This window comes from Pseudoliparis swirei, chromosome 18 (genome assembly GCF_029220125.1).
Source record: "Pseudoliparis swirei isolate HS2019 ecotype Mariana Trench chromosome 18, NWPU_hadal_v1, whole genome shotgun sequence".
In the NCBI taxonomy this organism is placed as follows: Eukaryota; Metazoa; Chordata; class Actinopteri; order Perciformes; family Liparidae; genus Pseudoliparis; species Pseudoliparis swirei.
In genome coordinates, this window is record NC_079405.1 from 16531454 (window position 1) to 16790393 (window position 258940).

The 258940-nt window shown below is 41.1% G+C and overlaps 18 protein-coding genes, 3 long non-coding RNA genes and 1 pseudogene across 38 annotated transcripts; 12 read left to right on the forward strand and 10 right to left on the reverse strand.

The window, feature by feature from the left end:
• Positions 1-3166: 3166 nt before the first annotated feature.
• On the reverse strand, positions 3167-11621 carry LOC130208543 (ADP-ribosylation factor 3-like). 2 transcript variants are annotated; one of them, XM_056437729.1, is made up of 5 exons: positions 11514-11621; positions 9793-10043; positions 9585-9695; positions 9373-9497; positions 3167-5451 (listed from the first exon to the last, which is right to left on the reverse strand). In XM_056437729.1, the coding sequence occupies exons 2-5, from the start codon at positions 9938-9940 to the stop codon at positions 5290-5292; spliced, it is 546 nt and encodes a 181-aa protein (XP_056293704.1). In that variant the 5' UTR covers positions 9941-10043; positions 11514-11621; the 3' UTR covers positions 3167-5289. The 2 variants fall into 2 exon arrangements, with proteins under 2 accessions (XP_056293704.1, XP_056293705.1); XM_056437730.1 differs by lacking the exon at positions 11514-11621 and adding an exon at positions 11366-11470.
• Positions 11622-12244: 623 nt separating this feature from the next.
• Positions 12245-17697, forward strand: fkbp11 (FKBP prolyl isomerase 11). Its single transcript, XM_056438461.1, has 6 exons — positions 12245-12594; positions 12707-12769; positions 16310-16397; positions 16535-16568; positions 16728-16798; positions 17447-17697. The coding sequence occupies exons 1-6, from the start codon at positions 12496-12498 to the stop codon at positions 17653-17655; spliced, it is 564 nt and encodes a 187-aa protein (XP_056294436.1). The 5' UTR covers positions 12245-12495; the 3' UTR covers positions 17656-17697.
• A 1956-nt stretch (positions 17698-19653) lies between these two features.
• Positions 19654-21259, forward strand: LOC130208598 (40S ribosomal protein S26). 2 transcript variants are annotated; one of them, XM_056437826.1, is made up of 4 exons: positions 19654-19707; positions 20565-20742; positions 20851-20981; positions 21163-21259. In XM_056437826.1, the coding sequence occupies exons 1-4, from the start codon at positions 19705-19707 to the stop codon at positions 21196-21198; spliced, it is 348 nt and encodes a 115-aa protein (XP_056293801.1). In that variant the 5' UTR covers positions 19654-19704; the 3' UTR covers positions 21199-21259. The 2 variants fall into 2 exon arrangements, with proteins under 2 accessions (XP_056293801.1, XP_056293800.1); XM_056437825.1 differs by lacking the exon at positions 19654-19707 and having other exon boundaries at positions 20436-20742.
• Positions 21260-21479: 220 nt separating this feature from the next.
• On the reverse strand, positions 21480-29170 carry LOC130208597 (zinc finger protein Eos-like). 3 transcript variants are annotated; one of them, XM_056437822.1, is made up of 8 exons: positions 29011-29170; positions 27733-27790; positions 27526-27630; positions 26924-27178; positions 26609-26776; positions 26363-26512; positions 25927-26058; positions 21480-25348 (listed from the first exon to the last, which is right to left on the reverse strand). In XM_056437822.1, exons 2-8 carry the CDS (start codon positions 27770-27772, stop codon positions 24471-24473), a joined length of 1728 nt encoding a protein of 575 aa, XP_056293797.1. In that variant the 5' UTR covers positions 27773-27790; positions 29011-29170; the 3' UTR covers positions 21480-24470. The 3 variants fall into 3 exon arrangements, with proteins under 3 accessions (XP_056293797.1, XP_056293798.1, XP_056293799.1); XM_056437823.1 differs by lacking the exon at positions 29011-29170 and adding an exon at positions 28349-28731; XM_056437824.1 differs by lacking the exon at positions 25927-26058.
• Positions 29171-30191: 1021 nt separating this feature from the next.
• Positions 30192-35098, forward strand: rhebl1 (Ras homolog, mTORC1 binding like 1). Its single transcript, XM_056437214.1, has 8 exons — positions 30192-30602; positions 31661-31732; positions 31842-31909; positions 32324-32406; positions 32809-32865; positions 32981-33028; positions 33265-33346; positions 33445-35098. Exons 1-8 carry the CDS (start codon positions 30551-30553, stop codon positions 33535-33537), a joined length of 555 nt encoding a protein of 184 aa, XP_056293189.1. The 5' UTR covers positions 30192-30550; the 3' UTR covers positions 33538-35098.
• Positions 35099-42297: 7199 nt separating this feature from the next.
• On the forward strand, positions 42298-48671 carry prkag1 (protein kinase, AMP-activated, gamma 1 non-catalytic subunit). Of its 2 annotated transcripts, XM_056438252.1 has the most exons (13): positions 42298-42400; positions 43333-43384; positions 43463-43563; positions 43645-43726; positions 43817-43875; positions 44091-44136; positions 44225-44279; positions 44603-44729; positions 44883-45048; positions 45154-45191; positions 46530-46676; positions 46990-47089; positions 47236-48671. In XM_056438252.1, the coding sequence occupies exons 1-13, from the start codon at positions 42392-42394 to the stop codon at positions 47244-47246; spliced, it is 993 nt and encodes a 330-aa protein (XP_056294227.1). In that variant the 5' UTR covers positions 42298-42391; the 3' UTR covers positions 47247-48671. The 2 variants fall into 2 exon arrangements, with proteins under 2 accessions (XP_056294227.1, XP_056294228.1); XM_056438253.1 differs by lacking the exons at positions 42298-42400; positions 43333-43384 and having other exon boundaries at positions 43540-43563; positions 43645-43680.
• A 203-nt stretch (positions 48672-48874) lies between these two features.
• LOC130208868 (activin receptor type-1B-like) lies at positions 48875-58543 on the reverse strand. The gene is made up of 9 exons (XM_056438251.1): positions 58337-58543; positions 55183-55428; positions 53983-54246; positions 53626-53856; positions 53363-53530; positions 52522-52678; positions 52272-52396; positions 52026-52156; positions 48875-51189 (listed from the first exon to the last, which is right to left on the reverse strand). The coding sequence occupies exons 1-9, from the start codon at positions 58404-58406 to the stop codon at positions 51064-51066; spliced, it is 1518 nt and encodes a 505-aa protein (XP_056294226.1). The 5' UTR covers positions 58407-58543; the 3' UTR covers positions 48875-51063.
• A 6271-nt stretch (positions 58544-64814) lies between these two features.
• ankrd33ab (ankyrin repeat domain 33Ab) lies at positions 64815-72625 on the reverse strand. Its single transcript, XM_056438254.1, is given in 4 exon segments — positions 64815-65692; positions 71151-71291; positions 71555-71684; positions 72352-72625. Coding segments are annotated over 4 exon segments (1410 nt in total). The 5' UTR covers positions 72613-72625.
• Positions 71636-107290, forward strand: arhgef25b (Rho guanine nucleotide exchange factor (GEF) 25b). 8 transcript variants are annotated; one of them, XM_056438239.1, is made up of 20 exons: positions 71636-71703; positions 72494-72630; positions 77320-77432; positions 78169-78258; positions 82510-82633; positions 92501-92820; positions 92918-93007; positions 95592-95719; positions 96348-96414; positions 97030-97133; positions 97347-97416; positions 98845-98934; positions 99031-99123; positions 99380-99430; positions 102935-103012; positions 103085-103276; positions 103365-103545; positions 103636-103841; positions 103943-104056; positions 106373-107290. In XM_056438239.1, the coding sequence occupies exons 5-20, from the start codon at positions 82540-82542 to the stop codon at positions 106460-106462; spliced, it is 1968 nt and encodes a 655-aa protein (XP_056294214.1). In that variant the 5' UTR covers positions 71636-71703; positions 72494-72630; positions 77320-77432; positions 78169-78258; positions 82510-82539; the 3' UTR covers positions 106463-107290. The 8 variants fall into 8 exon arrangements, with proteins under 8 accessions (XP_056294214.1, XP_056294212.1, XP_056294218.1 ...); XM_056438237.1 differs by having other exon boundaries at positions 77320-78258; XM_056438235.1 differs by lacking the exons at positions 71636-71703; positions 72494-72630; positions 77320-77432; positions 78169-78258 and adding an exon at positions 82220-82387 and having other exon boundaries at positions 82522-82633.
• Positions 107291-108354: 1064 nt separating this feature from the next.
• b4galnt1b (beta-1,4-N-acetyl-galactosaminyl transferase 1b) lies at positions 108355-126799 on the reverse strand. Of its 6 annotated transcripts, none has more exons than XM_056438245.1 (13): positions 126421-126799; positions 122233-122301; positions 122028-122124; positions 120917-121139; positions 120644-120820; positions 118861-118967; positions 118412-118449; positions 118142-118322; positions 112627-112719; positions 112335-112522; positions 112109-112249; positions 111745-111982; positions 108355-110284 (listed from the first exon to the last, which is right to left on the reverse strand). In XM_056438245.1, exons 4-13 carry the CDS (start codon positions 121129-121131, stop codon positions 110067-110069), a joined length of 1596 nt encoding a protein of 531 aa, XP_056294220.1. In that variant the 5' UTR covers positions 121132-121139; positions 122028-122124; positions 122233-122301; positions 126421-126799; the 3' UTR covers positions 108355-110066. The 6 variants fall into 6 exon arrangements, with proteins under 6 accessions (XP_056294220.1, XP_056294225.1, XP_056294221.1 ...); XM_056438250.1 differs by having other exon boundaries at positions 111745-111990; positions 112084-112249; XM_056438246.1 differs by having other exon boundaries at positions 122023-122124.
• On the forward strand, positions 112653-114991 carry LOC130208871 (uncharacterized). Its single transcript, XR_008834495.1, has 3 exons — positions 112653-113409; positions 113547-113726; positions 114534-114991. It is a non-coding gene; the product is annotated as an uncharacterized LOC130208871 (long non-coding RNA).
• Positions 126800-127407: 608 nt separating the features above from the next.
• os9 (OS9 endoplasmic reticulum lectin) lies at positions 127408-137816 on the forward strand. The gene is made up of 15 exons (XM_056437944.1): positions 127408-127575; positions 127978-128160; positions 129882-129945; positions 130026-130102; positions 130818-130916; positions 132103-132304; positions 132841-132996; positions 133103-133218; positions 133588-133648; positions 133919-134001; positions 134121-134324; positions 134432-134633; positions 135002-135169; positions 135574-135683; positions 137419-137816. The coding sequence occupies exons 1-15, from the start codon at positions 127408-127410 to the stop codon at positions 137554-137556; spliced, it is 2031 nt and encodes a 676-aa protein (XP_056293919.1). The 3' UTR covers positions 137557-137816.
• A 5294-nt stretch (positions 137817-143110) lies between these two features.
• Positions 143111-151853, forward strand: c1galt1lb (core 1 synthase, glycoprotein-N-acetylgalactosamine 3-beta-galactosyltransferase 1, like b). The gene is made up of 4 exons (XM_056438063.1): positions 143111-144266; positions 144380-144631; positions 147490-148154; positions 148842-151853. The coding sequence occupies exons 2-4, from the start codon at positions 144424-144426 to the stop codon at positions 149151-149153; spliced, it is 1185 nt and encodes a 394-aa protein (XP_056294038.1). The 5' UTR covers positions 143111-144266; positions 144380-144423; the 3' UTR covers positions 149154-151853.
• Positions 151854-156579: 4726 nt separating this feature from the next.
• Positions 156580-159639, forward strand: apof (apolipoprotein F). The gene is made up of 2 exons (XM_056437598.1): positions 156580-157085; positions 157560-159639. The coding sequence occupies exon 2, from the start codon at positions 157576-157578 to the stop codon at positions 158884-158886; it is 1311 nt and encodes a 436-aa protein (XP_056293573.1). The 5' UTR covers positions 156580-157085; positions 157560-157575; the 3' UTR covers positions 158887-159639.
• A 21258-nt stretch (positions 159640-180897) lies between these two features.
• On the forward strand, positions 180898-185010 carry LOC130209092 (signal transducer and activator of transcription 1-alpha/beta-like). The gene is made up of 11 exons (XM_056438656.1): positions 180898-181119; positions 181433-181564; positions 181693-181837; positions 181935-182030; positions 182523-182615; positions 182711-182789; positions 182940-183019; positions 183114-183265; positions 183761-183919; positions 184015-184104; positions 184941-185010. The coding sequence occupies exons 2-11, from the start codon at positions 181434-181436 to the stop codon at positions 185002-185004; spliced, it is 1089 nt and encodes a 362-aa protein (XP_056294631.1). The 5' UTR covers positions 180898-181119; position 181433; the 3' UTR covers positions 185005-185010.
• Positions 185011-190058: 5048 nt separating this feature from the next.
• On the reverse strand, positions 190059-192171 carry LOC130209090 (G-protein coupled receptor 84-like). Its single transcript, XM_056438654.1, is given in 2 exon segments — positions 190059-190914; positions 190916-192171. Coding segments are annotated over 2 exon segments (1227 nt in total). The 5' UTR covers positions 191902-192171; the 3' UTR covers positions 190059-190673.
• A 2038-nt stretch (positions 192172-194209) lies between these two features.
• Positions 194210-196260, forward strand: LOC130209095 (uncharacterized). Its single transcript, XR_008834536.1, has 3 exons — positions 194210-194248; positions 194375-194434; positions 195668-196260. It is a non-coding gene; the product is annotated as an uncharacterized LOC130209095 (long non-coding RNA).
• LOC130209094 (uncharacterized) lies at positions 194398-196558 on the reverse strand. Its single transcript, XR_008834535.1, has 3 exons — positions 196328-196558; positions 195696-195736; positions 194398-194483 (listed from the first exon to the last, which is right to left on the reverse strand). It is a non-coding gene; the product is annotated as an uncharacterized LOC130209094 (long non-coding RNA).
• A 1049-nt stretch (positions 196559-197607) lies between these two features.
• stat2 (signal transducer and activator of transcription 2) lies at positions 197608-205874 on the forward strand. The gene is made up of 14 exons (XM_056436772.1): positions 197608-197758; positions 199860-199929; positions 200062-200082; positions 200188-200281; positions 200526-200573; positions 200693-200776; positions 200943-201041; positions 201142-201277; positions 201919-201971; positions 203198-203283; positions 203371-203507; positions 203613-203801; positions 204012-204057; positions 205193-205874. Exons 1-14 carry the CDS (start codon positions 197608-197610, stop codon positions 205236-205238), a joined length of 1260 nt encoding a protein of 419 aa, XP_056292747.1. The 3' UTR covers positions 205239-205874.
• An 885-nt stretch (positions 205875-206759) lies between these two features.
• On the reverse strand, positions 206760-208818 carry LOC130209091 (G-protein coupled receptor 84-like). The gene has a single exon (XM_056438655.1). It carries the CDS (start codon positions 208585-208587, stop codon positions 207358-207360), a length of 1230 nt encoding a protein of 409 aa, XP_056294630.1. The 5' UTR covers positions 208588-208818; the 3' UTR covers positions 206760-207357.
• A 3295-nt stretch (positions 208819-212113) lies between these two features.
• LOC130209089 (zinc finger protein 385A-like) lies at positions 212114-245982 on the reverse strand. The gene is made up of 8 exons (XM_056438652.1): positions 245853-245982; positions 234506-234654; positions 229530-229640; positions 215837-216011; positions 215079-215396; positions 214372-214559; positions 214181-214267; positions 212114-214044 (listed from the first exon to the last, which is right to left on the reverse strand). The coding sequence occupies exons 1-8, from the start codon at positions 245860-245862 to the stop codon at positions 213817-213819; spliced, it is 1266 nt and encodes a 421-aa protein (XP_056294627.1). The 5' UTR covers positions 245863-245982; the 3' UTR covers positions 212114-213816.
• Positions 245983-256408: 10426 nt separating this feature from the next.
• Positions 256409-258204, reverse strand: LOC130209093 (neurogenic differentiation factor 4-like; annotated as a pseudogene).
• Positions 258205-258940: the final 736 nt, after the last annotated feature.

The window sequence follows — 258940 nt, forward strand, 5'->3', positions numbered from 1 at the left end:
CTCTGTCATTCGTTCACATGGCTTTTCCTACCATAGCTATGCTGATGACACCCAACTGATCCTCTCGTTTACCCAATCTGAAACACAGGTAGCAGCACAAATCTCTGCCCGTCTGACTGACATCTCTCAGTGGTTGTCTGCACATCACCTGAAAATCAACCCTGAAAAAACAAAGCTACTTTTCCTTCCAGGGAAAGGCTCTCCCACCCACAACCTGACTACCCTCGACCTGACTACCACTTCCAACAGCTCTGTGTTAGCCACAACCCCGACTGCCAGGAACCTCGTGGTGACACTCGACAGTCAACTCTCCTTGACTGCCAACATTACACAACATCAGGAGAATACGTCCTCTTCTTTCTCATAAGGCGGCATAGGTTCGGTCCAGGGACTTGTCATCTCACGCCTAGACTACTGTAACTCCTTCCTGGCAGGTCTACCTGCTAAGCAAGGCCATCCAACCTCTGCAGATCATCCAGAAAGCAGCAGCTCGACTGGTCTTTAGCCTTCCGAAATTCACCCACACTACTCCGCTCCTCCTTTTCTAACTACCTTGAATAAAAACAGTTTAGCACTTCAGTGGCACTTGAATGGCACTTACTTATGGTATTACTCATGGTATTACTTATGATATTTGTGTAGTTTGGCTTTCTTGTAGAAATGTTAGTTTCTTGATTCTTGTTGTTCTGAGGTTGAATGAACTTATTGAAAGTCGCTTTGGATAAAAGTGTCTGCTAAATGACATGTAATGTAATGTAATCACATTTCTGTATTAAATTACTGTGAAAATGCAAATAAAGAGGCAGAACAGCTGAGTCCCTTCTTCTTTACCCCTCATAACCAACTTACACAAATGTATCAATTTTCACCGCACTGAAGAACAAATTGCACCTCTTCTAACACTGTGCTCTAAAGAAGTCAACAAATCCTGCCCCAAAAGATCGGCTCTCCTTCTGCTCCCCTGTACAAGTCACCTTGTCACACGTGATTCTCAGGAACATTGTCTTAACGACCGGGCTTTGACCCCTCCACTCCTTTTTGCCAGGGCCCTGGTAATATACGATAGTTTTATTGTGTTATCACTCTATTGCTGCATGATCTTACTGATGTACTTTGGACTAATTTGTGCCTGTGTTAACAACGTCAGCTAATTGCTGAAGCTGTTAACATGGGTAAAAATCAAGTCAAGTTGTCTTCTTGGAGCCAGCCATCTTATCTCTTGTCACCATGTCCGTTTGTCTGTCAAGCTTGATGCAAACATCGTATGCCTGAAAGTGAGCAAGCCAGCTGAGCTGCTATGTAGAAACTTGCTCTGCCTGCACCTCCAGTCTCTCTGTCTAACACCCCCCCCCCCTCCCCTCCACACATACACACACACACACACACACACACACACACACACACAAGCAAGAGAAACTTCTCCATCTAAACAGGTTTAATTCCATTGAGTTGTACATCTGACAAAAAGATGTCTCCAGTTCACCAGAAAGAGTCATCTACGTATTTTCCAATCAGTTGTTTAAAATGTAAAAAGAGCATTCAAAACAGATGGTTAATATTTGACCACGACCAGGAAGTCATTCTCAAAAGTAATTCCTTGCGGAAACAGCCTGCTGAAATTCAGGGGAACACAAAAAGATTTTAACTTCACAAGGCAAGGCAAGTTTATTTGTATAGCACATTTCTACAACAAGGCAATTAAAAGTGCTTCACATAAAACTATTAAAACCATAAAAACATAATGCGAAAGAAAACAAGATGTAAAAACAATCAAGAACATTCATTAAAACATTACAAAACAGTCAAAAAGCAAGAAATAGAATAAAAGTTGCAGTGCTGGAAATCAAATGCAGTAGTGAGATGCAGAAATGTAGTGATATCCTTGAATCTGGTTCAATTGATTGCAACCGAAAACCGGAAAGTCTTCAATCTTCGTTTAAATGAGCTGAGGCTCTCAGCACAAGTGGTTGAGGCATGGATAACACACGTATGAACTCTCTGCTCTTTTGTTCTCAATAAAGAATGAAGCAAAGGACACACATGCAAGCGCACACACAAGTGTGCACACACACTTCAGCATGTTCAGGTATGTCCCTTGTAACCTGTGAGTCTTGTTGGGATTGGCTTTACTTCCTCATAACCCCCTCAGCTCCTCATAACCTCCTCAGACCCTCATAACCCCCTCAGACCCTCATAACCCCCTCAGACCCTCATAACCCCTCAGCCCTCATAACCCCTCAGACTCCTCATAACCCCTCAGCTCCTCATATCTCCCTCAGCTCCTCATAACCCCCTCAGCTCCTCATAACCCCCTCAGACCCTCATAACTCCCTCAGCTCCTCATAACTCCCTCAGCTCCTCATAACCCCCTCAGCTCCTCATAACCCCCTCAGACCCTCATAACCCCCTCAGACCCTCATAACCCCCTCAGACCCTCATAACCCCCTCAGCTCCTCATAACCCCCTCAGACCCTCATAACCCCCTCAGCTCCTCATAACCCCCTCAGACCCTCATAACTCCCTCAGACCCTCATAACCCCCTCAGCTCCTCATAACCCCCTCAGACCCTCATAACCCCCTCATCAGCTCCTCATAACCCCCTCAGACCCTCATAACTCCCTCAGACCCTCATAACTCCCAGACCCTCATAACCCCCTCAGACCCTCATAACCCCCTCAGACCCTCATAACCCCCTCAGCTCCTCATAACCCCCTCAGACCCTCATAACTCCCTCAGACCCTCATAACTCCCAGACCCTCATAACCCCCTCAGACCCCCATAACCCCTCAGACCCTCATAACCCCTCAGACCCTCATAACCCCCTCAGACCCTCATAACTCCCTCAGACCCTCATAACTCCCTCAGCTCCTCATAACCCCCTCAGTTCCTCATAACCCCCTCAGCTCCTCATAACCCCCTCAGCTCCTCATAACCCCCTCAGCTCCTCATGCTATTGATGAAACTGTGTTGTTTCTTCTCGAGTTGGTAAAGCGGGTCAAACAGCTCCTTTGACCCACAAGGGAAACTGTTGCTAAATGCTGCTCTCTTCTGGTGGCAGCTTGTCACAACACCATTGTTCTTCACCATTTCAGTCACTTTTAAATATGGATTTAAGATGTTAATATGAAATCCATCAGTAACACTGACTCACAATTAATGAGATAGGTCATAGAGAAAATGGGTTTATTTGTAATACAGCAGTATTTAGTTTGTTGTCTCACATATACAGATGTCTCATGCATCCAGCATTGAAACATGGTCTTTACCGTTTTAAAATCTACTTGTGTAACTATAACGATACAGAGTGAATCAAGTGTGTTTTGTTCGCACTGATTATCATTGATTCACAGATAAAGTCTACATCAATGTTTCTTTACAACCCCAAAAACCAAAGAAATCTACCACAAAATATGAATCACTTAAACAAACAAAAGAGAAGACGACACTTGCCGAATCATTTTAAACTGTGGTGCGAAAACAACAGAGAACCGAACAAGCTGAGAAGAAATCAATTAAATGTCAACACTAAATATAAGGCCACAAAACCCAAATGATCAAACTCATGATTACCATACATGCTGAATATAAACAGTGCACTCATAACTTGGTGAAGTGGATTTAGAATATGTTGTACTGTCGCTGGTATATTAGTAAAAGTACCCATGTATGGCACACAAGTAGTTTTATAAAGAGAAGTTTGTGGATTCTGCTGGTATCCGTGGTGACGCAGGAACTCGTCTGCTGTTCAGAATGTGCTGATGAGTCAATTGGTCTGATTACCCTGCTTTCATTCACATAATTATCATAGCAATACAGGTATATGCTTGTCAAATAAATATTACAGTCATTTATAGATTCATCAACAATATTTACATTCAGGAACATAAAGTTGTCCTCCCCCGCCCCCGATATGCAAGTCTGGGACAAAAAACACACAAAGCGAGAGCAACCTGATGCAGCTGGAGTACTCACATGGAGGCAGACAAGAAACAGATGTGCAGGTCATGATTGTTTTGTTTTGTATCCTGCTTTCACGTTCAAAAGACCATAAAGCCGAGTATACTGAACCAAGCACATGTTGACAACTAAATGCAGAAATTGGTGGTTTGGTTAGTTTCTGCATCCGACTGTAAACAGCAGCAGAACACGATGAGGGCAGTTAGAGAGAATCCTCAAGCAGCAGCATCAACATGCATGCAGCTCCGAGGGCGGAAAGGTCTGCACCAATGCCAGAAAGGTCAACCAGGATTCATGCAGCTCAGGCGGTTGAGAATGTGTTGTGCGTTTTACAATATTTAACCCTTGTGTTGCCTTAGGGTCATTTTGACCCGAATCAATATGACACCCTCCCCCCGCCTTAGGATTAATTTGACCCCATTCAATGTTTAATGTCGGTGTTCTTTCGGTAGTCAACAAACAAACATAAAGTGCCTCACACTTAAACTTGGAAAACAATATTAATTCTAATAATTTTCTGGAGGTTTTAATTGCTGGCGTCAAATTGAACCCAAAGGGTAAAATATGTTAGTAAATATAAAGGTAACAGGAGGGTGAAACATTGAATGGGGTCAAAATGACCCAAAGGCGGGGGGAGGGTGTAATATTGATTCTGGTCAAAATGACCCTAAGGCAACACAAGGGTTAAAAAGGGAGACTTCAATGCTTGGGGTTGCCACGCAGGGAGTAAAACCCCGCCACAGATATATAAAGATTTTCAAAATGAGGCAGTCCCATTGTCTATTTCACGATTATGACTGACTGGGTCGCTTGCACAAACACATACAGTTTGTGGGCACGCTCACACACTTTGTCTGCATATCAAAATGCTTCAGCATTGCTCACACATTAAAATTGGCCAGCTGTGATTGTTCCCACACATTGGTCTGTTAGGAAAAATACACAAAAAAACAGGAAGTTCAACTGACAAAGAATACTTCTTTGTTTGGAGGACTGACAGTTGAAAGACAGACAACAACAAAAAGTCCCATTTGACTTGATGCTGACTCAGTGGAGTCACACACAACATGGTACAACACCAGAGACCAGCATACAGTACATTGCACCTAAGGACAAGAGGTGGACTGTGTGTGTGTGTGTGTGTGTGTGTGGTGTGAATGGTTATCTATGAAGTATATGAGAACTGGCTTTCAACAAGGGAACCGCAACAGACTGAAAATGAAAGCCTAAAATGTTCACCTATTGATCAGAATCATTGTACCTAACTCTCGCCCACTTTCCCAAAGCAAGTTTAAAGTTGGACGGGTTTGGCAGCTTGTTCCACCTTTCTTCTCACTTCTTGTTCTTGAGTTGATTGGCCAGCCAATCGAGACCCTCGTAGAGGCCGTCGCCGCTGGTGGCGCAGGTGGCCTGGATGTACCAGTTACGGTGACGCAGGGAGTGTAAGCCCAACTTGTCGGTGATCTCAGCAGCATTCATGGCGTTCGGTAAGTCCTGTGAAAGAGGAGAGTTGTGAAAGAGAGTGATGAGAGTTCACTGATGTAAGTGGGAAAAACCAGCGATCAGCGAGGTGTCTTTGTTTATTGTTTGTGTTAAAATATGCAATATAATATATTATACTTTTTTTAAGGAAATCTGCCAAATACATTTGCTGCTTTTATTTGTTATATGATAGTAAATTAAGCATTTTAATATTTGTTATTGTTCTTTGGACAAAAAAAACAGTTTTGTATCCTTTTGAACTCTGTGAAATTGTTGAGGGCATTTTCCACTATTTTCTATCATTTTATAGACCAACACTTAATCAATGAATCCAAAAGTAATCTGCAGATTAATTGAAAATGAAATGCTCATCTGCAGACTTAGTAATGTGCCTGCAGTGATGGAATGGAACATGGAAAGTTAAACTTTTTTGGGAACTACATTTATTTGCTTTTTGATGATAACATGTCTCCCACTCTCATGTCTGTACGGTGCAGATGAAGCTACAGCACGCTGAGCTGGCCGGGCTCTTTCCAAAGGTACAATCGTCCAACCAGCACCACTAAAGCGCACTAATTAACATATTGTATCATATTTGTTCAATATGTAGAAACACTTCCAGAGGATTGTAAGCCAGAGCATCTTTTTCATCACTCAAGAATAGTATTTTTATTTTTTATTTTATTATTTTATTAGTGTTCAGAATCTCACATACACATATTTAAATTTGTCAGATTCTTTGTATAAAGAGAAGTAAAAAAACAAAAAAATAAACACATATGGAAAGAAAGAAACAAAAACAATACCATAGTAACAAAACTATAAATAAATAAAGCAGGGAGAAATCATTTTCTATAGAGTAAAGAAATACAGTCAGGCCATTTATCTGTGATATAGTTGCACCACTTTTGCCAGTGCTAAAGAAATGTTTCCGTTCTTTGGTTAACATGAGCTGTCATCTGCTCCATTCTGTAGATCTCTGTGACAATGTCTCTCCATGATGTAATTGTAGGACCCTCTGGTAATAACCATTTTCTGGTAATAGACTTTTTACTGGCCACCAGCATTGCATTTATCAAGAGTCTGTCCCCTTTCGGCCAGCTTTGAGGTATATTTCCAAGGTACAGAATCTTAAAGTCCAAAGGGATGTCCTCGTGAAAGATGTCCTGTAAAGCATTGTGTACCGCCTTCCAAAAGTTTTTAATGATGGGACAGTCCCAGAAGATGTGGTAATGGTTTGCGCTTTGGTGTCCACACTTTCTCCAGCAAACAGGAATGTTATCGCTATAATGAGATGTCTGAGATGGTGTAATGAAGTATCTTATACAATTTTTCCAGTTAAACTCTCGCCAGCTCATTGAACTGGTACATTTCCATTGATACCCCCATATTAATGTCCATTCTTCCTCAGAAATATCTATCCCAGATTCCTTTTCCCATTTTGCTTTGATGTATGCTGTTGAATGAGTTTTAAGCTCTAGAAAGCATTTATATATGGCTGATATTGCCCCTTTATTGCAATTTGACTTGTATGCTCTTTTAAACAGTTCTATGAGACTGGAGTTTACCTCTGTTACCTTTTTAACATTTTCATTGACAAAATGCCGCAACTGTAGGTATCTAAAGAAGTCCTGTTTCTCTAAAAGATCATTTTCTTTAATCATTTCAAAACTAAACAGTTTGTTTCCCTTCATAATATTGCATAAAGCTGTTATTCCATTATCTCTCCATTTTTTGAATCTGGTGTCCATTTTATTTGGTGTGAAGTCTGAGTCATATCCACACCATTTAAGGCACAGTAGATCTCCTTCAAGTTTGTATTCTCTAATGATATTCTTCCACACTTTAAGGGTCAATTTGACCCATGGATTATCAGAACTGTTTATGTAGTGTTGCAGTTTAGAGTCAGCTATGATTGCTTGTATTGGAATGGGAAATATTTTGTCTTCAATGTCTTTCCACTGTGCATCATATGAAGGATTGCACCAGCATATTATAGCTCTTGTCTGGGCGGCATAGTAGTATTCCTTGAGGGATGGCAGACCCCATCCTCCCTTCTCCTTTACTAACTGCAGTGTTTTAAGGCGAACCCTTGGTCTCTTGCCTTGCCACACGTATCTCAACAACATGTTGTCCCATTCATTAAGCTGGACCTGAGAAACTTCTATTGGTAGGGTTTGAAATAGATATAACAATCTGGGTAATATGTTCATTTTAATAGATTGTATTCTTGAGCTGAAACTAAAGAAAGGTACGAGGTTCCATCTTGTGATATCTTCTTTGATTTTTTTGTTTATAGGTGAGTAGTTATATTCTGATAGTTTTGACAGATATTTTGGAATAGTTATGCCGAGGTACTTAAGGGATTTTGCTTGCCATGACCATGGGTATTTGCTTTCCATTTCTGATGTTGGATTATAGTTATACGGTAGCACTTGAGTTTTACCCACATTAACCTTATATCCTGATAATTGCCCATATGTCTCAAGTGCCAGCATCAGCTGGGGCAAAGAGTGCGTTGGCTGGCTAAGATAAACTAGTACATCATCTGCGTAGCAAGCTAGCTTATGCTCTCTTTCTGCCAGTTGAATGCCTCTTATTTCTCTATTTTGTCTTAAATATTGGGCTAGTGGTTCAAGGAAAAGTGCAAATAATATTGGTGACCATGCACAGCCCTGTCTTGTACCCCTTTCCAGGGTAAACCTATTTGATAAATAACCATTGACCTTGACCCTTGCAGTAGGAGTATTGTATAATGATTGTACGGTTTTAATAATCCTGGCATGGAAACCAAATCTATGAAGAGTTGTTACGTCCCGTAACTGAGACGGCCCTCTTTCAGGAAGAGGGTGGAGCTATCTCTCTCAGTTCTGGTACGCCTGGAGTACCACCACCTGAGAGGGATCACCTAATCAGCGGGCGAGGCTTATATACACCCTGACTAAGTGTCTCTCTCTCTCCACCTCTGAGCTGTGACCGTTCCGTGGTATGGTGCCGAAGTGTTGGCCACCATTTGTATTTTCGGGTCCAGCTTGTAGGGGTTCTCTGCCATTTTTGTTGTGTCAGTTTTCTCCTGTTTTGTGGTCAGACAGGGAGCTTAGTATTGTTTTTCCTTTCTTCGATGGTAGGTCAGTGGGATCTTTTGTTTGTTGTGTTGGCCTTGGAGACCCTGACGCCTATGTTTCCTTTTGCTTTGCTTCTGTGTTATTCTGCCCTTCGTTAAACCTTAACTGTCTGAAATAAATCTTCCTTATTTTGTTCAAGTATTTAACTTTATTATTTGCCTCCTTTGTTTCCCCCTTAGCTGTATCCCTTTTTTGTATGTTGCGGCCTGTGCATCCCTAGTTAACCGAGAGGCCGTAACAAGAGTTCTGTAAAGAAAATCCCAATTGACGGAGTCAAAAGCCTTCTCAGCATCTATACTAATTACCATTGCTTCCAATTTGTTTTTTGCCTTATGATTAATAATATGTCACGTCCTTCGTATATTGTCTTGTGTTTGACGTTGGTGTATGAAACCTGTCTGATCGTTGTGGATCAATTTAGTCATAAACTTTTCAAGTCTTCTGGCCATAATAGAAGTGAACATCTTATAATCTATATTTAAAACAGATATTGGTCTGTAAGACGCACACTCCGTTTTATCCTTGCCTTCCTTTGGAATGGCAGAAATAATGGCCTCCTTCCAACTAGGAGGTGTTTGAGCCTTTTCCAGGACCCAGTTTAGTGTAGGAAGTATGATAGGAATCAAGTCATTTTTAAACTCCTTGTACCACTCAGCTGTAAAAAGAATAGTATTTCTAAAGTTACTATTGTCTTTAAGTTTAGATCACAAATAAAAGTGGGTGCTCCACTACAACCCTGTTGTGTATTAATGCATATATACTGTGTATAATATGTGTTTATACATGCAGAACAGTTGTGGTTTCTTGCCTGTTTGTTGGCAAAAATAAGAAGGACCGCATCTCTCAGTTCGTCCTCAGCCAGCATCCTCATCAGCTCCTCTCGGGCTTCGTTCACTCGCTCTCTGTCATTACTGTCCACCACAAAGATTAGACCTGAAACAGCAGGTGAAAAAAAATACATTATTTTCTAGAGAAGAATGGGAAATTTGCCTCAGTTACCCTTTGATTAGCATTTCTCACCCTGTGTGTTCTGAAAGTAGTGTCTCCAGAGGGGGCGAATCTTGTCCTGCCCACCCACGTCCCACACAGTGAAGCTGATGTTTTTGTACTCCACCGTCTCCACATTAAACCCTACAAAATAAGAGCAGGGTCACACTAAATATCAAACAAACATGGTGGTTCACTCAGTAGTGTGCAGGGCCATATGTTATTTTGACTGTGCAACTACCAATGGTTGGGATGGTTGTGACTATTTCCCCCAGTTTGAGCTTGTAGAGGATTGTTGTTTTTCCAGCAGCATCGAGCCCCACCATCAAGATCCTCATCTCCTTCTTGCCTATGAGGCTCTTCATTAAATTCGCCAACATGTTCCCCATGATTCAGATGAAGTTCTTCAACAGTAGTGTGGCTACAATTGTGATTACAGATGCCTTTCTGCAACGATAGACTTGTCCAGCGGAGATTGATTATGAAGGAGGGCTGAAAGGGAACAGATTTAAAATTTAGTGATACATTTATGTGTATCGCTATATTGCAAGATAAAACAAATCCAATGAAGGATGCTGTTCTAAAACCCAAACATATTGGAATAAAGAGAGGATCATTATAAGCTAACCTGTCTGCATACACCTTGGTTGAATTAAAACCGAGGAAATGGTCCAGCTCACCTTTCCCTTTTCTGAAAAGAATGCACGATGCCAGAAAGTCCCACTTCTACATGCATTATATATCCAAGACAGGTGCAAGCTATGCTCATTGCCCACAGTCATTATCACAGAGAGGGCGAAGGAGATGCACGTCAGTGCCATGACTCCAGGCTGCAGGACAATCTGTTCAGCCGCTTCTAGCTGATTTTTTTCGGCTGCTTCAAATGTTATCCTGCAACAAAGCCAACCCCTCGGAGCACATGCAAAATGTCCTACATTACGAGAGCTGGCTTGAACCCATTTATTCTCAACTCCAACCCCAAAGCCACCTGGACTAAAACCGTAACATATTTTCACGAGTTTGCAGTCTAGTTGTATATTCTGAATATTTAGAGGTAAAAAAATATTTTGCAGGTATAGTTGTCAACAGAACATAAAAGGTCCACTCAGTTGATATTTGAACAAACTGAAGATAGAGGATAAAATACATAAACGGTCGTCAATGCTCGTCATGAGGTGTGAGCTAGCTGTTCATGGTGCTGAAGATGATCGCCACACATGTCACTGCCTGAAGCTCAGATGGGTGTAGGGCACCAAGTCCTGAGGGGGCACCACAAAATAGGCAACTAAAAATCCTCATAGTTATAATAATTATAATGCCGATATTATTTCAGTCTACACATATTAGCCCCCCCCCCCGTCAACAACGCTCGCCGTGGGTCTTTCCTATCTCGCATCATGAAGAAGTTATGCTTGGGGCACCAACATGGCTAGCGGCAGCACTGTGTGTACAGGTTTAAATATGAGCTGGTAAAGTGGTGGTTTGTGTGGGAGCAGGGCCATAATATGCCGGCCGCCTGATCACCTTAACTCAAGTCACGTTAACCTGTAGCCATGGTTGCTACGGTAACATTACCGTAACGGCTATACCACCGTTAGTATTAGCCGTTAACGTTCCATCGGCCTCGCACATATCTCCACGCTTTAGCCAAAAATGGCCTCTCCATTCCAGCTAACGTTACCATGCGAAATAGTTTCTGGGAGATTCAGTATGTTGTAAACTACTTTATGGGTCTCATTGAGCTTTAACGAGACGCCACAGTAGCTATCGTATCCTCCGTTCCGATCCACCCCATGCATCCATCCGCTCATCACCTCAGCGGGCATCCTGCTGGCAGAGAGCTTCAGCCCGGTGGCTAAACAACCGGCACAAGTCGGCCATCAAACACACCATTGTGTAATCGCCCGCTGGGACCAGCGTGTATAGTCTCAGGTTGGTGCAGGTGCCATTATCGTCACTTACCTTAGCCGAGTTGTCCTCTAATGAACTACTGACTGGATTTTCCCTTGCGGGGACAACTCAGCAGCAAACGCGATCTCGCGAGATTTGAAGCAAAAGTCGTTTTGATATGACTGACAACTAGGCTTGTGGGCTTTTTACCTATTCTAAATTATGTGGCACATTTCTATCTGTTTAAGAACATTTTCACCTCAATCCTGCTTTGCCTTCGCCATGCTATTGCGGCTTTCAAATCGGCTCATTTGGGAAAAGGTGATGTAATGCACTGCCATGCACCAATCAGTTTAGCCACGTTTAAAAGTTGTGGGGCTGTTTGCTTTTTCTGCCATGACCAATGGCATTCAAAGATGATAAAAGCACACCCAAAAACAGATAACTTTTTCAGTGATACATTTTTGACAAGTGTGTTGTAATAGTGTGTTTTCCCCCGAACTTTTATGTATCCCTAAATGTTGAGAGTGAGACATTATTCAAAAAAATATTCCCATCACTTATTTAGCATCACCAACATTAGCACAATGCTAACGCTGCCTGCTAACTATCACCTCCCTCACTGGGTCCAGAGGGCGAGTGGGGGACCAGCAGCAACGTGGCGTCTGTCCTGCAGGGATTCCCCGGGGATGTGTGCTCCTGACAGTCTGAGGAGCACCGCCGACTAGACGCTGCACAACAACACCACCCCCCCCCTCTCCCTCTCTCTCTCTCTCTCTCGCTCTCGCTCTCTCTCTCTCTCTCTCTTTCACGGCTTCCGCTCCTCACCCCCCGCAGCCTGATGGGAAGCTGGCGGAATGTTTTGAGGCGGGCTCTTCAGGGAGACTCAGGTGTTGGGGACAACGTCGACGGGTCGCCAGTCCTTATCGCTAGAGCGTAATAACACATTAGCATTCATAGACGCTGAGCCATTTTGGACACAGGGGCTAGCGCGTTTGTAGAAGAAGCCGGACACGGAAGTTGTTGGACGGCAGCTTTTTTCCAGAAGTTTAGGATGAAAATCTACGTTTTCCTGCTGCTGCTCGCAGCTTTCACCTGTGGACTCGCACAGGGAGAAGACAGTGAACCCGAGGAGCTGCAGGTGGAGACTCTGGTGAGTGGGATGTGTGTTACACAGTCATAGGCCTACTGCAGTAACATAGCAGATCTTAACACAATGACCAGATCGATGCAGCAGCGTTAACAGTTAACTCTTCTGACCTAAGGTGAAACCCGAAACTTGCTCTGTACTTTCCACGACGGGAGACACGCTGCAAATCCACTACACGGTAAGTCGGAGACTCATTCTTTGAAACCAATCCAACAATCTAGTCCGCAGCATGCTGGCTACATTGTGTCCTAATATGTAGGAAACCGGCCATTTGCTGACTAAAGCAGTTGTTGTCTATGTGGCACCGTCTGCATGACCCATGTGGACTCGTACCGATATGTTTGTGCATTTCGGAACAACACGCAGATCAGATCAGGCAGAAGCTGTTCTAACATTATTTCTGATTAAACATATTATGGGTTGTTATTTATTGCCCCCCAGGTTGTTTTATTAGGCTTTATCTCGTTGGCTTCATCTCGCGTCTGTGATGGGTCGATGCAACACGTCAGCAATAAACCCAAACCGCGTACTCGATCCATGCAACGCAGAGTCGCCCACTAGAGGATCGTGCTTTTCACTCCACATGCGTGTTGATCATTAGGAAGTTTAAAAAGCTCACAGATGTATATTAGTTGAAGCTGCATGGCACAGCAACACAATGTTTAATTTAAATGATATAACAGCTGTTAGCCAATGTGTTGTTCAACTACAGGATTTCAAATGGGATATTTACAGAAAACTAAATCAAGAAAAATGATGCTTTGTTTCTCAATTAGAATTGTTATACATGAGAGGAAAGCACTGGGCTGATACGCAGCATACAGTATGAACAAATGAACACAAATAGTGCCAGTATGCCATAGGTGTCGATCCCTGTTTAACATTGAAAATAACTCGATATAAAATATGCATAGGCTATTAGAATAAATGTTTACACATTGTACTTTAAATAATACATTAAAAGGTACAATTAAAATATCACATTTATAACACAACAGAATCAAATTACAAACAATCTCAAATTGAATATATCCTAGAATCATGTGAGTAGGGAAAAGGTGAACTGATAAAAGCATGTGACTTTTAAGATAGTGTGTTGTATGCGACAGATGTGTAATTCGTCAAGATCCAGGACAATTCTCATGAGGGTTGTGGGGCGCTGGAGCCGATCCCAGCTGACATTGGGCGAAGGCAGGGTTCACCCTGGACAGGTCGCCAGTCCATCCTATATACAAATTACAATTTAAAATACAGAAATAGTTGTTCATTTTCCTATAGTCCATAATTTTTCTTTCTTATCCTTTTTTTTTTTTTTACAATTTGGAAAATAGGCTTATTTTATATGAAAGCACATGTACCAACATGTCTAACTGTTCCTTGGATAGTTTCAAGTTTCAAGTTTCAAGTTTTTATTGTCACATCCCCTTTTATACAAGTATAATCGGTTTGTGAAATTCTTATGTGCAAAACACCCGACAGCAGTAGCAGACTAAAAAAAGAATAAGAATGAGAATAAACTATACAATATCCACACAAAAAAAGAAGAAAGTATTAACAATATATGTATATAAAACAATGTAATAGAATATACATCATGACAATATATATATATAAAACAATGTAATAAAATATACACTTTTTTGAGACAATATATATATATATGTATATACATACAATATATATATACAATATATATATATATAAAACAATGTAATAAAATATACACCATGGCCATAGATATTCACAGAATATGTTCTGGTGTATGGTGTTAATGAGGGTCTCAGTCCTTGTTCAGCAGCCTGATGGCCTGACTGAAGAAGCTGTCCCTCAGTCTGTTTGTGCGGCACTTGATACTGCGGTATCGCCTGCCTGACGGTAGAAGGGTGAACAGTTTGTGGCGTGGGTGGTTATTGTCTTTCATCATCCGTTTGGCCCTGGCCACGCACCGCTTGGTGTATATGTCCAGGATGGAGGGAAGCTCACCTCCAACGATGTACTGTGCCGACCGCACCACCCTCTGTAGTGCCCTACGCTCCAGGGCGGTGCAGTTCCCGTACCAGACGGTGATGCAACCTGTCAGAACACTCTCGATGGTACTGGTGTAGAATGTTCTGAGGATGCGGGCGGCCATGTTGAATTTCCTCAGTCGCCTAAGGAAATACAGGCGTTGTTGGGCCCTTTTCACCACGTGAGTGGTGTGCGTGGTCCATGTGAGGTCCTCGGAGATGTGCACGCCGAGGAACTTGAAGCTGCTGACGCTCTCTACTGCAACTCCGTCTATGGAGATGGGGGTGTGCTCTCCTCTCCGCTTCCTGTAGTCCACGATCAGCTCCTTGGTCTTCTTGACGTTGAGGACGAGGCTGTTCTCCTGGCACCACTGTACCAGTGATCCAACCTCCTCCCTATAGGCTGTCTCGTCGTCGTCGGTGATCAGCCCCAACACTGTTGTGTCGTCAGCAAACTTGATGATGACGTTGGAGCTGTGCATGGCCGTGCAGTCGTGGGTGTACAGGAGAGGGCTCAACACGCATCCCTGAGGGGCTCCCGTGTTGAGGGTCAGCGGCTCTGAGGTGGTACTGCCCATCCTCACCACCTGGCGGCGGCCCGACAGGAAGTCCAGTATCCAGCTGCACATGGTAGAGTGCAGGCCTAGACCTCTGAGCTTGGTGTCGAGCTTGGCGGGAACAATAGTGTTGAACGCTGAGCTGTAGTCCACAACCAGCATTCGCACACAACAGTTCCTCCTCCAGGTGGGAAAGGGCGGTGAAGTGCCATGGCAATGCGTCGTCGGTGGATCTGTTCTGACGAGATGCAAACTGCCCTGGGTTCAGCGTGGCAGGCAACATGGAACAAATGAAGTCCTTGACCAACCTCTCAAGCATTTACTGACAATCGAGGTGAGGGCTACGGGTCTCCAGTCATTCAGGCAGGTTACCTTGGGGTGTTTGGGGACAGGCACAATGGTGGACATCTTGAAGCTCTCAGGAACAACAGCCTGGGACAGGGAGAGGTTGAAGATGTCTGCGAAGACTCCTGCCAACTGGTCTGCACATGCTCTGAGGGCGCGCCCGGGATGTGGTCGGGACCTGCCGCCTTCCGGATGTCCACCCGCTTGAAGGCTCTGCGCACGACAGCCTCTGAGATGATCAGCAGGCTGGTCTCCTCGGGCGGCGCTGCCTTGGCGGGCTGCCGCTCACGCCGAACCGAGCAAAGAATGTATTTAGCTCGCCTGGGAGGGAGGTAGAGGAGTTCTCTTCACCGCTGGTTCTCCTCTGAAGTCCGTGATTGTCTGTAGCCCTTCCACACACCTCTCACGTCATGGCTCTTCAGCTTTTCCTCCACCTTGTCCCTGAACTCCCGCTGGCAGAGCCGATGGTCTTACGGAGGTCGAGCGGCTCTTTGTATTCCGCCATATTCCCGAGTCAAAGGCGGTGTTACGCGTGCGGAGTGCAGCGCGAACATCGCCATTTATCCACGGTTTCTGGTTGGGATAAATCCGAACCGACTTGGTAGGAACAACGTCATCTATGCATTTCTTGATGAACCCGGTGACTGAGGACGCGTACTCACTGACGTTGTTGTCCGACGCGACCCTGAACATGAACTATGAGTGTATTATGTATTAATAAAAAGTGGTAGGTCAAGCTATACAATCTCTCTCAGTATCTTCCATTCATGTCACCATCTCATGCTTCACTTTGTATGTTTCACTGATCAGGGTAAACTGATCGATGGAAAGGTGATCGACTCATCGCTATCCCTGGATCCTCTTGTGGTCGAGCTGGGGAAGAGGACGGTTATTCCCGGTAAATTAACAGTAAATCCTTATGTGTTGCTCAATCAGAAACACTTTAAATTCCTTACAAGTGCAGCCAGGCTGTGTGTCGGATGAGGAATGTCCTTGCTTTGCTCATTGACTTTCTCCGTGTGACTTTCTTATCAGGTCTGGAACAAAGCTTGGTTGGCGTGTGTGTAGGGTAAGTGAAAAGTAAAAGTCCACTGGGAAGAAAGAGCATATCAATATATTGTCTTTTCAATAGCGGCATACTGTCATAAACCAATTAAACAACTATTATTTTGGAGTGTAATCTGAGAAATACTTCCTCTTTGTCCTTTTTTGTATTTCTATCATTCAGGCAAAAAATCAAAGCTACTATCCCACCACACCTTGCATATGGAAAAAAAGGTTACCCTCCTACGATTCCAGGTACTGAACTAAATCTTACACATAAATCTAATTGGTGTTGAATGCAGTGAACTCTGTTTCCACATTGCAGTATCTATTTGTCCCATTTCTGTACATACCGAAGATCAGTGTTTGCACTTTACTGTGTAACTCCACACAACTATGATCACAGACTTCAGCACAATATCACCAAACACTTCTTTAAGCATACGGCTGCTGTCTAAAGCATTCTTCTTGTCAAAAAAAGAAATGAAAAGACCAAAACAAACAATGTGATAGTCTGTATAGAGTTTAGATTAGTCTGTAATTTTATAAAACAGCATGAAACAACATTTTAGCAAATACTTGCTTGAGTAAAGAGTGCATTGGTTGGGGACTATTTTCAGCTGCGTATTGATATACACACTAGTGAGTATACAAGGCAGGATGCTGCATGTGTCAATGGTTCAAATAAACTACAGTGCCCCTGTTTTTCATAATCAAGGAATGATTGTTTTTGTTGACAACTAGGCAACTCTAAGTTCGTTTTCCTTTGTTGATATCTCTTTTTTTGTATTTTTTTTCCTCATTTACTTTATGGACATGATGTACACTAGATGGGTGAACAATTAATGGAGAATCCCGATCAACAGCTGATGTGACAAATCATTTACCATGAACTTGTTCTAGGTGATGCTACCCTTGAGTTTGAGGTGGAGGTGGTTTCTCTGACACAGCAGACGTCATGGCAGAAAATGGTCAACGACGTGTGCCCCCTCGTGTGTTTGGCTCTGGTGCCCACTCTGCTCGGCTTGGTGGGACTTTACCTCTACAAAAAAGCCAACGCTGAGAAGCCAAGCAAAAAGAAGGCAAAAGACAAGAAGAGCAAGAAGAAATAAGAACACGGCACATAATTATTTAAATAAAATTGTAAAATTATATTTGCGGTTTTTCATGTTTATTTAATATAAATGCAGGCGTTTACAATATGTGTATTAACGTTTGCAATTTGAATCAATGTGTTTAGAAAATACAGTTATGGTTTAAGTTCACATTGTGTAAATCCTGGATCAATTATAGTGGGCTGAAACTTCTCAGTACAGAATCAGAACCTTTTATTGCCACGTATGTTTTCACATACAAGGAATTTTTTCATGGCGGGTAGTGCAACATTGGACAATAACATTAAACAATCAACATAGTGCAAGATTTCCCCTCATTCAACCATTCACACCGCAGGCAAGGATGGCATTTCCACATGCAGACCGGAGGAACTGGGGATGAAAAACATTTATTTATTGGGAATGTATTAAATAGCAGGCTATGCACAGTCCTGTTTCTTTATAACCAGGTAAATGGCAGAGCATTGTTGAGTAAAAGCTTTAAAAAGAAACCTAATTACCAGAAAAGGTGACATTCAACTCTATTTTATTGGAGAACTTGGGGGCGCACACTTTAAAATGAACTGAATAAATAAGCTGAATAGTAACTGACTGAAAAATAACGTCTACTTATTTGCAGCTTTACCTTTTGTGTGTTGGTCTCTCCAGCACTGTCGCTGGAACAAGGCGACTCAAAAGCAATTTAATGATGTCTCGTGGCTTTATTGCAACTCCACAGAGTCTTTTGCACCTGATGCAACAGGTGATAAAGCTTGACCCACGTCTGGATTCACTGCATATATTGAAGGTTCAGCCAAAGGAAAGAGGGAGGTATCAGAGACTCTTAACATGGCATGCAAAAAAAGCTGTTTGTCTATAAACATCAAGAGTGCTCATTAACTTTTCTGTCCATTTTGTAGAGATGTTTGAAGTTACATCCTCCAAATAAAATGTCTGATGTAGTGCCATCGAGTATTTGTAGTTTGTAGTTAAAGATACAGGAAACAACACACACATTATTCTCTCAGAGAAACAACACAGCGCCATCCCACCGTTTGACCTGGAGCTGAACTGTAACTCTTTTTGTTAATACAAGAGCTGTCAAATCCAAAATATATTTAAAGGACTATAGGTGAACATATTTGCTACAGGTCACACAGGTATTGAAAAGACACCATTGAATTTTAGCTTTTTTTCTTCCTTCTAGGTTGCCTTTGATTCCCTTAGTATGACAATACATCTTAAAACGTGATTAGTTAGGTTATCCAAAGCAGTGAAGATTATGTATTTAAATTTGTCCTCAAAGTTATTGTTGTGTGGATGTAGTTCAGACTTCTGTGCAAACTACAATTCCACAAAGTGAAAATCACTTAAGTTATCTAGAAAGAAAAATACATGTGTAGACCACCCAGCATGTTTTGGAAAATGGCAAACTGTAATGTAAATGTTACACAATTTACAATAATTCAACTGCATGTAAATATCTGGTCAGCCATTCCTACTATTTATTGTAAGTAAACCGTGAATGGTAAAATAAGTGATTTGTCACTTCACCTAAATGTGAAAAATACGTGGCCAATAGAATACAGTTGGTTTATTACATTACATTTTAGTCACACATTGTGTACTACTGACTTTCACCCATTCTTTTAAAAGGTATCAATTTGCCAGACGATATTTATTATATTTGAACACACTTTTATCAATAAATTTGAGTCGACATAGAGAGCTGAGGAACAAAGTCGGGCTTGTTTTATTATATAACGCTGCTTTACTGCAAAACCTCTCGGATCACAATGGTTGCAATAATATAGAACTCGCTGGTATGAAACCTCGACCTCCTCGATATCCTTCCGCCGATATAATGGTCTTAGTTTAATTTCCTTGAGGAGGAACATATATGTAATTTGTTTTCGTTGGAATAGATAATTATTACACATAATGTTGTATAAAATAAAATAAATTGATCTTGTGTTTTTTATACAAAAAAATGTAGAGGGCGGAGCGGATGGCACTACTTCTCGCAGTGCCACCTCTTCCGGTCCTCTTTCCAGCTTCCCGTGCAACATGGTAAGTGTGTTTCAGCGGCTGCCGTGTGGCGAAAACCGAATTAACTGTCGTTTTGTGTTAATAATCACACATACTTCGCTCCCGTGATGATTTTTGTATCGCGTAGCTAAACCACAATGTGGATGATAAAGCGTTGACGTCGCTCAAGTATATTACAAATGAAGTCAGGGCCTAATGCTAGCTGTTAGCATGCTAACCGTTTTTGTGCATGTGTTCCTGAGAACCAGCGACGTCAATGTTCATGTTAATTGACGGAGAAAAGCACCGGATCCATTTGGTTTGAATATATATGTTGGTTTCGCACGCTGATGTGCACTAATCCATCAGTGGAATACATTGGAAAGCTCTAAATTATGTAGAATTGTGTTTAACGTGTTTCGATGGGAGCCGACTTGAGTCCTCGCAGCCATCACGTGATGCGATGAGCCACATTAAAGTTGCTGTGACAGTCACCCCAACAAACTGACTTGCTATTTTTTTTAAAATTGAACTACGGAAGTAAAAAATACTTATATTTTGATATCCTTCACCTGTTTATTCCAAACACCTGTAGAAAGAAACGTGTAATTAAAATACGTTGTACAATTTAAGTGACGTAGGGTTGGGGTTGTACAAAATAAATTTTACGGGCTACATTCTTAAGATATCCACATGGTACTGCACTCTGGAAACTTTTTAATCAAATAACCCATTTGTCTAAATAACTTTCTTTTAAATGGAGATCAGTTATCGGGACTGGACTGATGCTCACATCTGTGTACACTTGTGTACTAAAAACATTGAAGTTCAGTATCAAGACCAAGTTGTCTGGCTGTAATTTATCTCTTTCTAACTTAACTATAACATTTGTTTTACAGACTAAGAAAAGGAGGAATAACGGTCGTGCCAAGAAGGGCCGAGGCCATGTGCAGCCCATCCGCTGCACCAATTGTGCCCGCTGTGTCCCCAAGGACAAGGCTATCAAGAAGTTTGTCATCAGGAACATCGTGGAGGCGGCGGCCGTAAGAGACATCTCCGAAGCTAGTGTCTTTGACTGTAAGTGTATTTGCATTGTTTTTCAGTCGAGCATCATACACTGTCTGTATTTTGACCCTGGTGGCGTATCCTAATTTTAACCGTTCTCATTTTCTTTTCACTCTGCAGCTTATGTTCTGCCCAAACTCTATGTGAAGCTGCACTACTGTGTCAGCTGTGCCATCCATAGTAAGGTGGTGAGGAACCGCTCTTGTGAGGCCAGGAAAGACCGTACTCCACCTCCCAGATTCAGGCCTGCCGTGAGTACCTTCTGCATTTTACTCTGTAGTATTACGTTTTTTGTTGGAACTGGCAGACCGGAATTCAATGTAACAGTTTTATTTTCACCCTTGCGATTGAGTGACATTTTCCATTGTGAAAGTTCTTTATTGGATATCAATTTAAATGGTTTTTTCCCCTTTTTGAAAATGTATTTTACAGGCTGGTGCACCAAGAGCTCCTCCTAAGCCCATGTAAAGCAGAATTTGAAGATGCTGTATACCTGAAGAATAAATTCAAGTCTTTGCAAAAACTTGAATGTGTACTGCTTATTATTCTCGACAAACTATTAGTTGTGTAGTTTTGGGAAAGACAGGCCTGTCACATTTTATTTGGAATATACTTTTTTTACCCTACACAACTTACAGTAGTTAAAGATCGAATTATGCAAATGCATACTTTCATAAAAATTTAAGCTCTCAAGATAATGGATTGAAGGGGACAAATGGTGCAACAAGAAATACATTCAAATCCAAAAGTAGAGCATTTCTGAACTGTTTATTTGGTTGTCCCTGTACCTAAAAGGGGTGTTGGTACCTCATGCGTCAGACTTAGAAGCACATCCCTGTTGGGTGTTGCACATATGAATAAGAAATCTACAAAATAAATAAATTCTAAAAAGGAGGCTGGTTAACTTTTTTTGGTCAATAAAATCTACAGAACTTTTTACATATTCCATCTAGTTCTTTGGCTCCTGCCAGATGACATCATCATAATAATTTGGTTCTTTTGACAGTCCATGATGTTGTTTCTGGCCAAGGTCATTGATTTGTGGCATTATTTATACTCTGTGCTGCCATATTTACCGTAAAGTACTTTCACAACATTAACAATTGGCAAGGTACACTTAAAATGAGTGTTTTAACAATCGTGACGTCTACTACAAAGAAGTCTCACCAACGGGAGAATCACACCTGGGTCTGTGCAACTACAAGCTTTTGCCCAGATCACACTTTACAGTGAAGTAATGCCAAACGGATAGGATTTGATTTTGTAAACAAATTATTGGTGTTTAATCGTTTAAAGTCAATGTTTTATAGATTAAGTTGCAGGATTCTACATTACAATCTTCTGTCCTGACATTTAACAGTATAAGACAAGGTCATTTTATTAAATAAAGAAACATTGGAAGAGAAAAATGGAATTAACTATTGTACTATAGTGATAAAGTAACCAGTGTCTAAGTGACTTTATTTTTAAAATCTAACTCTTTAAAGCAAATGCAGCTCCACATGTCTACTATTTAATTTGAAAGGGAACCCACAACTGATATTTTCAAATTGTCTTCTACAAAACTAAGTGGGGATAGCTTCTGGAAAAGACTTAACATTTACAAAGTTTTACTGATGCCAATGAAAAGAGACATGTCCTTTTCTCCTCTTAATGCATACTATGTACAAATATTGTAACTGCTTTTGTTTTATTTTGCCACTAATAGGAAAAAAGTGCTCAACAGTAGAAATTAGTGGTTCTTTGGTTCAGCCCTGGGGGAACATTATTTGGTACTATCCCAAACCTCTGATGAAAAACATTTTAAAAAGTACATTTTATTCTTCTAAGTATATACAATGACAGAACTTCTGCACATTTAAACCAATACTTAAAAATGTGCGATTTCATACAGGTCGGAGATTGAGGGAACAATAAATATAGATTTAAGGCCGGCTCAGTGGCTCTGTTAAGCCTGCGAAAGACTTGTTAAAACAAGATTTCTTGATTCTGCAAATTGCCAGTTAAGTTTAACTCAAGGAAACTCTTGTCTCAAATATTAATGTGCTCAAGTCAGTTGAGTTGGACCCCTCTAGCCTTTAGGACATCAGTGGACCTATGCGTTTGTCCCAAACTTATTTACTTTAGTGGTTATTTACAATGGAGATCATCTACTGATGTCTTGTTCATCAACACACATTAAGTATTGATTTGTGCCCAATTCTGTATTCCAGACATTCCAAACTTGCGTGCTTAACAGTACAACTTAATGTACTTGAAGTAAAATAAACAGTTTCTACAACAACCATATCTATTTTTTTTAAACATGTAAACAAAGAGAGAATCGAGGGCTGACGAGTTTCTTATAACCGACACATTCCTCTCGACATTTCATTTCTGCACCATACTACCACAACTGGATGTATTAAATATCACAACCAAGAAAACCCAATTGGAAATAAACACCCGTTTCACTCTGGACTGAAATGTATTCAGGTTTGTACTTGGATTTAACCGCTACTCCCCACTGAGTCGACTCCTCACTTAGCAGCATGCGCCAAATGCCATGCACATGTATCTTTGATAAATCAGCAGAAATAGTTCTTTGCCAACACATTAATGAAAACCAACCCAACTTTAGGAATAGGAGAATAGAAATATTGTGCAAAGCGAGACGCACGAGGAAGTCAACTATTTTGTCATGATCTCTAACAATGATCTGATTCAAGACAGTTGATAGGTCATGTCCTTCAGTCTGGTCAACAAAGTGTGATCATGGTGAAGAAAGGCACAATACAATGAGATAACACCAACAGAATTTAAGAAGAAATAGATTAGTGTTGGTTTGCAGTTTGATGTAGTTACGAAATGGAAAATATCAATTGACTTGTAAAGACCCATAACTCCTCAGTCATCTTTGAAATTGTGGCAGTGATACTCTTATTCCTTTCCGTTTAATAAAAACATTCCTTAAGTTTTTCTCACATTTTGAGAGATATGTTCAGGTCATTAATGTATTTCATAAAATAGTTTAATATAATCATAGTATTCTGGCAGGGATCAGTGCAACAAAAGCAGTCATAGTAAAGAAAAACACAGCATTCACACAAAGGCCTTCATTTTTCACTTATTAAATTTGCTTCCATAAAACAAAGGGTCTGTCACATGCTCCCTTTTCCCTCACACACTCACACACTACTACCCCTTTTAAAAACAAAAGTGCATTTCTAACTCACCAACAACCCCTCAAACGCATCTGTTCGACTTGGACCTGGTTTTTGAGTTTGGTCTGCACTTCACTTCTCAATTAAAAAACCAATATATTACAGAATCCAACTACATTGGAAACACACTTTGGGAATGATTTAATTAAATCAGTGATTTTGAAACAAGTAATTAAAATGTCATTGTAGGTGAGCCTATACACTTCACATTATCTTTTATGTGTTATCTGTTAAAGGACACAAGTCACATTTGTATCCTGTCATTTGTGCATCAGGTTTGTATCCTGAATTTTAGAGGCACATCTGCGGATTGAAGAAGTGCATTGGTTCTTCATCTACTTTATAAATACATTGAATTAAAAGTCTTAAATGTTGAATCTTAAATTGATTCTTGGTTCAAAGTGCTAAGTTTAAAATGTTCATATTATTTTTATGTCATCAGTGTCTTCTTTAGCTCGCGTGCAGACCAAACCCAGCCGGCTCCTGGTCTCAGTGTATCAATAGCTCCAAGTTAAGCAGGTTGGCCAGCCTTCCTCCTCAGTCAAGGATGTGCTCCCCACGGACAATGTGTGAAGAAAATTCATAGCGGTCCTGGCTGCGGTGGCCACAGATGTTACACTCAAAAGGCTGGCGAAAACCGTGGCAGCCCATGTGGATGGTATACATGACATGGTCCAGGAAAAACACACGACAGTGCTCACAACGGAAAGAGCGCACAGCTCGCCCGTCTCCATCGACGACCCGAAACGACTCCCGAGGGGTGAAAGAGGCCGCTGTAGGTGAGCTTGGAGTTGGCGCAACACCAGCGGGCCTTAGGGCAGAGTGGCTTCCATCTTCTCTTTTCACCTCCATATCTTTGGCGTGGCTAGGAGTGTGTCGGTTCCGACTCCTGTAGTGTGCGACAGGAGGAGGTGCTGGATAACGGTTGTTGGAGTGATGAAGATGGTGGCCGTTGTTACACTGCAGGGTCGGAGTCAGAGCTGTACTGTTGCAAGGCTCATCTGGCATGCTCTCTGTATCTGTCGAGTCCTGGCAACCGTTGCTAGGTGAAGGTGCGTGACTTTGGCTTGCAGGCAGATCTTCATGACCCTCTGCTGCCTCCCTCCCCCCAACACCCACGGCTCCCAGCCCAGCGCCAGTCCCTGAGCAATCCATCTTTGGGCCTCGAGCGGTAGACATGTGAATGGAGCTGTGGATTGGCCTAAGTTCTGATAAAGATGAAGGGCGAGTGGTAAGAAGATGGAGAGGCCTCATTGCGTCTCCACCTCCATTTCCTGCCAAACCTGCGTATTCTCCTCCCAGAGCAGCAAAGAGCGGGGTTTCAAGTTCACCTGTGGGCATCTCCCCGTCTTTATCCAAACCAGCGCTGAGCTCATAAGGTGCATCTGCAAGATGGAGATGTATGTTCTTCTGTCCTGCAAGAAAGAAACACCGTCTCATGATACTATACTCTGGACATCTGGAAAGAAAGAAAAAGATACATGGGCAGCCAAATTGCCCAGATAAATGAACAGCCTGCAAAGTTATTTGGATTCATTCGAATTTGATGGGTTATAATGAATGAGTTTGAATTCAAATTTTTTATTTTTTATATTTCCTTCCAAAATGAAATTATTATATTTATATAACTGGAACACCTAGTTTCTCCTGATAAGATACAGGACTGGCTTCAATACACTGACAATGCATTTGAATGAAAGTGCTTTTGTGTATAATAAGGTTAATGACAATAACTGCTGTTTTCAGTGTTAGACCACAGCTCTCCTGCACCCGCCATGTGTAACTGCAATCAATAAACCTCAAAACAAAGCATGAAAGTTCCCTTTCCCAATCACCTTTACAATCACACAGCTTGAAGAAATACAACTGTGAAAGCCTGGGGTCAAATCTCGCACAAAAAGATCAGTAGTTCTATCGTATGTGGTGTCCAATTTAACCATTTGAATCTGCTTTCAGTTTCCTCAACTTGTCCACACTGAGACCAATTGCTCACCTACAAATTGTTGTGGTGTGGATCTCTTGCGTTTGGTGATACTGTTGGCGAGCCGATCAATAAATGCCATCTTGTCTGAGGAGGGTTGCAGTAGAGAGTCTGGTATAAACTCTAGCTCTCTCATCTCCTCTCCTGCACAGAGTACAAACAAATTGTAATGTTATTTGTTTTCTTTTTCTTATTACCTAGACAGCATTTATTCCAAATGTTTAAGTTGTATGCTCGTTTTCTACGTTTGGCCTGGAGAGAAACTAAGTGAGGCTGTGTGTGCATTACCTCATTAAAGAGGTAGATTTCATGTCTACACTCGATGCCACTACAACCCTTTGGAGACTGGTATTTACAACACCATTGCATCTTTTTTTGCTTTTTTGTCTTATCTGAGACAAGGTTGTTCTTCTGACATGTCATCTCTCTGACTGTAATGAAACTGTACCTGGATTCTGGACACAGGAGGGCTGATGTGACTCCAGACTCTGTAAATAGCTGTGGCAGCGCTCACGGTGCTCCTCCAGGGTGCTCTGCTGCTTGTAACTACGGCCACAATAACTGCACTTATATGGCTTCCCTGCAGTTGGAGAGGAAACTGGGGACAGGTGGGAGGATGGCTTTACTATTGCCACATTAATGTACACTATCATAAGCAGAAAAATAAATCAAATCAGGCTTGAATTTGTCCTACCTGCATGAGTGCGAAGGTGGCCAGTAAGCGCATCTCGTCTTCGACAGGCATAGCTGCAAAAGGGACATTTAAATGGCTTCTCCCCCGAGTGCAGCTTGATGTGGCGGAGCAGGTTACCCTTTTGAGTGAAGGAGGCGCCACACTGATTACACTGGAATGGTCGCTCACCTGAGGATAGAGCAAACCTGTCAACCCAACATGTTGGTTTAAATCTATAGTTTCTGGTGCATTGGGCCTAGTATGTTCTTCATTCATTGAAGGGGTACAACTCTGCAGTCAAAAATGTGTTCAGTTCTTGCGTCAACTGATTGTCACCTGTATGGCTGCGTTTGTGCACCATGAGAACATTTGGCCCAATGCAGATCATTCCACAGATGTCACACTTAAGCTTTCCATTTGGCAGTCTGGTGGCTCCAGCTTGAATGTTTTCAGCATTGGTGAGCTCCCTGTAGCCTCCGACAGCCTCAGATCCCTGCTCTGGACCTCCATCCTCTACCCGCTCCCCTCTTTCATCTTCAGTATTACGACCTGGGTCTTCATCACTGTACAGCTCCACTTTAATGGAGTTGGCTACAGACACATAAGAGCAAAAATAATGATGGCCCTAAATGTAATTTGTTGTCAACCAACAGGTTGCCACACTTAAGAGAAAGAGGCACCAGAGTGTGCACAGTCTTACTTTTCATTTATAAACTGTATGAATGCCTTAATGGACATTATTAGATGTATTAAGTGACATCTAAATAACAAATAATGAAAAACCACAACATTTAACACATAACAGTAAGATGATATGTTAATATATGTCCCATTATATATTGGGAGCTAAAACAGAAATTACTTTAAGGAATAATTAAGCATTTGGGATTCAAACACATTGTCTGTTTGGTGGGAGTCACACTTATTTTTTCACTGACCACTGAGGGAGCGAATAGGGGAATTCTCCTTGCTGTTTGGGGTGCTCACTGTTGGACCTCCCAGGGCCCCAGAAAACTCTCTTTCCATTGAAGAGTCTCTACTAGCTGCAATCAAAAAGGAAACAAAAGCAAGATGTAATTTGAACAAAATGCTAACTAATTAAGGAAAGTATATCTATGATAGTAAATAGAAAAATCAATTCCTACCTGATATGCAAGACCGGTCATTGCCGTCATCAACATCCATACTAGTTCAAGCTGAATACTGAAATGAAAGATATGCAAGATGTTAAGAATAAACTTAATTATCTCTTATATGCATTCACTCAGGCACCAATTCACTCAAAAACAACAAAAGACATCACACCAATCCCCATTATCCATCCATTCTCATCCCCTTAATCCAGGGTCCCCATTATTACAACAGAGAAACATACAATAGTTAGAGGTAGAGGTCCAATTGAAGAACACATTATAAAATGAAAACCCCTGTTGCATGTCAAGTTAAATTGGTATAGCTAAAGGCATATTTCAGAGGGGTTCAGGATAAGAATATAACAAATGTTATATCAAACACCTTTAATGACTAAAAAAAAGAAGGAAAAAAACCACTCAAACGTGAATGCCAGCTAACTACCATACATTCTGAACTGCAACCATATTAACTGTAACACCTGCTCTTGACACTATCAATACATGTGTGGAAGATAGTGTTAACTAACGTTAGTTAATTAAACATATTCAGGCGTTAACAACAAGCTTAGGAAGCACCAGCTCGAACCTGAGCGGCCACGGATCAGCTGCTTTACCCGGTTATATTTACCGTAAGGTTGACCAATGAAAACATTGACAAAGTAACTTGATGTTAAACCAACCTAACCTAACATGAGGCTCATCTGAGACAAATCAGATCAGATATTCTAAAAGAGAAACCTTATTGACGTTTACATAACGGTGGCGTTGAGGTAACCTAAGTTCACAGGTCGGCCTCGATGGCTAACGTTAGCTTTCCGTATGTGATGGAAAGTACCGTTAGCCAAGTTAGCTAAACTCAACACTGCAACGTTACGCCAGTCTGCCATCCCCGACAGCAAGTGTGAACTAAAAAGCATGGCGCAAAGTAACAGCTCAGTAACATGGGCAATGGCACAAGGTAAATTACGCTGACTTGTGACATCAATTGACTGACTGACGCTACATTGGACATTCGAGTCTCTGCGACGTCTTGTATATCGCTAGCACAACAAACCAACAACGTTAGCCTGAACTGTCGAAGTTAGCTAGCCGCCACTCAGTGTTTCCTAAACGGTTGCTATGGCACCCACCCCCTCCCTGGTGCTATGGCTAGCCGGCTAGCCAGCGAGCGGTTAGCTGGCTCTTCCTGAAGCACCGGCGCTGACGTTGACAACACAACACAGCAGAGGCAATCAACTGTGAACAAGTCATTTTGAAGTTATCCGGTTGTCCCAGTTACTGTTGTATTACCTGTCCCTGTCAGGGCCGTTTCAGAAATGGTATTCTGTATTTTCATCTGCCTGTTTATGACGGCAGCATCTCCCGGCAGCGTTTACCTCTTGCTCCAAACAATTTCCGGTGAACCACCAGCAGTGAGCCGTATTAACGCTACATGGTCCACTAATCTGCATCAAATATAACATTGGTTTACTTTGATTCAGCACGTAACTTTACACACACATACAGATAGACAATACAATAAATAATGACGTAGCTGTTTTTAATTACAACAGTGCAGCTGTGCTTAAAGCTGCAGTAGAAAACATTTGTTTCTGACAAGTTTTGATAAAATGAACCCATGAATTATCGTATGTGTTAGTGTTGGAAAATCTGTCATTGTGATCCGATTTGTCTTCAAAAAAGCCCGTCGTGCAATAACTTTGCTTGAACATTTGCTAAATATTAGATAAGTCTGTAAATGTCTAATCAAAGAATATGTCCACACGTCTATTGCTTTTTAATCAATGTAGTCTACCCATGTACTTTAGTTAAACCAAGTACTCTTTATTTCATAAACAAAATCTAGGTGAATGTATGTCATTGATACATGTTTTTATTTTGTCTTTTTTAATTACATGAGCAAAGGAAACTCATTTTCTAGAGCGAACACAATATACTAAACAATGGTATTTTCATGCTAAATTGAGTGAGCAAATAAGCATGCACCTCTTGCAATTTCCTTTTTATCACCAAAATAGATTTTTCTTTTAATACATGTTGGAAAATAGAATGACAAAAACAATAAAGGCATATATGTGTACATCAGACAGTATACAGATAACATTACCCTTTTTAACTTCTTACGCACTAACCCTAACAGCATCCTGTCAGATGGTCTTAATGTGATTAAAATGCTTCAGATGAAGCTGTGACTGAATATCTGACAAGGTTATTTTTGATCACATTACATTTACAAACGTCCCTTCCATATAGTTGTATCATTAATCCATAGAAACCCAGACGTGTTGATATGAAGAACAACATTCCCTTGAGATTGTGTCCTGAAGGTCACTCTGGAAAAATCTAAAAGTTGTGGGTGACAGAAACAAGATGTGCACACAAAGAGTGACCTCTGCTGTGCAGCTTGTCCATAATGCACGCCCATATCAGCTATGACGTGTTCCCTGGTTTTACGACGGTGTGCTTACACAATGACAGTTTCCGTCAGTTTGACTTGCAAATCGTAACCGCGCTGAGCGAGCGGTTTATTTTCCTTTCCAATTGCAGCTGGAACGTCAATTTCATAATTTTGAACCATCGATCGATATCGTTTACCATACCAAATACAGAAATATATATTTTTGGGAGATAAGTACAAGTTGTACTTGTTGTAACTACTTAAACTCTGAACTTCCAGCTCGAGGCCCAGCAGCGAGCTCGAGCGGCAACTCGGAAAAGTTTGTTGTTGTCACGTGATGTGAGACGAATGTGGCGATAAAAGTTTGCTTAGATAGTAAAAGTAGGCGGCGTACCTAAACATTAACACTTTTTGAATACAACATTCACCAACATGCCTCAACCGAAATATCGAAAGATTGCTGTGATAGGTTACAGATCTGTAGGTGAGTAAACACACGAGCTCGTGCACAGCTAATGTTGGTGAGCTAGCTCACGGGCTAACGTCCTGGCTTTGTTTTCCTCTTCGGTCTCTCCGACTCACACCAGTAACTCTGTATCACCGTGTTCATGTTCCTTTCTGCCACGTATGGTTGATGAGCAGCTGATTTCTACATTATACTTAACGTTACATCAACTATCGTGTAGCTTTAGCCATCTGTTACTGCCGTTAAGTTAGTAACGTAACGTGTTGTGTGAAAACACATTTAGCAGTGACGTGCTGCTTTAGAGCTCATCGGCGTGGGTCGAAACTTGTAGTCCAGCACGTTTTAACAAAAGCTTGTGTCTATTTTCGATCTCCCACCAACATGTCGATGTTCTAAAATGTTCTGACGTTGAATTTGTTACGCCAAATTGTATCAGCGATCACATACATAATGTATTACATGTGCCTGGATTGCCAATCCGGTTTTATTCTACTTATCACACAATTTATTCTGAGTTTAACCATAACCTTACAACCGTACCCCTGGAGCATTTCAAGGACACACATTTTGATCACTTTGAGGAAGTATGTGGCCCCATAGATGCTCAGGTGATCACAGATGTTTATGTTGGCAGAACGTGTCGTGTGTGAAGGGTACTGTGAATGTGTCGATCCTTTGGTCTGTACCGTCTAGTTCATCCTCGAGCATCAGAGTTTCAAACTCACAGATTTCAGTACACCATAATCACAGCTATCATGTGTTGTGTGACCCTATCCACATACTACAGCACTGCTAGGATGTGCATTGGTAAGATCGAAACCTTTACCATAGCAGTAGAGATGAAATCCCTGAGCATCTCACATAATTTAATCTGTCACCCACTTTGATGCTTACAATGTAACTGATCGTGGAAAGTGTTTTGTCTTGTTTGTGTTTTCATTTAAAGGCTTAAAGTCATTCATAACTATGTTCACAGCATGTTTGTGAATCTGTGTTATGTAGAGGATTGCTATTTAAAAAAAAGTATTATTGAATGGTCGTGAAACAACTATGTTATATTTCTTTTCCCTGCACAGGAAAGTCATCTCTTACAATACAGTTTGTGGAAGGACAGTTTGTTGACTCCTATGACCCCACCATTGAAAACAGTAAGTTTGATTAGATTGTTTATAAGATACTGCAGCAAAAAAAAGTTAACACTGGTTTTCGCTCAATGTAAAAAAATGTTTTGTAAAACTAGTTCATCGCTCTCCCCAGCCTTTAACAAAATGGTCAACGTGAATGGCCAGGACTTCAATCTTCAACTGGTTGATACCGCTGGACAAGTAAGTTGTTCATTTACTATTGCCGTACCTAATACAACCACCAAACTCTTGGTTTTAAATCAACACGTCTTATTTGAGCTGATCTGATAAATCCTAATATTTAACCTTGGTTTGTTTAGTTGGCGTTAAGCAAAATGCCATAGAGACACTTGTGTCCAATTTAGCATTAGTAAGACCGTTATTTGTGGCAAGTCAGCGTTATCTACCATGCCTCACTGCCCATATTACTTAGCTGTGACTGTGCTAACTTCGGCTGGAATAATGGAGTGTGCTCATGATGTGAGTGACAAGTCATCTATTTTAATTAAAATTGATTATTCTAGAGGCGATAGACTTGCATATCTGACTCCATTTAATTATGTTTTGTGTTTAGTATTAGTCATACCCAATAAGATGTGTCCCCTCTGTCTGTAGGATGAGTACTCAATCTTTCAACAATCCCACTCAATGGACATCCATGGTTATGTCCTTGTCTATTCAGTGACTTCCAATAAGAGGTAATAGCTGTGTTTTGACATCTGTATGAATAATGAGGCATATGCTGTTAAAAAGTCTTCGAACACTATACTAGACAACCTTACGTGGCTTACAATTGCTGCTATTGTGATCTAACCTAGTCTGACCATTTTTAATACAACAATTCTAAACTACAAAATCTGTACAAGCGTGCTGTTGTGTACATATACCAGCAGTGTAATTTATAATGCCATAAAAACAGGTTTTAAATTTTTCCATTTGTTGTAGTTTTGGTGTTGTACTTTATTGTGTGCCTGTTGTCTATTGTTCAAACAAAAATATTTCAAAGTAAGGGGTTCTTTAGACTATCATTGTATTTCAATAGTTGGTAACATAAATGTTAGAATTACATAATGACTACTCTTCTCACTGTCTTTGTTCAGTTTTGAAGTTGTGCAGATTCTACATGACAAGCTGCTAGACATGGTTGGAAAGATTCAGTAAGTTTAGTTGGATCTGTCAAATACAATGCTTCCTATATTCTCTCATCTTTTTTTGTGTTTTTTTTGCAAATGATTTTGTTTTATACAACCATTTTTTTGTTAATTTTTTTAGGGTCCCAACTATTCTTGTTGGGAACAAAAAAGATCTCCACATGGAAAGGTAATCGAGACTATTGACATTTAAGAATATAAACCACATTATGTTGCTGTCCAATTAAAAAAATAACACCATTAATACAAAATTAAAGACATTTTAAATGCCAAGTGTGTAAATGATAAGTCTGATATTTTGTGTTTTTCTTCGTTTCCAAACCAACAATGTATATTGCCTGTGTAGCTAAAAGTAATACAAAAGGTGTTTTCTGAAACTGAAGTTTTGTTTACATTTTTTTCCAGGGTTATCAAGCCAGAGGAGGGAAAGAAACTTGCTGATTCCTGGGGTGCTGCATTCATGGAGTCCTCAGCCAAGGAGAATGAGGTATTGATGGATATCTCTTTGAATACAAACTCATCCATTCAGTCTCCAAATTAATTCTCACGGATTCACACTCTGATGACGATGTTCTTGAAACGCAGACTGCTGTGGAGCTTTTCAAGCGGATCATTTTGGAGATGGAGAAAGCTGATGGAAACGCACCCCCAGAAGAGAAGAAGTGTGCCTTGATGTAAACGTGTGTCCAGGACATCAGAAAGCTCATTTGCTGAAGACAGGAGCCACAACGTCACCAGCTTGCCAATCGTGATCTCATCGACACCGCAGTGGAACTTTTCTGCTCAAATGTGATATCTTATTGATTTGCATAGCAAGTCAACTGCCCAGCCAGTTGATAAACTATCCCACTAATTGTAACCAAAGGCCAGAAGTTTATAAGAGCAAGTTTAATCTTTGTTCTAGACAAAGAAGCACAGTTGGTGAACACTATCTTCAAATATTGAAACGTTATCTACAACTTGGCAAAATCTTGACTTTTCAACCAACTGCTCTGAAAACAAAATATTAAAGCCAAACATATTGGTCCCGATTTTTTTTGTTTGTGTGAACATATTATGGTAATAACTAGTAAATTGTATGTTAGAGACATCATTGGCTTGACTCTCATACCTCTTTGAGTAGTTGAGTTAATGTACATGTCGTGCTGGTTAATCTTATTAAGGACTGGTATTATTTCAACAGTGAGGGAGAGTCAAAGTTCACATTGATTTAAATGTGGTGTTAAATTGTCTATCTCAAATGGTGGATTTTCTTGATTACCCTGGAATGAGATTTCACAGAAGACATTTCACTTGGGTCACAGTTCTTCTCACTAATTTTTTATTAACTTCTCTTCGGGTACCTTTCACCAATGAACTTTTGAATTGCGCCTTCACGATGGCGGAATCTATTTGTAAATCTAACAACTCACATTTTAAGCTCTTCTGCTACGCAGATTAGACTAATCCTCGGTTTCTACACTTAAGTTTCTCCTTATTGACTGTAATAAAGATGTCATCTTTTGGACAACCCTCAGAGAAATTTAGTATAGATTGAAATAGATCTTTGATATTTACCAGTTATGGCCTTTTTATACAATAAAAATAGAATCTTAAAAAAAGGTTTGCTACTATTGGTTACATTTTGAGTGGTGCAGGTTTGCTCTTTGTTCAATATCCTGAGTATATTCTTAAAAGTGCGTTATAAATATGAACATTGAGTTGCAACTTTTTTAAAATGCATTTAACATGCCCACGATCATTTAAGTGGCTGGATACAGTTAGATTAGTAATCTTTGATGTGATGGTTTATGCAGCCTTGATGGAGACAAGCCAGGATGGCGGTCCAGTTAACGCACATTGTAGATGTCCATGATTAGTTTGAGATCCTTCATGACTTTGATTCTGTAGCCGTACAAAGACGTGACACAATGTGGATTTCCCCTCAGAATCCTCATGTTGTACCTGTAGTGGGTAATTGTAACTTTTTATTGCTTTGCTGAGTGAGTAGTTTGTTGATTGATGATGGTTGGAACAAGCTGGTGATGCTGTGTCTGGTGCCTTAAAGTTCCTCAAACTACCGCATCTTCACGACTCGAGGTGCTCTTACAGGTTGTTTTTTCCTTCTTCTCCTTCTGTTCTCTTGATACCATGGTGCAGGTGGTGTGCACCTGAACACCAATATGCCCTTGTGGGTTGATGTTAATTCAGAAATCTTGCTGTAAACAGTTTTGTATATAAATAAATCTGTTACTCATTTGATCGGCTGATTCTGGCTGTTATTCAGATAGCTGAAATTAACAAAAAACAAGTTCACCCACAGAATGTTTTTGCATATAGCTTGATGTACTATAACTTCCCATGGCTTCCACACATTGTTAAAGTATAGAGGCATAGACAGCATCATAATAAGGGGGTTGTGTAAATTGTGGCGGAAACCAGATAAGAAATAATTTAATAATTGCTTACAGACATTTACTGATTTCAAATTGAGCATGTAGGAGCAAGAGTTTACATGCCACAAATTCTAAATAATTTAAGGAATATAATTACAGATGAATGATCAATACAGCTAACTTGATTTAATATTCTGTAGTTGTTCCTTTATTAATTTACAATCAGTTAGTCAGAGACTTTTAAACTCTCCGGAAAAGTACATTCTCAAGTATGTGCGTGTTGTAATATATCTGGAGATGCTAGACACACCGCTTTTAAGAAATAAAAAAATGCTAATAATAATACAATTAAAATAAAGAAAGAGTAAATTTCCACAATGGGTGAGAGCAGCTGCATGACAATGGGATGTGGATACTAGATACTTGGTACACATACGGGGATACGGGGTGGGGAACTCAGAGGGGTAATACATTTCTGAATTAAACATCAGATTATTTTCGAAATCTTTTTTTATTTTATAACTAACTAATGAACACTATCCTGACATGATCCTGTCACAGTAGGTGGCAGTAAACATTTAAAGTAGGAATGCAATCCGCCAAAACGCAGAGAAGATAGATGTTCGCTGCGTAGGCCTACGACTTTAACGACTGACCTCTGACTTCAAATGACATGTATTCACTGTTGAGCTCTATGTCATCCTGATGGCTTTTGACTGAGTTGAAGAAAACAAACCAAACACAGTTTTAATCTGTAATGATTGAGTTTCTGCAGTGTATGACTGCGGTCAAATCAGCAGATACATGTTTGTGCATCTATATTTACAATAATAATTTAGACTTTTATAGCGCAAACTAGAGAAGCTGTATGGGTCATATCGGGGGCAAGGGGTTAGTAGGTGAAAGCGAGTTGGAAGAGGTGTGTTTTGAGGGCTTGCTTAAATAATGGTAGGGTGGGTACATTTATGGTAAACACATTCAAACCAGATCGGGAGCGATCGAATGTTAGTGAAAATATCCACGTTACATAACATTTGGTTTTCAAAATAAGATATCGCCAAATCGTATACTTGAATGGAAATTAGATTAAATATATCATATTCACATTAGGTATAACACATATGACCTATTTGTAGTGAAGAACAGGGAAAATACAACTAGATTAAATCAATGATATTCACATTAAGTAAAAAACATGTGACCGGCTTCTAGTGAATTAAAAGAAAAATACAACTCAACTTAGCATAAGGTGTCCTTATTTCTTGATTTGAGGGTTAATGGAAATATAATAAATTGAATATCTGAATGACTGACTGTATGTGTTCAGAACATTTCTGACCACATCCAAACATCTTAACTGTATCAATTCAGAGATTTTACGAAGTAAAAAAAAAGGTACTATAACAACAGATAACCTAATAATTCCAGACAATGACAGGCATATGTTTTGAGGAAGTCTCTGACTAATTTTGAAAATGAAAAATGTTTACCGTTCCAATTAAGAGATATTTCAAAGGAAAAGTCTTGAAATTTTACAATTCAAAAGCTAATTTTGGAATATTTGAAATGATATAAAAATATTTCTCTCAATAATTCCACCCAATGACTAATGCATATATGTTGAAGACATCTCTGTCGACTCATATACATAAAATTAAACTATTTGACTGAACCAAGTAAGAGATTCTTCAAAGTAAAAGTCCTATATTCGTTAACCGGTGTCATGGCGCTATTAGAGTGGACCCAAAAGCACGACTCAGACAGGAGTCACAAAGATTACCGTCTTTGGTTGGAAACAGGCTGGGTCAAAACCGGGAGATCAGTCAAAGAAGCAAACAAGTCCAAACAGGGGCAGGGCAGAGAATCAGAGGTCAGGGCAGGCAGGCAGGGTCAGAACAGGCAGGTCAGGAATATACTCTAATAACGCTGGAGAACTTGGCACGAAAACACAAGACAATCTGGCAGAGGCATGTGAAAGTGAGGGAGCTAAATAGTGAGGGACTAATGAGGGGATGGGCTGCAGGTGAGAAGGGCGTGAGGACCAGGTGAAGGGAATGAGGGACTAACGAGGGAGTGATCAGAGGCAGGTGAGGGGAGTTGGATTGACGAGATGGTGTGACAGGATGAAAACAACTATTACAAAAAGGAAGGAGTGGAGCTAAACTGTTACAACCGGTCATTTCTAAATATTCGAGGAGCTGTAAACATACTTATATCAATGATTCCAGGCAATGACTGCAACACATGTCAGGACGTCTCTGACTCCACCCATAATAACAATCAAACAATTTTACGGTACCAATTAGGAGACTTTTCAAATAAAAGTGCTACGTTTGTACTTAAAAAAGCTCATTTCTGAATATTAAAAGTTCGATAAAATACTTTTCTCAATAATTCCAGGCAATGACTGATACGTATGTTTGCCCTACAAGCGAGCAGCACTCACTAATTGGGGGGTTACTTGTGGTCAATAGTCTTAAAAAGTAGGATGGGAGCCAGAGCCTTCAGTTATTAAGCTCCTCTTTTATGGAACCAGCTTCCACCTCCACTGAGCTCCTATCTCTACCTCTCTCTCTCCTTATGGATGAATTTACATATATCCACATTATTAACTTCCTCCACGGATTCTTTGTGACTTTACATCTCAGAGGGTCCATTGGACCTGGCTGGGTCTGAAGCTGGTGCTGGGTCCTGGGTCCTGACCCCTTGCCCCTGCTTCCTACATCCAGCCTCTGACCTGGACCTGGCCTCCTTTTCTGTGCCTCCTGCCTCAAAGGCCTGACCTCATTGGTCGGTTTTCCTTCTTGATGCCTCCTGCCTCTGTGGCCCTGCCTCCTGCAATGGCCCTGCTGATGCCCCCCCCCCCCCTCTTTTCTCCTTCTGTTTCATGCCTACTACTAATTATTCATACATTCTGTCATATTCATTGAATGTGATGTAACTCTGTAATAGTTCCTCCTATAAACATGACATCTATGTCTTCTATACATCCTGGAGAGAGATCCTCCTCTGTTGCTCTCCTGAAGGTGTCTTCTTTTTTTCCCAGTGAAAGGTTTTTTTCTGTTTTTTTCCTGTTTTTTTCCTGATGTGAGGTCCTGGGACAGGGATGTCGTATGTGTACAGATTGTAAAGCCCTTTGAGGCAAATTGGTTATTTGTGATTTTGGGCTATACAAAATAAACTGAATTGAATATGTGTTCAATACATCTCTGACTCCAATCATTGAGGAAATCAGAAATGTTTACTGTACCATTTAAGAATGTTTTCAAAGTAAAAGTCTTTGAAATGTGCATGTCCATGTCGGGCTATCAGCGCTCCTTCATTCAAGATGCCAGCACAGCGAGGGTAAGTAGGCAAAGACGTCAGCAAGAACCTCCACATTCCCTAAAGTAACGGCCTTGAACTGTGGTGTGACCGGTCCGTTTCTTTTCTTCTCGTCTGGCCTTTTGTTGCAGGGCATAGATGTTGCGTCATTGTCTACGTAATTGGTACAGTAACATTATTTAATGTTCTGTATATGTGTAGACAGACAGCATTAGTCATTGGTTGGAATTATGAGAACTACTTTAACATCATCTCAAATATTCAGAAATGTGCTTTTTGATCCTGAAAATGTAGGACATTTTCTTTTTGAAAAACTCTAAATTAGTACAGTAACATTGTCTGATTTCCAAAATGATTACAATCACAGATATCTTGTCTGAACACATATGCATCAGACATTGTCTGAAATTATTAAGAAAAGTATGTTTACAGCAGCTCAAATATTGAAATTACTGGAATCCTGTACAAATGTAGGACTTTAACTTTGAAGAATCTCTTACTTGGTTCAGTAAAAGTGTCTGATTTCCATTATGGCTCGAGTCAGAGATGTGAACATGTGCATCAGCCATCTTTTGGAATTATTGAGAAAAGTATGTTTACAACGCCTCAAATATTAAGAAATTAACTTTTTGAACATACAAAAGTATAGGACTCACGTGTGAATTAGTCATTGCTTGAAATTATGCAGAGAATTGTTTTTATACCACCAATATTTCAAAGATTTATCTATTTGAAAGTTCAGTTTTTACTTTGTGAAATATCTGAATTGGAAAAGTTAAGATATTTAATTTTTGTTTGGATGTGGTCAGAAATGTCAGTTAGTCAGTCAGATATAATTCAAATCATTATTTTTCTATTAACCCCTTAAATCAATGAATAAATACACTTCACACTCCATTTAGTTGTATTTCTCTTTAACTCACTAGTTTAAAGGTCACATGTGTTATACTTAATGTGAATGTTAATCTAATTTCCATACATTCAAGTATAAGATTGGAAAACATCTTATTTAGAAAACTGAATGTTGCGTTATGAGGATCTTTCTGCTAACTTTGCTAAATCCCTGCTCACTCCTGATCTGGGTCGTTTGAAGATGTTTGCCATGAATGTCAGTGTCTGCTGATTTGACCACGGAGATCCGAGTGTCTGCTGAGTTGACCGCAGTGTAATATTACATTTACGGAAGTAAAAGTTGTGATGACTTCCCCCTTCGGTCTGGTTTCAGAGTATGGAACAGAAACGCCAATCAACGGAGAAAAGAGCAGTTTCCATTTCTGTTATCTGTTTGTTCTTTACCATATGTATCTGTAATTGCCTTATGTTTATTGTTTATATTATATTTGTATTGTTTTATTCACTGCATATGTTTATTGTTATGCATCATTTCAGTTCATAAACGATACTATTTTTCTTAAAAGTTAGAATGTTGTTTTCTAGCTCGGTTCCTGTTGGTTAAATAGAGTCCGCTAACAGCAGACTGTGTGTGAATGTGGACTTGTCAATGTTTTGGATGAAAGATGTTGAACTGCCGAAATGCCAGAAACTATTAACCAATTACAACCATTTGGCGCAGATAAATTGCCAAAGAACATGAATGAAATATTTGTTTTAATGCATAGGAGAGCAATATAAAACAAAAATGGGATGAAAGAGGAAACATATAAGTGGAGGAGGAGGAGGAGATTGTCACACATTAGGGACTGTAACCAAATTTTTTTTTATTATTGTGCTCAAGCGGAAGGTCAGTCAGGAAGAAGCTCTTTACACTGCTGTTAATTCATAATCTTAGTCTCTAATTCTCCCAGCGATTATTCCATCAGCTGATTGGTTAATTTAAAGTGCACGCCCCCCAATCAGATTCTGCCCAGTTTCTGTAAACACATTGTTGTGGTCAAACTGCTTCTGTCAGTTGTCATTTCAGCTCAAACAGATGTGAATGGAGAAATTGTTCCTCAGCCTATTAACATTTAGTTGTTGGTAAATGAAACCATGTCGTATTCCGACGTCGATCGGTTGGGAGGAGTAAGGTCTCAACATCGAGGTTCTGCCGAGGCAAGAGCAGTAGCCTTCACCTAACGCGGCTGCCACGAGCAGGACGCCTTCGGGTCAGCTTAAAGATTACACTATAAGCTATGGAAGCCCATTTCCACAACTGTGAGAAAAAAATTAGGATCCTGTAAATCATAAATATGAGATTCTATCTCATAATTATGACTTATCATCTCATTAATATAACTTACTATGTCATAATTAAGATTTAGCATCTCATAATTATGAATTACGATCTGATAATTTAGACTGACTTTCTCAATTTTGATTTAGTATCCAACTGAGGGCTGGGCGTAAAAAGCAGAGATGGGATATGGTGAAGAAACAGTGACCCTGCAGCGTACCCATTGCGTACCATAACTACTAAGTCAGTGGTTAGAGCGTTTTCCCAGTTCATTTCAGTGTTTGTCATTCTGAAAGTCAGTCCGATCAGGGTTCTCACTTTTCTTCCCATATGTTTGCACAGGTGCTGAAGCAGCTTTGTGTGCGGCACCACCAGGCCTCAGCACATCATGCACAGAGTCAGGGTGCATTGGAGCGCTTCCATCAAACATGAAAGTCCCTCCTATGCGCTTACTGCATGGAGCTGGGTAGAGACTGGGTTGGCCCTGGTTGATGCTGGCAGTGAGGTAACACAAGAGAGCACTGGGTTTGAGCACTCTGTAAGAGGTCCCTTAGCTGCCTTGTCCAGTTGCTGGAAAGACGCAGAACCTCCTAAAGACTTGATTGAGTATGTCAACAGTTTTAGACATAGGCTTTACACAGCTGGCGAGCTAGCTCGACAGAATCTGGGTCTAGCTCAAGTGAAAAGGAAACGCTTGTATGACCGTGTGGAAAGAGAAAGGAAGTATATTTCAGAATAAATTAGGATGCTCAATAATTCTTCCTTCAGTATGGAGCATGTAGAAGGCCCTCAACCGTCTTCAGGTGCTACAATGCAGCACACCGACTATTGGTGCTCTGCCACCAATTTGACCCGAAATTGTCTACGATGTCATGTGCATATAAAGTGACCATTGCTGCAGATATTTACTACTCTTACAAAGTCAACAGAAAGCACCAAATAAATGAATACAAATTATATAAATACCAGTGAATCTATGTTCAGGACTACATTCTGCGACATGCAAATTATTTGTGTCATTTGCTTGTTAAAAATTAAGGGTAGAGCACCACTGTCATGTATTAAAGGGATATTTAAACAGAAAACAATGTTCAACAAAACAAAAGAGCAAGCTGCTGAAAAATGTGGACATCACGTTAAAGCTGTGATGCTACGTTCACACAAGCGTTCCGGCGAGTAAACTCACGCAAGCATTACGAGAAAATTCACAACGCTTTTGGTGTGAATGCAGCATCATAGTTACCTTTTGCATATCGGTTGCATTGGTTAGACCGACGAGGGATGAAGAGACTTATCAGGGAATATAATAATGATATAATGAAGGGGGGAAAAGTCTCTTAATTATGACTTAACATGGGGATATTTGTTATTATCACAGTTCATTTATTTTCTTTTCTGTCAGAAATGGACTCCCATAGTATCCTGAATAACTGGTTAGGAACATGTAGGAGTTAATTGACACCAGAAGGGGGCAGTAGAGCAACGCTTAGGATGCAAGCTGCCGGTAAAACCCAACGAAGAAGAAGAAGAACAACTTATTATCCATTCCAGTTCCTCTTTGCGAGGAGCAGCAGCAGCTGAAGATTGTGTGGTTTGACAAGAGCTCACCTGCCAACTGTCAAGGGACCCGGCTACAGGAGGCCAACACGGCGAATGAACGATGGAGTGTGTAAGTTATCTAGTTAGCTAACTTAAGCGGGTACGGATCGTAAGAAACTCTCTCCACTTTAAGGCAACAAGCAGGACTTCCCGAAGTATGCTAAGGATAGCAGCTAACTAGCTAGCTAATTATGGGCTAGTTATAAAGCTCGCTTCTTAGTATCAAGCAGTGCAACTATGGTTTCATTCCCGGTATCGGTGTGCACTCATTCGACGAGACAGTATGTCGTATACCGTCAACGCCTGACCGGTGACGTCAAACAGACGCTAGCTAGCGTCATGCTAATACATCGCTAAACTTATTATGATTCGTTTAAACACAACTTCAACAACTTCGACTACCTCTGCCGGTTTGCCAACCAAGCTAATTAAATGATCGTTACATTATAGTTGGTAGTAGTCACAATACTCTCTTATAATAGTTCGCGTTACATCTACATACATAGTTGACGATGCTCACGCAAGTAAACAATTGTGCTAAGTTACTTATTCCTTGTTGACTGCAGGACACGTGCGTGGCGTTAACTAGCTAGTTGGCTGCATTACACAATTAAAGTCATGATTCGCAAGGCGTGATGTGTGTGTCCTGTAATGCGGTGGTCAGTTGTTAGTGGGACCTTAAAAAACACACTTTAAACAACTGGATGCATCACGTGAACTCTGCGTTACACATCGACACGAGCCGCTTGGTTCTCTTTCACTAAACCAGACACTATCTTCACCTTGAGCGTTATGACAACGTTGCACATTATTGTAACTGTCAAGGGTTGTACCTAAGCGCTGATCAGACAGTTTTTAACAATTTGTCTATTGCCTTGCTAGAATCAATACTATGGATAATGTTATTATGGTATGAGGTGGTTTTGAATAGGAGTTTCTTCTTCTTCACATTCTGTAAAATTCTGACAATCTGAATTTTAATGACCTTTATTAAATTTCAAGATTCCAGTGCCTATTGATGATCTTGACAGCAAAAAAGACCCAGTCATAGAGGGTAAGAAATTATATATAAATCTTCGATATAGTGATGTTTAAAAACTGAACAATTCAATAAACCATCTTATTTCTTCAGACCCAGAGCACAATGTGTACACCAGGTTTATGAAGTCCCACCGGTGTTATGACCTCGTACCTACCAGCTCCAAACTGGTTGTGTTCGACACATCACTGCAGGTAAAAACAAACGCTTTAAAACTAACCAAACCAAAGAATCATTAGCTAGATGAGACTGAAAGGTTGTAAATCATTTTACAGGTCAAGAAGGCATTTTTTGCTCTAGTCTCCAATGGGGTAAGAGCAGCGCCTCTGTGGGACAGCAAACAGCAGTGTTTTGTTGGTACGGGCATTTTTCATTTGTCACACTGTCACACACTGTAAGGCAAAATATATAAAGGACTGACTTCATTCTCCTCGTGCATTTCCGCAGGTATGCTGACCATCACAGACTTTATTAATATTCTACATCGCTACTACAAATCTCCATTGGTAAGATGGTGGTCACCAAATGGTTATAGTCCTTGAATTGTAAGATTATGTGGAAGCTTTAAATCTCAGTTGAACTACAGTATTTTTTATTTTGTGATAGTCAGGATTTGAACTTAAGATGTTGCTGACTGCCCTTGCATCTTTTCTAATTGTATCAAAAGCTTTTCTAGTTCTTCTTAAATATGTCAATGCCTTTCCCCTCTGTGATATTTCAGGTTCAGATATACGAATTGGAAGAACACAAAATTGAAACATGGAGAGGTGAACATTTTATGATGTAATATATTTCTGTTCATTGACTTGTAATCTGGAAGGTCTTGACTACATCCTCTGTCTTTGTTTATATTAGAGTTGTACCTTCAAGACTCCTTTAAGCTCTTGGTTAGCATATCTCCCAATGCTAGGTGAGTTTGAACATTTCATTTCATTAAAACTTGTTTTGACTAGTAATTTTCTTGCTGGTGTCAAACTTCAGAACCAAACCTTTTGTTGTCTAAATATAGTTGCTAGACGATTTGAACTTTTGTTTCTACCCATAATATTTATCGTACAAATGCTTCACTTGACTTGCATTTCTTGCCAAGATGCCAACCGTCTACAAGCTAACATTAGTAACTATGTTCCAGCTATTTTTCCTTTCACTTTTTTTTATTCAGCTATCTTCCATCATAACATGCGGTGTCTAAAATAACATTAACTTGGTCCTTTCTAAAACTCTCTGTCACAGTTTGTACGATGCAGTATCTTCTCTGCTGAAGAATAAGATCCACAGACTGCCTGTAATCGACCCCCTGACCGGGAACACGCTCTATATCCTCACACACAAGAGGATTCTCAAGTTCCTGAAGCTTTTTGTAAGTCCCATTGCTACTTCTATATTCGATAATCGGCACATGTCTAGTACAGCGTAAAGACAACTAGCTAGAAATTGTAAAACTATTCTTACAAAGACTTCTATTCCCCTACAGTTTTAATAAAGTGTTTGCCCCATCTATTGTTGTTGTCAGATATCAGAGATGCCAAAACCCTCGTTCTTGAAACAAACCATCGAGGACTTGAGCATCGGAACTTTCCAGAACATCGCAGTGGTCCGCACCGATACACCGCTGTACACGGCGCTGGGTATGTTTGTTGAGCAGCGCGTGTCGGCGCTCCCCGTTGTTGATGACAAAGGTATGTGGGCTGCTTGAAATGACATCCGTGTGTATTTTTCATGACTGATCAGAGACGTTTTTAATTTAGTTTGTTTTGTGTACTCGTATGCTGCCTCTCTTGCAGGTCGAGTGGTGGATATATACTCAAAATTTGATGTCATAGTAAGTTATCTGTCTTTCATCTTTTTATGGTAATATTAGCACATAGCAAAAGGTGCTTGCTATAGTTTCCCAGAGCCCAGGACAATGCATTCAAATTGCTTGTTTTTATTTAACCAACAGTCCAAAAGCCACAAATATACAGTTCACAATCGGATGTGACGAAGAAATGTCATAATCCTGCTTGAGAAGTTTTAACCAGCAAATATGTTTGACTTGAATCTGATTGATCGATTATCAAAATACTGAGTATTCTATACTCATTTTCTTTTTTTCTATACATACAAAAATTGTTGCAGAGTAGTAAAAGTGCGTTCATACCAAAAGCGATGCAATTTTTCGCGTCGCCCAAAACGCGTGAGTTTACTCGCTCGACCATTTGCCGTGTTCACGCCATAAGCGTCCAGACGCTCCGCGAGGGGCGGGGCTTATCCGTGTCTCGTCTCCGTAAAGACCGTTATCATCTCCTTCATCCACCATGAATAACTAACCACTAGTTCTGCTTTATATTTGTTGTGGACATCCCACACACTAACGCCCTCGTATTTGGGTTCATGACATCACCCGTAGGCTCATAGAAAATGTCGCGTCTATCGCAGCCACACGCGTCTGTACGTTGACTTTTCATGGGATTCGGTCCCGTGAAAAAATCGCATCGCTTTTGTTGTGAACGCACCTTTAGCCAATATTCAATTTATTTTGACCAGGTGAACCTGATTCAGCCCTAACTATAAGCTCTGTCAAAGAGGAAAGTCTTAAGTCTACTCTCAAACGAGGTGACTGTGTCTGCCTCCCGGACTGAAGGTGGAAGCTGGTTCCATAAAAGAGGAGCTTGATAACTGAAGGCTCTGGCTCCCATTCTACTTTGTACGACTCTAGGAACAAGTAGTCCCGCATGTAGTGAGCGCAGCTCTCTAGTGGGGCAATATGGTACTACAAGCTCCTTAAGATATGATGGAGCATCACCACTCAAGGCTTATATGACAAGTTATGCAATACGGATTCCAGCAAGGTAATTGTGGGTAGTGTTATAACTCGAAAAGTAAAATGCATGCTTTATGTCAAATAAGATGAACAGTATTTTTTTCACTGGATGAGCCACAAACAGATTTCATGTGATTGTTTTATCTACATATCTTTTATTTTTCTTAATTTATCTACTGGTCCACATCAATATCAATATTGGGATATCAAATTGCATCTATTGGGGTTAAGGACTTATTCGCATCACTCAGCTTTACTTGAGAGACTAATTTATACCTCGATTTTAACTTTCTGACTAATTGTTATGCCATTTAGGTTAAAGAAACATTTCTAACCATACGGTCCATGTTCATACAGAACCTGGCAGCAGAGAAGACGTACAACAACCTGGATCTGACGGTGACCAAAGCGCTGCAGCACCGCTCGCAGTACTTTGAAGGAGTGCTGACCTGCCACAGGCACGAGACTCTGGAGGCCATCATCAACAGGCTGGTGGACGCCGAGGTGAGGGCGGGATGTCATGATGTCGCACCAAGAGGCCCATTCTCCTGGTTTTGTCCATAACTGTCCAGTTGTGAAATAAACTAGAGCTGGATAAACAATGTTTAAAATGTTTCTCCACCTTTTTATTCTTTGCTTTTTATATCAAAGTCCTTAAAAGACTAACATTTCTCCAATTTTACATTCAGAATAAACTCCTAGACTTCCAGACACTGTCTCTTTGTGTTTGTCCCTGACTGTATGTGGTCTTCTTGCCATAGAGAAAACAACATTTTACAGAGGTAAAAGTAACTTGAATGGTCCTTGTTTCCTTCAGGTGCACAGGCTGGTGGTGGTGGACGAGCAGGAAGTGGTGAAGGGAATAGTCTCCCTTTCAGATATTCTACAAGCACTCGTGTTGACTGATGGAGAAGAGGGTAAGAACAATCGTGGAATGGTTGTACGTTTTTGGCGCATACTCATTTTTATTATAAATACAGGAAGTATTAATATCAATGTAATCAGTCACACATATCTCAAAAAGTTAATGTTAAACGAAGTGATGTTATTGTTCTGTCCGCAGGCACAGCTTGAGGAAGGAAGGCTACACAGTTTAAAGGGGAGGGCAGAGCAAAGGGAGAAGGAACAGGCATGTAAGAGGGTCACCTCGACTACATTGACGTATCCTCCCCCATCTCCTGTCATCAGACTTCCTAGATTCACACCAAGACGTTTCCCTCCCTGCACAAATGTGAAGCTTTAGCAACGCAGCAATATAACATTGTAGTAGCACAGAAGCTCTGGTTAAGTGAGCCGAGTTTCAAGCTACCAAGAAGCTTCTGAAGAGGAGCTGCAGCCTCTCGGGATGACCAGGCATCATTCCCACTTCTGTGCTTGACTTGCATACAGTAGAGCACGACCATTGATTATGGCTTGATCACAATTGTTTGCCAATGGTGTAAATTGTAATCAGTTAAAGGAACACTAATTTACGTATATTGCCTTTTGTTGGCAGTATTTCATTTTGATAACGAGACTGAAATCTAGATACACACAAAGCCTATAAGTAATGTTATACACTGCGTAACTTTCTGATCGGTAATTAGTGCGACTTGTTCTGACATTTGCTTGAGACTCAATCTTTGTACATATAAATAGTATGACGTGTTCTGGCTTAACTTGTTATCCAGCTAGTTTGATTATATTAATGGAGGGGGATTGGTTTCTTCATTTCTTGGCTACCAACTTGCAAAGAAGATATGGATGGTCATTTGATTATAGAAGTGCCTGATCATGGTCTCGCTACATTTCTAATAAGACAGTATTTTTTGCAGATTTCAGCATCGGGACCTATTGCTTTAAAAAGAAAAGCTGAATCAAAATTAACCCACAAAAAAAAAGGATTTTGTGTACCTTTTTTTTTTTTTTTTTTAACGATCAAATCAACTTACTAGTTCGCAGTGTGCAAAGCCTTCAAGGGCTTTAATCTGACAGCAAAGTCTCAAGCCTGTCAGCCCTATAGGCTCCTGTGAAGTGCAGCATCAATCTGACCTAATTGTGCTGTATCCTTTCTAAATGCACAAGCTCTGGATATTTATATGGGTTTTATGTTTTTCCATTTTGTCTGTTAAGTGTAACATGTTAAATGTATCGTACATTAACTTTTTTTTTCTGGTTTTGTTGCTCTTTAGTTTTGGCATCGATGGGTCTTTCTTATGGCTTCAATGGTGCAAAGTCTCATCCTATTCAATACCCAATTTAACAATTTGTGGCATTGCTTGTTTTCCAAGTTCTACCTTTTTGGTATGTTGTCGGTTACAGTAAGTGATGAACATCAAGTGCATTTATCCAAGTTCTTTTCATCGTGTTTAGGGGACTCAAATCACTTAATACCAGCATTTCCTCATGATTTTCTGAAATGAGATGGGCCATGGACACAGTATATTTAATATGGAAGGTGTACATCTGTTTAAATGGAGTTTTTGAAAGGATGAGCAATAAAGTTTGAGTTTCTTTTGATTAGCATTGTTGTTCTTACATCACAACCTTTTGTTTAACGATGTAACTGGTTAGTTTTGATGGTAAAGTGATTTACACTACTTAACTTTAACATTTAGACTAACATTAACAGATTTGTGGGCCATTTGAGGTGAAAAAAAACAATCTTAACACTGACAAGTCAGGGTTGGCCACAATGAAAACTGAAATTAATAGACACCACATGAAAACAATTGCATTTATTACTCTTAGAAGGTACATGATTGACTTCCTGATTTTTTTTTTACATGGATGCAGTCGTCTGCCATGAATAGACAGACCTGGGAGTTGTCAACCTTAGAACAATGCATCCTTGCTTTGACTCACCTCAATTGGGGTACATTAGAACGGCATTAAAATCTTAAATACACTAAGCATGTTATACATTGTAAGGCAAATACAATTTAACAAACATTCCTCTAGTATGAATAGGATCACCACTCAACCACCTATCAAACTGAGCGTCCCAGTCTTTGTTCTGAGAAACCACCTGTGAGACTTGAACGATACAATCTAGTATTGGTTAAACATGGGCGAGACAACGTTGAGACATTTCAGTAGTATTTATTTTCCCAAAGAAAGTCAGATTCTCTTTACAGTTTCCAGTCAGATGGAATGTACTGCACCTGGTTGGCATGATGTGTATAAACAGTCTCGTTTTGTCACCTTAAATAAACACCAGGCCATGATTTGAGATGGTTCTGAGAACAATTTGGTTTTAGTGCTGTGAGGTCAGTAGTAGCGCACATGGGACTCACAGCATACACATAAATATCATGGGAAAGACCACACAGACGGTACCTCTTGAATTTGCATACAGGTAATGACAAAAGCCCACCTACTTCCTGAAAACCTAAAGATGTAGACAGTGATTAGCTTGACAGAAACAATCCACAGACAATGTGCACATTGAGGAGGTTTTGTATGGCGAAGCAACACGAGCTGTGAGGGGAACATTGATGACATCATATACTGCTCTGGCGTGATAGAGGGCTGAAGGAGAATTTCAACATACGCAGTCTGACACGTACGGCAATCTCGCTTCAGAGGTCAAAAAGTAGGTTGATATACAAAAGATTCAACCATCTATAACATTACATAAGTATTAACATACAATTCAATTTAACTGTCAAATGTACACAAGTATTACCTTAAAAAGCTAGTATATTTCCAGTAGTTATACTTCGCCAGGGAAAATGTGCCCTGAGGTGAAAAGAACATTGGACATGCTTCAGCAATATAAAAAATTAACATTAAAACAAACTATTACTTAGATTCCTGGAGTAAGTGTATTTAAAAAGGGATTACAAATAAAAAAAGATTTTCCCGTATTAGAGTACAGTGTAAATACAATTGGCTGCTGCTGAGGGCAAAATGTTTATCTGAAGGTCGTGCATATCAGCAAAGTTTATCCTCATGGCAGGTTATGGTCTGTGTGTTGATCCAGAGACAGCGGCTGCTTTCAGATTGGAATACTATCATTTAAATATTCTATACATTAGATTCTTGTTTTTTCTGAGACGTTTCCCAATCTAAAGCGTGTCAGCTCAGAAGATCAAAGACCAAACATACACCATCAACTCCTCGGCAGCTGTTGCTCGACGTTCAACCCTTCATCCTCGTGAAATGCATTTTGCTCAGAAGTCCTCCATGTGAACTCAGAGAAAGTACGGGTTGATTGGTAATCAGGAAACAGCAGCTGATGGGGGAGGGCTCAGGCAAGGGGTCCAAAGGCTAAATCCAGTTTGGCAAGTTGCCCTACATTTCTGGTGTCTTTGAAGTCTTCAAACACCTTGTTGTAAAGTAATTGGCCTGCAGTTCCACACACAGAGTTGGTAATGTGCCTGAATGCTATAGGTGGCAAAAAGAAACCTGCACTTTACAAACATCCACATATTAATAACAAGATCTAGTCATTAAATGACAGAATAATAAAATACAAGTAAATCAATCTAACCCTCCCAGCTTCACCCCTTTCAAAGACAAAAACAGCAAATGCTATTTGTTAACTATCAAGCTAATGTGATCAAGAGGCGTTGAGGGAAAATCAGCAACCGCTTTTCAAAATATTAAATGGTTAATTACATATCCTGCAATCGATTGCATACAAGTACACAGGAAATCCAAAGGATCCTTGTTAGGTTGGAGTGTTGAGTGGAACAGAAAGGGCAGCAGTAGCTGAGGACAAGACAGGAAAGGTGTTCTGGTAGTTTGGCTGGGTAAGCGAGGTAGGGCTCGTCAGAAATCAAGTGGCTTCAAAACTGGCAGGAGTGTCAATGGAGGAATATTTTACAAAGTGCGAATCTCCATCACGTTCTCTATGTCGTGTGTTCTTAGTCAAGGGCCCGGCCCCTTCATCTCAGTGTCAGTCAGGTCAGACTTTAATGTCCTCTTCGATGCTGAGCTGGGAGAGGGTCTTCTTGATGCGCAGGCCCGTCAGGCGGGCAGCGCCGTTAGCATACCAACACTCCCTCATGATTTTGCCCATAACCCGCAAGGCCTGGAAAAGCAGAATGGAAAAGAAAATAAGGATTCAGAGCCTACAATACAATCTTAGAGATCATGAAGATACACATGTAGTTCAAGACGTCAAGTATAGTGTTGGAGGTTTGATGAGAGACCGTGTTAGGATAGTTTAGTGTTGCCCGTGTCAATCAACTCATTTGGCTTGAAAATAAAAATGATCTACATCTTGATTTCCTGATCCGATGTGCGGTCCTGGGACAGGGAAGTCATATGTGTACAGATTGTAAAGCCCTCTGAGGCTAATTTGTAATATTGGGCTATATAAAATAAACTGAACTTAATATTGTGGATGCATTAACGATTTAAAAGATAAGTCTGTTTATTACATCATTGGTTTTATTTTTTTGAGATCTGGTCAATCCTATTGGGCCGGAAACATAAACAATCTAACAGGCCGTAAACATCGCCAAACTATTAATGAATCTTTGAAGCCGATTATCAAAACTTGTGAGCTTTAAAAAACGAAACAAAAACCCCCCCAATAAATAATTTCTTACATATGCAAAAAACTAAAACAAAAAGATTATATATTTGGATCCCTTCACTTATTTGCTTCAATAATTTAAAAACATGAACTGGACAGGTGGACAAATAACCTCGTCAATGCTCTCTGATGGAGAATCTGTTTCTAGATGACATCAAACCTCTGGCATGATGTCTCTGCACCAATTTCTTATCGTCTGACTTAAGCTCCTCTGAAGCTGGTAATACCGGCGGATACATCTTGCTCTAGTAGGAAGTTCTAACTTAAAGTTGTCACAAACTTACGCTGTAATTGCAGATCTTAAACAGTAACACTCATTTCTATACCTCATAGCTCTGCCACCAATTAGGGATGTTGGGTCGCAGCTTTTGGTCACACACCAGCTTCCTCATCTCCTCTATGGAAGGATCAGAAGGGACCAGGTCATAGTAGGGCAGCTGGTACTCTTCATGGATCCCTGAGAACACAAAACCATGTCAGGGTCAGATCAGGGCTGTGATCTCAGTTGTACGCGTCAATAAAAAAAATCAAACACAGGTTGAGTATCCAGAGTAAAAACAAAAGAGTCTGACCTCCACTATTACAGCGGCGAGTAATCTCCCAGTAGACCAGTCCCAAAGCGTAGATATCAGCACATTTGAATGAGTCAAAGTGTCTCATATTGATCGTCTCATCCAGAACCTCTGGAGCCATGTACCTGAGAGATGACAAAACAATCCCCGTTTGTAATCATGTGCAGAGATACAGGATCTTCTGGGAAAGGTGTCAAGGATATCTGAGAAAGGACGGACAGCTGCAGCAGGTGTGGATGTTGACACTGACCTCTTGGTGCCCACCCTCTGATTGGGCGCAATGTCGATAGTGTCTGTGGCAGAGTCGTGACGGACGGCCAAGCCCAGGTCAGCGATGGCACAGGTGCAATTCTTCTTCACGAGGATGTTCTTGGACTTCAGGTCTCTGTGGGCGATGCCCGGCTTTCCTACCAACGTATAAATGTCCATGTCAGACACTCGTTTTTTAACATGTCAATATCAACTCTCTTATCAAAAAATAAGAACTTGTGCAACTGTTCTTTTGTTGGCTATCCGTCTGGTTAATAAAATAGAAATCAATCATCCTATTTTGCAACAAAATGTCTTCAACTGCACTTCCATGACGGAGTTAAACAGGATTCAGTGATGAACTGCATTAAAAGAGAAGCAGTAGATTAAATACGATCAGATGACTTACTCTCTTCCTTGGCCATTCCAAAGACATAAAGAACATAACATTATTGACTTGAAGAAACGATCCTTGTCCTCTATTTTTTTAACATGGTTTGCTTATTTGGTTTCCCATTGAATAAGCTGCCATCTTACAATAAGTATTCATACACCGTTCAATAACCCCCAAACCAAAAACAAACTGTCTACAAGAACATAGTTTATATATCCATTTCTATGTATTTCAGTCTGTTTTGTTTTCTATTCATAAAGAACAGCAACTTATGTATAGGACTATAGTCATATTGCTGGGGGTAACATGTAATCAATCAAAGTCACACTGCTCCTGTGACCTATTAGAAGGGCCGTTGTGAACAGGAGAGCCTTTGAGAGAGCGTGTGGAGAGGATCGTGTTCCGGAGGGGAACGAGCGCGACAAGCGGTGAACCGTGTTGCTGTCACCTTGGGTTCCGAGAATTTCCATGTGCAGATGTGCCAGGCCGCTGGCGGCCGACAGCGCCAGTTTGATCATTCCTTCAGTCGTGACAGAGTAGCGATTCAGGTAGTCAAACAGAGAGCCGTGCTCATGGTAGTCCGACACCAGCCACAGCTGGGTCCACGTGCCATTGTCTGGGCAGCAGACAGAAAGAAACAGGAAATGATACGGTTAAATGAGAACGATTAATTATTCCAGGACAAACAAACATGCGGTCACTGTTTTGCACCTTTGTTGTCAGCAGCTATAAAGCCCAGGATGTTTTCATGGCGGAGCATGATGGTCTGATAGATCTCAGCCTCACGGAACCAGGAGCGCTCCTCTCGGGATGAGAAGATCTTCACGGCCACGTCACCACCCCGCCAACGGCCTCGCCACACCTCCCCGAAACGCCCTTTGCCGATGATCTCTTGGAGGACAATTGTTCTGGCCACGGTCCGCTGGACAAACAAAGGCAGCCCTGTTCAGAAAGGAATAGAACCGTCATCAGCGCTTTTCTGAAAATAATTGGATCTCAAAGTGTAAACCAGTGTAACCTGCAACACGAGTGCTGGCCTGCAGCTACGTTAACACGCTGTGCACTGACCGGAGCCTGAACCAGACGTGGACAGATCGTATATGAGGTCCTGCAGGGTCCTGTCTTTGGTCATGTACAGGTGGTCACAGGAGGGGTCCACCTCCAGCCTTTGCCTGTGGCTGTAGGCCCTCTGGTGGTACTGATACAGGAATGCGCCCATCAGCAGCAGCAGACACAACAGAAACAGCGGCCCGGCAATCACAGCAACGAGTTGCACCAGCCCCCATGTCCCGCCTGGGCCGTATCCTCCCCCGAGACCTGCTGGAGACCTCACTGGAAGGACAGCAGTGGAACATTTGAATTAAACATCTGGCATTGATAACACAGATCAGAGAGACGCTGCTCCCCGATATGAACGGCTTTGTGTTCAAAATAACACAATAAAGCTTTTGAGTAAGCAGATCATTAGAAAACAGAGTAAACATTTGACTCTTGCAACTTCTGTTGATTCTTCCCAGTTATTTAGGAAATAAATGCTCAATTGTCTCCACTGAAAGGCTTTTACTCTAAACATGTGAGCAAGAAGTGTTGCAATCCCATTAACCGCCCACTAATGGTGTAAAAGCCGACTTGTTCCTGCTTCTCTCTAATGACCATTCTTTGTCAAGCTCGAGTTTCTCCTCAACTCCACCCTTGATTCATAAAAATGAATGACTTTCATGATCCTTGAAGTTCTGACATAACCTTCTGGCACTATAATCATTCCAGCATAAGCGGACATGCAAACTATCGGAGAACGTGGAAGTCTTTTACACCCATTAGTCAGACATTGCAGCACAATGTGTCTGATGACAATCCCCATGTTCAGACATGTATTTTGAAGTGCTTTATATATTTTCAAACCATATGAACTTGTGTTTTATGTGCATGCTGGCGGTGAATACTGTCCTTACTGGCACATTAGTTTCACATTGACACTCGACAGGAACTCTATTGTTGGACACTGCACAAAACCCCATGGGACACTTCTCAGGAAGCATGAGTCACAGAACAGTGGAGGGAAGAGATACATGTTCATATCTGGGGTTTGTGCTCTCACTGCATGTTAGATGTGTAGTAAATACACTTTCTTGAATTATGTATTAGCTCCAAGTTGTATGATATGTTTCCATTTGAGTTCTGGTGTCATTCAACACAATAAAACCTTAAGGTCAGACGCTTGGTGACCTCAACGTAAACGGATGCTGTGTGCTACCCGACAGGACTCACCTGAGGGTACTTTGAGGTCGATGCTGTTGCAGTAGTCCGTGTAGCAGCAGTGGATGTTGAGCAAGCCCTCTGCACTGAGGCAGTAGAATGGCTGTCCAGGGGGCACAAGTTTGTCCCGTGTGATGCAGATGCGGATGTGCTGCTCGATGCCATCAATAAAGGAGGTGGAGGCCATGCAGGCACCATCGGTCTCACACTGGAAACCATTCCTCTCACACTGGGCGGTGGTGCAGTTACACCGCAGAGCTGAAGACACAAGAGTTTGCATGATTCAAAATACTGCACTTTGAAAAACAGTCAATTGTGTGAGCAACTGTGTACCGAGGACACACGATGTGCAGTAGAGGCCAATAAGTGACAGCAAGCATAACATTAACAACTAGAACGGGCACTGGGTAGAGCGCATACCTTCACATATCACAAGATTGGGCATTGGATTATGAACATTTTGGCATTAGTTGCATGCCAATTGGATAGAAATTGACCGTGCTATGGTCAAAAGAAGAGTTTGGCCTTTTCATGACCTTGACCCGATCGATCCCAAAATCTAATCAAATGGTCCCCGGATAATAACCAATCATCCCACCAAATTTCATGCGATTCGGTTTAATACTTTTTGAGTTATGCGAGTGACACGCATACAAATAAATAAATACACAGCGATCAAAACATAACCTTCTGCATTTCCAATGCGACGGTAACAATGTGCAGCATATCTCCACATGAACAAGCAAAACATTGCCCAAAAACATAAATAACTATCAATACGTTGTCACTGATGGACTGCGCTTCTGATATATTTAGTGTGTGGCATCTTACTTTGTGATCACTCAGGATGAATGGTTTTATCGTTAGTTTGGTTTATGGGAGACCCGCTTGAGGCAGCTACACAGGTTAGAGAGCAAAATCCCCCTCAAGAGTCTCTTGGATATTTCAAGGACTCAAGGAAAATGTTCCGATGACTGATGTGTTTGCAAAGGTGAACGAGAGAGGTAAGGACAGAGGGTCAGCTGGTGAGGTCAGGAAGTAGAGGAAGTTAGGCTGGCAGGAGCTTTGGGAGGATGGGTGGAGAGTTTGTGTGAGAGCTAGTAGGAGTAGAGATGAAATGACTCACTTTGACTCGAATAAAAATAAAAATAAAGAGACTGACACTTTTCGAAATTAAATAATAGCATTAAGACAGACATGTCACATTCCAGCAATTCTTGAAAGGCCTCCAGTGGATCCCCAGGAGAAGTGACATAGCTGACTAACCTATGTTCTTGTTGTTAGAACACGCACATACATGAAGCTGAACTTCAGTCTCATCGACGTCAAACAAGGGAATGTAATGATGTTAGTTTGGGGTGCTGACTCAGACAATGCCAACACCTACATGGTAGATGCTTATGGTCAGATGCGAGAAATAAAACAAGCAGAGATGAAATAAGGAAGCTAAATGCTGAGTAAATATGAAAATGAGACTGACATTTCAGACTTTCCACGGCTATAAATGTCACACAACTGTCATCCACATGTGGCTTTAAAAACACCTCAGATTAGAAATAGAGGCAAGATACTGATCACTGCAGTTTAATTGGGATAAAAAGTAAATTGGCAGAATGAGAATGTTTGTCTGTAACACAAAGCATTTCAGAGGTTGAAATGAATCCCCAAATTAACTTGCGTTAAGAATACGGCAGTTTGTATCACGACTCAAATTCAGCTGTATTAGCACCCGGTCATATTCTTCTGTTTCTCCGAACACCTCCGAATAAGATGAGATGTTTCTACCCTGAGCAACAACTTTATGTGTCATACTTCTGAAGACAATAAGAAATAACATATCTATAGTGTTGGCACTCAAAGGAAAGTACTGTACAGTTAAGATGTGTTGCTTGCACTATTTCACAAGTTGCAATGACAGAAGAAAAAGAAAGGACAGTTTCAACAAAACTTAGTCATATTAGTGTGTGTGTGTGTGTGTGTGTGGGGGGTGTAGATGATATTCTATTTATACTGTAAAACCTATTTGTTAAAATAGATCTTTCTTAAAGTATCTCTTTCAGTTGAGTGACTTCACAATTAGGGTATAAACAGAAAGTGAATCGCTATTTTAATATTCAACAAATCCTTTAAATCAGTCATCAAGCAAACACAGCAAAGCGACCTGGTTTCAGCTTCTCAAAGGTCAGGATGTTGGTGCTTTTCTCTGTATTTAAATAGATTATCGCTGGGCTTTCAGACTGTTGGTCTAACAAAGCAATTTTAATGCCAATGCTTCACTTTTTTGGGCAATAAGCAATTCATTGAGAAGATATGAACCAGTTTAAATGCTAATGAAAATAATTGCCAGCCCTAGTTTATCTATGGCTACACTGGATTTACAGGATTTTCGAATCAATGATAAACACTTGTTTTCTCTAGCTGTTTAACATCTATAAACCGTTAACCACTCCATTTTAAGGAATTACAGATTATAAATAAGAATAAAAAACATGTTACCCACTAATACATTATGTAATAATCTACCAACAAATACACTACACTTGTTACAATACAAACATTTAACATATGTGTAATATTTATCTATATACCAAAACTATAAACAGAGGTGCGTCTCTATCTGTGACTTGAGGCTGTAGGTATATCTGTAATGTGTACATCATGAGTGCATCTACTGTCATAACATAACATTTGAACACTGACTTGCAGTAGCTAATAATATCCACATGGCTTATTAATCTCCAGCAACATGTCACATGTATTGAGACATACAACATATTATTGAAAGGACGTACGCAACAATCTCTTTATTTCTGTTTATTAAACCATCGTTCCTCCAAAAAGACTAACTAGCTATATAACTGTAACTGTATAACTATAACTGTATAACTGTCTGCAGCCAGGTCAATCCTCTGAGCTGTGGCTACGCAAACAGCGTTTAACTGCCGTTTCAGACGTGAGCCCAACGAGATCCACAGAGCCGCGGCGACACGTCGCGTGTGGTGACGCTCACGACTGTTGGGCTAAACCCAGTTAAACCAACTGAAACTGACCTGGTGTCAGTGCAATGTAAGCTAACCCCGCTAACGCTAGCTAGCAGCTAGCAGCTAGCTAGCTCCTCGGCAGCGGCGCGGCGCCTCGCGACCAAAACAAACAACACGTCTCTCACCGTCGCCGCTTCGGTACAGGACGACCTGGACAACAACCACGACGGCCAACGCGATCCGGAGGTGAGCCATGATCAAGGCATTGTCGGCTCATCGCATTAAGACGCTCGCCAACGTCCGATGTGTCGAGGCGTGATGGTGCCAGCGAACCGGCTGTCAGTGAACCACTAATTAGCTCACGTGCTCCACCAGCAGGCTGCAGCACAGGCTGAGGGCTGTCAGGGTCTTTGGGAGAGTGGGTGGAGAGTTTGTGTGAGGGCATGTAGGAGTAGATATCAAGTCACCTGTTTTGGCTTTAATACAAATAAAAAAAGACTAATATAATATCATTAAGACACAGACCTGATGTTACATTCCAGCAATTCAGGAAAAGCCTCCAGTGGATTCCCAGTTGAAAATAACGACGTCAAAGTGTTCTTGTTGTTAGAAAAAATAAATTGGTAAAGGTCAGCATCCTGAGGATGGTTGCAATGATGCAGGTATACATACTATATGTTTATAGTGCCTGTGTTTTATGTCAAAGATGATGAGGTAGATACCATACTTGCTTGAGCACCTGGGAAACTGAATCAAAATATGGTTTTCACACATTGCATCATATATGTTAAAAAGGTAATGTTAGTCTTATTGTATTCTATATGTTTTAATATATCCCTGACATTTTGTTTTTCTCCGCTAACTCAAAATACAGGATATTTGCCTCTACCTTTAGTCATAAGAGGCTTAAAGCTACAAACTCTTCTAAAAAGATTATCTGCAGTGCTCATTTGAGCACTCTCTTACCTATTTTACTTTTAGGTTAAGGTTCTATATTTGCTGCAAATGTCCAAGACGTTTTGATTAAAAGTTAAGAGTTTCGACACATTTTTAAAAAGCAAATTTGTTAAAGGGATGATTCATACAGCAAAACAGAGTATTTTGAAACTATTTATCTTTGGCCTTCTTGTAACAGTTTAGCTCCATACCTTCTTTTTTATTAGTTGTTTTCATCCTGTCTCACTAACGATCATGTCATTCCAGATCCTGCTTCCCATCTTCTTCTTCTGTGGTGTTTTACGGCAGCTTGCATCCTTTAAGTTGCATTACTGCCATCTTCCGGTTCCTAGCTACTATACTTTCCCCATCAGTCCTGTTGCTCGCAAAAATTGCATGAAACACCCTCTTCCCACACCACTCGACCCCCACTCCAATATACTCCCTATCTCGCTTCCCTTCATCCCTTGTCTCTCCATTTCTTCCAACATGACCTTCCTTTCTGACCTGTATTTATTGCATGTGGTAACAACATGTTGTACCGTTTCTGGTGCCTGGCAGCGCTCACAAAGTCCAGTTGGGTGTTTCCCCATCACAAATAATGTGCTGCATAAATAGCTGTGCCCAATCCTCAATCTTGCCATTGTGACTTCTTCCTCCTATTTCCTCCCCTGACTTTTACCCCCCTCACTTTACTCTGAATTGAGTACAAGTGTCTCCCCCTCGTCTCCTGGTCCCATTGACGTTGCCACACCCTGTTGATATTTTCCTTGATGATGCCCTTTCCCTCTGCTTTTGATAACTTAAGATCTACTTGTACTCTGTTTTCCTTTAGTGCTTGTTTGGCTAGCTTGTCCACTTTCTCATTCCCTCTGATACCTACATGAGCCGGCACCCATAAAAATACTACTTCAATGCCTTGCTCCACTGCTCTTGAGCTCATTGTCAATATTTTAAACAGTAGATCTTGTCGCGTTTTGGACAGACCCGACTTCAGACTGGCGAGTGCCGACATGGAGTCACTGCACACAAGGACTTTGCCTGGTCTTTGTTTCTCAATCCATTCTAATGCCAAGACAAGTGCATACAATTCAACTGAATACACAGCCAGAAAATCCGAAGTGCGTCTGTATATTTCATAATGTTTGCTCGGGACTGAAACAGCAGACCCTGTACTGCCTGCAACTGGATCTTTAGATCCATCAGTGAAAACCTGCACATGCTCTACGTATTTTCCAGCTGTGTACTCATAGAACTCACTCACTAGATCAGGATTCTTTTGTTTTACCTTAATCTGCAGCAACTCCATGTCTACCTCTGGTTCCTTCAGCAACCACACAGGAGTTATTGGCCAAATGACAGTAGGGATAAGCTCTATCTCAGAGACTCCTAGGCTTCTTGCTGCTGCTTCTCCTATCCAGCCAAAACTCGTCTTTGGCACTTTGTGCCTTTCCCAACATGCCTGCAGTACTTTTTTAGTTGGATGACTACGCTCATGACCTCTCAAATTTACCCAATAATTACCCAGCAGTTGCTTTCTGCGAAGACCCAGTGGCATTTCTCCGGTCTCTACTTGGATGGCGCACACAGGTGATGTTCTTACTGCCCCTATACAGATTCTCAAGGCCCTGGCCTGGATAACATCTAGCTGCTTAAGTGCGGTTTCTGAAGCTGACCCATATGCTACACTACCATAATCTAATCTGGATTTAATTAAAGCTTTGTACATGTGCAGTAGAGATGCAACCTCTGCTCCCCAGTCCAACCCTACCAGACATCTCAATACATTAATTACTTTTTTACACTTATCGCTAACGTTTTTAATGTGGTCCTTCCATGTTAATCTGCTGTCAAAGTGTACTCCTAAGAAACGAAACGTCTCTACTATTTCTAAATTGCTCCCATACAGCTTCAGCTGACAGTTTCCTCTGGTTCTCCGTCTTGTAAAGAGCATTACTTTCGTTTTTTTCTGCTGAAAATCTGAATCCCCATTTCTTCCCCCACAGTTCAACTTGCTTTATCCCTTCTTGCAATTTTTTAACAATATGTTCCAAGTTTCTACCCTTTTTCCATAGAGCCCCATCATCTGCAAATAGTGACCTTCCCACATCTGGTGAGACCTTTCCAAAGATGTCATTTATTGCAATGCAAAATAAAATAGGACTTACCACACTCCCTTGTGGTGTCCCATTTTCTACCTCAAATGTTCTTGATCTTTCAGTCCCTACTTTTACCTGGATAGTTCTTTTATCTAGAAATTCCCTAACCCAATTAAACAGTTTCCCCCCAATTCCTATGGAATGCATTTTAATCAATAGCCCTTCCCTCCATAGCATATCATACGCCTTTTCTACATCAAAAAACACTGCTGCCACAGTTTCTTTGTTAACCTGTGCCTTTCTTACCTCATCTTCTAAACATAGGATTGAATCCAAGGTTCCCCTACCTTTCCTAAATCCACTCTGGCACCCTACTAGTATCCGATGTTTCTCTACATAGTACATTAATCTCTCATTTACCATCCGTTCCATAAGTTTGCATATATTCGACGTTAGCGCAATTGGCCTATAATTTGATGGGTTACTGGCATCTTTCCCTGGTTTCCTTATAGGGACAATCACAGCCTCCTTCCACCTTGCTGGTATGCTACCTTCCTCCCACACTTTATTATACAATGTTAACAATTTATTCAGCCCCTCTCCACTTAATTGTTTTACCATAATGTAACATATGTCATCATTTCCTGGGGCAGTCATTCCAGCTTTAGCAACTGCTCTTGTTAGCTCCCCTATTGTAAATGGTACACTTAGTTCATCTTCAGTATCCTCCTTCTTCCTCAAGGCCTCCCTATGTGTACATCTTGTTTCCTCTCTAGTTCGCTTCCCTTCCTCAGACAGATTATTATTGCTGTGTATCTTTACAAATGTACTAGCCAACATAACAGCTTTCTCTTTATTAGTCACCGCTACCTTTTCTCCATCTTTTAGTACAGGATAACTCCACTCTCTTCTGTCCCCTCCCATCTTTCTAATCATTCCCCATATTTCTCCTACTGGTGTTGTATTTCCAACTGTCTCACAAAACTTCCTCCAGTATGTCCTCTTTGCCTGCCTTATTGTCTTTCTCACTAATGCCTGAGCTTTCTTGAACTGTATCATATACTGATAGTTATGGGTTCTTTTCATTAACTTGAATGCCCTGTTTCTATTTCTAACCGCCTCTTTACAAGTATTGGTCCACCATGGTACTGCTTTTCTGCTTGCTTTTCCTTTACTTTTTGGGATGGACTCTAGAGCAGCTGCCCTAATGCCTTCTACGATCATATCATTTAGGCTTTCTATAGGCATATCACCATTAATCTTACTCAGATGCCCATCACTCTTTTCCTTAAATCTCTTCCAGTTGGCCTTCCCAAAGACCCATTTTTCACCCCTGGCTTCTTCCACTACTGACATACGAATATTTATTTTACAAAATATCGGGTAGTGATCACTGCCTATAGTTCCCTCATGATATGCTTTCCAATCACACACTGCCGCAATGTTACTTGACACTAGTGTTAGGTCCAGCACAGACTCCTTTCCTGTGCTGACATTAATCCTGGTTTTACTCCCATCATTTATGCAGACTAAATTCCTAACATCTAATAGTTCTTCTATAGTTTGTCCATTGCCATCCGTACTTCCACTCCCCCATAATGTGTTATGTGCGTTGAAGTCCCCACACCATACTATACTTGTCCGATCTTGTCCTTCTATTTCTTCCAATTCTCTCAAATCTAGTTTTACACATGGATTATAATAATTCACAACCACAAATTTCTTCCTATCACTCCAAACTTCAACTACCACATACTCCCTTTCTTGCCCTATACCCAGTACCCTATGGGGAATCCCTTCTTTTATAAAAGTAACACAGCCCCCTCCTTGTCCTTCTTTCCTATCTCTTCGAATTGATACATACCCATTTATTACAAAGTCCAATCTTGGCTTTAGCCACGATTCTTGTATGCACAGGACATCTGGTTTCTCCCTTCTGCTATCTATAAATTTCTTAAGCTCCTGCCCATTGGAAATTAAACTTCTTGCATTCCATTGAAGTATTAACATGATTATCACCCAATACATGCATGCTGGCTTGCCTGTACACTAAGACGGTCTCTCACTTCCTCCCATTTTAAACCTATCATATCAAGATGATGAACTGCTGCTTTAACAATTATTTGAATCCTTTCAGTTTTTGACTTAACCTCAGCAGTTGCATTTATCACCCCTGCTATGAAAGTCACCATCTTCTCCTTCTCTGCCCGTACCCTGACTTTATCATTTCTTTCTGCTTCCACTGCCATTTGGACTTTATTGATACCCTCCTCTGGCTTCTTCTCCTGCCTCACCAACTTAACTGCTTCTGCATAAGTTACATTTCCTTTCCTTCTTGTTTGTTGGACTTCCACCTCTCGCTTCATTGCTTCACATCCCCAATACGCAACACTATGTCTCCCACCGCAGTTGCAGCACTTTGGCTGAACTCCTTCTCCACACTTTCCATATTCATGTTCTCCTCCACACCTGGCACACCTTATCTTTCCTCTGCACACTTTTGCCACATGCCCAAATTCCTGACATTTGAAACACCTCACTGGTTTTGGTGTAAACTCCCTTACTCTGTATTTCACAAATCCACAATACAGTTCCGCAGGAATGTCTTTTCCATCAAACTCTACCAAAATTGTTTCCGTTTCCTTTTTCTCTATTCCTCTTGTCATTCTTTTAGCACTCTTAACTGCTCCGCAACGTACTATTAAGCTCGCCACCAGATCCTTCATATTCATACTCAAGGGTACTCCAGATATCACTCCCCTAGCGTCATTCTGCCTCTGTTCTCCCACTTTCACCACTTTAAGCACTTTTATCTGTCCAACCACAGCAAGTGTTTTTGCCTTATCAACTTGTTCCTTACTGTTGCACCCAATTAAGAGATTGCCATCTCCCAAGACCCTTGCATACTTCACTTCTCCCAATTGTGCTCTAATTACTTTAGTCAGCTTTAATGGATCAATTTTCTTAACTCCTCCTTCTCCTTCAAATCGTATCACTACATTCAGTAGTTCTGCCTTTGGTTCTCCAACTTCCTCTTCTTCACTCTCGGTTTCACCCAAATTCTCTTTTCCCCTCTTTCTTCTTCCTTGTCTTTTCCCACTCATTCTCCCTCCTGCCTCTTGCCTCTCTACCACTTAGCGCCATGCTATCACTATCTTCCTCTACTCCAGCCATCCTGACTGAAGCGTAAAAGTCAAACTTCTGGGTCGACTGTGACCACCTGTTACCTCTCTTCCTGTCTGACCAACTAAGCCGCACCAGAAACTTCCAAATCCAGCAAAAACTCGCGCAAAATCAGCTCCACAGTCTCTCTCTAGGAGGAAGATGACTGCGTTGTCTCGCCAAGCAGCCGGGATCGTCGATCGAAGCTGCTCTGTCTCCCTGCTTCCCATCTCGTCAGTCCAACTCCCTTCACCTGCCTCTGATCACTCCCTCGTTACCTTCACCTGGTCTTCATGCCCATCTCACCTGTTGCCCATTCCCTCGTTAGTCCCCGTCTACTTAAGTTCCCTCACTTGTCCTCTGCCAGATTGTTTTGTGTTCTTTTTGACCAAGCCTTCCAGCGTTACAAAGTGTATTTATCTGTTCCCGTCTGTTTTGTTCCTGCCGGTACTTGGAGTAAAGTTAATTATTTTCCAGTTCTGTCTCCTGAGTCGTGCATTTGGGTCCACCCTAATACTCCCGTGACACTTCTTTTTGTCTTTTTCTCTTTCTCTGCATTTTCTTCCTCAGCTTTCTTCTTCTCCTTCTTTTTCTCATCCTTGATCTCCTTGTCCCTCCAGATGGGTAGTTCTAAGAAGCCCTTGACCTTCTTCGTCTTCTTCTTCTTTTCTTTCTTTGGCGTTGCGTCTGAAGACCTGCTGACATCGATTTTGGGGATGCAGGCTGATGGGAACACGCTGTTCCTTCTCGCCATAGTGCGGGAAATGAATGTGGTCGTAACTTTGGTGGAAGCCAATGAGAGCATGCTGCCTCGCCGCTCCATCTCGGCACAGCACGTTATAGGAACAGACTCCGCAGACTGGATTGTGGGAATGATGTGTGACACTGAGCCGTTGCTGTGGCACACTGAGTTCTGTTCTAGGTCCTTAGCTGGGTGTTTCTTCATTAGCTCTGGCACAGCCATGCGTCTCTTCCCGACCTCAGTAGGGCTTGTAGGGCAGAGTGGACGGCATTCTGTTGAAATCAGGGGACTGTGGACACTCGTGGTGATGCGCACCATGTGGTCCAAAGCCCCGTTGTCCTGGGGGTCACGAGGGAATCTGAATCCGAATGTGTTTTTGATCCGCTGGGTGACTTTTTCTCTGGCACTGTTATCAGCGGTGGCCTTTGCTACCCTGTCCTGGAGCGCCGGCCACTCAGGGACATAACTTTCACAGCACTGCTCAGCTTTTGGCCGCATACGAAGGCGGCGGAGACGGAACAGGGTCTCATAGTGACCTGTTTTCAGTGCCCACTACCGAGCGCATTTTCCTTTTGTGGAGTCCACTGTGTGTATGTGAGCCCCTGGAAATAAAGGTGGCGGAGAAAGGGCTGCAACTAACGATTATTTTGATAATCGATTAATCTGTTGATTATTTTGTCGATTAATCGATTAATCGGATAAAAAAACAAAAACATTTTTTTTTTCCAACCCTTTATTCAAAACGGGGTCCGTACGGTCATGGAAAACCTGGAAAAGTCATGGAATCTTTAAATGGCTATTAGCAGGCCTAGAAAAGTAATTAAAAAAAATAAAATCCCAAAATAATTGGAAATGTAATGCAAATTTGTTTTATTCAAATGTTAATTTACATGGAATATATACTGTATGCTTTGGAATTCTCATTGTTAGTTTAAATACTACATCTTCTCACTTTGTCATGTATAGACAGTTTTCACAAAATGTTTAATCATGGAAATTTGGTTTAAAGTCATGGAAAGGTCCTGGAGACCCACTGGTCAGGATGTGGGTGAACCCTGTTCACTGGTCAGCAGTATGAACCCTGTTCACTGGTCATGTGGATGAACCCTGTCATAAACAGACTGACAGCGGTTTACTCTCCTGAGTTGGCTATTTATGGGTTAAACGCCTCATACGGTGAGGGGGCGGGGCTTATCTCCGTTGCCTTTCTCCGTGGAAAAATATTTTCCGCCATCCGCCACGGAATAAATAACCATGTTTTCTACGTTATACTCTTGTGGAAATGCCACACACATCGTAACATGTAGCGCTCTGGTGTCTGGGGTCATAACGTCAACCGTAGGCGCACTTAGCTCCGTGAATGTCTCCGACTACGTGAATGACTTCCGCTTCCAGCGCCACGTGAGCAGCAGCAGCCAATTAGATTCATCAACAGCGGGGCAGCTCAGCGTTGATTGGCTCTCACAACGCAGCATTCCGTCTGTGCTCTCTCTCCACTCCGCTCTTGTTTCTCCTGCGCGGCTTTGCTCTCAATTTTGATTATAATCCACGATTTATTGAGCGCCGTAATAATCGCGCGACACAACGAATCGATAATGAAATTCGTTGCCAACTATTTTAATAATCGATTTTTATCGATTTTATCGATTCGTTGTTGCAGCCCTAGATTGATTAAACATTTTAAATGAGTAACTCATTGTTTTTCTCTTTTGGTTGTATTCAGATCTGTAGAGAGACGATAAGCCTTTTTCATGACTGATATTTTAGCTTTTCATCGCACAAAAAGCACAAGTGTCGTTAATCACATTAACAACAGCCTATTCCAGTTTACAGTTACCCAGACAATGGAGCAGTCCTGAGACAATCCTCCACAGCCCCACCAGCAAGCTTGCCAGACCATCAGTGCCCACCCTCCTCCCAGCAGCCCATCAGGGGCTCACACCCCTGGAGCACCCTCCATCAACTCAGCGACGCCCCTCGTACATCCCCTGGAGAGAGCAGGTCACACAGGCTGTTTAAAAACAGAACCCCATAAAAGCAGCGAGGCGGGACTCCGTCTCCCCTCCACCCTGAAGCACTGTGCTGACCAGCTGTCTCCGGTGTTCACCCGACATCTTCAACACCTCCTGGAGACATACCCAATGCCCAGCTCTTCTTCAAGGCCTCCACCATCATCCCCGTCCCAAAAACCCAAGATCACAGGACTCAATGACTACAGGCCCGTGGCCCTGGACCTCTGTGGTCATGAAGTCCTTGAACGCTTGGGTCCTGTCACACCTCAAGACCATCACCGACCCACTCCTGGACCCTCTGCAGTTCGCCTCACAGAGCAACAGGTCTGCAGATTTATGCAGTCAACGCTGGCCCTTCACTCACATCCTCCAGCATCTGGACTCCCGAGGAACTCTCGCCAGGATCCTGTTTTGTGGACTTCAGCTCTGCCTTGATTCCATCATCCCGTCCCTGCTGCAGGACAAGCTCTCCCCAGCTGCATCGTGCCGCACTCCACCTGCAGGTGGATCACAGACTTCCTGACCGGCAGGAGCAACACGTGAGGCTGGGGAAACACCATCTCAGGCTTCCCGGACCACCAGCACGGGTTCCCCCCAAGGCTGTGTTCTCTCCCTCTGCTGTTCTCCTGTACACCAACAGCTGCACCTCCAGTCACCAGATCCGTCAAGCTCCCTGAAGTTCGCGGATGACACCACCCTCATTGGACCTCATCTCGGCGGGACGCAGACCGCCTACAGAGTGGGAGACTGACCAATTGGTGACCTGGTGCAGCCAGAACAACCTGGAGCTCAACGCTCTGAAGACAGTGGAGATGGTTGTGGATTTCAGGAGGAATGCAGCCCCACTCCGCCCCTCTCATCCTGTGTGACTCCCGCCGACGCAGGAGTCCTACCGCTCCTGGCCCATCATCATCTCCCAAGACCTCAGGAGGTGGGAGCCTGAACATAGCTCCACCCATCTCCAAGAAAGGCCCAGCAGAGGATGTTCTTCCTGAAGGCAGCTGAGGAAATTCAACCTGCCAGGGAAGATGATGGGTACAGTTCTGGCCATGACCATCGTTGAGTCCATCATCTGCTCCTCCATCACCGCCTGGCACCCTCGCAGCCACAGCCAAAGAACAATGGGCTGCAGAGCATCATCCTTTCGGCCGAGAGGGTTATCGGCTAATCTGCCTTCCCTCCAGGTCCTGTTCACCCAGTCACTGAAGCAGGGCCAGGAAAGATTGTCGCCGACCCCTCCCACCCTGGACACTCCCCCTTGTTCCCGAGTCCCTCCCCTCGGGAGGAGGCTGCGGATCCATCATGACCCACGACCTCGCCACAACCAATAGCTTTTTCCAGCGACGGCGGTCGGGAACTCATATCAATGGACCCGACTGACTGACTGTCACCCCCAGGACTACCACCTCTTCTTCCACCTTCCTCTCTCCTCTATCTTCTTCCCGCCTCCTTCCTCTTCCTCCTCCTCCTCTTCCTCCCTCCTCCTCCCCTCACTTGCGGTGATTGTTGCTTTGGTGTCCAATGTTGCACCTTCCACCAAAAAATTCTCGCTTGTTTGTAGTGGCTCATTCTTTATTCGCAATAAACCCTGTTTCTGATTCTGATTCTGATTTTGATCCGCTGGGTGACTTTTTCTCTAGCACTGTTATCAGCGGCCTTTGCTACCCTACTGTCCTGGGAGCGCCGGCCACTCAGGGACATAACTTTCACAGCACTGCTCAGCTTTTGGCCGCATAATGTCTGAAGCTAAAGGCGGGCGGAGACAGGAACAGGGTCTCATAGTGACCTGTTTCAGTGCCCCACTGCAGGAAAGCATTTTCTTTTGTGGAGTCCACCAGCTGTGTATGTGAGCCCTGGAAATAAAGGTGGGCGGAGAAAGAACTGCAACAACAATTATTTTGATAATCGTATTAATCTGTTGATTATTTTGGTCGATTAATCGAATTAATCGGATAAAAACAAAACAATTTTTTACGTCAACCCTTTATTCAAAACGGGGTCCGTGACGGGTCATGGAAAACCTGGAAAAGTCATGGAATCTTTAAATGGCACATTAACAGGCCTAGAAAAAGTAGCATTTAAAAAAAATAAAATCCCAAAATAATTGGAAATGTAATGCAAATTTGTTTTATTCAAATGTTAATTCATGGAAATATACTGTATGTTTGGAATTCTCATTGTTAGTTTAAATTACATCTTCTCACTTTGTCATGTATAGACAGTTTTCACAAATGTTTAATCATGGAATTTGGTTTAAAGTCATGGAAAGGTCCTGGAGACCCACTGGTCAGGATGTGGGGGAACCCTGTTCACTGGTCAGCAGTATGAACCCTGTTCACTGGTCATGTGGATGAACCCTGTCATAAACAGACTGACAGCGCTTTACTCTCCTGAGTTGGCTATTTATGGGTTAAACGCCTCATACGGTGAGGGGCGGGCTTATCTCCGTTTTCTCCGTGGAAAATATTTTCCGCCATCCGCCACGGAATAAATAACCATGTTTTCTACGTTATACTCTTGTGGAAATGCCACACACATCAACATGTAGCGCTCTGGTGTCTGGGGTCATAACGTCAACCGTAGGCGCACTTAGCTCCGTGAATGTCTCCGACTACGTGAATGACTTCGCTTCCAGCGCCACGTGAGCAGCAGCAGCCACCAGATTCATCAACAGCGGGCAGCTCAGCGTTGATTGGCTCTCACAACGCAGCATTCCGTCTGTTCTCTCTCCACTCCGCTCTTGTTTCTCCTGCGCGGCTTTGCTCAACTTTGATTATAATCGATTTATTGAGCGCCGTAATAATCGCGCGACACAACGAATCGATAATGAAATTCGTTGCCAACTATTTTAATAATCGATTCTTACCGATTTTATCGATTCGTTGTTGCAGCCCTAGATTGATTAAACATTTTAAATGAGTAATTCATTGTTTTTCTCTTTTGGTTGTATTCAGATCTGTAGAGAGACGATAAGCCTTTTTCATGACTGATATTTTAGCTTTTCATCGCACAAAAAGCACAAGTGTCGTTAATCACATTAACAACAGCCTATTCCAGTTTACAGTTACCCAGATACAACAGATACGTTTTTTTCTTCTGATTGGCTATTGTGTAGCCCATTTCTTTTTTTTGATTGGCTGATAAGTGGCTCCTCACAGCAGAACTCCAGGGGAGCGCTTGATTCCTCCACGGCAGTGTTGCCAGGTCCGCGGTTTTCCCGCGGAATTGGGCTACTTGAAGCGTTCGCTGGTTGAATTTTTGTCCGCTGGTTCGGGTAGACCTATTTTGCATGCAAATTACATGAATATCTTTAAATAAAAATCCATATTTTAAATGAAATAATTTATTTATACCCAAATCCTACCAAACTGACTCCAGATCAGCACGTACACGCCGACATCCGCGCAGTGCCTTGATCTCCGCGACCTTGTCCGTCACCACGGAAACATTGTCACGTGACATCTAAGCGCTTTGGTGCTAGTGACGTCACAGCCCCGAACCAGAGTCTGTAAGTGAAGTGATTTCCAGCAGCAGCAGGGATTTGTGAATCTCACAGGAGCGGTGGGCGATAGGCGGTTCAGAATCGCCTACACGGGAGGAGCGATTCATAGGCGAGTATGATTATGAATCGTCGACCTCCCCAACGGGTTGGGACGGTTTGGCGAGAATCACCTCGTGTGATTACTCCTACACCCCATCCCGGGGTGGGTTTGGTTCTGTGGGATTCACAAATGGGGCCCTTTTAACCCCTTAGTTTAGTTTAGTTTATTTTATTTTATTTTAGTTTATTTTAGTTTATTTCGATCAGCAAAATATACAACAATCAGAATTCAACAAAAGAAGAAAGTGGCTGACCGAAAGGGTCGAGGCTGAAGCTATCTAGCTTATAAGTGCCCTAACCTATGATTTCTCAAAAAAACTTATTTCAAAGAACCATATATATATATATATATATATATTAGTGCTGTGAAAAATAACGCGTTAAGGCTGCCGAAGACTCCAATGACATAAATGGGAAAGCAAGCGGGCAAACATCAGAAACACATACCAGCCATAAGAAGGGCAGCCATGACGTCATTGCCGCCGGTCATAGCAGCTTTGATGAGTGCTGTGAAACCGCGACAGTCCTTTATTTCAGTGTCTATATCAGCAAAGTAGTTCAGGAGATACATGACTGTGTTGACATGACCTGCAGATACAAACACAGAATTCAGAGATCAGATCAGTTGTATGTCAGAATATGTGTAACGTTTGAAAACTGGCTGGCTGGGACTTTATGCATTAAGATACAATCAAAGTGCTTATGTTGTACAGTTTTCAGTCTATATAAGATACATGATGCTGTATATGATATTTGATACGGTCTTATTAAACCAGATTTGTGTTGTGTTCTCTACTGGTCCATCCTCTGAACCTGACTGTGTTTTGTTTATTGTGTAGGTATACATTTACCTGCTTGGGATGTAATCATCAGAGCAGTGTTGCCTTCATTGTCCTGGTGGTTTATGTCTATAAAAGGACAGGTGTGGAGCCCGTATACAATGTCCAAGAAACCTTTGCAGCAAGCCACCATCAAGCCATTCTGTTGGTAATAGACAACGGTAAGGATGAATGACTTGAGACTAAGGCTGGGCGCTATGGACAACATCCTGATACTGCTCATTTCATATCTGGATAACGATATAAATATATTTTTATATATAGCATCTGTTAGTTCAATGAACAATGTATATGAAATAACCACATGGTAAAGTCTAGGTGTGTACTACTGTGTATACTGAGGACATCTGGTGATGTGATACTTCTACTGGGCAGCCCTGAGCTCCTAAAACCTTCACAATGTGAAGGAAATACTTGATAAAAGAAAGTTATTTTTTATATTTAATTTAAATGCAAAATGAAGGGACAGTTTGGAACAAAATAAATAATTATTAATAAATCAATAATAATTGTGCTCATTGTAAAAAAGAAGTAAAAAATAGAATAATCACAAACAAATATAAATGATTTGTAGCTATACACTGACTTCGTTTTTGTGCATCCACACAATTATAGAGTTTAGACAACAGTTCTAAACAGTTTGATCAGATTTTCTGAGAAATTTGACTTATTATATCCTTGTTTTTATCAATTCAGACAACATAAAATAATTGTGTATTTAATTGAAAGACACAAAATTATCGGCCCGCTCCACTGTGTGAGTGTTGACATTAAGAGCTATGATTTACACCGTTATGAATGAGACTCACCATGCCATTCATGTCGAGCTCTGTGACCTCCTCTTTTGTGACCCCTCTCTCCAGAACTCTCTGCAGAGAGACGGATTCATTACGGGCGCATGCTCGATACAGTGTTGATGCCGCTTGGCCGTCTGTTTCCTCTGGAGTGTAGTCTGGAAGCACCGAGTCATCAGAGAGGATGCTATCCGAGTCGGACTCGCTCCCCGACAGAGCATCGTCGTCCTCATCGGGGCCTGAGCCCAGGTGGACGTCCTTTGCTGCAGTGGCCATCTTCCAGCAGCAGAACAGGTGAGATGTTGTTGTATCCTTTGGCTACATCGACAAGAAAATGAAAATGAAACTCTGTGGATGTTGTCAGGAGCAACAAAGGTGCAATCAAAGAGAGATGCTCAAGAGATGGAAATTTAGAAAGGATGATTTTTTCTCCCCTGGAAATCTTTCTGTAATTACTCATAACATCAAGTTGAAATCATCTCCTCATTGTAGGAACATAGCTGTTGGTGAATGACAACATGTTGAAGCCTTTATGAAAGGATTCAGATCTGCCACCCTGAAAGATCAACGGTTGGTTTATTGTCAGATTGACGCAGCGAAACAAGGAGTCTGTCAGTCAGGGATTAGGAGTGTGTTCTGTGTGTCATGAAGTGGGCGTGGTTGTATGGGCTCAGTGTGCCTTTTGCTGTTGAGTAACTGGATCAGCATCTTAAAGCCCTGCTGAACACCCAGCAGAGCTAAATGAGGAACAACCCACCTCAGAATAACCCAGTCACACGTGGCCATGGTCAACGCATGTTTTGACTCTATTGCTGCTTTTCTGAAGCCAACATATCGACACTAATGACAATTGTAGCTTGTATGTAAACACATGCACATGTTTATACTTGTACTCAAGTGTTCCTGAAAGATGAAATCAAAACTAAATAATTGTCATGATCCAGAATTTCTGTCTGGTTTTGTGTCTTATTTTGAAGTCCTTGTGTCATCTGTCTCCCTGTGATTGTCTGCCGTGGTCCTGATTGTTTCCTTCTGTGTGATTACTAGCCCCGCCCTCATTGTGTCCATCTGTGTCTCGTTTCCCAGTGTCCAATCACCTGCACCTTCCCTGTGTATGTAAACCCTGTTTGTCTCTTTCCCCAGTGTGGCGTCGTACCGTTTAGTTTGTGTTGTCGGCCTGTTTAGTCGTGTATTACCTGTAATTAAACAATCACCGGGAAGCAGGTGAAACAAGGACTTCAAAATAGGACACAAAACAAGACAGAAACTCTGGATCATGACAATAATTGTGTTTTGGGAATATTCAAAATGTGTAAAGAGGATCACTGACACTGGTTTTCCAGATATTTTTATGAAGAGCATGTCTCCTGTACAAGAACCCACTTATCTCTATGAACGATTTTTTAGGAATCTCAGGCATGCCAAAGACCAATGTGCAACCGCAGATCATGAAATCAAAATGAAGATTCAGAGGAAGAACTGCACAATCTACCATTCCTCATCAGTACAAAGAAAACACTTTGATCAAACTAACAGAACATAAAGAATAAACACTCACCATAAACCTATTAGCTGTAAATGTAGATGTATCCAAGTGTCGCTCAGTGTATGTCACTCCTTTGTGACTTCTTGTTAGACGCCTTCTGACTCACTACAACACACCTACTGTGTTTCCAGAGCAGCCGAGAGGTCACAGTTTCCTCCTGGGCCTGTAAATAGAGGTACTTTAACCATTTCCATCCCACACATTGTTGTGATGACATCAAACTGAGAGGAGGAGTCTCTGCAGAGTCTTCACAGAGACACTGGATGTTCAGCTTCTGCGCTTAGCTCATCCCAATTACAACAGCTTTATGGAGGGGATTACTTTCTGGCCTTTGTCATCTTTCAACACTCCACCAGTGTTTCCTGCTACCGTTACCTCTTTGTAATTGTTAAACTAAAGAGAGTCTCTCGAAGTTACATGCCAATTCTCCTCTCTTTTTGTCTTTATTTTGATATTTTTGGGCAAACAAGTTAATTAGACTGTCATGAATACATTTGACCCACAATGAATCAGCACAAATTGTGATTGGCAGATCAAATCACACTTTAGAGGTGACTCTGAACAGAAGATTCAGGACTCAATAGTTTAAACACCAACAGAGGTAATTTCACCAAACTGCAGGGCAGCCGTTGCTTAGTGATGATCACCAATGTATCACAGGATGACGCTCTCTCGCAGTTCAACAGGCTTTACTCTCACATTTTATCATTTGGTCATGTTAGAGTGAAGCTGATGCATACCGAGTTATACATGTGTCCTAAATATTAGGAATGTTAGAAAACTCTGAACATGATTTATATCTAAAGTCCATCGGAACTCTATGAAGTGAGATTCAGATATATTTTTGGTTCCAGGACTCGCAGTAATAGGTCGTAGGAAAATGGAATAAAACTCTAAATGAATGAAACAGGACTAATGAAAATAACACAAGGAAATCATAGAGGGAGTTCAATCTGGTCCACACGGTGACAATGATAAAGCACCATGTTGTTTACTATTTTGATTTAGTTCAAATTCCTGCTTTAGGAATGGTCACAGTCTGAAACTAGCCTGTGGGACGTGGCTGGACCGGTCTGGACCGACTGACCCTCCTCTTATGCAGAAGGGCCTGAGAACAGATCATCCCACTGCAATTGAACATCTGTCCTCATCTGGCCAAATTGTCTATTTTGTTCCTTCTGTTGGACGTCAGGCAGGACGCTGGAGATTGCTTTCTGAAGATTTTCAACTTGTTTCTGTTTTTTTAACTAAATAAACATCAAATTATCCATCATGGATGCTTAATTGCGGGGAGACAACTGAATTTAAAAACATTAATGTGAAGAGAAAAGACGCCAAAATAAAGACTTTGGCAAAAGTGCACGGGAGGACTGAAGAACTTCTAGATTACAAGGTTGATGAAGTGAGTGTCCTTGGTTTACAAGGCCAATGTTGTTCAAGTGGAGTAATGAAATATCAAACCTTCCAAGGTAACAACTTGTAGTAGCATATCAACTTGGGCTACTCTTAATTTTGTATACTTGCATAAATGTTGACATTGTGTGTGAAATGGAGTTAGGACCCATCATTAATACCACACAAAACAAAGAGAGCCACACCTAGTAAGTATAATTCTGGTACACATATATTGCCAAGGAGAATATACCTTTACATTCTTTTTTAATAGGAATTGAAAACCCTCCAAAATGCTGCGGCTCATCAGATAATCTATATGTCACGGGATTCGTGCCCTCACCCGTGGATTTCCCCCCAAAGCACCAAGGATCAGCCAATACCAAGGTTCTGTTCAGTAATTCAATTCAATTCAGTTAACCCAAAACTCACATCGGACCAAGAAAACCTTCTAGGATAATCATGTATTGGAAAAAGGAAGACCTGAGAGAGGAATATCCCATGAATGTGCAGAAGGACAGTGCATGAGTTATAGTTCATTCAATGAGGTTATGACCATGAATAGTCTATAGAGGTACTTTAACCATTTCCATCCCACACATTGTTGTGATGACATCAAACTGAGAGGAGGAGTCTCTGCAGAGTCTTCACAGAGACACTGGATGTTCAGCTTCTGCGCTTAGCTCATCCCAATTACAACAGCTTTATGGAGGGGATTACTTTCTGGCCTTTGTTTGTCTCAACACACTCACTCACAGTTTCTGCCACTACAAACTTTTTTGTAATTGTTAAAACTAAGAGAGTCTCGTAGTTATGCCATTTCTCCTCTTTTTGTCTTTATTTTGATATTTTTGGGCAAACAAGTTAATTAGACTGTCATGAATACATTTGACCCACAATGAATCAGCACAAATTGTGATTGGCAGATCAAATCACACTTTAGAGGTGACTGAACAGAAGATTCAGGACTCAATAGTTTAAACACCAACAGAGGTAATTTCACCAAACTGCAGGGCAGCCGTTGCTTAGTGATGATCACCAATGTATCACAGGATGACGCTCTCTCGCAGTTCAACAGGCTTTACTCTAACATTTTATCATTTGGTCATGTTAGAGTGAAGCTGATGCATACCGAGTTATACATGTGTCCTAAATATTAGGAATGTTAAAACTTCCTGAACATGATTTATATCTAAAGTCCATCGGAACTCTATGAAGTGAGATTCAGATATATTTTTGGTTCCAGGACTCGCAGTGTAGTCGTAGAAAATGGAATAAAAACTCTAAATGAATGAAACAGGACTAATGAAAATAACACAAGGAAATCATAGAGGGAGTTCAATCTGGTCCACACGGTGACAATGATAAAGCACCATGTTGTTTACTATTTTGATTTAGTTCAAATTCCTGCTTTAGGAATGGTCACAGTCTGAAACTAGCCTGTGGGACGTGGCTGGACCGGTCTGGACCGACTGACCCTCCTCTTATGCAGAAGGGCCTGAGAACAGATCATCCCACTGCAATTGAACATCTGTCCTCATCTGGCCAAATTGTCTATTTTGTTCCTTCTGTTGGACGTCAGGCAGACGCCTGGATTGCTTCTTCGATTTTTCACTTGTTTCTGTTTTTAACTAAAAAAAATCAAACATCAAATTATCCATCATGGATGCTTAATTGCGGGGAGACAACTGAATATAAAAACATTAATGTGAAGAGAAAAGACGCCAAAATAAAGACTTTGGCAAAAGTGCACGGGAGGACTGAAGAACTTCTAGATTACAAGGTTGATGAAGTGAGTGTCCTTGGTTTACAAGGCCAATGTTGTTCAAGTGAGGTAATGGAAATATCAAACTTCAAAGGTAACAACTTGAGTATATCAACTTGGGCTACTCTTAATTTTTGTATACTTGCATAAATGTTGACATTGTGTGAAATGGAGTTAGACCCATCATTAATACCACAAAACAAGAGAGCCACACCTGAAAGTAAGAATATTCTGTACACATATATTTATGATGAATTACCTTTACATTCTTTTTTAATAGGAATTGAAAACCCCCCAAAATGCTGCGGCTCATCAGATAATCTATATGTCACGGGATTCGTGCCCTCACCCGTGGATTTCCCCCCAAAGCACCAAGGATCAGCCAATACCAAGGTTCTGTTCAGTAACATTCTTTATTTAATTCAGCAGACCGCAAGACTGCGCCTCTGCTCACTCCCTTTCCTTCCACTCTGTTAACAACTCTTTGCTGCTCTTTTATGGGTGCAGCGTCAGCTGCTGACTTATTGTCAATCAGCCAGCAGCCAAGGCCAATTAGAGACTCCACCGCCCTAGCTGCCACACTATATTATCAAATTAATTTGTTTTAGAAATAGGGGTGATTTAAAACCAATCATAGTTTAATTATAATTGGCCTTGGGATCATGACTTGTAGTAATTTAGCTCATGTGCTGTTACAATTTTGCTGTTGTTTATGTGGCAAATAAAGCCCTGCTTTCTATTTTTTAAGTGTTCTGTTTTAAGTACATTTTCAATTGAAATTAACTTAATTTATTTAACGGACAGCATCAGACTTCTTTGGCCTAGGATTTGAAGTGGTCCTCCACTCTCCTGATTAGTTTCGTCCTCTCAGTGACATTCCTCAGATAAGATAAGAAACCGCTTAAGATGAACCAAAAATAGGAAAGAGAGAGAGGTGAAATCTAGAAGAAAAGTGGTGTAATTAGCTCAATCACTCTTTTTGTTCCGTTAGTTCCTCCCTACTTCTAAATCAGTCACACGTATCCCTTTAATACAGCTACAAATAAAAGGCTTGTTGAAGGGGACATTATGTTTATGATCGAACTTTAACTTGTGAACTGTTTAATCTGTCTTTTGTGTGAGGTTTCAGACACCAGCCCAGAGAGACTGTTGGAGAACCAGGACATTCAGACGCAGTTCAAGTGGACCAGGAAGTCCAGTGAGGCTGCAGGATGCAAAGGTAACACAGTGGGTTCATCTACTCTGCTCTTGTGTTCTGTGACTTTTGATAAATGCGCTTTGTGCCCCTCTTATGTCAGCAATGGTGAGCTATCTGACAGAAAGGAAGAGCATCAGAGTTTCACTTTGCACACATCATGGATGCATTGAACTTTTTAAGACTAAAAGCAACAGCAAATACAGAAAGCCTACATCAACATATCCTTATAATTACATACTAGCTAATTAAGCGTGTGCACACCCACTTACACATGCACATACAATAATCCTACATTGTGGAGAGATCAGTGCATTTCAGCTCAGATGGGTCATTATGTCAGCAGAGTTTATTAAAGCTTAACTTGATGGCCAAGAGAGCATTTTTATATTTTTATAGCTGTAATCCGTCCTCAGTGGTTTGAGATTGCAGGGTAATGCTGGTCGACCTGTGACGTGAATGTTTTTGTATCTATGTGTGTGTGGACCTGTCTAATTTACAAATGTGTGTCATATAGCAACAGCAGCTCAAGTCTTTGCTTCCTGTTTGGTTTTCTTCTTCACTGACTTCGTCCTTGTTTGGGCTTGGATATGTCTATGCAGAAATCTTCTTAAATCAAACTAACGGCTGCCACGAGCCTGGACAGCTGTGCTCGGAAAATCATCACATCATAAATGCTTAATCTTGGTTTTGAGATTAAATCGGTCCGCCTCCATCCTGCCAGCTCAGTTTGATGTGTGAGATATTTATTCATGTTGGTTATTCAGTTAAAGACAACATGCTTCGGTACCTGTGGTGACAAAGGAGAGCAGACAACTGACTTATTGATTAGAGAGGGAGGTTATTCAGCAGTTTAATCATCTTTGTTGATCCAAAAGTGCAAGTACATCTGAGTGACGGGCTGAGTCTGAGTCACTTTCCCAGTAAGGTTTTGGAAATTCCCAACAAAATATGACATGTCTACCCCTCAGTATAGAGTTTGCAAACATTAAAGGCGCTAAATAGGAAATTCAGAACATTACTATACTAACAAACCACGATGTAAAGATATGATGGCGTAATGTCATCCTGAATTGTAATTCAAGCTTCTCTTTGCTTTGTCTACGTGTATCTGGTCTGGCTGTGCATGCATGTTGGTAAATATGAGTCCTACTCTGTGTGCCCGACTATAGCTAATCGCCGCCGCTCTGTACTGCATTCATATGATGTTTACTGCTGATCATCTCATCCCAACCCCGAGCATCACCACATATGATACCGGGTTAACCCAGAGTAAACACTGTTGCCCTTGTTTGCGCTGTTGGTGCCTTGTGCATTGTTAGCTGCTTGTTATTGGCTCAGCTGTCGCCATTTTGAGAGCCGTGTGGAGGCAATCCCACAATGGTAAATATACTCTGAATTTGGCATTTAAAAACATTTAACTGTTGGTGGCTAGCTCCTCTAAAATTTATTCTCCAGTGTATCACAAGTAAAAAAGGAAAGATTAAGAAGAAAAAGTAGCGTTTCTTGATCAGTTCATCTTGTGACATCACAGTGACATCAAGGATGTCAGACATCAACGTCTATTTATGTGAGTTTCACGAGTCTCGTTAGATAGGGCGTAGACCTGGCAGAGGCACCACCAGCATAGCCGGTTTCCGCCCACATTGTCGCGGCTGCTTGACGGTCGTGCTCAAGTTGGCCTGGACGCCAACGTCTCTGCCGCCTACATCTCTCTACTGATGCACGCTGGAGCCAGGTGGGACTCTGGTTTGGAGTTTACTAGTTTACATGTTACTTGCCAATAAGAGTTGTATCCGGTGGACTCAACCCAAATATCAATGACATATACAGGACTGTCTCAGAAAATTAGAATATTGTGATAAAGTTCTTTATTTTCTGTAATGCAATTAAAAAAACAAAAATGTCATGCATTCTGGATTCATTACAAATCAACTGAAATATTGCAAGCCTTTTATTCTTTTAATATTGCTGATTATGGCTTACAGCTTAAGAAAACTCTAAAATCCTATCTCATAAAATTTGAATATTTCCTCAGACCAAGTAAAAAAAAAGATTTATAACAGCAAAACAAAATCAAACATTTGAAAATGTGTTTCCAGGTGTTTCGAGTTAATTAGACGATTCAAGTGATTTGTTTAATACCCTACTAGTATACTTTTTCATGATATTCTAATATTTAGAGATAGGATATTTGAGTTTTCTTAAGCTGTAAGCCATAATCAGCAATATTAAAAGAATAAAAGGCTTGCAATATTTCAGTTGATTTGTAATGAATCCAGAATGCATGACATTTTTGTTTTTTTAATTGCATTACAGAAAATAAAGAACTTTATCACAATATTCTAATTTTCTGAGACAGTCCTATATATATATATATATATATATATATATATATATATATTCATATTCAAATCAATTCAATTCAGCTTATTTTGTATGGCTCAATATCACAAATTAGGCTCAAATTTGGCTTTACAATCTGTACATACATGACATCCCTGTCCCAGGACCTCACATCGGATCAGGAGAAACTCCCCAACAGAGGAGGATCCTTTTCACCGGATGGCCAGAAGCAAATAGATATCATTTGTACAGATCAACAGCGTTACAGAGTTACAACACATTTAATGAATATGACAGAAATGTATGAATAATTACTACTAGGCATGGACCACAATCCATGGAAGAAAAGAAGGAAAAGAAAAGAGGGGGGGCGGGCGCATAAGCAGGGCCATGGCAGGAGGCGGGTGTGAGGGTTCGTTTTCGGTTGGACTCAAGCGCAGACACAGGAACTACAAGGTTGGGTGAAGGTAACGTTTACTAAATGGAACACTGATGAGATGGTAGGACAGGAGGTGAGTGCAGGTAGAACAGTGAGGTGGCGTGAGCTGCGGCGGCTGAGCAGACACACACACACACGCACACATAACAGGGAACAAACAGGGGACACAAGAGACACAGGGAAAAAACTAAAAAGGACATGAGTCACGGCTGAGCCGTGACAGCACGGCCTCCAAGGCATGAGGCATCGCAAAAGAGGCCAGACCAATGAGGTCAGCCCACCAGGCAGGAGGCCTCAGACCCAGCCAGGTCCAATGGACCCTATGAGACGTGAAGTCACAAGGACTCGGGGAGGAAGCTGAGTTAATAATGTGAAATGGAGAGATGAAAATTCATCCATAAGCAGAGAGAGAAGAGGAGAGAGGTGCTCAGTGCATCCTAAACGTCCCCCAGCAGCTATAAGCCTATAGCAGCATATCAAGGGGCTGGACCAGGTGAACCTGATTCAGCCCGAACTATAAGCTCTGTCAAAGAGGAAAGTCTGAAGTCTACTCTTAAATGAGGTTACTGTGTCCGGTGGAACGCCATGTGCTTTCAAGCTTTCGTGATGTTTGCTTTAGTTTGTATATTTAGTTTATATATATATATATATAAAACATCTATTTTAGGTTTAGGTTCGGTTTAGATTAGATTAAGTTAGATTGGGGGTAAAATGTAATACACAGCACTGTGCCATCAGCGTCTGATTTAATATAGAGTATATCAAATTCAGTCATTTACTTCCACCTATATTTTATTGGATATTCAGGAAATAACTATTTTCTGAGGATTTTTCAAATTAATGCGAACTTGAAATATATTTTATATATTTGCGATGACAGAACTAAAGATCCCACAGCCACAGAACTAACACTGAGAAGAGAAGCTAATGAGAGAGGGGAGAGGGGAGAGGGAACAGGGAACAGAAGGGGAGAGTGGAGAGCGGAGAGGGAACAGAAGGGGAGAGTGGAGAGCGGAGAGGGAGCAGAAGGGGAGGAAGGGGAGAGGAATGAGAGGAAGTGGGACTTGGAAACAGATGCTGGCACAGCAGTGCAGCATGTTAGCCCCCACCCCCTTCCTCATCACAGCCCCTCCCATTCCCTGCCTCCCTGTCGCTCCCTCACTATTTCTGGTCCCTCTCGTATTCGTTTTCCACTATCTGACCACACAGAGAGGCTGACGAGTGGAGGGGAGAGCTGTCTCTGGGTTTTTAGGCTGTTATTCTTCAAATCATGGGATCGAAACGGCATTTTTTCCCCAGAGGTTTTGTACTCAGAGTCGGACTATGACTGTGGAGCTCTCGGTACACTTAACCTCACATCTCCTCAGGGTATTACCACAGGAATAGTGTGTGAGTGTGTGTGTGTGTGTGTGTGTGTGTGTGTGTGTGTGTGTGTGTGTTTGTGTATGTACATGTAGTTGTGTGTCCAGCACGATGACTTCTTCTGATAGTCTTGAGTCTAGCAGCAGCAGTGGATCATCATGAGAGGGGGTCACCACCAGAGAGGCTGTGGGTGTCAGCACCTGTTCAGAAAACTTCTCAGCAAATGTGGCTGCTGCTTTGTTGGAGTTCGAGGTATGTAGATGCTCTTCAGGAGTACTTTTACTGTAGTTCTACTCTGACTGTGGACTATGGTCCTTCTGATTATAATTACTACAAAGTTGGCTAATGTTAGGAGATGCACTCGGTTGTTACTTATGTATGATACATCAAAGCTAACAGTAGTTTCTCTAAGTCAAAGTAAAAAGTACCTTTTTTATACATGTTTTATTAATTTGTATTATGTTTTCCATTCATTCGTCTCCCAGTCTCACCGTGCTTGTCATACAGAGTGGCCAGCAGCATATGTAAAGAAGCTTTATTACTTTGAAAAGCGCTACATTAATCTGAATTATTATAATCATATTTCTTATTATTAAATAGCCAGGTAACAAAAAAGTGTGTTGTTTGGACAGCATTGTAGTATCCTTCATTGTAGTATCCTTCATGTTTACATAATTATAGAAAAAGTGTAGAATAAAAACAATTGTGATTATATTGTGGATGATACATCAATCTTAAATGTTTGATGCATTCGATGCAAAAAAGTATGAAATGCACTCAGTTTTAGCTGCAAAAACAAACATTATTACTTACCGCTGGGGTATTTCTATTTATTCTTATTGTGAATATATTAGCTCCTGGCTTCTAATATACCTCCACTGTGTGCCCTGTTATTATCTCTGCCAGGAGATTCAACAAACAATGGCTCACACGTGTGCGTGTGCACCTTTGTGTCTGTCCACGGCTAATGTTGCATTCTGCTGCAGCAAACGATTTTGGGCGGCCAGTTACGGCTGCATGCTCAGGGATCTCTCCTGTGGTGACTCAAAATCTCTCCAAACTTCTTTTCTTGCCTGTTGTGTGCTGCCATTGACTCCTCACTCACATCTCTACTCTGCGGTCCGAGACACTGTGGAAGAAAACCGCACACTGTATTTTTATGGAGAAAACAGTTACTTTTATTGTTTGGCAACTAACAACTTGTGGAACTACACACACAGCTGACTGCATCACCACCACTCAATTGGCGCTTGGATGCCACTTAAATGCTGGTCTGCGCCCAGAGACACAAATATTCAGTGTCTTTTTTATTGCCTAAACAAACGCTTCAAGTCACATTTAAAAGCCCATGAAAAGGAGCTGAGACGCCCGCATCTACAGAGCTGGTGCAGAAATCGGCATAGATTAAAATAGATTAAAATGATCTGTTGTGTGAGGTGTGCGGGAAACAACTCAGCTGATACTCTTGGCATTTCGACGGAGGGTAAGCCGATTGTAGGTTGTGTTTATTCAATCAAACATTGCAGCCGTGGTCATCACAGACACACCTGGTGGACGTCGACACTCTAATGCAGAGGTTCTCAAATCTGTTTCAGTGATGTATGTAAATATTTGTTTCAGCCAAGTACCCCAAACCAGGGCAAAGCATTTTTGGTAAAGACAAAGATGTAATACACAGTGCTGTGCCAGCAATGTCTAATATAATATATACTATATACAATTCAGTTTATGAACTTACATAATATTTATTAAATAACTATTTTTAAAGGATTTTTTAACGCATGCTAATTTAAAATATATATATTTTTAAATGTCACTGGAGTGCCTTTACGTACCCTCAGGGGAGCACCCCATTTGAGAACCACTGCTCTAATGAGTGAGTTTATAGTGTTGGTTTGTATTTGTTTATTGTGCAGTTACAACATTGTTTTGCACTGTTAACAACCACAAAACGGCTTCATTGCTGACTGCAGGAAGGATTAGCTGAAACAATGGAGCTCACCATATTAACGCTGCTAACTGTAAACAGAAACCTCAGCTAACAACTAGTGCACTCCAGCCGAGCTCGTCAATGGCTGTGTTGTCCCCGTTGGGTTTGGTTGATCTTTGAGAGGACATGTGATGTATGTATTTGTCATCCAAGCACAAAAGGCCTCACAATTGTGAACAAAAGCTAGATTCATCCATATTTTGGGGGAAATAATTTATTGGAAATCCATTTTTTAGAAGTATGCGATACAGATACAGCGAGAGCAGCCAGAGATTCATGTTTCAACCAAAGTCACAGACGGAGTCGCATCTGGATATGCTGCTGATCTCTGAATCTCTGGAACAAATGAATCAATGAGTCACTTTACCGACATTTCTCTCTCTGGAAAACTAGGCTTAAAGAAACTCATCACACACACACACACACACATGCATCCCCCCCCCCCCCCCCCACACACACACACAAAAACACACACACAAGGAAGCAAACACTATACATTTTAACTTCAACGTTTGTTTGCTGAGTCTTTTTAACATTATGAGGAAAGAGATGAAACACATCTACACAACATCAGGGATAACACTCAAGTCCACGACTTAAGAGTGGCAGTGTCTTTGAACTGTGAAGTCGCGAAAGATGGCTAGCTTAGCTTGCTTGGCTGCTAAAATAATACTTTTACGAAAGTAACCCATCCCTAAGAAAAAACATAGTTTAAACAGAGAGTGATTTTCTTAATCTGTACCCCTACACAACTGTGACTCTGCTTCAGAGCAAAGGCAGCTGTACGCACACACACTTTTGAACATGCACAGACACACAAAAATGTCCCATTACTGCCCCGACCCTTAAATCCTCTGTTGTTCCAGTTGCTCGGGGAGTGATTACAGAACAGCTCTTCCCTGAGCTGCTCTGCTCTGACCGACTGTGCAAATAGACGAGGAAAATATATAAATATGAAAACGGTCTTTACATGAGATGCCTTGCTTTCCCACCTTTGATCAAAACGATTAGAATAGCTGAGGCACTTTTCTTTAGAATACACATTTCTACTATAAAATGCTGTTTTACCAGGTGTCACGTGTCCTTTCTGTGCTTGTGAGTTTGTGGATGAGTAAGCTTTGTGTTTATGGAAAGCCTAGCAGTTACAATCAGGATAGCTGCTCTCCCTTTTCACCTATTCTGTTCCTCTTTTCTTGTATACTTGTTCTATTCTTGTGATTGCAGCAATACTTTAGCTAGAGAGCTTTTTTTATTTTTTCATGTGTTGTTCTTCTGCGAATTGGGGCTTTCTTTTATGTGTCTTGGGCTTTTTCGTTTCCCACTACCTCCCCTGAAGACTTCCTTCCTATAATTCCTTCATGCTGCAATCTCTCTCATGGAGTGTTTCATTTTATTTGGCTCAATGTCCAACAGCTATTTATAAATGCAGAGAAAGGCCTCCAAGTATGTTTGAGGGAGCGTGCTTGGAAATATACTTTAAAGTCCTGCCAACAAATCTCACCGTCTTATAACACACATATCACTCAGGCTCAGAAACTGTCTTGAGTAACCATTCAGTGTGTATGAGGTCATCACTGCCAGTATGTGAAGAAGTAAACATGATGACTAACAAGCACACACGTGTCTAGTACAGCTATGTACGGGAGGTTATCTGTCGGCTCAGCCATGGAGCACTTTTTCATTTGGTGATTGTTTTGTGGTATATTGTCGCTGAACCACAGAGGTGCCTGATCTTCATTTCAACAAGGTCCTTTGTCCTACAGGGGAAGTGTCCAGCAGACACTCTCCTCTGAGGCAGGCACGTTTATTTGTAGAGACATTTAGTTAGAAACATCTAAAATTACTTCCTCTGCAATCCATTCATGTTACAGTGTACTCCCATGTCTGTCCAAAACGTCATCACATCATCGTGTATTCTCTTAGACATTTATGGAAAATTAACATATTTAGCATATGAGTCCTTGAGTGTTGGTTTAAGTGACCTTTGAACATCAAATTCTAATCAGTTCATTCTTGAGTCCAGGTGGAAGTTTGTGCCAAATTTGAAAAAATTAGCTGCCTAAGAAATTGCGTCCACGAGAATGTTCTGTACGTTCGGACAATATCCACACATACCGATTGAAAGTAATGTAGCCAGATAGTGGCAGACATTTATATGTGTATTGTTGCAATTGCAACCCATGAAGTTCCAGAGCAGAGACAGAATAAAGGAGTACAATTTACCAACGTAATGCTTCATCCACACACTCTTCTCAAGATGTAAGTGCAAGGTGTGAATTAAGTTGCTCTGATCAATAATTTGTTCATCAACAATAGATGAAGTGATTACTAATATGTTAAAGTGTCATACACTCTCAGATAAATGTCTCCAACATGTTCAGTCCCCTCAGCCTTAACCAGACCTCCAGTAAAGGGGGATGGAGTAGAGCGCAAGAGAGAGAGTATTTTATTGAGCAGCAGACAAAAATTATGAGGGTTGACAACAATATGCGAGTGAGAAGCCACATCAGCAGCCTGAGTGCTGTGGGAAACAGAAAGCACGAGGAGTAGATGTCCTGCGATACTGTGAGAACTGTAACTGGGTCAGTTGTCAACATGCAGGATGTATTTACATGTGATGTGAAGGGATGTTAAGCATAATCATTCTTGTCATATTTCACCAGTAAATATTATCAACCTAATAATGGCTCAGGTCACAGACTAAGAGCAAAGCACAACAAGAGTAGACGAACCACAAGCATGAAACTGTGCAATGATTCCTAAACACATATGGCAACCATAGACTGTATAGATGATGACATGTATCTTCAGATGCTTTGTGTATCCCAGTTTGATGGTACGTACTGAACCATTGTGTGATGCAGCAGTGGGAGCTGGCCAGCGGAGAGCAGTTAGCAGCAACACATTTGGTTGGAAACAGCAATATTTTAAAGTAAATAACACATAAGTTACATACCAGTGACTGTCAAGTGACTGTCTGGAGTGGGATAGAGTTAATGCACAGGGAGATCAGCTGATCTGATCCTGGTTTAACGTTCAGCTTCAATCTGCTTTCTTTCTGTGTGGCCAACCCTTTTTCAATTTAATTCAGTTCAATTCAGTTTATTTTGTAAAGCCCAATAACACAAATTACAAATTTACCTCAGAGGGCTTTACAATCTGTCCACATACGACATCCCTGTCCCAGGACCTCACATCGGATCAGGAAAAACTCCCAAAAAATAGAAAAAAAACCTTTCACAAGGAAAAAAGGGAAGACACCTTCAGGAGAGCAACAGAGGAGGATCCCTCTCCAGGATGGACAGAAGACATATAGATGTCATGTGTACAGAGGGAGACATTACAGAGTTACAACACATTCAACGAGTATGACAGATTGTATGAATAGTTGTCTTTTCCTGAGTAACTGTGCACCATTTGTACATACATGTTGCAAATCCTCTTTTGTATTTAGGAATGAAACCACTCATTAGTTTAATGTGGATCAAAGAAGATGATTATTTTTTTATTGTGTGTCTGTGTGTGTGCATGTGAAGTTGTGGGTTTTTAATTATATTAATCTATCACTCGATTGATAAACTGTGCATCAGCCCTGTTTGGGTGTGAGTGGATGCAGACAACATGATCGTGACTGATTTGTAGTTTGGGTGATGACAGCGGTGTGGACTGAGAAGTATTTTCCTTGGCAGTATTCCAACAGGAAGTGAAGCAGTCTATAACCCAAACAATTACTGAGCTTGAATATAATAATGATCATTTCCTACATGAGCACGCACAGAATATGAAGCACCATCAGTAATATTCTCACATACGCACATATGAAGGCTTGGCAGGTAACATGTGTAAAGCTTTAGTCATGCTGAGACTTGGTGACGTGTCATCACCTCAGTAATTCCTCTGTCGCTGACCATGACCATTTATGGGGTTTAGTGGGGAAGATGTAACTATCCCACTCGTCTACTTTACAGAGGGAGACTTCTATTATTTTAATTAGGAAGCACCACAAACACAGTAAATGTTCTTTCTCACATCCAATATGTTGATTATTATTATACCCTGTCCTCAAGAGAAGAATCATCTTATCTTTATACACATCAAATTAGCTTTGTGGAAGTGTTTTATTCCCTAAAGTTTATAGCCGGAACTTTAAATATACCACCTTGCTTTTAACAATACTATGAAACCTAAAGTCTAAATACTTTGGTTGTCATTCAAATGTAGCAATAAAGCTGTTAATATTCAACCATCTGCCCTCTGTAGTCCTTCAGACTATATCACATTATATCATATTGTCCATCGATGAAATGCTGCTCTAAAGTTTTAATTCCACTTTACTGGTCAAATGTTTTAAATGTATATACTATGTTGAAATTTAAAATGAACTACTCAGAGAGAGTAAAACATATTTTTACTTCAAAACCACAACTGCATTTCTAGCACAGGTGCATGAATCTGTGTCAGAGGAAAGGTTATACAAGTTTAGACATTTTAATTATCCATCCATCATCAATACCGCTTATCCTCATTAGGGTCGCGGGGGCGCTGGAGCCGATCCCAGCTGACATCGGGCGAAGGCAGGGGACACCCTGGACAGGCCACCAGTCCATCGAGGGCACATATAGAGACATACAACCATTCACTCTCACATTCACACCTATGGGCAATTTAGAGATCAATTAACCTGACTGCATGTCTTTGGACTGTGGGAGGAATCCAGAGAACCCGGAGGGAACCCACGCGGAGAACATGCAACTCCACACAGAAGGACCGCCTCGACCGGGAATTGAACCCACGGCCCTCTTGCTGTGAGGCGACAGTGATAGCCACTACACCACCGTGCAGCCCTAATTTGAATTATGGTTTATTTTATTATATTTGTTTACTTCAAGATTATATATATTTAGTTTTATACCAGTTTTTGTTTGTTTTTGTCCAAGTCAGGTGTAATGCTTTTCAATCAAGCAATACTGTTTCAGTTTAGTTTAATTAAAATAAATTATCTTTATTTAGTTTTGGTTTTAACAACATTTATTTCACTGCTTACTTCATTTGAACTCCTGCACACTGTCATCATTCACAGCCTTTGTTATTGGTCAGTCGGTTAACTGTAGGAATAAAAAAAATGATCCATGGATATTGTTTAAGCTGAAGTAAAGTCGGTTGCTTCAGTAGATTACATTAGAAAAAAAAAAAAAACAATTTAGTCACATCAGTTTACCCTCTCACATATGCACTTGTTGTTTAGCCACAGTGCAATGTACTGCCAGTGAGCTGCCAGTGCCTCAGTGCAACAGACAGGATTACTGTCGGAGAAACTGAGCCTTTGCTAATGTTTTGTTCCTGTTTTCTGCCTTCTCTTTCCATCTGGGTCGGTGTGTTGTCTGAGCCAACCCGGGTTGCCTAGAGAATTAAACCCCACCAAGCTTAATCCATCAATCTGTATGCAGCAGATCATTTGTGTGTCACATAAAACCACCAGCATCGGAGTTACACAAATCTGCTGCAGTGATGTCGAAATGGTCACAGAAAATTATAATAATAAAGTTAGACTTTACTCTCCACTGTTTAATTATTTCATGGACAGAAAGGTTACACCAACATTTGTTTTTGTTTACATTTTGATGTCCATAAATCCTGCAGGATGCATTCATAGCTTGCATGCTAGCAGGCGGACTGCTAACACTCTGCAGTCCGGATGGTGGCCCAGCTCTTGCTCTGTTGGAAAATGACACATTACATAAGCATCTCAAGCAAACATGACAAGCTGAGTCGCTCAGCTCAGCGTCATTTGGACCTTACAATGACCATTATGCACCATTAAGGGTTCATAGAAAACGCTGATGTGTTTGTAGAAAAGCCTGCAGAAAGGTGCACGTTGGTACCATTTCAACAGATGTAAGATGGTTGGTCACGATAGACACAAAACAAGAGACCAGATAACTGTCTTTGTTTAGGATGATAACATACAATATGTGTTGACGTGGATATCTGGATGTTCGCACCAACTGATTCTGTTAAATGTGTTCTTTCAATTTGTTACTTGAGTCACAAAACTAAAAGTAAAAAACAAAAATAATTCTGACATTTTATTGTTCCTTGTGGGGAGGTTGTTGCTCTCTCTTCAATGTTGCATGGAGGTCTGGGACAGTGTTTGTCTATTGGCAGACCAAAGTGTTCCTTGGAAGGTTTTTACCAGGGTGCTAGAAATGAGGCCTTTGGAGTTTTACATTACTTTGGTTTATGACTAAATACCTTGAATACCAATGACATTTCCATCATCCTCAGCTGTACCTTGTGTGTTAAGCTATGTACCATCTGCTAGCATGCTAATACACAAGGCTAAGATAGTGAATGCTAAACATCAGCTTACATTGTGATTGTGAGCATTTTAGCATGCTAATGTTAGCCTTTGCCTCAAAACACTAATATGGCATGCCAACTTTTGTTTCCCACTGTTTGTGCTACTTCTTTTATTCTTCTTTTTCTTTCCTTCTCCTTATCTCCATCAACTATTTGCCTTTTTAAGTTGTTCTTGATACATTTTCTTTCTTATACCTTCCTAAACTGATTATTGTTACTTTTGACGAGATTCATTTTGGAAATAGGCAAACAGTCCCAATGATTCAAACCTTGTCCAAGAATTAGTTTGATTGCAGTCTTATTTGTATTCAACCTACTTTAGTTATCAGCACTGTTCAGTCCGAGGCTAGAGACTTTATTCTGACATCTATTAACATGATGAATAAAGAGAACATGTATTTAAATAAATACATCGCAATGATAAAATCACCAATGCCGTGAACAGTGAACTTAATATTTGAAGGTTTTGCTGACTGACGTGATATAAAAGGAGAACTGAAATGAGTAAGTGAGAAAAGCACATTATTTAATATTTTACTCCCATTATGGCGTCTTGTTTAATGGCAGCTTTGGCAAATGGATGACCTAGATTTATACTGGCTTCTTGAAAGCTTGTTTTTATTATTATAGCTTACATAAATGTGCTGACAGTGAATAGTGGCTTCTGGCAAGAGTCCAGATTTACAAAATGAGCCTCCTGAAAGATTCCACTTTGCTACGATCTGCAGATTAAAGTGAAATGTTAATGTTAGGGTGCTTGATTAAAACAGTGTGGAGGAGGAATTTACAAGTTTCCATAGTCAAGAGACTTAAATCTGGACATAAAACCCAGCTGTGTTGTAAAAGGGTGACAGCTTCAGTGTTGGTCCAGCATGAGTTGTGGATGAGGGCAGTTCAGTGCAGATGTGATGCGTTCAGCATTGCTTTCTTTGGAAATAAGGAAAATGCCCCAAAACTAGTGTGCTATTATCTGCATGTCAGTTGATCACAGGAGGTGCACCAATGCAAAAGCAAATAATGTGTTTATTAATGGGAAACTATCCATGTTCAGCTTTGCTTTATTTCAACTGGCTCTTCCCTACAACATTGTTTCTTACACATCTTGGTAAAAGCAGTGCAAATACTTTGAACAGGACAGTGTCGGTCGATGTCACTACATTTGTAGTTTTACTGTGGCTCAGTGGTGAGCAGGGTTGTCCTTCAGTGAGAAGATTGGTGGTTCGCTCCCCGGCTCCACTCGCCCATGTTGATGTGTCCTTGGGCAAGATACTTAACCCCAAATGGCTCCAGTAGCTGTGCCTACGGTGCATGAATGTGTGTGACAGAGTTAGTCCTGATGTTCAGGTGGAACCTAGATCCTCCCATCAGTGTATGAAAGGGTGAGAATGGGTGAATGATGACATGTAATGCGCTGACTCCGCTGAGAGTGGTCGGAAGACGAGAAAAGCGTTATGCAAGTACAGTTCCATTTACTATTTACCATTTAATCATTGTAAATACATTTTCTTCATTAGAAAATGTCTCACAAATGCAGTCAAATTGCCTTATATAATCTCCACTTAGAGTCCTTCCTCGTGAGAACAGATGTGTTTATAATAATGTTGGACCGGTGGATACAGTAGCTGCAGCTACTAAAGTTACAGTTAGGGCTTAACACAGGAAATTGACCAACATTTTTGCGCAGAAATCTGTCTGCAGCGTCTGACCTGAGCGGATGCCCCACAATTAGCTGCTGAATGTTAACCCACTCCTTTTCCTTCTCTCTGCAGTGGAGTCGTACTCTGTGGCGGCCAGTACCGGCAGCATCACCCCATCAGTGAGCCCTGTGCCCCATCAGGCCTCCGGCAGCTCCAGCCCCTGCTCACACTCGTCTGGGGGATCACGGCACCCTGTCAGCACTCTCAAGAAATGGCTTACCAACCCTGTCCGCAAGCTGAGTTCTGATGCCAGAGGAGGAGCGGGAAAAGTTGAGAAGCAGATGTGCCGGTCAGACAGGAGGCAGCCTGCGTCGCTCCTTTCCCTCAGTGAAACTCAGCCAAGGCTTGTGGGTCCTCAGGTCAACGACGCCGTCCTCCCTTCAGGAGATACGGTGAGACTTAAAGACAGACGGCCACGTTTACACCTCCTGAGTAAATGCATTGTATGTTCTTGTGTGTAATGGTTGTTGTTGTGCTTATGTCGTATAGGTGGTGACAGATGGTCTGTTGAGTCCTACAGCTCCTCCAACACAGAGCTACTTATCTGACCTCCTGCAAGGCAGAGACACTCAGACTCCAGTAACGTCTCTATTCTATTCTATTCTAGTCCATTCTGTTCTCTTCAAAGTTCGGTCTCAGCAGATAAACTGTGATTGCAGGTCCACCAATCTTAGTCAAGACAGAAATTCAGTGTCTCAAATTAAGATATACTAGAAAATCAAAACGGAAGAACTAGAAATCATATGAACAAAGAATGAAGACATGATGGAAACTTTTTCTTCTAACCTTGGTCTTCAAGAACATAATTAACTTAATAAAATAGTTTTTTAAACTACAATACAGAACAAAGTAGTTGAGAGAAAATATGATTTTAATGCAAACTATTCAAATCAGAGGTGCTCTTTCAGTAGTCTCTCATCATCCAACCCTTACTGCAGGACTCATGAGTTATTAATGTATACGTTGTGGAAACACACTTAAATGTCGAGACAACTCACACTGAAGCCATCAATTATATACATGCACATCCCTCTACATCATGTTTAGTTTGAGTGGCTTCCACCAATTCTGCAAAATGAAAAGCACATATTTCCCCATTTTACTGCCTATTTTGTGACATGAACACACACAAGCACATACCACTCACTACTTGTCTGGTAACCCTGCACCAGTGAATACTCTTTATAAGGTCCTGTGGAGTGAAATCAATCCTTGGGGCTTTTCTCGTTGGCATCTGGAAGTAATCAACAAGCAAAGCAGTCTGAAACCGGCTGAAACAGCTTCAGGGTTAGGGGGTGAGAAGTGTGCTTTCACGAAACCCAAGCAGCCCAAGCAATAAAGAGCTAATTAGCCAAAGGTCAATTCAGGGCTTCCTCGTTTACCTCCTCGTCCAGCTCGGCATCAACCTGTAGTTCCTTCCTTTCCCAGGCAGTGAATGGTGCTGTTCCTGTAGCATTGTTTGATATTGTTCTGCCTGATAAAGACTGTCCTCACTTTCAGCCTTTCTCACTCCATTGGCCCTCTGGGACAATTTGTTTTCATAGACTCCTCCAGCTTTATGTTTACTTTGGTTTTTCAACCCTTTAATGTTGTTCTGCCCAGGTCAGGCTTATCCTCTCTTAAAATTAATAATTAATAAATGAATAATTTGGAAACAGTTTTTATTTTCTTTCTCGCTGAGAGTTAGAGAATTGACACCACGCTCACTTCTGTCCGCTTATACAACCTAAAGAGACCAGTTAGCTTAGTTTAGAAAAAGGGAACAGCTAGCCTGGCTCTGTCCAAAGTAAACACAACTGGCCTACCAGCACCTCTAAAGCTCACCAATTGACACATTCCATCATGGTTTGGTTATTAAATACAACAACTACAGTATAAAATAACACTCCTTCTGAAACAAAGAAAATTTTTACTATTTCTTGTCTGTGAGCAGGAACTTCCCGGAGTCTCCGGCACATAGTCCGACACCTAACTTCTCCTGTTTCCACTCTTTATGCTAAGCTATGCTAACTGGATACTGGCTCCAGATATCAATCCTACAGACACGAGAGGGGTATCGATCCTTTCCTCGAATATAAGAATATTTCTTAAATGCAGAACTATTCCTTTCTCAGAGGAGCTAATGGATACATAACTGTAAGAGATGAGGAAGCATTTGAAACAACAAGCAAACTAAGCACATTTTAATGGACTCTGACAAGTTAATCAGAACCAGAGGGGAGATGGAGTTTGAATCAGCCTCAGATGTTTCACATATGCAGGATGTTTGCTGGGTGAAGACATGAACAGTCGACTCAGGCAGAGCAATAGAGCCAACAAGACAGACCCTGAAAATAAGCGGAGGGCATGTTTGAGCTACACACTGACTCAGCAGAAGGATTATCATCTCCTCCACTGAGTCACAGCCCACATTGTGGTGATACTACAGTATGTCAGGAGGATTGCAGGAAACTCCACATTATATTATATTGCTTTAAGGTTAAGAGATTTACTAATGTTGCTCATTATTCAACTTACGGTCTTCTCAGTATCAAGGAGAAACATACAAAATTGATTACTACTCTCAGATTACTTGGGATTTGGGGAGTGGCATGATTTTCCAAAAGTAGTCATAAAAGGGAGCATATAATTCCTCCACTGATGTGCTCTCCAGGCTTAGGACCGTCTCAGCGTTGTATATTTCTGCCCACCCCAGTGGTTCCCATCCTGGGGTCTAGCTCCTTTAAAAGGTCACATGCAAGATAAATCTTTTTTCTCTGACTTTTTTTCATCCTAGCTGTTTTTGTGATATAATGAATGTACCCTCCTTACTTTTCGAGAGCAAATCTGTCTTTGGTTAAACTGCATGTGACCAAACTATAGAGATATACATCTTAACAAGGGGCCTTTGATGGACAATGCTTTGTAAGGTGGTATACAAGGGTCAACACGTGCAGGAACTATTGGTTTTATCATTAGCAATTAATTTTATTTTATAAGATTAACATTCTTATTGTATGTGTAAAATTGTAATCTGAAAAACTATACGTACAGAACAGTACTTGAGAAAATGTACCCTGTACTGTGCCTCACAGATCCTGATGCCTCTCTGTCTGTCTCTTCTTACATAATATGTTATAGTGGTGTTCACTCAAAGCTGTTCGGTCTTGTTTGTGTGTTTTAGTGTCACAGATCCAGCATCAACACTCTCCAAGGGGAAGACGGCTGCACTGTGACTGACGACTCAGCGAGCCAGTGGTCTGCGACAGTGGACAGTGAAGAGGAGAAAACCATTGCCCTGGAGAAGAGCATGTAGGTGTTGACCTCTACATTAAAGGAGAAGTTCATTTTAGGAAACACTAATTTCCTTTCCTGCTGAGTGCTAAATGAGAAGATTGAAACCATTCTCATGTGTATAATAAATATGAGGCTACACACAGCAGATGGTTAGTTTAGCTTAGCATAAAGACGAGAAACAGAGGGAAACAGCTTGCCTGACTCATCTGCCGACCATCACCTCTAAACACATTATATCATGTTTCTTTAATTCAAATAAAGAATACTGACTCTATCACGATAAATTGTGGGTTTATGAGGGGTGACCTGTCTGGGAAAAGAGACTTTCTGCAATCTTGTCGCTGTGATGTTGTCATGCAGCGGAGACTGCAGGAAGTCACTGTGCCTGTCAAATTCTAAATGTTCACACTTAGACAAACAGGATATAATGTAGGAAGTCTTAGTAAGCTCTAGATGAGCTGCTAGGCAGATTTAGTCTGGGAAAATGAGCCAGTCTAGCTGTTTCCCGCTGTTTCCAGTCCTTATGCTAAGCTAAGCTAACTGTCTTCTGTAGCTTGATGTTTTCCATTCAGACTTCAGGGTGTTATCAACCTTCTTTATTTTCATTCATTATTTGCTATTTCGAAATATCTCTCTCTCTCAGGTATGTGCTGACGGAGCTGATAGAGACCGAACGGTTGTATGTGGAAGATCTTGGACTCATAGTACAGGTGTGCCCCTCTTTCAACTCTTAACCCTTGTGTTGCCTTAGGGTCATTTTGACCCGAATCAATATTACACCCTCCCCCCGCCTTTGGGTCATTTTGACCCGATTCAATGTTTCACCCTCCTGTTACCTTTATATTTACTAACATATTTTACCCTTTGGGTTCAATTTGACGCCAGCAATTAAAACCTCCAGAAAATTATTAGAATTAATATTGTTTTCCAAGTTTAAGTGTGAGGCACTTTATGTTTGTTTGTTGACTACCGAAAGAACACCGACATTAAACATTGAATGGGGTCAAATTAATCCTAAAGCGGGGGGAGGGTGTCATATTGATTCGGGTCAAAATGACCCTAAGGCAACACAAGGGTTAAACAATCCGCTTATGACATTTATACATTTGACTGAGATACCGTCATCAATAACATGCTGTAACGTTCACATCCCAAAGAAGTTATAGTTTTCATCTGTGTGTGTGTGTGTGTGTGTGTGTGTGTGTGTGTGTGTGTGTGTGTGTGTGTGTGTGTGTGTGTGTGTGTGTGTGTGTGTGTGTGTGTGTGTGTGTGTGTGTGTGTGTGTGTGTGTGTGTGTGTGTGTGTGTGTGTGTGTGTGTGTGTAGGGCTATATGTGCACTATGGTCAATCAAGGAGTTCCAGAGGACCTGAAAGGAAAGGACAGGATTGTGTTTGGAAACATCCATCAGATCTACGACTGGCATAAGGAGTGAGTGCCTCCCTCCTTCCACCCTTGCACCCCCCCCCCCCCTCTTCCCATAGTTCCTCTGAATTTGAACAATCTCTTCCAGTGAACACATTTTGTTGAGGTCCTCATGTTTCATGGTGGTTCAGCATGTCACGTCCCCTGTGGCAGTTTGTTTCCTGTGTGTTTGACTGGATGGCTGTTCCTTCCTGACCTTCTCTGCTTCATGTCACACAGTTATTTCCTGGGAGAGTTGGAGAAATGTGTTGGTGATCCAGACAGCCTGGCCCAGCTCTTCATCAAACACGTGAGTCTTCAGATCAGTGAGTTACAAATGTGGATGACAAGTTTCTTTTTTCCTCGCTCTGCGTGTACTCAGTTTGGCTGAAGGTCGCAGCCATCTCACGAGTGTGAAGCTTTGACCCCCGACATCCAGACATGTCTTCATGTTGCAGATCAGTTTGTCTGCAGAGCGGCATTGTTACCATCGGCTCTCAGAGCCGACAGCCAGTGTAAAAGAAAATCTCAGAGCTCTATAAAAAGTACTCACACTTTTCACCTTCGCATTGAAAATGCGGAAGGTTATGTTTTGATCGCCGTGTTTTTATTTACTTATTTATTTATTTGTATGCGTGTTCCTCGCATAACTCAAAAAGTATTAAACCGAATCGCATGAAATTTGGTGGGATGATTGGTTATTATCCGGGGACCATTTGATTAGATTTTGGGATTGACCGGGTCAAAGGTCAAGGTCAAGGTCATGAAAAGGTCAACATCTTTTTACCATAGCGCGGTCAATTTCTATCCAATTGGCATGCAACTAATGCCAACATGTTCATAATTCAATGCCCAATCTTGTGATATGCGAAGGTATGCGCTCTACTAAGTGCCCGTTCTAGTTTTATTTGTGGTTGTTTCACACTGAACTTTGAGAAAGTTACTCCAAGGAATCGTAACTGGTTATGAAACAATCTCAATGTAATACTGATGCCGCTTTGACCTACAAAAGCAAACAAGACTATAAGTGAAAAGATCGGTTCTCGTTTGATATAGTTATTCTTAATCAGACGAATGATTAACCGACCCAGATCCAGCTGCTTTCAACCTGCAGTCGGAGCTCCAGCGGGAGGTGGAGAGCTGTGCACCCCACAGCAGCAGCAGCAGCTCCTCCTCTGGCCAGGAGCAGAGCTTTATCTCGCTGCTCTGCCGGTCACTGCTGAGCAAACACAACACCACGCTGCTGGAGGCCCGAGCTGTGTTGCTGGGAGTAAACACAGATTAGTTGGAAGACACTGATCACATGGATTCAGTGATGTTACAACTTTAATTGGCACTGTATTAGTGTATAGTCTTGTTACAGCAGGCATATAAACTACTGGAACATTTTTTATGATTAGGCACAGCTCTTCCAGCTCAGCTTCCATATATGCTTCACTCAGTGAGGAAGAAACTAAGAGTCAGGGCAGCTCAGAGGCAGTTGTTCCTCTGTCCGTTTGTCACGCTGCACCTCACTCATATTACATATTACCTCTCTCTCTCTCCCTCTTTATCTCTCTCTCTCTCTTCCTCTGTGTCTCTCTCTCTCTTCCTCTTTATCTCTCTCTCTCCCTCTTTATATATCTCTCTCTCTTCCTCTTTATCTCTCGCTCTCTCTTCCTCTGTGTCGCTCTCTCTCTTCCTCTTTATCTCTCTCTCTTCCTCTTTATCTCGCTCTCTTAAATTCTTAATCTTCCAGGAGCGGCGTCTTCACATGTATGTGGTTTACTGTCAGAACAAACCCAAATCAGAACACATTGTCTCTGAGTTCATTGAGACCTACTTTGAGGTGAGTCAACTTGTATACTACAGTCAATTTGACTGGCGCTCTATAAAAACTTCTAGTTACTCAGATAACTTTCTCTCTTTCTATGTGACCTGACAGTATCTCAGGCAGCTGCTGGGTCACAGGTTGCAGCTCAATGATCTGCTCATCAAACCTGTTCAGAGGATCATGAAGTATCAACTCCTGCTGAAGGTTTGCAGTTTAAGACGACCGCGTATCTGCATGCATGGCACTGTTTCACGGCATTAAAGATTAAAGACAAACTCCTTGATACAAATATTGCCAGGAATTACAATTATTAATCATGTAGCCACTGTAATAAAGTTTCTTTGCATCACGATCAGATCCAAGTGGCGTTTTCTCCTTTGTTTTTTAATTATCGTGGTATTTTCTTACGTTCGTATTGAAAATCATTAAAACTCTCAATAAACCTCTCTCTGACTGCCAGGACTTCCTGAAGTACTACAGCAAAGCAGGAAGAGATGTTGAGGAGCTGCAGGTACGAATACACATACCGTCCGCTTCCAGTTTATCAGGTACACCTCAAGCCAATGCAGTCTGATACAAGACAAGTCCCGAGAAAATCATACTTTGTGAAGGCTATAATGTTCAGTTGTTGGTAAAATATTCAACTGAAAATCTCTCCGAACATTACAACCTGCATCAAGGTACGATTTGTTGCAGGTCTGTCATATTACACTGCATTAGTTGTAGCTGGACGTACCCAATCAAATAGTAAGTGAATGTGTAAAGTACTATTCTGCACATCTGCAAGATTCAAGATTCAAGATTCAAGATGTTTTATTTGTCACATACACACACAGGGTGTGCAGTGAAATGAAAGTGGCAATGCTCAGCAGGAATGTGCAAGGGCAACAAGTACACACTATTTACAAATAAAAAACAACACAATATTTACAGTAAGTGTGTGTGTGTGTGTGTGTGTGTGCCTAAGAGGGGCAGTTGTGTGGGTCTATGTGGGGGTCCTGGTGAGGTCGGAGTTCACAATCCTGATGGCCTGAGGAAAGAAACTCCGTCTCAGTCTCTCTGTTCTTGCAGCGTGACTACGGAGGCGCCTGCCTGACCGCAGCAGCTGAAACAGTCTGTTGTTGGGGTGGTGAGGATCCTTCATGATCCTGCCGGCTCTGGTTCTGCACCTCCTGGTGTACAAGTCCTGCAGGGTGGGGAGTGTAGTTCCAATAGTGCGCTCAGCCGAACGCACTACTCTCTGCAGAGCCTTCCTGTCCTGAGCGGAGCAGTTGCCAAACCAGGCAGTGATGCTTCCTGTCAGGACGCTCTCTACAGCTCCAGAGTAGAAGGACTGAAGGATCCTCTTCAGCTGCCTGAGGTGGTAGAGGCGCTGCCTTGCCTTTCTCACCAGAGTGTCTGTGTTTGTTGACCATGTCAGATCCTCGGTGATGTGGACTCCCAGGTATTTATACCCGCTCACCCTCTCCACAGTAGTCCCGTTAATCCCCAGTGGTGAGTACGTCCTCTGTTGTTGTACCCTCCTGAAGTCCACAATCAGCTCCTTAGTTTTGGTGACATTCATGATGAGGCTGTTGTCCTGGCACCAGAGTGACAGATCAGCAACTTCCTCCAGGTAGGCCTTCTCGTCGTTGTCGGAGATCAGGCCCACCACCACTGTGTCATCCGCAAACTTGATGATGGTGTTGAGCTGAACCTGGCCACACAGTCATGTGTGTACAGGGTGTCTTCATCGGGGCTGAGGACGCAACCCTGGGGGGATCCTGTGTTCAGGGTGAGGGATTTGAGGTGTGTCTGCCCACCCTGACCACCTGTGGCCTGGCGGTCAGGAAGTCCAGGATCCAAGCACACAGGGGATGTTCAGTCCCAGCTCAATCAGCTTGCCGGCCAGTCTGGAGGGGACTATGGTGTTGAAAGCTGAACTATAATCAATGAACAGCAGTCTCACATAGCCCCCTCTGGCTGTCCAGATGAGAGAGTGTGGTGTGCAGTACCTGGGAGACAGCATCATCCGTGGATCTGTTTGGGCGATAAGCAAACTGCAGCGGGTCCATGGAGGAAGGGAGGAAGGCGCAGATGTAGTCCTTTATCAGCCTCTCAGCATTTCATGACCACCGAGGTGAGGGCCACCGGTCGGTAGTCATTCATACATGCTGGAGAAGCATTCTTGGGCACAGGGACAATAGTGGATCTCTTGAAGCAGGCGGGGACCACGGACTCAGCCAGGAGAGGTTGAATATTGTGGTGAACACTGGAGCTAGCTGGTTAGCACAGGTCTTCAGTACTCGCCCAGATATGCCATCTGGACCTGCAGCTTTCCTGGTGTTCACCCTCAACAGAGCCCTCCTCACACTGTGCTCGGTCACAGAGAGTGTGTGTTCATCCCCAGCGGTAGAACTCACCTCGGCTACGCTTAACGGTGTTGTTGTTAGCGGCGAGCTAGCGCTGTTGTTGCTAGCCTCAAACCGTGCATAAAATGAGTTCAGGTCGTCCGCTAGGGATGCGTCGGCACTCACCATTGCGCGGGGTCTGCTCTGGTAGTTTGTGATAGTCCGTAGCCCCTGCCATAGGCGCCTGGTGTCGCGCTGCTCCATCTGTGATTCCACTCTGTCTCGGTACCTCCTTTTGGCGTCCTTCACCGCCCTCCTCAGTCCATAGACCGCTGCCTTGTACTCGTCCATGTTGCCGGATACAAGACCGGAGTTATAGGCAGCAGTACGGGCGTTCACAGCTTCACGGATGGATCTATCAACCCACGGCTTTTGGTTAGGAAAGACCCTAACTTTTACCGTGGGGACGATGGTGTCCGCTAGCGTTGCTATGAGGCTCATTGCTACTTCCAGAACTCGCTGACGTCACTGGAACTGGATTGGATCATGTCCCAGTCGACGACACGCAGAGCGTCCTGTAGCTCAGCCTCTGATTGGTCAGACCACCGCATTACGTTCCTCGTCACTACCGCTTCCCGCGATCCTTTGTTTATACTCCGGAAGCAAGAAAATGGCGGCATGGTCTGATTTCCGACGGAGGAGAGAGACAGCCTTGTAGCCTCTCTTGAATGGCGTATAGCAGTGGTCCAACGTTCTTTCCTCTGGTAGCACACGTAATGTGCTGGTGAAAGTTCGCATGACTTTTTAGGTTTGCCCTGTTAAAGTCCCCAGCCACCACCACAGCCGCTCGGGATACTTGTTCTGATGCCGACATAACACATCATGTAGGTCCGATAGTGCTACGCCGGTGTCCGCTTGTGGTGGAATGTAGACGGCTGTGGTGATGACCGAGCTGAACTCCCGGGAAGGTAGAATGGACGGCATGAGATCGCCAGATGTTCCAGGTTCGCGAGCAGGAACGAGAAAGAGTCTTAATGTTCTTGGGGTCACACCACATGTTGTTAGTCATGAAGCAAACCTCCACCCTTAGATTTACCAGACTCTTCCGTTCTGTCTGCACGGAAAACAGAGAAGGACTCGGTTGGGCATATGACTCGATCCGGCACCAGCGGGGTCAGCCATGTTTCCGTCAGACAAAAGATGTTACAATCCCGCATGTCCCGTTGGAATCTGATCCTTGCCCTAACATCATCCATCTTATTTTCCAGAGACTGGACGTTAGCAAGAAGGATGCTGGGCAGAGGTGGACGGTGGGCTTGAACTCTCAGTCTGTTCCGAATTCCGCCCGTTTCCTCGATGTTTTCGCTCTCCCGTAGTAGCGGCTCCACTGATGTTGTCGTGGTTCGCTCGTACGATCTCTGCCGGCCACGCTGGATCGATGGAAAAAGTGGACAAAAACACTTGTTTTGCGCAAAAGTTTATGTCCAAAAGTGTGCTGCGGTCGTATGTTGTTAGTGCCGATGTGTTTGTGGCAAAGAAAATATTAAAAATAAACACAAAAACTAAAAGAGCGCACAATCTCCGCGGAGCTACCTCGACGGCGACTGGACACAGCCGCGCCATCTGCATATCATAAATTGATGTTTCCACTTACTGATTCTCCTCCATCATATTTCTCTCGTCAGAGGGCGGTGGAGGTGATGTGTTTTGTTCCAAAACGCTGTAACGATATGATGAATGTGGGCAGGCTCCAAGGTTTTGAGGTGAGATCCTGATTATTTCCTGTCAGTCATGGTGACTTACAGTGTATGAAAATGTTTGTGACACTGTTTCAGGGTAAAATCACGGCTCAGGGGAAGCTGCTGCAGCAGGATACCTTCTCTGTCAGCGAGCCGGAAAGTGGCTTCCCGTCCAGAGCAAAGGAGAGGAGGGTCTTCCTGTTTGAGCAGCTCGTCATCTTCAGTGAGCCAATCGATAAGAAAAAGGGCTTCTCTTTGCCCGGGTACACGTTTAAAAACAGCATCAAGGTGCAAGTCTATTTTAAAAAGCATTTTTTAAGACATCTCTGGGTTAGTGTTTTTTCTTTATGTTTAACACGGATGTGTTGTGCTTCAGGTCAGCTGCTTGGGTGTGGAGGAGCACCATGAGAATAATCCATTCTGTCTGGTCTTGACCTCCCGCGGGACTGATGCCAGTGTGACACGCTTCATCATGCAGGCGTCGTCTCCGGAAATACAGCAAGCTTGGCTCGATGACGTGGTCCAGATCTTAGAGACTCAGAGGAACTTCCTTAATGGTTACAGAGTTCAGTGTTTCTTTAACACATCCACACATTCATGAGTGTGGCGCGTTTGAGTGATGTGACATCTCTTCCTGTCCACTGCAGCCCTTCAGTCTCCAATAGAGTACCAACGCAAGGAAAGCAAGTCCAACAGCCTGGGCAGGAACGTGAAGTCTCTAACTGCGTCAGCATCTGGCCTGCGACCTCACTCCTCTGCATCCATGGAGCGACGCCAGCAGCCCTACATGCTGTCTTACAACACCTCCCTGCCCTCTCTGCATCCAGCACGCCACAGCCCGGCCTCGAAGGTGGTGAGTGTGCAGGAGCACTCTCTTAGAACATGTGTGCACTTTGAAATATTCCTTACCTCTCTGATATCCTCTTTCTTTGATTGCTCTCTCTCTCTCTCTAGCTCTCTAGTCCTTGTGCTGCCACACCTGAAGCAGTTCTGCCTCCACTTCCGTCCCACCAGCAGCTCAGTGTGTGCCCCAATGGCCTGACACCCTTCAGCCAGCAGAGCATGCAGGTACATCAGTCTTTCTCCACAAAGTGGCAAAAAGTGTATTTTTATGTCGAAGTAGAAACATCACAGTTTAAATGGTTGGTCCAGCTGGTAGCTATGATGATAGTTTAAAGATATTCATGTCTGGTTCTTGAGTGAAAGACTAAAACATTTTCACAGGACACACTTTAAACAGGTTTCAAATGACTTCTCCAGTTTTATTACATTGCATTGTTTCTGGACAGCTTGTTGATTATTTATTTATTAACACTAAGCACCACGAACAAGTTTCATTCTAGAGGGGTAAGTTAAGGAAATAATTGTTATCATATTTGTGAACAGAATTACTCCAGGGTATGGTCAGTACACCGGGACCTTTCCCTTTGGTGTGGTTACAAGTGCAACACAGGACACCTCGCACACTAAAGGAACAGTAAAGGAAGTGAAATGCTGTAATAAAGCAGGTTCAGTTTAAAGTACAAGCCATGGATTCATTTTTTCACATTTCAAATCAAAGCAGTAAAACATTGAAATATGGATAACTAGTGAACATATACATTTTGAGGAAAGATCTATGTTTTCTGTAAAGTTTTTACTTTCACCACTCATTACACACTTTATAACCCTGTTAAGTGTTTATTGTGCAGAGTATAAATAACATTAACAATGGGTTTTACATTGGGGGAGGGGGGATCAGATTGAGCTTTAATCTCAATGTCAGCAGCCTGTTTGTTGTCTTCATCACTGATGACGAGGGGATATCTCTCTCGACTTGCCTTTGTCAAATATCCTGTTGTTGTTTCGGTGTAGATTTATAAACCAGGTCGACCTAAACTGTAGCAGGTGTCATTCAGTCATCCAGTTTCTGGAAATCACACTGACCTGCTGTTTTATCTCGTTCACTCAGACTTCCACCAACAGGAGGAAACGGTTGTTACATTTTAGAGGTGCTTATCTGGCCTGATTTCACAAAGTCGCTCTTGTTGTCTTGTCTCTTTGTGTTTCCATCCTGCTTTAGGTTGAGAGTACAGTCAGGTTTCACATGTACCCAACATCTTTTTTTATGGTGCTTATCTCTCTGGTTTTTATGAAACGGTCACATAATCGTATTCCTGTAAGATCCAATGCCAATTTGGTTGAATAATAATAGTTGGTCAACTGAGAGACATTTCTCTAACTTAAAAAGATGCTATAATGCATATTTTTTCCATAAACAATCTATAAAACTGCTCGGTGTAACGTGAAAGAGGTCAGTCAAAGGGACAAACCCACAACAAGTTTTTCCCTCACACAGTTTAACTCTGTGCAGTTTTTTGATGTCTTTCAGTTTATTGTTTTTACCCAAAACAATAAACTGTTTTGGTTCAATCTCAGCACCAAACAGCAGACACTGTCGTGACCAACTGGTGAACATCGTTAAGTATTTAGCAGCTAAAGAGTCAGATATTTCCCTCAGGAGTTGATGGAGATAAAAAAAAAGAAAACACAGAGCTGAAAGAGAATGGGTTAATATTTGTCAGGTGGACAGAAACACAACTTCAAATGAAGGATAATTTTCCTCCGTAGATGCTGAATGTATAAATGTAAATGTTTGCGAACATGTTGGCTGTAATAACTTTGATAATAATATGTCAACGTGTAAACAGCTTGTTCTGCTTCCTCTAAGTGGCAAAATTAAATCAATTCACAAAGTTTCAAAAATATTGTTATGAAAACACATCTATTGATGACTTGTTGATGAACGTATAATTACATGTTTGTCACGACTTCAGTCAATGACCACACACTGTGTACAACCTGGTGTAGCAACAGAGTGTGAATAATTCATAGTCATCTTTTAACCCTGTATATATATATATGACTTTAGATGAGAAATACGTCTAATATATGAAGATAACCAAGTGTACTCTGCAACAATTCAGCTACTGACCGACTGGGTTTGTATAAAATGAATTGTTTACAGTGTATAGTCAATATAATGGTCATACCAGGGTGATGTGACTAATCATACACCTTATTTCTACCTCATTTTCTCCTCCGCGGGTTCAGCAATTATACACATTTTATCTGACCGTTTGGCTGTTGTACTTCAAACTTATTTTGTTAAAACACAAAGTAATATAGGACATTTTCTTTAGATTTAGCCAACCAAAAAGACAGAATGATGTTTTCTTATCAGTGTTCTCCTCATACTGTGCTGTGTGTCATTATTAAACTGTTCAAAGAATGTACATATTTTTGTAACACTGATAATATGAAGTAAGAATGTTTTTCAACCATTTGAAGTCGCACATTTAAACCACACAAGTATTTAAAAACGTTAATCGCTTTTGTCCTCAGGGTGTGACTGCAAGTTTCCAGGTGACCGCAGTGGACGAGGGCGCACATGGACCAAAGCATCTGGATCAGCTGAAGGAGAGCAAGCAGTAATGACCTGCGGAGACAAATGAACTCACTTTACCTCCCTGATGGAGGAGGTGCTCCGTCAGCAATGTTTATTTTACTTCTGTACAGAAGTCGTCAAGGTCTCAGTGTCTACAATCTTCACATTTTATCCTAAATGTACCTCCCTTAAATACCACTATGGTTTATTCTAACCTGGCTTTAATATTTGTAATCATTTTGTTTTTATTGTGTGTGTGTGTGTGTGTGTGTGTGTTTGTGTTAACATACTCAAGTCTACAGATGGTGATGACAGATGACAAGAAATGGATGAAAATAGGCTTTTGAACCACCACAGAGACTGAACTTCATATTTGTATATGTATATATTTCTTACTTTTTCCATTGAAAAGTATAGGGTGGATATTTTTGTAATGCTTGATATTTTCATAAGGGACCACTTCTATTGTATTCCACTCCGAGGACTCTGATCTCAATTTCCTCTACGCAGTCATGCTATAAATTATGAAAAGTGACTGCAGGTTCTAGCTTCACAGTGCAGGGCTCTGAATCCAGAAGAGTTCTGTATGTCTGAGCGTTCTCTGCGGATTAGCAAATAGCTGTGTTTTCCCTTTGGTGAGCTACTTTAACCCCGTCATTGTTAGACTGTTGTCTGAATATAACACAGTAGCAAACTCACATAAAGCTCATATTCTAAAAAAGCAGACGGAGGAAAAAGGGACCGGAGATAAAAACAGAGGTGCTCCCCTGTCACTGTCATCTTGAATGTAAATAATCTCATGTGGGATCGTATCATGACAACTCTTTGACTTTTGGTGACTTGATACACACAGAATAAAAAAGGAATGCTGTTCAGTTGTGGTCATTATCATGTTCCTAAAACGTTGAGAAGCATCTCAGAGGGACTGTATGTTAACCACTTCCTCTCATGGAGGGATGAGACCCCCAGCCCTCCTTCATGGAGCAAAGCACCCAGACTGTGGTTGCTTTGTGTTTCTTTGTAGTCATTTTTCATGTTTTGTTAGTTATTTTGCATCTTCCTCTATTTGTTGTGCAACATGTTGTATCTTTTGAGTTGTTTTTGATTTTGTTTGTGGTCATCTTTAGTCTCCAAGTAACGAACTATATTCTTCATATTTGTTCAGTATTCAGTCATTTTGTGGCTGTTTTGTATCTTTGTGTCGTTGTACAACTTGTTGTGTCTTGTGTCGTTTCACATCCTGTAACAGTCATCCGTCATCTCTTTGGGGTCACTTTTGTCTCATCGTGTTTTGTGTCTTTTTGTAGTTGTTTGACTGACTTTCCAACAAGAGACATCAACATCCTTCTCCAACAATGCATTCATGCATTCCCAGATGTAATGTAAATATAAATAGTCACTTGAACATTTTGGAGGACATGTATTCGACAATAACATTATCTCCAGCGGAAGTCACTGCAGGAAACCATGAAATCAAACCACAATTCCATGATGCTTCGGTTACGAGATTGGAGGCTGCTGATCATTTTTCTGTAAATTAATGTAGGTCCTATAAATCAATTTTCTTACCATAGTCTGTGTCAGGGGCCCCTGTTAGCACCAGCCATACCTTTCATATTATTATATACAGGGTATCCTTTTGGCTTTCTTTGCCTCAATTCATATTTAAACAGTAGATTTTCTATTTTAAACTGTTTTATTTGAAGAAAAATTAGATTAGGGAGATTAGATCATTAAAATTGGAACAGCACCCTCTGTTGGAATTGATAAACATTGTCAATTTGATATTAATTAATTGATTAATATCAAATGTTATATACTTAATATTTGTATTTATAGACCGATTTATTGAAATGGGAATGCTTGAACAAGGTACTGTAAGCTTCCTGTAGTATACTGATGATTAATAGGGCTTCAAGTATACTCAAGCATGCTAAAATAAAATATAGGTAGCATATTTATTTTTCACCTGGGTGGGCAATGAAAGAGATGCGCTTCAACAGACATTTTAATGTCAACATTTGAACTAAATAAAAAAAATGCTCTTAATAATGTGACCAGATGACTCACACCAGAGGTTTTTGGGTGAAGCAGGAAAGTTAATTACTGTTCTAACACAATAAAGATAAGTTTAAAAAATCAACAGCTACAAATCTTAATTTTAAGTTTTTGAACACACAATTACACAAAACCTTTCATCATACACTGATGAAGATTCAATCTGACCTTTCTCCACAGAGCTCACGTCACATGTTGGTGAACATAAAGAATGCAGCATAACTGACAGAAACATTACACAAAGTGGTTTTAAAATGTTCTTGAGATACAAAACAAAACATCAACTGATAAATCTCTGGCACCTCTTGGCTAATAAATTAATTTAAACTGAATTTGACTTATTAGAAAACGAAAGAGTGCCACAAGGGCAGCATCTAAAGGCCAGGGTATAAAACAACAGCATCATCACTTCAGGCGTAGGTGTTACAGTCTTCGACAAACAACTCTCCAAAGAGTCCGTATAAAAACAGGATCTTCAGGCCCCGGTGCTTCACCGTTTCTCGTAGTTCTCAGTTTTCCTCTCCGAATACTCATTCTGTGTTTCAAGATGTTTAATCATCACCAAACTCTCTTTTAATTCTGTCTCACTGTGCTTGTTTTTTTCTCCTGCCTTATCTTATAATGAGGGAAAAAAACATGCACATTGGTTCATTCAACTTCTTGTTTCAGGCAGCATGTAAAGATGCAAATCACTTCCATTGTCATTCATCAGCGGTCACTGGACAGAAGCGCTCCACTTCCTTAGATGTTTGTTGAGAGTGACATACAGCAGAAGACAAGAAAACAAGGCTGCTCCCAGATCAGAGGACACCAGATGTGATTGGACAGAAAGTTTCTCCTCCACGGACGCGACTAATCGCTCATAAAGGACATATGAGATTCTGGGCAAAGGGGGTGGATGGGGGGGGGGGGGGGGGGGAACCATAATGCAAAGAGATTAAAAAAAACTTGCAAAAGCCAGCAGCCAAACCTTTGGCACAAACCAGCCAAGCACAGAGCACAGGTACCACAGGTGGAACAGTTCTGAATGCGTTCTTCATGTGGCATTGGTGAATAGAATACCTCCGGTATGCTCCGTGTCTACAGGATTGTCACTTTCTGGGAAGTATCTGCTTGTCCTTGTTCTCAGGCCCTCAGACGTCTTTTTTTTGGGATAGTGCATATTGAAGGACACATGTACCTCTGCTCACATTGTCCTAGAATGACGATGTAGTGTCTCAGACTTGTTGGGTTTTTCACAAAGCTCGCTATCTGTGTGAGAACAACTCTAGGATGTATAGCCAGATAAGGTTTAACCCAAAAAATGTATTCAAGAAATCACGACGATTCTGTGTCAACAAGATGATGTGTTTGTTACTACAGATCTTGTTCTACTCCCCAGAGAGCCTTTTACTATCTGGCTTCTTGGCATGAGAACTTTCTAGCACTGACAGAATAAACATGCTAACACTGCGATGACAGCAGGTTTTTTGTATCAATCAAAGGCAAACCGAAGTGTGTGTCTGAAGGCTTATCTGAAGGGACCTGGCGGAGGAGAACTTCTTTGGCAACTCAGGAAGAGCAGAGAAACCCTCAGGATGAAGAGGAGAGGAACTAATTATGAGTCAAACACTGAAATCGGTTCTTGAAGAAGAGGAGGCCGTTTTTCGTGTGGGTGGCGTCAGAGGAGGCCGGTGGGTAACGAAACTTGGCGTAAGTCTTGTCGCTCTCTGATTGGCTGATCCAGGGAAGTCTAATTTTGGTTGCATGATTGACAATGACATCATCACAAGAGCCCACATGGAGAGATCCCAATCCATCGATGAAAAACTCTGCAAAACAAATGTAAACTAAATGTTAGTCGACTGGTTTGGTTAACTTCTGAAACCTCTCCCAGTGGTCCAGTCAATAAAGGTTTCACATGCATGGTTCCCAAAGATGCCAGATATGTCATCTATAGGATATATATAGAATAAAAATATAACATAATATTAATATTTCCATTTTCTGGAGACATGAAGGCAGGGTGAAATGGGAGGATTTTAATGACCAAAAGCTAAGGGGGGAGAAGTTGGAATCTGGATGTTCGGGGATTGAATTGAAATTGAATTACATTTTATTCAAAGCGTGCATTTAATTAAATTATAGCAGAGCACTTGATGTTGCTATGTTGGCATGCGCTGACAAGAACATTTTAGAACAGAATTTCTTTGGAACAATTATGATGGTATAATATCTTTAAACTAAAATGAGATATGAATTTTTGATACAATTTTCTTTAACAGTTTTTAAACTGATAATGCTGCTGCTTAATGGTTTTTCATCTGTGCCTTTTTCAGATACAGAGGGAAGCCTTTTGAATGTGCCAAGTAAACATTAGGTAAGTAATTAACTGAGTAAATATAGAGTAGTAGGTACAAACTGAATAGCCAACACATTGGTGTTAGGTTTTAGAGCATGCGTTTTCAATTTGTATTAAAGAATGTAAGCCCTATGAATTATTGTTTACTCCACAGGGTTGTAATTATTAGAAGAAGATTAATAATTACAATTATATTATTACCGTGTTGTTTATTCTATACCGGTCACCCTGAGAGCAAAAGGTTCCAGGGTCACATCTGGTTAATGAGCAGACACAGGAACAAGGTTTTGTTTCATGTCTCCCCACATACCTCACCCACACCTCCATCACACACTCAGGGTCATAAAACTCAAGCGGATAAGAAAAGGAGTTTCCTCAGCTGTTTGTATAACCATTTGCCTCAATAAAAGGACTGTCGGGGGAGAATTGAGCCAGAGTGTTTTGGAGACGTGCGGAGGCACAGCTCAGGCATTCTCCTTGTGACAAGTAAAACTACGCGCTCGAGTCTGTCATCTGTGGTCATTGGAGTTGGTCTGATAATGGAACTAGCGGGGCTTTATCTTTAAGGTGAAAACCCCACAATTGGATATAGTGAAATATGTTGGTTTGTCTGTACTTTAGTTCATTAGTTATTTTTTTACATACATGTAGCTTAAATAATTTGATTAAATTAAAACGAGTTACTTTGCGAAATTAATTTGCTTTATATTTTGAGGTATCGTCCTGCAAACATCTTGACATTTTAAAACAACAAAACAAAACAGTTTTACAATCTCCTTCTTACTGTCTACAGTTTAACCCGTAGAGGCTTTCGAACATGTGAAGATAGATCACAGGTACATATACTTATATTACATTGTATGTATTAATGTAACTGTTCCCATCTGAACTGTATATTTGATATGAAAATAATGCTTTCACTGCACTCACCCAGGTGAGCTACCCTGGCGAGGCGCGGGTCAAAGCCGACCAGCTGCACTTTGTCGGTGCGAGCCAGGAAGAAGTTAATGACTCCGTCTGTCACAACACAGTTGGGGAAGCCTTGGATGATGTGATGAAATCCTCTCCTCATATGTAAACAGTCGCCATCCTCCTCCCCTGACTCAATGGAGATGGTCTGTCTGTAGGTCGCAGTGTAACCTGTGGCTTCCCGCACTGCACCCCCCACCTGGACGCACACACACACACACACACACACACACACACACACACACACACACACACACACACTAACGTCACTGAGAGCAAAAACACCAGACTGTCAGTCATTTAGAACAAACAGTTTATCCCGCACCAGATCCAGGGTGGTTCTCTCTAAAATGTCCACCAGTTTCTCCAGCTTGGTGTTGGCTGTGAAGATGAAGTCATCATCCACCCACAGCACGTACTTTGTGGTCACCTGAGAGACGGCCAGGTTTCGTCCAGCAAACCAACCCTATGACACATGAAGCAGAGCTTGAAGACCGAAGAGCTTCAATGTGGAATCAAAAGTCTTAGTCTGAATCAGGCACTCCTCCTACCTTTCCAAAAGGCATGATGTAATGTTCAATGTAAGGTCCAGAAATGGTTTGGGGTTTTTCGCTGTCATCAGCTATTACTATGGTGACAGTAGGATAGTATGTTCTCACACTGTTTATAAGATCCTGAAGCTTATCATACCGCAGGAAAGTCTTCGTAGCTATGGTGACAAGAGCACTGACATTGTACTCTGCAGAGAAGGAGGGTCAAACAACAGAGAAATGTTAACTTTCGCAAATTAGATAAAAAAATCAAAGACTTAATGAATGACATGCTTGGTGGTGTTGTGTTTACCTCCTTTGGATCCTGTGTTGTACAGTTTGGGTGTCACACCGTGACGGACCTTGATACTGAAGCTGGCTTGATACCCCTCGGTCTCAAACTGCACTAAGAGACACAACACACGGTACTTTTAAAGCATTGAGTAGCGTCATACGATCCAACTGTAGCTGATGGATGCACAGGTGTGATATGCTGTTTGGAATAAGTCATCTACTTTACATGTAAAGTAGATGACTCGCATGATAATTAACAACATTTAGTTTATCGTAAAATGCTAATTATTTTCTCCTGCCACCTTTCAGACATTGTAATCCAATTTGGATGGAACAACTTCGTGACCTTAATGACACCCAGCAACACGGTGAGATTATAATCCATTTTAATGCCAGAAGCATGACATTTTTTAAAGATGTTTTTTCTTTATTTGTGTTAGAGAGACACACACAAACACACACACAAACACACAATCACCACAGTGAGTGAGGGGACGATCTGCAGCAAAGGGCCCACCGGAAATCAAACCTTGGCCGCTATGATGACGACAACATGGGGCACTTGAGTGTGAATCTAGCCTTTTCATTTTGATTTACAACCTTAGCATTGAAAAGAGCAAAAGTTGATGCTTGAGATGATTTTGGTTTTACTGAAGAGGATGTACGTCTTCCCCTTGTCCTTTATCTCCTTACTCTTTCTTTTTAGGTGTGATTACGACTACCAGCATGGACCTCAACACCTTCTTTGCTGTTCCACTATTCTGACCCATGATCGGATACAAGTTGTCAAGGATAAACGGTGGTAAGTTGTTTTAAGTTCAGTGTGTTAATTTAACAACAGAATAAATTGTTATTGTTAGAACCACTTTGTCATGTTGTAAATGCTATTAAAAGTTATATTATTGTTAATCTTTTCTATTGTCTTTTTTCTGGCTGTAGAGAGAATCATGTCAGCCCACAGACAACCTGTTGACCTGTGAGTCTTCAAGCAGTAATGATGACTACGCCTGCCTTAAGTTCCAGTTTCCTGAACATCATGTCTGCAGGAGATTCGGTCCCCACCTGTCTTCAGTCTGGACCCAATGACTCAGACACCAGTCTTGTCGAGGCTAAATCGAGGTAAGCAGTGATGTAGTTCAGAATAGCAAACGATAGGTGCAAGCACAACTCAAACTTCCCTCAATTGATCATCCTCAATTAATTTTCTTGTGGTTTGAACTGATATCCCCCTTAAATTTATTTCCACGTATAGCAGTAACGTTTCATTAATTCTATGGCATATCGTCATGTGTACTATCTTACCCAAATCCACCCTAAATAGGTTTGCAACTCTGTCTCTGCACACAGGTGACATGTACTATAAATGTACTGGTAAATGCAGGAGGGCATTGTTTGCCATTGGACTGGGTCTCATTAACAAATTTAAATGTAAGGCGGAGGAAGATATATCAGCTATTGTACACTGAGTATTTCAGTTATACAAATCCACAACAGGCTACAGACGACTGTAATCTAGTTTATCCTTTTTTTGCAATAATAATTGTGTTATTGCTTATAGGGGTACATCAAAAGGTTTTATGTTGGTGTATCTTAAAACAATACAAACATGTTTTTAAATGATGGAATTAATTAGATGGGCTGTTACCCTGGTTTTAACCTGAACCGCGTGAAACGTGATGATGGTCTTGATTGCCTGAGTGGACTCATCTGTAGGCTGCAAGATTACAGACATGTAACACATTGTAATGATGCCTTTATGCTAAGATGTGTCCTTATTCAACATTGAACCTGACTTATTAATATTGTTTAATTATAAAGGTGACTTTATCATTGGAGCTCAGTTTACCAGAAGGCAGTGAATGTGTATCTGTTTGCTCAAGCACTGCATCAATCTACTTTGCCTTTGCTTTGTTTTTTTGGCTGCAGAGAGGATCACCTGATGTCAACATACGAGTTTTAAAGAAGAACTTCCCGAACTTTGTGTCTGTGTGAGACTCTACCATGCTGGGTGCCCTCTTCAGTCAAGTCTGGACACAGCGACTCATTGCTCTTAATCAACTCTGGGCAAGTGGCTAATCTTTTGTTTATTCATGGGATAACCTTCATGTCCACATCCTGTTTCTTCAAGATCTCAACAATGCTTTGTGAGTAAACAACACATGTGAGTGGATCAGTTCAACCTGTTTTTCACAGAATCTTAGTTTCTTAAGGTTTTCATCAACAATGGTTTGTATCTTGATTTACAAAAGGTGTTATGAAGATATTTCCATTTGTAATTTACAATAATCTAATGTTGACTGTAAAATCTATGCCAACCTATTGTTATACACTGTACCATGTTTTTGCAAAGGAATTCTGGTAACCATAGTTGCCAGCAACTTCCTTTGAACTTTGTAATAAAATACCGTCACTGTAATAAAGTTTACAGTATAACTATTGTTTTTACAAAACTTACTGTCATGTCTTGTATGTTCACCGTTAATTGGAACTTTTCAATAAAGTACCATAATATATTATACAGTTGTACTGTGTTTTTCATTGGGTTTACATTAGAACTACACATTTCATTTTCATTGGGTTTACAGTAGAACTACACATTTCTAGTAGTGTTATATACATCGCCAGATTACTGATTTTAAGCATATTATGGTATTTTTCTCTGTAAATTTCATGGTATTCCAAGAATATTGCATGAGCATTGGATGCTAAATTTAAGGAAACTTTCCTGCATATTGAGAACATTTTTCATTGTATCATGACAAATGTACTTGTTTTTAGTGTAACATTACTTATTTTAAGATGTATTGCCTAACATATATCCTTATTGCAAGATGATGGTACTTGTATTTGCTGAATTTAAGCACATTTTCCTACATATTAGGAAAATAATTCTTAAATTGTTTCATTGTATCAAGACAAATTTACTTGTTTTCCATCTGGCTACACTAGTTTAAAGATATTTGTGGGTTCTTTAAGGCTAGATACTTTTACTTGTTTTAAGAAATCTTGGCAAGTCAAATTTTCCTGTTCTGTTGGCAGATAATTTGGCTTATTTCAAGTAATATTCCCTCATTTTATTACTTTTTAGGGTCCTCGCTACGACTTCGTCGTAGAGGAAGGGTGTGGCCTAATATATAAAGGGTCCTAACTTCCAAATTACTTGCACTGTCTCCACCAAAATGCTAGACTATGTCCAAATGGGATCTCCTAACGTCCCCTAATTTTTTCAGAATATTTGAACATTAGGGGGCGCTACAATCAATCCCTCAATATCTGCCATTTTTGCATTATTTGTTCAGGTTTTGGGCGGTTGTTAAACAGTTAACTCCTCCAAGAGCTTAAACCCGATTCATTCCAAACTTGACCTTTGTCTTGAAAAATCTTTTTAAGATTTAACAAATATTAAAGTATGTTCGTTCTCCGGCAGGAAAAAGAAACACCATTCGCCATTAAAATGTAAGTTGATGTAGCTCGGCCATACATTATCCAATCTGCTCCATATTTCTCAGATATCATGAGATAATGACCATGAAGAGATCCCTATGCTAATTCTAGTCATAGCGCCACTGAGTGGCCAAAGCAAATCAGCCTAAAAAGCATCACATTCACATGTAATTTACATGACAAGGTCTAGACTTCACGTGGATACACATGATGGCTGCACTGGACTCGCTCGAATCTGCTCCAAACTTATCATGCTTCATAGAATTCACGGCCTGAGGATATCAACAAGCCTTTTTTCACTCAGAGTCAAAGCGCCACCCACTTGCAAAGTAAAATCAGTATTGCATGACGAAAGATAAAATGCCCGAACGGCAGGCATGCGTTCTCGGCCGACGGGGCCGGCGTCCGGCCAGCACCCCCGACGTGCGAAGCAGGAACGAGGACCCGGACAACGCTGCTTGCAGCTTTAATTGTTCTTGTTTTTTGAGGCTGAATTTTTGCAGTGCATGAAGTACTGCACATATACTGAATGTCAAATTTGTGTACAATCCACAGATTAGCACTGCCATATAAGGATAATAGGTAGACGGGTCATTCAGAGGTACATTTGTTTTTTGGACATGGTCTGTCCTCAGACTTTGTAAATATTTACTCTTGCTTGCTTTGTATTTGCTATGTGCGGACCGACAGCAGGGATGAAGCCATTAAAAGGAAAGAAGACAGATAGGTAACACCATATATCACGCTTGACGATCCAACAGTGCACCAAGGGAAGTGGACCTGTAAATGTAGGCTATAGTGAGTGACTGATGCGGGAAGAAGTGAGAACTGGCCATCAGCTGAAAGTAGCAGAAGGTTAGCTGAAAAGGTCTGAGTGGACAGGCAGGGAACGACAACAATGTTAGAGGAAGTGAAAAAAGGAAGAAGGGCAAAACCATGGGGTCACGAGCCTTCAGCCGCTCTGCCCCTCGCCTATGGAACTCCCTCCCCCCTGACATCAGAAACATTGACTCTATCACTTTATTCAAAACTCACCTCAAAACTCACCTTTTCAGGCAGGCCTATAATAATAATAATAATAATAATACATTAATTTTATAAGGCGCCTTTCAAGGCACTCAAGGTCGCCGTACAACATATTTAAAAAAATGGACACAATTAAAAAGCAGAACAGTTAAAAACAAAAGTTTTAAAAAAGCAGAACAGTCTGCAGCAGAGCAACCAAGAGGGGAACAGGTCAGCCATAGGCCTGCCTGAAAAGGTGAGTTCCCCTCTTGGTTGCTCTGCTGCAGACTGTTCTGCTTTTTAACTGTTTTGCTTTTTAACTGTTCTGCTTTTTAATTGTGTCCATTTTTAAATATGTTGTACGGCGACCTTGAGTGCCTTGAAAGGCGCCTTATAAAATGAATGTATTATTATTATTTATTATTAAAACAAGACACTCATGTCTGTGCGGTTAATATGAAGTAACAATCAGCAGCCGGTTAGCTTAGCTTTGTAAAACCACAGCTAGTCTGGCTCTGTCCAAAGGTAAAAATACACCTCTAAATAGAAAATATCAAAATGTTGAAACTTGTTTATTCCACATAAAAACTTAAATGTAAAAGGAATAATTTCTTGGCAGGGGTCAGTACCGTCCTGACTCTGCACTGGTTGCCAGGTAACTGCTCAGTGCCACAAAATACACAGACACATAACTCCACATGAAGCCACCAATTATTCTTTTTACACTTTTTCTTTCTGGTGGTTTCTGTAAGGATTATACAAACAAGATATCATGTATACATTTTGCAGCGTTATATGTGCTGGGAGGTGGCTTTTGTTACCTTTAGCTGTTTCCTGTTTTTTATGCTAAGCTAAGCTGCAGCTATTTATTTACCATATAGAAAATGGTTTCTCCTTCTCATCTCACTCGCTCTCTGCCAGAAAGCCTATAAGTGTGTTTCCCAAAACGTCGAACTATTGCTTTAAATCAAATCACCAATTACAGAGCTCAGTGGCACTCAGAGGCTCAGTGTCCCCACTGACCTTTTCATAAATAAGAAAAAGAAAAAGTCAAGAGAAAAGTTGTTTTTAGTTTAGGGTCTCACCTGTGTCTGCTGTGCTGGGGTGGAACAGTGTGTTTGTGTAGGTGACGAACTGCAGCTGTCGGTTGAGGTTTGGCAGCAGGCTGCTCGACAAAGTCATGCGCATCTCGCCGTCACCTTTCATTTTCACCCCGTCCACCCCTGCTGCCACGTTTAGCGTTCCCAGCGTGGCAGTGATGTTTATCTGCAGCAAGATGGAAGAAATCTCAGCGTGACAGAGCACAGCAGACATCTCTAAAAGTAAAGCCAGACTGAAGACACTGAAATACTTACCAAGTAGTGGTCTCTGGGAACGTTGCGTAAGGCCAAGCCTGAAAGCATATGATGGAGAAATGAGTTGCTACGGCCATTGGGATGAATTATAATTCACTTTACCAGCAGAAATGGAAATAAAGATATGCTCTCTAAATAGTGAGCATGTACTAACTTTTCCTTCGGATAATCTGCAATACATTTTTCCGTTTTTGTTTGAATTTGCGGCAAGTGTTTTTCTGATTATTAAAATGCTCCTTATGTCATGCAGATAAGTGATATCTTGAGTGCTGTTTGTACACCAGACTCATACATTTGAAGTCACAGCCGGCTAAGGAAGTAGCTTGATCATGGATTAGTTGTATACCTCAATTAAGTAATCTACTTGCACAGTTTTAACTGCTGAACATCAATCTAATTTAACGAGTAAGTGTTGTTTAAAGATGTGTCCGCTCTATCTGAAGTCTTACCTGGGATGATGATTGTTCTCAGAGGTCGTACCTCTACCCCTTGTGTTGGGTACTGTAAGGGATTGTTAGCCTCTGCAATGATGAGAAGATCTGCAGGCGACTGTGTCCTGAGGGGCAAAAACCCACATCGGGAAGATGTATATAAATCCACAAAGATCGCAACAGACTACATGGACACATTGAGTTTTGCTCTTTGAAAATACAAACAGCAGAGGTAATTGTAACCTTGTGATTTTGTTCTCGACTGAAAAAGAAGAAGAACTATTAAGGAGAGCAATAACCTATTAAGGAGATACAAATGGAAAACTCCTATGACATGACATTTTCAGCCGAGAACAACATCTTGAAGAAAAACCATGTCATAAGAGTTTTCCATTTTTATCTCCTTAATAGTTTATTGCTGTTATGGATCAGTTAAAGATGGAATAATGAATCCTGAGTGGCACCAAATTGAAAGGTGGTATAGTTTTTGAGACTGTTGACACAATCACTTTCTCCATGTCAGAGAGAGTTAAACAGAAAGGTTGTGACATAAAGATGGATATCGTCAAATAAAGCCACAATATGTGCTCACAAATTGGAACACAAAATGTAACATCCCTTTCATTGGTTCAAAGGAATTACTCAAATAGACAGTTATGAACAGTTCATCTCTAAATTGAACGACAGACAGGAAGAGGTCATCTGATATGTGGTGCCCATGACGACAATATTGAATGACTAACTAGGCTGAAGCTGACAGTGTTACTATGTAAGATGCTGTTATGATGGTTTGTGAGAGATGGTCAGCAGAGTAGCTCATGCCATTATCACAAGTGTCTGATTGCAATGTGATGAATAGTGTTGTAATGGTAGAACAAGCTTTTGCACTTTTTGTAAATGATAGCAATGTGATGGTTGACATTATATTATGACATGTGGAAGATCATAACTATAGAACTATAAGAGGATGATATTTACACAAGGTGGTAATAGTATATTTGAGGGATGATCACATTTGGATGTAACAGAGTCATGTGATAATGTGCCATGTATGTCATTGCTGTTGGATGTGGGAATAGCAGCTATTGTTATGGAAGAAATACTGCACATTATAATTGTTGCAGGTTTGAATATCATATCATTTAATACTTTTTATCATTGTATTTTGACTTCCCGAGAAATCGCATTATTAACACATTATTTTCTTACCTCCCCATCTGGTTCCCACCTTCAAACTAACACCTAGGTTTTTTTTAACAAGTGCGCTGTCTTATCTGTCTCCTGTAAACCTTTAACTTATGAATCTCCCTTTGAGGGCTAGAGTTGTAACCTCCATATTGATAAGACAGCCTTCTCTCTCTAATTGCCTAATACAATGAAGTCACGAGGTTGCCGGCAACTAGTTAAAGGTTGATTGTTGGTTCTCATTATTTTAAACATCTCATCTGAAGCTTGTGAGTAGGAGTTACAAATAATTCCACCACAATATATGTACAGTAATACTTGCCCTTACTGTTACCATCATTTATATATTGGATTCATAATTATACTTAATATGGAACATGTACTATGTGAGTGATCTAAATATAGGCTGTGGCAATGCTTATTTGTATTATTATAATGTATCTTCCTTTTGTTTTATTAGTTGCATTGTTATTATTTTATTTTATTTTCATGATTTATTGTATCTGTGTTTGACCTCTCTCGAAAAACTTAATAAATTAAGCTCCATCAAAATATAAATATTAAAAGTTATTAATTGTTTCAGCATAAAGATGACAATGCATCATTATCTTCTTACCTCTTCTGAAAACTATTGTACTCTTTGGCCCGTCTCCGCTTCATTTCCTCCAGCTCAGAGGCCTCGAAGGCGGTGTGCAGCGGGTGAGCTGACACCCGCGGGAACATGAATTGGGCGAAGGGCATGTTTACTCCTCCACTCTCACCCTCACAAACACATCCGTTTCGTGCCAACAGGCTAGACGAAGCATTGGAGAGAAAAACATGTGAGGAAATCAGGCTTCAGCTGAGCTTTGTTGTGCTGAGGCGTTTATAGATGGAATAAATTAATTACCTTGCCACATTGTCCCTCACGTGAAAGCGGATGTTTCCTAATCGGTGGTCTGGTTCTGGGAGCCTCTCCTCCAGATGCCTCTCTTCAATTGGCCCCGGTCGCTGCCAAACGTCCACGGTGGTGTAGGCCCGAGTGGGCCACGAATGGAGGAGAGCAAGTACCAGCACCACAGACACCAGGATGGCGAGCAACACCGTCTTCCTCAGGGACCGCATCCTGAAACCTGGCGGAGACATATGTATTTTTAATAGTCCATTTAGTAGTTTTTAACGAGTATCAAAGTACTTATGTGTAAGTCTATCTTTCTTTTTTTAAACTAATTGTCCGATGTGAAAGGTTCTATACAGATAAAGTTTATTATTATTATTATTTTCTGTGTTAGTATCCCTCTATAGCAGCTCAGCACATACGCCCTGTCTGTTTGGCGAGACAGAAAGAGGAAAGACTGTGGCTTTTGTCCCTCTTCATAAATATGAGCAGCATGAAAGACAGACTTCAGAAAATCAGTCTGGGCTCCAGAGCTGCAGAGCATTCTTAAGATTCCATGTGGACACATTTGTAGCGGAGTCACTTAGTGGTGCAAACAAAATGAACGTGGAAGCATTTATTATATAAAAACTGCACTCTAGATAGTTGCTACATATCTATGTTGCTCTGTGTGGTGTCATGAAACAGCTGGGCATCTAAAATGCAGTCAGAACAAAAAAATATAATGTATTTTTTACAATTACCAGATCTATCTTTTTGAGTTCAGACAAAAGAAGTCCAAGATTTCAGCCATGTACACGGCTATCATAACTTCAATTCTGTCAAAAATCAGAGATGCCTTTATTACGACCTCTCAATAAATACGTCTTTGTTTTGCTGTGACATAGATAGGACGACAATGGAAATTCATAAGGATTCCTCATAATACCACAAATTCATGAGTGAAATTGCTCCTTGCACACTGTCTATATGAAAATTACTAAAAACACCAAAAATAAGTGGTCAAAATTTGAATTTGTATATAATTTGTGGAAAACCAAATCTTTATAAAACATTCCTTAACTTATTTTCATTTCCAGCCCTGCATTTGTGCTTAATAATAAGTAAGAAAAGTTTACCCAACTTCCTCTATCCAGTCAGTGAAAGGGCATCCTCTGTAGGCACCTGCATCTCCAGAAACCATGTAGTCAGTCACAGAAATGAGTCAACACCTTCCCCATCTGGAAACAAAAATAAATAAAGGGTTAAAAAGCATTACATCATCACAGACTACCTCCCAAAGAAGTCACAATTATATGAAAAACTGCTCAATGTAGTTGCATCATTACATAAAAACACTTGCGTCCACATGGTGCTTCATCAGTCGCTTGTTGGTCTTACAACCCAGAGGGGAAATCCTGCAGGGTTTTGGGGGTGACAAATTTAGCTTTATTGTAGTAAGAGAAAATAATCAATGTGTTCTTGTGCACCTCAGAGGAAATGAGTCCTCATACTGTGCCAAGCCTTTCCTGTACACTGATTTATTGAAAAGTCACTAATTTCACTTCATCCAAGTGTAGATTAAAAAAAAGAGTGATATTTTGTGATATTAGGTACTTTATCACATGGAATATGGTCCTGTTTGTATGCGATAAAATAAGATATGATCAGATCAGAATAGATATTGAAGACACAACAAATTAGGGTTCACTACTGAAAAGTGAATCCAATAACAGAGGATTGTATTCACTTCACAACCAAGCCTTTAGGTTCACAATTATTTTTGCTTTTTTAGATAAACTGTGTGCCACAGTAGTCTACTATATTTAAAAGCACGGATTGTTGTCAAACAATTACACAATATGATCAGACGATAATATCTAGCTCAGCTAAAGCTATAACCTCATGTAAAACAAAATATGACGAACAGGAAGCATATGAAGGAATTCTTAGTATCTATTATCAACAATCTTGTTTGTGCATTAATGGAATTACCCAGTGCTATAGCCATATCTGTGATGCTGAAACCACCATGAGACATATTCAAGAGAGAATATAGATGATCTGAAGTCATGTGGAAATGTTCACGAGCATTTCAGAAAGAAACTGTATTAGTTGTGCTTTTGTTTTTAATAACCGATTATATGAGAAGGTGGACGTGCTAGATAGTTCAGTAAAGTTAGAAAGATATTCACAGATTCGGACTTCCCGGCTCAATAGCTCTCAAACGACACGGAGTTAAAACACAAACAACACCTCTCTGTGATCTTAGTGATGTCAACAACAAGCTACAACCTTCATTTTACCAAAAAATGCCGGTCTCCGAGATCGATGAATAACGTTGGTCTCAATGTGCGATCAGCTGTGAGACCTAAGCCCAGGGACCGTCTGCAAAAAGCAATCCAGGAAAAACATATTCCAGAAATATTCAATATATCCACTGAAAGATTGTGTAGGCTGACAGAACATATACCGTACGTCAAATGGCCACCCTGTAATGTACTACAGCTGTTATTTTGAAAAAAACTCATCTTAAATAATTATTAGGAATTATATTTAATATTTTATGGAAAAAAAATCTTCAATAGCTTCACTGTTATCAAGTGTAGAGTGAAATCATTCAATATCTACATCAATGGGCTCCACATGAGTGGACTACACCTCTCATTTTGAAGAAAAAAGATTTTGAATAATTTTTATGAATATTTTGATATCATTTATGGAAACAATCTTCAATAGCGTCAATGTTATCAAGTGTAGAGTGAATTAATTCAACATCTACATCAATGGGCTCCACATGAGTGGACTACACCTCTTACTTTGGAGAAATGTGTTTTTGAATAATTACTATGAATATTTTGTCATATTTATGGAAACAATCTTCAATAGCGTCACTGTTATCAAGTCTAGAGTGAAATCATTCAACATCTACATCAATGGGCTCCACATTAGTGGACTACACCTCTTACTTTGGAGAAAAAAGATTTGGAATAATTTTTATGAATATTTTGTCATAATTTATGGAAACAATCTTCAATAGCTTCACTGTTATTAAGTGTAGTATGAAACCATTCGTTTCCTACATCAATGGGCTCCACATGAGTGTACTACACCTGTTATTTTGAAGAAATATGATTATGAATAATTATGATTTATTTTAAATATTTTATGGAGACAATATTCAATATATCCACTGTAGTAAAGTGTAGGCTGCCAACATTTCCTACATCAATTGCTTCTCCTTTGTTGTACTAGATCAGCTATATTGATGATGTGCTTTTGCATAATTTTAAATAAAATGATGTTTAACCACCAATCCTGTGTTGGTAAAACTACAATAATTTCTTCAGAAGATCTCTTTTAATCATCTCAGTTTTGTTATTAGGACAAAGTGTAGTGGCACCATGTTCTCGTCAGTCACCAGGATATCTATTGATTATGAAAAAGCAATGTGTATTTAAGATTGTTTGTTCAATTTGGATTATTTTGAACCGAAATGTGTATAGCATCGATACAATGTAAAACGGTGTCCTATTTGCTTTCCAGAAACCAGCATATTGGTTAAGGAGCACTTTCATGATTTATTATACATACTCAAACAAAAAATATATCTTATATTAACTAATTGCTTCTTCTGAGAAAACATGTAACCCAGTGGTCATTACTTAAAGTCTGTTAATATCAGTGATTTGGTCAAATTAGTGCAATTGTAAACCTATTCTTCGTACTTTATACGTCTTGAATTAAAAAATAGTACCACACACATTATAATAAGAGCCATCATAGTAGTCAAGTAGTTCCCCCATTTAATCTTTATGAACGATCAGATACCAATGTATACATGACTGCTTCGGCTTGAACAACATTTAACTTGATAAACTTGAAGTCAACAAGTTTATCCGACAAAGTCAGACATACACATTAATAAGTCAGTGCGTTTACATGATGGTATAATTCGAATCTTGCTTTAGTCGGACTATGCTATCTTTTGGGTCATCTGCTATTATCCCAATATACAGTACATGGCAGTGAGTAAATGATATCAAAATATTAATAAAAATTATTCCAAATCTTTTTTCTTCAAAATGAGAGGTGTAGTACACTAATGTGGAGCCCATTGATGTAGATGTTGAATGATTTCACTCTAGACTTGATAACAGTGATGCTATTGAAGATTGTTTCCTTAAATGACAAAATATTCATAATAATTATTTAAAATCTTTTTTTCTCCAAAATAAGAGGTGTAGTCCACTCATGTAGATCCCATGGATGTAGATGTTGAATGGTTTCATCCTACACTTGATAACAGTGATGCTATTGAAGATTGTTTCCATAAATTATGACAAAATATTCATAAAAATTATGCCAAATCTTTTTTCCCCAAAGTAAGAGGTGTAGTCCACTAATGTGGAGCCCATTGATGTAGATGTTGAATTATTTCACTCTACACTTGATAACATTGACGCTATTGAAGATTGTTTCCATAAATGATATACAAATATTCATAAAAATTATTCCAAATCTTTTTTCTTCAAAGTAAGAGGTGTAGTCCATTCATGTGGAGCCCATTGATGTAGATATTGAATGATTTCACTCTAGACTTGATAACATTGATGCTATTGAAGATTTTTCCATAACATATTAAATATAATTCAGAATAATGATTTAAGATGAGTTTTTTCCAAAATAACAGCTGTAGTACATTACAGGGTGGCCATTTGACGTACGGTATAAGTTCTGTCAGCCTACACAATCTTTCAGTGGATATATTGAATATTTTTGGAATATGTTTTTCCTGGATTGCTTTTTGCAGACGGTCCCTGGCCTTAGGTCTCACAGCTGATCGCACATTGAGACCAATGTTATTCATCGATCTCGGAGACCGGCTTTTTTTGGTAAAATGAAGGTTGTAGAGAGGTGTTGTTTGTGTTTTAACTCCGTTTCGTGAGAGAGCTATTGAGCCGGGAAGTCCGAATCTGTGATTATCTTTCTAACTTTACTGAACTGTGCTAGTTACAGACGGAGCTATGTGGGTCCCTCCCAAAGTGCGCGTGACAGATCTCATTCAGATTCTGAATAACAAATTACTGCAATTTAATTCAGCATTAACAACTCCTCCGTGCTGCCTGAATCCTTAAACATAAGATACATATTTCACAGTAACCTAATCATCTGTCCAGTGAGCATAGAATGGCTGCAGATCAAACAGCCTACGATCTCTCATAGAGGCCGATATTAGCCTCCTGTCGCGAATAAGCGAGAAATATCATACAGCTTGATTAGATTAGGCCGACATTCCTTAAATGCTTAATTACATCTCTAAAACGAGGTTATATTGCATTCACGCATTTTGTCGACAATTGTGTGGCTCCGAAATTGTCATTGGCTAGCCTACGTTTCTTTTCTTCACGTTTTCCCTGGTCGAGAAACCGTCAAATGTTCACCCAGAGCTGGAGATACCGAGAGAAATGCCGTGCGATAAACAGATTTACAGGCCCATTCATATTCCAGCCAGATCAGAAGAAAAAGGATCTCACCTCAATTCAAAGACGCGCTGTGGAGGCAGTTTCACCTCCCGTCTGTACGGAGGTGGCCGCTCTTTATAAATGTGTTCCTCTGTGGTCTGGTAAATGGGATTAGATGTGGAAAAGATGGAGCGGCAAGGAGACAAACGGGCGACCGCACATAACAGCACTGCGGGCTGTGGACCGACGCTCCCCTTGCAGCAGCAGCAGCAGCAGCAGCACAGCCGAGAGCAAGCCGCACCTCAACACAACGACCAGCGGTCAATCAGCGGAGCGGCGGCATCACAGGAAACATATATAGCCTAACACATATATGGAATACATGAACTATAGCACGGTTTTTTTTTCAAATTCATGCATGCTATTTTTCAAATATGTTCCATCAGCTGGACCTGCTCATAAAAATGACTCTCCGATAATGAGTGTGGTGTGTGTGTGGGTGTGAGCGTGTACGTGTGTTTGTTTGTGCTTTTTTTTCAACGTCCTGTCTCCATACTGTTGGAGGCAGGACGTCAGTTATGTCTGTCTATGTTGTAAAGCCCTCTGAGGCAAATTTGTAATTTGTGAGAATGAGCTTTACAAAATATACTGAATTGAATTGAATACTGGCTATATAATATGCAAATGTAGTAATCCATTTTTACACAGTTAACTATACCACTTAATAACATATTTGGCATGATTGTAATTCGGTCAAATTTGGCTTGAGCCATATATTGTAGGCTAAATGGCTTGAGCCCAATTTATGCCCTGCTTGGACGAACGTGAGTTAGTTAATATAGGACACACGTTGACAGCCGATGTGTGGTGTTAAGAATGTGTTTTTATCCCACACAACTAGAGGTGCCGCCCATTCACATTGAACCGGTGTTGTCAACAATTTACCCCAGAACTGTAAAGCCGTTAACAGGCAAAACACTCAGCCAATGAGAGAGCCGCGCTTCACGTGTCGACCAATCCGCAGCCACCATGTCAGACGTTCTATGTTGTGTTGCTGTCATGAGCAGAGAGTCAATCATGGCTCCTTCGGTGGTACGATGGCTAAAGAGATGTTACGTTTTCTTATTGACATGTCCCCTCTGTGTCCCAGCCTTCTTGAATCTAGAAGAGCTGAATGAGATGAAATATGGGATACAGATTCTTCCCGACCCCGTGATGTTGGGCCAGGTAAGTCGGGCATTTGAGGAAGCTAACAGTTAGCTTGCTAGCTAGAAAGTAATGTTGGGCTTACGCTTCCATTAGCATGCGTGACATACGATGTTAGTACTGCGGGTAACGAACGACTATGTTATCTGGTTAGGAATCCTAAATTGAAATGTGCAATGTTCTTGCAAGTTCGACGAGGAGAGTTAAAGCTGAAGTTATTTCCATGTCGGCTCCGCAGCAACCATCGTTGACAGCTGTCACAACACAATCGCTGCTTCCTCACTTCCACTTAGTTAGCGTTACTTAAGTCAGTTGCAACTTCATTAGATGGTAATTAGCTAACCACAAAGACAATAACGTTACTGTGCTAATATATATAATATGTGAGCTACTGCATCTGGCATAACCGTGTTTCTCCTTCAGACCAATACAGAGGAGGTGATGATCGTGTCCAGCAAGTACAAGCAGGTGTACGAGTGTCGGCTTCCAGCCCAGGCCATCAGGTTTCATCAGGACCCATCCTCTGAGCCCGACTCACAAGGGTACACTGGGCCTGAAATCCATGACCTGCTCACTCCAATGCATGATGCGCAGTGTTTAGTAAAGGTTAGTTCTCAACTGTATTTATGGGATCCAAATAGTTCATCAACTAATTATTATATGTTGACTTATTGAATCAAATGACATGAGTAACTACACAAAGAAACACCAGCAAGTAGTTGAATCTGATCACTCAATCCATATTTGAGAATGTGAATGTTGTATGTGTTTGTAACTGTAAATTGAAAGCTAGTTTATCTGTTTCAGTTAACTTTTCAGCGTGATAAACAGGGATATCGAGCACATTCATCGCTTACAGGTTACAGGTGCAGAAAAAAAGTAACATACAGAAATAAAAGGACACATTTCTTTTTGAGTCTGCACACTGAAAATAGCACATTAACTAAAATGCACTGGGGCCTTATTTTAACCTTCAAAACAGGCTATGTGTATCAATCAGTCACTTATTGATGACCACATGGCCAAGGTCACTACCATTTCATTTGGTGTCGGAATATCTAAACACATCCACATATAACTACAAGATGAACATTCACAGTACAGAGGAAGAAGGGCTGTTTGTCTAACGGGGTTAGTTAGACGTGCTCAGAGTTGCAGTAGGGAAAAATTGTTTTTAAAACAGAATACATTGGCAGGCAGGGACCTAGAGCGCCCCAAGAGGGCATCAGCTCGAGGAGTGAGAGGGGTCTGAGATTTTGTTTCCATTCATACAGACAGAAATGTCAGCCCCACCTGCAAATGGAGTGCATTTAATGAAAAAAGCAAAACTTGTACCATGTACAATAAACATATAATTGTAAATAGGCTGACAGCATCAGATAAACGCTATATTGATCTACAGTTGACAAACTTCTGAATAGATCTGGATAAAAACTTGTGTTTTTACAGTAAGGCCCCAATCCTGTTACTCAAGTCACTCATTAACCTCACAGTGCTGCACCTTGAGAATATGTTAAAACAGGAAGTGGTTACTTACAATATTTTTATATATAATGATATATTCAAAATATATAACTTAAATGATTAATTTCCAGCTGCACAAGAAGGTACCGTACCAACGTAAACCGAATCAACGTCCTGTCAGCATGAGAATGATGAAAGTGACGCACGTCTCTGTATTGCTGCTTTATGTTTGTACTTGTAGAGTTAATTTGAGGTTCTTACAACAGACATCCTGTTTCCATATTACCGAGCACCTTTGTTTCCACACAGGAGGTTGTGAGGCATACTAAAGGATTGCATATGTTTTTGGGTTATCCCTCTGTCTGTTTGTCCTTAGTATGAGTTATGTCTCATTCTCGTGAATGCAATACTCTGCAAAAACACTATTCGTGCCATTATATAATACCATAATAACTTGGGAACAGAAGGGGCGATTGTAACCCTATTTCACATTTTTCGGACAATGTGTGACAATAATCTTATGTGTGTGTGCGTACATGCGTGTGTTTTATTTTATTTGACTGCAAGCGTGTTTTGAGACTTTTTCAATCGTTATTTTTTTAATGTGCAGATTGATATTTCCTTTTTGACACACACTGGATCTTGCATCATTTTCAATCAACAACATCAACCAAAGTGAACTTAGCTAACAATACAACGAGTTAAAAAAGTCTGTGGGTAGCACAAAACACGACACTATGTATACAAGTTGTTGTGGTGTGAGGAGTTCTGATAATCAACAATCTTGTTGATAAGCTAGATGGATGGAAAACGTGTCGGCCAAATACTGTTTATTCAAATGTTGCTGTCTGTGTTTCTGTCAGACGAAGGACTGGTGGACTTATGAGTTCTGCCACGGTCAGCATATACGACAATACCACCTTGAAGGTAATGGCTTACCTCCGTGTTCTTAATCTATGTTTTTCGTGAAAATCGCTCGATGACATATTTTGTTGTTCTCTCCTTAGACACAGAAATCAAAGGGGAAATTCTCTTCCTCGGTTATTATGAATCTGAATTTGACTGGAGCAACGAGACAGCCAAGGTAAAGTTGCCTCCATGTTGTGGTTGCAGTTGTCTTTTCCTTCATTCTTGATGATCTTAGATTACTCGTATACATTAAAGAAAGTAAAGTATAAATGATTGAATGATACAAACTGAACCCATTTATTTGTTTGTGGCAATGGGTGCTTTTAATGCCTCAGGTGTTCATTTTACATTTTCAAATTATTGGATGGATAACTCCCTGTCTGACTTTGTCTGTAGAGCAGAAATTCTGGAAATGTTGTCTCTTTATTTTAAATTAAATACATTGTCATTATTTATAGTGTCATACATTGCTGAGCTGTACTTATTTCATACATCAAAGCATACCAGCATTAACAGTCTTTAAGCTGCACACAATATATCCATCTATTAATAAAAAAAGGCATACCTCCATATACAAAGTATTATCCGGTAAACTTAGCGATGTTACAGCTTATGATGACGCATGTTTTGATCGTACATTCCTAAAATCTTTACCGGCTAAGACATGGTGTAACCCAATTCGGTTGATCACTAGATTGAGCTGGTGGTTACGAAGAACTGCCGGTGCAATCCAGTCCTTATTTACCAGTTTACAGTAATGAAAACTATCTGGGAATTATTTGGAGTGCACAAACATCAAAATCATCACATTTCACTTTTGGATGATGCACTCTCCAAGTATATCTAGCAAATCGGTTTGTTGAAAAATAATCTTTCCGTTTACTTCCTAGGCTTCCAAACAGCACCGGCTGAGGCGCTACCACAGTCAAAGCTATGTAAACGGATCAAAGTGTGACCTAAATGGAAATCCCAGAGAGACCGAAGTCCGGGTGAGACATTTGAATACAGGTTTGATCTCTGCTTTACAACCAAACGGTTATGAAGTCACGAAAAAAAGTCACATCTGAGACCATCTCCCTAATTTGTGAATGCTGGAAGCATGGAAGGGAGTTTTAATCTTCTCAAAAAAAAATTCTTTAACCTGCTCTCTTGCCCACAATTGTATCTCTTCATGCATAGCTGCAGGTCAAAATGTAGGGAAATCTGTGGAGCCTGAAAGTGAGAGGATTTATAACCAGTTGCCGCAGAGGCTCTCATGTTAACCGACTCCAAATTAAGCAAGCGTTGTCCTGCCTGCTCACTTTTTCTAACGTGCTTATATATTCTAAAACTACACACACTTTTCACACTGTTTATTGCGAGGGTCCTATATCCTCGCGTAAAATATTGAAGCTTTAGGAGCTGTGTTTTTTTGCCTGGGAAGCAAGGTTATGAGTTGTGCGCCTCAGTTTAAACTCTGCATCTGTCTAACCGAGGAGTAACTTAGCAAATACCATCACCACGGCAACCTTTGATCGCTGACATAATAGTAGCAGAAATGTCTGCTTAATGATCTTCAACATGCTCCCATTACCACCATTTCTACTCTTCATACGTAATTTCATGTCAGAATGTAGTTAAATCTTTGTACATTCAAATAATGTCGCTGTGGAAGCAAACAGACGTCACACATTTGGCCATAGGAGCCTGAAAGTGAGAGGATCATGAACCAGCTGCCACGTAAGCACTGATGTCAACTGCCACCAAACATTGCTGGAGGACAGCAAGCTCTGACCGACCCGACAAACACAGCTGATTGTGATGAGCTATTGAGTGCAGTTAAACACACAGAGGAACACACTCCCTCCTCTATACAACCCTCTCATCGAAAGACATCCGACAGTTTTAATCTGTTTCTCTATTTTCAACAATTCTTACAACTTCACTTTCTTCTTCCACATTGAAGCCAGCTATGCAGTCTAGTGTCAGATCTGAAGAAACACCTCAAATATTCTTCATTATTTATAGTTTATAATATGGTATAATTCAACTTTTCAATGACTTACCCATTACCACTTTATCACAATTCCTGATACTTAAACTTCTTCTGACACATTTAGCCAGCAATACATGGTAGCATCAGCTTTACAGTATCCCGCATTTACACCCTTTCTAATCTTACTCTATTATTGGCAGTTTGTGTGTGAAGAAGGCTCAAGTGACTTCATTGCCCGAGTGGATGAGCCTCAGTCGTGCAGCTATGTGCTGACAGTTCACACCAGTCGTACCTGCCAGCATCCGTTCCTGCAACCGCCATCCACTGCCAAGCCGCAGAGTATTGTGTGCCAGCCAGCACTAAGTGCCCAACAGTACATGGATTACGTCAAGGCCCAAGTCTGTATGTTAACCACAATGAAGATAATTTGGAGAGAGTCCTGTTTCAAATGTTCAACTTATTTGACATGTGTTGTTAAATAGGTGTTTGATGTATAACATCTTCAGTGTTCATTTTAACCCTTGTGTTGCCTTAGGGTCAATTTGACCCGAATCAATATTTCACCCTCCTGCCGCCTTAGGGTTAATTTGACCCCATTCAATGTTTAATGTCGGTGTTCTTTCGGTAGTCAACAAACAAACATAAAGTGCCTCACACTTAAACTTGGAAAACAATATTAATTCTAATAATTTTCTGGAGGTTTTAATTGCTGGCGTCAAATTGAACCCAAAGGGTAAAATATGTTAGTAAATATAAAGGTAACAGGAGGGTTAAACGTTGAATCGGGTCAAATTGGCGGCAGGAGGGTAAAATATTGAATCAGGTCAAATTGATCCTAAGGCAACATGAGGGTTAAATAAGAAATGTGTCTTTATGATTGTTTTTTTTTCTTCCCTCCCTCCTCTTTCTGCTCCTCTTCCTCCGCTGCCTGTTCCCAGCGGACACAAAGCGTAAAGTAGAGCAGATCTCAGAGGAGCTGAGGAGTCTCGATGAGATGTTAGCTGGGAATAAAGGGGCAGATGGTGCAGTGGAAGTAACAGCAGAAGAGACATCACCTCCACCCAGTGATGACCTGAGCCACTTGGATGCAAAAGGTGCGTTTGCATTTTATTTTGTCAATCCACGAAATAATAATATCCGAGGGTTTTTTATGTCCATCTCACTCGATGTAAACTTGTGTGTGCCTTTATTTTGAAACAGATACTGCTGATGTATCTGAGGACGTCGGTTCAGAGGAGGCAGAAGATTCTGACTTCTGGGAGGGAGTTACAAAGCCAGGGAGTTCAAAAACAACTGCTTCTCAACAGGAGAATCAGGTATGGAAATACGTTTTCCCTTTTAATGAACGATGGTTTAAATGCTGACACTGCTTTAATGTCAACATTTTGATTATCTTTTGTGGAGAAGCTTTGTAATGGTTTTGATTTAATTTGAATATAATACATTTTCACAGATTATCTTAATCTTTGTGCTGTTAATAACAACCACACTAAATTGACACATTGTTGATCCATTTTTCTTAAACTCTTGTTTTGTATATAGAAAACATGTGGTTAACTGGCAATATATTTTTAGTTTTAAATGTTGATGTGTTTCTTCTCTAGCAAGATCCCGACTGCTAGAGGATGGAGGTTGATTCCTTCACCACTCCACGACTCTAACATGATTTTGTTTTCTACGCACAGGCAGCAGATGATGGCTATAACTCAATTACAGACAATGAGATCATGGATGATGGTGATGAAGGTATCGCAATTTGTTGTCCCTCAGCTCCTCTATCACACACACACACACACACACACACAAGAAAGATCAATGCCATTTCTGATCATTCAATGTCCAACTGCTTTACAAAGCCTCAAACAAGATTAATAGAACCACACAGTCTCTTATTTAAGTCTATGCAGTTAAACTCTTTGCAAACTGAACAATTCCAATTACAGTACGTTGTTAAACATTAATGTTGTGTGTTGTTCATTGATAAGCCTTTTCTTTCCTCCCATTAATGGCTTTCAGTTGAAAAATTTAACTTTAAAATCATCACTGACCCAGCAGACCTGATGAAATTTGTCCAACATCTCAAAGAGAGTAACAGGAAGGTCAGTACTTTCCAATATTACAATGATACCTTTTTGTACACCTTGTGGAATATATTTATTATAATATTTTATTTGCAGTGTATGGGTATTCCTGCATTGTTTTTTTGTCTTTTTTTTAGAAAGCACAAAACCAGGTCAAAAGTGGAGGCGAGAAACCGACAAGCGACAGGGTAACAGAGAAGCTTAGCGAGGAAGCGAAAGATGAAGATGAACGCCTACTACAGGAGTTCGAGGATGAGATGGTCGACCTCTCCGTGACCTCTGATAAGATTGACGAGATAAAGGAGGAAATGCAGAAGGAGTTTGACAACATTATAAATGAGGTTTCAGACTAAAAACAATTTTTTATTTCAACATGAAGATTGATGTTTTCGACACAATGGACAAATCTATGGCTGCTTTGAGGTGATTGTCTTCTCTTCTGCTTTAGGCTCAGCAGGAATTGGAGACAGAAGGCCTGAAAGGAGAGTTTGATCGCACTCAAGCAACACAAACACTGGAGACGACGCTGGACAAGCTACTTGATCATTTGGAGGAGAAAGACCTCCAGGACCCAGAGCAGCAAACAGCCGGAGTTCAAAGAGCCAATGACCCCACCAGGGGGAGCCCCAGCCTGGCTCCGAAGCAGCCAGGTACCCGGCACCCTGCCCCTCTGGTCATGTTCATATCTGTTAACTCTGTGTCCACGTCCATCATTGTCCTATTTCATTCATATGTGGAGTAGATCTTTGTGGTGACATCTTTCATCCCAGAATAGACACACACAGAATGAATGTTTTCAGATTGATATTTTTTATTATATTGGTTAGTTAGTGGATTCTTTTTGGTAATCAAATCAAAATTGCAATCATTCACAGTATTATGAATCGATGACTGATGAATGTAATGCTTATAAGGGTTTTACACAATCCTGGTTCTTACCACCTCTATCCTGTGGCCCTGCTGATGGGTTTTTGAGGTAAACTGTGTTGTTTGTCCCTCTTTTGTCTCGTCACCCCAGACCAAGCAGCTGACGACCATGTTAAGATCAAAATTACTAAGTATAAGACGGGCGGCAGCCCTGATGGGGAGGTCAAAGTTCAGGAGATGGGCGAAGGAGACCCCCAGTGGCAGCACATAAAGGACTTGGTTAAAGAACAGCTAGAGAGAGCAGGACTGAAGGCAGAAGGTATGATGGGGAGGGCCCAAAACACTCATGGCTTTTTCTCTCTTCTATCTGTTATATTGAGCATATAGTAGTTATGTACTACATACTATTCAATTCAATTCAGTTTATTTTATATAGCGCAACATCACAAAATACAAATTTTCCTCAGAGGGCTTTACAATCTGCACATACTGGCATCTGACCCAGACATCAGAATTTAAGATCACAGAAGCAAAACAAAATCTCTGACAGCAGCTAGCTGAAGCTTATTTAAAGGGAAGTGAAAGGTGTGTCCATGTGCGTCCTTGCTTTTTCACTCACAGTTGTGTTTGTCATGCTTCATAATGATTCTTTTTTCAGAGCCACTTGGAAGTACATGAGTTTAATGGGCACGCCTGCCCTTTCTCCTGTTCTTTTTTTTGTAGGTAAAATTGAGGTGAAGATCTTGACACGAAGAAATGCAGAGGAGGCAGGTGATCAGTGGCTGACTGAAGAAGATACAAAGTCCTTCAGGGAGCTTCTCATAAATCTCCTGGTAATTTAAAAAAGTATTTGAGAAGTAATTGGGTCCATTTGGATCATTCTGGGTGTGACTTACGCACACAATACTCTGGTTACCAGCAGCTGTCTGCTGTAGAGTTGGCTTAATACTGAATTAATTACGGCCCTCATTTACTTCACTGTTGTCATCATTCTTCCTTGGGTACACATAAAAGACCATGCAAACACTCATTCCATTATCCGAACCACTTATTCTAATTAGGGCTGGAGCTGATCCCAGCAGACAGGCGAAGGTGAGGTTCACCCTGGATAGGGCACCAGTCTGTCTCAGGGCACCAGTCTGTCTCAGGGCACCAGTCTGTCTCAGGGCACCAGTCTGTCTCAGGGCACCAGTCTGTCGTAGGACACCAGTCTGTCTCAGGGCACCAGTATGTCTCAGGGCACCAGTATATCTCAGGGCACCAGTCTGTCTCAGGGCACCAGTCTGTCTCAGGGCACCAGTATGTCTCAGGGCACCAGTATGTCTCAGGGCACCAGTCTGTCTCAGGGCACCAGTCTGTCTCAGGGCACCAGTCTGTCGTAGGACACCAGTCTGTCTCAGGGCACCAGTCTGTCGTAGGACACCAGTCTGTCTCAGGGCACCAGTCTGTCTCAGGGCACCAGTATGTCTCAGGGCACCAGTATGTCTCAGGGCACCAGTCTGTCTCAGGGCACCAGTATGTCTCAGGGCACCAGTATGTCTCAGGGCACCAGTATGTCTCAGGGCACCAGTCTGTCTCAGGGCACCAGTATATCTCAGGGCACCAGTCTGTCTCAGGGCACCAGTATATCTCAGGGCACCAGTATGTCTCAGGGCACCAGTATGTCTCAGGGCACCAGTCTGTCTCAGGGCACCAGTCTGTCTCAGGGCACCAGTCTGTCTCAGGGCACCAGTCTGTCTCAGGGCACCAGTCTGTCTCAGGGCACCAGTCGACAGACATCCATTCACGCTCACATAAAGCTGAAGTGTGCCATGGAGGCGTGTTTGGTGTCATACTGTTTACCATTGGTGGGTGTTGGCTGTTGTTATTGGGAAGTAGGTTTTCTTTATGTACAAATGGTTCCTTTATACTGTGTCTCTTAGCATGAAAGTGTTCCCACAAGTTATCTTTTTGTTTTGAAAATATAATTACAAAAAAATGTTGCTTAATATTTGATCGCACATTGAATTATTTGTGACTACTTTTACTGAAGCTTCTGATCAACAACTATTCATAAATAACAACTGTTGTGCTTTAGAAAACTAGTCTGTGAAATATGAGGGGAAAGTAATGACCAGTAGGTTTCAGGTTTGCTGAGATAGGCCCACAGGGTTTTATGCAGCATTTTATTGTAGAGTTGAACTACCTTGCCTAAACACCCTCATCTAACATCATCAAATATGAATACATGTTTACAAGATAAAACATTAATCTGCAAAGAAAGGAGACAAAGTGGTTATTTCACACAGCCAATGAAGCCGTTCAATAGTGTGATTATTGTTTTGTTTTTTCCTCATTGAAACCCACTTTACCATCCTCAAGTACACTTCTCTTCAACCTTTGCCTCACTGTCTCTAAAATGTGTGTGTTTTGTCAGACATTCAGCATATCAGAATACGGACTTTGACACGTATAAAAAGCTTTTTCTTTTGTGACAAACAAGTTTGACTTTAATTTTCCACAAGTCATATAAACATGCAATCATAAAAGTAGTTGATTCTAATCGCATCATTTTCCCCCATCTTCCAGACTGGAGGAACAGAAGAGGTTTACAAAGAGCAGAAGCGGCAACAGGAGTTGGAGAGCAACTATATGTTTGTGTGGGGAGAGTCCCAGGAGGAGTCCCAATCATCCAGCACCTCTGACTCGGAAGACGTGGACAAATGAGCTCATTCAGTGCACCTGGTGTGACGGTGAACTCCTGTGGAGGGAGCCTCAATTATTAAAATGCTATTAAACCTGGTGGATAATATCTACTCACCTGTTTACACATTCAGAAAATGTGTCTGTGTGTCTTGAATAGACAATATGTGTCTGCAGTAGGCACCAGTTATATGTTGCACGATGACCCCGCAACATCTCCGCTGCACTGAGCAGTTGAATAAAGTTATGCATTTTCCCCTTTTTGATGGGATTCGATTTTGAAAGATGGTACTTTTTTTTTAGTGACTTCCACTGAACCATTTGCATCTAGTTCTGAAGTTGTCAGCGGCACACTGTCCACAGTTGGATTATTACATGCATTTGTGTTATGTTGTTATTGACAAGAGGGGGGGGGGGGGCATGCCTCAACAAATTGAAGAAGTGTTTGCACAGGTGGTTCAATTTACTATTGACTCAAAAGTATGATTATATTTGGATATGAAAAACAAAGGACACATACTGAAGAGTTTGAAGGTTCCCATTCAATTCCCACTTTGAAACTCTTGCTGCATTTGTTGATTTAGATTAAACACAACTGTATGTTACAGAAGTGTTTGTACACATGCTGTGGTACTTTATATCTTCAGAAACAGTTTGTGTAAACCCAGAATTGTTTAACAAAAATGTCTGTTTCTTATGGGTTGTTGTGCTGTTAACTGGATCTAAAAGAAAAATACTTTAAGAAGTTTAGGAAGATACATCTTTTACGGTTTTACTTTAATTTCTGACAATTGTCAGAAATTAAAGTAAATTAGCAAATTTAGCAAAGGAAAAGTAAGAATGCTACAATGTCAATCAGATTCAGTGTACCTACATAATTAATCCACAACTTTTCTACAGATTCTTCAGAAGTGTATAAGGGCTGAATTTGAATAATTGTGACTACTTAGAACTCAACATGTACATAATTCTGTTTTTGAATTGATTTGATGTATATTAGCACACATTAAGCTAGACTTGAGTTACCTCAGTAAATGTGGTCGCTTTAGGCATGTGTTCCCAAAGAAGCCAGTATCAGATAAGGACGCTTCAAGGATATGTGTCAGTGCGTTTCTTAACTTGGTCAAATTGTTTGCTCAAAGAATTATGATTGTTCTTGCATTGCTATGCACCCGCATGGTCTTATCTGATCTTGGGCCTGTATCGCAATGCAAAGGGACCTGTTTATTATCAGATACATTTTTTTTCCTGCGCTTTTCTTTTGAAATAACCCGACTTGACCGGAAAAAGCAGTTTCTTCTGAACGGAAAACACCTCCCAGATAAGTTAGAAGTAGTTTAAGCAGCCTTTTGAAACAATTTCACATCGATGTTTTTTGTCCGGCGTTATTTCCATCAGACTACGGGGCTTCGTCCAGCCAACAGTGAACTCATCGGCTCGCTCGGTCAGCTGAATAACTAACGTGTCCGTTACTTCACGTTATGTTGACAAGACGGGAAGCACGGCTGACTTAGCACCGACGTTAGCGGTGTTGAGCACACCATCGGACCGGCTCCCGTTGACCCCGACAGGGCCAAGAGACGTTCAATAACTGTGATTAGAAATCGTTTTTTCTCTCTGCCGGATATCTTGTTTAGCCGGGGTTGAGGTTGACGTTAGCCCGCTCGCAGATTCGACACGGTAACCGTTAGCCACGTCTCAGTGTGGCTAGCTGAGCTGCATTATCGTCCAGGGAGAGGACCAAAGAAACCGCAACGTCAAATCTGGCTCAGCTTACTCTTTTACGAAGTGCTCGTGTCCTGTTCTCATGAAATAACTGCGGGCTAACCCAGCGGCTATGGTGGACGCGATACTGCTGACTGCGGTCAACTCAGCCGACACTCGGATCTCCGTGGTCAACTCAGCCGACACTTAAATTTCTGTGCGCCTATAGACTGATGTTGACGGTAAACGCATTCGATCGGGAGCGCGCGAGGGTTTTGATAAAGTTAGCGGACGGATTCACGTGACACAACATCCGGTTTTGCAAAGTTAGCGGAAAGAACTACGTGACACAACATCCGTTTTTCAAAATAAGATGTCGACAAATCATACACTAGCATATACAAGTAAACAATTAACTGATTTTGAATCTTTATAGATCGTTTATGAGATTTAGCTTAAATTATGCTAACATTAAAATGTGTTTACTGTACCAAGGAAGAGTTTATAAAAATAAAACTCAGACTTTTGTATATTAAAAAAATCCTGTATATAGATTTCCCCAACAGTTCCAGGAAATGAATGATGCAGCTGTGTTCAAGACAGTCCTGACTTCCATTATCCTGGGAATCAGACATATCTACGTTCCCAATTGGGAGATATTTCAAAGTAAAAGTCCTAAATGTTTACGAGAAATCGGTCATTTCTTTCATGTTTGAAGTGCTTTATATACATTTTTCCCCATAATGCCCGGCATTGACTGATGCAGCTGTCTTCAGGACAATCCAGACTTCCATTATCCTGGGAATCAGACATATCTACGGACCCAATTTGGAGATATTTCAAATTAAAAGTCCAACATCTTTAGAGAAATCGGTCATTTCTTTCATGTTTGAAGTGCTTTATATACATTTTCCCCATAATGCCCGGCATTGACTGATGCAGCTGTGTTCAGGACAATCCAGACTTCCATTATCCTGGGAATCAGACATATCTACAGTCCCAATTAGGAGATATTTCAAATTAAAAGTCCAAAATCTTTAGAGAAATCGGTCATTTCTTTCATGTTTGAAGTGCTTTCTCTATGTTTTTCCCCATAATGCCCGGCATTGACTGATGCAGCTGTGTTCAGGACAATCTTGACTTCCATTATCCTGGGAATGAGACAAATCTACGGACCCAATTTGGAGATATTTTCAAATTAAATGTCCAAAATCTTTAGAGAAATCGGTCATTTCTTTCATGTTTGAAGTGCTTTATATACATTTTTCCCCATAATGCCCGGCATTGACTGATGCAGCTGTGTTCAGGACAATCCAGACTTCCATTATCCTGGGAATCAGACATATCTACGGACCCAATTTGGAGATATTTCAAATTAAAAGTCCAAAATCTTTAGAGAAATCGGTCATTTCTTTCATGTTTAAAGAAATCGGTCATTTCTTTCATGTTTGAAGTGCTTTCTCTATGTTTTTCCCCATAATGCCCGGCATTGACTGATGCAGCTGTGTTCAGGACAATCTTGACTTCCATTATCCTGGGAATCAGACAAATCTACGGACCCAATTTGGAGATATTTCAAATTAAAAGTCCAACATCTTTAGAGAAATCGGTCATTTCTTTCATGTTTGAAGTGCTTTATATACATTTTTCCCCATAATGCCCGGCATTGACTGATGCAGCTGTGTTCAGGACAATCCAGACTTCCATTATCCTGGGAATCAGACAAATCTACGGTCCCAATTGGGAGATATTTCAAAGTAAATGTCCTAAATGTTTACAAGTAATCGGTAATTTACTTAATGTTTGACGTGCTTTATATATGTTTACCCGGAAAATCTGGGAAATAATTTGGGAATTGTTAATAAAACATGATTTACCCTTCAACTTCCACTGATATGCATGCAAACTAATACATTGTTTCACACACACACACACACAGACACACACACACTGACAGAAACACATAGACACACATACGTACACACACACACAGGCAGACACACATACTCACACACACAGACACACACTCATACGCACACACTCTTACACACGCACACACAGACAGACAGACACACACTCACACACACACACACAGAATGACAGACACACACGCACACAGACACACACTCTCACACACAGACACACACATACAGACACGTACATACAAACACAGGCAGAATCTCACACACGCACGCACACACACCCCCACACACACACACGCATACTCTGCAGACTGACCCTTGACCTCCCAATTGTCTTTCAGATATAATCCTACTGCTTTATATTTAATATATTATATTTACCTAAATACAATACTTTGAGGTCATGAGGGGAATCCCCTCCAAAACTTTCACAAGAGAGAATTGTCACCGTGCCAATAACCCTTATACGATCCTTAAAACCAGTCTTTTAGTTAATTTGTCATACTTTCAATCAACTCAAAGATCTGGATTCTTTTCAAATTCAAAGAAGGCTATTGGGAGGTCAAGGGTCAGTCTGCAGAGTATGCGTGTGTGTGTGTGGGTGTGTGTGTGAGATTCTGCCTGTGTGTATGTATGTCTGTATGGGTCTGTCTGTGTGTGTGTGTGTCTGACTGTCTGTCTGAGTGTGCGTGTGTATAAGTGTGTGCGTATGAGTGTGTGTCTGTGTGAGTATGTGTGTCTGCCTGTGTGTGTGTGCGTGTGTGTCTATGTGTTTCTGTCAGTGTGTGTGTGTGTGTGTGTGTGTGAAACAATGTATTAGTTTGCATGCATATCAGTGGAAGTTGAAGGGTAAATCATGTTTTATTAACAATTCCCAAATTATTTCCCAGATTTTCCGGGTAAACATATATAAAGCACGTCAAACATTAAGTAAATTACCGATTACTTGTAAACATTTAGGACATTTACTTTGAAATATCTCCCAATTGGGACCGTAGATTTGTCTGATTCCCAGGATAATGGAAGTCTGGATTGTCCTGAACACAGCTGCATCAGTCAATGCCGGGCATTATGGGGAAAAACATAGATAAAGCACTTCAAACATGAAAGAAATTACCGATTTCTCTAAAGATTTTGGACATTTAATTTGAAATATCTCCTAATTGGGACCGTAGATATGTCTGATTCCCAGGATAATGGAAGTCTGGATTGTCCTGAACACAGCTGCATCAGTCAATGCCGGGCATTATGGGGAAAAATGTATATAAAGCACTTCAAACATGAAAGAAATGACCGATTTCTCTAAAGATTTTGGACTTTTAATTTGAAAATATCTCCAAATTGGGTCCGTAGATTTGTCTGATTCCCAGGATAATGGAAGTCAAGATTGTCCTGAACACAGCTGCATCAGTCAATGACGGGCATTATGGGGAGAAACATATATAAAGCACTTCGAACATGAAAGAAATGACCGATTTCTCTAAAGATTTTGGACTTTTAATTTGAAATATCTCCTAATTGGGACAGTAGATATGTCTGATTCCCAGGATAATGGAAGTCTGGATTGTCCTGAACACAGCTGCATCAGTCAATGCCGGGCATTATGGGGAAACATGTATATAAAGCACTTCAAACATGAAAAAAATGACCGATTTCTCTAAAGATTTTGGACTTTTAATTTGAAATATCTCCAAATTGGGTCCGTAGATATGTATGATTCCCAGGATAATGGAAGTCTGGATTGTCCTGAAGACAGCTGCATCAGTCAATGCCGGGCATTATGGGGGAAAATGTATATAAAGCACTTCAAACATGAAAGAAATGACCGATTTCTCTAAAGATTTTGGACTTTTAATTTGAAATATCTCCAAATTGGGTCCGTAGATATGTCTGATTCCCAGGATAATGGAAGTCTGGATTGTCCTGAACACAGCTGCATCAGTCAATGCCGGGCATTATGGGGAAAAATGTATATAAAGCACTTCAAACATGAAAGAAATGACCGATTTCTCTAAAGATTTTGGACTTTTAATTTGAAATATCTCCAAATTGGGTCCGTAGATATGTCTGATTCCCAGGATAATGGAAGTCTGGATTGTCCTGAAGACAGCTGCATCAGTCAATGCCGGGCATTATGGGGAAAAATGTATATAAAGCACTTCAAACATGAAAGAAATGACCGATTTCTCTAAAGATTTTGGACTTTTAATTTGAAATATCTCCAAATTGGGTCCGTAGATATGTCTGATTCCCAGGATAATGGAAGTCTGGATTGTCCTGAACACAGCTGCATCAGTCAATGCCGGGCATTATGGGGAAAAATGTATATAAAGCACTTCAAACATGAAAGAAATGACCGATTTCTCTAAAGATTTTGGACTTTTAATTTGAAATATCTCCAAATTGGGTCCGTAGATATGTCTGATTCCCAGGATAATGGAAGTCTGGATTGTCCTGAACACAGCTGCATCAGTCAATGCCGGGCATTATGGGGAAAAATGTATATAAAGCACTTCAAACATGAAAGAAATGACCGATTTCTCTAAAGATTTTGGACTTTTAATTTGAAATATCTCCCAATTGGGAACGTAGATATGTCTGATTCCCAGGATAATGGAAGTCAGGACTGTCTTGAACACAGCGGCATCATTCATTTCCTGGAACTGTTGGGGAAATCTATATACAGGATTTTTTAAATATACAAAAGTCTGAGTTTTATTTTTATAAACTCTTCCTTGGTACAGTAAACACATTTTAATGTTAGCATAATTTAAGCTAAATCTCATAAACGATCTATAAAGATTCAAAATCAGTTAATTGTTTACTTGTGTATGATTTGTCGACATCTTATTTTGAAAAACGGATGTTGTGTCACGTAGTTCTTTCCGCTAACTTTGCAAAACCGGATGTTGTGTCACGTGAATCCGTCCGCTAACTTTATCAAAACCCTCGCGCGCTCCCGATCGAATGCGTTTACCGTCAACATCAGTCTATAGGCGCACAGAAATTTAAGTGTCGGCTGAGTTGACCACGGAGATCCGAGTGTCGGCTGAGTTGACCGCAGTATACTGCTGGTGGGTCCCGTTAAACCCCACCTTCAGTAAACAGGTAGTGACACCGTCGGTGTCCACTCGCTCACAGCGAGGTGACTTGAAGTGTTCAGCTCGAGACTGTCGTCGTGAAGCGGGTGTCCATGTTGTCTCTTTCACGATCTTATTCAGCAGCTGCCGAGTTGAACGACTGACGGCGAGACAGCGGGTCCAGCATGAAGGCCCTCGGATCCAGATTCTCCTTCTGTGCGGGTTTCGTGGTGGGCACCTTCACGCTGTACGTGTTTCTGCGTCAGGTGTGCTTCGAGAGGACCTTGTCGACGCAGCAGGCCAGCAGCTTCGATCAACAGCTTGAGGAAGATAAGACAATATGGAAGAAGGACAGGTCTGCTCTTTTCAACCTGAAGCACCCTCATCATACAGGTAAAGTGCAGGGCTCTCAAGTCTCACGCATTGAGCGTGAGACTCACGCATTTCGGTCTTAACTCACGCATTTCGGTCTTAACTCACGCACTCCCACCACACATCGTATTTCTCACGCTGAAAAAAACTCTCGGCTATTTAATGTTTGAATGCAGGGGTGCTCAATACGCCGATCGTGATTGATTGGTAGATCGCGGTCGCTACAGAGCTCCGACGCCGGTCTGCGCGCATCGGGACGGAGCAAAGAAAAAGTCACTTGCATCCCCCCCCCCCCCCCTCCCCCTCCCCCAGTCAACAATTCTTCTCGGCTCGAATGTCGGCGCGCGCAACGCACAGGTGAGCATCGGGTGCTGATGGAAATCTCACGCTTGCCTGTCTTCAAAACTTGAGAACCCTGTAAAGTGTGTGTGGGGGTGTGTGTGTATAATACACCTGGTTCTGCTACAGCTGTGTTCTTTAGTTGTCTGCTGATTACTGAATACTATGTAAGCATGTGCAAGGCACCTGAGGCAGTTTGTGTGTTACACACACACACACACACACACACATACACACGCACACACACGTGTACAATGATAAACTCAATGTCCAACTAGAACGGGCACTCGGTAGAGCGCATACCTTCGCATATCACAAGATTGGGCATTGAATTATGAACATTTTGGCATTAGTTGCATGCCAATTGGATATAAATTGACTGCGCTATGGTAAAAAGAAGGTTTTGACCTTTTCATGACCTTGACCTTTAACCCGATCGATCCCAAAAACTAATCAAATGGTCCCCGGATAATAACCAATCATCCCACCAAATTGCATGCGATTCGGTTTAATACTTTTTTACTTATGCGAATAACACGCATACAAATAAATAAATAAATACAGGGCGATCGAAACATAACCCTCCGCATTTTCAATGCGAAGGTAATAATGACTCCCGTTCTTAACGTGTATTGAAGTTTACAGTGTCGTTGTTCTGTACACCCAACTCTTTATGCAGTAGTTTATTTATAGACTATACTTCTCCTCCACTCACTACTTCTTTAATCTGCACTCTGCTAGAAAAAAATAATAGTGCAGGTTAGATCGTAACTTACAAAAATGCAAAGCCGATGGTTTCAATTTCTGTTGCACACAGATGTCACACCACTATTTGTAGTTGTACAGAAATGATAGTTTGCAAAGTATCAATTTCTTCTGACAGTAATACAATTGAGATTCTATCACGCGTTGAGACCTAAATGCACATGTTAGATCACCAACTCCACTTGTTGGCCTTTTAAGCAAATATACAGAGACTGGAAGTGACTCTAAGCTTGAATCAGTGTTCACTGTTTGCTATGTTGAAAGAAGGCTTCAGATATTTTCCATAATTGCTTTGACTGAAGTTACACATTCAAAGTGTTTTCTTCACTGGCATGTTATTAAAACATTCAGTTCGACCGATTTTATTTTTCTGAATTCTCACACCCTGTGTCATGGCCAGGTGTGAGGTATCTTATTTAAAAGCATCTGGATCGGGGCTATTTATTTCTTTGTTTACATGTCTTCTCAAAATCACCTGTTTAGTGCTACTTGCATAAAACATGATACCCAATAACCCATGTTTTTTACATCAATATTTGTCAAGTCTCTGCTCTAACTGTAATAGAGCCTTTATTTTTTCCTAGAGTATACTGTAAAGACAGAAGATTTTTTCAATCTTGTAAAAACAACTCTCGTGGATAACAAGTTTTGATGCTTGAACGATTTAGCCCTACACAAATAGTGTAATATTATGTATGTTGTTCAAAGATAGATAGCGCTGTTTGTTCTGTGTAAATATGCATGTACGAGGACTGCCCTTTTTCATAATGGAGAGCCGCATCCGGCTCCAAACTAACCGACGCCTAAAGAAAAGGAGATTAGTTTCAAGGCCTTTGTCTGTCTTCCGTGACGTCGGAGCGGGCTGATGTGTGAGTGGGACGCAGGTGCGTGGGCTGGTGGAGGCTCTGGGGAAGTACTTGTGCTCTGAGGGCAAGAGACGAACGCTGGCGATGATGGCCTCGGTGGAGGCCCTTATGCCTCGGTTGGTCTCAACCCGCTAGGAGGCAGAGAAGAAGCTGGAGCAGTGTGGCTGTGCTTCACTGAGCTCTGGCAGCTTTGTCAAAAAGCAAAAAGGGTTTCCATGACTACTTAGCTTCACACAAGGAATGTGGTGGAGGTGGGACAGGAGTTTCTCTCCCATTTCACAATTTACACTTAAACAGAGATTTACAGTCGTTCTAAATTATTAAGTGCTTATTTGCATAGGAGCATACATTTAAAGGGATTTGGGAACACTTGATTCAAAAGTGCATCTCCTTAAAAATAACTTTATTGAAGTTTCTCACGCAAAATATTTTTTTTACAAGCAGGACGGTGCTGCCAACCTGCAGCTAATGGCTAAAAGCTAACGTTAACTAGCTCTCCTCTTGCTGATTGTGGTTATTCACAATGGAGTATCACCAGAGTCTCTCATCTAAAGCAGTAATCTGTTTGCAGAAGCTCAATTACCCTGTAACCTCTTTTCTCTATGCAGGCACTTGAACAATATCAATATGCTGTATGTGTACTCTGCCTGGAACTGAAAGTGGACTAGATATAGTTTGACCAAAATCTTATATTTGATGAATGTCTCACTGAACTTGGGTCAGATCTTTGTTCATTTTATGATACCTATTAGTTAATCTAAACCCCCAATTTATGATTGGCTTATTTTGTCTTTTTAATGTTGTCTTTTCCCTGTTTACTATATTAGGTATTGTATGATTACATATTGTCAGTTTATTATGGCGTGATTACAGTGTCAAGTGTTATATTCATGTTTATCTCCTTACTAGGTGAGGATAGCGGCATGGCTGATGAGCTCTACAAAAAGGTGCGTATTCTTTGCTGGGTCATGACCGGACCCAACAACCTGGAGAAGAAGGCTCGCCATGTGAAGTCTACTTGGAGTCGCCACTGCAATGTCGTGGTCTTCATGAGCTCTGTGGATGACCCGGACTTCCCCACGGTGGGCTTGGGTACAAAGGAGGGTCGAGACCAGCTGTACTGGAAAACGATCCGGGCTTTCCATTACGCCTACGAACACCACAGCAACGACGCGGATTGGTTTCTTAAGGCAGACGACGACACCTACGTAATTGTAGACAACCTGCGTTGGGTTCTTTCCAACCACACGCCAGAAGAGCCGATTTACTTTGGCCGGAGATTCAAGCCCTACACCAAGCAGGGCTACATGAGTGGCGGCGCGGGCTACGTGTTGAGCAAAGAGGCTCTGCGCAGATTTGTTGAAGGATTTAAAAGTAAACTCTGCACTCACACGACCTCTGTAGAGGACCTGGCAATGGGGCAGTGCATGGAGAAGGTTGGAGTGCTGGCAGGGGACTCCAGAGACACTTTGCTCAGGGAGACGTTTCACCCATTTGTCCCCGAGCAGCATCTCACTGCCAAGTTTCCCAAGAGCTTCTGGTATTGGAGCTACTGCTACTACCCAATCTCAGAGGCAAGTGCAGCAAACATTTTGGACTTGCTCTTTATTGTTCATGTGGTATTACACTGGTGTGATGCAACTTCCGTGCTGCTGTTTGAAAAGGCGCCGTGTCATTTTTGGTAGATTAGGATGGACAACTTTACGGTGGTTAAAAGGGATGTACCAATCAAGATTTCTGTCTCACAATCCTGATCTAAAAGATTTAATATTGAGTATCAGCCGACACCGTCTTCTGATCAGATACTTCTATTTTCCTAAGTAATACAGCTGCATCGTGCACACTTCAAGTAGGCTACAAATAAAAGTTATTAAATGAATCCGATGGATACTTTTGATAAACATATGAACATAAAGCTCCAGTTGTCTTTTAATAGCCCTGCATTGCATTGAGAAAACCAATCCTGGCACCCAATCTGTTTCTTAATGTTTTTTATGATAATTTTATCCAAAGTAAAAGTACCAAACACACTATGTAAACTTATTGGCCTTGTCCCTTTTGAAAGCGTAAGCGTGTCCTCCAGTGTTTGTTGCTTCAGGTTGCATGCTTCGGCCAAGCCCCTCAGCAGAATAGAGGAGAGATGGACACAATTGTTTGTGAGCAAACTGGTAAAGCCGCGGTAACAATGGAAGCTTAACTCGTCTTAATGTGGCCTTTTCTCTCTGAATTGTTCGGTAACCACATACTCTCTTTTTCCTCAGGGACCAAACTGCTGCTCGGACGTGTCCGTGTCATTCCACTATATAGATGCTTCACACATGTATTTATTGGAGTACTACACATATCATCTGCGTGCCTTTGGCTACAGATATCGCTACCAGCCCCCCGCCCCACTAGGGTACAATATTGAGCAGTCAAGTTCCCACGATGCCGCAGAGGGAAAAAAAGAGCTGACTTCTCATGAAAAAGGGCAAGGAGAGGGGGATGATCCATCCAGGACTGACAAGAAACAGGATATAGATCCCCCTCCTGCTGCCGGTAAGGACCCTCCTGCTGTCCCATCAGGCAAATAACAGTTTGACTGTGTGCCTATTATTCATTCTGATACTCTTCGCTCTGATTTTTACAAAAGTAGAAAAATCCACTGATTGCTAATGTGAATTGTGACTGCAAGACTGGTGTTAAGGCTAAGATGTGATTTATGACTTGCCCTCATTCTTTCAGTGGTTTTACAGTTGAACATCATCTTTAGAAGTTGGGAATGGCTTTATTCTTCTTCACTCATTTATTAATTAACTTAAGCACTTTTTAAAATCAATATGAACCTAGTGTGTTCCAGAGCTAGTTAAATTAGATTTATCAAATATTTTATCTTTTTCTTGGTGATTGCAAATCCACCAAAACAACTTGACCTTGCAGTCCATCGTAGTCGAGGTGGTTTGACTTAATGTCTTACAGACGTCTATATGCCTTGAAAGACAATATACAGGACTGTCTCAGAAAATTAGAATATTGTGATGAAGTTCTTTATTTTCTGTAATGCAATTAAAAAAACAAATGTCATGCATTCTGGATTCATTACAAATCAACTGAAATATTGCAAGCCTTTTATTCTTTTAATATTGCTGATTATGGCTTACAGCTTAAGAAAACTCAAATATCCTATCTCTAAATATTAGAATATCATGAAAAAGTATACTAGTAGGGTATTAAACAAATCACTTGAATTGTCTAATTAACTCGAAACACCTGCAAGGGTTTCCTGAGCCTTGACAAACACTCAGCTGTTATAAATCTTTTTTTTACTTGGTCTGAGGAAATATTAAAATTTTATGAGATAGGATTTTAGAGTTTTCTTAAGCTGTAAGCCATAATCAGCCATATTAAAAGAATAAAAGGCTTGCAATATTTCAGTTGATTTGTAATGAATCCAGAATGCATGACATTTTTGTTTTTTTAATTGCATTACAGAAAATAAAGAACTTTATCACAATATTCTAATTTTCTGAGACAGTCCTGTATGTCAAGAGCTGATCAGCAGTCGGCTAAACATTTTCAAATGAAATTTAAATCAAAGTGCCTCACCTTGTACATCAATCAAACCCCCATGTGTCCAGTGATGCACTCATTTGTTTTAACCATACGGTAGTTAACAAGTTTGTCACAGTTTGCTGCATCCAAAACTTTTCGGGCTGCATTCAGAAGCATTTCCACGATGCAGGCAGGATCATACACAATCTGTGGAGGACTTAATCTTTTTTATTTGATTAAATAAAATAAAAATCTTGTATATTTATCTCAATAGTTTTTTTTTACAAGTTGTATTTCCATGACCAAATAATTTTCTCGACTAACTGATTGTTTGGTCCATAAAATTTCAGAATAAAGTTACGATTGCCCGTTAAGATTTCCTTGAAGTCTTCAAATAATGTTTTATGACTAAGAATAGCTAAACTATTGTTTGGATGCATTCATATTTCTCTAAGGCTAATAGACATAATTGATGTGAACATGATGCTTTTAAATGAAAAGTCTAAATGTATAAAGTCCAGCCAAAGATGTCCATGAGGGATGATTATGAACACACTGGTCAGTGTTTTGGCACTTGACTTGTTTTGGTGATATTGACATCAATCCAGGTCATTTTTATTTGTTTATGTAATTATGGTATGTTCATTGAGCTGCATACTTTCAGGATGTTTGTGCTCCACCCTTGAATATTTATCTGGAATACAATGGTTACGTAGTTGGAAGTAGTTCAAATATAATTATTTTTAATTGAAATGAACCGCTAACTTCTCCAACTCGTATCTACCTGTTCTTCACACTGTTCCCACTTCATGTCCCTTCATCTCTCCTGAGTGGGCTCATCAGCTTGTGCCTTGGCAATTTGAGATTGTACGATTCATCAGCTGCACACATGACTTTGCACTGTGACATTACCATGAGTATAATTTAATTGAATCCTTCCAATGTAATGAGCATGGCCTTTGGGAAGGCCAGCGGATGACTTGTTCATGTCAGCATTTTCGTTGATTTCGGTTTCGGTGATCCGACCTTTTGATTTGTAGTTGGTACTTTGTGCATATTTAAAAGCATCTATAACCTCTATTACTTTGTAACTAAACAAATAATGGATTTTGTGGGTGATGCAGTAATTACCAAATACTGAAACTGGCTTCAAGAATCCGACGGGCTTCAGTGGTGATCAGATGAAACAGATTTGTAGAAACTGAATGCACTTTGAGTGTTTATAATGGCTGGGTTTTTTAACCACTTAAACCTCTTGTTCTCTTTCAAGATAACAATTGTGAGGTAATGCCTTTTTTGTAACGTGTTTACACTCAGCTTCCTTCTGTACATAAACACAGAGCATGTTCAGTTTGTTTTCTTTTCATTAAAATGGGAAAAATCTATTTTACACCAAATCAGCATGTTTTCCACAATTACTTCCTTTTGAAATACATTTTAATTTGTGCAGTTTTACAGTAGCAAAATACTTTGCTGCAGATTGTTCTGCGGGCCCTACACATCTGGTTGCCGATGCCAGTGATCCAGCCAGTCATTGACAATCTACTCCAACATTCATATGGTATCTAATGGAAAGGTGTACAACACTGTATTTATATTTTAAATGTATTCATGTTGGTATTGATGTCTAAATTGAGTCGATACACTAAAGTGTGTAAATGAGTTTTGTGTGACCACATGTGATCAGTGTGCAGGATCGTTTCGTACTTAAATCACTATAAATAAATGCATATTTTACTGTACTTTTGTTTTCGACCCTTGTTTACATGATAACAAGTCAGAACAATTTCCAAAGATGGTAGAAAAGCATTCATTCCATGGTTAATGTGTCTTTTTCACCTGCCTGTGTTTAGTAACTTTGATACATCGTCCTCTGGTCCAATGAGCTGTGAGCGACTGCAGGTCTGAGGTGGAGGAGGCGTGGCATCCCATTACGGAAAGCGTGGAAACCTTTTGGAAAGAAAACAATATTTGTAAAAGATTCAACAACAATATTTGAGTTATTTAATTTTAGGGAGGATGCACATTCAAGGTCTCTACCTCTGCCGCCCATAATTGATGAATTGACCTCTCTGTAAATACTCTTCAACACGAGGACAAGCCATTCCTGTTCATACAAAGAATAAACGTTTAACCCTAAACAATTCTAATAATTATACATTCACAACTGGACAAAGTTTCATTGAAAGTATATATATGTATATTTATATACATATATGTGTGTATAAATATATGTATATGTTGGCCTATATTAACTTTTTTTTTCTCTTACTATCAGCTTCAAATATCCAAGTATTGGGACTATTGTTGGGCTACAATGTTAATAAGTTTAGTAAATCAATAGATATTGTCTGACCTACTGAATGACGCTCTGTGTTGCTGATGTCACTCACCTGTTAATCGCCCCAACATATCAGCGAAGGTGTGATCAATGTGTCCTACACAACAAGATGAACAGAACATGTTCAGCACCATAATGTGTAAGGTCATTACAGATAAAAAAGCTGAAACCTGGTTTCAAATTAATACTTTTTCCTCGTGTTGCTGTGACATGCCAAAGAAATTGGAGGTTAGACGACAGAAGTTCCAGAGTCAGGGAGGAAGAGTACTTTAAGACTGAATTAAAAAACTCACTCTTTGGTTGCGCAACACTTCTCCTTCCCATTAGACCCACAAAACTGTCATAGTCGATGTCTCTAGTTCTCAACTCTGCATCTTCTTTAGCGCAGCACTCCGGCTTAGCCTGAAAGACAAAACATAATTTAGCCAGTTGGAAATGATTTAGGCGTTTCAACTTCCAACCGTAGAAATGTTTTGAAAATCTGCTCCAACGGATCAGGCCTTAACTCACTTAAATAAATAAAATAATAAATGATACCTTTATAATCCTAAGAGGCATTGGCTTTGCATAGGGAGCATATAAAAGCATCTTCAAAGAAAATAAACAACCATACATGACGGCACATAATATAATTAAAGCATCAGTTTCATAAAAACGATATAAAAAGCTTCATATGGGAAATCGTTAAAGACAAATGTTCAGACCATGTAATTCAAGATTCAAGATTCAAGATTCAAGATGTTTTATTTGTCACATACACACACAGGGTGTGCAGTGAAGGTGGCAATGCTCAGGTCAACAAGTACACACTATTTACAAATAAAAAACAATTAAACAAATTAAAGCTTGTTCAGCAGCTGAATGCTGTGGGACGAAGGATGGGAAGCATATTGGTCCGCATCCTGAAGATAATATCACACCTTGGCTCCCTGATAGCTCCTCTGGCAAACCTCTGATCCTAGAAATGCATTTTAGTAATTGGGACGTCCTTCAAGGAGGAGTGCTACGATCGATTTCCAGGTAAGCCCAAGGATATGAGCAGGCACACATCAAGAAATGAGAAAAGCCCCAACATGTGTGTAGTCTTACCTCTGTCAGTGATTTGTAATTGTATTCGCTACATTCAGACCTCACAGGAAATATGACAAAGGCGAATAAAGCGACCAGCGAAGCACGAGTGCAGCAGCAGTTTGAAGTTCTCTCCATCATTCTGAAACCAATCAGATGAGCGTAAATGGTTCATACAAATTCAGATTAAATTGACAATTAGGATTGTGAAAATGACAATGATGAATACAAAGCTAGTTGGGTTTAACAATTTCTTTAATAAAACTTAAAGGTGCAAGATCAGAGATGAGGAGCATTTCGATTGGCTCTCAACATGTCGACGGCGAGCATAGTTAACGGTGCTAACAGCGCGGTCGGTGAGGTCGATGTTATTAGTTTCAACTGCCGTATAAGTGAAGAGCAGCAAACCATTGGGGAACGCTCAAATGCTCCAACATGTACCAATAGAAATGTGCTGTTGGCCTTTTTGTGAGCAAGGCAAAGAAGTTCTGATGGATACACAGCAGAGAAAGGGACATGACCAAACCTGCAATCAATCAATTTACTTTAAGTTATTTGATAAATCAGAAAAAAGGCTGATACAGAATGTCTTCTCTTGGTCAACAGTGACCTCTCGTAATGTCAAAAGGTTCACAATAATAATTGAAAATGAATAAAAATAACATGAACATCTCACCTCCTGTGTTGAACAGTCTTGATCCGACCAACAGTTTGCTTCAAAGGAACTCTTTGCTCACTGGAAATGTGTCTCTGATCCGCAGCCTCTTATCTCAATTGTTAAAGTCCTAAAGTTAATTTGTAATCCAATTAGAGCTCCACCTACTACCCACACTCCCCTCACACACACACACACACACACACACACACACACACACACTCATTAGTCTTGTCATATAATTGAAAGGGTTCGGCTAAACGTTGAACTACAGTGTGTTTGTATTTGCGTGCGTGTGTGTGTGTGTGTGTGTGTATATATCTCCCAGGATAAATTGAGCGTATTATGTGCCTGTGTAGGTGGACTGGACTTGTAAGCGGATATTGCGGATATTGCTGTCCTGTCTACAACGTCAATAACAGCAGAGAGCCGAATAACTCCCACACTCTCTGAACCAATAGAAGGGCAGGCGCCTTCCGGCTGAAACTTTCTTTCCACAGACAAAGACCCAAAAAGTTTAATTCCACCCACTTGAAATTAGTGAGGTCATATTTGAACAAAAATCATTCAACAAAACAACGACTCCTCCTTAGGAAACTACGTGTCTCTTGTGGCTGAAATGTTCAGAAGTGCAGCCTGGAAAAGATGACTTAAACTAAACTCTTTATATTACTGCCCTAATCCTAGCTTCTTGACTTTGTTGTTCTGTTACACTCCTCTCCTTCTTTATGGTTCAATTTAAGATGATTTACTTTGCAGTAAATATCTTATTAATGTGCAAGATAAAACACAGTGGGCCTGAACATTTACTAAAACTTGACTTGGTGAAAAGGTAACATTTGAGTTTGTATTTTACTACTTCTCCCTGTCTCAAAAGTTATTTCTTTTTAATGTAACTTTAGTTTTCGCATTTCAATTATTTCTGGATTCTCAAGACACTCTGTAAACTGCAAAATAGAAATGTTAAATAATTGTAAGTCCCTCTCAACTTGTGCTGCCAAGGACCAAGACATGCTAATTGCTCTGGGATTATCGGTATGAGACTCACTACAAATACATTTGCTGATTTTTTATTGGACTCTGGTGATTATTCCTATTTATTCCAAGTGTTAATTATACTCAGTTCCCAACATAAATTAATGGGTAAACCATCATACTTGATGAATCACACCTGCAAATTGTCAGATTTGTCAGATTGGTAACTTGGCTGCTTCCTTATATCCAGGCTCCCTGAATAAAACAGATGAAAACACAATATCAACTAGAACGGGCACTCGGTAGAGCGCATAACTTCGCATATCACAAGATTGGGCATTGAATTATGAACATTTTGGCATTAGTTGCATGCCAATTGGATAAAAATTGACCGCGCTATGGTAAAAAGAAGATTTTTACCTTTTCATGACCTTGACCTTTGACCCGATCGATCCCAAAATCTAATCAAATGGTCCCCGGATAATAACCAATCATCCCACCAAATTGCATGCGATTCGGTTTAATACCTTTTTAGTTATGCGAGTAACACGCATACAAATAAATAAATAAATACACGGCGATCAAAACATATCCTTCCGCGTTTTCAATGCGAAGGTAACTAACATCTCCACATTTACCTTGCAGGTAGTCCATATTATGACGCTTTGGCTTCAGTAATGAGGTTCACGATTTAAACTTTTTGGCCAGCTGTGGCACAATGGAGGAGCTGCATCCCGCCCTCGACAACCAATAGAGAAAGCTATTTTTACTTCCCTTCCTTTCACATTGTGGAGGAAGCGAAGACATGAAAAGAGTATTTCGTAAATTAAAAATATATCACAAAATGTAAATATCTATATGCACATTATGCACAATCACCACATTTATTTTCATCAAGCCAGTTCCTGATCTATTTTTGTTAAAATGATGCAGCAAAGAAAAGCTGTCATCACAATGTTTTCATATCATCACCATTTAAAGATGATCTGACAAACTTGATGGCAAGGAGTTGCCGTTTTACCCCCCTGGCAGGTATGGTTTAAATGTTTAAAAGATTTTTCTTCAAACTGATTTGGTCCCCTCTAACTCCATAAGGACGTATGTGTCTCTTTAGCTGGTGAATTGTCACCACTAGGTACCACATGGTTTGTTGTATGCTGCAACCTGAGGCAAGCAGGGTGACGCAAAGAGACTGTGACCTTTGTTTCAAATGTACCTCTTTTGGAGCTCATTTAAAAACCCATTGGATTATCTGAAAAATGCACAGTCACAATCTGAAAACAGGACTTTTTTTTCCGAGCTCATGATGTAAGGTTTTCATTGGACAGCGACGGCCTGCTCCGGGGCAAAGTCATGCTATTCTGGGTGCTCTGATTGTGAAAGAAATGGACTGTGACCAACAGCTTCAGTTGTGTGAGTGAATCGGGCTTCAGGGGAAATTAATCCTTTTCTTTTATTCAGGAAATGTGATGTAGATGTAGCAACAATACATCAAGTGGAGTTGTGAATGAGTTTAGTCTTTACCTTAGATAACCCCTCATTTTCCTCACATGCTCACGGCATGAGGGAAGATGTTCTTCAAGTATTTGGGTCAAAAACAAAACCTAACTCCTGGGGAGGAATGAGAGGGTAGTGGGGCGGACAAACAAAACATTTATAACACATGTACTTTCCCCACGTGAATCAATATGCAAGCCCTGAACTCCCCGTTGAGCAATGAGGCCAAAGAGAAGCAGCAGCTGAAAGACAGATGAGACAGAGGGAGGGCTGTGGGATGTCATGTGTGAAGGAGAAGACTCTCATTGGAGGCAGAGAGAAAGAAGACTGAATGCATGTTTTGAGGGGAAAAAAGGACACGAAAAGCATCCTCCTACACGCTGCAGCCATCTTGGTCGCACTGCTCCATTCTGGACTCCACATCTGATTGTTTTTAAGGTAGGTGCTGAACACATTGCTGCCACAGGTTTTAAAAAGGCAATTAAATTAAAAAATTGTGGGTGGAACAACATTTCTATTTTTAGTTGTAGTTAGTACAGGGGAAAGAGGCCCTGTGTTGAGATGTGTAGCTCTTTTTTTGCACATTTTAAATATATAGATTTGTTGTTTGTTTGTAATGTGACTGTAATGCTGCTCTCCTTTTTCAGGCTGAATAGATTCAAATATAAAATTATACAATTCCAACCAATAACTTATTGTATCACTAGAAACATTACATAAATATAGTCATGAGTTATTTAATATCTTCTTAATGTCTGCAGTGAAACAGGGTGAGGCACAAAAATGGATAGCCATAACTAAAAATGAATCATAGGGTGAGAGTAAAAGTATTTCACGATCAACAGTGTGTGCTCATTTGTTATGTTGTTGGGTTGTTTTTCTTATTCGTCTCTCCTGTGTCTGATGGCGTAGCTCTAACAAGACTGGAATGATGTCCTCCAAATTGAAGTGGCTGATTCTGATCCAGCTCCTGCTGAATGAACAGGCTTGGTGCAGGATCCCACCTCCTCTGGCGCTGAGAAACACTCCGCTTCCAGGAGCTGACTTCAATGAAGCGAGAAAGGAAACAGCCAAACAGGATCATCCATCTCTCCTGGGACCCAAACTGCAGCTCCGTATCCCACCTGCAGAAAACCCTAATCCTCCTCAAATAGAGGAGAGAGTTCAATCTGCCGAAAATATAATATCAATCCTCAGGGCGAAGCTTCCGGAGCAGATTCAAGATCACCTCCACATTCAGGGGAACGTCAGCTGTGAGGAACTGCTAGCTGCCAGCGCCGTGGACGACCCATCATCCTCCCTGTTCCCCCAGGAGCTCCTGGGTCTCTCTTTAGTGCCTGTGTTGGTGGTGGCAGGCTGCCAACAGGAAGCACAGACCCTGGTGCTCAAGCTGTACGGCCTGCTGGGAGTGGCGGACACGGAGGAGCTCCTGATGGAGGTGGAGGGTCTGATCGAGAGGAGGGGGAGCAAGTCTGCATCCACGCATGCACCTGCATTATCGCCTTCAGAGAGGAATCAAGCAGGGTGCCACATGGAGGCTGTGATGTTTAACATCCAGCAGCTGACCATGGTGGGAGACGGTTCCCCCCAGCGTGAAGGGCATTGTGAGGGCTGGACCAGGGTGAGTGGAACCACACTGGCAGGAACAGCGATGGAAGGAGCCACAGGGGATCTAGAGGAGGCTATGCGGGCCTGTGAGAGACTGGGAGTCCTGTGTGCTGGTGTGACCAGCAGTGGACCACTCAAACCTGGGAAGTACCAGGGAGTGTTGAAGAAAGGCAGCCGCGTCTTACCCTCTGAATCCACAGAGTCTGAATGTTGGATCCGTCAGTGCAGCGCAGAGGAGGATGTTCTGACCGCTGCTGCTTCGGGCCGACGGGAGAGGCGAAGCCCCCGGAGCAGTTGCATCAACAAAAGCGAGGAGCGTGTGCACAACGTGGTGGAGTGGATCCCTGCAGTCAGCACCCTCTACAACCTCGGCACAGCTGTGTATTACGCCTCAGTGAACTGCTCCGAGACCGCCAAGGAGAGAGCCATCCTCAGCGCTGTTGACCTCGGCACGGATGCTCTCATGGTGGCCACGGGGGGGACTGCCGGGGTGGCAGGCTACGCACTGGGCGCAGGGGTGAAGACCGGTGTGAAAGCAGGCGTCAGGTATCTGCTCAAGTCCATGAAGCAGGAGGATGACGTGCTGGTCAACCAGTTCAACCGGGAGGATGGCGTATTCACTGTCCAGTAGACTAAAGGATTGATAAATCAGCCTGTGAATCTTTAGCAATAAATATCTTTAAATCTAGTTTATACATTCAATTAAAAAAGACAGTAACACAGGATCAAAGTTTGTTAACTGACATGGTTGATGAGTACAATTTGGGTTTACCAGGCGTTAAATTATCTAGATTATTTGAAAAACAAGATTACACATTTTTGTATTACTCAGTGGATTATTAGAATCAAGTTTTGAAATGGGGGGGAACACTTTTTAATCGTGTCACTGCACAAACTTCATTTTACACAGTTTGACAAGGATTATTCAATATTGAAGATTTTTCTAATGAAAAATGAAATGTACTTAGAGTAAAAAGGTAATCATACATTATGCATTAATTGCAAACAAGGTTTAACAAGTTAAGTAAGCTGTTGAAATGTTTTGCTTGTAGAATAGTAGCTCCTTTTGTGAATAATTGATTAAATAGTACCACAGAGAACAATGTACCATATTAAGCATCAACTTCTGAAAAACAGGTCTCAGGAAATCAAACCTTCAATCCCTCAAGACTTTCATTTTGCTCTTCATCCGGTGTCTTTTCTTCTGATTATTGTGTTTCATCATGCTTCTTATTTTCTTCCCTTCCATGAAAACGTTTTGTCGGGTCAGAGTCACATTCCACCTCTGGTGTTAATTGCAGGGACAATAGACTGAAAACTAAGTTTTGTAGCTCTATATATTTGTATTAATTTTCGTGAAAAGTCAATAAATTGTTTGAATCTATATGTGTGCACACAATGACTGTCAGTGTGGTAATTATGCACACTCTAATATTATTTGTATTGTAATTCAATTCAATTCAATTCAGTTTATTTGTATAGCCCAATTTCACAAATTACAAATTTGTCTCGGAGTGCTTTACAATCTGTACACATAGACATCCCTGCCCCAAAACCTCACATCGGACCAGGAAAAACTCCCAAATAACCCTTCAGGGGAAAAAGGAAGAAACCTGGAGGAGAGCAACAGAGGAGGATCCCTCTCCTAGGATGGACAGATGCAATAGATGTAATGTGTACAGAAGGACAGATTTAGAGTTAAAATACATTCAATGAATATGACAGAGTGTATGAATAGTTCATAGTAGGCATATTCCACGATGGAGACCTCCACGATCCATCAGGCAGATGGCGGTGGGGAGGAGGAGTGGGCGGAGTCTCAACAGGACAGTGGCGTAGTCATGAGCAGGAATTCCACGACCCAGACGATCCATCAGGCAGATAGGATCTATGCCTCATAGGGTCCGATGACCCCATGAGCGTAAAGTCAAGGACTTCCGGGAGAAAGCAGAGTTAGTAACGTGTGATTGAGAGATGAAAATTCATCCTTAAGGAGAGAAAAAAAGGAGATAGGTACTCAGTGCATCCTAAAACGTCCCCCGGCAGCTATAAGCCTATAGCAGCATATCAAGGGCTGGACCAGGGCAAACCTGATTCAGCCTAACTATAAGCTCTGTCAAAGAGGAAGGTCTTAAGTCTACTCTTAAGCGAGGTGACTGTGTCTGCCTCCCGGACTGAAATGGAAGCTGGTTCCATAAAAGAGGAGCTTGATAACAAAGGCTCTGGCTCCCATTCTACTTTTTAAGACTCTAGGAACTACAAGTAGTCCGCATTTAGTGAGCGTAGCTCTCTAGTGGGGCAATATGGTACGACAAGCTCCTTAAGATATGATGGAGCATCACCAATCAAGGCTTTGTAGGTTAAGAGAAGAATTTTAAAAGTGATTCTTGATTTTACTGGGAGCCAGTGCAGAGCAGCTAGTGCAGGAGTGATGTGATCTCTTTTCTTAGTTTTAGTGAGAACACGAGCTGCAGCATTCTGGATCAACTGGAGGGACCTAAGAGATTTATTAGAGCAGCCTGATAATAAGGAGTTGCAGTAATCCAGTCTCTAAATGTGAGCAACGTGAACCAATTTTCTGCATCTTTTGAGACAAGATGTGCCTGATTTTGAAATATTACGTAGATGAAAGAATGCAGTCCTTGAGATTTGCTTTACGTGGGAGTTAAAGGACAAGTCCCGATCAAAGATAACGCCAAGATTCTTTACAGTGGTGTTGGATGCCAGGGCAATGCCGTCTACAGGATCCACATCACCAGATAATTGATCTCTGAGGTGCTCAGGGCCGATTAAAATTACTTCGGTTTTGTCTGAGTTTAACATCAAGAAGTTGCAGGTCATCCATGTTTTTATGTCTTTAAGACATGCTTGAATTTTACAGAGTTGGTTGCTCTCCTCTGGTTTTATCGATAAATATAGTTGAGTGTCATCTGCATAACAATGAAAGTTTATGGAGTGTTTCCTGATAATATTGCCCAAAGGAAGCATGTATAAGGTAAATAAAATTGGTCCAAGCACAGAACCTTGTGGAACTCCGTAATTAACGTTGGTGGTTATCGAGGCGTCATCGTTTACAAATACAAACTGAGATCGATCTGATAAATAGGATTTAAACCAAATTAGTGCCGTGCCTGAAATGCCAATCGACTGCTCCAGTCTCTGTAACAGGATGTCATGGTCAATGGTGTCGAATGCAGCACTAAGGTCTAACAAGACCAGGACAGAGAGGAGTCCTTTATCTGCTGCCATTAAGAGGTCATTTGTAATTTTCACCAGTGCCGTCTCGGTGCTGTGGTGTTTTCTAAATCCTGATTGAAATTTCTCAAATAAACTATTATGATGTAGAAAGTCGCACAACTGATTTGCGACCACTTTCTCAAGGATCTTGGAGAGGAAGGGAGGTTAGAGATCGGTCTGTAGTTAGCCAATACCTCTGGATCCAGAGTGGGCTTCTTCAGGAGGTTTAATAACAGCCACCTTGAAGGAGTGTGGCGTGGCCTGTTAGCAGAGACACATTGATAATATCTAATAGAGCCGCCAATTAAAGGCAAAACGTCTTTAAGCAGCCTCGTGGGATGGGGTCCAAGAGACAGGTAGACGTGTGAAGTAGAAACCGTTGAAAATAATTGGTCACGGTTGATAGGAGAAAATCCTCCAAATATACACCAGGGCATACAGCGGTTTCAAGGCCATTCCACTTGAGGACAGATTGGCACTGGTTATGGGCAAGATTATTAATCTTGTCCCTAATAGTTAAAATCTTTTCATTAAAGAAGTTCATAAAGTCATTACCACTAAGGTTTATAGGAATGCTCGGCTCCACAGAGCTGTGACTCTCTGTCAGCCTGGCTACAGTGCTGAAGAGAAACCTGGGGTTGTTTTTATTTTTCTATTATTGATGAGTAATAGGCTGCTCTGGCATTACGGAGGGCCTTCTTATATGTTTTAAGACTATCTCGCCAAACTAAGCGGGATTCTTGAGATTAGTTGAGCGCCATATGCTCAAGCTTCGTGACGCTTGCTTCAGTTTGCGGGTCTGAGGGTTATACCAGGAGCAAACCTCCTCTTCCTCACTGTCTTCTTCTTCAGAGGGCTATCGAGTCCAGTGTCATTCTCAGAGAGCCTATGGCACTGTCAACAAGATGATCAATCTGGGACGGACTAAAGTTAGACCAGGAGTCCTCTGTTATATTGAGACGTGGTATCGAATCAAATACAGAAGGAATCGCTTTAAATTTAGCTACAGCACTATCAGTTAGACATCTAGTGTAGAAACTTTTGACTAACGGAGTACACTCGGTAGTATAAATTCAAAAGTTATGAGGTTGTGGTCTGACAGAAGAGGATTCTGTGGGAAGACGTTCAAATGCTCAATGTCAACGCCATAAGTAAGAACAAGATCAAGCGTGTGGCCAAAGCTGTGAGTGGGTTTCTGTACTCTGACAGAAGCCAATCGAGTCCAACAAGGAGATGAATGCAGCACTAAGGCAATCATTATCAACATCCACATGGATATTAAAATCTCCAACAATAATAACTTTATCGGTTTTAAGAACCAAACTTGATATAAATTCTGAGAATTCAGATATAAACTCTGAATATGGACCTGGTGGCGGTACAGAATCACAAATCGAATTGGCTGTAGTGTTTTCCAGGTTGGATGTGAAAGACTAAGAACAAGGCTTTCAAATGAGGTGTAGTGTAATTTTGGTTGAGGATTAATTAATAGGCTCGATTCAAAGATGGCTGCTACTCCACCTCCTCGACCGGTGCCTCGAGGAATGTGAGTATTAATATGACTTGGAGGAGTCGATTCATTCAGGCAGACATATTCTTCATGGCTCAGCCAGGTTTCAGTTAGGCAACATAAATCAATGTGATTATCTGATATTAAATCATTCAGTAACACAGCTTTAGATGACAGAGATCGAATATTTAGGAGACCACATTTAATAGACCTATTTTGTTGCACTGCTGAAATAATTGTGTTAACTTGTATAAGGTTATTGTGTACGACTCCTCTTCTGCTTACTTTTGATTTATTTAATTGAAGTGGCCGTGGGACAGACACAGTCTCTACTCTAAAGTCAAGGGTGGGTAACTGCTCGAATGGAAGAGCAGAGAAGGGTGTTAAACTACAACTCTGCTCCCGGTTCCTGATCTGAACCCTGGGTTGTCATAGATTAAGTCCGGTGATCAACTTGGTCATATTCGCAGAAATGAGACGCTCCGTCCAACGTGGGATGAATGCCGTCTCTCCTCATCAGATCAGGTTTTCCCAGAAAGTCTTCCAGTTGTCTCGTAGCCCACATTATTAAGCTGGGCACCACCTCGACAGCCAGCGGTTGAAAGCGACATTCGGCTATACAATTCGTCTGTCTGCAAATTTGGGAGAGGGCCAGAGAAAATTACGGTGTCCGACAACGTCTTGGCATAAGCACACACCGATTCCACATTAATTTTAGTGAGTTCGAGCGGCTCGCGCGTCATTACCACCGGCGTGTATTACAATCTGACTGTATCTCCGCTTATCCTTAGCCAGCACTTCAAACAAGACTCCGTCGCCCGCTCTGGCCCCGGAGGCACGACTCTGGTCCGTGGCTTCGCTATTTTCACGTTCCTGACTATAGAGCTCCGATAACCAGGTGTGTTCCTCAGCGGGTGTGTCGCTGAGCAGGAAAACTGGTTTGAAACTTGTGAAGTGGTTGGTGCTCCTTTGTGAATAATTGACTAAATAGTACCCAGAACATGTACCATATTAAGCATCAACTTCTGAAAACAGGTCTGAGGAAATCAAACCTTCAATCCTCAAGACTTTCATTTTGCTCTTCATCCGTGTCTTTTCAAATTTGATTATTGTGTTTCATCATGCTAAACAATCTTATTTTCTTCCCTTCCATGAAGAACGTTTTGTCGGGTCAAAGTCACATTCCACCTATGGAGTTAATTATAAAGTAATACAATTTTGATAAGACTGACTAATCAGTAATAAGTCTTTGGCAGAGGCATAGCTCCATGAGGCGATATTCTGTATTAATTTGCTGTGACTTTTTAAGACTTAATTAGATTGTTTGAATCTATATGTCATGACACAATGAGATTGTGTGGTAATACTATGCACACTCTAATATTATTTGTGATTGTAATTCAATTCAATTCAATTCAGTTTATTTGTATAGCCCAATTTCACAAATTACAAATTTGTCTCGAGTGCTTTACAATCTGTACACATAGACATCCCTGCCCCAAAACCTCACATCGGACCAGGAAAAACTCCCAAATAACCCTTCAGGGGAAAAAGGAAGAAACCTGGAGGAGAGCAACAGAGGAGGATCCCTCTCCTAGGATGGACAGATGCAATAGATGTAATGTGTACAGAAGGACAGATTTAGAGTTAAAATACATTCAATGAATATGACAGAGTGTATGAATAGTTCATAGTAGGCATATTCCACGATGGAGACCTCCACGATCCATCAGGCAGATGGCGGTGGGGAGGAGGAGTGGCGAGTCTCAACAGGACAGTGGCGTAGTCATGAGCAGGAATTTACGACCCAGACGATCCATCAGGCAGATAGGATCTATGCCGTCTCATAGGGTCCGATGACCCCATGAGACGTAAAGTCAAAAGGACTTCCGGGGAGAAAGCAGAGTTAGTAACGTGTGATTGAGAGATGAAAATTCATCCTTAAGGAGAGAGAAAAAAAGGAGATAGGTACTCAGTGCATCCTAAAACGTCCCCCGGCAGCTATAAGCCTATAGCAGCATATCAAGGGGCTGGACCAGGGCAAACCTGATTCAGCCCTAACTATAAGCTCTGTCAAAGAGGAAGGTCTTAAGTCTACTCTTAAACGAGGTGACTGTGTCTGCCTCCCGGACTGAAATTGGAAGCTGGTTCCATAAAAGAGGAGCTTGATAACTAAAGGCTCTGGCTCCCATTCTACTTTTTAAGACTCTAGGAACTACAAGTAGTCCCGCATTTAGTGAGCGTAGCTCTCTAGTGGGCAATATGGTACGACAAGCTCCTTAAGATATGATGGAGCATCACCAATCAAGGCTTTGTAGGTTAAGAGAAGAATTTTAAAAGTGATTCTTGATTTTACTGGGAGCCAGTGCAGAGCAGCTAGTGCAGGAGTGATGTGATCTCTTTTCTTAGTTTTAGTGAGAACACGAGCTGCAGCATTCTGGATCAACTGGAGGGACCTAAGAGATTTATTAGAGCAGCCTGATAATAAGGAGTTGCAGTAATCCAGTCTCAAGTAACGAACGTGAACCAATTTTTCTGCATCTTTTGAGACAAGATGTGCCTGATTTTGAAATATTACGTAGATGAAAGAATGCAGTCCTTGAGATTTGCTTTACGTGGGAGTTAAAGGACAAGTCCCGATCAAAGATAACGCCAAGATTCTTTACAGTGGTGTTGGATGCCAGGGCAATGCCGTCTACAGAATCCACATCACCAGATAATTGATCTCTGAGGTGCTCAGGGCCGATTAAAATTACTTGGTTTTGTCTGAGTTTAACATCAAGAAGTTGCAGGTCATCCATGTTTTTATGTCTTTAAGACATGCTTGAATTTTACAGAGTTGGTTGCTCTCCTCTGGTTTTATCGATAAATATAGTTGAGTGTCATCTGCATAACAATGAAAGTTTATGGAGTGTTTCCTGATAATATTGCCCAAAGGAAGCATGTATAAGGTAAATAAAATTGGTCCAAGCACAGAACCTTGTGGAACTCCGTGATTAACGTTGGTGGTTATCGGCGTCATCGTTTACAAATACAAACTGAGATCGATCTGATAAATAGGATTTAAACCAAATTAGTGCCGTGCCTGAAATGCCAATCGACTGCTCCAGTCTCTGTAACAGGATGTCATGGTCAATGGTGTCGAATGCAGCACTAAGGTCTAACAAGACCAGGACAGAGAGGAGTCCTTTATCTGCTGCCATTAAGAGGTCATTTGTAATTTTCACCAGTGCCGTCTCGGTGCTGTGGTGTTTTCTAAATCCTGATTGAAATTTCTCAAATAAACTATTATGATGTAGAAAGTCGCACAACTGATTTGCGACCACTTTCTCAAGGATCTTGGAGAGGAAGGGAGGTTAGAGATCGGTCTGTAGTTAGCCAATACCTCTGGATCCAGAGTGGGCTTCTTCAGGAGAGGTTTAATAACAGCCACCTTGAAGGAGTGTGTACGTGGCCTGTTAGCAGAGACACATTGATAATATCTAATAGAGAGCCGCCAATTAAAGGCAAAACGTCTTTAAGCAGCCTCGTCGGGATGGGGTCCAAGAGACAGGTAGACGTGTTCAAGTAGAAACCGTTGAAAATAATTGGTCACGGTTGATAGGAGAAAATCCTCAAATATACACCAGGGCATACAGCGGTTTCCAAGGCCATTCCACTTGAGGACAGATTGGCACTGGTTATGGGCAAGAGATTATTAATCTTGTCCTAATAGTTAAAATCTTTTCATTAAAGAAGTTCATAAAGTCATTACCACTAAGGTTTATAGGAATGCTCGGCTCCACAGAGCTGTGACTCTCTGTCAGCCTGGCTACAGTGCTGAAGAGAAACCTGGTGTTGTTTTATTTTTCTATTATTGATGAGTAATAGGCTGCTCTGGCATTACGGAGGGCCTTCTTATATGTTTTAAGACTATCTCGCCAAACTAAGCGGGATTCTTCGAGATTAGTTGAACGCCATATGCGTTCAAGCTTTCGTGACGCTTGCTTCAGTTTGCGGGTCTGAGGGTTATACCAGGAGCAAACCTCCTCTTCCTCACTGTCTTCTTCTTCAGAGGGCTATCGAGTCCAGTGTCATTCTCAGAGAGCCTATGGCACTGTCAACAAGATGATCAATCTGGGACGGACTAAAGTTAGACCAGGAGTCCTCTGTTATATTGAGACGTGGTATCGAATCAAATACAGAAGGAATCGCTTCTTTAAATTTAGCTACAGCACTATCAGTTAGACATCTAGTGTAGAAACTTTTGACTAACGGAGTACACTCCGGTAGTATAAATTCAAAAGTTATGAGGTTGTGGTCTGACAGAAGAGGATTCTGTGGGAAGACGTTCAAATGCTCAATGTCAACGCCATAAGTAAGAACAAGATCAAGCGTGTGGCCAAAGCTGTGAGTGGGTTTCTGTACTCTCTGACAGAAGCCAATCGAGTCCAACAAGGAGATGAATGCAGCACTAAGGCAATCATTATCAACATCCACATGGATATTAAAATCTCCAACAATAATAACTTTATCGGTTTTAAGAACCAAACTTGATATAAATTCTGAGAATTCAGATATAAACTCTGAATATGGACCTGGTGGCGGTACAGAATCACAAATCGAATTGGCTGTAGTGTTTTCCAGGTTGGATGTGAAAGACTAAGAACAAGGCTTTCAAATGAGGTGTAGTGTAATTTTGGTTGAGGATTAATTAATAGGCTCGATTCAAAGATGGCTGCTACTCCACCTCCTCGACCGTGCCTCGAGGAATGTGAGTATTAATATGACTTGGAGGAGTCGATTCATTCAGGCAGACATATTCTTCATGGCTCAGCCAGGTTTCAGTTAGGCAACATAAATCAATGTGATTATCTGATATTAAATCATTCAGTAACACAGCTTTAGATGACAGAGATCGAATATTTAGGAGACCACATTTAATAGACCTATTTTGTTGCACTGCTGAAATAATTGTGTTAACTTGTATAAGGTTATTGTACGACTCCTCTTCTGCTTACTTTTGATTTATTTAATTGAAGTGGCCGTGGGACAGACACAGTCTCTACTCTAAAGTCAAGGGTGGGTAACTGCTCGAATGGAAGAGCAGAGAAGGGTGTTAAACTACAACTCTGCTCCCGGTTCCTGATCTGAACCCTGGGTTGTCATAGATTAAGTCCGTGATCAACTTGGTCATATTCGCAGAAATGAGACGCGCTCCGTCCAACGTGGGATGAATGCCGTCTCTCCTCATCAGATCAGGTTTTCCCAGAAAGTCTTCCAGTTGTCTACGTAGCCCACATTATTCGCTGGGCACCACCTCGACAGCCAGCGGTTGAAAGACGACATTCGCTATACAATTCGTCTGTCTGCAAATTTGGGAGAGGGCCAGAGAAAATTACGGTGTCCGACAACGTCTTGGCATAAGCACACACCGATTCCACATTAATTTTAGTGAGTTCGAGCGGCGGGCTCGGGCGTCATTACCACCGGCGTGTATTACAATCTGACTGTATCTCCGCTTATCCTTAGCCAGCAGCTTCAAACAAGACTCCACGTCGCCCGCTCTGGCCCCGGAGGCACGACTCTGGTCCGTGGCTTCGCTATTTTCACGTTCCTGACTATAGAGCTCCCGATAACCAGGGTGTGTTCCTCAGCGGGTGTGTCGCTGAGCAGGGAAAACTGGTTTGAAACGTGAAGTGGTTGGTGCACAGCGGGCTTCTGTGTAGACTTACGACTCCTGCGAACAGTTACCCAACCATCCGGCTGCACGGTTACCGCCGGGGCACAGCTAACGGTCCGGCTGATGGAATTCCTTCCGATTTTCTTCAGATGTTGCACTCGTGGATGAACTAATTCAAATTTGGTATTGAAAGGTCACTCTGACCTAAACAATCTTGTATTTGGCCATATTTGAAGAATGGATATGCTAATTATTTAAATGTCACACTAATGGCTATGGAGATAAAATTATAAAGTAATACAATTTTGATAAGACATGACTAATCAGTAATAAGTCTGGTTGGCAGAGGCATAGAACCATGAGGCGGATATTCTAGTTATGACATACTATGCTGTGACTTTTTAAGACTTAATTAGATTTTTTAGTGGACTTAAGTTGTCATGATACACAATGAGATTGTATGGCATACCATACTATCACTTTTATGACATTCTTAGTGACTAACTCTACTATGCCTTTTTGATGATTCAATTCAATTCAGTTTATTTGTATAGCCCAATTTCACAAATTACAAATTTGTCTCGGAGTGCTTTACAATCTGTACACATAGACATCCCTGCCCCAAAACCTCACATCGGACCAGGAAAAACTCCCAAATAACCCTTCAGGGGAAAAAGGAAGAAACCTGGAGGAGAGCAACAGAGGAGGATCCCTCTCCTAGGATGGACAGATGCAATAGATGTAATGTGTACAGAAGGACAGATTTAGAGTTAAAATACATTCAATGAATATGACAGAGTGTATGAATAGTTCATAGTAGGCATATTCCACGATGGAGACCTCCACGATCCATCAGGCAGATGGCGGTGGGGAGGAGGAGGGCGGAGTCTCAACAGGACAGTGGCGTAGTCATGAGCAGGAATTCCACGACCCAGACGATCCATCAGGCAGATAGATCTATGCCGTCTCATAGGGTCCGATGACCCCATGAGACGAAGTCAAAAGGACTTCCGGGGAGAAAGCAGAGTTAGTAACGTGTGATTGAGAGATGAAAATTCATCCTTAAGGAGAGAAAAAAAAGGAGATAGGTACTCAGTGCATCCTAAAACGTCCCCCGGCAGCTATAAGCCTATAGCAGCATATCAAGGGGCTGGACCAGGGCAAACCTGATTCAGCCCTAACTATAAGCTCTGTCAAAGAGGAAGGTCTTAAGTCTACTCTTAAACGAGGTGACTGTGTCTGCCTCCCGGACTGAAATTGGAAGCTGGTTCCATAAAAGAGGAGCTTGATAACCAAAGGCTCTGGCTCCATTCTACTTTTTAAGACTCTAGGAACTACAAGGAGTCCCGCATTTAGTGAGCCGAGCTCTCTAGTGGGGCAATATGGTACGACAAGCTCCTTAAGATATGATGGAGCATCACCAATCAAGGCTTTGTAGGTTAAGAGAAGAATTTTAAAAGTGATTCTTGATTTTACTGGGAGCCAGTGCAGAGCAGCTAGTGCAGGAGTGATGTGATCTCTTTTCTTAGTTTTAGTGAGAACACGAGCTGCAGCATTCTGGATCAACTGGAGGGACCTAAGAGATTTATTAGAGCAGCCTGATAATAAGGAGTTGCAGTAATCCAGTCTCAAGTAACGACGCGTGAACCAATTTTTCTGCATCTTTTGAGACAAGATGTGCCTGATTTTTGAAATATTACGTAGATGAAAGAATGCAGTCCTTGAGATTTGCTTTACGTGGGAGTTAAAGGACAAGTCCCGATCAAAGATAACGCCAAGATTCTTTACAGTGGTGTTGGATGCCAGGGCAATGCTGTCTACAGAATCCACATCACCAGATAATTGATCTCTGAGGTGCTCAGGGCCGATTAAAATTACTTGGTTTTGTCTGAGTTTAACATCAAGAAGTTGCAGGTCATCCATGTTTTATGTCTTTAAGACATGCTTGAATTTTACAGAGTTGGTTGCCCTCCTCTGGTTTTATCGATAAATATAGTTGAGTGTCATCTGCATAACAATGAAAGTTTATGGAGTGTTTCCTGATAATATTGCCCAAAGGAAGCATGTATAAGGTAAATAAAATTGGTCCAAGCACAGAACCTTGTGGAACTCCGTGATTAACGTTGGTGGTTATCGAGGCGTCATCGTTTACAAATACAAACTGAGATCGATCTGATAAATAGGATTTAAACCAAATTAGTGCCGTGCCTGAAATGCCAATCGACTGCTCCAGTCTCTGTAACAGGATGTCATGGTCAATGGTGTCGAATGCAGCACTAAGGTCTAACAAGACCAGGACAGAGAGGAGTCCTTTATCTGCTGCCATTAAGAGGTCATTTGTAATTTTCACCAGTGCCGTCTCGGTGCTGTGGTGTTTTCTAAATCCTGATTGAAATTTCTCAAATAAACTATTATGATGTAGAAAGTCGCACAACTGATTTGCGACCACTTTCTCAAGGATCTTGGAGAGGAAGGTGAGGTTAGAGATCGGTCTGTAGTTAGCCAATACCTCTGGATCCAGAGTGGGCTTCTTCAGGAGAGGTTTAATAACAGCCACCTTGAAGGAGTGTGGTACGTGGCCTGTTAGCAGAGACACATTGATAATATCTAATAGAGAGCCGCCAATTAAAGGCAAAACGTCTTTAAGCAGCCTCGTGGGATGGGGTCCAAGAGACAGGTAGACGTGTTCAAGTAGAAACCGTTGAAAATAATTGGTCACGGTTGATAGGAGAAAATCCTCCAAATATACACCAGGGCATACAGCGGTTTCCAAGGCCATTCCACTTGAGGACAGATTGGCACTGGTTATGGGCAAGAGATTATTAATCTTGTCCCTAATAGTTAAAATCTTTTCATTAAAGAAGTTCATAAAGTCATTACCACTAAGGTTTATAGGAATGCTCGGCTCCACAGAGCTGTGACTCTCTGTCAGCCTGGCTACAGTGCTGAAGAGAAACCTGGGGTTGTCTTTATTTATTTTTTCTATTATTGATGAGTAATAGGCTGCTCTGGCATTACGGAGGGCCTTCTTATATGTTTTAAGACTATCTCGCCAAACTAAGCGGGATTCTTCGAGATTAGTTGAACGCCATATGCGTTCAAGCTTTCGTGACGTTTGCTTCAGTTTGCGGGTCTGAGGGTTATACCAGGGAGCAAACCTCCTCTTCCTCACTGTCTTCTTCTTCAGAGGGCTATCGAGTCCAGTGTCATTCTCAGAGAGCCTATGGCACTGTCAACAAGATGATCAATCTGGGACGGACTAAAGTTAGACCAGGAGTCCTCTGTTATATTGAGACGTGGTATCGAATCAAATACAGAAGGAATCGCCTCTTTAAATTTAGCTACAGCACTATCAGTTAGACATCTAGTGTAGAAACTTTTGACTAACGGAGTACACTCCGTAGTATAAATTCAAAAGTTATGAGGTTGTGGTCTGACAGAAGAGGATTCTGTGGGAAGACGTTCAAATGCTCAATGTCAACGCCATAAGTAAGAACAAGATCAAGCGTGTGGCCAAAGCTGTGAGTGGGTTTCTGTACTCTCTGACAGAAGCCAATCGAGTCCAACAAGGAGATGAATGCAGCACTAAGGCAATCATTATCAACATCCACATGGATATTAAAATCTCCAACAATAATAACTTTATCGGTTTTAAGAACCAAACTTGATATAAATTCTGAGAATTCAGATATAAACTCTGAATATGGACCTGGTGGCGGTACAGAATCACAAATCGAATTGGCTGTAGTGTTTTCCAGGTTGGATGTGAAAGACTAAGAACAAGGCTTTCAAATGAGGTGTAGTGTAATTTTGGTTGAGGATTAATTAATAGGCTCGATTCAAAGATGGCTTTACTCCACCTCCTCGACCGGTGCCTCGAGGAATGTGAGTATTAATATGACTTGGAGGAGTCGATTCATTCAGGCAGACATATTCTTCATGGCTCAGCCAGGTTTCAGTTAGGCAACATAAATCAATGTGATTATCTGATATTAAATCATTCAGTAACACAGCTTTAGATGACAGAGATCGAATATTTAGGAGACCACATTTAATAGACCTATTTTGTTGCACTGCTGAAATAATTGTGTTAACTTGTATAAGGTTATTGTGTACGACTCCTCTTCTGCTTACTTTTGATTTATTTAATTGAAGTGGCCGTGGGACAGACACAGTCTCTACTCTAAAGTCAAGGGTGGGTAACTGCTCGAATGGAAGAGCAGAGAAGGGTGTTAAACTACAACTCTGCTCCCGGTTCCTGATCTGAACCCTGGGTTGTCATAGATTAAGTCCGGTGATCAACTTGGTCATATTCGCAGAAATGAGACGCGCTCCGTCCAACGTGGGATGAATGCCGCCTCCTCATCAGATCAGGTTTTCCCAGAAAGTCTTCCAGTTGTCTCGTAGCCCACATTATTCGCTGGGCACCACCTCGACAGCCAGCGGTTGAAAGACGACATTCGGCTATACAATTCGTCTGTCTGCAAATTTGGGAGAGGGCCAGAGAAAATTACGGTGTCCGACAACGTCTTGGCATAAGCACACACCGATTCCACATTAATTTTAGTGAGTTCCGGCGCGGGCTCGGCGTCATTACCACCGGCGTGTATTACAATCTGACTGTATCTCCGCTTATCCTTAGCCAGCAGCTTCAAACAAGACTCCACGTCGCCCGCTCTGGCCCCGGGAGGCACACGACTCTGGTCCGTGGCTTCGCTATTTTCACGTTCCTGACTATAGAGCTCCCGATAACCAGGGTGTGTTCCTCAGCGGGTGTGTCGCTGAGCAGGGAAAACTGGTTTGAAACGTGAAGTGGTTGGTGCACAGCGGGCTTCTGTGTAGACTTACGACTCCTGCGAACAGTTACCCAACCATCCGGCTGCACGGTTACCGCCGGGCACAGCTAACAGCTGACTGTAGCTCCGCGCCGACTACGGGAGAGGGCGGGCTAACTAGCATAGCTGTCTGAGCTTCGATAGCGCGGAGCCGTGCATCTAACCCACTTAGACCTGCCTCCAACCTAGCAAATAAACTACACTTGTTGCATGTATCGTTATCATTAAGGGAGGCAGGGGGATAACTATACATGAGACACACTGAGCAAGAGGGAGCGGGAGGGAGAGAAGAAGAAGTCATGCTCGCTGTTGAGCTGGCAACCAAAGCTTACCGGAAGAGTGAGATGATGCGTTCAGGAGCAGCTGGGAAAATCAGACTTGAGAAAGACAAAGCACAGCTCTAGTTTGGCTGCTTTGGTTTCACGGTCCTGGTATTGTTTGTGCTGCTCACTCTCACACTGACATGACATACTGGGAGACTTGAACAACATTGTTCATATTATTACTATTTAGACTACTAAGCCACAATTCTGCAGGGAAATAATCTTTGAATGTCTATTTAAGGGATATTTGAACCCAAGATGGCTGACATCTCTCTGGTTATATGTGGTTCTTCTCTCACAGTCCAAAAAGGGAAAAGTTAAGTGAACTCAATTGGTTTGTGTGTGTGTGTGTGTGTGTGTGTGTGTGTGTGTGTGTGTGTGTGTGTGTGTGTGTGTGTGTGTGTGTGTGTGTGTGGGTGTGTTTGTTTATGTGTGTGTGTCTGTGTACAGCCTTCTTTTCCAATTCACCAGGAAAAGCACCCTGAACAAACTAATTCCATTTGGATCGTTGTTGTATTTAGTTATTTAGGGGAATGACATGTTTGTAAATGGAGAACTTTGCTCTTTGTGCACATATTTACCAAACAGATAATTATACACTCCTCAGTCCAAGCTTGATGAATCCAAAGCACACAGATCCCAATGTTTGTTTTTGATAGAATCAGGATCATATCAGAATCAGAATCAGAATCAGAAACAGGTTTATTGCCAAAGAATGTTTTCACAAACAAACGAGGAACTTTTTTTGGCGGAAGGTGCAAGAGTCGCGCACCAAGACACCGAGGCGCCGTCCGCTGCGCCATCTAGGAAAGGGTGGATGAAAGATGACAGCATAACATGAGGGAAGAGAGGCGAGAAAAAGAAAAAGCCACCCCCCGACTATGCCCCGAGAGGGGTACAGTGTGGGAGCAGGAGAAACAAAAAACACCATTGCACATAAGCACATACATCTTAGACATGACTTGCGACGAGTAGGAAGGGGGGAGGGGAGGTAATCCAAAGACTGGGCGATAGCCCCGTCATTGGGGGCAGAAGGTAACCAGCACCGACAAGCAGCCAGCCCGGTCCTTCGCCGTCACGGCGCCGGACGCAGACCCCGTCCTGTCTTACTGGGGGGGCAAAGCAGCCGGGTTCTGGCTGAGCAGGTTTGCTGTACAACGCACAAAAGGAGAGTTTACATTATACTAATGGCATTTTGTTGAATTACAGGATGATATGTTGTATGCTCAATATCCTTAAACTGCCTATCAACCAATACAAAAGGGAGATCAAGCTTCTGGTGAATATAATTGTATTGTTGAATGAGTAAATATGCTGGGAATTAAAATGATTAAACAGTAATAAATATTGTATCTGCTGTCAGGTTCTGGTGGGCCACTTTTAAAACGAGACTTTTCTCCAGCCTTATATAGGTGATTCAATTCAATTCAGTTTATTTGTATAGCCCAATTTCACAAATTACAAATTTGTCTCGGAGTGCTTTACAATCTGTACACATAGACATCCCTGCCCCAAAACCTCACATCGGACCAGGAAAAACTCCCAAATAACCCTTCAGGGGGGAAAAAAGGGAAGAAACCTTCAGGAGAGAAACAGAGGAGGATCCCTCTCCAGGATGGACAGGTGCAATAGATGTAATGTGTACAGAAGGACAGATTTAGAGTTAAAATACATTCAATGAATATGACAGAGCAGGCACGTGCACAGATAGAGCCCTAGTGGTGCTCAAGCACCAGCCCTTTTGACCTGGATGAGAAAAGTGCCCTTTTTGCTGGAGCCCACTTTTTTCATTCATCAATATTTAAGAATAAAAGTTACTCTCTCTGTCATCAAGTCCCCCCCAAATGTGTTTTAATATCCGACGGGGCATTTATTTGAGTTCTTGTGAGATTTTCGCCCCGACATGCTCCCCCCCCCCCGCCCCTCCCTCCTCCTCCTCTACTTCCTCCTCCGCGCAGTGCTCCTCGCGCCACCAAACGGGTGCACCTCCTTCTCCTCTGACGCGCAGCACCAGACAAACAGGTCATGACGGTATTTGTCCCCTGACGTTGTTTTGTGATAAATCAACCACAACATTATCGCTGCTGAAAACATGACGTCACAAGTACTGGTCCGACGTTTCCTAAACAAACAAAAACTCACGAAATCCGTGATTTCAAAGTCTTGTCCAGCTGTTTACTGACGTTAGTTATGTTTAGAGAATAGAGAGAGGGAGAGAGAGAAGAGAGAGAGAGAGAGAAAAGAGAGAAAAGAGAGAGAGGGAGAGAGAGGAGAGAGAGAGGGAGAGAGGGAGAGAGAGGAGAGAGAAAAGAGAGAGAGAGAAGAGAGAGAGGAGAGAAGAGAGAGAGAGAGAAGAGAGAGAAGAGAAGAGAAGAGAGAGAGAGATCATTCTTATTCCGTTCTATTTAACAGGGGCTAGTCTAGGCTTTGCGTTGTCCGACTGAAAAAAGGACCACTGCTCTTGGCTGTTGATGTCTATCAATATCGCTCATTTTGAAAATGACGTAAGAGGGCAATACGGATCCGTATCAGACCAGCGAGGAGGGCAATACGTGGCTGGCATGACGCCCATTAGCCAATCAGAACGCCTGTACTGTTGTTGCTATATAATATTCATCTTTATTCATAAAGAAAATGTAAGCAAGCGGTCTGATGCTGCCAGAGGAAACGCAGGTCGAGGATGTATTGCATCATCAGTGTAATGCTGCTTATGCTTCAACTCTTTCAGAATTTTTTTTGGCATTGGGTGCCCTTTTTTGGGGTTTGAGCACCTGCCCCCCAAAATGTCTGTGCACGTGCCTGTGACAGAGTGTATGAATAGTTCATAGTAGGCATATTCCACGATGGAGACCTCCACGATCCATCAGGCAGATGGCGGTGGGGAGGAGGAGTGGGCGGAGTCTCAACAGGACAGTCAGTAGCAGGAATTCCACGACCCAGACCTCGATGATCCATCAGGCAGATAGGATCTATGCCGTCTCACAGGGTCCGATGACCCCATGAGACGTGAAGTCAAAAGGACTCCGGGGAGAAAGCAGAGTTAGTAACGTGTGATTGAGAGATGAAAATTCATCCTTAAGGAGAGAAAAAAGAGGAGATAGGTGCTCAGTGCATCCTAAAACGTCCCCCGGCAGCTATAAGCCTATAGCAGCATATCAAGGGGCTGGACCAGGGCAAACCTGATTCAGCCCTAACTTTAAGCTCTGTCAAAGAGGAAGGTCTTAAGTCTACTCTTAAACGAGGTGACTGTGTCTGCCTCCCGGACTGAAATTGGAAACTGGTTCCATAAAAGAGGAGCTTGATAACTAAAGGCTCTGGCTCCCATTCTACTTTTTAAGACTCTAGGAACTACAAGTAGTCCCGCATTTAGTGAGCGCAGCTCTCTAGTGGGGCAATATGGTACTACAAGCTCCTTAAGATATGATGGTGCATCACCAATCAAGGCTTTGTACGTTAAGAGAAGAATTTTAAAAGTGATTCTTGATTTTACAGGTGATGAGTTTCTCCGTGGCACATTCTTATTTATTTTGTATTAATAACTAATTCACTAATTTAAACTAATGTCTGAAATGGCGGGATAAGTATGACACCTACTGGTGAGAGCCGGAACTGAAAGGATGAATAATAAACGCTGCTCCCTCACAGGCAGGGCCGGAGTGGGGCCACTTTTCAGCCCGGGAATTTCAGGCTCAAGACCAGCCCACTTTTTTCATGGTAGTGGAAATTGGATAAATGAAGCAACAGTTCAGCTCTTACTATCCTGTAGTTCTTTTATTAATACCATGGTCCAACAAATAATGTAAAGGTTAAATACAACAATAATAATCCACTTAAGATGAGAAGTTAACAAAAAATATTCATAACATTAAAAAAGGCAGAAGGGCATAGCAGGGGTGTCAGACTCAGATTAGGCAGTAGGCCAGATTTGTTGGAGTGAGACCTCATGGGGGGCCGTCATTGTCATGGTCATTATCATTGTCATGGTCATTATCATTTTTCTGCATGTGTATTATATAGTGGTGATTTACTCCTTTACTACACCCACTTCTGAGCAAACAATGCATATTGGTTCATCAAGTACTGTCATATACTGCTCTTTCTTAGAATATATAACTTTAATTCATATTGTTTCCTCTGTTATCCTCTCTACCTGTCCCTGTAGTCATGGCCTCCTCATTGCAAATGTCGGGCTCATCATTTTTCATCAATATTTTGCTTGGGAATAGGTTGACAACGCTACAATGATATTAATCAAGGCTACAACGTTAGCCGAATAGTTATGTTGCTATCATTAGGCCTTTGTCTCTCTTTACCAGTTGCCACTTGTGTTTGTCGTCTTGAAAATAAATCGGTAAGCTTGGCACATTTGGCAGCATCCTCCTCCAATGCCTTTCTTTTTTTCAACCTGGCTTTTCTAGCCCCTCCTGCCCTCTTCCTCCCGTCCATCCTCCCTGACGCGTATCGTTGCGGTCGGGCCGGCCCAGCTATCGGTAGCTGAAAAAACTTTTTGGAAAAGACCGCGAAGGGCCGAACCAACTCGATTAGGAAGTGCTCCTCTCCCAAATTGAGTTGGTTGGTTCCATAATGGACTGAACCAACTCTATTATTTGGGAGGGGTGAACTTCCTCGCATAGTACAACCCATGCAGAGGCTGCAGTGTCAGAATGCGGAACGTGTGTAGCCCACTTTAAGAGAAGATGGACGAACGTGACAAATGTCAACAAACACAATTCTCGACCGGCCCAGAAGTGAAGCGGCCCACCGGGAACTCTCCCGATTCTCCCGATTACCCACCCCGGGCCTGCTCACAGGGCAGGTAATAGGACCTTGCTGGACAACATACCACCAAATAATAACCCTGGAAAGTAAATAATTACAAATATTGTAAAGACTCAAATTAATACGAAATGTTAATATTTACATGCATCTTTAAATATGGCTATTAGTGGTGGTAAATGATATATTTAGTATGTAATATCCTATTTGACTTTTTGCTTTCTTTTTTAATGGAATTTTATATACAAATAACAATACTTTAAACACAAAATATGATTTGGTAAAGTTTCTTCAGGAATGGAGGATGACAGACCGAAGGTTGTGGTGGGGGCCAATGTAGGAGGTAAACAACTCCTCACCACGTTCTCTCAGAAGAAAGGGGAGTAATAGTTTTGCTCTGGAGTTTGCTGTTGAATTTTTCAGCCAGCTGGAAATCCCATTTTAGTATGCATTTAGCCTGGAAGGGAGTTTGAGTCCTCCCTCTTCCTGTGTGATAAGGATGATCCTTCCATAACAAAGATATGTGTGGAGAAGTGTGATAGGTGAAGCTGGCATGCTGAGGATAAGAGAAGATATGAAATGACCTTGAGTAAAAAAACATGGGAGCCCTGTTGTAAGCTACAGTTAGTGGGTATCATTTTTTTCTTTGTGTAATACAAATGATTAAAATTGTAACGTTACACTGTTTTTAATGTATAACTAATCAGAGATTAGAACTACCACATGGTTTTGAGTCGGCTACACTGCCACGTGTTTGTATTCCCACCTGTCTGTGAACAGATGGAGTCACTTTGACTGTGCCTCAACTGTATGTATTGTAGTGTCTTTAGTGTATGTAAAGTTTAAGAAGACTGAACAGAAAGAACAAAAAACTCAAATACGAATGATGTGTGAGAAATGTGGGATTTTTTCTCTTTCTTTTGCGTACTGTGTTTATAGTCATTTTAGTCACAGCTAACGGAACATGTAAACCCCTTCACACATACACACACCTATGTACAGACAATAAAACAATGGATACCAACAATTCTAATGTCCATTCCATTATCCATACCGCTTATCCTCATTAGGGTTGTGGGGCACTGGAGCCGATCCCAGCTGACATTGGGCGAAGGCAGGGTACATCCTGGACAGGCCGCCAGTCCATCCAGGGCACATATAGAGACAGACAACCACATTCACATTCAAACCTATGGTCAATTTAGAGATCAATTAACCTGCTGCATGTCTTTGGGAGGAAACCGGAGAACCCGGAGGGAACCCACGCTGCCACGGGGAGAACATGCAAACTCCACACAGACGGACCACCCCGACCACGGCCCTCTTGCTGTGAGGCGACAGTGCTAGCCACTACACCACCGTGCAGCCCCATTCTAAATTTAATGAAAAATAAATGAATAAGTAAAATAATGTGGAGGGGAAATTCAAATAAAAATGATTACAAAAATACATATAACCTTGATCAAAATAAAATGTGACGCATTACCAAGTTTCAATGACTTTTTGGCACTTGTATTACGTTTCTTGTAACCGTCCATTATTTTTAAAATGCCACCCATTCTATCAAGAGCACTTCCACCTTACATATTGAGATCAATCACTACAGGTTGTGTTCCACACAATTTTTTTTTTTACTGTAATAGAATCTATAATTCCTGGAACCTCTATCAATATATCTAAATCAATAGGTCTGTGCAACAACAACAAAATGCAGTTGTTCAGATCGCCAACACTTCTTTCAAAAGCTTGGCTTGCAATGATTCTGTATAAAGAATGTATTACAGGTGAAGAAACCTTGAAGGTAGTGGAAATGAAGAAGTGGAGGGTATTTATTTCTCAAACCAATGGGGGCATATCAATGTGTACGAGTTGAAGTGGCTGCAATGGTTACATATTAGGCTACACACTAAATAATACAATTATATTCCAGTCTTGTTCAATTGTCTTTGACGTTTTTAAAAGAAGGGCCCCTCGTGCAAAGAATGCCGTGTTCCGCCCGTGAGTGCGTCACACGCTCGTTTCGTCACTTTCACAACCTCATTTCTCGCGAAATGTTCATCGAGGACCTTAAGTTTCTATTTCGCTGAACACGCCCCTCGCAACAGATTGACAAAAAAAGTGTACCAATAGCAAGCGCTGATCTCTGACCAGCTCGACCAATGAGCTGGTAGCCCTGCGCTCACTCGGAAACTGTTTTACCCGTGACGGGCATTTCGGCTCTTAAGTGCTTTAACGGAAATTGTGTCAAAACCAAAATGGTGCCCGTGTTTGGTTTGAGGAGAACCACTTGGGAGGGATAAGCAGCTATCCAATGAAACAGAGAACTAAGTAAAAACATATCAAGGAAATAACACGCTTGACACGGCAGTTGTTTTGTTTTACGAACGTCGAACAGCGGCTGCAACTTACGTTAGTGGTTACGGAAGCAGAGATAGCGATGCGCCGGTCTTAAATGATCATTTAGTTGACGTTAGTTACGAAAACATTTCCAAGTGGACTCTGTCTGACAGCAGAAAGTGAGGTAAGCAAATATTACGTTACTAAAGGGACCTGTCTACGCTGCTGAAGGACAGTTCGTCCAAAACAAGCTTACGTAACATACAAATAAAGTAACATTATATTCGCTCTCAACCTTCAATGGCTTGTTTAAAAAGATAATAATACAATTTGTAGACACGTCACATGTTCATAGTCGTATAACGTCAGTTAGTCACAGGGTTCGCCCTTTACTCCTTCTGCTGTTCATTACAGACTTATTTGAACCTGTCACTTGTGAATGCAATGGCGCTGTTAATCAAACGTGGCTCGTTGTCTGTGTGTTGGTGTTTCTTTAGGATGGCTCAGTGGGAGCGACTGATGGGCCTGCCTGATGCCTACACACAGCAGCTGCATGAGCTCTACAACAGGGATGCTTTGCCTATGGATGTGAGGCACTACCTGTCAGTCTGGATAGAGAAGCAGGAGTGGTAATTGAGGCAGCACTCTCATCTCTTTTGCCCCTGATAGCTTTCAACCCATATTCTACCATTCAAAGATGACATTACACTGTTTGTAAAACTCTGACTATTTGTGTCTTGTTGTTTTTGTTCTTTAGGGAACGAGCAGCACAGGACCATGATTTGGCCATGGCGCTGTTCCAGGTCCTGCTGGAGAATCTGGATATACAACACAGCCGCTTTGTCCAGGAGGAGTCTTTCTTGATGAAGCACAACATTAGACGCTATAAACAGAACTTTCAGGTTTGTCTCGGTTGTATCAATCGTATCTTTATTTTAGGACAATAATGATGGCTTAGACTCGGATATCCATCGACGGTCGACCTCACTCTCCTTGCAGATATACCTGGAGGATCCTTGTGGCTTGGCAAACACAATCCTCTGGTTCTTGGGAAAAGAAAAAGAAATCCTGAAAAGTGCTGATCTGGTTGAGCAGGTATGGGTAACATTTAAATTATTTATAGTGACATAGTAAATGAGACACACCCTGCTGAGCAGACAACATTTCAATGAACTGCATATGCACTCATAACAATTGCACATATATTGCTAAAAAAAAAAAGATTCCAGTTGTCAACTGATATTTTATATAAACTTAAAAAGTTGACTCAAAGGCCAGTCACCAAAAGTGGATATGCTGTGATAACTGTTATTGAATTAATTACATTTATAAGGCTATGTTCATTGTGTCCAATAAGATAATTTGTATTAAGTTGTTCTGAAAAAAATGTCTTTGCAGTTATTTAAAAAGTGTAAACATGTACTGAAAATAAGCTTCAGGACTATGTGTTTTTCCACTAAGCTGTGATATTGTTATTTACTGCCACTTTCACTCACATTCTTTGCACTGAATAAACGTTACCCAGTTTCAAATGAGAAAGACTCTTTATCTCTATACCTGCTCCTTCTGCTCCTTTGCTTTTCTCAGGTTGAGTGCTTGCATGTAGCGCCAGAAGCCATGGAGATGACCAGCCAGCAGGACCTTGAACGCAAAATGGCTGGCCTTCGGAATGAAGTGCAGGTGCAGATTATGTTGCTTTATGCCATTGTGTTGTGCTTTGTAATTTAAATATATCACCATTAATTATTTTTGTTCTCTGGACTTTCGGGATATAGTGCATTGAACATACAATGTTTTGTCTGGAGGAGCAGCAAGACGAGTTTCAATTTAAAGTCCAAACCTATAAAATGGAAGGTAAGCAGATTCAAAAGTTCTGGTTAAATTTCCGTGCTGTGACAATGTTCTCTTAGGATGAGTTATAAAGTGCCTGAATCACATCTATATGTTCTCTTTTGTTTTGTTTTGTATGGAAACTGTGATCCCGCTGTGGAAACGTTTATGCAGCTGTGGTAGATGAGGCGGTGAAGAAGGAACAAATTCAAGTTTTTCAGTTGCATATAAACAGACTGGATGAATGTAGAAAGGTATGCATTATTTTTAATTAACACCTTCATCTCTCATTAGTCCAATTATTTTCCCAATTCAAAAATAATACTAATAATTTTTTTGTCTTCTTAGAGCACACTGTCGAACCTAAATAAGCTCCTCGACAGGACTGATGAATTGATCGATATATTGGTGAAAAAGGAGCTGGTGGAGTGGCAGCGGAGGCAGCAGAAGGCCTGCATTGGCGCTCCAGACAATGTTCTTCTGGACCAGCTAGAGAAGTGGTATGTTCATCTCCACCTGGTTCACATCAGTTTTAATCTTTAAGGTTTTACTGTAACAATTATATCAATTTAAAGGTTAAATGTGAGACTTTCCCAATCTCACCACCACTATATCACATTTGTTGTAGGGCTCTCCTCAACTAAAGAAATTCCTAGTTCATGAGCACTCATACGATTTGTTCGCCTAATCAATTACTTGATTTACTCGAGATCTGTAAAACTCAGTTCCTCTTCAAAGAATAACACCAACTCCTGTGTTAACCAGAGATGTGCTTACACGTTTTTGGGAAATATGTTATTCAGCATGAAAAACGACTGACTGACTCAAATAAATCTTAGTTGACTCGACCAAAAGGATCGACTACTCGGTGCGGCGGGAGCAGCTCTAATTCATGGTCTTTAGTTGTCTGTTTTTCTTCTTATTCTCTTTTTTCTTCTTTTCTTTAAGACTTGTGTGGACATCATCACGTTCACTCTTCTCTTCTTGTTTTGTAGGTTCACCTGTGTGGCAGGGTATCTGTTCCAGGTGCGGGAGTTTTTTGGTAAACTGGATGAGCTGGGAGAAAAATTGACCTATGACAATGACCCTGTGAAAGCCCAAAAACCCACGATGCAGAAGAGAGCAGATACTCTTCTGAAAGACTTACTCAAGAGGTCTCACTTTTAGGACACACTTTCATTCACTGTCTTGCTCTCGTGTGATTTTATTGTTCAATTTCATGACATTATTGTCAAACTGTTTCTTGAAGTTCCTTTGTGGTGGAGACCCAGCCCTCCATGCCTCAGGGAAAAGGACCCCTGGTGCTGCGCACAAACGTCCAGTTCTCCGTCAAGACCAGGTCAGTGTGCCACTCCAGGCAATCACCACATTGCTATGTAGTTATTTTAATTACATTTTAGTATAGGTTTGACTTAATCTACTTACATACTTTTCAGTACATTCCGACCAATGCCTTCATGTATTGTGCTAATCAGCATCAGTTTTCATAACTACATATGCAGCGATTAGTATGCTAGTTGTGCATGTTGGACCACTGACCTGTCTACCTGTAACAAACCAAAGGGTTGCAGTGGAGCTCAACTCACCTAAACTCAATTTACTGGCTGTAGTGGGTTTTAATTCACCACATGCATATTACAGCAATTTGGATCTCATAAGACCATGAGAACAATGATCATTTCATGCTTTTCTCCAAAGCTTTCTGTTATCCGAAATGTGACCTTGAGCTTTCAAACTCATTTTGTAACTATGAGAGTGTTCCTCTTTTCATTTTTTAATTATTTTATTATGAAGGATCTTCAATGCAGGATTAGTAGGATTTTCTTACATCAAATTAAATAAACTCGGAATCTCTCTCAATCTTAGAGTGTTTGAGTGTCTGTATCTGCAGATAATACTGCCTGTATTATCTTATTGAACAAATAATTTACCAGGTGCCAGATGAAGAGGAAGCTACAGTTTTTTATTTTTGTTTAATATAGTGAGGCAAAACGTAAAACAATCAAAGGGGGAGTGAATCTGGGTTTGACTTCAACCCACTAGCCAACACCCTAACCGCAGTCGGTGTGCTTCTGGTGTCTTTGAGCCTAGAAAAAGAGTTCCAAAAACAGTCAAAACCTACTCATTCAGCCTTTCAATTTTTCTGAAATCTTACATCTGATTGAATATTTCCAGGCTTCTGGTTAAGTTCCCTGAGCTGAACCACTCTATGAAAGTGAGTGTGTCCATGGACAGGTGAGGTTCCTTTAGTTTGACTTACTTTTTTTTAAAAAAAATTTTTTTTTTTTTCCCCCAAAAACCCACCCCCCAAAAAAAAAAATTTTTTTTTTTTTTCCCCCCTTTTTTTTTTTTTTTTTTTGGGGGCCCCCCAAAAAGGGGGGGGCCCATTTTTTTTTTTTTGGTTTTTGGGGAAAATTTTTAAAAATTTTTTTGGGGGGTAAAAAAAAAAACCCCCCCCCAAAAAATTTTTTTTTCAAAAACCCCCCCGGGGGGGGGGGGCCGGGGGAAAAAGGGAATTTAAAAATTTTTTTTGTTAATTTTTTTTAAAAAAAAAAAATTTTTGTTTAAAAAAATTTTAAAATTTTTTAAAATTTTGGGTTAAAAATTTTTTTTTAAAAAATTTAAAATTTTTTTAAATTTTTTTGGAAAAAAAAAAAAAATTTTTTAAAAAATTAAAATTTTTTTTTTTATTTTTTTTTAAAAGGGGAAAAAAAAAAAAATTTTTAAAAGGGGGGGGCCCCCAAAACCCCCCCTTTTTTTTTTTTCCTTAAAAAAAAAAATTTTTTTTAAAAAAAATTTTCAAAAAAATTTTTTTTGGGTTTTTTGGGTTCCCTTTTTTCCCCAAAAAGGGGGTTTCCATTTTTTTTTTTTAAAAAAGGGGGTTTTTTTCCTTTTTTTTCCCTTTTTTTTTTTTTTTTTTAAAAAAAAAAAAAATTTTTTTTAAAATTTAAATTTTTTTCCCCTTTTTTTTTTTTAAAAAAAAAAATTTTTTTTAAGTTTCCCCCCCCAAAAAAAAGGGGTTTTTAAAAAGGGGGGGGGGCCCCTTTTTAAAAGGGGGGGTTTGAAAAAAAAATTAAAAAAAAACCCCAAAAAAAAAAAATTTTAATTTTTTTTTTTGGGGGGAAAAATTTGTTCCCAAAAATTTTTCCCAATTGGGGTTTTTTTTAAAATTTTTTTTTTTTTCCCCTTTTTTGGGGTTTGGGGGGGCCTTGGGGGGCCAAAAAGGGGGGGGTTTTTTCCGGTTTTTGGGGTTTTTTTTTTTCCAAAAAGGGTTTTTAAAAAAAAAATTTTTTGGGGTTTTTCCCGGGGGGGGAAAAAAAATTTACTTCAATTTTAAAAAAAACCGGGGGGTTTTTTTTTCCCCCTTTTTTTTTTTTAAAAATTTTTTTTTTAGATTTTTTTTCCATTTTTTTCTTTTTTTTTCCCCCTAAAAAAAAAAAAAAACCCCCCCATTTTTTTTTAAAAAAAGGGGGGGGTTTTTTTAAAAAAACCCGGGGGCCAAAACCCCCAAATTAAATTTTTTTAATTTCCCCTTTTTTTTTTTTTTTTTGGGGTTTTTTAAAATTTTTTTTCCCCCCCTTTTTTTAAGGGGGTTTTTTTTAAAAGGGGGGGGGGTTTTTCCCCTTTTTTTGGGGGTTTTTTGGTTGTTTTTTTTTTTTTTTAAAAGGGGGATTTTTTTAAAAATTTTTTTTTTTTAAACCCTTTTTGGGGGGGGGGGGAAAAAAAAAAACCCCCAAAAAAAAACCAAAAAAAAAATTTTAAAAGGGGTTTTTTTTAACCCCCCCCAAAAAAAAAAAATTTTTTTTTTTTTTAAAAAAAAAAAAATTTTTTGTTTTTTAAAAATTTTAAAAAAAAAAACCCCAAAAATTTTTTTTTTAAAATTTTTAAATTTTTTTAAAAAAAAAAAAAAAAAAATTTTTTTTTTTAAAAAATTTAAAAAATTTTTTTTTTGGGGTTTTTAATTTTTTTTTTTTTTTTGGGGGGGTTTAAAATTTTTTTTTTTTCCCGGGGGCCCCTTTCCCAAATGGGGGGTTTTGGGGGGTTTTTTTTTTTAAAATTTTTTAAAACCCCCCCTTTGGTTTTTTCTTTTTTTTTTCCCCCCCAAAAATTTTTTTAAAAATTTTTAAAAATTTTTTTTAAAAAATTTTTGTTTTCCCCAATTTTTTTCCCCCAAAAAAAAAAAAAAACCCCCCAAAACCTAAAAAAAAAAACCCCCAAAAAAAAAACCCCCCCCCAAAAATTCCTTTCCTTCCCCTTTTTTTTTTTAAAAAATTAAAAATTTTTGGGAAAAATTCCGGGATTTTTTTTTCCCCCCGGGGGCCCCCCAAAAACCCAAAAAAAACCCCCTTTTTTTTTTCCCCCCCCCGCCCAAAAAAATTAAAAAAAAAAAAAACCCCCAAAACCCCAAAAAAAAAAACCCCCGGGGTTTTGGGGGAACCCCCCAAAAACCCCCCAAAAAAAAGGGGGGGGGCCCCCCCCTTTTTTTAAAAAATTTTTTTTTTTAAAAAAGGGGGGGGCCCCCCCCCCCCCCCCCCTTTTTTTTTCCTCTTTTTTGGGGAAAAAAAAATTTTTTTAAAAAAAAAAAAAGGGGGGGCCCCCGGGTTTTTAAAACCCGGGGAGGGGGGGGGTTTTTTTCCAAAAATTTTAAAAAAAAAAGGGGGGAAAAAAAATTTTTTTTTTTTTTTTGGGGGTTTGGGGGGGGGTTTTTTTTTAAAAAAAAAAGGGGGGTTTTTTTTGGGTTAAAAAAAAAAAATTTTTTGGGGGGGCCCTTTTTTGGGGGGCCCCCCGGGGGGTTTTGGGTTTTTTTTAAAAATTTTTTTTAAAAAAAAAAAAACCCCCTTTTTAAAATTTTTTTTTGGGGGGGAAAAAAAAAAAAAAGGGTTTTGGAAAAAAAAAAAGGGGGAAAAGGGGGGGAAAAAACCCCCCAAAAACCTTTTTTTTTTCCCCCCAAAAAAGGCCAAGGTTTTTTTAAAAAAAACCCCCCCGGGGGGAAAAAAACCCCCCCTTTTTTTCCCCCCTTTTTAAAAATTTTTGGGAAAAAATTTTAAAAAAAAAAAACCCTTTTTTTTCCCCCCTTTTTTTTTTTTTGGGGGAAATTTTTTTTTTTTTCCCCCCTTTTTTTTTAAAATTTTAAAAAAATTTTTTTTTTTTAAAAAAAAATTTTTTTTTTTTTTAAAAAAAGGGGTTTTTTTTTTTGGGGAAAATTTTTTTTAAAAAAATTTTTTTTAAAAAAAACCCCTTTTTTTTTTTAAAAAAAAATTTGTTTTTTTTTTTTTTTTTTCCCCCCCCCAAAAATTTTTGGGGGAAAAAAAATTTTTTTTTGGGAAAAAAAAAAAACCCCGGGGGGGGGGGTTTTTTTTGGGGTTGGAAATTTTTTTGGGGGAAAAAAAAGGGGGGTTTAAAAAACCTTAAAAGGCCAAAAAAAGGGGGGGCCCCCCCCCCCGGGGGGGGGGGGGGGGGGGCCCCCCCCATCCCCTTTAAAAAATTTCCCCCCCCCCGGGGGGGGTTTTTTTTTGGGGGGGGGGGGGGGGGGTTAATTTTTTTTTAAAAAAATTTTTAAAAAAAAAAAATTTTTTTTCCCCCCCCCCCCCCGGCCAAAAACCTTAAAAACCCCGGGGGGGGGAAAAAAAAGGGGGGGGAAAAAACCCTTTAAAGAGGAAGGGGGCAAAAAAAAAAAAAAAGGGGGAAAAAATTGGGTTTTAAAAAACCCCAAATAAACCGGCCCCCCCAAAAACCTAAAAAAAGGGGGGGGGAAAAGCCCTTAAAAAATTTAACCCCCTTTTTTGGGGGGGGAAAAAAAAACCCAAAAAAAAATTTTTTTAAAAAAAATTTTTTTTTAAAAGGGAAAAAAAAAGGGGGGGGGGGGGAAAATTTTTTTTGGGGGGGGGGAAAAAGGGGGCCCCTTTTTCCCCCCTTTTTTTAATTTTTCCCAAAATTTTTCCCCCTTTTTTTCCCCCCCTTTTTTTTGGGGTTTTTTCCCGGCCCCCCTCTTTTTTTTTAAAAAAGGGGGAAAAAAGGGGGGTTTTCCAAAAAGGCCAAATTTTTTTAAGGGCTTTTTTAAAAATTTTTTAAAAAAATTTTAAAATTTTTTATTTTTTTTTTAAAAAAAAAAAAAAAAAATTTTTTTTTTTGGGGAAAAACCCCCTTTTGGGGCCCAAACCTGTATTAGACACCTCAACTATCATGCATCTGTTACTTCAAGAAATTCTATACAACTGACCATGTAAGCAAAGTACATTGTTCAGACTGCACATCGCTTATTGTTTCAATGTCCCTTTGTGGTTACTTTACTGTTGCCACCTGCAGCTTGTGATGCATTGATCTGACACATAGTACTTCCTCCTTTAAGTTCTATGCTTTCATGTTAACCTGCTCATTCAAATCCAAATTCATGTGTATCGCCAATAAAAGGGAAATGATTAATTTCATGTGTCGTTGACTGAAATGTTGTACATTCACCGTGAGAAATAGATTTTTTTAAAAAGCATTCATTGTTTAAATAAAAACCCAAATATCTGGTATTGAGATTTTTGCTTCTTTCGTAACTCTTAAACCAACCAAGTCTCAGCAAACATCATGATAACCATAATAACCTGTGGAGGCTCAACTGTCATCACTCGCGTGGCCATTGAGAAGGACCTGTTACTGGAATTAGCGCACAGTTAAACTACAACGCGTCATAATATCCTGTAGCTATGGCGTCACAATGAGGTTGTTCAGCTGTAGTAAGATGGCACAGAAACTGCACTAAAGACCAGATCACATGACCACGGCATATCTTTTGTCTTGTACTATCAGCATGTGAGGAGCATGTGATGGTCCATGCCTATGTCATCATACAAGTGGGTTGCCAGCTATTTGTCCCTGTGTCCCTGAAGGGGTCACAGAACATGCAGGACGGCTCGCATGGACTGCTGGTTTATGCCTGGTTATGTCTAGGTTTGCTCTTCCTTTTGTTTTGCTCACCCCAGCCCACACTTCATAATACTTCTGCATTCACGTTTACATCCCTGATGTTACTGACTGACACACTGAACAATGGTAGTCTTTTCTTTACCCCATTATAATAAATACCCTTTAGTTTACCATCATTCACTGTCCTTTCCCATAGTTACCATCGCCTCAGACCGGTGTGTGACAGACACATAACTTCCTGAATAACTCATGTAAGACATGTTGTGTTACAAAAGAATATCCTGTGCTGATTCTGTAACATGGGTGGTTTCTCATATGATGTAATAGACACCTAGTGGTGATGGCTGGCTAATTCAACATTCTGAATACAACAATGGGGATTATGCATTACGAAATATAATTTATTCCATTCATAAAATTACACATAAAGTGATATTGTACATTTTTGTCAAAAAACAAACAAGAATATAGTAAAACATGGAGGTTGTGAAATAATAGAGTATAGCATTTTTGTCATTCAACTTAACAAGGGATGCATTTATCTAATTTATACAGGTATGAATACAGATACCTGAGCTTCGTGTATCAGCATGCCGAGTGTCAATACCGGTACCAGTGCCTAATCATGAAGCTGTATGCCTCAACAGTGTGGAAGCATGTGTAAAGCTACATCAGGCTTGACTTAAACATTGCTTTCCTCACTTTGTAAAACAAAATATAACATATTTATATATATATATTTGCTGAATTGTTATATATTCAAATAATTGTTCCTGATACCAGATTGCCCCATATAACCAATATCTGATCTAATATCTGAGCTATTGTGTCAGTATCTGACTGATATCCAATGTCAGTATTGGTGCATTTCTAAATGCAACCAACAAGTTGATAGCGGTACTATTGTCTGTGTTGTTTCAAGTGAATACTATTTCTCTGGGTTTACATCAGGCATGTTTAAGCTCCAGGAGTTTAGGATCTGAGAGGTGACCACTAGGTCCAGAGGCAGGTAAATGGTGCAACAGCCCTGTTGAGCAACAAATGGTAGGCCCGTCGAAACTGCCGGTTCATGACAGCATAGAGCACAGGGTTGATGCAGCTGTTCAGCCAGGTGAGGTTTGAACAGAACATGTGCAGTAACTGCGGGGCACGGTTGTGTTTGTCGGCGATGTTGAGCAACAGGTAGGGGACAAAGCAGAACACAAAACACAGAAAAACAATGAAGCACATACGTTACACGCTTGAATTCATCATCATCATCTCCTGAAGTTCCTGGGGTGGAGGAGGGTGCTGCAGTGGTGGGAGCAGGTGAGGATAAAGGTGATGTCTGGACGACATCAGGGGGAGACTTGATTGCTGATGAACTTCTGAGGGCCATGGCAGACCTCTGGACAGATTCTGAGGATGTTTCACGAGTGATCTCCTCCGTCTGTTTGCCTCTATCCTCCTGGCTGCTCACCTCACAGCTACATGTCTTTGTCACGCCACTCTCGACACCACTATCATCAGTCCCTTGTGCTAAAGAAGATGGTTTCTTTCTGGAGGACCGGCGGCTTGGCCTGTAGCGGAGCAGAGCTTGTGCTGCAATCTGGACACGTTTGTAAATGAGGAGGTAGAAAAACCCAACACAGCCCAGACCACCAAAAAGGTAAAAAAAGAGAAGGATGGTGCTGTAGGGGCGACCTCTGGTGCGATGGATGCCGCATGTGCACACCTGTGGCACGAACACATAAACAGGCCAGAGTGGGCCAAAGCTGGCCAGGCCCAGGACCCACGTTGAGACCAGGAGTGATGTAAGACCCCAGTCAGAGAAGACACGGTCAAACACAGCCCTTTTTGTGACCAGGAGATATCGGCTTACTGCCACCAGACAGAGGCTCATAATGGAGACAGAGTTAGAGAGGAAGAGGAGCAGGCCGAAGATACTGCACCAGAGCTGACCACTGCGCCATCTGAGGTGTAGATAGGAGTCAACTGATATGGGCTGCAATATGCTGCAGTACAGGAGATCAGCTATAGCCAAGTTGACGATGAGCACATTGAAGCGAGTCCTCAGACGTGAGTCTATGGCGAAAGCCAGAATGGTCATCAGGTTCCCCACCGTACCGATGATGGTCACAACACATCCCCAGGCCACAGCAAAGTACCGGTAACCGACGACTGAAGGACTGTAGCAGGAGAAGAGGCCGTCTTCTGTTTGGTTTGAGTGGTTCATCATCATTCTGTCACCTAACAGGATTCAGATTGAAAGTTATCTTCTTTGTGATGCCCACCCTTCTTTGTGGTATCAACTGTGCCACGGGTAAAAACAGAAGTTATAAATGGCCGGGATAGTTCACCTCTTCCTATTTAATAAAGGCTTATTTCTAACTATTCTTCTATCTAACTTTTTTTCCTGCAGTTTTAGGATAATTAATAGTAATGTAATGCAGAACTGAAATACATAATAAATCATCATTGGCCATTTTAAGCATTATATGTAGAGGCTGAATTACACATATAGATTATGACTCAAACAATAAAACATTGCAGAAAATAAAGCATGCTTGTAATGTGAAACAGACAATATATTATTATAACACATACAGTTAAAAACATCCACGGGATTTAAGATAAATGGATATATTCAATAATATATATATGTATATATATATATATATTTTTTTTTTAAAGAATCATGAATTTCTCACCCTGAAATCTAGAGATTTCTGTCAGTCTGTGCAGGGATCCAGTGCGCTGAATGTCTGTCTTCCTGTTGATGTTACATTTTATGTGAATCCTCTTGCTTAAGTTCCGTCCTTAATGAAATGCTACAACGTGGGGTTTTCCTGTTCATGTTTACATAAGGTAAGCCAGATCTTGTGTCGTTCCATTAACTTTTTTCCAATGGAATAACCAAATGTTGAAAATATGAATTGTACTAGGGATTTATTTTTAAACATTTACATTAAATCTTAAATTTGTTATGTATTGCTTATATATACATAAGTCACTTATAACTAGGGACTGTATCTCCAAAAAAGAATAGGACTTTCGCCTCAGCAGATCAACTATTTTGCACAACACATGTAGTGGAGTATGTGTTGTCTACTCACATCAACAAATATTAGAGTAACTGTACAACTAAAATACTTTGTAATGTATGATATATATATATATATATATATATAAATCTTTACTCAAACTACTCAAGAATCCTTGTGACACATTTCTGAAAGTGAAACAAGTTTGTGTTTGTGGTCAGCTCAAATGTATTTGTGGAGGCAAATATCACACAGGCCCAGCATACAGGCTAATCTGAAACATCACGTTAATGTTACCGAATGTTAATGTTTCGGTCACGATAATGGACTGGGCGCACAAGGTCATTCCTTTAGCAAAAATGTGCATGCAATGCACATACCTGGTGCCTTGTCCCTCTGTGCTGATCCATCAAGACACAGACCTACCCAGTGGAGTGGTGGTCGGGGTGCAGTTGAGAAAACATGGCTCACCATTTGTATTAAATCATTTCAAGGTATAGAAAGCTATATAGACACATACAGTCATTATTGTGATTGGCACATGGGTATTGTGGGTTATTCGGCAAATAATCTTGGAAGTCATCAAGGAAACCATTTGAGTGGTGATGTTAACTAAAGTTACACTGAAGATATTTTATTTTATTAAGAATAAATGCTTGAAGACACACCTTTTACAATTCTCCTTCTGCACTTGGACTTCCTGTTTCTGTCACACGGTTACAAATAAACCATTCTGTCGCAGTCAAAGTGGAAAATTCTAGACAAACTTAAAATGCAGAACAGGAACTAAAATGGTCAGAGACTAATTTCATTCCCACAAAATCTAAAGTTGTAGGATAGATGTTGTGAGTCAAATTAAACTGAGATGAGAGGGTATCCCATATGGCTGGAACTGATGAACATGGTGTTTTCTGTGGGTTTTATTGTACCATCACACATCTACACCCACCAAGTGGCAGTGAAGCACCTGCTGCAGTTTCTTAAACAGCAAATGCTGAGGAAGTATAGAAATCACAAGAGCCACGTAGCTGGTTCAGGGAAGGGGTCTTGCAATATACAGGTATTGATTTATAACCATGATATTTCAAAATGCAATATCAATATAATTTTAAGAATACACATATGATCATCATAATCCAGCACCTCTTAAACCACGTTATACAGGCAACTGAGCAAAGGAGCAAGTGGAGCAGCTGCCCCTCCACTATTAGACTCGGGGGTCCATCTTGTGTTTCAGGAAGAAATTACATTTTTAATCTTTAAGCCATTTTCTCAGATGAATTCTGGACAGCCCTCGGTCGTCTGCGATGACACCCGAGATCCACCCGACCCCGTCTTGAAACGAGGACCCTGTCCAGTTTACCATGCATTCATATCTGTACAACCAATGAGTTTATAATGACATTATTTATTAAGCATTCAATTGTAAATAAGAACACAACATTGTTTTAAAAGGGAGCAAAAGTTTACTATAGATTCGCAAATATATATAATATCAATGAAGAGGACAGAGTCAGTCCTCACCTGAGCCCTGCAGATGTTGAGGTTAGGGATTTATGTGTTTTTTCATTCCATATAAACAGTAAATTTCTCACTGGGATTTTTTTGTCAATGTGCTAAAATATAATAATTATTATAATAATAATAATGTATTTTTTGCATCCTCTACAGGTCATATCTGCACCTGTTAATCTTGATCTTCAGCTGGATACAGATGACACAACCGACCAGGTTAGCTTACCGACCATACTGGAGGGGTGTTTTAAGATTGCCAGCAAGCCTTATTGAAAAAAAGATGTTTTATAAATCATGAAGACTTAGTTAAATCATCAATATTTCCACAGTTCTACAGCCAACATATGTCCTTTGAATTATATCGGAAAAAGGGAAATCAAAATAATGTAAATATACTTTGACAAGTTTAATTAAAGGCTGTAGTAATGTTCGTAAAGTATAAAGTAAAAAGTGAAAGTAATTCAAAATGGTCTCTTTTAATTACTTTTTGGTCATGGAAATAGAATTAATGGAACCTCTCCCAAGAATACTTGGGCAGGATTAGACAACAATCTTTACCATCATAGGCTGTTGCATCACAAACCTAGTGTCATCCGAATGATGGAGACCATTAGTTCTACGAATTGGAAAATCTAATTGTCATAATCTAACATTTTTGCGAAGGTCTTATTTCATACTAAAAAGTTGTAGTAGATAATTTTTCATAAAAAACAATAACATTAATTTGTAGCACATTCACTGAAAATGGAAATCACAATAACACAGGATTTCAAATCTACATGGCATGATTAGGCTACAACCTCTGCTGCAGGTAAAGGGAGGTGGGGCTTATAAAAAATAAATAATCTGTCTTATTTCAAAGCCAGATAATAATTCACTCTATTTCGGTGAGATAGTCACTAAAATGAGAATTGCTGGTCCATCATGTGAGCCTTATCGGGTAACGCTAACTATTTTTACGTTTTCTGAGTGTACAACGACATTGCATTCGTATACGTTACTTTAAATAATCAAGACATGCAACATTTTCTCAGGTACACAAGGTTTGTTTAGTCCATAAAAAAAACCTCTAAATCCTTCATGTGTCCATGAAAACCCCCTGTCTAATGTCTATTTGGGTTGCGTTAACTTGTGTTAGTGTGTGTGGGGGACGGTGAAGGGTCTGGTTTGAAATGGTGCCTCGCATTATATACAGTATTTGCCTCCGGGTTCACATGATTGGCTCAATAAAAAAAATTACCCACTTATATAAACATTTCTACATAGCATTACCAGTTTTGCAGGCACCATGGATTTTCCAATATGTTTAAAAGGGGGTGAGGGTTGTTCAGTTTTGTTGTAGCCTACAACCTCACTGCCTCCAATTCCTTCAAATGCACTTATGAATGTGTGTTTTCTTTTGTTTTGTAGCTAATATCTTCATCTGGTCACTTTCTCCTAACTTCTTAGCTGCAACCAAGAGATGTGGCTTCCTCACCTGAAGGCAGTGTTTATGGACTCGATTCAGATCTGGAAGATCTTGGAGAGGATGAACCAGTGAGAGAGACATGTTTTCACAAAGACATGGACTCAGTGCTCATGTCAGCAGGTACAACAACGAAGGCTGAAGCACTGATCATGATAATGAGTCATGCAGCAAGGCACAATATAACAGGGACACAACTTGATGATTTATTAAAACTCATAAATACTCTGTTTGGCAAAGAGGTGCTACCAAGATCAAAATATTTGTTCAACAAGGTCTTTCAAAACAACTCAGACAGCGTGGAGTTTCACTACTATTGCAAAACCTGTAAAGTATATATTGGCACAAAGGGAGACATAAAAGACAAAAACATTTCACAGTGTTCAATTTGTACTACTTCTGTTGAAATTGATTCAATGAACAGTTCAAGTTTCTTTATCAACATACCAATTGCACCTCAAATTCAGACACTTTTAGAAACTCCTCAGATTCAAGACAACTTGAGCTACAGACACCAAAGGCCACAAAATGATCATGTGATCTCTGACATCTTTGATGGCGAAAAGTATCAAAACTTATCAAACCAGGTGGAATTCTGTCAGATCCAAACAATGTGTCGTTTAATTTCAATTCTGATGGCTCACCTGTGTTCAAGTCTTCCAGATTTTCAATATGGCCAATACAGCTGCATTTAAACGAGCTTCCTCCCAAAATGAGATTTAACAATGTAGTACTTGCAGGTCTGTGGTTTGGGGCTCAAGAGCCTGTCATGTCCATCTTTCTCAGACCTTTTGTTGAACAGGCCAAAACACTGGCATCCAAAGGTGTGTGCTGGAGAAAAAATGGAAACTGTGTAAATAGTAAAGTTGTTGGACTATGTTGTTGTGTGGACTCAAAGGCAAGACCAACCATGCAAAACACAACACAGTTTAATGGGTACTTTGGTTGTGGTTTCTGTTTACATCCTGGAACTCTTGTAGAGAAAACAGTGAAGTATACTGTGACTGCGACTGAATATCCTGACAGAGAAGCAAAACAAGTGCTGGCAGATATGGAGCAGGCAGTAGCACAAAACAAAAGTGTCAGAGGTGTGAAAGGTCCATCGCCACTCATCAACATGCCTTATTTTGATATAGTGTGGGGCTTTGTTCCAGACTATATGCATGCTGTGTTACTTGGTGTCATCAGACAACTCACAGAGCTCCTTCTAAACAACAGTGACCAACCCTACTACATTGGGAATGGCTCCACTATGAGGGTGCTAGAAAAAAGAATGAAGGACATAAAGCCACCACACCTGATAACTCGACTACCCAGACCTCTTGCAGAGCTCAGGCAGTGGAAAGCCTCCGAGTGGAGAACATGGCTTCTGTTTTACAGCTTGCCTGTCCTGAATGGTGTACTTCAGCCATGCTATCTGAAGCACCTAGGCCTTCTGGTGGCAGCAGTATTTCTTCTTTTGAAAGAGAATGTCACCTTCCAAGACATAAACAATGCAGATAACATGCTGTTTGAGTTTGTTGCAAGGTTTCAGTTGCTGTATGGAGAAGTGTCAATGACATTTAATGTACATCTGTTAACTCACCTTGCAAAGTCGGTGAAATTATGGGGGCCACTCTGGCACACTCAGCATTTGTATTTGAAAATGCAAATGGTGGGCTGTTAAAACTGGTTCATGGGACTAAGTGTAGCTCTCCAGATTGTGAACAAATTCCTGTTGCACAGAGCAATACCTCTCTTAACCTCCAGGCATGCAGTAAGGGAGCAAGTGAAGGAGTTCTGTTTGGATATGACAAATGACAGAAGAGTAAAAAGATACACAACATTTAAAGACACAACTGTTCTGGACAATGGGAAAGTGACAGAGACCACTGCTGATGAGAGGAGTGCCTTTGTGTCTGCACAAAAACAAGCACCAGACGAAATGGTCGTGCACAAGAGAATGGTGCATAAAGGACTGGTGTATACCGGCAGAAACTACACCCTCAGTAAGAGACGCAGTGACTGTTTTGCAAAGCTCAGCGATGGTGTTTATGGTGAAATTCAGAATATCATATCCCTTCCTTCAGAAGAAGGTACAGAAATTGTTGTATTGTTCAAAAAGCTTCATACACAAACTTCCTTTCCTTTATCACAAGGTTATGGGTTTGTAACACATATCCGACTCGTTAGTGGAGCACTTCTTTCTCCAGTGTGTCTGATTCCAGTTGACAGGTTAGAGCAGAAATGCATGATTTTAAAAACAAGTGATCAGATGTACATTTGTGACTTCCCAAATGCATATGAGAGAGACTAGTCTGACTAGACTGAATCAAAGATGGTCATTCTCGCTTGCATTCATTTTTAGTTGGCTAAGTATACTTTCTCAGGTGGAGTTTAGGCTCAGTTTATGCTGGGATGTACAAATGTGATGTGGAGACATGTGTATGTACGTGTGCTTTCTTTGTTGTAATGTACTGAACTATATGTCATTTGACAGCCAGATAAACACCATCCAAACATCACAACTTTGAAGACTGTCTGCTTCTTGAAGGGTGAAACTAAATCGTAAAAAAAACACAATCAATTCTCTCTCTGCTTGTTTGCAGGTATGTTCTGCTTGCTATAACATGTACAGATGCATATTATGTAGATACATGAAAGCAATCTTACAAGAATTAAGGTTTTACAGGCTTTACGTATCAATTGTGATTTTAACTTTATACATCATTTATTGCATCAAACTTGTAATATGTCTTCAGTCATATGTTTATCTAGTTTTAACTTTCATGAACTCTCGCTGGCCAAAGAACAACTGCAGTCATTAACAATAGTAATTCAGCAAACTTCTACCATAAACTTCAGAAAATATAATATTGTAAAAAAATAATGCAGTGTAGATAAGAACGAAATAAGACAATACATACCGACGATGGCACCATGAGGCATATGATGTGTGCAGATAGAGCTTGATTAATCAAATACCAACACATATGACCAGCTTCATTTCTGAGTTCTTGCTGGTGGACCAGCTTCACCAGCAAGGCCACCCTGGTGGACCAGCATTATTAATGAGTTCTTGCTGGTGGACCAGCAACATTTATGAGTTCCTGCTGGTGGACCAGCTTCACCAGCAAGGCCACCCTGGTGGACCAGCATTATTAATGAGTTCTTGCTGGTGGACCAGCATCATTTATGAGTAAATACTGGTGGACCAGCTTCACCAGCAAGGCCACCCTTGTGGACCAGCATTATTAATGAGTTCTTGCTGGTGGACCAGCATCATTTATGAGTAAATACTGGTGGACCAGCTTCACCAGCAAGGCCACCCTTGTGGACCAGCATTATTAATGAGTTCTTGCTGGTGGACCAGCATCATTAATGAGTTTTTGATGGTGGACCAGCATCATCTATGAGTTCCTGCTGGTGGACCAGCATCATTTATGAGTTCTTGCTGGTGGACCAGCATCATTTATGAGTTCTTGCTGGTGGACCAGCATCATTTATGAGTTCTTGCTGGTGGACCAGCATCAAACCAGCATAAACCAGCATAGACCAGCACAAACCAGCATAGACCAGCATAGAAAGTATGCTGGTCTATGCTGGTTTTTCTAGCAGGGCGGTCAAACGTCTTACGGTCAAACGTCCATAAGTATGCGCGAGGCGATTTTAAGTTATATGCGGGAAGCGCGTGATGAGAACAATGATCATTTCATGCTTTTCTCCAAAGCTTTCTGTTATCCGAAATGTGACCTTGAGCTTTCAAACTCATTTTGTAACTATGAGAGTGTTCCTCTTTTCATTTTTTTATTATTTTATTATGAAGGATCTTCAATGCAGGATTAGTAGGATTTTCTTACATCAAATTAAATAAACTCGGAATCTCTCTCAATCTTAGAGTGTTTGAGTGTCTGTATCTGCAGATAATACTGCCTGTATTATCTTATTGAACAAATAATTTACCAGGTGCCAGATGAAGAGGAAGCTACAGTTTTTTATTTTTGTTTAATATAGTGAGGCAAAACGTAAAACAATCAAAGGGGGAGTGAATCTGGGTTTGACTTCAACCCACTAGCCAACACCCTAACCGCAGTCGGTGTGCTTCTGGTGTCTTTGAGCCTAGAAAAAGAGTTCCAAAAACAGTCAAAACCTACTCATTCAGCCTTTCAATTTTTCTGAAATCTTACATCTGATTGAATATTTCCAGGCTTCTGGTTAAGTTCCCTGAGCTGAACCACTCTATGAAAGTGAGTGTGTCCATGGACAGGTGAGGTTCCTTTTAGTTTGACTTACTGTCACCACACACACAGCAAACCTGAAACTTTAACTTGTGACATCAGATGTAGATGTTTTGTTGCCCCTCTGACCACTGCTCTGTTTTTCTCCCTTTTGAAATTAGGGAGACTCCTCAGATCAAAGGGTGAGTATTTGTTTTGCATAACTTTAGCTTTCATATCAAGTGGCATTTCAAGAAGAACTGTTTAAACTTTTGCATTTGTTTTGATAAAACCTTGTATGTCTGCAGATATCGGCGTTTCAATGTCCTTGGGACCAGAAGCAAGGCTTTGAACATGGCAGAGAGCCAGAATGGAGGCATGGTAGCAGACTTCAGGCATCTTGTGAGTGATAATGATTTTAAAAAAGAATAAATATGAAAAGATGATGGATTAAACTCTTAACAATAAGATAGGAAGCCTTTAATAATTTGGACATCTGAAGTATAATTACTTAAGTGCACACATGCTCTCCAGAAGCTAAATTGTGATTAGGACAACACATGTAAATGTCAATGTCTTTAATTACAGGTGGAAATATATTTTATATTTGATTTATTTTATATTTGGTACTCTTATTTGTCTATAGACTCTGAAGGAGCAGAAGTCTGGAGGTGGCGGCAAAGGAGTCAGTGATGTGAGGAGACGTTGGCATCCTGAAGATATCTGTGCTTACTGTTTACCTCAAGTCATAATTTAAGGCGATGTGAACAATCAAATAATGATCTGTGTGTGTGTGTGTTTTGGTGTTGACAGATTTCCCTCAGTGTTACAGAAGAGCTGCACATCATCTACTTCGACACGGTCTTTGAGATGAAAGGCGTGTCAGTTGAGTTGCAGGTGGAGTTTCTTCTGCTTCCTCTTGTTATACGGTTGTCTTTGTAAAAATAATAACAATTACCTTAATGTGTTATGTCTACACATTAAGTATTATGTTCCTCATTTTTATTGTCTTGATTATGGAAAAATGACCTCAATAAGTTATCATTCCCTGCCATCAATATAGGCCTCCTCACTCCCGGTGGTCATCATCTCTAACTCCAGCCAGCAGCAGAGTGCCTGGGCATCTGTCCTCTGGTTCAACCTGCTCAGTGTGGACACAACGGTGACGCTCCCTGAAGGACTTACACACACCATGTAGCATGTTGCAGCGCCAGTAGAAATGTATTGTGTATATATTTGTTAATGTGCGTCTGTTTCTCCAGGATGTCATGTTCTTCGCCAACTCTCCTGCAGCCACTTGGCCGCAGTTTGGAGAAATGTTGAGCTGGCAGTTTCTCTCTGCCACTAAACGAGGTCTGAGTGAGGATCAGCTGGAAATGATCGCACAGAGACTTTTTGGTAAGTCCTGCTTCGATGTTCTGCTTCAGTCGCCTTCTTTTGCATATTTGTTATGTTCTGACTAAAAATAGGACTGCATTTGATCTTCTGTGAGTCAAACATAATATCAGGAATCACCGTGGTTTGATTTTAACACACGTTACTTCAATGCATCGATAAGACTGATGGGCTTTACATTGAAAGATAACACAAATAACTCAAGTCTCAGAAGAACTTCTAAGCTCTAGAGGCATTGGTATAAGATGCTGGTACATTTGTACTCTTATACCATTTTTCCCTAGATCAAACAAAATGATGGCCAAAACTTAAAAACATTTATGTGGTTTGATTCCTTCATTTAGAGCAACCACTAAAAGTGAAATAAGTTACATTGGTGTCAATCTAGAAAGCTTGAAAGTGATATTGCAACTTTCTCATATTTACAACAGCTGTTTGATTTATATTTATTACTGATGCTTGTCTTCATGGAAAAGTTTGTCAACAATATCATTAGAATAATGATGACTTATCTTTGTATTGGATTATGATCAAAAGGATTGCCCACTATAATTCAGTGACCTTAATGACTTGAATGCATGTTTTATTTTTTATGTCAGTGAGGGAGAGTTATAAAATGCTTTGTTTATTTTCCATCCTCGCAGGAGAGCAGCAGAAGTATGACACATGCAAAGTCGCTTGGTCAAAATTTAGCAAGGTAAGAATACTGAATCCTAGTAAATATTTCTCAGCATGATTTGAGGGATTAACATGAACCCTATCACTCGGTTCATAATATCTTCGTTTATCCTCTGACTTTTCCTCTATTGCCACCATCAGGTCAAAATGTCAGTTTGTTGGTTAATGATCAAATTCCTAAAAAAACTAATGAGATGCCCATCATGTATTTTGTGTTTCTTGCTAATATATATGTAAGCTAGTAAACATGGTAAACTAAGGTGTCAAACAGGAAACACATTACCTGCTAAACCTCAACATGTTAAAGCAACACTATGTAACTTTTGTACCTTAAAATAACAGCTTGAAAAAATTTGTGCCGCTACAATGACTTTTAATATGACGATTTGCGTCTCCGCTATTGCCATCGGGGGTCTGTGGGGAAATAACTCCGCTATGTAAGATTCTGGAGCCGCCCGCTCCATCCGGCGGATGTACTCGACCTGCTTTCTGGCAGTGATTACGCAATGTCATAAAGTGCCACTCCACGCTCGCAGCTACAGTATAAGGGTAGCTTTTTTATGTAGCTTTTTGGTGTTGTCAACAATATTGTATTCGATCACACGTACTCCACATTTGCAGTCCCCCAAAACAAAAGTAAATGACTGCACGCGCACACCCCCCCCCCCCAAAAAAAGCCGGCAAACAGCTGACCGACCAGGCGGAAACATGGCGAGGCGCCGCATTCAATCCCCGCGCTACTTCACCCTAGTCCGGTAGGTGCTGGGCCAGTTCACAGTGTTCCTGCGCAGTCTTCTATTAGTGATTCCGCCCGTTGGTATGAATCCAAAATAGAAACAGTCGCCGGATTGCTGCCGTTCTGAGTCCGCCGCCTGTCAGCGCGCTCCAAACAAAAAAAACCTTGCGTCACCTCCCCCTCGTCACCTTTTATAACCCGTGACACGTACAAATAATAATAATAATAATATTATAATACAGGACAACACATGATCCCAACTCAATACAAGTGTATGTGAGGCTGCATTTATCGTAACTGGGTATTTACGACACTGAAGTAAACGTTAAATACCTAAAAACTAGTGCTGTGAAAAATAACGCGTTAACTCAGTTAATTCAATTACAGGTTTAACTAGTTTTTTTTAATTTTTAACGCATGCGCAGAATGAGCTTCCAATCCGTCTGTTGTTGTTAATGAATATACTGCAGATTGCATTTGATGATCTTTTCCACATTCTTTTGTTCCAGGAAAATACTCCAGACACTTTCTGGGTGTGGATTGATGGCATCTTGGTGTTGGTGAAAACGTACCTTGAAGACCTGTGGAGGGATGGGTATGTTTTAGTCCAATCAGGGTTTAATGAGAAGTCATGGGAGACGTTTCCTGTTTGATGGAAGACTTTCTTTTGTTTGCACTGCAGCCTCATCATGGGCTTTGTGAACAAAGGCAAAGAGAAGTCCCTCCTGAAGAAGAAACAGAGAGGCACGTTCTTGTTGCGGTTCAGTGAAAGTGTCATTGGGGGAATCACCTTCTCCTGGGTGGAAATCACCACAACTGGTGAGGTATTTTTGATTTCCTAATGATCCTTAAATAGTGCTTCTAATTGTTCTATGGTAAACAAATCTAGTATCAACATCAAATACTATCATCCTGTCTACTTAGGTGCGCCTGAAGTGAAGACAGTCCGGCCCTTCACCAAGGTCGACCTCTGCCAAATTCCTTTCCATGAAATCATCAGGGACTACCAGATCTTAGAGGCTGAAAATATCCCAGAAAATCCTCTTCTCTACCTATATCCCAACACGCTTAAAGACGAGGCTTTCGGAAAATACTACTCTGAGAAGACAGGAAGTAAGGGCAATAAATGTTCTGCTTATACTTTTTGCTTGCCGCTTAAATATGTTTGGAAAGCAAATTTTCCCAAAACACACCTCATTGCTGTTTTGGTTCATGCTATGTGAATGGTGTTTTGCCTTTCAGTATTCATGAGTACAATTGCAATGTATTGCTAGCGTTGGGGATAATTCTGACACATTTATTTCTAAACTCATTCTCTTTCAGGTAACAGAAAGTACATCAGAACCAAGCTGATGTTTGTTTCAAAGGAGTAAGTGTATTATTATTTCTCTTCAGGCTGGTTTACAGCATCTTGTTTTTGGGAACCTGCGCTTTGGGAAATCATTGGGCAAGATGTCCCGACAGCTTGAACTGTTGAACTTCTAACTTATTCAATTCAGTTTATTTCAGCTAGTGCAGGAGTGATGTGATCCATCAAGAAGTTGCAGGTCATCCATGTTTTTATGTCTTTAAGACATGCTTGAAAGGATGTCATGGTCATAATTGGTCACAGGGCATACAAAGGCCATTCCACTTGAGGACAGATTGGCACTGGTTATGGGCAAGGAATGTGTGACTCTCTGTCAGCCTGGCCAGTGCTGAAGAGAAACCTGCTCAAGCTTTCGTGACGCTTGCTTCAGTTTGCGGGTCTGAGGTTATACCAGGAGCAAACCTCCTCTTCCAAATCACTGTCTTCTTCTTCAGAGGGCTATCGAGTCCAGTGTCATTCTCAGAGAGCCTATGGCACTGTCAACAAGATGATCAATCTGTCAGGCAGACATATTCTTCATGGCTCACCTGTCTGCAAATTTGGGAGAAAGAAGTCATGCTCGCTGTTGAGCTGGCAACCAAAGCTTACCGGAAGAGTGAGATGATGCGTTCAGGAGCAGCTGGGAAAATCAGACTTCCATCTGCGGAACTTATGGGCTGTGGGCTGCTTCTACTGCATGCACATGTACAGGAGTCTGCTCTACTGAACATATTATTAACATATATGTGTGGCTTTTTCTTGGCCACAACCAGTAACTTCATGGCGTATGTGTACAGATTATAAAGCCCTCTGAGGCTAATTTGTGATATTGGGCTATACAAAATAAACTGAATTGAATTACTCTGATCAGAACAACTTTTATTTGATGAATAACAAAAGGCAATAAGTACTTGAGTAATTAAGATATTAAAACAGTTAAACCAACAGTGTATTGGATATTGTTAGATCTTGAATCATTTGATGAGCTGGAAGAAAAGTGCATGCAATTCACGAGAATCTTGCGCAACATCAAATCCTCCAGCATCCGTCTGTACTTTCTCTCCTCCTGTTGGTGGGTTGTATAGCGCATCACATTTCAATGAGAGCTACGGAAGTGAAAACATGATCTTTCTTTTGTCCCTTTCTCTGCTCTCAGAACCAAACCGAAGTCCTCCCTCACCTCTGGAGACGTATCACCTTGACCCCATGCTGTCTGAATCCTTTGCTGCCACAGACGATGACTTACTGAGGTTTCTCAACAGCCCCAACGTCTTTGTTGGTTCTTGTTCTGACATCTTGCAAGATGAGGCGGGGCTGCTAGATTGCGGTTTTACGGGATATAATGGCTTGCCACAACAATCCTGTGGAAGCATTTTCCAATAAGTGTCTGTAAGATTTGTCCTTTTTCAATGTGCATTTGTTTGCAGCTGTGCACTTTTAAATGATTAGAACGTTATAATTCTCTATTATCATGTTTTATTATTATTGATAATGAGACTATTTGAAGACACAAAAGAGAGATAATTGAATTAGCTGGACTAATATCCACTCCATTAGTGTCCCAGGCACCTGTATTAGACACCTCAACTATCATGCATCTGTTACTTCAAGAAATTCTATACAACTGACCATGTAAGCAAAGTACATTGTTCAGACTGCACATCGCTTATTGTTTCAATGTCCCTTTGTGGTTACTTTACTGTTGCCACCTGCAGCTTGTGATGCATTGATCTGACACATAGTACTTCCTCCCTTTAAGTTCTATGCTTTCATGTTAACCTGCTCATTCAAATCCAAATTCATGTGTATCGCCAATAAAAGGGAAATGATTAATTTCATGTGTCGTTGACTGAAATGTTGTACATTCACCGTGAGAAATAGATTTTTTTAAAAAGCATTCATTGTTTAAATAAAAACCCAAATATCTGGTATTGAGATTTTTGCTTCTTTCGTAACTCTTAAACCAACCAAGTCTCAGCAAACATCATGATAACCATAATAACCTGTGGAGGCTCAACTGTCATCACTCGCGTGGCCATTGAGAAGGACCTGTTACTGGAATTGAAGCGCACAGTTAAACTACAACCGCGTCATAATATCCTGTAGCTATGGCGTCACAATGAGGTTGTTCAGCTGTAGTAAGATGGCACAGAAACTGCACTAAAGACCAGATCACATGACCACGGCATATCTTTTGTCTTGTACTATCAGCATGTGAGGAGCATGTGATGGTCCATGCCTATGTCATCATACAAGTGGGTTGCCAGCTATTTGTCCCTGTGTCCCTGAAGGGGTCACAGAACATGCAGGACGGCTCGCATGGACTGCTGGTTTATGCCTGGTTATGTCTAGGTTTGCTCTTCCTTTTGTTTTGCTCACCCCAGCCCACACTTCATAATACTTCTGCATTCACGTTTACATCCCTGATGTTACTGACTGACACACTGAACAATGGTAGTCTTTTCTTTACCCCATTATAATAAATACCCTTTAGTTTACCATCATTCACTGTCCTTTCCCATAGTTACCATCGCCTCAGACCGGTGTGTGACAGACACATAACTTCCTGAATAACTCATGTAAGACATGTTGTGTTACAAAAGAATATCCTGTGCTGATTCTGTAACATGGGTGGTTTCTCATATGATGTAATAGACACCTAGTGGTGATGGCTGGCTAATTCAACATTCTGAATACAACAATGGGGATTATACATAACGAAATATAATTTATTCCATTCATAAAATTACACATAAAGTGATATTGTACATTTTTGTCAAAAAACAAACAAGAATATAGTAAAACATGGAGGTTGTGAAATAATAGAGTATAGCATTTTTGTCATTCAACTTAACAAGGGATGCATTTATCTAATTTATACAGGTATGAATACAGATACCTGAGCTTCGTGTATCAGCATGCCGAGTGTCAATACCGGTACCAGTGCCTAATCATGAAGCTGTATGCCTCAACAGTGTGGAAGCATGTGTAAAGCTACATCAGGCTTGACTTAAACATTGCTTTCCTCACTTTGTAAAACAAAATATAACATATTTATATATATATATTTGCTGAATTGTTATATATTCAAATAATTGTTCCTGATACCAGATTGCCCCATATAACCAATATCTGATCTAATATCTGAGCTATTGTGTCAGTATCTGACTGATATCCAATGTCAGTATTGGTGCATTTCTAAATGCAACCAACAAGTTGATAGCGGTACTATTGTCTGTGTTGTTTCAAGTGAATACTATTTCTCTGGGTTTACATCAGGCATGTTTAAGCTCCAGGAGTTTAGGATCTGAGAGGTGACCACTAGGTCCAGAGGCAGGTAAATGGTGCAACAGCCCTGTTGAGCAACAAATGGTAGGCCCGTCGAAACTGCCGGTTCATGACAGCATAGAGCACAGGGTTGATGCAGCTGTTCAGCCAGGTGAGGTTTGCACAGAACATGTGCAGTAACTGCGGGGCACGGTTGTGTTTGTCGGCGATGTTGAGCAACAGGTAGGGGACAAAGCAGAACACAAAACACAGAAAAACAATGAAGCACATACGCGTTACACGCTTGAATTCATCATCATCATCTCCTGAAGTTCCTGGGGTGGAGGAGGGTGCTGCAGTGGTGGGAGCAGGTGAGGATAAAGGTGATGTCTGGACGACATCAGGGGGAGACTTGATTGCTGATGAACTTCTGAGGGCCATGGCAGACCTCTGGACAGATTCTGAGGATGTTTCACGAGTGATCTCTTCCGTCTGTTTGCCTCTATCCTCCTGGCTGCTCACCTCACAGCTACATGTCTTTGTCACGCCACTCTCGACACCACTATCATCAGTCCCTTGTGCTAAAGAAGATGGTTTCTTTCTGGAGGACCGGCGGCTTGGCCTGTAGCGGAGCAGAGCTTGTGCTGCAATCTGGACACGTTTGTAAATGAGGAGGTAGAAAAACCCAACACAGCCCAGACCAACAAAAAAGTAAAAAAAGAGAAGGATGGTGCTGTAGGGGCGACCTCTGGTGCGATGGAAGCTGCATGTGCACACCTGTGGCACGAACACATAAACAGGCCAGAGTGGGCCAAAGCTGGCCAGGCCCAGGACCCACGTTGAGACCAGGAGTGATGTAAGACCCCAGTCAGAGAAGACACGGTCAAACACAGCCCTTTTTGTGACCAGGAGATATCGGCTTACTGCCACCAGACAGAGGCTCATAATGGAGACAGAGTTAGAGAGGAAGAGGAGCAGGCCGAAGATACTGCACCAGAGCTGACCACTGCGCCATCTGAGGTGTAGATAGGAGTCAACTGATATGGGCTGCAATATGCTGCAGTACAGGAGATCAGCTATAGCTAAGTTGACGATGAGCACATTGAAGCGAGTCCTCAGACGTGAGTCTATGGCGAAAGCCAGAATGGTCATCAGGTTCCCCACCGTACCGATGATGGTCACAACACATCCCCAGGCCACAGCAAAGTACCGGTAACCGACGACTGAAGGACTGTAGCAGGAGAAGAGGCCGTCTTCTGTTTGGTTTGAGTGGTTCATCATCATTCTGTCACCTAACAGGATTCAGATTGAAAGTTATCTTCTTTGTGATGCCCACCCTTCTTTGTGGTATCAACTGTGCCACGGGTAAAAACAGAAGTTATAAATGGCCGGGATAGTTCACCTCTTCCTATTTAATAAAGGCTTATTTCTAACTATTCTTCTATCTAACTTTTTTTCCTGCAGTTTTAGGATAATTAATAGTAATGTAATGCAGAACTGAAATACATAATAAATCATCATTGGCCATTTTAAGCATTACCGTATTTTCCGCACTATAGGGCGCACTGGATTATAAGGCGCACTGTCAATGAATGGTCTATTTTCGATCTTTTTTCATATATAAAGCGCACCGGACTATAAGGCGCATTAAGCGGAAAAAAAACAGTCAGATAAATCAGTCGATCAAACTTTATTAAACGCGTTCACAATAATTCTCAACATTATTCAAACGTTAATGAGCGTATTCACAATAACTACCAACCTTATTCAGTTGTATTTTGGGATCCTTTTACACACACTGTAATATTATGGTGAAGCACAGTATTGTAACGGACTGAGGGAAATGTTATGTCCGGATGTAACTGAACGTCTCACGAGCTGGTAGCTGTGAGGCGTGTCTGTGATTGGACAGCGAGTGATGTTGTTGTGTGTGTGTTGTTGTGTTCCGCGGGTTCGGATCGGAGCTATGACCCGGAGCAGACGTGAAGCTGGTTTTGAGGTTTCACGGCGGTTTGTTGTCGTTTTGGCGTAGGCTACGGCCAACAGTAGCTTGTTCTATGTTCCTTGAATAAACACCCTATAAGCCATCTACGTCTCGTAGCGTTCCTGACCCAGGGTCGCTACAGTATGTATTACTCCGCGACGTTCCTGGCTACGGTAGCCGTAATGCTGCAAGCGGTGCGGCTTTGTAGTTTACCAAAGTCGTACTAAAACATTTTGACTTAGCGCCGTGAGCGCCTTGTACCACACAAAATCGCTTAGAGGTCAGTAAGCAAAACCAGAATTAATCCATATATACGGCGCTTCGGATTATAAGGCGCACTGTCGTTTTTTGAGAAAATTAAAGGCTTTTAAGTGCGCCCTATAGTGCAAAAAATACGGTATATGTAGAGGCTGAATTACACATATAGATTATGACTCAAACAATAAAACATTGCAGAAAATAAAGCATGCTTGTAATGTGAAACAGACAATATATTATTATAACACATACAGTTAAAAACATCCACGGGATTTAAGATAAATGGATATATTCAATAATATATATATGTATATATATATATATATATATATTTTTTTTAAAGAATCATGAATTTCTCACCCTGAAATCTAGAGATTTCTGTCAGTCTGTGCAGGGATCCGGTGCGCTGAATGTCTGTCTTCCTGTTGATGTTACATTTTATGTGAATCCTCTTGCTTAAGTTCCGTCCTTAATGAAATGCTACAACGTGGGGTTTTCCTGTTCATGTTTACATAAGGTAAGCCAGATCTTGTGTCGTTCCATTAACTTTTTTCCAATGGAATAACCAAATGTTGAAAATATGAATTGTACTAGGGATTTATTTTTAAACATTTACATTAAATCTTAAATTTGTTATGTATTGCTTATATATACATAAGTCACTTATAACTAGGGACTGTATGTCCAAAAAAGAATAGGACTTTCGCCTCAGCAGATCAACTATTTTGCACAACACATGTAGTGGAGTATGTGTTGTCTACTCACATCAACAAATATTAGAGTAACTGTACAACTAAAATACTTTGTAATGTATGATATATATATATATATATATATATATAAATCTTTACTCAAACTACTCAAGAATCCTTGTGACACATTTCTGAAAGTGAAACAAGTTTGTGTTTGTGGTCAGCTCAAATGTATTTGTGGAGGCAAATATCACACAGGCCCAGCATACAGGCTAATCTGAAACATCACGTTAATGTTACCGAATGTTAATGTTTCGGTCACGATAATGGACTGGGCGCACAAGGTCATTCCTTTAGCAAAAATGTGCATGCAATGCACATACCTGGTGCCTTGTCCCTCTGTGCTGATCCATCAAGACACAGACCTACCCAGTGGAGTGGTGGTCGGGGTGCAGTTGAGAAAACATGGCTCACCATTTGTATTAAATCATTTCAAGGTATAGAAATCTATATAGACACATACAGTCTTTATTGTGATTGGCACATGGGTATTGTGGGTTATTCGGCAAATAATCTTGGAAGTCATCAAGGAAACCATTTGAGTGGTGATGTTAACTAAAGTTACACTGAAGATATTTTATTTTATTAAGAATAAATGCTTGAAGACACACCTTTTACAATTCTCCTTCTGCACTTGGACTTCCTGTTTCTGTCACACGGTTACAAATAAACCATTCTGTCGCAGTCAAAGTGGAAAATTCTAGACAAACTTAAAATGCAGAACAGGAACTAAAATGGTCAGAGACTAATTTCATTCCCACAAAATCTAAAGTTGTAGGATAGATGTTGTGAGTCAAATTAAACTGAGATGAGAGGGTATCCCATATGGCTGGAACTGATGAACATGGTGTTTTCTGTGGGTTTTATTGTACCATCACACATCTACACCCACCAAGTGGCAGTGAAGCACCTGCTGCAGTTTCTTAAACAGCAAATGCAGAGGAAGTATAGAAATCACAAGAGCCACGTAGCTGGTTCAGGGAAGGGGTCTTGCAATATACAGGTATTGACGATAACCATGATATTTCAAAATGCAATATCAATATAATTTTAAGAATACACATATGATCATCATAATCCAGCACCTCTTAAACCACGTTATACAGGCAACTGAGCAAAGGAGCAAGTGGAGCAGCTGCCCCTCCACTATTAGACTCGGGGGTCCATCTTGTGTTTCAGGAAGAAATTACATTTTTAATCTTTAAGCCATTTTCTCAGATGAATTCTGGACAGCCCTCGGTCGTCTGCGATGACACCCGAGATCCACCCGACCCCGTCTTGAAACGAGGACCCTGTCCAGTTTACCATGCATTCATATCTGTACAACCAATGAGTTTATAATGACATTATTTATTAAGCATTCAATTGTAAATAAGAACACAACATTGTTTTAAAAGGGAGCAAAAGTTTACTATAGATTCGCAAATATATATAAACTGAGTTTTATAGTGAAAGCCGGTAAGCTTCTTTGCTCCTCGACGCACCCGGACGAACAACTGGAGAGTTGATGGTGACTGAATGCTCTTCAAAGAAATGGAATTGTTTTGGCATGTTTTTTGTGCGTCCTTTTTTCAGTTGCATCTATGCTCTGACTTTTTTTATGGAATTGTTTGTTTGCACACTTCACGAAACTGTAAAAACAATTTCTGATTCCAAATTGTTTGATGTTACTGTCAATAGAGAAAGCAACTTGAAATACACATTACTCATGTTATCATGTTACTAAACTACTGCATTTGTGATTTATTGCTGTTACACTTGGAAAAAAGAAGAAGAAAAATCACCAGTCAACATAGCTTACAACCATAAACTCAATTTAATGATGTTATATATGATTTTTTTTAAAGTTAACAATTAGGAAGCCCCAACATTTTTTAAATACACTCCATTTACAGTAATGTTTCAATACACTTCTCCTAGATAACAACTTATACATTTGTACATTTTGTTTTTATTGCGGTTAACAAGAAAAGTTAGCAGGAGTGCTTAAAGTATTGCTACAGTTTCTGTTTCCTAAAGCGCCCCCCTAATGTTTCACAAGTCATCATGACAGTTGTACAGAGGAAGTTTGGGGTCATGTCGGGTTGGAGTACACAAGGCAGAGCAGACACACTACAAGTTTCTTTTCATCTCACTACAAGCCTATATTACTATCATTTTGTGTTGTTTCTTTTGCATACAACTACTCATCTGTGTATATGTGGTCCTTTTCTTTCTGTAACATGTTGCTGGTGTCTAACATCCCACTGTTCTCCTCACACCTCGAATGGGATCGTGATGTCTGTCAAATGAAATGTGCACATCATTTAAAGTCATGAATCAACCTTTTTCCCGCTGTGCTCACAGTGTTGGAACCATTTCATGAAGATACTGAAACCTTTCTGTGTTGCGCAGTGAAGTGCAGATGAAAATGATAGATCCTCAAGTTATTTGAAGCATTTACATGTCGACTTTTCACCGCAGACTTGTATGTGCTTTGTGGGACTTAACGCACAGTATTGTCAGTGGCCATTCAGGGAGAACCTAGTGAATCATCAGGGGAACTATTTCTTTGGAGACAGTGACATCTTGACCTTCACGAAAGAAAGAAGAACGGCATGGGTGCTTCTTTTCATTCTATTCTTACTTTCTCCAACCAAACTGTATTTTACACAAACCGTTAGAATAAACACTAATAGCTGCATAGTGCACCAGTGGTAATTACTTCTTCGCACGTCTAGATTTGCCAAACTGTAAATGTGGTTGACATGAGAGCATTTTTAAGACGTCCTTTCTTCCCTTTTGCTGTTCCTCTTTGACTTCCTGTTTCTATCCGACAGAGGTAAAAATAGGCCATTTAGGCCGATTGTGAAAATGTAGACAGTACAGAATTTTTTTTACGAGTAACTGCAGAAATAATACAGAAGATGTTGGTACCTTTTTTTTTATAGGCCACAAAACCAAAACATTACAGTGGTATAATCCACTTTATTGTGACAGCTATATGTTATGGTACCAGCTAACACCAGAAGCAACCACAATATCGTGTTTTTTATTACATTGATGCTTTGGATATGTAATGAATCCTTGCAGAGGTGAACACTTACAACACGAGAGAGGTAGGGTTTGAGTCAGATACAGTGGATCATTATGTTAGATAAAGATAATGAGTGAGTTGCAGATTGGAGGATGCTCAAAGAAGTCCATGCTTAACAGAAACTTGTTTTTAAGTTCCTCTTCAAACTACCTGCACAGTCGACTTGATGATCGGCAGATAGTTGAGTGATAAAGGAAAACTGGGGAGGATGGAAACATACGATCTCTTTCAAATGTCTGAGACGTTGTATCTCTGCGTCTCCCTGTTAACGTAACAGTAGTGGTCTGCAACCATAGTATGCACCATGAAGAGTCATATGTTCACTGTTTTTATTAGGCGATAATGAAACAGCAGCTGGAGTTGGTGTGGCTCTTGATGGCACATAGTTGCAGGCCTCCACTTCACAGTGTGCTTCTTCCTGAATCGTCCTCATCCTCTCACCGTCAGTAAGGAGTGAAGAGGATCGGCCCATGCGTGGTGCGCATGGGACCTGGGGCGGCCCTCAGCAGGCTGAGGGGTGTTCCCTGTAGGAGGTGGTGATGGGGATGGTGGTGGGATGTTGGGCAAGGAGAACGTAGTGCCAGTTGATTGGAGGAGGCTGCGGCTGCCATCACTGCGGCAACAGCCAGAGGATTTGGTAAAAGTCCGGCACCCAAAGTTTTTGGAAGTTCCTTTGAGAAAAATAAAAATACAAATAGATTTATTAATGCATGCAAGAGATTTTCTAAAACCTATATGACCATGTTTCTATGGGGGAGAATTGAGAAATATGGACTTTGCAATATGGGGGACAAAGTGAGTTTCTACCATAAAGTCTGTGCGCTTCTTGTGCCGATTGAGAAGAGGATTTGGTTTCCCCGCAACTCCATCCCGATGCCTCCGGCTAGATATGTGCTGAAACATTAAATAAGAAAGCAGTGTTATTGGATCTTGAGATTGCTGGAAAACGACAGTTCAGGACACTCAGGGTCTGTGGTTCTTTGTGTGTGCTTCCTCACCTGTTTAAGCTGCAGCTCTGAGATGACTCTGACGTTGCAGATTTCACAGTGGAAGGTGCGTTCCTGAGTGTTGGGGTCAGAAGACAGCTCCCCTCCCTGCTCTGAGCTGGGTTTAGGACTTAGACGTGGGTATACTTTAATGGGTCCCAGTCCACTCCGAGCCTCCAGAATGGTTTTGTGTTTGGTACCTGGAAACAATAAGAAGAAGGGTATAATGTGTGTGGGCAATTAAGACCATGCTACTGTAAAGTGTAGAGCGAAATACCAAATTGACCTTGTGGTAAGATTATGTGACCTCCGGAACAGCTACTAAATGCACCTTGTGGTGAGACTGTTGGTGCATGTTTGTTAAAAAATGAACACATTCTAAATCTGTTATCGTCATGATACCCATTTGAGACGGTATTCCTGTAGTTTCATTTACTGAGTATGACAGTATTTAGTGTAGGTGTATAGGAGGTGAGCTCACTTATCTACACCATGCAGTGTTTTTATACAACCTACCACTAAGTGGCACCAATGCACCAGCTTTAAAATGCAAATTAAATACATCTTTTTTTAAAGGACATGCTTCAGGATTTCTGAAGCTGCTTTTGAGAGTGGATAATACATCATGTTGTTATTTGTACAGGCGTATTACCCTCCAGGACTGAGCATGGACCTACGTAGATGTGTACTCCCACAAAGTTGTGTTGGAGTGAACCTACCTTTGTTATGTGCTTCCAGTTGTGAGAGGGAATTAACAGCTACTTTGCACAGGGAACAGTAGAGAAGCTTATTGGCTTTCTTTTCCTCTGACTCTCCTGAAGAAGGGCTCGGTGCTGGGGACGGGGTTTCGGGAACGCCAGTCGCTGCTGGATCTGCAGAGGAGGTGCTGATGGCCATGGTGGGGGAGGGAGAGGATGCCAAAGGTGTGCTGACAGAAGTCAAGAGGGGACACTCTGCATCTGAGCTCAGTGTTGGTGTTGGAAGGGGGCTAGGGGTCAAGGGTGACTTGTTAGAGTTGGGACAGGATTGGCTGTCATCTGTAAACAGCACAAAGTTTACAGGTTAGTGAATAATTTGTGGAAAGTAAACCATATAATGAACTATTCTACTATGAGGATCATGATGTAGAAGTGTGAATATAATAACTGTGCTTAAAACGTTGCCTCTCTGAGGACTAATACACACCTGTGTATTTTTTATATCTCCGTTTTTTCTTCTTTTTTCTATTGTTATATGTTAACTTCTTGTTGATGAAATCTTGAATCATTGGATCGGTATGGATCAAAGAATTGTTCGCAGGTTGTTAGAATGAAATCAGTTCCGATTAAATGATATTAACACTTCATTTCTAAGATGAAACCAGGGCACCAACCCTCTTCTCTGGTTAGTTTATATCTAATCACTTTACACAACAACTGTGCTGCTCTTTACTGTTTTGTGACAGATTTGTATGTGTAACATCATATGTCATTCTCACCCTGCCTATTAGGATCAGGTGAGGGGCTAGATGGCGAGGGGCCTCGTGGGGAGGGTGAAGCGGTAGGGGGAGGGTGCTGCTTGTCGCCCTCTTGGAGATGAGTTGTCTTGGATGTCTCGATCCCCTTCACCCTCCGAGCATGGCGGTTCCCCTTGTAGTGGGCCTCAGCCTGGCTCTGGCAAAATAACAAGACATTTTAGAGGTTGGCATGAACTCATGCATTTGATTGGGCATGACTGGATTCATATTTGCTCTTTTTAACAGAGCATTTCATTTTTCATCACCACGTCAGCAGTGAACACACATTATTATGTTTATCTTTTTCTGTTGCCAGTCAGCTTTGTATTTACATGTTTGTCTTATATGCAGTTGGTTGTCTGGTTGTTTGTCTCTTCATCAGATGTTCATTAGTAAATTCTGTAAATGCAAAAAGCCTTCACTGAACACTTTCAAATCTAACACAGTAATCTTTGATATGTATGAATAATACATTTCAAAAACAGGAAATGAACCAAACCCATAAATCAACTCCAATGATCTCCAGGTGAGCTATCATCAAGTGACCATCATTTGAAGACTGTGGTTGTATGGATGTGTGTCATAACCCATTAGAGTTGTAACTGAGTGAATACATATTTAACTAAGCAAACCTCTATTTGTTTTTTGTTCCTCAGGATAATCCAATATTTACTCACAAATTCAGAAACATATTCTGGTACTCTGCATTTCCGGTGCATTGAAGTAAAAAGGCTGTTGAGCCGTGGGTTTGCAGGTCTGGTGTGCTGATGAGGCTGTCAGGGAAAATTAGCCCTCAGAATACTCTCGTCTTCCTTCATCACTACTGGTGTAGTCACTGAACTGGCCCGCTGAGCTGATGGTGATTATAGAGTGTGGGATTATTTCAAATGGACTGGAGGGCAGTGTGTAACAGTCAGCTGCCAGGAGATTTTTTTTTAGCAAATCAAGAGACCATAGATGTGTGTTTGTCTGCTCGTCCTTATATGATTACACTTAAGAGGATCAGTTTAAAGTCAAGAAAAAGGAAATCTAAAGAGAGGAGACCATCCAGTGAATCTTCAGCACATTTATAGTCTTTGGGTTTCAGTTCATCAGAGTTATGGTGGTTGAGGAGTTATGTGTTGTGATTCATACGATCTTAATGAAATGAAAACCTATTTTTTATGGTACCTGTATTTATTTGAGCAATAGCCATTTAATATATATACAACTTGTAAATACATCATGAAGCCTCGATCACCACCAACGTTAATCACAGAGTTCCACAAGGTTCTGTGCTAGGGCCAATTTTATTTACCTTATACATGCCTCTTTGGGCAATATTATCAGGAAACACTTCATAAACTTTTATTGTTATGCAGATGATACACAATTATATCTATCAATCAAACCATTATTTGACTCGGCCCTGAGCACCTCAGAGATCAGTTATCTGGTGATGTGGTTTCTGTAGACGGCATTGCCCTAGCATCCAACACCACTGTAAAGAATCTTGGCATAATCTTTGATTGGGACTTGTCCTTTACCTCCCACGTGAAGCAAATCACAAGGACTGCATTTTTTCATCTCCGTAACATTTACTAAATTAGGCACATCTTGTTTAAAAAAGATGCAGAAAAACTGGTTCATGCATTTGTTACTTCTAGACTGGATTACTGCAGCTCCATATTATCAGGCTGCTCTAGTGGTTTCTATAGAGTCTTAAAAAGTAGGATGGGAGTCAGAGCCTTCAGTTATCAAGCTCCTCTTTTATGGAACCATCTTTTAAGTTCAGTCCGGGAGGCAGACACAGTCACCTCATTTAAAAGTAGAATGAAGACTTTCCTCTTTGACAGAGCTTATAGTTAGGGCTGAATCAGGTTCACCTGGTCCAGCCTGGATATCTTCTTTATAGACTTATAGACTGCTGGGGGATGTTTTGAGGATACACTCTTCTCTTTTCTCTCTTTTCTCTCCTCTTGGATGAATTTTCATTCTCATTATTATGTATGCTCTCTTCTCTCCGTCTCTCTTGACTTGACGCGTTTCATAGGGTCCATTGGACCAAGCTGGTCTGATAGTGCATGGCCCTGCTGATGTCCTACTCCTCCTCTCTACCATCTGCCTGATGGATGCGGGGAGGTCTGGTCCGTGGTCGTGCCTACCACACTGCTCTATTCATTCATACATACATGCTCATTGTGTGTGTTGTAAATCTGTAATGTTTCCTTCTGTACATCTACTCTATCTGTCCATCCTGGAGGTCCATCTGTTGCTTCCTGCCTGTTTCTTTCTTTTTTTTTTCCCTGTGAAGGTTTTTTTTTTTTTTTTTTTTTTCGATGTGAGGATCTGGTGTGAGATATGTATGAAGTCATGTTGTAAGATTGTTTGAGTAAAAATTGATAATTTGTGATGAAATTGATATATAATGTAAAAAATAAAATGAAATGAATTTGATTTGAAATTAACATTAACATTTGTTTTGTTCTGTAAAATACAAAACATCAATAAGAAAAATTCCAAAAAAAAAATTGGGCTGGAGAATTTAATGGGAAATTAGGAGTCCCTTATGTGCATGTCAGCCTCAGATGAAATCAAATAAAAAAAAAGATGGAGGGAGCATAACATCTCATAACATCTGTATGCACAATTGTGTGTGTGACTGTATGTGCATAGGCCTGCTGGAATTAGATAGAATTCATTATGTCAATAACACGGCTGAGGGACCTGCGTAAGGTGCGTGACTGGTAGTAGACTAACATGTTTGGCACTCTGTGGGATTGCTTCACCGATTGCTTCAACGAGGGAAAGGGGTCACATGGATGTGTCCACGTAGGAGTCTGTTCTGCCAATGTTAACCAATAGATATAGCCTTCATCCTGATTGGTGATGATAGAATATAATATATAGATCTTACCTGTGTAATGTGTAACCCTGCTGCCCACTAGCGCCCTGCAATTAGACCAGGAGATGATGCCCTACAACTCCACAAACAAATGACCTGGCTCAAAATCACAGACATATTTGATCTCCTTCTCTTTCACGCTGCTCCTTTTGTGCTTTTTTTCTTTTCCTCTTATTTTCTTCAACTCTCTTTTGTTTCTTCTTATGAGCTTTTTGACTTTTCACTCTCCCTGTGACCTTCAGCTTCAGATCTTAAGAAATCAATGAAGGTGTTCCGTTAATTCCAGCATGAAAAGCTTGAGAGGCTCAGGGTGGGGGTGGGATGCAGAAAAAACAATTGGATGGAAAAGAGATTACCGCATAGGATCTGGAGGAGAATGTAGAATGCTAAAATATAAATGATGTTGGGCATAGTAAAATGGACTGAGAGAAGCTGTGAAAGAGTCTATGAAAATGGGAATTAAGATGAAGAAAGATATGGGAGGAAGAAAATGAGAGTAAGTGAATGTCCCTGACATCCTTTTTTTCTCTCTCGGCAGGATATGCTTTGATGTTTTATCTATAAAGCAACAAAGGCACAAAGGCACAGTAGTAAGCAGAGATCCACCAGACAGGTGCTGGCAGCAGCGACAGCAGCGACAGGAAGAGGGGGTGGGGAAGACGCTGATGATGCACACATGTACACTGTGTACAAACAGGAAAACAAAAAAATGAGCAAACCCCCTGGTGAGCAAGCCTTGCAGACATGATGGAAGATTACAGAACAAGATGTGTTAGTTGGAAAGAAGAGAGAAGAAGAGAAAAAGAGAGAGAGGTGTCATGGGGGTACTGCGAAGGTGTGACGATGGCATGTCAGCAGAGCGTGTGACGTCAGCAGCCTTGCAGCAGAGCGCTAAAACAGGGCAGGGCTAATCGTGTCTCTGTGGACATGTGTGAGTTGCGCGTAGCGTTGTGCAACATGTGCGTGAGCGCAGCGTAGTAGCAGTGCCTCCCTCGATCACTTCAATCTGCCTTTATCTCTCTGCTTCACTTTGGTAAGTACTTGAGAACAGACCCATGCCTCCTGTATACCTCCTCCTGAACACAGCAAGTTAATTGTCATAATGTATAATGACTGATCTGTCTGTTTCAGGTTTCAGAAGCATGAACTGCAGCGAAGCTGAAAATATTGTTGCCCAGTACTGTACTGTACTTGTGGAGCGCGAGTAATTAAAATGCTGTACAAAATACTTAGTATTCCTTCTCGGTTTTACTGTGTATTAAAGCTTGTCCTCCCAGTGCTTCAGGTTGCTGTAGGCTCACTGGAGAGCAGCAGCAGTAAAGAGGCACGCAACAGAAGTAAAACAGCGAGGCTCACTGCAACAAACAGCAGTATGGACATGCATGCACATTCACAGATTACCAGGGTATGTAAACATGCACGTGCATGCCCTCGGTACCCACACACGAGCTCACTGTAAGGCTGTATTCATGACTCATGTGTGAACATGCCATGCTCCAGCAAGGAGATATAATTAAATGCAAGTCGAGCATGGGAGTTATAATTATGATGACTTCCTGCCTGCTTGAACACGTTAATTACTGCTAAAGAGTTAAATACCTTTCAGCACTTTTGCATCAAGAGTTTAATATTTAGCACTATTATGTCATATAGCATTTTTTGTTTTAACACTTCTTTTGTTTAGAGTATGTACTTTTTGTAAGCATGTTTAAGGATTTTCCATCAGAAAAACCAGTATTCCAGGATCATTACAGATTAAAGAAACATTTAAATATTTTTCAATACCTCAGATATATAATTGATCCATATTTGACTCAGGACTAGATATTGATTCACTTCTTATAGACTAACATAGATGTTAGAGATCATGCCGTTTTTCCTGTAGATAGATATTCAGGACATATTCCTGTAGACAGAAATTCAGGATAATATATATTTAGATATTAAAATGATGACATAATATACCATCAAATTGTGCATCACTTATATCCGTTCTGTCTACTTACAAACACATACACACACACAGCCTAGTTACAAACTCATACACAACTTAAAGACACAGTTCTTGACTCAGGACCACAGTCAGACTCTTTTGCTTTGTCAATCCACATTCGAGCTATTTGCTCTTGAAGAGTGCAGGGGTAAATTGCCATGCTTAAAGGACTTGCGAGGACAAGACAACATTGTGTTATGGGTAACTTCAGCACATCCAACTTGTAAAACTTGGTTCACCTTGTGTGTAAAAAAACTCATTATCAGTGGAATTAAAACTGTGTTGTCGAGTGGAATTTCAGACCCAATTTACCACCTAAAAAGTTTGCAAACTGTGCTAAAGAAAAGTTACCAACTTGTGATTGAAACTTGATTTTTGGCACATTTGTTGACTTTTTTGACACTGGACATTAGCTGTAGAAGTGACACATATGGGACATCAAAAAATAAATTAAACAATGAGGATTTTCTAAGTCTTCCTCTCCCCACTCCCTTTTAAATAAAATAATATAATCATATGTTTATTATAGCTTCTCTAAGCCATTCTCAATAGCATGCCGACAATTAGTCCAGTTTACACAGCACACACACACCACGGTGGTGGCGGTGGTGGTAGCTAGCCACCAGTAGTCACCTGCCCTGTGGCGCACTGGGCTAGCGCTCAGCAGCTCCAGCCAGACCTCCCCTCCGACACTCCATCAGCTCCACGACATCAGACGAGCACCACCGGGAGCCACATGATGGGATGGTGTCGAACATTATGACGAAGAAACCGGCGAAAGGCCACGCAGACACGAGAGTAACATACACCCCCTAACAGGACGGAAACTGGACAACCACCACCGACACGAGTTGTGAACAGGACCTTCTTGCTGTGGACCGAGGCTAAAACCACTGAGCCCGACAGGCTAAAATGGAGACACCTCCGGCTGCAGTGTGATCGCAGCTAACTTGTACGATCGATCCGCACTTAACTTTGGTGATTTAATTTTGCTTTGGCTCTGAACATTTAATGCGCTCCCCCTTTGTGCTCACTGCCTCCCATATGCTTTCTGTTTAGATATTTTACAGGGTTAAAGACATGATTTTTTTCTCATTCTATTTTCATTTCAGCAATTTTGTTTCCTGAAAAAGCTGTCCTTCAGAATGGCAATGGGCTGGTAGGCAATTTTGGCATAGTGGCCGTAGGTTTGGCATAACCTCTGCTCTAATCTACAACAACAATTCAAGATTCAAGATTTCAGATTCAAGATTTAGATTCAACATACACACACACAGGGTGTGACACACAGGGTTGCTCAGCAAATAAGTAGCACAATGCTCAGCAGGAATGTGCAGGGCAAAAAAAATAAATAAGTAAAAATAAAAAACAACACGTGTTTACAGTAAGTGTGTGTGTGTGTGTGTGTGTGTGCTAAGAGGGGAGTGTGTGTGGGTCTATGTGGGGGTCAGTTGTGTGTCTCAGAGGTACAGTCCGAAAGAGCCTCAAGAAACTCCGTCTCAGTTCTCCTTCTTGACTACCCAGCTCTGAGCTGCAGCACTGACCGCAGCAACTTGTTGTTCTGGTGCAGATCTTGGTGGATCCTCTCTGATCCTGTGGACACCTCCTTCCCTCAGGGTGTACAAGTCCTGGTGGTGTGGGAGTGGTGTCCCAAGCCAGCGCTCTCCCAGACTGCGAAACCTCAACCTTCTGAGCTAGTAGCAGAGCCTTGTCAGCCCGCTCGCTGCTGCTTCCTGTCAGGGCGCTCTCTACCTTCAGAGCAGGACTGAACTGAAAGGATCCTCTGGAACTTTAAATTCAGCGCTGCTCTGCAGTTCTAGAGTAGAAGGCTGTGCCCTTTCTCACATGAGTTTCTGTGTTTGTTGACCATGTCAGATCCTCGGTGTGTCACCCAGGTATTTATACCGCTCACCCTCTCTTTGTAGTCCCATGTCCCCAGTGGGTCCTCTCCTCTGTTGTTGTACCCTCCTGAGGACACAATCAGCTCCTTAGTTTTGTGACCATTCAGTGTGGTATCAGCTCCTTCTTTTCTTGTGACAGATCAGATCAGCTCTCCCAGGTAGGCCTCACTGTCGTTCAGCTCAGGCCCCAGGCCACTGTGTCCATAAACCATCAGCATGGTGTGGGAGGCTGAACCTGGGGGCAGTCGGAGATCATGTTGGAGTAGGAGTACACATGAGACGGAGCCTGGGGGGCCTGAGGTATTCCTGTGTGAGGGGGTTGAGGGTATGTCTCTGCCCACCCTGGGGTGGCCTGGCGATCAGAAGTCAGGATCCAGGATCCAAGAGATTAATGAGGATCTGGAGGAGAGAAATGTATGCTAAAATATAAATGATGTTGGGCATAGTAAAATGGACTGAGAGAAGCTGTGAAAGAGTCTATGAAAATGGGAATTAAGATGAATGAAGAAGCAGATATGGGAGGAAGAAAATGAGAGTAAGTGAATGTCCCTGACATCCTTTTTTTTTTCTCTAAGCAGGATTATTGTTGATGTTTTATCTATAAAGCAACAAAGGCACAGTAAGCAGAGAGACTGGGCCTGAATCCACCAGACAGGGTGCTGGCAGCAGCGACAGGAAGAGGGGGTGGGAAGAAGCTGGAGGCTGGGATGATACTGTGTGCACAGGGAAGAGGGGAAAAAAACAGGAAAATGGTGAGCAAACCCCCTTGCTCAACAGATGGAGACATACATGAAACAAGATGTGTTTTGGTCCTGAGAAGAGCAAGAAGAGAAAGAAAGAGAGAGAGAGGTGTCCAGTATGGTACTGCAGTGGTGACGATGGCTCATGCAGCACGGTGTGACGTCAGCCTTGCAGCAGAGCTGAGCTAAACACTGGCAGGCTAATCGGTCCTCTGTGGACAGAAATGAGTTGCGTTGTTATGATTGCAACAACATGCAGCAGCGTAGCGTAGTAGCGGCGAAGCCTCGATCTGAATGGCCACGATCAATCTGCCTCACTTTTCTTAGTGGTACAACAAGACTCCCATTTAACCCATGCCTCCCTCCCACATGAACACAACAGATAATTGTTGGGCCATCGGGGTACTGGTATGTCTTCTTCAGGTTCATATGACATGAAGAAGAGACTTGTTTGAATATGTGCATTTGCCTTTGAACTTGAGCAGACATGATGACCAAGTGAAGCACTGAGTTGAGTCATCCTTCAAGAATGTCGAATGTCCACCGTGCTTCAGCTCCAGTGTCTGTGAGTTTAAGTGTAAAGGCTGCAGCAGCAACGATGCACGATGCACAGGAGGCTCACAAGAGTGCACACAGAGGGCTCAGTGTAAAACAGCAGGCATACCAAGCCCTGCACCTCTGGGCGACACAACCACTCATGCATGCACGTTCACATTTCCTCGATGCATGCAAATATGGGCGATGCTGTAAACACTTTACGTGTTGTGTTCTGTGTTGTGCACACACACACACTCATGCTCTGTATTCCATGCTCATGTAGACCATATAGAGAAGAACCCTTCACAGAGTTAAATACGTTTCAGATGACTCCCTTCCTGCCTGTGTCCTTTACACACCATTGCATTTAGAGTACAAGTATTTAGCACTTCATCACTGGAATGCATTTATATTTTTAGCCAAGCTTGTATGTCAGGCTTTTGTTTGATTTTTAGATGTTTAGGTGTTAGGGCTTTTTGTGAGTCAAGTACAGGATTTAAGATTGTAAAGAAACTTTTCAAATATCATGACATAACTCAGATAGTGATTGGAAATTTTCCCACAGCTTCAGAATTAATAATGAGTTCACTTCCTTGAACTAGACTGTTTCATTTAATGATTCCTTTCTTATACCGTTACTGTCAATGTTATTCCTGTGATTTTCCTCACAATAGATAAGAGATCATGTGAATGCCTACAATAAATCGCAATCTAATATCACAATTCTCAGGTGCGTAAAATAGTCTCTGACCATCAAGATATTTCCACTGTACATGTGTAGCCTACTTACAAACATACACATAAAGACCAAGTACAACATCATACACATCAGTCATAGCTGGGTTTTTGGATACAATTCTATTTGCTTTTTTTGAACTGGTTTTGATGCTACCTGCCTCTGAGTGAGTTGACACAGAAATTGTGCTTATCGTACAAAAGGAGTGGAGGAGACCATTGTTCACTGTGTAGGACACCCATATCCACACACGTTCATTTGTGTTTGGAATTAAAAACTCTGTGCCACTCCCCTGAAATAGTTAAACTTATGAGTGGAATTAAAAACCAACCAAATCACCTAAAAGAAAAGTTTTGCAAACTGTAGGCACTTACTGTGTATAGATTGATCCTCTATTTTAACTTTTTGTCAAGTGCTTTCCTGCTTTTGCGTGAAGAGCATTTTCTGACACACAAAATGGTCAGAGGCCGAATTAAGCAAGTAGGGATTTCTGGGTCTCTTCTCTCCCCTCGTTTTTAATAATAATAATAATAATCATTTATTTTATATAGCTTCTCAAAACTTACCCGACATCCAGTCGCTTTTGCAGTCCAAGTAATTTTAGTCTCATCGACATGTGGTGCTTAGCTATCAGTCCCTGGGGCAGACACACCAGACGTGTGGTGGTGGTTACCGTTACAGCCGCCCCGACCACGCTCATTTCACATCATAGCACGAACGAGCCGGGGGGAGACTGACTACGGTATCGTTGGTGGTGGAAACCGGAACGGGAACGTGAGGTACCGGTGCGAACGAGGATGACATACAAACTCCACACGAAAGGACCTGAAAGGACCGACCCGAGTTCAGACCAGGACCTTCTTGCGGGGCGGCAATTGTGGGGACGCGCGACAGGCTAAAATTGGAGCTTGTTGTGAGAGTTCTACCTGCTCACCGCCTGTTCAGTCTCCAGCTGTGCAACTCATAATCCAGTCAGCTTGGCTCTGCTGTCGTGATTTAATTTTGCAGGGCTCAAGATTGCCCAGTCCAGTTGATATGCTTTCTGTTATATGTAGTTTACAGTGAAATTTATGGTTTGCTCAAAATGATTGCATTCTTTCATTCTAATTTCCAGTAGTTTGTGGGAGCTGAAAAAGCTGTCCTTGGTGGCTTAATGGACAATTCATTCTTCAGAATGGGGCATGAATACTGCAACCTCTGCTCTAATCATAATTAGCTGCTAAATTCAAGATTCAAGATGTTTTATTTGTCACATACAGTACTGCAACCTGTCACGTAAATACGTGGCAAAGATTCAAGATTCAAGATTGTGGCAAAAATACACACTGGCCTGACTAAAAAATTTACACAAAATTTAATGCTAGTGTGTGTGTGTGTGTGTGTGTGTGCCTAAGTGGGCAGTAAAGTGGGTCTATGTGGGTCCTGGTGGGGTCAGGTGTGTGTGTGTGTGTGTGTGTGATGGCTGAGGAAAACTCTGTCTCAGCAAGCGTGACTACAGGCGTGATCCTGACGCGCCGCTGCCTGACCGCAGCTGGAAACCTCAGTTTGTTCTTCTTGATCCCACACGGATCTGGTTCACCACCTCACAGGCCTCTCAAGTCCTGCAGGGTGGGAGTGGGGAGTGTAGTCCCACCTGCCGGCTCACTTTCTCTCTGAACTCTACATCCCCCCTCCTGAGCAGGAGCCAGCCAGGCAAACGTACGCCTGTCTGGGGCGCTCTGCAGACTCAAGTACAGAAGGACTGAAGGATCCTGGAAGGTCCTATGAAACCTCAGCTACGCCTCTCTGCTGCTTGAGTTTCTCACAGAGCTGCCTTGTTTTATTGACCATCTGTTGATCCTCGGTGATGTGGACTCCCAGGTATTTATACCTTTCTCAGGTCCACAAGTAGTCCGTGTTACCAGTGGTGAGTCGTCCTCTGTTGTTGTTCCCAGAAGTCCTGCTCGCTCCTTCCACAGTTTGACATTCTATCGTGGGGCTGTTGTCCTGGCTGGGTGACAGATCAACAACTTCCTCCCAGGTAGAGCCTTCTCGTGATTTCCAGAATCAGGCCCTGTTCCACTGTTGATCTCCATAAACTTGATGTTGGTGTGGCAGGAACCTGGCCACCACGGTCATGTGTGTACAGGGGCTGTACAATGGAGCTGAGGACGCAACCCTGGGGGATCCCTGTGTTCAGGTGGGGATTTGGGGATGTGTGTACCACCCTGACCACCTGGCCTGGCGGTCAGGTGGGATCACACAGGGGTGTTCAGTCCCAGCTCAATCAGCTTGCCGGCCAGTCTGGGGGGGACTATGGTGTTGAAAGCTGAACTATATTCAATGCACAGCAGTCTCACATAGCCTCTCCTCTGGCTGTCCAGATGAGAGTGTGGTGTGCAGTACCTGGGAGACAGCATCATCCGTGGATCTGTTTGGGCGATAAGCAAACTGCAGCGGGTCCATGGAGGAAGGGAGGAAGGCGCAGATGTAGTCCTTTATCAGCCTCTCAGCATTTCATGACCACCGAGGTGAGGGCCACCGGTCGGTAGTCATTCATACATGCTGGAGAAGCATTCTTGGGCACAGGTACAATAGTGGATCTCTTGAAGCAGGCGGGGACCACGGACTCAGCCAGGGAGAGGTTGAATATTGTGGTGAACACTGGAGCTAGCTGGTTAGCACAGGTCTTCAGTACTCGCCCAGATATGCCATCTGGACCTGCAGCTTTCCTGGTGTTCACCCTCAACAGAGCCCTCCTCACACTGTGCTCGGTCACAGAGTGTGTGTTCATCCCCAGCGGTAGAACTCACCTCGCTACGCCGGTGTTGTTGTTAGCCGGCGAGCTAGCGCTGTTGTTGCTAGCCTCAAACCGTGCATAAAATGAGTTCAGGTCGTCCGCTAGGGATGCGTCGGCACTCACCATTGCGCGGGTCTGCTCTGGTAGTTTGTGATAGTCCGTAGCCCCTGCCATAGGCGCCTGGTGTCGCGCTGCTCCATCTGTGATTCCACTCTGTCGGTACCTCCTTTGGCGTCCTTCACGCCCTCCTCAGTCCATAGACCGCTGCCTTGTACTCGTCCATGTTGCCGGATACAAGACCGGAGTTATAGGCAGCACAGGGCGTTCACAGCTTCGGATGGATCTATCAACCCACGGCTTTTGGTTAGGAAAGACCCTAACTTTACCGTGGGGACGATGGTGTCCGTTAAGCGTTGCTATATAGGCTCATTGCTACTTCCAAACTTCGCTGACGTCACTGGAACTGGATTGGATCATGTCCCAGTCGCGACACGCAGGGCGTCCTGTAGCTCAGCCTCTGATTGGTCAGACCACCGCACGTTCCTCGTCACTACCGCTTCCCGCGATCCTTTGTTTATACTCCGGAAGCAGAAAAATGGCGGCATGGTCTGATTTGAACGGAGGAGAGAGACAGCCTTGTAGCCTCTTGAATGGCGTATAGCAGTGGTCCAACGTTCTTTCCCCTCTGGTAGCACACGTAATGTGCTGGTGAAAGTTCGGCATGACTTTTTAGGTTTGCCTGTTAAAGTCCCAGCCACCACCACAGCCGCGTGGGATACTTGTTCTGATGCCGACATAAGACATCAGGTAGGTCCGATAGTGCTACGTCGGTGTCCGCTTGTGGTGGAATGTGACGGCTGTGGTGATGACCGAGCTGAACTCCCGGGAAGGTAGAATGGACGCATGAGATCGTCAGATGTTCCAGGTTCGCGAGCAGGAACGAGTAAGAGTCTTAATGTTCTTGGGGTCACACCACATGTTGTTAGTCATGAAGCAAACCCCTCCACCCTTAGATTTACCAGACTCTTCCGTTCTGTCTGCACGGAAAACAGAGAAGGACTCGGTTGGGCATATGACTCGATCCGGCACCAGCGCGGTCAGCCATGTTTCCGTCAGACAAAAGATGTTACAATCCCGCATGTCCCGTTGGAATCTGATCCTTGCCCTAACATCATCCATCTTATTTTCCAGAGACTGGACGTTAGCAAGAAGGATGCTGGGCAGTGGTGGACGGTGGGCTTGAACTCTCAGTCTGTTCCGAATTCCGCTCCGTTTCCCTCGATGTTTTCGTCGTCTCCCCGTAGTAGCGGCTCCACTGTTGTTGATGTGGTTTTCACGATCTCTGCCGGCCACGCTGGATCGATGGAAAAAGTGGACAAAAACCCTTGTTTTGCGCAAAAGTTTATGTCCAAAAGTGTGCTGCGGTCGTATGTTGTTAATGCCGATGTGTTTGTGGCAAAGAAAATATTAAAAATAAACACAAAAACTAAAAGAGCGCGACGGCGACTGGACCCAGCCGCGCCATCTGATCCCAAAAGCATTTTGTCCCATACATGATGATTGAAAAAGGAACATCTGTAAAATGGGGAAACCCTTTATGTGAGATTCAGTAATGCAGAAATTAGGGTATTCTCTTCATTATCAGAATTCTATCCATTCGTTCCAATAACATTTGGAAAGTGATTCACGATTGGATATGTTATCCCATTCATGTGTGCGAGAAGACACCAGGAAGTCAGCTGATGCATTCTTTTGGCTCAGCTGGAGAAGGAAGGACATAGTGGTTAGTCCTTTACTGACCAGGCACGTCATTAATGATGTGCCTGGTTTCCACTGTCAGTAGTAAGTTAGTTAGCCGGACGTGATAACTAACTGCTATCATTTGGAAGATAGACACTTATTTGTTCACTCTTTTGCGTGTGTGTTTTTGTGTTTGTAAAGGTGATAACAGAGACAAAGTCTTCTAAACCATTTAGATGCCAAACAACATCTGCACTTCTACCGTGTGCACACTGGCGTTTCTTGGGAATCCAAAGCATGACAGAACAGCTGTGCCAGCTGCTATAAAAGTAGATCATTAATTTGAAGTGTTTAAGGTATCATACCTCTGAGTTGAAGCGTATTTGACAGATGTTACAGGAGATGATTGGCCGCTTTGTCTTCACCATGGGTGGCCCGAAGGTGTGCGTCATCACAGCTTTCTGGACGGGATCCATCTGTGGACAGACAACCCAGAGGTCACATTAAAGATTCAACATTGGAGAAGCTGAGGGCAGTGTTTCCGTTGTTCTCCTCACGGCACTCCAGTGATTGTGGATGAGAGAGAAAGGTGTTGAAGGAAAGCTGCAGGATGATGACAGTAGAATAATGAATTGAAGAGGGAGCAGTTGATGTGGACAGGAGAATGTGTGTTTTCACAGCGGCAGCTGGAGTTCTTGGATGTCGATCACTTTAATTCATGCCAGGTAGGAAGGGCCTAATTACAGTCCGCCAACATTTTTACTTTAAAAAAACCAAAACATTTTTAGCTACAAAATCTCTGCTTTTCAAAACATTATACCAGCATATAATACAAAACAATTGAGATATTTTTTGTGAAGTACTTCGAAAAGAGATAAAAGAAATATTTTAGATTAGAAGGGAGATTAGGGCATTTACGCCTGCAAGGAAATGTTACAATCAGTATACTGAGTTGTAAAACTGCAGGAATATTTTGAAATTGTAAAAACAATTGCGTCTCTCAAACCTGTATTAAAGATCCACTCACTCAGAGGAACAGGGTGAGACTTCCTTGATCCAAGCCGGGTGAAGGATCTCTCTCCCTATCTCAGCTGAATAGCATAGACTTCTGTTTGTAACCGTCGGTTGATGATTTGATGACGTGTACTCTTTTAATAATTATCCCATACCTTATGCTATAATAAATACTTAGACAAACAACCTTAAAATATTTTGGATTTCAGACAAGGACATTTCCACCGCAGGTATCTGGAAAAGTCATGGTTTATACAAAAACATGTGCTGCGTATAAACCATATTTATATATATACACGCAATGTGGTTACAGAGTAAATTTAGAGAAAGTCATGAAAAGAGAAATATTTCTAAATAAATGCTAAATTTACATATCAGCCATTCACTTTTTCTCAAAAGTAACAACCAAGCTTGTGATTCTTAGATCCAGCACCGATATACGCCACATCCCTCCCTCGTGAAATGTTAACCGCCTCGTGTAAGACGACTTCAATGGACTCGTGTGAGCTCTCGGGCCCATTGGCGGGGCTCAGCAACCACAGCGCTGGGTGTTGCCCTCACACTGCGGTTTTACTCTGCCTCTCATCGCCTGCTCAGACTTCAAACGTCTGCTGCCAAATGGGAGACTGACTCTCAAGCTCCAGGCACCAGGGGAAATGGGAATAATTGGTCTGAAAACGTATCCCTTTTTTAATGCATTGTTAGGAATATTTATAGACTTTATCCTGCTTTTTTTGTTGCTCCTGTCTCTAACTCGTTTCTCCAGTTTACATCTCTCTCTTTTTTCTGTTTTTCATGTGGAGACCTATCTGTGGGGTTTACATGGAGACATTTTGACAGAGCCAGGCTTTCTTTGCCTTAACTGGCTCCACAAAGCTTCAAGCCCTAGTCAGAGACAATGGGGACCACAACGGCGGTTATCAGCTTGCCCATAACCCAGGGCTATTGCACAAAATGGGTCCGTATTCTCCGTAATGCATAGAAAGTGTACTAGGCCTACTGTGATTACAGGTCTTCGTTTGATGGCATTACTAATGGAACATTAGGGATTAACAGGCTTCCATTAATGATGTTTTCCCTTAGTTTAGAATCTGAATTACTCATAGATCGGCTATTGACTATATGAGTGAGGCTATTTAAAAAAAACAAGTTGATTAGTTTAGGGCGCTCTTTAGCCTATTTCAATCCAAAACTCTGAACATAAACTGATCCAGACCAGGTTAGATTTGCAGCACAAGTTGCCATGGTGATCTAGTTGAAAAGAGAGCCACTTTCATTACAAAGGAAACTCTGGCTTTAGGTTTAACGTACCTCTCTAACTCTAATCTGGCTTTTTGGTACACCCCTAACACCAAATGTTCTTGTTTACGTCTATAAATTTATTCCAACATTGTGTATTGGTGAATGCACGACGGTGTGTTTGTGTGTGTACATACGTGTGTGTGTGTGTGTGTGTATCAAAATGATTTATTATTTGAGTGCTGATGTGTGTACGTGCCAAAAAGCTTGGTTAAAACAAAAAAACCTCGATCATTGTCATGTCCGTCTGTTATTGGTGGATGTTCTCCATGTTGATCTCTCTTTGTGCCTCATTGTGTGTTTTTTTGCTGCCATTCTTTTAACACCTATTCTCACTATGATCTATTTCTATTCTTCTGTCCCGACTCTTATGAACTCATTCGCCATTAGTCCACTTTCGGTCTGCTTTTTCACTCTCTCCTCCCAGAAATGTACATTGTGCGTAATATCTGGGCATATTTACAGCTTCATTCTTAAATATCCAATCTCTAATACACTGTAAAAAGGCTGTGTAGCTCAAAATCAACCGTCAATTGTTATTACTATTTTTGTTGAAATCCTTAATATTTCAGTCTTGATGGATTCTGTTGGAAACAACATGTGTTTGATCCTACAGGTCCCATAGTTCTGTCTGGCAGCAGCAAGCGCATCATGAGAGGCTTCCTCAAAGGAAGAGCAACATGTATCTGTTACCAGAGCTTTTTAACTGTATGCTGAAATGATTCATTGCTTCAAGCTTTTTAGTAAAGAAGACTAAAAACAACAGTTAACGTGGTTCCAGACCTCTAAATCTACTTGTGTGCTCTTTGACAGCTATTTGTCGGCCCTGATTAGAGAAAGAACTGAGCCAATCAGAGCTTTATAGACAGAATTAAGATTTCAATAGAGGACGGTAGCTCTGCCAGAGCCACACCAATTTTGACAAGAATAGATGCGATCCACGCAGCTTAGGCCTTTGTAAGTCTACTTACATCAGCTCTTAAAAGTCAAACTTCACTTGATGTGGGAATTGTTAGATGCTTCTACTATCAGTTCAGCAGCTTCTGTTTCCGCTGAAAAAGATGTGGAACAGATATGTCGCTTGCTATTGATCGCTTCGGGGAAACTAGCATTCCTCCCACACAGAAAACAGTGTAGTTATTTCTATTAAAAACATGTTTTATTATAGTATACGAGCGCACACTAAATCTTGAAGTTTTACAAAATTGTAGTTCAGTCTGATTATCAAGGTAGAATATAATTAAGTTTCATCTCACGTGGTAACAAAGACTCGTGATTGAATCGTGTGCTCCAGATCAGGTCCAGGATGTGAATGCTTGTTTCCTTTGAATCCCTGGTGTATGGGTATGCAGTGGAGGGTGGATAGTAACAATACAAACTACAAACACAGTTAAGGGATATTGCTTGAAAAAGAATGACCCATAATGGCATCAAGATGGGCTTTGATGTATTGAAAATATGTAGAATTATAACTTTAATGTAATGTGTCCTTCCCAAACTGAGTCACTGACAGAGCATATACCATGTACATTCAACTTTAGCCTTACAGTTAATGTACAGTATGTTTCTGTGGAGCATTTCAAATCAACAGTGTCTCACCCTCTGCCTCTGTATCACTGTGCAGCTTCTGTCTCAACGTTGAGACCTCCATTTATACTCCTGAGAATCTTACGTGTAATCCTGGTCAGACAGATATGAAATAAGATCTCTTGGTAATTTAGAGACAGTCGCCTCATTTAAGAGTAGACCCAAGATTTTCCTCTTTGACAGTGTTTTAGTTCGGGCTGAATCAGGCTCACCTGGTCGAGCCCCGTGCTGCTATAGGCTTATAGCTGCTGGGGGACGTTTAGGATACACTGAGCACCTCTCTCCTCTTTTCTCCCTCCGTATGGATGCATTTTCATCTCTCTATTGCACATTACTAAGTCTGGTTTCTCCCCGGAGTCCTTGTGACTTCACAGTCATAGATCCTATCTTCCTGATGGATCGTGGAGGTCTCGATCGTGGAATATGCCTACTACCAACTATTCATACACTATGTCATATTCATTAATTGTGTTGTTACTGTGTTTTAATTTGTGTATCATGATTCCTTCTGTACACATTACATCTATTGCACCTGTCCATCCTGGAGAGGGATCCTCCTCTGTTGCTCTCCTGAAGGTTTCTTCCCTTTAGTTCCCCCTGAAGGGTTGTTTGGGAGTTTTTCCTGATCCGATGTGAGGTTCTGGGACAGGGATGTCTATGTGTACAGATTGTAAAGCACTCTGAGACAAATTTGTAATTTCTGAAAATGGGCTATACAAATAAACTGAATTATTGAACTCCACACTTTGTGTAATAGTGTTTTTTTGGCAGTTTCCTTTCTTTGTGTCTTTCCAGTCTATAAGGACGAGGAGGTTGGTCATCCTGCTTTGAATAAGGACTCACTTGGGTCACTGGATGACAGCAGTGTTGTCGCAGACTTGTCTACATTTTACTGCACTGATAGAGTGATTTGGATTGAGGGTCTTTGGCATTAGTCGACACACTCAAAGTCCTCGCTGAAGCAGGATGAATGATTAACCTCCACAAGGGTCATTTTGCCTGAGTGCATACAGAAAAGCATAATGATATTGTGTTTGTATGTGCACCTGCTTCCCTGTTTGTCACCATGCTGACCTTCACATGAAACCCAATCTAGAAATGAAAAGGAGCCACTGAAAATGCTGACTGTGGAGAATCCAGCCCTGTGCCTCTTATACAATTGATTAGCTGTAACTCAATTTATTGCAATAAAACACTCGCCTGGGCATTTTCTCAATTATGCTGAACTCACTCAGCTGAATTCAGATGAAGTAAACAGCCGTCAACTTATCATTTTGGATTATACAGTTTGAATCCCCAACACTTTATCGCTTGTCCTCACTCCGGAGACAACTCTCCAAAACCACAATACCAGCTCTGACTTCGGTTCAGTGAAACAAGTCGATAACAAACGTCATTTATGCATGTGTGTGTTTGCGCAGCTATGCCTGTGACCACTCACGATATTAAAGTTGTGGAAGAGGCCGATACCGGCTGGATGATGCGACTCCAGGGGGAACCGTAGGAAGGGCTTCATCGCCAGCGGGGTTGGGATGACAGATGGGCTCCTGAGGAAGGCAGGGACCGGCGGCCCCGGTCGGTTTACACTTCCTGTGGTAGAAAGCACAGATGAAGAAAATAAGAAAAAAGCATAAAGCCCTATAATTAATACATCGGATGAAGCATTCGTAATTATGAGGATCACAAACTGAAATCATCGCGCAAGGTTTATTAATGGCAAGATGATTACAGCTACCACATTTGATTAAATATTTTCTGATAGTTCAACATTTCGGGAACTACACATACGCTTTCTTACGTTAGATACAACTGTCATGACTGGAAACGGGGAGCAGATGGCTCTGGCTTGGCTCTGCTTGATGGTAACAAAATCTGCCTTGCAGCATATCCAAAGGTCACTTATTAACATGTTATATCTTGTTTGTTTATTCTGAACAAAAAGCAAAATGTAAAAGCGAGACATTAATAGATATTTCCCTGTTTGCAGTCTTTTTGGGTTTGTAGCCTCAGATGCCCAGACCATTTTTATGGCCTGTTTTTTTCCGTGCCTCCCTTACATTTTGTCTCAATCAAATTTTTGCCAGATGCGCTTTAATGAAGGCACTCAGCCCAAAGGGGGTCGGGTTTATCGATATGATTGGGTGTTCAGTGTCAATTAAGGGGAAAAAAGATCAGGCCAATTTAACTGTTTTGTGGGCCGGGCAGAAAAAAAGAACTGGTATGCCAGAGGGCCAGTCCACCCTTGTAAGTAACCTAGATTTTCTTTCCAAAATGTCAAACCTTTTCTTTAAATGTATAATATATTAGAACAAGTGCCTGCTGTAAAATCAGTGTGAACTGGAACACCATTAACCCTTGTGTTGCCTTAGGGTCATTTTGACCCGAATCAATATTACACCCTCCCCCCGCCTTAGGATTAATTTGACCCCATTCAATGTTTAATGTCGGTGTTCTTTCGGTAGTCAACAAACAAACATAAAGTGCCTCACACTTAAACTTGGAAAACAATATTAATTCTAATAATTTTCTGGAGGTTTTAATTGCTGGCGTCAAATTGAACCCAAAGGGTAAAATATGTTAGTAAATATAAAGGTAACAGGAGGGTGAAACAATGAATCGGGTCAAAATGACCCTAAGGCAACACAAGGGTTAAACCGTATCTAACACTCCCCTTTTTCTCAATCTTAACCCCCCTCATCTGCATAATGTTCCCATGTTGAGCCCCTCTACCCAGCCACACCTCTCCTGTCTCCACCTCTCTTGCTCACTTTTCTCTCAGCAGTAGCTCAGCAGTGGTGAATGCCTGCACTTGAGGAGTCTTATGTAATGGCCAGGAGGGCTGAGCTCCTTAAGCCTCGCAGCTGGGCTGCTGCAGATACCCGCCTGTTCTCCATTTCTCCCTCTGTCTCTCTCTCACCAAACCCAGTTTTCTATCCCTATTTAATGGTCCCTTATTCCGTCTGCCTGCCTGTGTATCGCACATCTGTGCCTCTCCACAACCCAGCACCAGTTATCCTCTTTCTGTTTTTCTCTTTCTCCTCCCCACTCTGCTTCCTGTAGTTCTTCTATTTAGCATTACAAAAATCATCAGGGTGCCTCAGAGAATTTGTATAATCTTTTCTTTTGAAATTATATGCAATCGTCATCCTTTACTGCCGATGCTTTGTGATGACTACTTAACAATGTTGTTACATTTGAAAAGAAAAACTGGTCACTTGTCAAAACGAGGGGAAGAAAAGGCTATTTTGGTAACAGCAGAGGAGGCTCCTTTCACTGACAGCAGGGAGACGTAAAGAATGTGCTGTCAGGATCAGAAATAGATGGAGGGGAAAGTCTCCTTCTGGCATTCCTCTTCAGACTGCCTTTGTCCTTGGGAGGCGGTGGCAGCTGAAGCTCAGCATTAGTTATTGTCATTTGTGTGTGGCTGCTTTTGCTTATGCTCCATGGGAAGTCGGGAGTTCAGAAGGTAGAAGGGAAATAACATACACAAGTGGAGGTCATGGTTTGAATGTCCTTCAGACATGGCGGCCATTATCACCTCTCTAGACCAACCACAGCAAGGTTTATGCTGAGTGAAAAGCGGTAATAACACACCTTCGTTCACACCAACACATGAACATGCAGGCATGAGTGAAGGCTGAACACCAGATATCACAAAGGTATGAGTGTTAGCACTTGCAAGATAAAAATAAGTATCATAGAAAGTTTGACGTATTTTTTATTCCTGTGTCTAAAGCTGTGAATATTAAAGGATAACATGGTATATTCTATTTTTTAAAATAACAAATCCCATGAAAAACCCAAATTAACAATGTGTTAGTCCATCTTTTAATAATTTCTGACTTCCCCATCCTGCTAGTGGCCCCAGCCGGGGCCATGTGTTCCTACTGAAGATGTAGGTATATAAAATCATACCACAGATACATACTTTTCTGTAGAATACGTTAGTCAAACAGGAACAATTTATATTTTTGTTGGGAAATATTTTCAGTGAGCTATTGAGTATTGAGCACACGTTCATAGCATGCAGTATGTAAACTATGGACGTAGTTTCTAAAGAGCTGCTGTGAAGCTCAAAGTGAGCGGCTCCGGCCAGAGTCATCTTGGCAGTGACAACATGGCTCAACTCTGAAAATGGGCAAAGAGGTGGATCCTCAGTGGGGATGAGCTGGACATGTGTGACGCAGCAGAGCAGACAGCTAGCAGCTCGTAATCTGTGACAACCCCCAACTCAATTATGCCTGACTTTGAGCCTTGATATAATTAAAATGGATGAGTGATTTATAAATTCACCAACTTTACCGTTTTTATCTGTCATGTGTTGCCGTAGAGAGAGAGAGGACCCAAATGCCGACATAACTTCCAAACCAATAGTTAATTCTGAATTACAGATACCACAGGACGACAAACACGAACCAACCAGTACGAAACCACACTGTGAATGAGACGAACAGGGTTTAAATACACAGGCAAGGTGCAGGTGATTGGACAACGGGGAACGAGACACAGGTGGACACAATGAGGGCGGGGCTAGTAATCACACAGAAGGAAACAATCAGGACCAGGGCAGACAATCACAGGAGACAGATGACACAAGACTTCAAAAAAATAAGACACAAACCCAGACAGAAACTCCGGGGCATGAGTCATGACGTCATCAATGTGGATTATTAAAGACCAGGCTCTAAACATGTTTATTTATTCTGTAAGGTTTGGTATTTTTACAATGGTGTCGAGCCAGCCTCGATTGGCCATTCACAGAACTGCAGTTTTTGGCATTTCTGCTTTGGCTTCATTCTCAGCCCCGGAGGTTGTCACTTGGTTCGTGGTATTAAAGGAACACGTCACTCAGTTCAAAAGTGTGGCTCAATGATGTGTATTTGGGCAAAATTGGAGCTCTAAGACACAGAGGAATACAAAATATCAAGCATTTGGACTTTATAAGATCAATTCATTGATAGTCTTCTTTTGTGATTTGTTAAAGAAAAATACAGAATATTGCCAGGCCTACCATTTAACAATCCAAACATTCATGCGTACCTCTAAATTTGTCCTTGCATCTATTTATTGTCAACAACTAAAAAAACCAGAGTAGAAAATGTCTTAGAGGCATTTAAACATGTGGTTAACAAAGCATGTCGTGGGACTGTTTCAGCTTTATGGATTAGCTCTGAGGTATGATCATTGTGCTTCCTCCTTCGTTAGTAAAGCGTATTCCTGACACACTTCTGGTAAATCCGCAGCTCATTTTAAGCCACATAACGATTTAAAGGTCAAAGCGTGTCTCTTACTTATAAATCTGCATTTGCTGTGCAGGCGCTCACAATAGATTGATGTATTTAACGTGTTTTCAGGGTAATTTTCTGCACCATCCCACAGCAGCGTGATGCAGTGTGAGTGTAGCAGCAGCAGCCCCCGAACTACCCTCCTCCTGAGTGATTTACAATGACATCAGATAAGTGTACGCCACGACTCTTCAACAGCGACCGCGCAGTGAGCATTGATCGGACACATTCTGAGAAGCGTTAAAGTGTTAGAGTGAAGCCAAACTCTATAAATCCAGACTCTCCATCTATCGCTCCATCTCTCCACTAAAAATGAACAGACAGCGTCTCACCCAGACCTTCATCTTACTGTCTTTTCTAATGCAAATGTTAGGGTGAGAAAATTATCAATGCCTGTGTAATAGCTTATTGAGTTTTTGTGTAGATTGTGAGAGAATTGGACGGAACAGACGCAGAGAGGAGAAAAAAAACATCGACAGAATATTATCGTCACAGTAGATTTCACAAACCCTGACGTGCGGACACAAAGGCATGCACACCAATATGCGGTGACTAAAGCTTCTCAAATTGGCAATTCATTTAGCCAATTTAGGTTTAATGATCACAGAGGTAAAGTCAATGTCAGTGACGTCGCTGAAGCCTCTCGGTATTCCCTGCCTGCCTCCATCTTTGTGCTCCATGATGGGACAGGAGACTGGGTGACATGCTGTCTCACGAGAGGCAGATGCACTGCAGGGTCTGACCCAAAAGAAAAAGAAGAAAAAAAGAAGAAAAAAATGTTGCCGCCTTTAGTTCCATCTCCTCACTCCAGGAAGACCGGCGGCTTGGCACACAAAACCAGCCGCCTCACATCTGCATCTAAATGTGCTGCTGTGCAGAAGACTGAAATGAGCTTGTTGTGGCAGATTAGCCAGCATCCCCTGACAAAACCCTGTCATGGTCACTGCTACAGAGACAACTCTGTGGTAGCAGCGGGTCTGTTAACCCGTGTGTGTCTTTGCCTTAGGTTTTGTGCACAAGGCAATGTGAAAAAAGAGTTAAACATTTGTTAGCAGATGCCACCATTAATTTGTTCACGAAATCACGATCGTTGTCTGTATGATTTATGACTCCTATTTGATGATTTGTAGAAGGAGGGCCACATTTTGTTATCAGGTGACCTTATAACAAGTTCTCTGCAAAATAAATACTTGAAATGATTTGTTACATCAGCTCTCTCCCTGCTGCATGGTGTTCATGTAATGCAACTGTGTTGGAGGGTCTAACACCTAACATGTCATGTTGTCGTCAAGACAAGACAGTTTCCCTGTGTTTCCTCTGTTTCCCTGTCCTTCTGTCTCCTGTGTGTTTACCCTGTCTGTCTAGGGCTCACCAAGAGGGCGTGGCTGTCTCCTCCCTCCCCTGGGCTGTGATTGCGAGCAGCTGGGACTGATCGTCAATTAGGACGCTGCCTACTTAAACTGTACCCATACCCCTTGATGTTGTTGGATCGTTAGTTTCTCTCATGTTGCCAGGCTGTGGTTCTGCTCAGTAAACAATTAAAGAAACCTTTTTGATTTTAAAATAAAGACTCCTTGTGCTGCTTTTGGGTTCCTGCCTTGCTCACCCCCAACATAACAGAGTGATTGCAGGAGGGACGATGGCTCTGTTTTAGTGTCGCATACTGCTGCTGTGAAGGACTGAGCATGAAATCCAATTTACTGCAGCTCAGCTTATCCTCAAGTCAAAGGCAGCTATTTCAACCTAAGCCGGGAACAAATGATGCTCTAAAAGGAGAAACTAATTGTGTGTGTGTGTGTGTGTGTGTGTGTGTGTGTGTGTGTGTGTGTGTGTGTGTGTGTGTGTGTGTGTGTGTGTGTGTGTGTGTGTGTGTGTGTGTGTGTGTGTGTGTGTGTGTGTGTGTGTGTGTGTGTGTGACGAGGAGAGGCACGTTCTGGGGTCGGAGACCACAGTTGATTTTGTTTTAATGATAGATGCTCTGCGCCTCAGCGGCCAGGCTTAAATGCCACCTCCCAGAAAAGTCTCAGAAGTCCTCTTTTTACTGGAAATGTGTGTGTTTTTATGCTTTGCTCTTGAGACCAGCCAGCTCCACACTCTGATTCATGCAGAATTTGCAATAATGAAGACTTACTGCTCTCATTTATATTTAAATCAGTATGTGATGATGGTAGTACATTGCTGTGTTTGGACCTTTCCCTCTTAACAGCGTTTTTTTCAGGAAATTTATGTCTGTCTTTTCATAATGTGGTTATTATGAAACCTTATAATGAGGTAAAAACTCCCTGATTGACAAATAAATGGATCTGACAAGCAAAGAGGAGCTTGGAAGGGAAGGAAATGATGGCAGTGGTGCTTAGTGGATCAAGTCGATTGAGCGAGGAAAAGAGGTCTGGACGAGGGGGTAGATGAGGTGGAAAGAGAAGGAAAGCATGGAGGAGGGGGAGGGAGCCGCATGTTTTGAGGTGAGTCCAAGGTGACCAGAGGAGGTAAAGAGCCATGTGAACCTGCAGGTTAATGTACAGAAAGAAAGGCCATGTGTTAGCTGAAGGAAGCAGTTACACTCCACACAGTTTTAACGACTACTCTCCTGTTTATGTGTTATAGATCTCATGGTAACATCGTCAGAGTGGAGAAAGCAATCCATTCGATGCGTTGCTTGTAACCTTTGGCTGTCAAATGAAAAATGTCACATACGCATAAACTATTTTGGGTTATTTTGTTGCCCTCCCCGTAGGCTGTCTCCAAGTCATGTCTTGTTTTTAGCAGAAACATAAACAGAGATATTAAGCTAGGAAGACGGGTTATGAATGGTTCATTTTTATGCAATTACATTTACAGTAAAATCCCCATCCCCTTTCCCTCCCTCCCTCCCTCCCTCCACCTCAAACATATACAACATTATCCCATGATAGTAATATTCATAAACCAAGCTAAATACCTCACAGGACATACATACGATCAAATAGCCATTGGTTATATGGACTAGTATTATTTTAACATATACAAAATGATAAACATAGCTAAATGTTAACGATCTTACAGCCATATTTTTTCTCATAAAGACTCCGGATCTGTCCAATTATTTTTACTCAAGTTAAAATAGTTTTATGATTCTCCCATGAAGAATGAAAGCATCAGTTGTTTCAGCAAATTCACTGAAATACCGTAGTAATTATGACCTGAGTAGACGGAAGTCAGGTAACGTTGATCTAGACGAGCGACAAAGTCCACGTATGGAAGAAGTTTAGATCGATGGATGGGTCAACAAAACATTGGACTTCGACACAGAAGGCCGCTATAGTTCCCTTTTCCAACCATCAGACTTTAAAAAAAACACCACAATCTTTCCATTACCAAGCGTTTATAACCACAGCGACAGAAGGTCCCCTAACCTCAACAAAGTAGTAAGAAGGTTCGGATCAGAAAAAGGCTGCTGTGTGTCTTTCTGGAGGGCATAGACAAATATTAATAATGATATGTTGTTTAATTTGGGAGACATTTTTTAACTCATGCAGATGCATCTTTGCCGCAGTTCGTTCAATATAGACTTTGCATCTGTTCACTCCCACTTGCTTCTTTCCATGAGCTTTATATGTAATTATGCCACTTCTAAATGTAGCCTTGCATTCCGACTTACCACACTCTCACAGAGTAGTGTTTCTGTATGTCAAGTTTTTTAAAGCTTTGAAGGTTGTCATTTCTCAATCCACAGCGACTAAAATATTATCACAATAGACACGAATATGGAGGTCAACACTAGGTTTACAAATATCAATATTTCCGTTTAAGTTACAGAAAGGACGGTACATACTTGATTTTAAAAGTATATTTATGAAACATAGTTATACTAAAATAATCCATCTAAGCCTTTGGGTCGTACGGTTAATGTTAGCATACTGGATCCTGTAAAGCTTTGTTTGATAAAGAGGGTTGTGAATATTTGTCTGTAGCTCCTTTCATGCTTCACCTCTTGAGGGAGGCACTGGAACAACTGGCTGCCTATTTTCTCTTTCATCACACTGCGGTCATGATGGAGCACAGTTTGAGGCAAACAGAGAGCGCTACCGCATGAAACCATGCAGAGCAAAGTAAGAACCATTAAGAGATCCACCATGTCAACATGACCTGCAGTCCTGCCCCACATCATTATTCTGTGTGTGTCAAACCATTTACACACCTGCTGGGAGCTGGCAGAACACACCACTGCAGATACAGACCTACAGAAACCCGAGCATGTAAAGTACACAAGCAAACACACAAAGGCACATGTGCAAATGGGTGAACAAACATACAAAACAATGGCATCAGACGAACAGAAGCCAGGTGCATGTCCTTATGATTTTAAACAATAGAGATCACACACTCAATTTGCACTTGATCTTCAATGGACTGAAACATCTAAATAGAACAAAAAGAGGATCTATGCAGCTGATCTACATATAGCATTTTCTTTTTTTCTTCAGAAACAGAAATTACAGGCTACATTTTGGGAGCTGATTGGAGTCTGAAGGCTCGAGTCTGGTTTTATGCTGGTCTTGGTTATGCAGGGTAAGAGTCAGGCTGCCTACGCAGCTGTGGTCTGCATACCTACAGAACAACAAAGAGACTTTATGCTCAGCATATGTGCCCTCTTGCCATTTGTGGCATCCTTGGAAGTAATAAATTACACAAGTGTTTTGTGTTGCAGGTTTCAAGGCCTTCTAATTTTTAAATTATGGTGAGCAAGTCCTCTAAACTAAATGTCAAATATTTCTTTGCCATTGCCTTCCAAAACGACTTGTACATGTTCCCCTTATGAACAGGACAAGATAGTTTGCCTTCCAAAATTATTCCATTTATGATTGATGTGATTGTTAACCCAGTTAATGCTGGGTTCAAAAAACACAACATGATTCATGCTAGTGATATAAGTCAAGGATCCACTACTAAAATATCTCAACTATTCGATTTTCATGGACCCCAGAGAATTACATTGGTGACCCCCTAACTTTTTATCCAGCTTGATAATTAAATTGAGATTTCGGGTTTTAATTGAAATATCTCAACATCTATTCAACTGCAATTAAACACGGTACAGATATCCAGATTATGTAGAGGATTAACCCTGATGACAGAAATATCAACAAACTTTTTTTGCACGGAAAGTGTCTCTCTAACGTTTGGCTGAATTCGCTTGTCACGTTCATGTTTATTATTTAATTTGTTAAATCTAATATGCCCTGATATTCTAGTTTATTTTATTGTATTGTATATTTGAAAAACATGCCGCTTCAAGACATTTTAAAGTAAAATCAAATCTATTCTAATTTCTAAATCTAAAAAGAGTCTTTATGGTTTTCTCAGATCATCCTGATAGCATCAATATCATCCATCTTTCTCAACACCATCTTTACGGTTGTGTGCAGAGGAGCACATTGCGCTCGTTTGGGTCTCAGGACAGAAAATTGCCAAACTTAGTGAGAGAAGGCAAAAAAGATATCTTTGACTCATGAGGTCAAAGAGGTTCAGAGGTCATCCTGAGGTGCACTCGATGCTCTATTGGTTGGACCAATATCCGCCTGACATCATGCAGTCTGATCCCAGCGTAAGGTCAGATAAAGATGGTCATTGTTGATGTTGACTTTCGGTAGTGAATGGAAAACGTGTCTTGTGTCCGACGTGCTTTGTTCGCCCGTCCATCCATCAAATTAGACGTTTTGGGTTGCTTATAATACTTAAGCATCGTTTTCAGATAATAGTCACATTCTCTCTTATGTTGTTTGATAAAATAATAAGAGCCAAATAGGCTGATTATAGACTTCATATGGTACACATGCATACATACATACATACTGTAACTATACAGCTATAGAGTTATTTGACCTTCCCTTCATTAGTTTCCAGCTTCAAAGACGTTGAATATATGTGTCAGTTTGTCAAATATACAGAGTGACAGGCGCATTTTTCCGTTTTAAATGTCAATACTTTTCATTCCTCGCTGAATTGCCTCGATTCAAAGGTCATGTTGTTTATCAGAAAACATGCATATGTGATTCTTTTTGGGGACATTGATGAGTGGGGAGATGTTGTGTGCATGGATTGCTTCGTCCTGGTTGAGTGAACTTTGATGCAAGCCACAAATGTGTTTTCATAGTGCTGAGTGACGTCTTTGCGTCAGACTAGAAGAAGCTTTGGCCTATTTTTAAATAAATAAAGAACTCAAACCTCTAGGTCTGAAATATTCATCGTAGAAATCACTGAGTTACTGGACTGCGATCCACACTGTTCTGCAACGAGGAAGATGAGCCTGCTTTAGCACGTCTCTTTCATACTCCAGTGCCGATTATGTCACCGTGTTTGAATTTGGCGTTTTATCAAAGAAATACAGTATTTAGAAGTCGGTAGATGGAGAGATTACTCTGGTGATGGATAGACGGAGAGTCTACCTTTTCTTCGTGTTTCTTTTCCTGTCAACACCATCGCCTTTCATAGACACTATTCTGGTCTCTAGACTTACTTCTCTATCTTAGTGAAAGGAAACTCATACGTCCCGTGTTGTTGTGAACTTGTGTCAGTGCGTTCAGTGTCTGATGCATACAGAATTAAAGCTCAAACTCACAGGAAGATCACAGGAAGATTCAAGCAGGGGCAAGAACAAGCACAAATAAAGTATTTAGTTAACACGGACATACACTGAACAAGGTCATTGTAGATAATCAAATTTAAGATGAGAAGTAAGCATTAATATTGATAAACTGACAAGATGTTTAAACTGAAGATGTGAACGTCGACTGTTTATGACTGTGTCATGTTTGTAACAAATATATTGATCGAAATAATCTCTTTAAATACAAATCCAGTCCATGATGTTCTTATTATTAGGTTAATTCTACAATAATGCCCCCTTGTGTATTTAATGTAATAACTCTAAACACGTAGAGCAGCTACGTCATATTTTGTAGTGATAAACATCAACATGCTTAAACTAAAATGCTTTAAAATTAGGTAAACCTAATTAACATATTACTGCATCTATATACATTATAGTATTTGAGTACTCTGAGGTCAAGTCAAAGTTTAAATTGTTGCATCATTTATTTTGTTAGATCTTAACTAAACGGTTTGTTTCAGTGTTTCTGAACCTAGAAACATATTCTTTTAACAAAGGTCCACTGTACAAGCATAGGGCCTTTTGAACTTGTTAGTCTATTTTGTATTTCATTTAATGCTCTTTTGTGCAAATAGGGCATGAACTATTTCATGTGGATGTGCGTTCATTATAAAAGTGTTGACTGCACGATTCATGAACACACACATTAATAAGAACAACGTTTTCTTTTACTTAATCATGACTGTATAATAGGTAAATGCATAATCTAAGACGCAGTTGGCGACAGCAGCGCATGCATCCAAAAGTTTGTGCCAGAGGTGAGTGTTCACCTTGGCAGAAGAGGATTGTAACAGGAACCAAATCAATCGGATCAATAGGAGTAAAGAGAGAAAAGATTGATGATTGAGTCTTACCCAAGATCATCCTGTAGATGTCCACCGTCAACTTCTCTTTCACACGTTATGTTCTTGCTTGATTCTTCTCTTCCTCGATCAGCTGTGCATGTGACTCAAAACTGAAGCATCCAAAACTCAGAGTGAGATCAAAAAAGACATCCCATCATCGCAGCCTTCACTTTGCATCCCTACGCTCTGTCTCTTCCATTCCCCCCGTCCACATGAGATGCTTCTCCTTCAGATGTCTACACGCGTCTCTGGCTCAGCCAGCTGTTGCCAGAGGAGGAGTACGGCAGCAGCCCCGACTGCAACACAACATGCACTCAATTCACTGCAAGGAAGCCTGTAATATATTCACTGTTATATATTCACTTCAGCAGGAAGAACACTAGAGAATACAGCTGAGAAGGAGCTCTGCCTGCCTGAATGAACCTCTGCACCACAGCCCCCTCTTTCTCTCTCTCTCTCTCTCATATTTTGGGGTTGGGAATAACCTAAAGGCACCTTGCATTCTCGAGCTGTGATTGGCCGAAGGCTTGGCCAATGAGAGCAGTCGGTGCGGAGCATTTTCTTGGGGTGTTTGAATGAGGAGGCAGAGTGATAATGCTGCTGTCGATTCTGCTCTACATCTCTCTCTGTCACCCTTTTTCTGCTGTTTACTATTGACGTTTTTCCCCCTCTCATGTCTCTCCTCGTCTCACTCTTTCCTCGTGCCTCACACCGACGGCGTCTGAAACAAGTCTTGCCTCACAATCCCCATGTGAGGCTGGATATCTGCTCTGGCCTCCCTACCTGTTTGTTTGAGGGGTCTGGTTTTATATTTAGAGTTCATACTGTAGTTGTCTTTTCACTGTTTGCACAGGAAAAAAAGCAGACACGGAAGAACAGAGACTAAATGAAGCGTTGGAGGAAGGGGGAGGAGAGATTGAGGTTAACACAGTTTGGCTGAGGATGAAGGTGTAACGAGTACAGATGTGATGTAGCAGGAGGATGAAGGAGCATGCAGACAGCTGTTTGACAGACTGCTGAATGAGCTCAGAAACTGAGCATACTTAGTTAATACTTAGTAGCCTACTTAGCTCAATGTATTCAAAGATGATACAAATATCAGGCAGCATGACCTTCAGCTTTAGGCAACATGAAGTGATCTACTTCTACATAATTCATTGTAAGTAAATACATACAGTGAATCAGATAATGCCGTGTGTGTGTTTAATCTTGTGTGAACCCAGGATAGGGTGTGTGTGTGTGTGAGAGAAGGATAAGGTTCCCTCATTAGTTGAGTCGGGCTGAATAATGCAGGTATGTGTATTGTTGTGGCCAATGGGACAGGTGCTAATGTGGCTGTCTGAGGGTTAAGGGGCAGACTCAGCATGACTTTAATGGATGTCACCATGGGAAACTGTAATCGGACCACTGGACTCGGGTTACACACCGTTCTGCATGTGTGTGTCTTTAGTGATGCATGGTAAGCCTCCAAGATGTTCACTAATTAAAACACTTCTCAAAGAAAGAATATCGCGTTTCGGGGGATCTTGGGGGACGTTTTTACCTGAACGTCACCGTAGTTTCTAACACATTTATGAAACTGTAGTAACGTGGGCCGCAGAACGCAAAGCGGTGGAGCCACCAGCTGCCATCTGGTTTATGTTGCTCCGAAAGTAGTGTTATCAAGGTAGGGATGGCCTCTGAGCGAGGTGGCTCATGTTACCGTGTTGGAAAGAAATGAGTGGAGGTGTTGAACTATAAAAGAGTAAAGTGTCTGCATGTTAATTACTAAAGACTGCATTGTTGGCTACATTGTGGCTTGTTTATTAGACTATTTTTTTAAAAGCTCAACTGATTTCAACATGCATAGCTTTTGTGTCAGTCAACTGAGCTCTTATTGTACTGTTGTTTAACACTTATTGTGATATTTCAAAGAAAAGCATCATGGTTTAATAATAAAGTTCTGATTCTGAAACTTGTTCAGGAAATAGAAAATATTATAACATTTTGAACTGCGTTGAACTGTATCACCATGTTTAGCAGAGCAGTACAGAGTATGGACAGTATGGATTACTTTCCTCTCGTCACTCAAAAGTTGCTTTTGCATTAAAAAGTAAAGATTTAATGATTAAAGTTTGTATGAGGGTTATAAGTAGTGCACAGTACTATACAGTCAGTAGCCCTGTGTGTGTGTGCACATGAGTGTGTGATTATGTGCATATGACCTCAACCGTCCTCTCATTCTCTCATTCTGCCCCAGGAGGCCATAAATGTGTCGACAGCCTTGTTGAGCTAATTTGAGCCTAGATCTGTAGCTGTGAGTCCTTTCAACATTTATGTAATGTGGAACGCTGTGAAACGGCCTAAAGCATTGTGCTAACTCAGCAACTTGCAGTTTAAAGTGGCAAAACAGGTGAGGAGATGAGAGCAACTTGTTAACAAATAACTTAGTGCCATATTCTATCCTGCATGACAAGTATGATTTAGTATTGCATTGCACAATCAAATTATGTGAAGTATTTTTTTTACAAATGAAAAACAATATTTTAACTAATGTTGTGACTTTAAACATTTTTGTTTACTAGTTCTGTTGTTTGCGCTTTAAGTGTCTGGACTCATTTAAATCTGCCCGCTTAACAGCTGCTGAGTTACAAAGAGGGTTACCAGTGTACTGGTAGTAGCTGTTAGCTGTTAGCCACACGCTTTTCCTCGAGCTTTTAACATTAAAAAAGAGGTGTTACAATCCTTACTGTTAAGCTGACATTGGACAATTGTTTGAATCTTGCAAAAGAAAGAGTGGAGTCACAACTCCCTGTCATGTTATTAATCACATTTCAACCAACTACAGGTCTTTCTTGGGTGACAGTCCTTCCTTGTATTGCATTGAATATGTTTCCAGCACATTTGAATCCCAAGCCTATATATAATACAGACTTTTCTTGCACTTCATCATTGCTCATTATTCCTCCTGCGTCTGCCAAACTCTTCCATCTTGCTGTGATGCTGATGAAAGAACAATTTGGCCAGAATGTCAGAAAGTGCACTGAGAGTGGCCTCTTTATTTAAGCCTAAACTCTCTTTTTCCTCCTTCACTCTCCCTTCTTCCATCATTCCTTCCCGCATCATACCAATGATGTATGTGAAAGGTCGGGGTCAGATCAGGTCTAAGTGCAAACTCTCGTCTGACACTGAGTGCTGATGTTTGTTAGAGACTGCCCTAACTTTCATCAAAGAGAGAAACCTTCAAAGCGTCGTGGAAGACTGTCACTCACTCTGTTTCTGCTCGGAATATTGCAATAATGAGGGGATCCTGGCTTCTCCACCTCTTGGTTCATTTTAAGGAGATCAAAGGAGGAATGCTCAGAGTTGTGGGTGGTTTTGCATCGCTCAGCAGTCGGTGATAATCTTACCTGAGCCCCACATTGGTCTCCTCTGTTCTTCACAAGCTCCAAAGTCTGCTAGAGAGCCAGCATAAAGTAATATAGACAGTGGTCCTCTTTGGCTGGAATTAGTCAAAGTGCGCTTACGTCACTGTGAAGAGATGAATAAAGTATTACTGAACAACATGAGCGCAGACCTTGCACCATGCTGGAGAGCGGAGGGGGAAATGCTCCACACGGGCAGCCACATGCCGTCAGTGTAGCTGCCGGCGGCTTGTTTAGCTTCTGCATCTTCCTCACATGCTCTTCATCTTTTCAGATTTCATTTAATATATTCTGCTGTTTCTCTGTGTTTTCATGTATGTGCATTTCCCCCCTCTTCTTCTTGCTTTTATTCTCTTTCCAGGGAGCAAAGGAAACAAGTGCACGGAATTCCAGAGGCTAATCCTGCCTCTCAAGACGGTGAAACCTAATATGTGAGGACAACTGTGGCAGGAGGGAGATACAGGCAGAGAGATAGAGAGAGAGAGAGAGAGAGTGTAGGGAAAAGGAGGGGAAGGACAGAGAGGAGGGGTACCCAGCGACGGGTGGCAGATCAGACAAATCGAGGATTGGAGTGTGTGTGTTGTTGAGTGGCAGGCTGGTGGCAAGCTGTTGAAACTTGAGCGACATGAAGGAGAGGAAGCAAATGTTGACATGGTGAAGCAAAGGGAAATATCATTGGCGGATGGAACAAACAGCTTTCAGGCAAATTTGTTATTTCATTTCTTGTTTGATTTGGAAATGGTTCTCACACGAATGACTCTGCCCAGCAGGTTTCTTCCTCACATATGTTAAATGGCTCAAATAAACGCTAGAAACAAATGGGCCATGGCTTAATGCTGCTTTATGTTTAAGTCACACGCAACTTTTTGATTGCATGCACATTTGTGAGTTAATAACTAAATGAGAGAAATAGTTCTAAAACTGCAATTGCATGCAATTTGTTGTCTTGGTCACAAAGCAAAGTGGATCGAATATGGTGCATTGGCACACAACTTTGGGGGGATTCATATATTTTTGGTGATGGCAAAATAGCTGTATGTAAGTAAAATAACTTCAGTTATTAAGATGTTCAACAATGCAAATGCAGTGGTAGTTTTATACAATATTGGCAACATTTTGATATATTGAGAAAATCCACTACACGTTATCAAGACAATTTGATGATGATATTATACACCCTGAGACAATAAACATGTGTTGGAGATTTTTTTATACTTTATTGTGGTAGCTAACCCTTTTATTTACAATAATACAGGATTTTTAGTTGATCTTTCTATGTGATCAGTGTAATAAATATTCAGATTTGCCCGATTAAAGTAGCAAATAGAAAATTCTAATTCTTATCGAGAATTCTTTTTACAGCCGCGTCAATTTCTTGAACCAGAATCTTTCTTTTGTTGATTTGGTGCAATAAGCTGTTATCATACTAACTTACTGTATTATCGCCATATAAGGTGTTGTAGCAAGTGGGTTAGCAAAAATTTGTTACCTTGAAGTATATAGAGTATAAATGGCTTTTTACTTGCTCAATGCTCCACTTAGAATTTCCGTGGTGTGGTTCCTGGTCAAGTTGTGAACGTTTGGTTTATTATAGCATTTTCTCGAAAAACAGCAGTCTGCTGAGGATGAAAACGACGGCAAGGAGAGTGGCAAGAGTTGATCAAAACAGTAAAGTTTTAGGCCGTACAATGAAAACATTGAGCAGAAATACACTAACATGCTCTGTAGAGTTGAGGGGAACTGCATAGTTTGGTGATAATTATCTAACTTAGAGTGACACCTCTTTCCTTACTTAGTCATTTGATCTGTGGTTAAGTGTATCTTTAAATAACATATATCTATGATACATACTGCCCACTATTATAAGACTCTCATGAACTCCTTTCATTTGACATTTTCCTTTATTATTGCTGCTAATAACACATATATCCTCGTGGCTACCAGACGTTAACCAGGTAATCAAACAGATCTTTACATTGAGTTAATTTAGGAAACACGTTAATGAAGAAAATATATCCCCAAGTCTTTCTAACAGCCTCTAAATGCAGTTCCTTCACATCGCTCAAAGAAAACCATCAAACCTCTGGAGGATTCTTTTTAAGAGGCCTTTTTTAAAACGTTGACCTTAAACACGCTCAGCGTCTTAGTCACCCATGTTCAATTAGTGAAGCGCTAGAATAGTTTAGGTGATGAAATTAAAATGTGGATGGCTGTGAGATGAACACGGTCACACAAAATTCCCAAACATGATACCGTTGCGCTCCTGTATGCTAGCATGTCGACTCCACTCCGCAGCCAGTAAGTGTAAATTCAGATTGGATATCATAAATGTGCTTGCAAGGGTTGTTTCAGGGAAGCAGGAGAGTATTAGGTGGAGGACCAGGAGCCGGAGCTTGGGGTGAGACTGACGCATGGCGCAATGTTGAGTAAATGTCAGCCTAATTCTGATTTGCTAAAAGTCCTGTGAAGAAGAAGTCCGCTCTGATCTGCCTCCTGCAATCTACAACTTACCTTACAGAACATGGTGGATACCCATGGGGTCAAGTACCGGCCATCAAAGCTATATGAACATCCTAATGGTATTCAGGATGATATATGAAGTGCTCTTGTGTAAAGGAGATGAGCTGTTTGAAAAAAACCAACCCCTGTTTTAAAGTGTTTAATGCTATAGCAGTAAAAGCAGAAGCAGCTCCGTCTCGTCAGGCTTGGCAGGATCTGTGCCACTTCTGAGAGAGAGATGCCCACTAACTCATAACCTCATCTAGTTCGACACACACCTTCACTTTTATTTCATTTGCATATTATGGACACACACACACACACACACATACACATACATACACACATACTGTACATACACACTCACACACATGCACAAAGACACATAAACACACATACACACACACCTACACACACACAAATACACACGCACACAGTCTCTGGCAACATGTGACAGAGGGGTTAGGTTAAAGGACAGCAAAGTGGAGCAGTAAGCACATATCACCAGGGGGTTACAGTTACAAACACACTCTTACACACACACACACACACACACACACACACACACGCACACACACGCACACACTGATATCATTCTTCTCTAAACTATTCTCTCTCTCTCTCTCTGCAATAACATTTTAACCAGAACATCACTATATTTACACTTATAGTATAAAGGAGGAGCAAAGTATAACTACCTCACATGTATACTAAATATATATTATGGTACTTGATTGCCCACAAAACTTGTCATAAAATGAATATTGAGATATTTTCGTTTTTCACGTAGTCCCATTGACTTGGCAATTGAAGTCTTAAAATGTTTGTGATGTGATAGTTGTGACTGGTGCCGCCTTATTTCCTTTATTTTTCTGTGAGAGTTTTTCCTGATCCGATGTGAGGTCGAGAGAGAGAGAGAGAGAGAGGATGTCGTATGAGTACAGACTGTAAAGCTCTCTTGCAAATTTGCAATTTGTGTTTCTGGGCTATTCAAAATAAACTGAATGGAATTGAATTGAATTTGACTGAACAGATTTGTTTTTCATATTGTATTGGGATTAAAAACTTTATTTTATGATGCAACTAAAACCATGTTGTGGTTGACTCTAGATTTTGCAGGGGAAAAAACCTGTATACCATCAGAATCACGTGTCTCATATATCTATAAAGGCATTATAACCAAAAAAATCCAAATGAAATTTATCAAACGATAAGATTTACATCAAATAAAGATGTTACTTAAATGGAGCCAGAAGTGTTGTAACATTAATGTTGGCTCATTCTGCCCACTTTGCCAGCAGCCCTGGAGAGAACTGTCTGCTTTTGTTCTTGCTTGTTTTCCACCTCAAGGATAGAAGCACCGACCACATCCCTCTTCTCTTCTAGCCCTTACTCTTCACTGCCGCCTTTGAAGATTGAATCAGTCAGAAATCGTTGATTAATCCCTTTTCATGTCCTTTCCAGTAAATAATAACAGCGTTTTATATGATCGCTAGCGAGAGGACAGCATGCATATCTATGATTGAACCGAGTCCCCAGGTTCCTTCATTAGCCTGATTATTCTAATCCAAACACACTCAATCAACTGGTTTACATGTAAATAGGTTCATTTTATTCCCACTCCTCACTCACGCTGTGTTTAGCAAATGACATTTCATTGAATGTTTTCTGTTTTATTTCATCTCTAACTTGCGCAAATGAAATGTAAAGTATTTAGTTTAAACACCGGATTAGTTTTTTTTTTAAACTGATAAATGGATTTCAAATTCATCAAGTTCAGAAAAGCCAAGTAGTGAGAGATGTGTCCCTCTTTTTCAAAAACAGTATTTCCAGGAGGCCTCAGTGAGACTTCCTAGTTACAGCAGGTTGTCTAATAGGGACATCTAGTGGCCAAATACTCAACTCTCACCCAACTCATGATTTTATTTTAATAAAAGCTTTTACCACGTGGTGGCAGTGTTATTCTACTCTCCTCATTTCTAGAGCAGTTACTAACAAATGCATCTGCGATAGCATAACTAGGCCAGGATACTACTTATTTACTGAATTTCATTTGAATTAAAATACTTTTATCGGCTTCTGAGTCTTTAGCTCCATCGGATGCTTTGTCGTGGACTAAGTGCGCAGTAGCTGCATACTGTTGTGCTGCAGAGGAGATGATGAGCTGCTGCCGGACTGCCCCTCTCCCTTCAGGATTAGTGAGCTAATGCAACCATTCAGACACTGAGCTCCGATCAGCTGCTTAATACTGTTTTATCCCAAATAGGGCGGCCATGCACGCACCGTGTTGTCTGTGTGTCTCACAGACACATGTATATACTGTTAGTGCCATTTTCCATATTGTAATTGTAATTGTAATTTAGACTCAGATTTAGATACTATATTATTTAGATTCATATTTAGATTTGTTCGTTATAGTGATTGCATAATTGTATGTTATAATTTGCATTGTTTAGAATAATCAGAGGTGAGTTGTGACGTATTGAGCTCGCGCATTGATATATCAACGGGCGGACTTGTTTCACGTGCTCCAAAATTCAGTAAAAGGAACGGAGCGAACTCACTGTTTTCTACCGTTGTTGAAACACATTACACGCGTAGACTCGTTCTTTCCGTCTAAGAGTGGTAAAACTAATGGAAATGTCAAGAAACATCTACTGATGACACGAAGGGAGTTTAGCCGCTACATATACATACCTACTAAATCCAACACATACACGGGATATACATTATATTATCATGTACTTGACTCAGTTAATAATCAGGTTGTAAGAAGATGCAAAAAAACGAAAACAACTCTGTAATGCTTTGTTTTATGAGATAATAATTTCCAGATTTCTTGAACGCTTTATAGGAATAGGAAAAACATGATGGGAAAAATATAATTTTCTTTGAAAGCAGTTCTCATATAAACCCAAGTAAGTATTAATTTATTATTGGAAATTTGATTCGCCATGAATCAGACAACCTGTACACTGACTAAAATACTTAGTTACACTTGCAATGAACACTATCTATATCTTCTGTATGATTATCACAACAAATACTATGAAACTAATTAGAATTTGTTCAGTATTTTTTTTAAATATGATGTACCCGTAAAATCAGATATTACATGTTCTTCCCTTTCGTTTACCAGGAATGTGTCTCGCTGAGATAAAAAAAAAGAAGGCTTCTACTGAAGTTGGATAGTAGTAGTGACATCTTTGCTGCCATCGTGGGCTCATTTAGATCATCTTGAGTCACAGTCAGAGGGGTCAAGGGTCAAAAAGGACAAATTCAGCCCTTTGTTTGTCTTGGGTGAAAAAGTGTCCTTTTGAAATGGCAAATCTTTTTTCCCCCTAAACATTGGTCTGTCAACGGACTATAATCTATCATGTGGATAAATAAGGAATAGGGACAGACGTTGTGTGAGGATAGTGTTTGCCTTTAAAGAGGAGAGATATGTTGTTGTTGTTCATCTTGCCCCTCCAAAGTTACTCCCTATTTCTCCATGGTTACTAGTGCAAATGCACTACAAACACACACAGGCTTATACTAATCCTTGTGAAAACAAAGTGATATATTTCTCCCAGCGCAGGTCAAGCATGGGATGTTCGTCAGCATGTTTATCAGGATTATGAACATTTCATCCATAATATAACCTCTAACATCATACTTAGCAAACACTCACTGTTCTAAATGGAAAGCTGTGGTGAACAGTGTTCAGAAATCAACCGGAAGATGAGTTGACCAGCAATAAGAGGATTCAACTGGCGACCATGACTCTTTCAGACCATTCCCACAAGTGAGCCATGAGCCAGTGTGACCTTGTGACCCCCTCTAACTGACCTCTCAGTGGGTGGTCCTCACACGAACCAGCATAAACCATGAATCAACAGAAGTGGCTGCTCTTAGATCAGATCCTTGTTATATTTGTCATTGTTCTCTACACTTTGACAGTTACCGATATTTTTCGACTCAGTCAGTTGCTCTATAATTTTATATTTTCAACCTGTTGTCACTTAATGTTTTTCTATTACTTTTCAATCATCCAATTCACTCCCAATAAAAAGGGAAAGTCGGGTATCTCCAACCAAATAAATATTTATCGAGATACAGCATTACACATATTTATGTTCTTGAATGTATGTGTACACTATATATGAAAGGTCAATGCTATAAATGTGCAGACATGTGTTTATACATATGTGAGTGTTAAGTTGGGGTCTGAGTGGATGTCAGGACAGGATTATGCCATCCCTGTGTCAGTGAAGAAGAATGCCTGCAGCCATGTTTACTCATAAATCTTTATTTTACAATCCTGCCTCGCACATCTGCCCTTTCATTAGAAGATGGCCAAAGGATGAGTGAAGCTAAACCACAGAGATTGGGGGAGAAAAATGAGAAACAAAGTCGCTCCCTCTGGTGATGTTGTATTGATTTTGTTACATGAGACCAAAATAAGTCTGTGTCTATCAATCTATCTATCTATCTATCTATCTATCTATCTTAATTCATTCATCTATATATATATATAACTATCTATCTATAAATCTATTAATACTTTCATCTATGTATCTATATATCTTTCTATCGATATACATATATATATATATATATCTGTCTGGCTGTCAGTTTGTCTGTCTGACAAAAAGTAATAACAAAACATTAGTGGAAAGATTGAATTTTAAAATATTTTAATAACATACATTTTTCCAAAAGACATCAGAAATGAAAAAGACAAAGACGAATTACATTTTATACAACACAAATTTGTTGCAAATGAGACGTATTTTCATAATATTAACCTGAGAAATTCATTTTTGCTTCTTCACCTTAATCTGTGTTTGATCAAAACATCTTCCTTTTGTAGACGACAGTTTCCAAAGATCATCCACATAACGTGAGAACATTTACCTCTGAATATGTTTGTAGAAAAACATAAAACACTGTAATAAACAAAGAAAAAGACACACAAGTAATATAAGAGATAGACTACCAGTATACGTGGCAAACAAAGAGAGGCCATGGCCACACATATGAACAAAAGGACAACCAGACACACACCTGCACAGCATAACAAAGTCCATATACACTGTTTTAAATTAGAGAATAAATAAAAAATACCTTTCATTTATGTAGAATAACTGATGTTGCCGAAGCTAAATTAGAAGTGCTTGTATCACAGTAACAGGACCTCTGGTCCAAATGGCCAAAAGCAACATTTCCTGCCAGGACCCGAAAAATATTTGGTAATCAGTTTCTTAAGAAAATGTGTTGGTTTTAGTCAATTTTTTCTTTAAAAAAGTGTTTAACATTGTTCAGCAGTGCTATTCTATGTGCACACATAGACATAAACAAACCATTTGCGCTCTACAGTTTCTCTACTAGCAGACTGTTTACTGGGAGAGACGGATCCTTCAGTCAGTGTTCATGAAGACGGCCTGTCAGGTTGAATTGATCTCTGAAACAGTCGACTGTCCTGATCCGTCTTAGTCTCTGTAGGCGGAGGTTATCTGTCGGGGGGGCATGTGCTGTGGATGGTAGGAGTTATATGGACCCTCCAAGTGTCCGTTATAGCCGGTTTGAGTCTGATACAGGCTCTGGTCCACAGGGGAGGGGGAGTAGTGGTGAGAAGGTGGGTAGTGGGGTGAAGGCTCCTGTTTGGGCATCAGGTTACTGCTGATGCTCAGAGGTGGTGTAGGGGGGCCGTCGTACGGAGGGGTCCCCACTCCTCCGGCATTATACTCATTTGGCGAGTGATTCTCATTCACTCCTCCTTTTATGGCCCTCAGGTGAAGCAGGTGAGCAGAGTCAAAAGTGCCATAAGGCGGACTTGGCAGTCCTGGAGAGGAGTAGCCCACCACGCCATCGAGGGGAGCAGGTACGGCCCGGGCTCTGTGTCTGTCCTCAGGCCTCGCCACAGCACCAGACGCTGGTCCCAGCTGCAGCAGCCAGCCACCAGGTTGCTGGTGGGCTGTGAGAGGCCCTTACGCAGCGTCTCCATGAAGGCCCGGCTCTGTGGAGAGGCCCTCCATAGCCTCAGACAGAGCGCAGATGTAGTTATGGCCAGTCGTAACGTCTCGATCTTAGACAGTTTCTGTGTTTTGGAGTGACATGGCATAATGGTGCGCAAGTTCTCCAGTGCATCATTTAGACCGTGCATACGCGAACGCTCTCTTGCATTAGCCTTCACACGTCTTGCGCGGAATCGCTCCTGCCGGGCCTTTGTTATCCGCTTTTTCTTGGGCCCGCTTGGACTCGTTTTCATCCTCGGGTCCCTCCTCCTCATCCTCCTCATCCTCCTGTGCATCCTCACTCCCCATCTCACTGTCCTGTTGATTCACTCCACCTGCTCTGTAGCAGTGTGATGAGACTGACGATCCCATCAGGTGAGCTCATGTCTCCGTCCATCCACTGCAGAGGGCTGACGGCCTCCTCCCCTCGCCTTGTCTCACATATGGTTTAATCATCATGGTACTCTAGAAACAACACAACATTTTTGTCAAACACATGTGCTTTTTAATCAACACTTTTACAACCACGGCAGAAGAATGACAATGGTCAAAGTAACGATGTAATATTAAAATATTGCAATCATTTCACTTCAAGGATGTATTACTATCCACTTCTGTTTTAGACTGTTTTAATCCATATAGTTTTAGACTAAAAAAACAGCAAAATCTTGATGCTATCTATGACATATGTATGTAATAATACTATCAATTATGTGGAAATATATAACACAATGTCAGGTTAACACCAGGCTAAATGATTGTTAGTATTTAGGATGCTGTTCATACATCAGTTGACTGAATAGTTTCTCTTCCGTGGTTTGTGATAAAGAAGTATGACAAAGCAATGGATCAGGACTAGCGCTGCAACTGTGAGAATACTGAGGTCAAGTCCTCATTATCTTTTTTTCTGGGAATTAGATTGTGTTGTTGTTGTTGCAACAAACAGATATTTACAAACAATTTAAACATACACATTTCAGTATTTAAAGAAGAGTTTAAATGTGATACAAAATAAAGGATTTTGTATTTCTCCACCTCACACTGTCCTTTGTTTAAGTGAATTCAAATTACAGAAAATATAATAAACAGTTTGAGGAATAAAAATGAATAAAAATAAAATAATAGGAACTTGTCATTTCTTCTTTTGGTGTCAATCAAATGTGTTTGCATCAGCATCGGGGACTTTGGTATTTTA

Bases quoted from the DNA above. Each gene is read 5' to 3' on its own strand.
- LOC130208543 (XM_056437729.1), bottom strand. From the start codon at position 9,940: ATGGGGAACATGTTGGCGAATTTAATGAAGAGCCTCATAGGCAAGAAG. The intron at 9,696-9,792 runs GTAGTTGCACAG...CTTATTTTGTAG, and splicing joins CACAACCATCCCAACCATTG to GGTTTAATGTGGAGACGGTG. The intron at 9,498-9,584 runs GTGAGAAATGCT...CTGCTGTTTCAG, and splicing joins CTACTTTCAGAACACACAGG to GTCTAATCTTTGTGGTGGAC.
- prkag1 (XM_056438252.1), top strand. The intron at 44,280-44,602 runs GTGAGTTTGAAC...TCTCTGTCACAG, and splicing joins AGCATATCTCCCAATGCTAG to TTTGTACGATGCAGTATCTT. The intron at 45,049-45,153 runs GTATGTGGGCTG...CCTCTCTTGCAG, and splicing joins CCCCGTTGTTGATGACAAAG to GTCGAGTGGTGGATATATAC.
- rhebl1 (XM_056437214.1), top strand. From the start codon at position 30,551: ATGCCTCAACCGAAATATCGAAAGATTGCTGTGATAGGTTACAGATCT. The intron at 33,029-33,264 runs GTAATCGAGACT...ATTTTTTTCCAG, and splicing joins AAAGATCTCCACATGGAAAG to GGTTATCAAGCCAGAGGAGG. The intron at 33,347-33,444 runs GTATTGATGGAT...CTTGAAACGCAG, and splicing joins CCTCAGCCAAGGAGAATGAG to ACTGCTGTGGAGCTTTTCAA.
- c1galt1lb (XM_056438063.1), top strand. From the start codon at position 144,424: ATGAAGGCCCTCGGATCCAGATTCTCCTTCTGTGCGGGTTTCGTGGTG. The intron at 144,632-147,489 runs GTAAAGTGCAGG...TCTCCTTACTAG, and splicing joins GAAGCACCCTCATCATACAG to GTGAGGATAGCGGCATGGCT. The intron at 148,155-148,841 runs GCAAGTGCAGCA...CTTTTTCCTCAG, and splicing joins GCTACTACCCAATCTCAGAG to GGACCAAACTGCTGCTCGGA.
- os9 (XM_056437944.1), top strand. From the start codon at position 127,408: ATGAGCAGAGAGTCAATCATGGCTCCTTCGGTGGTACGATGGCTAAAG. The intron at 128,161-129,881 runs GTTAGTTCTCAA...TGTTTCTGTCAG, and splicing joins ATGCGCAGTGTTTAGTAAAG to ACGAAGGACTGGTGGACTTA. The intron at 135,684-137,418 runs GTAATTTAAAAA...CCCATCTTCCAG, and splicing joins AGCTTCTCATAAATCTCCTG to ACTGGAGGAACAGAAGAGGT.
- LOC130208598 (XM_056437825.1), top strand. From the start codon at position 20,451: ATGCTCACATCTGTGTACACTTGTGTACTAAAAACATTGAAGTTCAGT. The intron at 20,743-20,850 runs GTAAGTGTATTT...TTCACTCTGCAG, and splicing joins CGAAGCTAGTGTCTTTGACT to CTTATGTTCTGCCCAAACTC. The intron at 20,982-21,162 runs GTGAGTACCTTC...TGTATTTTACAG, and splicing joins CTCCCAGATTCAGGCCTGCC to GCTGGTGCACCAAGAGCTCC.
- LOC130209091 (XM_056438655.1), bottom strand. From the start codon at position 208,587: ATGATGATGAACCACTCAAACCAAACAGAAGACGGCCTCTTCTCCTGC.
- arhgef25b (XM_056438235.1), top strand. From the start codon at position 82,343: ATGACTGTGGAGCTCTCGGTACACTTAACCTCACATCTCCTCAGG. The intron at 92,821-92,917 runs GTGAGACTTAAA...TATGTCGTATAG, and splicing joins TCCTCCCTTCAGGAGATACG to GTGGTGACAGATGGTCTGTT. The intron at 103,546-103,635 runs GTTACAGAGTTC...TGTCCACTGCAG, and splicing joins TCAGAGGAACTTCCTTAATG to CCCTTCAGTCTCCAATAGAG.
- LOC130209089 (XM_056438652.1), bottom strand. The intron at 229,641-234,505 runs GTGAGTGGTCAC...GTCTGTCCACAG, and splicing joins TCTTCCACAACTTTAATATC to ATGGATCCCGTCCAGAAAGC. The intron at 214,045-214,180 runs GTAGAAACTCAC...TTTTTCTCAAAG, and splicing joins AGAAGCGCACAGACTTTATG to GAACTTCCAAAAACTTTGGG.
- LOC130208868 (XM_056438251.1), bottom strand. From the start codon at position 58,406: ATGGCTCACCTCCGGATCGCGTTGGCCGTCGTGGTTGTTGTCCAGGTC. The intron at 52,679-53,362 runs GTGACAGCAACA...ATACGTTGGTAG, and splicing joins GGAAATTCTCGGAACCCAAG to GAAAGCCGGGCATCGCCCAC. The intron at 51,190-52,025 runs GTATAGAAATGA...CTGCTTTTCCAG, and splicing joins ATTGGTGGCAGAGCTATGAG to GCCTTGCGGGTTATGGGCAA.
- stat2 (XM_056436772.1), top strand. From the start codon at position 197,608: ATGGTCGTGCACAAGAGAATGGTGCATAAAGGACTGGTGTATACCGGC. The intron at 201,278-201,918 runs GTAAGTCCTGCT...CCATCCTCGCAG, and splicing joins GATCGCACAGAGACTTTTTG to GAGAGCAGCAGAAGTATGAC. The intron at 204,058-205,192 runs GTAAGTGTATTA...CTCTGCTCTCAG, and splicing joins CTGATGTTTGTTTCAAAGGA to AACCAAACCGAAGTCCTCCC.
- LOC130208597 (XM_056437822.1), bottom strand. From the start codon at position 27,772: ATGGATGTTGATGACGGCAATGACCGGTCTTGCATATCAG. The intron at 26,513-26,608 runs GTAGGACAAATT...ACCTGTCCCCAG, and splicing joins CCACCTTCGCACTCATGCAG to TTTCCTCTCCAACTGCAGGG. The intron at 26,059-26,362 runs GTACAGTTTCAT...TACTCTGTGCAG, and splicing joins CTCCTGTGTCCAGAATCCAG to GAGAGGAGATGAGAGAGCTA.
- b4galnt1b (XM_056438250.1), bottom strand. From the start codon at position 121,131: ATGCGGTCCCTGAGGAAGACGGTGTTGCTCGCCATCCTGGTGTCTGTG. The intron at 120,821-120,916 runs GTAATTAATTTA...TGCTTCGTCTAG, and splicing joins GTGAGGGACAATGTGGCAAG to CCTGTTGGCACGAAACGGAT. The intron at 112,720-118,141 runs GTGAGACCCTAA...TGTGTCTCTTAG, and splicing joins CCCCAGCACAGCAGACACAG to TGCAGTTTGAGACCGAGGGG.
- fkbp11 (XM_056438461.1), top strand. From the start codon at position 12,496: ATGAAAATCTACGTTTTCCTGCTGCTGCTCGCAGCTTTCACCTGTGGA. The intron at 12,595-12,706 runs GTGAGTGGGATG...TTCTGACCTAAG, and splicing joins AGCTGCAGGTGGAGACTCTG to GTGAAACCCGAAACTTGCTC. The intron at 16,398-16,534 runs GTAAATTAACAG...CTTTCTTATCAG, and splicing joins GAAGAGGACGGTTATTCCCG to GTCTGGAACAAAGCTTGGTT.
- LOC130209092 (XM_056438656.1), top strand. From the start codon at position 181,434: ATGGCTCAGTGGGAGCGACTGATGGGCCTGCCTGATGCCTACACACAG. The intron at 181,565-181,692 runs GTAATTGAGGCA...TTTGTTCTTTAG, and splicing joins TGGATAGAGAAGCAGGAGTG to GGAACGAGCAGCACAGGACC. The intron at 181,838-181,934 runs GTTTGTCTCGGT...CTCTCCTTGCAG, and splicing joins GCTATAAACAGAACTTTCAG to ATATACCTGGAGGATCCTTG.
- apof (XM_056437598.1), top strand. From the start codon at position 157,576: ATGATGTCCTCCAAATTGAAGTGGCTGATTCTGATCCAGCTCCTGCTG.